The sequence below is a fragment of the Notolepis coatsorum genome (assembly GCF_963971535.1).
Source record: "Notolepis coatsorum genome assembly, chromosome: 1".
Lineage (NCBI taxonomy): Eukaryota > Metazoa > Chordata > Actinopteri > Aulopiformes > Paralepididae > Notolepis > Notolepis coatsorum.
Genome location: NC_140165.1, coordinates 266,729,494 through 267,017,851, shown reverse-complemented (window position 1 = coordinate 267,017,851; position 288,358 = coordinate 266,729,494).

Below are 288,358 nucleotides of genomic sequence, written 5' to 3'. Positions count from 1 at the left end.
GGATTGGAATCATGGCCTCATGGAGTTTTGTTTGCTACAGCTATTGTGAGAGGAAGGAGGGATTTTGCCAGGCCTCCAAAAACATTCTTCAGTAAACCAAGGACAGGTCAGCTGCAGTGGTGCTTCCCAGTGGATTACTATTTTTGCCTTTCCTTTTTCTAAGATGTGGATCAACCCAGGACTTATCACCTTTTGGACACTCAAAGGTTTGAGTGTTGCTGGACAATACTAGCTCTACCATGCAGGCTGCGTGGTCGGGTAGGCCTGAACATTAACATGGTTACATTAGACATGGTAACATTATAACATGGTTGCATTAGACATGGTAACATTAACATGGTTACATTAGACATGGTAACATTATAACATGGTTGCATTAGACATGGTAACATTATAACATGGTTGCATTAGACATGGTAACATTAACATGGTTGCATTAGACATGGTAACATTATAACATGGTTGCACTAGACATGGTAACATTATAACATGGTTGCATTAGACATGGTAACATTAACATGGTTGCATTTGACATGGTAACATTATAACATGGTTGCACTAGACATGGTAACATTAACATGGTTACATTAGACATGGTAACATTATAACATGGTTGCATTAGACATGGTCACATTAACATGGTTACATTAGACATGGTAACATTATAACATGGTTGCACTAGACATGGTAACATTAACATGGTTACATTAGACATGGTAACATAATAACATGGTTGCATTAGACATGGTAACATTAACATGGTTACATTAGACATGGTAACATTATAACATGGTTGCATTAGACATGGTAACACTAACATGGTTACATTAGACATGGTAACATACGGTACATTAGACATGGTAAACATTTATGTTGGGGCTAATGGACTGTAAAGCTGACGGGACCGTTCTTATTGGTTTGAGATGATTTTTGTTGTACCATACGTTGCTATGGGGTGCCCCATTTATTTTGATCTTCTTTTGGTTAATACAACACTTTGAATTTAACACTGTTCCAGTACTCTCATTTCTTTATAGCTGAACAGGTTGTTTATTATTATCAAGCTTGTTACAACTCAATTGTCAACCACTCATCCATTTATCAATCAGACACCCCATTCATCAAGTCAGCAGTCAATACTCAATCAATCAATCCACCCATCAAAGTTGTGCTTCTATTGGTTGTAACTTAATAGGCCAGATTAATGAATTATATTTTATATGTTAATATCGATTATTGTTTACATTTACATTACATTAAAGCCAAGAGATACTATTATTTACGTCCATCGTCACATTAGTTGGTAGAAATACAAGTTCCAGAATGCCTTGCGTCTATTTGTCTGCTCAGAGCTAGAGAGACACACAGGCGCTTGTGCACACAGACCACACCCCTCCGAGGATAGTGTATTGGAACTTGACGTTTGGATAATCTATTATTTTTGGGAAGTAGTTATTCTACACGTCTATCTTTTGTCCTTTAAACTTCTATTATTTCCCAGGCCATCTTTTAAACAAACACTCACCTTAACACTAACTTTAGGCACTTGTATTTAGATTTTAAGTCATACTTCAGATTGCATTTTGTATTGTATAGTATACCGTATCTTCTCTAATATTGGACCGGTCTTGTATTTACCTCAGCTGCAAAGAGCACCAGGCCTTTAGAGGCCTATATAAGAGGCAGGCCTTAATTTCATTTATTTAGACTAACATTATTTAAATATTGATTAACGTAATTCACACACTGAAGTTGGAGAGTAGGGAAACCCGTTAATGTGGTCAGACTGTAGTGGGAACGGTAGAGAGAGACAGCACTTAACCTGCATTTTCCAAGAGTTTATCTCATTCTGTATCTCGGGTCACGGCATGATCATGCGACCTTGTATTGGAAGCCGGCCTGTATTTATTTTGTCTGTATTTATCAAAGAGGCCCGTCCTCTCCACTATTATAGGATTTACGGCATTCCTTTTCTATTCACTGTTTTCTATACTGTAAAAAGCACTCTCTCCGGGGCAAGCATTTTACCGTAAAGTACATGTATTTTATTGTGATAAGTGATAAACAAACAGCCTTAAAAGTCTATTAAATTAACTAAGGGTTATTGAGTTTATTCAGCACAGCATGACTAATGTCCTATTTTGTGTGATTTTATTACTGCACCTTAAGTTTGAGTCAGAATTTTGTATGCATATATAATGACAATAAAGTATAATCTAATCTAATCTGGGGGACCCTGATGTAAACAAGACGAAAGCCTTTCTCTGGTCTGCATCCCCTTAACAATTGTATGTATTGAGCTGTACTGTACTGTACCCATTCTGCAATCTGTTAATAAAGTTTTCAATCAATCAATCAATCAATCTAATGGTGGGACCATAAATGTATTCAAATTGACATTTTGATTGCAGTGTTGAAATAACTTTAAACAATTTTATTCCTAAAACATATGGTTTGGCTTGATTTATGGTGACATAAGATGCTTATGATATAATAATTTACCATTCATATTACATTGGACACAAATATATATTCTAAAGCTGGATTCTAATACAGAAAAGGTATTCATATTATTTCAGTTCTTTATTTTGTCCAGTATGACCTGAAAAGAGCTATTATTTTGTTATATAAATAATAATAAGGTTTCATCCATTTGGTCAGGAGAGCTGATTGTCCTCCTTCTTAGAACCCACAACTTGCTCCTTACACGTGACCGACCCATTCATTTCACAGCGTGCTGGTTATTCCGGGCATTCTAAAATCCACACATGCAGTATTTCGGTGCGCATCTGTCACAGATTTCTAGGAAGTTCTTGATAATGAAAGATTTAGCCACACGTCGCTTATTGTAGTACCGCGGAAGAGGAGGTTATTTAACATTTAAAAGGCCAAATACATTTTTAATTGTAGTTGCGAGAGGCAGTGTTAGTGTGTGTTATTCTGGTTAGCCGGACCCCGGTCCCCTCTCTTAAACTCGGATGATATTTGCGCGTCAATGGTACACTCTGATTATGTTTCCTTATTACATGGCGTTTTCACATTCGCCGAAATGCTTGCTTGTGATTGGTCAATAGCCCCCCGACAGCGGTCATTATTTTTCAATAATGACCGCTGTGGGACAATAATGACCGCAGTGCGCAGCTGTTCGCAATCAAGCCCACTGACACACACTGTTTCAGTGCAATTAGACACTGCCGGTGTTCTGCTGCCGGCGATGACAGGGGGCGGAGCGACGAGCGGAGCCAGAACGCAGCCAGAACCAGTGTTGCGAGTTGATGTAAAATGAATTAGGTATATTGTTAGTAAGTTAGCCATGTAATAAGCGGGATAATGTATAGCTATACTCGGTCATTGTCGCAAAATAATTGACCTTCACTGACGTTTAAAACACCTCGCCGAAGCGGCTCGGTATTTTAAACTCTGTGTCGGTCAATTATTTTGCGACAATGACCTCGTAGCTATACATTATCCCTTACACGTATCATATATATTGGCGGAGTTAGCCTGCTTGTTTGGCACGGGGGGGGGCAGACGCTGCGGCAGAACACCCACCTCCAGACGCGATTAAATATAGTTTAAAAATAAAGCGAAATGTGACTTCTGTTTTAGCTAGAGGCGCTGTGGCCTGACGACAGCTGCGTCTGACGTCCACAAATACAACCAAAAAACAATAATGGATCTAGCCCCCACCACCACCTCCTGTTGCGAGGGGGGGCGATTGGAAAACGACGGAAATAAATGTTTTGAGTGATGGGACCAGCGAAAAAGGAGAACCGTTAATGCCATTACTCAATGTGCGCATATTGTTATAATCCTCATGTCATTGCACAAACACCCAACAGGAACCTTATATAATGTTATTTACAGACTGTAAAGGATCCAATTTAGTTTCCTAATTATAATTTTATAAAGGAACTTGGATTTCCAATGTTTTAGTTATACGGTGTAATTATCTATGGCCCTGGGACTTTTACTTTGTTAAACCGGAAGCTTGCTGTGTGCTCAATTTAGCAAGGCTAAACTCTGGTTTGGCTGGCTTGTGTCAGAGTGGAAGTACGTTTGAAGAATAAAGTGTGACAGCGTGAAAAGTTACGACGGGCACCGGAAGTTATGTTGTTGTTGGATATACGCAAGCGAACAGTTGTATGGACTCTTAACAAGCGAGTGTTTTGGACATGTATGTACGTTTTGGTACAACCCGGGTGTGATCATTGACTCACACTCACACATAACAGAAGTCCATATTAACATTGTTTACACCGACTGTGAAAGGGTGATTTTGAAGAATACAGGGGAGGTGTGAGGTGTCTGAGGTGAGTGACATCTGATATTCCCTGTTATGAGATCGTATTACTTGTGGCGCAAATAACTGCTTTTCATGCTTACAGTGTATACACACTGACTTACTGCACTGAGCCATGCTCAAAATAACTAATAAAACAAGGTGTGATTAGTGGCTATTCAATTAACTAAGGAGCTTTTTGACATTCATTCACGACTAAATTGTTCCCGGGATCTTCTATTCAAACATAGGCTAGACAAAAAACAAATTCCACATTTATTCACACCCAACAACATTTATTCACACCCACCATGCATTCCCCCACCATGCATTCCAGACTCATACAGTCATACCATGAATCTCACTGTCATGCTATAGATCAGTGGCGTAACTCTCTCTCCAGGTGTGCCGGGGACAGATTTGTCGGCGTGGCGAGTGACGTCGCTGGGGGGGGGTTAGGGGGGGCCCCCCCCCCTCTCTACCCCGATTTTTTTTAATACCAGGGGTGCAACACCGCATTTTCCCAGGCGGTGGCGCCATTTCTCCATGTAAACGACACACTGAGCTCATACATACAGAATTACATTGCATTCAGAGATCTCCAGGGTTCAAACAACCAAAAAACAATTATCTTCCTCTAAACCAGTAGGAACGCCTTTCATCTCTGATGGCTCCCATTGTGAAATGTATTTACAATACAAGGATGTTACAATACTTCCATTGAATATGACAACAACAACAACAAAAGCTATGGTATGTCATAAATGTATAGATGTAGCAGTACTGTCCATCTGTATGTCATGTGTCATATGAAGCCAGACCAGCACTCTCAGGTTCAAAATTTAATGGCAGCCCCCCCTCTCTACCTAGATTTTTTTTGTAAATACCAGGGGTGCAATACCGCATTTTTTTTATCTTTTTTGTATCACAAACAGTACTGTATTTGCAAATCTGGTATGTCATAAATGTATAGATGTAGCAGTACTGTCTATCTGTATGTCATGTATGTCCTGATTAATTGAAAATGGGGGACCCTGATACAGTACAGCTCAATACATACAATTGTTAAGGGGATGCAGACCAGAGAAAGACTTTCGTCTTGTTTACATCAGGGTCCCCCATTTTCAATTCATGACTGAGCTGTACTATACTGTACCCATTCTGCAATATGTTAATAAAGTGTTCAATCAATCAATCACTTGGCCCCAGAACCTGGATAAACACTTAGATTCCCAAAAGTAGTGATAGACTGTAGCCTGTAGGTACCCAGGTCTGTTTGACATTTCGAACATATTTAAAGGAGATATTGAACGGCCCATTTTGTTAGTTCTTTTTTCAATACGTTGCTGCAAACTATTATTTTTTTTAAATATTGAACCACACAGACAGCAATCAGAATACTGGCATTTCCATAACGCTTTCATCTCTACAGTATATTTTCAAAAACATGAGGAACAACTTTGCTTGAATTGTCTTTATTATGAAAACTAAAACAGGACGTTTGCATATTCTCAATGTTGCTGTCGACGTCGTCGTGGTCGCGTCGATGTGGGGACTTGCTTCTTCAAACCGGGTGGACAAAGTTTACAGACAAACGTTAGATTGTTTCCGTCTGAGTCAGTACTGACTTTAACGTTAAACTATTTTAAATCCCCAAGCACCGACGTCAAGAGGTAGAGTCTGACTCTGAGCGAGTGCTCAGCTTCTGCTCGCAGACGCAGATTCAGCTGTTGTTGTGATGAGTCTGATGACGTAGCAGGGGGTGTACAGGCGCGTTGCCAGATCGGTTGGTTTTCCACATAATTTTAAAGCCTGTTTACGGTGTATTTTAACTGGGTTTTCGGCTGAAATACATATGAAATCTGGCACATCTTTGAACGCCGTTATAACCGAGTGCTGAGAATGAACGCACTTTTGAACTCCCAAGTGCTCCTAACTACTAAGTGCAAGCCCAGATAAGTACTCGCTATTTGCATATCAATAGCGCCGGTCGTATTTAAGAAACTTGATATTGTTTCTGCTTCGGTCCTCCAAAATCCATGTTAATAACATGTTAAATGTCCACTCGCGTTGAATGCCCACCCAACTTGAACACAGTTGCTTGCTCGTGTTGCCATGTCAACAAGCGAGAGTCATCGGTTGCTTATTGCAAGAGTTACCTGTTGCGATAAACCCGTATTTTAAGAATGACACCTGTTTATTAAAATAAGCTTTATAGGTCGTAAGCTCCTCTTCTGGCTCATCATATTTCCCCGTTGCATTGCAAAGAAGTTATTCAAAGACGTTTGTTTTGTTTTTGCAAACGTTCGCTCGCCGGCATCCCAAACGCGGAAGTGAAAGTGAAATTCCATTGGTTCTCCCAGTCCATGTGACCATTTCTAGCATTTCAATTGGCTATAGTGACAGCCATAGATATGATGAATAGATAGATACAGCTTCAAAAGACACTCTGGCGTCACAACGAGTGAATATTTCCTGCGCGTAAAATAAACATCATATTCTCAAAATAACCTGACGGGCCAGAAATTATTGCTGGCGGGCCCATTTCGGCCCGCGGGCCGCCTATTGCCGATCCCTGCTATATGCTATTCCCCCCTTTCCCCTGTGTAAATCTTGAAACCTCTGAATGCTTTTGACTTCAATTCTATTAATATTTGATAGAATCAAATACATCAAGAATGTCTATTTCATCCAGTCTTTCTTGTTGAGATTTGTCTTTTAACCCACCCTTCCCTAATCACTGCAATGTAACCTGATCTTGAGAACTCCATGAGTTTTCAAGGCATAGACACTGTTAGGTTTGAAAACCACTGCTTCTGAGCCACTGCTCACACCATCAGAACATATAATAATACCTACCCAATTACTCTCTGTTTACACGTCATGCAGTTAAGATTATCAAGATTATCAACTAACCTCTTTAATCGACTAAGCTTATTTTGCAGACTAGGATTGCAGTTGGCTGACGCAATTTAGAGACTAATACAGGACTAAGCGAGGCAGATCAAGCGAGGCCCGTAACCTGCTCGTAATTCCAACGCATTTCAGAACGACAATCCTATTTTTTTTGTCTACTAATAACTCTGGCAGGATTCAAGTCCCTGTATTACAGCCAGGCCCTAAGGTCTTTTGTTTACACTATGGTCTTTTCCTATAGACCTCTGGAGAGATTTCTTAATTGTACTGCTGCAGGCCTTCGACAGGACTTAAAAATAGAAAATAAGAAAACCCGGGGTTGTAATATTGTCTATTCACTCCTTTGCTGATATGTCCATTTTGCTTAAGCCAATTATAGAAATCACCCCACGGACAGGGCCTCTGACCAACACTCGTAGATTATAATGTACAATAGTTAATCTATGCAGATTTTGAGTTTAAACAGGCTCTGGCTCACCGTTTTTATATGGATCCGTTTCTACGAGTGTTCGCCAGTTGCCTTTCGTCCGTCCTTAACGTCAAGGTCAATCACGTCGGGGTCACCATCTGATAAGGCATATTCTTTTATTGACCTTGAAAGATGAGGAGAGGGTGTTAGCAATCAAATATTTATTACAGAGTGAATATTCAATATTACATAGTATTTACACAAACCGCTGAGAGTGGAGAGTTCAACTCAGCTTTGGTGAAGGCAGAGCAGAAGTCTCTCGCGGCCCCCATCACATTGTAATTTTATAGTCAGCTGGTTGGTGTTCTGAGCGAATGAGGTGGTGTTCTTCCAAATTAGCATGAAGAAAGGTTCAGGGTTTTAAACAATGTCTATATAAGGTAAACAGTTGAAATGACAAGGGTCTAGAATTACATCTGTCTCCTGGTAGTTTCAGACAGCTGGGGTCATGGTGACACATAGGCCTGTTTTAATACCATATCATAATAACACATTTTAATGGTACACACATTTGTAGATATCTTATGGTTTTTACAATTGATAAATGGATTGATTCATAGGTATTATACATTATTCTAGATCCTGACAATGCTCCCTGTCAGTGGTCAGCCAAAACCGTCACCTCATCAGTTCTTGGGCCTGTGTGGCTTTTTACCAACAGCTGCACTGACCCTTCCGGTAACAAATAGATTGTGACACCTCAGTTTGGCCACAGAATAGGAAGACATGAATACATGTATCTAGGGACATAAATAAATTGATTTTATCCCACAGAGGATACCGCAGGCGGAAGACGGCCGCTGCTGCTGGAGCTGGACCGTGTCAGTGTTGATCAGCTGTGCGTGGGAATGCGGAAGTGGAAGTGCGCGCAGACCAGATGGATGTGATGTTGTGAACCGGGCTGGGAGCGAACAAACTTTATTCGGGAGCTTCTGTGAATATAGCGGGGTCGGTGTAGAAGTCCTAGTTGTTTGATGACAGAGATGCATGTTGGAATTGTGCAGTTGTTCAGTTTATGCAGTTGCGGGGCGAGATATTGTAGCATGTCAAGTTGTCAACACAGCCGTGGTGCTGGATGGACGGGAGTATCCGGGTGATGTCTCGCTGACGGCGGGAGCTTGAGCAGATGTGCCGTGTTGGAGGAGATGGAAGCAGGTAGGTACACTACAGACAACCACCAGTTCAATGGAGTCCGACTTGGTAGCTAAAAAAAAGATAACCACAACTGTAAACAGCATGCATAAAATCTCAATAGTATAATACTAGTTCGTTTTAAGTAAACATGATAAATATGAAGCAAAAAGGTTCACTGTGTACCTTCACTGTCTGCCCCACCTTGTTTCATTCATACTGTTTTACATTTTTTATCACACAAAACAAATAGCACTTGTATTTATAAATGTGATCTAGCTGAGATAAATGGCTAATATTAACCATACTGTTTATGCTGTCTATATTGGTTGTAATTGAGATAAGTTAACATATTATGTTAAGTATTAAGTATTTTTACATAAATGGTTATGGCTTTATTGTTTTAAAATCCCAATAATGTTGTGGGTTCACCAGACACACACATATTGGGTGAGTAACCAAAACACGTACACCACACAAGTATGAATATTACTTGTATGACATGTATCAGCATGTACACATCAAATTTAAACTAATAAAGAACTGGCTAAAAATAAAATAGTTACAAAATCCGCCCATTTTCGCCCAAAAAAAATTCTCGGCATCCCCCAGTAGAGTGCTTGGTCTAGATACGCCCCTGCTGGAGAGAGGCTGAAAACCCGCAGTTCTTGCCCAACTGTTGGGAGCTGAATCCCAGATCCGATTTTGATGATGAAGACCCCCAAAACATGGAGGTCGTTCGGAATTGTAACGTTACTTCTTCTTCGTGTCATTGTCTCGCGCAACGTGATCGGATGCTGTCGGATTGTTTCAAAACAAAGTGGATCTGGGAAATGAAGTGTCTATTCGACTGGAAATTAATTAATCCACCGCACATTTAATAACATCATTTTGTATCGTTTGGCATGGGGGAAGGTATCAAGTCTTCTCAAGTCAAAAGGCTCTTTTTTGATTTTGTCAAGTCAAGTCTAAAGTCATCAAATTCGTGACTCGAGGGCGGTCGGGTGGCGTAGCGGAGATTGCGCTCGTCACCAATGCAAGAGGCTGCGGTCTCGACTCCCGGGGTCAGCATTGCTTGAGGCTTGGGCTGATCGTCATACTAACTCGTTTGGCTGAGTTAGGGGGAGGGCAAGTCGTGGGTGGTAATCTGGCGTTGTGGACAGCGACGCCTACAGGTCAGGTCTGGGCGCTTGCTCAGCGGAGGCAGGAATTGATGAAGGCAGCGTGACCTCCCACGCGTTACGCTTCACTAATGAGTCCTTGCTGCCAGGTGAAAAAAAGAGTCACTGGCTGTCGCCGCGTGTGTCGGAGGAAGCGTGTGGATGACTTCAGGATTCCCTTGTACCGACCGGTAGGAGAACATGCGCACAACAACCAGGCAGGGGAGGGGGGGAATTGGCACAACGACTAAAAAATTGGGACGGGGAGAAAAACAGAGAAAAATCGGAGAAAGAGAGGATTAAAAAAATATATATAATAATATCAGTCATAATATCAAAATCATAATCTCAGTCATAATATCAAAGTCATAATCTCACAGTCATCATTTTCTGTCATAATATCAAAGTCATAATCTCATGAAACCAGTTGTTGGGTTGAAACACCTCGTAGGATGTTTTTTAATCATTTAGGTTTTCTGTCAAATTGGAAATAAGCTATTTGATCCATAAACCTACTGTATTTATTTAATGTATCCTTCATTTAATCAGGATAATCACATTGAGACTTCCATCTCTTTTTCAAGTGGGCCCTGGCCAAGAAGGCAGCACACAGATAGTTTTGCATAATAGAACATTAGAATGAATGGTCGTTTAACTACATTATGTTTGGGTAGTTCATTACAAACTACATATTTCCCAAGAAATGGTGCATTTTCCTGATTCCACCTCAACAATCCTCAGGAGAGCTAGAAAACACATTTCAGTCACTACCTGACGAGCCTCCATCACCAGGAGGACGGGGCTCAGATGTCAGTCCCACTAGAGCAGTGTTTCCCAACCGGTGGTACGCGTACCACTAGTGGTACGTGGGTGGTCCCCAGGTGGTACGTGAAAAGATTTTGAAAAGTAAAAAAAAAAAAATTTATTTATTTTTTTATTAGAAATTGTACAGGAAAACTGTACCCACATAATGAATAATGCATAATCTGTAATAATGTAACCAAAATTGGGGGCATTCAAATTAAGTAATCATTTGCTGGCTATAATTATATTATTATTGGCGCTGAGTTCAGCTTCCCGCCCGCCGGCGCCGGACTGTCTGTCAGCTGTCAGGTGTTCATTGAAGAAAAACAAAACTCTGAATTATCATCATTGTAGTGGCACGCTGGCTAGCAAAACAACATCCTATCAAGTGAATGCGCTGGTGTTTATTGAGATAAAAATCATTATGGATCAATGGCTGAGTCGAGCTGGTTAATCCAGAAACAATGTAAAGCATATATGTTCGCTTTGCAGTTGGATGAATAGACGGATGTCAGTGGGGAAGCACAACTGATTGCGTTTGTGCGTTACAAAGACACTTTGGAGATGAACGAGCACATTCTGTTTTGCAAGAAACTCACGGGGAGAACTACTGTACTGGACGTTTTTAACGTTATTGACAATTTTTTCTCTCAACACAAGCTGGATTGGAAATACTGCTCTCATGTGTGCACAGACGGCGCTGCGGCGATGACCGGTAGAGTAAATGGATTAATGGCACACGTTAAAAAAGGTAAACCCTGACATAGAATGAGTCCAGAGTTAAATGATGTTTTGAATGATGCCGTAAAAGTGATCAACTTCATACAGTCCAGGCCTTTGAATCATAGACTGTTTCAGTCACTTTGTGAAGACGGTAGGTCAGAACATAAACAGCTCCTGCTTCACACCGACGTCCGGTGGTTATCCCGAGGGAAGACGTTACAGCGGCTGTTTGAGCTGCGCAATGAAGTGAGGGCATTTCTGTCTGAGCACACACACCCCCTTGTGGCGATGTTCGACGACACAGACTGGGTAGCCCGGCTGCGTGGGATACCTCTCTGATATTTTCAGCAAACTCAACCAGCTGAATCTCTCTCTTCAAGGTAAAGAGTCAGACACAACTGTTCTTAGCTTGTATGACAGGCTCAAGTGTCACATTAATTGGTAGGTTACTAACCTTTTTTTAGTCTTTAAACAATGGCTATTATAATTTATATGATTAGTTATGATTGAATATATGATTTAAGTGTCACATTAATTGTTGCATTGGGTCACACAGACAAAAATCTCCTCTTCTCTATCTCTCCTCATCACTTCTCTCCTTCTTCCACTCCCAGGTTTCACCTTAGCTACACACACACACACACACACACACACACACACACACACACACACACACACACAGCCCGTCTGCCACAATATATAGACTATTCATTTATTAATTATACATCCTGGGCATCACCACGATTGATCGCGTAGTAGGTGGTACTTTTGGTTGGCTTGAAATGCTTTGGTGGTACAGTACTCAAAAAAGGTTGGGAACCACTGCACTAGAGGACATGAGCAGGACAGAGGACTGCAGCAGCAGCAGCCAAGACTCACTGGAGGAACCGGCTGAGACTGATGTGACGTTCAAGAACCATCCGGTTCTTTTGAGCGCCTCTTTGGTACGGACAAAGGGAGCCGAGTTGGTGGGAGCCAACAGAGGCCTGTCTCCACCAATCACAAGTTAGAGATCCCCTCCCCCCAGGAATGCATGTAATCCAGGGGTTCTCAAAACATGTTATACCACGATCCCATTTTATTTAGGATTTCTTTCGGCGACACCACACTTAATGTATCGTATCATTTCAACGTGGAATATCAAAATAAAAGCACACGTTGTTGAACTTGATCATGCATATTTATTAGAAAATGAAATTACAGCACTATGAATCAATGAAATTAATTAATATCAACAAAAGCAACAGAATTGTTTCTGTATACACATTTATAAAACGAGGCCTATTTAGCCAAGAACATAAAAAAATTAAGAAAAAGCATTCACATGTGCGTTTCAAAAAAAGAAGAAAAAAAGACATAATGGGAAGGGTGTGCTTGTACAGTTGAACAGTTCCAAGATACGCTGCAACAGATTTTCAAAAAATAGCACTTAGATGAAGCCTTTTATACAAAGTAGGTTAAAAGGTAATATTTAATTTTCATACTTCCGAGTTACAGTTACTTCTAAGAGATCAATTCACACCATCCCACTTATCTTGACGCTTACAATTCATCCATATTATTAAATGGTCGATGGTAAATGGTTGCATTTATATAGCGCTTTTATCCAAATCGCTTTACAATTTATTCCTCACATTTGTACCCATTCACTCACATTCACACACCGACGGCGGAGGCAACCATGCAAGGTGCCAACCTGCTCATCGGGAGCAATTAGGGGTTAAGTGTCTTGCTCAAGGACATTTCGACACGCTGCCCGGGAGGAGCGGGAATCAAACCTGGAACCTCCGGATTAGGATTACCAGACTACTGCTCTACCTCCCGAGCCAATATTATTAGCATATCATACATTCTAATGAGAATGTTTCAGTTTGGATCAATTCACTTTTTAATTCAAGATGTAGATTTTATTTCAAATATTGTACAAGTTCCATCATGAAAAGGTTTTGCTATCCAACCTAATGACAAGTAAATGTGAATGGATGTTCTATCATCATAAAGTAAACAACTTGTTTTGATTTTTAATTGATTGAATTTAAAGTGAATTGATTCCAACCGTTTTGATAGAAAAACCACTAAAGATGATAAATTCATATAAGGAACATCCATTCCTTTAAAAGAATACCAATGAAGACAATACATGGAACATTACTCTAAAATAAACACTTCTTCTTGTGTAGTACTAGGAATGTTGACAATATGTGTGACATTAGATAAAAAGAAAATCACTAAAATCCACATTAAAATATAAAAATCCATACGAGAAGCAGTTTCCCCCTCCAGTGTGTACAAAGTGTTTGTTAACCATCTTGGCTTTTGGCTGGTCACCCCATACTGAGGTCAGAAAGTTCCTATGATCCCAGTATTTAAAACACCAGAACAATGTGGTGTTATATTTTATATTTATTAACTTGACCTTCTCTCCCCAGCAACCTCCTGCAAAGCCTCATGTCCCTCCTCTTTCTACCTTTTTACCCTACCCTCCAATCTCCCCCAATCCCATTCAATCTTGTTTTCTGTAGCTCAACAGAAACACAACTGTTGTTGTCAATGAAAACAGTGTCTATGCTAGTACTGCTTCTCTCTCAGAGGCTTCTGTGCAGTTCATAAGATCTTGGTAGTAGTTTTTCATTTCAAAAGAACAGCCAAATATTACTACCACTATTATTGTTATGATTGTTGATGGACTGATAGCTGTAATGGCGTACAGAAGCGTTTTCCAGTGGTCACAATAGTAGACCTTCTTCCCTGTGTGTTGTGTATTATCAGTTTTAAATTCCTGCTACATTAGTTAAAATGGTACCTATTTTTCATGTGAAGTTTTCCCCACAGTGGTATAGTTTCTCTCCTGTGTGAATGACGTTGATATCATTTCAGGAGCATCATTATGAGTGTAACTCTTCTAATATACAACGGCATGCAAATTTCTCGATTCCGATTGGCTGAAACAGTCAATTTACACGTATGTATATGTCATAATTCCACGCTCTTGGTCCCAGGACCCGCCCACAACCGAATCACTATCACTCCGCGTCTCCGCCGTGTGAGTTTTTAGGAAAAAACAAGATGGCGGACAATAATCTTTACAAATGGATATGTTGATAGCGTCATAATAATAATAACTTTATTTGTATAGCACTTTTCATACAGAGGTTGCAGTTCAAAGTGCTTCACAACAGTAAAAAATACAGGCATAAGCAAGCATAAAAAGATAGACGGGTAGAATCACAGTGTTTCACATTAGGATCTAGCATCCCAATAGGCTCTCCGCTTACAGTTTTCAGTAACACAAATAGTAAAAAATAGTTTAAAATGATTCAGTTTAAAAATAGTCAAAAAATTATAAAATAGAACGGACATAAAAAATACAGGCATGAGCGAGCATAGCAAGATATGGCAAATCACAGTGTTTCACATTAGGATCTAGCATCCTAATAGGCTCTCTATTCAGTAATACTCCTGTAGTTCATGAACAAATAATCAGTGTTTCACATTTGGATCTAGCAAATAAGAATAAAATGATTCAGTTTAAAAATAGTCATAAATAATCAGTGTTTCACATTTGGATCTAGCAAATAATAAGAATAGTTTAAAATGATTCAGTTTAAAAATAGTCATCAGTAAGAAGTAAAAAGTGCAATAACCGACACATGAATTTGATAGGCAGTGTAAAAGAGTAGGCAGGGTAAGAATAAATACAAGTTGTGTCAGGATATCCCTGATGTTTCCTCTTGCCACTAGGTGGTAGCAGATATCTATCAGTGAAATGCCTGAGCAAAGAGATAGGTTTTAAGCTGTCTTTTAAAGATGTCTAGCGAGTTGGCTTCCCTGATGTTTTGGGGTAGTTTGTTCCATAGTTTTGGGGCATAGTTGATAAAGGCTGCATTACCGATCCTCTTTTGACTGCTTCTGGGAGCCTCTAGTAGTCCAGCAGCTGATGATCGCAGTGTTCTTGCTGGTGTGTAATTTATTAGAGTGTTGGCGATGTAGCTAGGTCCCTGTCCATTTAGAGCTTTGTATGTAAGGAGAAGGACCTTAAAGTCAATTCTAAATGTTACAGGAAGCCAGTGTAAAGCGGCTAGGACTGGACTAATGTGCTCTCTCCTTTTGGTTCTAGTTAGCAGTCGGGCTGCAGAGTTTTGGATTAGCTGAAGCCTCTCTGTGGTTTTCTTAGGGAGACCTGTGAAAAGTGCATTACAGTAGTCTAACCGGCTAGATATGAATGCATGAATTAGCTTCTCAGCATCGTTCTGATTAATAAATGGTCGTACTTTTGCTATATTTCTGAGATGGAAGAACGATGTTTTCGTCACTTTGCTAATATGAGAATTGAAGTTCAGTTCTGAATCTATGATAACCCCAAGACTAGTGACCTCAGATTTGATCCAAGGGGTTAGTCCCCCCAGGTTCTTTATTAATGTTTCTTTTTTAGTTTTGGAGCCGATAATTAGAATTTCAGTTTTGTTCTCGTTTAGTTTCAGGAAGTTCTTACTCATCCATTTATTTATTGCCAGTAAGCAGTCTGTAATGGAGCTAATCGCTGTATCATTTGGTTCAGCAGATATGTACAGTTGTGTATCATCCGCATAGCTATGGAAATCTACATTATGTTCTCTGATGATATCACCCAGCGGTAACATGTAAAGGGAGAAGAGTAAAGGACCTAAGCAACTCCCTTGTGCAACTCCATAGTTGTTGTCGTATATATCAGACATGTGATCTCCTAGTTTAACATAGAATTTCCTCCCTCTGATGTATGTTTTAAACCAGCCCAGCACATGGTCTGAGAAACCGACATGGTTTTCAAGACGATCGATTAGAATATCGTGATCGATTGTATCAAATGCTGCACTGAGATCTAACAGGATAAGGATGGAGATCTTATTCTCGTCAGAGTTTAGTCTGAGGTCACTGATTATTTTGGTGAGGGCAGTTTCAGTGCTGTGATATTTTCTGAATCCTGACTGAAATTCTTCTAAGATGTTGTTTTCTTCAAGAAAGGAATTTATTTGAACTGAAACTATCTTTTCAAGTACTTTACTAATGAATGGTAGGTTGGATATTGGACGATAATTTGCCATTTCATTACTATCCAAGTTAGGTTTTTTTAGTAATGGCTTTACAACTGCTGTTTTAAAGGCATCCGGGAAAATACCAGTCCTAAGGGAAGTGTTTATGATATCTAGCACAGGGCTTGAAACACTATTAAATACCCGTTTGAAGAAAGCTGTAGGTATAGGGTCAATGTCTGAGGTGGAGGAGTTACATTCTGAGACAGTTTTGCAGAGTACATCTAATGTGATGCATGTGAAACTTCTCATGGTTACATTGCACGGTTTGCCGCAATCAACTTTATTTCCATCATGAGTAATGCTGGCCCTGACTAAATAAAAACTGATTCTGTCACAGCGAATGTTTTAGTCTCTTACACAATGTTGGATGCTGTAATTGATGGGTCATGACTCATTGTGGAACAAAATAAAAATCGCGGATTGATTGATTGCAAATTTTTTTTTTTTGCCTACTTTCAAGCAGCTGGGAGGTGCGCTGTTTTAAGTGAGCATGGCCTATTGAATTGATTGATTGATTGATTGCTAATTTTATTACTGTCCGCCTGGTTTCCAACTGGTTAAGTTTAGGCCCTCTTTCGAAGTTAGTTAAGGTTAGAGTTTGTCTTTAGAGCAGGGCGATAGACCACCAGCCCTGATTCCAAACTCTAACCTTAACCAAATTCGAAAGAGGGCCTAAACTTAACCAGTTGGAAACAAGGCGGACAGTAATAAAATTAGCAATCAATCAATTCAATAACCCACGCTCACTTAAAACAGCGCACCTCCCTGCAGCTGCTTCTATAGAAAGTAGGTTTACAAAAAAAGAAAAAAAATCTTATAGGGCAAAGAAAACTTTTTTTAATTTGTTTGACCTACTTTTTATAGAAGCATCTAAGAATGAAGTTCTATAGAAAGTAGGTTAAAAACTAAAGAAAAGTTGGAGGTGTTAGTTTGTTGGATGCCTAGGTGGAAGACAGTTGGATGTCTTAGTTTGTTGGATGCCTACAGTTGGATGTCTTAGTTTGTTGGATGTCCTACTGAGAACAGTTGGATGCACTTCCGAGCTGCTTCCACATGGAGGCAACTTCTCTTTTTTGTTGTTGTGGGAACTACTTTTTCTGGCGGATGGTTTTTTCAATAAATCTTCAATTAATGTGTGTTTATTGTATAGCAATAAGGTTGGATGAATGTGGCAGTTGTATAAAAGCATTACACCACTTGCAGTCGTGGTTTGTGAAAAATAAACCATGCCTAGGGGGGTCTAACGACCCTTGGCTGCACCTCTGGCCTAACGACCACCCCTAGGCATGCTTTATTTTTCACAAACCACTCCTGCCCGTGATGTAATGCTTAAATATTTGTCACAGCAGTAGGAATATCTCCTAGGAATATGCAGGTGAATTGACAGGTTTGACATTTCCCTGAATCTTCTCTCCCAAGTGAATTTTCTCATGTTTACTCAAATATGCTAATGTTCTGAATCTCTTATCACACAAACCACAATGATGTGGCTTCTCTCCTGTGTGAATCATCTGGTGTCTTTTTAGATTAGCCAGTCGACTAAAGCTCTTCTCACACTGGTCACAGAAGTAGGGCTTCTCTCTTGTGTGAAACATCTGGTGTGTTTTCAGACTAGACAGTTGACTAAAGCTCTTTCCACACTGGTCACAGAAGTAGGGCTTCTCTCCTGTGTGAATCATCTGGTGGTGTGTTTTCAGACTAGACAGTTGACTAAAGCTCTTCCCACACTGGTCACAGAAGTAGGGCTTCTCTCCTGTGTGAATCATCTGGTGTGTTTTCAGATTAGACAGTTTACTAAAGCTCTTCTCACACTGGTCACAGGAATAGAGTTTCTTTCCTGTGTGAATGCGCTGGTGTTTATTGAGATTCATCTTTGAACTGAAGTTTTTTCAACACTGGTCACAGCAGAGACCTTTTCTTCCATCCAAGCCTCTTGGTTTCGTCCCAGGCCTGACAGGACGGCTATCTGGATGGAGATAGTGATGGAGAAGAGTGTCAGAGGAAGGAGATTTGGTGATTTTATTCAGCTTAATTTCCATGTAAGAGGTTTATAATGGTATGTAGCTGGGTTTTAAGAACACAGTATAGTCCAGAGTCGTCTACAGTTCTAGACTCAACGCCCACTTTGAAGTCCCCAACACCAACCAACAGAGAGGGGTTCTGACCACGGAGCGCACGCAGGACTCACCACTCACTGTGACAGCGGCAGAGGTACGTACGGCTGAGCAGAACAAACCCACGGAAGGCAGCCGGCCCAGACAACATCCCCGGCCGTGCCCTCAGGGTCTGTTCATCAGAGCTGGCTGACGTACTTGCTGACATTTACAACTCGTCACTAGCACAAGCTATTGTGCCCACCTGCTTCAAGACCACCACCCTCGTGCCCCTGCCAAAGAAAAACACTGTAACCTGTCTCAATGACTATCGTCCCGTTGCACTAACCCCAACAGTGATGAAGTGTTTCAAGAGGATAGTCATGTCGCACTTCAAGGAGACCATCCCAGACACACTGGACCCTCTGCAGTTTGCGTACCGTCAGAACCGGTCCACTGAGGATTAGGGCTGCACGATTTTGGGAAATAATCAATTGCGATTTTTCTGACAGATTAAATAAATGATAAAAAAAATTAAAATGTAAAGCAGCCCAAAATGTGTCTTTTTACCTGGGAATCGATACCGGTACCAAACGGTACCTTTTTTCTAACGTCAATATTACTCACTTGTGCCTTGTATATATATTTTTTTCTTTTTATATTGATCTTTTTCCCCCTCCTTTTTCCTCCGATTTTCTCCCATCCCAATGTTAGTCGTTATGCCAATTCCCAATCCCCTTCCTGGTCGCTGCGCACTTACCCCCCACAGTCGGTCTGGGAGAGTGGAGGCTACCACGTGCTTCCTCCGACACACGTCCAGCCAATCAACCGCTTCTTTTCACCTGGCAGCGCGGATTCTCACTGAGAGGGCGTAGCGTGTGGAAGGATCACACTATCCCACTCAGGTCCTATCCGCGCTGAGCAGGCGCCCCGACCGAACTGTAGGAGTCGCTGTTTACAACAACCCGGACCCACCCCGCCAGCTTCTCCCACCCTCTAATACTGCCAATTGTATTAGTGTGAACGGCCAGCCAAGCTGGTGACAACCCCGGAGCTGTGAGCTGGATTCGAACAGGCGACCTTGTATATATCTTAAACTTTTTTTTTTAATATATACAAAATATATATGTTTACCTTATTTTTTGCATTTACTTGTATTTAAATAAACATTAATTTAAGTATCGTGTGATTATGTGTGAAGGGCGGACTAGCAAAGTAAGATTTGCATTGTACAGCAAACTGTCTGTTCTTGAATCTTTAAGCCAGAGTACAACATTTATTTCAGATTATTCTGATTATTAATCTGATATTCAATATACATTATTCATTCATTTCCAATTAATACAATCCGTATGAATTAACCTCTTAAGCCGTAGCCATAGTTCAGAAAATCTGCCTAAAAGTACATACCCAAGTAAATGGAAGATTGCTCCACTTCTACAAGTACATTTGCATATTCCTGGTATCTAGGGACATAGATGGACCTCAGGCAGGGAACAAAATAACCACACGCCAATCGCCATTGGCCTGTAGATTTACCGTCTGGCGACTAAAAATAATAGGTCTGCCGGCCATCTGGCGTGTAGTTCATATTGATACTCTTATTTTGAAAATCTTGTGCGGGTCTCATTTCCACCCCAAGCGCAGCTCCAGTCATAATATCTGGGCTCCGGCAGCTAGCAGCAACGTTCGGTTCATATGATACTCTTATTTTAAAAAACCTGTAGCAACTCCGCGAGTCATATGATATCCGCCGACTCCGTGTTTCTGAAAACAGAGCAGCGTTAACACAGCAGTGCGCCTACAGACTCAAAATAAGTCTGTGGTGTTTTTTTTCTTCTCACAACGGGTCAAATGCATCTACATGCTTTGCACCGTCGCCATTCCTTTATGCGCACATCGCCGAAAATTAACGTTTATGTACCAATCACTACAACGTTAACGTAAGCTAACAAGCTAATCCTGATCAGAGGCAGAGGCGCAGAGCCATAGAACAGCAGGGAAATGGGGGGGCACTCTCCCTTCCCTGTGTGTGTGCGTGCGTGCGTTTGGAAAGACGACAAAGTCACTAGTCAGGACTCAGGACAGGAGTATATTATAGTAAACTGAGGATTACTGAGGATGGACAGATAATGTTGATATTCAAATATAAAAAAGTTTCAAGAGGAGTGGAAGTTTGAAGACAGACTACAATATGATGCGGGGGTGGTGAGTTGAAACAGTGCGTGTGTGTGTCCCGACCCCACTTCTATGTTTCAATAAATTATTTGCATTTAAAACTATTAACGCTGACTCATTCCTTCAGTCCACTCAAAATTATGCTAATATTCCTTATGTTGTTTATGATATTAATTGAAAATAGCATATGAGAGTATTATATAGTAATAATAACACATGGCGATATACTAAAAAGCTATTTATAATTTTTGGCTGGTAAAAAATCTGCCCGGCTGGTAGTTTTTAAAATCTACCAGTCAAATGGCTGGTAAGTCAAAAAGTTAAGTTTGTTCCCTGACCTCAGGGAATGTATTCCCAGTAGCAGAAATATTGTGTCTGTTACTGTGCTCGAGTAAATTGTAATGAACCAAAGGAGAATATACATTCTTTTATAAAAATTTTTAATTCACTTTGAAGGTGAATAACACCATGCTAACAATTTGGTATATGAATACAGAATGTGATGAGGCCCTGTCTAACATATTCCCTGACCCCCCCCCCCCCCCCCCCCCATCCCTCTGTACGTTCACTTCTAGGGGAGCAGATAGACAGAGAACATTAAACCAGAAAGAAAGCCACTGGATCGATAAGACTACAGGCCACCTCACTCCCAGGTTTAAATGACTCCATAGACATGGTGTCATTTCTATAGGCTAAGTAGGTTACTTTATTATATAGTATTTCTTGAATTTTTTTTGCATTGCTCATTGCTCTTACTTCGATATTTGATATTTTCTTTATTATTTTTTTCTATTCTATATTTGATTTGACTCATTTCCTTATGTTGATTCAATACTTTGAGTGTGTATATATACACACATATATAATGTATTTATCTTTTATTTTATATATATTTAGTATTATTGTATCATCCTTCCACAGTGATATATTTTTTGACATAGCCTACCATTAAGTGGATTGTGTCTTTGCTGACCCCTTCTAACTATGTCATGTTATGTATATGCTGTGCCTCCATTCGTTTAGCACCAGCTGTCTCTCATTGTAATTAGACTCTCCCAGAGTCCTGGGCCCTCATTCATCAACGTGACGTGGAAAATGTTCTATTTCCACACGTAAGCACAGAATTTAGAATGAGTGCACGCACAAAATAAACGGGATTTACCACACGTGCGTACGCAGGTTCTATGCACACCGGTCATGATAAATATCACCTTGGCCCTGCGCCGAGGCTCGTGCACACTTTCACGTATTTGCATACCAGAACCGCCCCGATTAACCATATACGGTAATGGACCACCCCCATGAAATGTGGAAAAGTGGACTAAGCCGAGGGTGTTGTACACTGTCGGATATTATATCTATTAACTTCCTAAAAGACCATTGCTGCCTGGACACCGCAAACACTAATAAAGACCATTAACCACTGTTTTGCCGTTGCCCGTTAGTGTCATTAATGCATGCTGGAATAAGAATGCCTTTCTTAATTTATTTTTAATATTAATAATTATTATAATACAATAAAAGACAGCTCCGTCTTTTAATACACATATATTGTACAGTAACGTCAAATAAATACTACAGTCCCCGCTGAAATAAAGGTTCTGCACGCACATACCAGCAGTGATCTACAGCATAAAAGATAGCCACTTTATAATACTATTCTGAGTAGATAATTCATCTGTATCGCAACAGAGTCACGGATCTGGTCGGGGCAGGTAGCATTATGTCGCGAAAATCCTTATGAAATAAACAAAAGTGAATTAAAGAATTTAAAAACAAAGTTTAGCATATTAAATCGTTTTATAAGCTTTCTGAGTAGATAATTAATCTGTATCGCAACAGAGTCACGGATCTGGTCAGGGGGAGGTAGCATTATGTCTGGAAAATCTTTATGAAATAAACAAAAGTGAATTAAGGAATTTAAAACGAAGTTTAGCATATTAAATCGTTTTATAAGCTTATAGCTTTTTTCGTGCTGATTGGAGAAGGGTCCAGCTGCAGAGCCGGAGAGCAACTCTCAGGGCCAAGATAGCACTTATACTATTTTGAGAGAGACAGCAGAGAGACAGACAGACAGACAGACACTGTTCCACTGTGTGTGTGTGTGTGTGTGTGTGTGTGTGTGTGTGTGTGTGTGTGTGTGCGTGCGTGTGACTACTAGTCTAATAGTAGAGACTCAGCCCCCCCCCCCCCCCCCCCCCCTCTGGACCACCTCCTAGTAGAGACTTCTCTAGGAAGAAGACGAAGATGAGGATTAAGGCGAGACACTGCAGGTGAATAGGCAAATATACTTTTTTTTTGTTGATTTTGAGATTGTTATATTTTGCTTCCTAAACATGTCTTCTATGAAACTAGTGACAATAAAACGTCAATAACACACATTTAGTTGTTCATTTTACTTCATTTTGCCTTATTGCATCCATAAATGTCCACATATTTAATGGGGAAGTGCCTCATTTGCATATATAAACAAATTTCAGAAAACTTGTCTCTACTAGGAGGTGGTCCAGAGGGGGGGGGGGGGGGGGTCTCTACTGGGAGGTGGTCCAGAGGGGGGGGGGTCTCTACTAGGAGACTAGTGGTCACACACACACACTGTGGAACAGTGTCTATCTGTCTGTCTGTCTGTCTCTCTGCTGTCCGTCTCTCCGGCTCTGCAGCTGGACCTTCTCAAATAAGCACGGAAAAGCTTTTAAGCTCATAGCTCCAATTTGGGTCTCAAATTGCGGTACAAATGAAGGAGGTGTCTCGGGTAGTGGACTCTAGTTAATATTATGTTCTCTCTGCAATTGACTGCCCCTCATTCATTCATTCATCCCTATCTGATGCTATCTCTGAAAACAGTTCCTGCTAGCGCAGTCAGTGCACCCGATAACGCTATATATATAAACCTGCATTCATTCGGAGAGAAAGACCTATTCCACATGCTATTTAGGGTTTGACAATAATTACACTAATATCGCTATTTCACAATGAACTATAATGAATTACGGGGGTCATACAGAACACGCGCCAGTGTCTTTATTTCCGCGTTGAAACGAATGCATGTACTGAGGAGCGCTTGTGCCGTAGTAACGATATTCTACCACTGGGCGTCAGCTAAGTATGCTCAGAGCTGTGCGTACACATAAGCACGAAGTCAAGTTCAAGTTGAAATTGATGAATCCCACTCTTTGCTTATCTGTGCGTAAGTCACGTTGGTGAATGAGGGCCCTGGATTCTCTATATTAGTCAGAGTTTTGTTTGGTCTTAGTTATCTATACCCTGATGAAGGCCCTATGTAGGCCGAAACATGTTGGTTTCTTTTAAATGATCTAAATAATGTGAGCCATTAAATAAAGGCTTTTAAAAATGTGTAAAGCTGGACTTCAACTTTTTTTATAACTATAACGGATCCTACCCCGGATTTAATTCAAAGAGCACCTACTGAAACACAAAACCAAGAACGCTGTAACCCTCTCCATATCCTCTTTTGGATAAAATCCAAGCACTCGGGTAAGCTTTTGGAGAGGTGCTCCACCTTGCTAGGTGTAGTGCGTCATTTCAATATATTTTTTAGAACTTAACTCATGGATTCGACTATGGAACCCAATGGATTTTCTTATTCTAACGAGGATGGAAAACGGATCATCACAAGCTCATCATTACTTGATGGAGCACAAGCTGACAAGTTTCAAGTTTCTTTAATAGTTGTCATACAGAAGTACAGAATACTTTTATACAAAATGCTTCTTACTGTTACGCTCCAGAGACTGTGCTAGACAAGATAAGTATGAAATAAAATAGTATATCATGTAATAGAAGTAAAAATAGAGGTCACAGTGTTCAGTATAGACATATGTACAATGTTCGATGCAGAATAGAAGTAACTGAGTTACCATACAATATACAATATACTATGCAATGTACTAATATACAATACTATATAGTGCAAAGCAGAAATGGGATGAGGTACAATTTAGGCACGACTGGCCCCGGTATTCACTGACATATTTAACCTGTCCTTAGAACAGGCTGTCATCCCCACCTGTCTGAAGAAGTCCACTATTATCCCTGTACCCAAAAAATCCAAGCCTGCTTGCCTCAACGACTACCGCCCTGTAGCTCTCACCTCCATAGCCATGAAGTGCTTTGAGAAGCTAGTAAAGGGCTACATCTGCTCCTCCCTCCCCATCAACCTGGACCCCCTGCAATTTGCATACCGCCCCAACAGGTCCACGGAGGACGCCATAGCCCATGTGCTGTACACAGCAGCATCACACCTGGACGCCTAAATATTAAAGGCAACCAACTTGTGTCTAACCACGCCCAACTTGCGTCTAGCCACGCCCCCGCGGCGACGCGGCAGCAGCAGAGCGGCGCTCCGTCGCGGCAGCATTATGTAGCAGTAATCCGCCCTTTTTTACTATTCAGAACTAGCTCAATTGGCAGCGCTGCATTGCTGTGGATCCTACGGCCCGTTGCTGGCAAGTTCGATTCCCTTCTATTTTTTTTTTTTTTTTTTTTTTTACATGCATTCGCATTCTTTCGCCGTTAAGTTTAGGCATAACTTTAAGCATTGTTTCGGAGTTGGTTAAGGTTAGGCATTGTTTCGGAGTTGCTTAAGGTTAGAAGGGTTAAGTTTAGGCGCTGTTAAGGAGCTGGTTAAGGTTAGAGTTTGTCTTAGAGAATGGCAATAGACAGCCTATTTCCGCCCTGCAGCGCGAGGCAATAGACAGCCTATTTCCGCGCTGCAGCTCTCTCGCGCTGCCGTGGTCTCATGGGCGTATTGGCCAATCAGAGAAACGCTAAACACAAGTTGGTTGCCTAAAATATTCACGCCACCTGGACAAGAGGCAGGGGAACTATGTGAGAATGCTATTCATCGACTACAGCTCAGCATTCAATACCATAGTCCCCTCCAAACTCATAGCCAAGCTCAGGGACCTGGGCTTGAACTATGACATCTGCCAGTGGGTCTTGGACTTCCTGACGAGCAGACCCCAGGTGGTGAGAGCAGGCAACTGCACCTCCTCATCCATCACCCTCAACATAGGGGCGCCCCAGGGCTGTGTTCTGAGTCCCCTCCTCTACTCCCTGTACACACACGACTGTGTGGCTCAGCGGAGTAACAACACAATCATCAAATTTGCTGACGACACAGTAGTGGTGGGCCTGATTTCTGCAAACGACGAGAGGGCCTACCTGGAAGAGGTCAAGGTCCTGGCGGGATGGTGCCAGGAGAACAGCCTCTCCCTTAACGTCAGCAAAACAAAGGAGATGATTGTGGACTTTAGGAGGTCGGGGGTCAAGGATTACAGCCCCCTCAGCATCGACGGGGCACCGGTTGAGAGAGTGAACAGCTTTAAGTACCTCGGAGCCCACATATCCAAGGACTTGACCTGGACCACACACATTGACAGTGTTGTGAAGAAGGCACGACAACGCCTCTACTTCCTCAGGCGCCTAAGGAAGTTCCAAGTCAGTCAGAAGATCCTTAAGAACTTCTACTCATGTACAATAGAGAGCATCCTGACTGGCAACATCACCTCCTGGTTTGGGAATAGCACTGCACAAGACCGAAGCAGACTACAAAGAGTGACACGTTCAGCCGAGCGCACAATTGGAGGGGGGCTTCCCACCCTCCAGAACATTTACAACAAGCAGTGCAGGGGTAAGGCTAAGAGAATCATCAAGGACTCCAGCCACCCGAACAACTGCCTCTTTGAACTGCTGCGGTCAGGCAAGCGATACCGGAGTCTCAAGGCGAGCACAGAAAGACTCAGAAGAAGCTTCTATCCCCAGGCCATCAGGCTGCTCAACGAACAATAAACACTATGCAACAACCATCAAATGCACACAGCACACATCCACACGCACACTCACTTTAAACAAACAACACACTGCAGCAGCCACTCTCCACACTTTAGATCACCTAAACACACTTTATATTTATTGGTAAAGGATTTGCACTACAACTCGTACACCTTACTGTAAATTGTACCTAAATTGTACCTCATCCTATTTCTGCTTTGCACTATATAGTATTGTATATTAGTACATTACATAGTATATTGTATGGTAACTCAGTTACTTCTATTCTGCATCGAACATTGTACATATCAAATCAAAATCAAATCAAATTTATTTATAAGGCCCGACAACACACGTTGTCCCCATGGGCCGTACATGTCTTCTTTAAACAAGTCAAGAAGAAAACATAACAATAAGTCAAGAACAGAACAAGAACACCATAAGGTCCAACAAATTTTAAATAAATGCAAATAAATGAAAGAATACATATGTCTATACTGAACACTGTGACCTCTATTTTTACTTCTATTTTACATGCTATACTATTTTATTTCATACTTATCTTGTCTAGCAGTCTCTGGAGCATAACAGTAAGAAGCATTTTGTATAAAAGTATTCTGTACTTCTGTATGACAACTATTAAAGAAACTTGAAACTTGAACTTGATATATGGACCAAGTTGCCAACTAAGATTGTCTCGAAATGTCCGCAGAAAGCAGTAGCTGCTCACATGAAGAGGAAGGCAGCACAGCGGTTCTTCCTCTGGGCGATAATAAGTTCATGAAGTTCAACAATTGAATAAAGATCTTAAAATATGAATTATTATATTAGGCAAATTAATATCTTCTTTTCCATGTCAGCTTTCAAGGCTGACATTCCAGCTGCACTTCCGTAGGCTTAGCTGGGGCCAATCTCTGATTGGATTTGAAGGTTGTCAACACAATGTGGTACGACGTGAACGCCAATCAATCAAGTGCGCTCCGTCTCACTACCCGCCTTTTTAAAACTCAAATACCCTATTTTGATTGGATAATTATATTCTTAAGCCCAACCTGTGCACCTATTTTAGCACTGAGTGATTGACATCTGGCCATTACTGCAGTTATGGGATCAGGCCAGATCAGAGAGCTCAGAGCTGTCACTTGGACATTTTTTAAAAGAAAAAAAAATTCACTGGCATTGTTTTTTTCACAGAGGAAAACATTTATAATAAAAAAATAATAATAATTAAAAAAAAATATATATATTAATATTTTTTTTTCTTCTGTATATTACTAGTGAAGCACTGCCTCACTAGTAATCATGAAATAACCTCCACTGGTATTGAGCCGTTCTGCAATCTACAATTTTCAATCAATCAATCTTGTTAATCCAGTGTGTAGTTACTCCAGTGTGTAGTTACTCCAGTGTGTTGTTACTCCAGTGTGTTGCTCCAACACAGTGATTACATTTGCAGATGACACCACAGTGATAGGCCGAATCACCTACAGGAGAGAGGTTGACAACCTGGCAAAGTGGTGCCAGGAGAACAACCTCTCCCCCAATGTGGAAAAAACAGAGAAGCTGGTCATAGACTACAGGAGAGGAGGAGAGAAGCTGGTCATAGACTACAGGAGAGGAGGAGAGAAGCTGGTCATAGACTACAGGAGAGGAGAGAAGCTGGTCATAGACTACAGGAGAGGAGAGAAGCTGGTCATAGACTACAGGAGAGGAGGAGAGAAGCTGGTCATAGACTACAGGAGAGGGGGAGAGAAGCTGGTCATAGACTACAGGAGAGGGGGAGAGAAGCTGGTCATAGACTACAGGAGAGGGGGAGAGAAGCTGGTCATAGACTACAGGAGAGGAGGAGAGAAGCTGGTCATAGACTACAGGAGAGGGGGAGAGAAGCTGGTCATAGACTACAGTAGAGGAGAGAAGCAGGTAATAGACTACAGGAGAGGAGGAGAGAAGCAGGTAATAGACTACAGGAGAGGAGGAGAGAAGCTGGTCATAGACTACAGGAGATGGGAGAGAAGCTGGTCATAGACTACAGGAGAGGGGGAGAGAAGCTGGTCATAGACCACAGGAGAGGAGGAGAGAAGCTGGTCATAGACTACAGGAGAGGAGAGAAGCTGGTCATAGACTACAGGAGAGGGGGAGAGAAGCTGGTCATAAACTACAGGAGAGGGGGAGAGAAGCTGGCCATAGACTACAGGAGAGGGGGAGAGAAGCTGGTCATAGACTACAGGAGAGGGGGAGAGAAGCTGGTCATAGATGACAGGAGAGGAGAGAAGCTGGTCATAGATGACAGGAGAGGAGAGAAGCTGGTCATAGACTACAGGAGATGGGAGAGAAGCTGGTCATAGACTACAGGAGAGGGGGAGAGAAGCTGGTCATAGACCACAGGAGAGGAGGAGAGAAGCTGGTCATAGACTACAGGAGAGGAGAGAAGCTGGTCATAGACTACAGGAGAGGAGGAGAGAAGCTGGTCATAGACTACAGGAGAGGGGGAGAGAAGCTGGACCCCATCACCATCGACGGGGCTGCAGTGGAGAGAGTCAGCTGCTTTAAGTTCCTCTGTGTCCACATCACCAACAAACTCACCTGGGACGTCCACAAAATGATGTGGTAAAGAAGGCCCAACAACGCCTCTACCACCTCAGGAGGCTGAAGAAGTTCGGCATGACACCCAAGATCTTGAAGGCGTTCTACAGAGGAACAACAGAGAGCGTCCTGACGGGGTGCATCACCGCCTGGAGGGGGAACTGCACCGACCTCAACCTCAGAGCGCTGAGCAGAGTCGTGAGGACAGCAGAGTCGTGAGGACAGCACTAAAGATCTGTGGATGTGAGCTTCCCCCCGTCCAGGAAATCTATGAGAGCCGGTGCATTAAAAAAACCCGGAAAATTATCAAGGACCTTAATCACCCCAACCATGGACTGTTCCAGCTGATGCGGTCTGGAAAGCACTACCGCAGCCACACAGCCAGAACCAACCGGCTGAAGAACAGCTTCTTCCCCCAAGCCATCAGACTCGTCAACAGAGCCCATTGACGCTCTCATCTTTATTTTATTATTATTCTATGCTAATTTTATTGGATGCTGCTATGGTCAAGGGACCACAACAAATATAATTTAACTCTTTCTTTGCTGTAAGGTACTGAAAATACGTGACAATAAACAAATCTGAATGTGACCCGCTGTTGCTCTCGTTCACGTCTGTGTAATGAATGAGAAGCAGGCAGCACGCTCCCCCTATAGGTAGTTCCTAGCAAGGCAAGTATAATCAAGACCCTATCATTGATCACTTCTCAGACCCAAGTGTCACGTACGTGGGTTGTTCATTATCATTATTACCATATTTTTAACACCATGTAAACATCAGGTTAGTATATGTAGTATTTGTTATGTTGTCTGTATGTGAAGTGTGTCATCTTGTATTCATTCCTTTTTCTTTCTCCCATTCCCAGATGCCACTCGTCTCACTGATTGGGCTGATTGCACCTGCTGATTGCACCTGCGGGCAGTCAGCCTGGGATGAGTGGTTAAAGGCTGGAAAGTGACACACATCTGGGCGCCTCATTGAATCACTGCCACCAACCAGAGTGGAGTGTGGAGGTGGCCGCTATTTGCCACTATTGAGTGGATACTTTTGTAGCCTAATTGTAAAAGCCATTTACCAATCTGTTAATAAAAGTTTCATTCAATCAATCACAGTGCAGATTGATTGCTTGAATGAAAATGTTATTAACAGATTTCAGAATGGGTACAGTACGGCTCAATACACACAATTGTTAAGGGGATGCAGACTAGAGAAAGACTTTCGTCTTGTTTACATCAGGGTCCCCCATTTTTAATTCATAATGAATTTTAAGTAAGGGTGCAACTTGCTCCGTGCAATCCATTCTTTGTGGATTTAGCCCTTAATGTCTTGCGTAATTTCAACGTGGAATATCAAAATAAAAGCACACGTTGTTGAACTTGATCATGCATATTTATTAGGAAATGAAATTACAGCACTATGTTATCAATGAAATGAATGAATATCAACAAAAGCAACAGAATTGTTTCTGTATACACATTTATAAAACAAGGCCTATTTAGCCAAAATATGGTGCCGGAACATAAAAAGAATTAAGAAAATGCATTCACATGTGCGTTTCAAAAAAAGAAGAAAAGGACGTAATGGGAAGGGTGTGCTTGTACAGTTGAACAGTTCCAAGATACGCTGCAACAGATTTTCAAAAAATTATCATTGTTGCACTTAGATGAAACCTTTCATACAAAGTAGGTTAAAAGGTAATATTTAATTTTCATACTTGTGAGTTACAGTTACTTCTAAGAGATCAATTCACATCATCCCACTTATCTTAACACTTACAATTCATCCATATTATTAAATGGTCGATGGTAAATGGTTGCATTTATATAGCGCTTTTATCCAAATCGCTTTACAATTTGTTCCTCACATTTTTACCCATTCACTCACATTCACACACCGATGGCGGAGGCAACCATGCAAGGTGCCAACCTGCTCATCGGGAGCAATTAGGGGTTAAGTGTCTTGCTCAAGGACATTTCGACACGCTGCCCGGGAATCGAACCTGGAACCTCCGGATTACCAGACGACTGCTCTACCGTTTATAGAAAAACCACTAAAGATAAATTCATATAAGGAACATGATTGATTGATTGAAAAGTTTATTAACAGATTGCAGAATGGGTACAGTACAGTACAGCTCAATACATACAATTGTTAAGGGGATGCAGACCAGAGAAAGACTTTCGTCTTGTTTACATCAGGGTCCCCCATTTTCAATTCATCATAACATATGACATACATGACATACAGATAGACAGTACTGCTACATCTATACATTTATGACATATCAGATTTGCAAATACAGTACCGTTTGTGATACAAAAGAGTCCAGAAAAAGTGTATATACATTTGACGTAGAAACTGTACATTGGAGGAGGTTGGGTGGGGTTGGGTGGGTGGGTGAGGGCTGTACATTGGAGGTGGGGGGGGGGTGTTGGGTAGGGGACACACACACATTTTACACTGTACATTGGAATACTGACAAAGCCTTACTTGGTAATTTACTGTACAACTCGGTTAGGACATTTGTAGGGGCCAGTTTCGAATTGCAGTCTCACGTAGGTGTTTTTTGAGAGTGTTTTTGAAAGTGGGTAGTGATTCACATTCCTTTACAGCTTTAGGTAGGGCGTTCCACATTGATGTGGCATAATTGCGAAACGTGTTTAGTCCCTTGTTTGAGCCGAATCTGGGTTTTACATGATTTGTGGAGCTCCCTCTGGTGTTGTGATCGTGGTATTCACTGACCTTTGGGAAGTATTTTGACATGTACATGGGTACCTTGGTCACGTAGTGTATCTTGTAGACCAGGCCCATTGCAAGTTGCTGTACTCTGTCGTCTACTCTAAGCCATCCTAGGTTGTCAAAGTGGGCAGGGGTGAGGTGGGTTCTAGGAGTCAGGTCAAGCAGTAGTCTGACTAGCTTGTTTTGAGATGTTTGTAATTTGTTTTTTAGTGCCTTTGAGGTGCTTTGGTACCATGAGGTGCAAGCATAGTCATAGTACCCTTGAATGAGTGCTCCTGCTAGAGTCTTCAGGGTATTCTTGTTTACCAGAGAGGAGATCCGGTACAAGAATCGCGTTCGTTGGTTGACTTTTTTTATTACATTGGATGCCATTTTGTCACAGGAAAGATTAGCCTCTAGGATGGAACCCAGGTAGGTAATTTCATCTTTCCTTGTGACAATATTGTCACCCACTGTAACCGAGAAGCCGTCGGTCTTGCTGAGTTTGTTATTTGAACCGAAGAGAATGGACTCTGTTTTGCCCATGTGTAATGATAGTTTGTTGTCCGCGAGCCATATGCAGATTTTGCCGAGTTCTGAGCTGAGGGCTTTTTCAACCTGTAACTTGTTCTTGTCAGAGACCAGCAGGGCTGAGTCGTCCGCAAACAGGAACAAGTTGCAGTCACAAGCTGACGACATGTCATTTGCATAAATTAGGAATAGTAGCGGTCCTAGTATGCTTCCTTGTGGAACACCACAGCTCACTGTGCGGGGGGGGGATAGGGTACCGTTTACCTCCACCATCTGTTCCCTCCCCTCCAGGTAGGATTGTATCCAGCTCACTGATAAACTATCAAAACCAATTGCTTTTAGCTTGTCAATCAGAATGGTGTGATTGACAGTGTCGAAGGCCTTTTGTAGGTCCAGCATGCCCATGCCGCAGTATTTGCCCGCGTCCACCTCTTGTTTGATGTGGTCGTTCAAGTAGAGAAGGCATGCGTCAGTGGAGTGGGATGTTCTGAAGCCAGATTGGAATTCGTAGATTAGATTTTTTTCCGCGAGGTACTTTTCGATCTGTTCGTATACTATTTTTTCCATGACTTTCGAGATGGACGTAAGGATAGAAACAGGGCGGTAGTTGCCCGGGTCTAATTTGCTGCCCTTTTTGTGCAGGGGTGTTACTCTCGCAATTTTGAAGTCCTTGGGGACGTGTCCCTGTTTTATGGAGAGGTTTATTATGTGTGTGATGACTGGGGTGATGGCTGCTGCTGAGTCTCTGAGGAATTTGGAGGGGATGTTGTCATGGCCAGTGGCCTTGTTTGGTTGGAGGGCGCTCAGGGTACCTCATCTGTAGTTACCATTTCCAGTTTGAAGTCATCTTTGTGGACGCCTAGGTTCTTGTAGTATGCTACTATGTGTTCTACCCCATACTGCCCTGAGTGGGAGGGTAGTTTGTTTACCAGTGTTGTGGCTATGTTTGTGAAGAAAGTGTTTAAGTAATTGGCTACATGATGAGCGTGTTGTCCGTCTTTATGTTTATGTTTGAGAACCTGGTTTTAAGTTTTTTACTGCAGCCTAGTTGATTGTCGAGTAATTTCCAAAGTTCACGTGGTTCATTTTTGTTTTCCTCGGTTTCGTCATTGATGAAATTTTTTTAGCAGTTTTGATCATGGAGTTTACGTCATTTCTTAGTCTGTTTCTTTCTAGTTTGAGTTCAGTCACGTGGTCTTGGAGTTCACTGCTCGTGCTTTTGGTAAGCTTTGACTGACTTTTACGAAACTCAGAGCATTTTTTTGTCTCTGGCTTTCATAGCGGTCAGTATTTCAGTGTGCATCCATGGCTCAGCGCGATTTTTTACCCTGGTGGTTCTTAGGGGGGCCATGTTGTATTAAAAGAATACCAATGAAGACAATACATGGAACATTACTCTAAAATAAACACTTCTTCTTGTGTAGTACTAGGAATGTTGACAATATGTGTGACATTAGATTAAAAGAAATCACTAGTATCCACATTAAAATATAAAAATCCCTACGAGAAGCAGTTTCCCCCTCCAGTGTGTACAAAGTGTTTGTTAACCATCTTGGCTTTTGGCTGGTCACCCCATACTGAGGTCAGAAAGTTCCTATGATCCCAGTATTTAAAACACCAGAACAATGTGGTGTTATATTTATTAACTTGACCTTCTCTCCCCAGCAACCTCCTGCAAAGCCTCATGTCCCTCCTCTTTCTACCTTTTTACCCTACCCTCCAATCTCCCCCAATCCCATTCAATCTTGTTTTCTGTAGCTCAACAGAAACACAGCTGTTGTCATCAATGAAAACAGTGTCTATGCTAGTACTGCTTCTCTCTCACAGAGGCTTCTGTGCAGGTCAAAAGCTCTTGGTAGTAGTTTTTCATTTCAAAAGAACAGCCAAATATTACTACCACTATTATTCTTATGATTGTTGATGGACTGATAGCTGTAATGGCGTACTGAAGCGTTTTTCAGTGGTCACAATAGTAGACCTTCTTCCCTGTGTGTTGTGTATTATCAGTTTGGATGGTTTTAAATTCCTGCTACATTAGTTAACTTAAAATGGTACCTATTTTTGATGTGAAGTTTTCCCCACAGTGGTATAGTTTCTCTCCTGTGTGAATGATGTTGATATCGTTTCAGGAGCATCATTATGAGTGTAACTCTTCTAATATTGGTCACAGCAGTAGGAATATCTCCTAGGAATGTGCAGGTGAATTGACAGGTTTGACATTTCCCTGAATCTTCTCTCCCAAGTGAATTCTCATGTTTACTCAAATATGCTAATGTTGTGAATCTCTTATCACACAAACCACAATGATGTGGCTTCTCTCCTGTGTGAATCATCTGGTGTGTTTTCAGACTAGACAGTTGACTAAAGCTAGTCTCACACTGGTGACAGAAGTAGGGCTTCTCTCCTGTGTGAATTATCTGGTGTGTTTTCAGATGCTCCAGTCGACTAAAGCTAGTCTCACACTGGTCACAGAAGTAGGGCTTTTGTCCTGTGTGAATTATCTGGTGTGATTTCAGATGAGACAGTCGACTAAAGCTCTTCTCACACTGGTCACAGAAGTAGGGCTTTTGTCCTGTGTGAATTCTCTGGTGTAATTTAAGACCAGACAGTTGACTAAAGCTCTTCCCACACTGGTCACAGAAGTAGGGCTTCTCTCCTGTGTGAATTATCTGGTGTGTTTTCAGATCAGACAGTCGACTAAAGCTCTTCTCACACTGGTCACAGAAGTAGGGCTTTTGTCCTGTGTGAATTATCTGGTGTGATTTCAGATGAGACAGTCGACTAAAGCTCTTCTCACACTGGTCACAGAAGTAGGGCTTTTGTCCTGTGTGAATTATCTGGTGTGATTTCAGACTAGACAGTTGACTAAAGCTCTTCTCACACTGGTCACAGGAGTAGGGCTTCTCTCTATTTACTACTTGTCACTAGCACAAGCTATTGTGCCCACCTGCTTCAAGACCACCACCCTCGTGCCCCTGCCAAAGAAAAACACTGTAACCTGTCTCAATGACTATCGTCCCGTTGCACTCACCCCAATAGTGATGAAGTGTTTCGAGAGGATAGTCATGTCGCACATCAAGGAGACCATCCCAGACACACTGGACCCTCTGCAGTTTGCGTACCGTCAGAACCGGTCTACTGTGGATTAAAGCTGCACGATTTTGGGAAATAATCTAATTGCGATTTTTCGGACAGATTAAATTTGCGATTAATTTTTTTTTTTTTTAAAGCAGCCCAAAATTTCTCTTTACCTGGGAATTGATACCGGTACCCAACGGTACCTTTTTTCTGTACTTTACTCCCTCTCTGAAGTCTAAACATCACAACACAATTTAAAACCCCTCCCTACAACAACTTTTTTAACGTTTAAATATCAACATTATCTGGCAATCCTCAGTAAATACTATCAAACTCCTCTGATGTCATCCGATCTTTCAGAAGACCAGATATGGGAGACTGCTCAGTAAATCTCTGAAGCAGCCTTCCCCTCACTGCAGGACATTTACCACCAGCAGGCGTGTAGTCTTTTACCAACACACTTGCAGTTCCGCGATCTGATTGGCCACTTTAATAACCCTGTGGCGCTGCAGGGAATATGTCCCAAAAAAAAAAAAAAGTATAATCTAAACAAATCTAATAGAATTGTAATCATCTAAATGTGGTTACTTCACGTCATTCATTAGTGGATTCATTAGTGGATCTTCAATATAATTACACTATAAGGGAGGAGTGGGCATGGTTCTGCTAGAAGGGATTCTGATTTCAGTTCTCTGAGGTGTCGTTCGGTATGCAGAGCACCTTTCCCATATGAGCTCAGCATCAAAAGCTAGAGCTATAAGCCATATTTTCAAATGAACCTCTGTTGTTTTGTCTGGAGGAGCGCCGTTTCATCCACAAGCCTTGGCAGAAGGCGCCGGAGGATTTGATCCACTCTGTCTATTGGTATTAAATATAAATCTCTCCTCGTGTCGCTGTTACATTATTAGATGTAAATAAACATTTTTGTATTAGTGTGTCAGTAGACTACTCTTAGTACTTTTTCATTTAATTATTTTTTTAAAGCATCTTCATGGTTTAATAATGAAAACATATGTTGCAGGGACTTATTATAATCATCATATTGGCGTGACTATATGCAGCAAAGGGTTAAATCAAGCATTTGTAAGTGCTTTAGAGGAAATGTCAAAATATCGCGATATATATCGTGCATCGTGATATGGCCAAAAAATATCACGATATCATTTAGAGGCCATATCGCCCAGCCCTAACCTATTGTACTTTAATTATTTAAATCCTCTCTCTTAAAACATACTGGGTTATCACTTAACCCAAATCGTTTTTTTAAATATTGAAAATAGAATGAAGTTGCCATATTTCAGGTTCCAAATCAGACATAATCCTCAGTGGGACTTTGAATGTATTGATTTTATTTATTCCATGGTATTTGTTAAACATTGAGTCTCAGAATAAAAATTAAATCAAAGAGACTAGTGCTCAAGTTTAACGTGGGAAACAAGAATCAACATTGACCATCAGTTAGAGTCCCAGTTTCAGTCACCAGCTATGTGTGAAAGAAAGGACTCTACGCTGGTGTTTCTCCAGACCTCTCTTGGCAGAGCCTGAGGTGTGGCCAGACAATAACAACCCCTTCAACTCCCATTCAATTCTAACCCACACATCTGAGAAATGTGCATTACCAAGCAGGGCTCTTTTGCTTAGAGGTTACAGATTATACTGTTAAAAGTGAATCTGCTGCAAGATTGGTATTGAAAACTGGTCAACTTTAGTTAAAATACTGGGCAGTTGCCTGCAATGTCATTGTGGTAGTATCTTTCATTGTACAAATAAACTATTGAGTCTCAGAATAAAAATGAAATCAAAGAGACTAGTGCTCAAGTTTAACAGGGGAAACAACAAACAAGAAGCAACGTTGTATTATTGACCATCAGCTGGTGACTGAAACTGTGATTCTTGGATTATGCCACCAGATTACAAAAACATTTGTCAGGACAGGATATTGTTTTACAGATGTGATTTCAAGATTTGCAAAACATCAAATGTTGACATGGTGTATTTTATATTGGTTAATGTAATTCACAATATATTTCTAATGACTCTGCACCCCTGTGCCCCTCCCTTCCTACCCCCAAACCATTTAGACATGAAACTATACAGTGACAATGGAAATACCAGAGCCAATGGCCCAGTCATAGTAATAAGCATTTGTATAGCAAGTGGAAGTCAGTTCTTTTGAGTTCCAGATGTTCCGTAATTGCACGAATGCTGTACATGCTTTCCTTATTCGTGCTCCAATGACAGCATCTGTGCCGCCCTGCTTATCAATAACACTGCCAAGGTAGGTAAAGGCTTCAACTTCTTCCAAAGCCTCGCCATCCAGCATGATTGCGTTGGTGTTGTTTGCTGCATTGGTCTTGAGGATCTTAGTCTTGCCTTTGTGGATGTTGAGTCCCACTTGCGCGGAAGTGGATGCCACGTTGTTGGTCTTCTCCTGCATCTGTTGTTGGGTGTGCGACAGTAGTGCCAAATCGTCAGCATAGTCCAAGTCGTCAAGTTGCGTCCAAGGTGTCCACTGAATCCCGTACCTTCTCTGTGCTGTGGAGGTCTTCATTATCCAGTCAATGGCCAGCAGGAAGAGGAAGGGCGAGAGCAGACAACCTTGTCTGACCCCGGTCCTCATTTGGAATGCCTCTGTGAGCTGCCCTCCGTGGACCACCTTGCATGTCAGTCCCTCATAGGAGTTCCTGATGATGGAAACAATCTTGGTTGGCACCCCGTAATGTCGGAGAAGCTTCCAGAGGGTCTCTCTGTCTAGGCTGTCAAAGGCTTTCTCATAGTCCACAAAGTTTATGTACAGGGGCGAGTTCCACTCTATCGACTGCTCCACGATGATGCGCAGCACTGCAATTTGGTCTGTGCAGGATCGGTCCTTGCGGAAACCAGCTTGCTCATCGCGGAGTTGTGCATCGATGAGGTCCTTCATCCTGTTCAAGATTACTCTGTTAAAAACTTTCCCTGGCACTGATAGCAGTGTGATCCCTCTGTAATTTGCGCAATTGCTAAGGTCGCCTTTCTTTGGGATCTTGATGAGATAGCCCTCTTTCCAATCTCCTGGCACGTCTTCTTCCTCCCATATCTTCATGAAGAGTGGGTGGAGCATCTTCACCGTGGTTTCTATATCTGACTTCAGTGCCTCCGCAGGGATGTTGTCTGGTCCTGCAGCCTTTCCGTTCCTCAGCTGCTTGATAGCCTTCCTAATTTCTTCCCTGGTTGGTGCGTTGCAGGCTATGGGTAGGTCTGTGTCAGCCTGTGCGATGTCTGGTGGGTTCTGTGGTGCTGGCTGGTTTAGAAGTTCTTCAAAATACTCCATCCATCTGTTCTTCTGTTGCTCCTCTCCCGTTGTTATCGGTCTTCCCTCTTTGTCCTTCACAGGTCGTTCTGGTTTGCTGTACTTTCCTGCCAGCTTCTTGGTGATGTTGTACAGTTCTCTCATATTCCCCTCTCTTGCTGCTTGCTCTGCCTCTGTTGCCAGGTCATCCATATACCTTCGCTTGTCTGCTCTGATGCTCTTCTTTACTAGCTTGTTTCCTTCTGCATACCTTTCTTGTGCCTTGGCCTTCTCTGCTCTTGTCCGGCTGTTCACTGCCACCTTCTTCTCCCTCCTCTCTTGGATCTTTCGCAGACTGTCCCCTGAGATCCACTCCTTGTGCTGGTGCTTCTTGGGGCCAAGCACTTCCTGGCAGGTAGACGTTACTGCCTCTTTTATCTCCTTCCAACTGTTCTCCAGGGTGCACTCGTCCTCTTCCAACAGCTCCTGTAAAACTTGGAACTTGTTGCCGAGTGTTACTCTGAACTCTTCCAGCTTACTGGCGTCTCTCAAGGAAGCTGTGTTGTACCTGTGTCGTGTTGTATGTGCCGACATCCAGTTCTTTCTCAGCTTCAGCTTCAGGCTGGCTACGACAAGGTGGTGGTCTGAAGCCACATCTGCTCCTCTCTTTACTCTTATATCCTGCATGGACCTCCTGAATTTCTTGCTGATACAGACGTGGTCAATCTGGTTCTCGGTTATGTGGTCTGGCGATACCCAAGTGGCCTTGTGGATGTTCTTATGGGGAAAAACACTGCCGCCAATGACCAAGTTGTTCATAGCGCACAGGTCCGCCAGCCTCTCCCCATTTTCATTCATGGCCCCCAATCCGTGTCTTCCCATTATATCTTCGTACCCCCTGTTGTCACTTCCGATCTTGGCATTAAGGTCTCCCATGAGGATTGTGATGTCTCTCTCTGGGTGCTTTTCTATAATGGACTGCAGTCTGTTGTAGAACTGGTCTTTGTCTGCTTCCTTGCTGTCATTGGTAGGAGCGTAGCACTGTATGATGTTCATATTGATCATCTTCTTCTTGGTTCGAAAGGATGCGGTGATGATCCTTGGACCATGGGCTTCCCATCCTATGAGCGCCGTCTGTGCTGTTTTAGATAGCATCAGTGCTACTCCTTGGGTGTGGGAGGCATTGTCCTCTTCGTGTCCGGAGTACAGCAGTAACTCTCCTGAGGCCAGTCGTTTCTGTCCGGACTGTGTCCATCTTGTCTCACTTATTCCGAGCAGCGTGAGATTATAGTTCCTCATCACTGCTGCTACTTGAAATGTCTTACCCATCTCATACATGGTTCTCACGTTCCACGTACCGATATGGGCAGCCCTGGACGAAAGAAGGGTGATCGGCCGTGTGGCTTCCAGAGACTTCTGGCTTTCACCACATGGTGTCATAGACCTTCTTATCGAAGACCCTTCTCTTCCCTGGGCCAAGGTGTTGATGTCTTGTTTTTCTCTTGTTGGTGTTTCTGTAACAATATAGTGTTTTACAGGGTGGGGATGTTAGCCCCTCGCCCAACCCCCTGGAGGGCTTTTGGAGTTTCAGATTCTTTAACACCAACGTCAAGGCAGTCCTACTATATGGAGCAGAGACGTGGAGAACTACAGCTGCAACCATCAGGAAAGTGCAGGTTTTCATTAACAGCTGCCTGCGGAAGATCATCAACATCCGATGGCCAGACACCATCAGCAACTGCGAACTCTGGCAGAGAACAAACCAGCTGCCTGCAGAAGAAGAAATTAAGAAACGCAGATGGCGCTGGATAGGCCACACCCTGCGAAAGCCTGCAAGTACCATCACCAGACAAGCCCTAACATGGAACCCGCAGGGCAAGCGGAAAAGGGGCCGCCCGAGAAACACCTGGCGCAGAGACCTGGAGGCAGACACCAAGACCATGAAGATGACCTGGAACCAACTGGAGAGAACAGCTCAAGACAGAGATGCTTGGAGATCACTTGTTGACGGCCTATGCCCCAGAAGGGGTAGCAGGCGTAAGTAAGTAAGTAATAGCAAGTGAGATACAGTGGCCACATCCACCTCATGATAGATTTGCAATTGAAAAGTAAATATGATGAGCCTGAAGTACCATATAAACATGTACATAGCAGGGAACAATTAGGGTACTAAGGCTGAATGGGGGTAGTTAGTGTGACCAATACAGTAGCATTATACATGCTGAATACCTGTTAGGCCTCCCATCTTCAATGTCTGGTATTCTGCTATATATCCATAGAACCCACACCTTATTTCTTACTTATCAATGATGATGTTGAATCAGTATAGTGAGTTATTTCGTTCTTGTTTCTCGTGTCAATGGGGTCAAGCTACTTTCGATACAAGCTGACTGAAGACTACTGAAACATATTCCATGGTGTACCCAAAGTAGATTTCTGTGAGCTCAAGTCAGCCTGTACAGACAGGAACTTGACCCCATTGAATTTACATTGTTTTTTGGCTAACTAGCCAGAGCTACAATGAGAAACTGTAGGATTTGTGCTAAGAAAGGACTCTACTCTGGTGTTTCTCCAGACCTCTCTTGACAGAGCCTGAGGTGTGGCCAGACAATAACAACCCCTTCAACTCCCATTGAATTCTAACCCACACATCTGAGAAAAGTGCATTACCAAGCAGGGCTCTTTTGCCTAGAGGTAGTTGTTTACAACATTACAGATACTTCTAAAAGTGAATCTGCTACAAGATTGTTATTAAAATCTGGTCAACGTTAGGTAAAATACTGGGCAGTTGCCTGCAATGTCATTGTGGTGGTATCTGACGGTCGTTGTACAAATACACTTACATTTAACACTTTGGCTGCCAGGAAACGTGTTTAGACGTCATTGCCGGCCATGCTCAAGTTGCCGGAGGACGCTGTACAGCGTCCTTATATCAATATTTCAAAAATCTGCGATCGGATTCATATGTCCCCTCCGCTGGCCTGAGATCCACCAGGAGGACCCACTGAGCTCTCTGGCGGTTCAGGAGCGCCATCTGGTGGCCGATCGGTGCAATCGCTTAAACAGGAAGTGGCATAGAGGTTGTGCTGGACGTCCGTATTACTTCCGGGCACTCGCTATAGGTCCCGGCATTCTAGCTCGTCACAATACACAGTGATCGATTGCCAATAACTCGATAAACAACATGATTTGGACGTATATACCATTATACAAGCTGGAGATGGACCGGGTAAATCTACATCCCATAATGATAAGATTTCTACTCTACGATGATCGCCCAACGGCGCGCGGAGACTGGGGTGAGTTTTAGCGTGTAACGTTACCGTCTTCGATACTAACTGCTATTATCAACATTTGACCCACATTAGATGATTGGTATAACGCTGCCCACGGAATTATAAACGCCCCCTAGCCCATCCGGTCAACATCAGATGACGTGTAGTAACTTCTAGAAGTACGTCTAGTTGGAATTTTTTATATCGCGCTGATTGCCATAAAACTGTATTGCATCATCAATATAATGCATTTGGGACTATAGATCACGTTCTGGAGAAAGCTGCAGAAAGAGATGAAAACATACTTATACATTAGACCAGTGGTTCCCAACATTTTTCCCCCCAGGGACCCCCAAACATCTCTGATGAAATTCGCGGACCCCCTCCTAATAAGATACCATAAAATACTTTTTTTTTTCATTTTAATAACAAACTGCTTATACACAGGCATATGCATCACAATTAGACCCACTATGCTTCTTTGACTTGTGCCTTCAATCAACAAATCTCATCTTGCACCATATGCATTTCAAAATGTTTGGCCAATATTCAAATGCTGTATTCATCCTCTCAAATCAGGCCCTAATGGTGAACGGTTTGCATTTATGGAACAAATCAATGCAACAAATTAAACTAAATATGAGACAGGAAATTCCAATCAGTAGCAGAGAGAATCTGTCCTAGCTGGGTTTAATACTTTTTTTTGTCATTTTAATAACAAACTGCTTATACACAGGCATATGCATCACAATTAGACCCACTATGCTTCTTTGACTTGTGCCTTCAATCAACAAATCTCATCTTGCACCATATGCATTTCAAAATGTTTGGCCAATATTCAAATCCTGTATTCATCCTCTCAAATCAGTCCCTAATGGTGAACGGTTTGCATTTATGGAACAAATCAATGCAACAAATTAAACTAAATATGAGACAGGAAATTCCAATCAGTAGCAGAGAGAATCTGTCCTAGCTGGGTTTAATACCTTTTTTTTGTCATTTTAATAACAAACTGCTTATACACAGGCATATGCATCATAATTAGACCCACTATGCTTCTTTGACTTGTGCCTTCAATCAACAAATCTAATCTTGCACCATATGTATTTCAAAATTTTGGCCAATATTCAAATCCTGTATTCATCCTCTCAAATCAGGCCCTAATGGTGAACGGTTTGCATTTATGTTGAATGAAGTAAGAATCCACTGCAGTAAAAATATCCTGGTAGTAAGGTTGACTGACATGAGAATGTCCTGCTTCAGATCCTCATTTTCAATATATTGCACATAAACGATGAGCACAGCCTCGTCTGCGACAGTTGTAGTTTCATCAAGTTGTATGGCAAATGGACCCTTTCTAAGCTTTTCTGACAGCTGCTGCTCGCAATCACTTGACATCTTATCAATTCGGTCTTTCACTACATTGTTCGAGAGTGGTACTGATTTTAGTTTATCTGCCACCTGTGGGCCGCACAGTTTCTAAACCATTTTGATGCAGGCTGGTTTGATGAGCTGCTCGCCAATATTGTGCGGTTTCTTTGCTTTTGCAATTAAAAGCGAACACTCAAAGGAGGCTTCGGTAGCCTTCTGTAAATCACTGCCACCCCTGCTCCACGCTACTCTAACATCAACAGGCTTGTTCGCCTTGAGAGACTGTTCTTTCCTCCGGAAAAAGTCTGGATCCTTCCCAACGGTGTCTGGGTGCTTAGACGCCTGATGTCTCTTCAGCTTGCTGGGCTTCAGGCTCGAGTTTGCCAACTTTTCTCCACAAATCACACACTCAGGTCGTTTGTCTGGTCCCTCAGTGAAGCCCATGGTGATGTAATTTTCGCGATTGCTGTAGGTCCTAACTTTTTTTGCAGATGAGCTGCCGTCATCTCCTTTTCGTTTGTCACACATTTTCGCCTCTGGCGGCTGACTGCAGACGAGCCGAGAAAGTTAACTAGCGTGCTAGGCTAGCTACAGAAAGTGATACAGTCAACTGATTCGCGTTTTAGCGGCTACCCGGTAGCCTACTGTTAACGTTCAAAAATCATGTCTAGATGTTTATTTATTTATCTTTATTTTTTATTGTAGTGGAGAGACTATTCATGCTTCTGATAAAAAAAAATTAAAAAAATTAAAAAAAAAAATTAAAAAAAAGACCTCAAATCATCTGTGGTCTGGCGGACCCCCTGCGCCCCCTGGCGGACCCCAGGGGGTCCGCGGACCCCAGGTTGGGAATCACTGCATTAGACCATACTTTACTATGAATATGTGAATGAAAAAGTTTAACGTTGCTACACAATGAACAATACATATAGGACTTTGAATGGGCCCTAATAATGGCAATGTAGCAATAGAATTTAAAAAGTTATAGCCATGCAAAGAAGGGGTACTTCTCCATAGACAAATAGAGCCGGCAACCTATGGTATATCATGAATTTAACCCAAGGCAACCAAAGTGTTAATGAAGACAAATAAACAGACATTCAGGCATGTTTAGATTGGTTTTCTTGGAAACACAGAAAATAAGAGAGGCTCTGCAATGCCACGAAAACAATCTAATAAATAATTGTACTTACAGATGGTGTCCACAGTCTGATCTGTCTTCAGAAGCAGGTTTTGATCCAGATGGTTTCCAGTAGAAAGTCTTAGTCCAGTAGACAATGTGTTCTGCCACAGAGAGGCGTTCAAGTCAACCAGCAGACTATCCCGTCTTTATGGTTGAATGAGTACTTCAGTCTGGAAAACAGCCCTGTTCTTATACAAGAGAGACAAGAGTTGAGCATTGAGCTGCTTGGAACTGATTGGCCAATCAGAACAACAATAGACACCTCCTCCATCAAACTGATATTTCCCCTCTGATCATCTTGGAAGACATCACTTTGTACAATCACTATGTATCTGTTCAGTATCTGCACTTGCATCTTTTTTATTTGATTTGTACCTATTGTTCTTTAATTATTTAAATCCCCTCTCTCTTAAAACATACTGGGTTATCACTTAACCCATTTCTTTTTGTATTTAAATATTGAAAATAGAATGAAGTTGCCATATTTCAGGTTCCAAATCAGACATAATCCTCAGTGGGACTTTTAATTATGTGCCTTTATGAAATGTATTGATTTGATTTATCCCATGGTATTTGTTAAACATCGAGTCTCAGAATAAAATTAAATCAAAGAGACTAGTGCTCAAGTTTAAAGGAAAACTCCAACATTTTGGGAAATTAGCTTATTTAACATCTTCCCTGGAGTTAGACAAGAAGATACATACCTTTTTTGTATCTGTGCATGCATTTAGCTTAGGGAACAGTCGATCTGTTAGCATAGCTTAGCTTCATCACTGGAAGTGGGGGAGGGTTAGAGCCTGACGTTCCCTACAGTCACCAAATACACTCCAAAACGTTCCTGTAAACATGTTGTGACCTGTGTATTTACCACGTGGAGAAATAAAAAATAATTGAATTCGACAATTACGTTTTCTAAGCATATACTCTGAACTATTTTTTGCCCAACGACTCCTCTCCGAGTCAGTGATTTGTACGTGGAAGCCGTGTTTGTTTACATTCTCATTAATTCAAAGGATCCGAACCGATTGAAGTTTATGGATACCATGACTTAAAATCCTCTTACCTTGACTATTAAAAGCCTCCCCAATTTAGAAAACAGTAATCCAATGGCTGGTCATTGATATACTACTAACTACTGCACGCTAACGGAGGTAACCGGAGCTATCACTAAAGCTAATATAATGACTTCCTTTCTGGGGGGTTTCAAAATAAAAGAGCAACGTCTATAGCAGCGGAATACGTTTATTTTGTACATTATCTAACGTTAACACGAACCTAAACTAACGTTACAACCAGTGTTAATTTTGTTGACTAAATTGATGACGAAAGATGTTCGTCAACGAAGGTTTTTTTCATGACGACAACGAGACGTGACGTTAGGGCTGGGCGATATAACGGTAACGATAAATATCGCGATATATTTTAATAATCTATATCGAAATAAAAAAAAATCGAAAAATCGTTTTTTTTTTTTTTATACCTGCAACAGGGCAGTTTTAAAACCAGAGACAGTGGACAGGCTTGTCTTTCTTGCCTGCAACTTAAAGTAATGGCTTTGCTTGTCCAAATGACAATACTGACCAAATTCAGATTTATTTTTCTCTTGTCCATTTATTTTGTTTGCTTTCTAATTTAAAATACATTTTGAAACCGTCTGTACACAGTAGGCTATGTGTGCTAGCAGAACTAGACTCCAGTCACGAGTCACAGTGCACATGTGCGGTGGTTTGTCCACCAAAAAAGCGCCAAAAGATCGAAAATAAACTAGCAGAGCCAGAACTGTTCAACTCCTCTGGAGCCACAGCCAGCAGAGAAGCCGGTTTACTTTAGCTTTTAAACCAGCTGCAGCCTGAGAACTGGAGTGTGAGGGGATGTAACACTAAAGATGGCGGCAATGACAAAGAATTGCTGCAAAATAAACATACATCTGTTGTTTAATTTTTTTATACTTATAACAATTCGATAATTATCGATATCGAGAAATAAAATTAAATTATCATATCGTTATCGCGATATGATTTTTTTCCATATCGCCCAGCCCTACGTGACGTCACGTTATTGAAGACCACGTGACGCCAACGCGACTAAATAGTTAATTACATATCGTTGACCACAACAGAGTACACAAAAATGTAGTTTACAAAAACCATGACGAATTCTCTCTTAATTTATGTTGACTAAAACAAGATAAGACAAAATAATTATAACTTTTAGAATAAGTCACGTTATTATTTCAGCATTTCCCATTTCCGTTTCTGGGTTAAGCTCAGCAGCGTTTATGGCTAAAAGCCAAGCTACATAACATACGTGAGGCTAAAAACAGTGTCCCAGGTCTCTCGTGACTACAGCTTATACCAGGGGTGGGCAATTATTTTTCCCGGGGGGCCGAATGAGCAACTGAAAATATGTTGGGGGGCCGGGCCAAAATTCCAAACTCAATTATGCATAATATACATTTTATTTCTATATAAAAAGCAGTAAATGGCATTGTTTTGACCCCTGGTAAGAGTGTATGTTATTATTTGGCAATTAAAAGGTGAGGTTAGCTTTCAAAAATATAATTTATTCAAATAGAATTTATTTCCAAAATGATAAACAAAATGTGAAACATTAATAACAAAGGGCATTTTGAGTTTCATATACTATTGAAACAAGGATTTTCTTAGCTTTCTAAAGACATCACATCATCTTATAGCAAAAATAAACAAGACATGTCACTGAACTGTGTAAAGAAAAGTGTCCCAGTTTTGTAGCCTTTTTTTTACTTTACATGCCTATATTAAACATTTAATGTTTTCAGAACTGCAAAAAAAAGAAAAAAAAATATCAAGTGTCCCATTTCACTTGTTATATTTCCACATTTTAGTGTTCTTCAGTTCTTTTTTTTTCATTCAGTGTGAGAAATCCAGTCTCTGTTGAGCTTTAACAAGTCCATCAAAGTCAGGTTGCATGTCTGAGGTGGAGATGCGAAGCACAGCTGCCAGATGTTCATCAGTGAGAGAGGATCTGTACCTGGACTTGGTAAACGTCATGACTGAGAATGTCTGTTCACATATGTAGGTGGATCCAAAGAGAACCAACATCTTCTGAGCATGTCTCCTAAGCGTATACTGTGCGTGTGAACGTTGACATGAAGAAAAAAAAAAAAAAAAAAAAAAAAAAAAAAATTATTATCATGTAATCTTTCGCGGGCCGGTCAGAATCATCCCGCGGGCCGGATCCGGCCCGCGGGCCGTACAATGCCCAGGTCTGGCTTATACCAATAACCATGAACGGAAACTGCTACTCTCTCAACACTCCTGCGGCAGCCGAACAGTTCTACCAAAAGAACATAGCATTTAAGACGACGGAGGCTGAGAGGATGGCTGCCAGAAGAGCTAATAGCTAATAGCCTGGGAGTCGGGACCTATATCCCAGACACAGACTTGCTCTCTTTCATCTGTGTACACCCACTACTATCAACATTACACATGGATACAACAAGGACAAGACCACGTTCACTTAAAAAGGTAATGTTAGTATGAAAAGAAAAGAAACAGACGAGTACTAACACTGAGATTGACCCTGCTATAAGTTATGAATCCCTTTAGCGCTTTAAGTGCACTAAAACATCGTAATGACTTATTATTTTTCATATAATGTTGGGTACATGCTCAGTAGAGTTAGAACGCTCCCAGTCTTAGGGGCTGTGATATTTTGTTACCACACTTTATGCACATAGAAGTGCGGTGGCAGGTTCGCTAAGCTAATGTTGTTAGCCGAATGCTCTGATGGGGGCTGCCATTTTAAGTGACGTCAGCGATCTACGGTACGACTCGAGGGACAAAAGGGAATGTGTGTGTGACGTGTGTGAAATTTGTACAGTAGGTCCCAGTAAGAATTGCAATTGTTGGTTAAAAAAAAGAAGCAATTTAAATCAGAATATGTTCCATTCCATGTCTGACTATTTCTGAATCTATTGACCATTTCAAGGAATGTTTGGTTACTATTGTATTGGGCTTATAGCCTTCTACTGAACTTATTGTGAATCAGCTGACAAACCCTAGACTATACTTAATAAATAGAATTGCATTATTTACAATATAAAAATATAAAATGCCTTTTTTTCATTAGCTAAAACTAGACAAAAATCATCAGTTTTCTGCGACTAAATCTAGACAAAAACAAAAAAGACAAAATCGAGACTAACACTGACTAAGACTAAAATGCTCAGACATTTAGTTGACTAAAACTGACTAAACGAAAAATAAATGCAGATGACTAAATATGATGAAAACGAAAAAGGAGCACTTGACACATGACTAAGACTAAAATGAAAATAGCTGCCAAAATTAACACTGGTTACAACTAACCTAAAGTTAGTTTAGGTTTGTGTTAACGTTAGATAATGTACAAAATTAACGTGGGAAACAAGAATCAACATTGACCATCAGTTAGCTGGTGACTGAAACTGGGACTCTAGGTGTGAAAGAAAGGACTCTACGCTGGTGTTTCTCCAGACCTCTCTTGGCAGAGCCTGAGGTGTGGCCAGACAATAACAACCCCTTCAAATCCCATTCAATTCTAACCCACACATCTGAGAAATGTGCATTACCAAGCAGGGCTATTTTGCTTAGAGGTTACAGATTATACTGTTAAAAGTGAATCTCCTGCAAGATTGGTATTGAAAACTGGTTAAATTTTAGTTAAAATACTGGGCAGTTGCCTGCAATGTCATTGTGGTGGTATCTTTCGTTGTACAAATAAACTATTGAGTCTCAGAATAAAAATGAAATCAAAGAGACTAGTGCTCAAGTTTAACATGGTCAATAATACAATGTTGATTCTTTTTTCCCATCAACTGGTGTGACTGAAACTGTGATTCTTGGATTATGCCACCAGATTACAAACACATTTGTCAGGTCAGGATATTGTTTTACAGATGTGATTTCAAGATTTGAAAAACATCAAATGTTGACATGGTGTATTTTATATTGGTTAATGTAATTCACAATATATTTCAAAATATATTTCTAATGACTCTGCACCCCAGTGCCCCTCCCTTCCTACCCCCAAACTATTTAGACATGAAACTATGCAGCAGGGCTATTCAACTGGCGGCCCGCAGGACAGATCCGGCCCGCGGGATGATTCTGACCGGCCCGCCAAAGATTACATGATAATAAAAAAAAAAATAAAAAAAATATATATATTTTTTTTTACTTTTTTTTTTCTTCATGTCAACGTTAACACGCACAATTGAGCCAAAAGTCACTCAATTAATGACAGATTTCATTGATAAATTGAGGGAAAACTTTGCAAGTCGATTTGATGAATTTGACATGTCCAGAGAATTGATGCATTTTGTGAGCAACCCATTTGCCAATGTAGCTGCTATTTCCACAAAAGGACAAGAGTTCCTTGCATCACTTCACATTGATGAAGGTCTCCTGCAACTTGAAATAATTGACATGCAAGCATCATCTGCTCTGAAGCAGGCACTTGAGAATGAATCCACCACAACATTTTGGATAAAGTGTATTCATGTCAAGACATTCCCCAAAATAAAAACGCTGGCAATATCTGTGCTAACAATGTTTGGCTCAACATACACCTGTGAATCCAGTTTCTCTCACATGAATGCCATTAAAACAAGCAACGTGCCTCCTTGACAAATGAGCATTTGCATCACTGTTTGCGGGTAGCCCTCACTTCCTATGAACCCTCTTTCTCTGCCATTGCCCAGTCAAAGAAGTGCAATCGCTCTCATTAGATGTGTGTATGTAGGCTAGGCCTGTCTGCCCCCCACCCCCCTGATGTTTGAGAGTTAAGAGTGGACAATAAGTGCTAATAAGATGCTGTGATTTGCTGTTGTTGCACAGACATGAAGCACTTTTTCATAAGCTCAGCTGCACTCAGGGTTCGAAATTAACGGGGGCTTGGGGCATAATGCCCTTGAAAATGGACAAAATGCCCTCGAAAATCAGTTAAGGGGGGCACAAAATGCCCCCGACAGTTTACTAATTATATATATATATTTATCCGGTAATGGCGCGTCTGTGTATCGTACGGTTCAGATGACGCGCAAATAAAAAAAATTCATTTGGCGAAGGTGAGCACTGGCTGCTGCAGCGCAGCACTGCAGCTGAGCCAGGTGCTAGTCAGTTTGTGTACAAATGGCAAGCACAATCTAAATCAATCTTCATTACGACTTTAAAAACATAGCCATTAACATTACATAGGCATACACACATCTTGCCATAGCGTTAGCAGTTTGTACAAAACAACGCACGTTTTAACTATAGAATCAGCCCGCAAGGTAATACAGTCAACGAAATGTTACCGTAGCTACTAGCTAGCAGAGGAGGAAATGGGAGTCTGAGAGGCGCGGTGTTTAAAGACAATGATAGGCGTTTATTCAACATCCAAGAAGGCTAACATACAACTGTGTTTTACTAACTCCAACCGGGACTATTGCCGCTTTCCCACTGCATGCCATCACCTCCTAACGTTACCGGAGCTACCGGAGCTGATAATAACATTGCCTGAGCTGAAGGTGAGTGACACTAAAATGTCCGTGGGGACCCGGCGCCAACCCATAGATAGTTCCAACTCGGAGGTACTTCCCAAGGTGGGGTCCGGGAGGGGGGGGTTCGAGCTGGAGCATATGTGTGTAGGTTTTTAGATAACAGGTATTAGGGGTATATCTTATATAAGACAATTAACTAAAATGTGATTTCATTGGTTGTGCTCTGACAATTAATGCTTGTATATCTTATCGTGTGTTGTCATGTTTGTTTATGTGTTTGTTTAAAAAATAATAAAAAAATAAAATACAGATAGTTCCAACTCACCGAATTACGTAATCCACCACAGTTGCACTCAATATTTAAATAATGTTAGTCTAAATAAATGTAGACAGATACATAATAATTTCAAGCAGAACACAAATCTTTCCATTAAGAACTGACAATCAGGGAATTTAAACATGGTTGACATTGTTTTTTTGTGTTTATATTAAAGAAGGGAAAGTCTAGTGCTGGCTGAGCATATTGTTTGTTTGCACTAAGTTAATACTACAAATGTAGCCTATATTTTTCAGTCAGTTCGGTCTTTGTGTGCCAAACATTATTTAAGGCTGTAAACACTGTAAACTTTTTAATTTTTTTTTAATAAATGAGAAGCATGTTTAGATTTGAGTGTTAAATTTTTTTTTATAAAAATTTACGTATATCGAACCAAACTGAAAACCGTGACCCCAAAACCGTGATACGAACCGAACCGTCCATTTTGTGAACCGTCCCACCCCTACCGTTTATCATAAAAATTCAGTGCCCCCGAAATACAAAAAAAGCCCCCGAAAATCAATTAAGGGGGGCAAAAAAAGCCCTTGAAAAAAATGTTAATTTCTAACCCTGGCTGCACTATAATGTGTTTTTTTGTTCAAGTGTTGATGTTAGAATGTTCAGATGCACATCATGCACTTGTTTGTTTTTTATTTTATTTTTATATTGAAATGTTGAAGAGGAGATGTTGCAGTTGTTGCACAGTCATAAACGAAGCACTTTCTGCAGGAGATGTTGCAGATGTGGCACATAAATTAAGCACTTTTTTTGAAAAGTATACTACTTTTGCAATGTAGTTAAATAAAAGTTGTGAAAATGTGGTTGCGTGTTGTGTCAAGTGTACATATATTCATAGCACAGGGAGGCGCCGTGGCAGTCCGGCCCCTGGCCCCTTGGGTTTCTGACAATGTGGCCCCCTGAACAATTTAGTTGAATAGCCCTGCTATACAGTGACAATGGAAATACCAGAGCCAATGGCCCAGTAATATGTAATAAGCATTTGTATAGCAAGTGAGATACAGTGGCCACATCCACCTCATGATAGATTTGCAATTGAAAAGTCAATATGATGAGACTGAAGTACCCTATAAACATGTACATAGCAGGGAACAATTGGGGTACTAAGGCTGAATGGGGGTAGTTAGTGTGACCAATACAGTAGCATTATTCATGCTGAATACCTCTGATAGGCCTCCCATCTTCAATGTCTGGTATTCTGCTATATATCTGTTGTGAAGGATCAGATTAAACCGAATATGTATATTTATTTATATATATATATTTAATTGTATTTGTATATCGTTTGATATCCCCTGTATATTCCTTGTACAATATGCATTGAATATCCCCGTTTCTACTAAACAGCCCATAATAGTTTCATTCTACCATTGGACGAGAACCTGGCGCCAGGTTGCCATACCCCTAGGTTCAAGTTCAATCGTGCCGCCTAACATGTCGAGGCAACCCCCGGTTCCGCGCAGTAATATGCCGGGCGAAATACGTGTGGTACTATTTGTTCATAGCGCATATATATATGGCGCTCGTAAAGTAGAACTTTCTTTTAGTCCAGTTCTTTACCCTCCAACAGAGTGACAGACGCAAAAGCCTCCCCACGAAGCACGTGCGGTGTAGTAGGGCCTACTTGGCCCAGAATAGGCATTGAGATATCGTGTAGATTAATAGTTGAATGGTCATAGTTTGGCACCATACCGTCGAGTTGGACGTATTCTATTAAGCTAATAATAGTCTATTTATGTATGGTGCATCGTTCGGTTCGAGTTCTACAGTTATCAGTACCCCCATCGTTCCTGACGTTATCTGGACGCTTATCCAGGCTGGTCAGAACCCTAGTGGTGATTGCATCCGAGGAGCTCCGGGTCAAGAGCGACTGGACCTGTATATTGGATTACTCTACCCGACGACGGCGAGCCTTCCACGGCTCTTGGATTATGCTTTATGTGCTTTGATTATTCCATGGATAAAGGCCAACACTGTCGAGTGTTGGAATTACCCCCCGGAGAGGACTACAGGTGAGGCGGCGCTCTACACGTGAGGTCGCACCACGTCTCTCCGTTGTGGACCGGCAGATACCGTTCCACAGAGGGTCCAGCTGTGTTCGTCTACGGCCCGAGGTTCTGTGGGCACTGGGTCTAAGACTTTGGATTCTCCCAAGACACCGTCGGCCAGATGGGATACCGCCAGCGACTTCTCTAACCCCCCCCTCCTACTGTCTTACAACCAGCGGGACCCCCCCCCCCCTTAGTGTATCCAGCTATAATCATTTAAGTACTATCGCTATCGTTTCCTAAATATTCCAGGTTGTATACTTACTCCCTGCGCAACCAGAGATTGGACATTCAATGTTGATTTACCTACGAATACTCATTTGCCATAAAAGTGCATACTTAACATTTCAAATCATAAATGTAATTAAGTGAATGTTGTATACACCCTTTGCTGTATTAAATATTCGATTTGGTCCATTTGTGTTGGTTCGTTTCATCAGGTGGGAAAGTGTTCATCATACTTATATCTTGTACTGGGTGGCCAGAAGTTAAAGTACATGAGGTAGTGGTATTAAATATCATATCTAACAATACAGTCAGGGAATTGTACCCCTCAGCTACAATATCCATAGAACCCACGCCTTATTTCTTACTTATCAATGATGATGTTGAATCAGTATAGTGAGTTATTTCGTTCTTGTTTCTCATGTCAATGGGGTCAAGCTACTTTCGATACAAGCTGACTGAAGACAACTGAAATATATTCCATGGTGTACCCAAAGTAGATTTCTGTGAGCTTAAGTCAGCCTGTACAGACAGGAACTTGACCCCATTGAATTTACATTGTTTTTTGGCTAACTAGCCAGAGCTACAATGAGAAACTGTAGGATTTGTGCTAAGAAAGGACTCTACTCTGGTGTTTCTCCAGACCTCTCTTGGCAGAGCCTGAGGTGTGGCCAGACAATAACAACCCCTTCAACTCCCATTCAATTCTAAGCCACACATCTGAGAAAAGCGCATTACCAAGCGGGGCTCTTTTGCCTAGAGGTAGCTGTTTACAACATTACAGATACTTCTAAAAGTGAATCTGCCTCAAGATTGTTATTCAAATCTGGTCAACGTTAGGTAAAATACTGGGCAGTTGCCTGCAATGTCATTGTGGTGGTATCTGACGGTCGTTGTACAAATACACTTACATTTAATGAAGACAAATAAACAACAGACATTCAGGCATGTTTAGATTGGTTTTCTTGGAAACACAGAAAATAAGAGAGGCTCTGCAATGCCACGAAAACAATCTAATAAATAATTGTACTTACAGATGGTGTCCACAGTCTGATCCGTCTTCAGAAGCAGGTTTTGATCCAGATGGTTTCCAGTAGAAAGTCGATGTGTTCTGCCACAGAGAGGCGTTCAAGTCAACCAGCAGACCATCCCGTCTTTATGGTTGAATGAGTACTTCAGTCTGGAAAACAGCCCTGTTATTATACAAGAGAGACAAGAGTTGAGCATTTAGCTGCTTGGAACTGATAGGCCAATCAGAACAACAATAGACACCTCCTCCATCAAACTGATATTTCCGCTCTGATCATCTTGGAAGACATCACTTTGTACAATCACTATGCATCTGTGTACAGTATCTGCACTTGCATATTTCTTATTTGATTTGTACCTATTGTACTTTAATTATTTAAATCCCCTCTCTCTTAAAACATACTGGGTTATCACTTAACCCAATTCGTATTTTTTATATTGAAAATAGAATGAAGTTGCCATATTTCAGGTTCCATAATCCTCAGTGGGACTTTATGAATGTATTGATATTATTTATTCCATGGTATTTGTTAAACATTGAGTCTCAGAATAAAAAAGAAATCAAAGAGACTAGTGGTCAAGTTTAACGTGGGAAACAAGAATCAACATTGACCATCAGTTAGCTGGTGACTGAAACTGGGACTCTAGGTGTGAAAGAAAGGACTCTACGCTGGTGTTTCTCCAGACCTCTCTTGGCAGAGCCTGAGGTGTGGCCAGACAATAACAACCCCTTCAACTCCCATTCAATTCTAACCCACACATCTGAGAAATGTGCATTACCAAGCAGGGCTATTTTGCTTAGAGGTTACAGATTATACTGTTAAAAGTGAATCTGCTGCAAGATTGGTATTGAAAACTGGTCAACTTTAGTTAAAATACTGGGCAGTTGCCTGCAATGTCATTGTGGTAGTATCTTTCATTGTACAAATAAACTATTGAGTATCAGAATAAAAATGTAATAAGTGCTCAAGTTTAACATGGGAAACAGGGCTGTACGCTAAGCTTTTTCACTAGGGGCACACTTGCCCCTAAATTAGAAATTTAGGGGCAAAAAATATGTTTTAGGGGCACATTTTTAAATAACAATTTTACCATTATAGTGCAAAAAAAATATGTTCCTCCTGCCTCATTACTGTGGTCCTTTTATTTAACATGTAAGTGCTTTTGTTGTCAGGTTTGTATCTTTTATAATGAACCAAGTCTAGGGCTGGGCGATATGGCCTAAATATGATATCACGATATTTTCTGACCTTTTGGCGATACACGATACACATCACGATGTTTTTCTTTTTTACCCCAAACAATTCATTATGAGGCTTACCAAGACAGTATGAGTTTGCAAGCTAACATTAAAGACAAAATAAAATACCCATGCATTTAGCATTTTTATATTATATATTAGATTTAGATTATTGGATTATTAGATTATATATTGCATATATTTAGCAATGAGATATATGATTTAGATATGAAATATGATGAATTGAAAATGGGGGACCCTGATGTAAACAAGACAAAAGTCTTTCTCTGGTCTGCATCCCCTTAACAATTGTGTGTATTGAGCTGTACTGTACCCATTCTGCAATATGTTAATAAAGTTTTAAACCAATCAATCAATAAATAAATAGCATTTTAGCATTTTTATGAAACTACTGTATATTTGTATGTCTCTAAATGTTTTGATGAATTGAAAATGGAGGATCCTTATGTAAAAAAGCCGAAAGTCTCTCTGGTCTTCATCCTCCTGTACTGTATTGTACCCATTCTGCAATATGTTAATAAAGTTCTCATTCATTCATTCTGACGGAAAAACAGAATAATTTTGATTGACAGTAGAGTCTGCCAATTACGTCACAACGCTTGCACCCGCCCTGCTGTTCTTAGCACCAATCGGCAAGCGCATTCGTTTTTGACTTCCTGAATGCCCCGTGTGCCGACATCAACAAAGCTACTTACATTAGCTCCCCGCGGCCCACGAGTAGGAGACCAGTGCTCTGCAGGATGACTAAATGAGGCATAATGATTTTACCTCAACGAATGTTATAATAAAAGCCTTTCCATTTTCCCCGCTGATCATACCCGAGTGCTCAGCGTCATCACACGCCTTGGATCATTTAGGAGTGAAAATGCGAATGCAAGGCTTGAAATCCCTACTCGCAAGCCCGCCCCCAAATATTATTTACCAATCGCAACGGCCAATTAAAGGGGCAATTTGCGATGAGATCATCGCAGCGTACAGCCCTGGGAAACAAGAATCAACATTGTATTATTGACCATCAGCTGGTGACTGAAACTGTGATTCTTGGATTATGCCACCAGATTACAAAAACATTTGTCAGGACAGGATATTGTTTTACAGATGTGATTTCAAGATTTGCAAAACATCAAATGTTGACATGGTGTATTTTATATTGGTTAATGTAATTCACAATATATTTCTAATGACTCTGCACCCCAGTGCCCCTCCCTTCCTAACCCCAAACCATTTAGACATGAAACTATACAGTGACAATGGAAATACCAGAGCCAATGGCCCAGTCATATTGATAATATAAAAAAAATATATATATAATAATAATAACTTTATTTGTATAGCACTTTTCATACAGAGGTTGCAGTTCAAAGTGCTTCACAACAGTAAAAAATACAGGCATAAGCGAGCATAAAAAGATAGACAGGTAGAATCAGTGTTTCACATTAGGATCTAGCATCCCAATAGGCTCTCCGCTTACAGTTTTCAGTAACACAAATAGTAAAAATAGTTTAAAATGATTCAGTTTAAAAATAGTAAAACAATTATAAAATAGAACGGACATAAAAAATACAGGCATGAGCGAGCATAGCAAGATATGGCAAATCACAGTGTTTCACATTAGGATCTAGCATCCTAATAGGCTCTCTATTCAGTAATACTCCTGTAATTCCCAACATACTTCACAGTACATATTGCTGTAACTTTAGTGATATTAGATCACAGGGACACGAACCCACACTGTAACTTTAGTCATACTAGATCACAGGGACTCGAACCCACACTAACTTTAGTGATATTAGATCACAGGGACACGAACCCACACTGTAACTTTAGTGATACTAGATCACAGGGACTCGAACCCACACTAACTTTAGTGATACTAGATCACAGGGACTCGAACCCACACTGTAACTTTAGTGATACTAGATCACAGGGACTCGAACCCACACTGTAACTTTAGTGATACTAGATCACAGGGACTCGAACCCACACTGTAACTTTAGTGATACTAGATCACAGGGACTCGAACCCACACTGTAACTTTAGTGATATTAGATCACAGGGACTCGAACCCATACTAAATAGTGGGACCTATTGCATGAACAAATAATCAGTGTTTCACATTTGGATCTAGCAAATAATAAAAATAGTTTAAAACGATTCAGTTTAAAAATAGTCATCAGTAAGAAGTAAAAAGTGCAATAACCGACACATGAATTTGATAGGCAGTGTATAAGAGTAGGCAGGGTAAGAATAGTGCAGGTAAATACAAGTTGTGTCAGGATATCCCTGATGTTTCCTCTTGCCACTAGGTGGTAGCAGATATCTATCAGTGAAATGCCTGAGCAAAGAGATTTAAGCCGTCTTTTAAAGATGTCTAGCGAGTTGGCTTCCCTGATGTTTTGGGGTAGTTTGTTCCATAGTTTTGGGGCATAGTTGATAAAGGCTGCATTACCGATCCTCTTTTGACTGCTTCTGGGAGCCTCTAGTAGTCCAGCAGCTGATGATCGCAGTGTTCTTGCTGGTGTGTAATTTATTAGAGTGTTGGCGATGTAGCTAGGTCCCTGTCCATTTAGAGCTTTGTATGTAAGGAGAAGGACCTTAAAGTCAATTCTAAATGTTACAGGAAGCCAGTGTAAAGCAGCTAAGACTGGACTAATGTGCTCTCTCCTTTTGGTTCTAGTTAGCAGTCGGGCTGCAGAGTTTTGGATTAGCTGAAGCCTCTCTGTGGTTTTCTTAGAGAGACCTGTGAAAAGTGCATTATATATATATATATATCTAACCCTGACTAACCTTACTGTCATGCACTTGTCCTAATAAACTAACCTACACTGTAACACACAACACTTTGATAAACATTGTTACTCAGCTGATAGAGTTGTACCCTTGTTGCTGTCTTGTCGTACAGAACTGCTCCCTCTGCCTGGAATGGACTTCAAAAATCTTTGAAACTGCAGGCCCTCACTACCATATCTGATTTTAAAGTTCAAATTAAGGGCATTTTAAAGAATGAGATGGGAGAATGTCGCTGCTTCACTGCATAATGTGCTGTTATATTTTATGTTTTTAACCTGACCTTCTCTCCCCAGCAACCTCCTGCAGGGCCTCACCTTCCATCCTCTTTCTACCTTTTTACCCTACCCTCCAATCTCCCCCCAGTCCCATTCAATCTGATTTGCTGCAGCTCAAATGTATCCCCTTGCCCCACTTTGCCTTTTATGTCTTTGTCTGTGTTTTGTGTATTTTTGTATGTTTGTTTTTTGTTTTTGCTGCCATTTTGGCCAAGTCTTGCTCGAAAAAGAGATCTTTGATCTCAAGTGACTACCTGGTAAAATAAAGGTAAAAAATAAAAAAAAGTGCATTATATATATATATCTAACCCTGACTAACCTTACTGTCATGCACTTGTCCTAATAAACTAACCTACACTGTAACACACAACACTTTGATAAACATTGTTACTCAGCTGATAGAGTTGTACCCTTGTTGCTGTCTTGTCGTACAGAACTTGTAAGTCGTTTTGGATAAAAGCGTCAGCTAAATGACTAAATGTAAATGTAAATATGTAATAAGCATTTGTATAGCAAGTGAGATACAGTGGCCACATCCACCTCATGATAGATTTGCAATTGAAAAGTCCATGGGCCTCATTCAACATTACCCTCTTATTATTTTTCTTATATTCTTGCTTACCTGTCTGTTAAGAGAACAATAAGAAAAGCCACCGCCACATTCATCAAGCCGTTCTTAAAGTCCAAATCTGTTCTTACCCAGGTTTTTTGAATGGTGAATCCCACTCATTCTAAACTGGATGCGCGTTCTTGCGCAAGTCATTTGCATACAGAGACACGCCTCGTGGGCTCATTATAATACGAGAGCCGTGGGTCTGCATTGTATATGAGCGGATCCCCCGGCCGTATTCCCAACCTTTCTTCCCCAGAGCCCCACGATTCCTTGGAGACATGAATGATATGATAAAGGCTACTGGTCCGTCAGCGAGGAGATAGCCCACAGCGGATAGCCATTTGAGAATAGGCTATTATTTATGGCCAAACGAGGGCCTATAGCCTAGGGCTGGGCGATATGGAAAAAAATCATATCGCGATAACGATATGATAATTTTATTTTATTTCTCGATATCGATAATTATCGAATTGTTATAAGTATAAAAAAAAAATAAAAATAAAAAATTTAAACAACAGATGTATGTTTATTTTGCAGCAATTCTTTGTCATTGCCGCCATCTTTAGTGTTACATCCCCTCACACTCCAGTTCTCAGGCTGCAGCTGGTTTAAAAGCTAAAGTAAACCGGCTTCTCTGCTGGCTGTGGCTCCAGAGGAGTTGAACAGTTCTGGCTCTGCTAGTTTATTTTCGATCTTTTGGCGCTTTTTTGGTGGACAAACCACCGCACATGTGCACTGTGACTCGTGACTGGAGTCTAGTTCTGCTAGCACACATAGCCTACTGTGTACAGACGGTTTCAAAATGTATTTTAAATTAGAAAGCAAACAAAATAAATGGACAAGAGAAAAAGAAATCTGAATTTGGTCAGTATTGTCATTTGGTAGTGATGCACCGATGTGAAAATTGTGGCCGATACCGATAACCGATATTAATATTGCTGTTCTGGCCGATACCGATATTTAACGATGTCGATATCTCTGTATAGAAAACACTTTTTTATGATAATCAAATAAAGAGCTATTTTCCAAAACGCATAATTTTTTTACTTTTGTAACTTATTTTCAGAAATGACTGATTTTTGAAACTATTTAAGGCCAAAACATGTAAAAAGAAAAAAAAAGATTAAAAAATGTTTTATTTTTTTTTATATCGGATATCGGCCCCATCTTGATATCGGACCGATACCGATGTGTAAAAAAACGGCCATATCGGCCGATATTATATCGGCGGCCGATATATCGTGCATCACTATCATTTGGACAAGCAAAGCCATTACTTTAAGTTGCAGGCAAGAAAGACAAGTCTGTCCACTGTCTCTGGTTTTAAAACTGCCCTGTTGCAGGTAAAAAAAAAAAATTATATAAAAAAAAAAAAAAAAAAAAAAAGTTTTGTTTTTTTTTAAATTTCGATATTCGATATCGATTATTAAAATATATCGCGATATTTATCGTTATCGTTATATCGCCCAGCCCTACTATAGCCTATACATATTATTTAATGTTTTCATAAGCGTAAAGATACAAGGACAACAGTTAGATTAACAATAAAGTTTGTTTACTGTATGCAGGCTTCGCAGGGCTCCTTGTGTCTGTGCCATGCGTTATATGCACAAGTTACTGTTCCATAATAGGCTATGCTATTATATATAATTTATATAGGCTACCTAATACCGACATCAACATAGATTGTATGCCTCTACAAATCAGATTATACCAGGTAGCCAATCGAACTTTAAAAGAACAAAATGAAAAAAGGCATTCATATTCCAGCATAAGCATTGTTATTATGACACCAATGCCAAACAGGTTAACGGTCTTTATTAGTATTTTAGTAGAACACTTTCTACGCATTATTGATAAATGAGGGCCCAGGTTCATAATTCCAAGCCGCGGTCACTTTGCAGAGGAGTGTTTACAAGCCAAGTATGATGAGATTGCCTTACTCCTTCATACTCTGATAAACAACGATGCACGGCACGTAAGTTTCACCATGGACATATGGACCTGTGATGTTAACCCTGTCAGCATGCTAGGTCTGACGGCGCAGTGGCTGGACAAAGATTTCAAACTGTACAGAGCGGTGTTGCATTCTCAGGAACTACCAGGGTCACACACTGCAGATATGATCCGTTTGGCTTTTGTACCTATGCTTCAGAAATGGAACGTAACGAAAGAGATGGTCCATGTTAAGAGTGGACGGTATAAACGGTATGAATTTGCGCTACGGTATGGATTTTGACTATACCTTGTGACCGGTAGAGCAACTCTAAAGTAGCAATGACGTAACCACAGTGTGGAGGGAGGGGGCTGCTAAGTGGAGCTAACGTTAGCTTGCTGAGGCATGGCTCTACAGTGTGACCATTTCACTCCCAAAATAGATGTGCGAACTAGAAAAATTATTTAGGAGCACAGAGGCTTTGCGTAGTGGGCGTGTCAACACGCAATTGTTATTTCATAATAGACACGGAACAGAGCAGACCTTCAATTCTAGAAGCGAACTCGCTCTTCAGCCCTGCGTTGCACACAGCTGTGTGACAACTTCTCTCGTGAGTCGCACAGTTTCTATGTGTAATGTAAACTCTGGACGGGTCCAATCATCCAACATGCTTTGCATCCTCGCCATTCTGGAATGCCCGCGTTGCGCTAAAACCTTATGTAATGTTAACACTTTGGTTGCCATGGGTTAAATTCATGATATACCATAGGTTGCCGGCTCTATTTGTCTATGGAGAAGTACCCCTTCTTTGCATGGCTATAACTTTTTAAATTCTATTGCTACATTGCCATTATTAGGGCCCATTCAAAGTCCTATATGTATTGTTCATTGTGTAGCAACGTTAAACTTTTTCATTCACATATTCATTGTAAAGTATGGTCTAATGTATAAGTATGTTTTCATCTCTTTCTGCAGCTCTCCAGAACGTGATCTATAGCCCCAAATGCATTATATTGATGATGCAATACAGTTTTATGGCAATCAGCGCGATATAAAAAATTCCAACTAGACGTACTTCTAGAAGTTACTACACATCATCTGATGTTGACCGGATGGGCTAGGGGGCGTTTATAATTCCGTGGGCAGCGTTATACCAATCATCTAATGTGGGTCAAATGTTGATCATAGCAGTTAGTATCGAAGACTGTAATTTTACACGCTAAAACTCACCCCAGTCTCCGCGCGCCGTTGGGCGATCATCGTAGAGTAGAAATTTTATCATTATGGGATGTAGATTTACCCGGTCCATTTCCAGCTTGTATAATGGTATATACGTCCAAATCATGTTGTTTATCGAGTTATTGGCAATCGATCGCTATGTATTGTCCCGGTAGCCAAACAGAGTGCCCGGAAGTAATACGGCTGATCAGCACAACCTCCATAGCACTTCCTGTTAAGCGATTGCGCCGATCGGCCACCAGATGGCGCTCCTGAACCGCCAGAGAGCTCAGTGGGTCCTCCTGGTGGATCTCAGGCCAGCGGAGGGGAAATATGAATCCGATCGCAGATTTTTGAAATATTGATATAAGGACGCTGTAAAGCTCCACTCCTAGCAGCCTGTGTTGATGTAGCCTCAGCAAGCCAACCGTTGGGGGTGGGGGAGACAGGGGGCTGCCAATGTTAGCTCCACTCTAGCAGCAGCCCCCTCCCTCCCACTCCATCTCCCCCATCTCTCTGCTAACAATCCTGATTCGATTAGATTCTTAAACCTATTTCATTAAAAAAAGATATTGATGGACATTAGCTATAGTATAGCTCAGCAGCTGTAACAGAATAATTTTATTATTTTTGATTATTTATGATTTTCCTTTTTAATGATTAAGTTAAACGACAAAAAAAGCCAGCGGTGGACTGACATAACAAATGCTGTCAATGTTTACTTGTGTAATGACATGGTTCCTTTTCAAACTGTTGATCGAAAGGGCTTTAAAGACATGGTCAAAGCACTGGATCCAAGATACGTGCCTGCAGACACTTAAAAAAAGGTTTTGCGACTTCCGGTATGAGAGCAGACGGGTAACACACGTGCGGTAGAGCTCCTGGTCAAATGAGCGAAAAAACGGATAAATAAAGACCCGAAAAGTGATTAAAAATAAAAGATGCACACGAGAAGTAAGGAAGAGATAACGATTGTGAAGGAAAGAGAAATGGAGGACTCACGAGAAGAGGAGAATTTGAAGGAACAGAGCCCCCGAAGCGAGGCCGAGAAGGGACAGGCGGAAGAAGGGGGAGGTCCCGCTGAGACAGACACGGGAATGCCAGGATGGGCCGTGGTCATGCAGGCCGGAATATTGGCGACCATAAAAAGGATCACGGACACGATGCAGACGACCATACAAATGAACACAGACATGATAAGGAACGATATCGGGAAGCTACGGGAGGAATTGAGGAAGGAACAGGAGGACTTCAGAGACGAAATAAATACAGAACTCAAAATGGTGGATGAGAAGATGGCGGAGCAGGACAGGAACGCAACCGCGCTAGAAACAAGAGTGGCGCAAACAGAAGAATGGAATACAGAGATACACGAGGTATTAACAAAAGCGATTCAACAACAAGAAAAGATGGAGTCAAAGATGTCGGACATGGAGGGGAGGTCACGGAGAAATAACATCAGAATATGGGGATTGAAAGAAGGGGTCGAAGGGGAATCGGTGACCCTATATGTAGAAAAGCTTATCAAAGAAAAATTGAAGGAGACGGGACTGGAGAAAATGGAGATACAGAGGGCCCACAGGGCGCTGGCTCCGAGACCGCAACCGGACAGACCCCCGAGGGCGGTGATTATTAACTTTCTGAGGTTCGAGGTGAAAGAATTGATACTTAGAACTAGGGGTGGACGGTATAAACGGTATGAATTTGCTCTACGGTATGGATTTTGACTATACCGTGTAACCGGTAGGGCAGCTCTAAAATAGCAATGACGTCATGTAACCACAGCGCGACTATTTCACTCGCATTTGCCCCTAAAAATAGATATAATTAGTCATAGATAATAGATATGTGCGAACTGGAAAAAGTTATTTAGGAGGCTTCGCGCAGTGGGCGTGCCAGCCCCTACCGCACGCATGTAAACACGGGTCTAGTAGTCTAGTGGGACGGGACACGGGAGGAGGGCGGCGTCTCCCTGAGCTAACGTTAGCTTAGCTACAGTTACAAAATGACCCAGTCAACTATTCACTTTTAGTTTAATACATGATGAGGCATTGTCTAACCGAACGGTATCTAGTCGGCCAGCTACCGATAGCTCCTGACATCAACAAACGCTCCACAAAGTCTAGTAGAGACGTGTATGCTACCTGTTAGCTCACGTTAGCGCAAGTTAGTTCACCGTTCAAAACGAAATGTCCCATTGAACTAAATAATTCACTGAGGCGTTGTATTAACGTTATATATCCGGCTAGCAGTAGCTACAGATAGCTCCTGATATCAATGTCTTATAACACTGATTCGATGCGTATTCGAGCTGAGGGCTTGCTGAGCACAGTTAAGTAACGTTATGCCAATAGGGTCCAGGTGCAGCGCCGGAGAATCCTGGTCGTAGCTCTGCTCGAGGCTACTCGAGTATAGGTCCAGGTGCAGCTCCGGAGAATCCTGGCCGTAGCTGGAGGCTACTAGAGTACACACAGACAGTGGAGCTTGTTGCGTGGTGGCGATGTCTCGCAGATAATACAAGTACAAGTCTAATTATATAATATATATATTTTATAAAAAAAATATATATATATAAAATAAAATAACATTTTTTTTTATCAAAAACGATGATACCGTGATATATACTGTAACTGAGGGGTACAATTCCCTGACTGTATTGAGAGTATGGTATCATTAAACCACTACTTAGTTATGTACTTTAATTACTGGCCATACAGTACACGGTATATATGGTGAACACCCACACAATAATACGGCTTAACAAAGAAAGTCATATTTAGAAGTATTTATTAGCAGAGCAGCAATAGTAGATTACAATATTGAGAATTATGAATTGCGCTTATATGGCGAAGAACACTTAAGTAGGTCAAGAGCGTAAGTCCATGAGCATATTACGATGGGGATAATTAATACCACCTGTAGCATAAGAATTATATAAGGCACACTCGTAGTCAGCTGGAGATACTAAGGGGGTTCCCTCCGGTTGTAAGCCAGCAGGGGAGAGGAATTGTCGGGAGCAAAGTCTGGATCAACGAGGAATAAAGAGACTCCAGATACAGGAGACTGTGCAATAATCCTTTGGTCCGTAGACAGAGCAACAGCTATACTCCGGTATGCATGGCAGCATGGATGAAAGCTAGCCAGCCTCTGTGGGTCCTAGAGGCGGGCTCGACGGTGCTCCTCACAGGGTAGATCCCACACAGCAGTGGGGTAGACTGTTCTCTGCTCCAGCAGCCACAGTACCAAAGCAATATAATCCAGCCGGAAAAGGCTCTGCATTCGTCGGTGTAGGTTCTCCGGTGTACATATCCACACGGTTCTCGTCTAGGACTCCTCGGATGGCGGCACGAGGTTAGGCCGCCCAGCCTGGATAAGTGCACTAGCTCGGTACGACGAACCGGTGGTAATGCTGGTCACTGTAGAACGGTAGCCGCACGATACACTATACATAATAGACTATTACTTTACAATAGAATAAGTCGAACTCGACGATACAGCGTTAAACTCTGACACTTTAGCTATCAATTCGCACGCGGTTCTCAAGGCTCTATTTAGGGGCAAAAAGGGCCCACTTCACAGCATGTTGTATCGTGGTGAAGGCTTCAACGTTTTAGGGTAACTAACTGCTGTATCCACCTGCGCCGTATTTATACGTAAGGTGAATAATCTAGTGCCAACCTCATTTCTGTCTCGTATAACTGCGCAAACCTGGGCATGTTGAGACATGTCTTAGCGGTGGCTTTGAACTCGACATTGGGGGTATGGCCGTTGGCGCCTAGGGGTCGCTGTCCAATAGGAGAACGAATATTATGGTCTGGCCTGTACCTAGGTAAAGGGATATTCTGTGTATATGTACAAAGAATATACAAGGGATATCAGACGATATACAAATAGTATACAATATATCTCAAGTAATAAATATATATATTCGGTTTAATCTGACCCTTTGTAACATATACCGTTACCGTCTATGCTTCAAATTATACCGTGATATACATTTTAGACCATACCGTCCACCCCTACTTAGAACCGCGTGGACCAAGAAGATAGAAATCGAGGGGAAAAGGCTGTCGTTTGACCACGATTACTCGACAGCGGTGGCAATAACACGCAGGTCTTACGCGGGACTGAAGAGAATTCTGAAAGAAAACGGAATGAAATTCCAATCACCCATGACCTCGCTAAGGATTCACTGGAAGGAAGGGACGGTGACATACGCGACGGCGCAGGAGGCGGCGGGGGAGATGAGGCGACGGGGGATGCAGACGGCGGAGGACGGAGACGGAAGGGGACAGGAGGACCAGACGCTGAGCCTGCAACAGAGACTGGAGAAAGCACGCAGGTGGACCAGAGTAGGAGATCGGAACCCGGGAGAGGAGAGAGGAGAGAGGAGAGAGAAGAAGGCCGAGGTGAGACGTGACGGACCGAAGGCGGAGACAGACGAGGAGGCCAGAGACGGAGAAGGAGGGGAGAGGAGGCGGGAGGAGACGAACGGATGAGTACACGCACAAGGGATAGAAAAATCGATCCAAATAGTGATAAAATATAGGAACTGAAATAACATATGCATAAACACACATTCCCAGGTAGAGACAAGGTATAGGAACAGACGTAAATGGAAATATAATTAGGTATAATAGACCGAACACAAAACATATTGAAACAAATACATAGGCACACGCTGCGAGTAACAAAGTTGGAAGTAATTAAGGGGATAAATAAACATCATAGAAAATAGAGGGGGGGGGGGGGAGAAAATAAGAGAGAGGAAGAGGGGTACACAGAGGTCACCACACACGTGTTTGGGAGGAAGGAGGGACATTGGAACATGTGAGCCATATTGAGAGAGACCTAGGAAATGGGGATCTTTGAACAGAAAGAAAGACAGAGCGCTTTTGACCAGGAGCTCGACAGCACTAAAAACAGCAAGAAGGCTGGACAATTATGACGAGCGGTTGGGGGCAAGGGTTTCAGACCCCCATGCCGTCAGGAGGAGGCCTCTCACTAGGAGAGCAGTTACTCCTCACCCACCAGCAGGGGACAGGGGGCGACACAGGGACCCCCCGAACGCCTTGGGAGCACTTTATGTAGAGTTTATGTTTTTTATTTATGTTAATCATTATATGTATTCTGTGAAGAGAGCGGAGGCTACAACCGGAGGGGGAAATATGTGTGACATGGGAGACTGACAGACGAACGAAGAAGAAAGATGACAAAGGTTAAGGGTATAAAAATGATGTCGTTAAACGTTAATGGAATGAATAATCCGATAAAGAGGGGCAAAGTGATGTTGAAATGTAGAAAAAGTGAGATGCAAGTGTTCTTTTTGCAGGAGACACATTTAATAGCACAGGAACATGAGACACTGAAAAGATTTGGATATGAAAATGCATACTATAGTTCCTTTAAACAGACCCGGAGGAGAGGAGTAGCCACGTTAATCAAGAACACAGTAAAGTTTGAATTGATCAAAGAAGTAAGAGACAAGGAGGGGAGATTTGTTCTGGTGAAGGGGAAAATGGAGGGTCAAATGGTTACGTTAGTGAATGTTAATGGGATTTATACAAGACCATTTTTGATATGATAGTGATGGAACTAGAAGGGATATTGATATGCGCGGAAGATTTTAATGTAGTATTGAATCACGAATTAGACACCACGAGTACTAGGAAAGCGCGGCCGCAAATCAGCAGATATATGAATATTCAAATGACGGAAATGGGAATTACAGACGTTTGGAGGGGGATGCACGCCATGGACAGGGAATACACACATTTAGGCCTGCCGCGATAAGCAATAAATCGATTAATTGCTGCGATAATTAAAATGAATGCAATGATTTTGACGGGCGCGATTAATTGCTATTTGCGCGTTTGTTTTAATGAGGCGGAACCAGTGCCGCTTGTCAGTCACTGTCCGTGTTGGGAGGCGGGCCACTGACGTTACTAGAGTACAGCACGGGAGCTCCGTGGGGCTAACGTTACCCCTCATTGTGTCTATTCTACTAGCCACATAGCTTAACTACATTTCTCAATAGTGTTGCTCCTTTTAACCAAGTAGCATTATTTGTAGTGTAACGTTAGCTATTTTTAGACCCAAGTAGTTACTCGCTACTGCCCGGAGAAACTGGACTGCTAAATAAAGATTAAAGATAGAGCGTTGATTCTCATTCCATGCTAACAACATTAGCTGTTGTGAAGGGCCAGATTGAACCGAATATATATATTTATTTATATATATATATTTAATTGTATTTGTATATTCTCTAATATTCCCTGATATCCCTTGTATATTCCTTGTACAATATGCATTGAATATCCATTCTAGCCTACTGAACTTCCCATAATAGTCTCCATTCTACTATTGGTCGAGACCTTGGTGCCAGGCTGCCATACCCCCCAGACCCAGTTCAAACGTACCGCTCAACATGTACGAACAAGTCCTAGTTCCGCGTAGGAATCTGGCTACCGCACCACTAATGGGACTATTTGTTCATAGTGCGTATATATACTGCGCTACTAAAGTAGGACTTCCTTTTCAGTCCAGTTTCTTACCCTCCAATAGAGTCACAGACGTAAAGCCTCCCCGCGACGCCACGTGTGGGAGTAAGGCCAAGTTCGGCTTACCATCGGTATTGAGACATCGTGTATATTAATATTTGAATAGTCATATTTGGCACTATATCGTCGAGTTGGACGTAGTCTATTAAGCTAATAATAGTCTGTTAATATATAGTGCTTTGTGCGGTGAGAATACTACCGTAGTCAGTACCCCATCATTTCGGGCAGAGAACTGGCTGCTTATCCAGGGTGGTTGACCCCACGTGAAGCTGCACCCGAGGAGCCCCAGAGCCGACGAGCGAGTGGACCTGTATACCGGATTATTCTACCGACGACAGCCCGCCTTCCCCGGCACGGATTATGCTTTGTATACGTTGATTATTCCATGGATAAAGACCCCCCGACACTGCCGTGTGTTGGAACCCCCCCCCCTGGAGAGGACGCAAGGTGAGGAGATGCTCTGCAAGACGAGGTCGCTTCACGTCTCTCCTCCGTGGACCGGAGTACGCCGGCCCACAAAGAGTCCATCTGCTTTCATCTGTGGTCCAAGGATCGCCGGCGCATTGAACGGCACTACAGTGGGTTCACCTGGGATACCCTTGGCCGGATGAGGCAGCCGGATTCTACCCCCCCCCCCCCCCTTCCTACTCCTGTCGGCTTACAAGCGACCGGATTAACCCCCCCTAGTGTATCCAGCCTATAATCATTAAAGTATCATTGCTGTTATTCCTTAAACTATTCCAGGTCGTATATGTACCACCTGCGCCTTCAGAGATTGGACATTCTCTATTGATATACCGACGAATACTCTTGCCATAAAAGTGCATACTAATTCCCATTCATAAATGTGATTGATTTGATTAAGTGCTTGCTCTACACACCATCGCTGTGTAGAAATAAAGACCTATTTCTAATTCGTACATTTGTGTTGGATCCGTTTCATCTACGTGACAGTGTTCATCATAATATATTTATGCCGAGTACTGGGTGGCCGAATATAAAGTACAAAGGTAGTGGTAGTAAGTATCATATCTAGTAATACAGTCAGGGAATTGTACCCCTCAGTTACATTAGCTAAATAGCTAACAAACGAAATACAACGTATAGCATAGCTACAAGTACAACACAGAATAACGTTAATACAATTACATGCATCATTGTTTACAATGAACGGGTGGGGCTAGTCAAAGGACTGGACACGGGGACAAGTTAAACATGAATTGATTTATTATAACACTCCGGTAGTTTCGAGTCGTGCTGCAGTGCTTTACGCACCACAGCTATTCTATTATATACTGCTTTGACGCTTCCTCCTCATCGTTGATTGCCTGTAGTAGCTGCATCTAACGTTAGTAGCTAACGTTAAAACTAACCTAAAGTTAGTTGTTCACCAACAATCTCAACATTTGTTATTAGCTCAAAAACAACCGGACGAGACAAGTTGTCGGCTCATATGTTCTGCTTAGGATAATCACAACAATACTTCCGGTCCGGTCGGTGGGCTTCAAAATAAAAGTCTAAAAACGGAAAAGACGGAGCGGTGGGCTTCAAAATAAAAGTTTTGGGAAATAAATTTCTCAAAAAAAATTCTCTAACCGGTCGCAATAATATCGCTTATCGCAATATTTTCGGGGGCAATTAATCGCCCAGCAAAATGTGTTATCGTGGCAGGCCCACACACATTACTCACACCCACACGGGACATATGCAAGAATAGACAATTTTTTGACGACGGGGGACAGATACAGGGTACGGGAGAGCAGAATATGAGTAGCAGACATATCGGATCACAGTGCCATATATCTGACAGTAGATCTGGAGGGAAGACGGAGGAACACGATCTGGAGACTAAATGTAGGAATACTAAATAACAAGGGGGTGGTGAGTCAGATCAAGGAGGAGATAGCCAGGTATAAGGAGGAAAATGACAATGGGGAGGTCGACCTGAACATTCTATGGAACACACTGAAGGTGGTGATAAGGGGGAAATTGATGGAGAAGACAGCAATGCTGAAGAAAGCCCGAACGGAGACATATCACAATCTGATAGGGAAGCTGAAGGATCTAGAGGGGAGACACCAGATATCAAAAGAACAGGAAACGCTCGGAGAAATCAAAGAAGTAAAGGCCAGGATAAATAGAGAATTATTGACGGAAATAGAAAAGAAAGCGAGGTTTATGAAACAAACGTACTATGAAGGGGGACCAAAAGCGACCAGAATGTTGGCTAGGAGAATCAGGACGCAACAGAAGTTAAACACGATACACACAATAAGAGATACAAAGACTAATGAAATATTGAGGGACCCAGCTGAAATAGAGAGGACATTTAGGGAATACTATGAGAAACTATACACAGCCAAAGGCAGCGGGGGAAGAGGAAATAGAAGCTTATCTGCAGGGCTGTACGCTAAGCTTTTTCACTAGGGGCACACTTGCCCCTAAATGAGAAATTTAGGGGCAAAGAATATTTTTTAGGGGCACATTTTTAAATAACTATTTTACCATTATAGTAGGGCTGGGCGATATGGCCTCTAAATGATATCGCGATATTTTTTGGCCATATCACGATACACGATATATATCGCAATATTTTGACATTTCCTCTAAAGCACTTAAAAATGCTTGATTTAACCCTTTGATGCATACAGTCACGCCAATATGATGATTATAATAAGTCCCTGCAACATATGTTTGCATTATTAAACCATGAAGATGCTTTAAAAAAATGTTTAATGAAAATGTACTAAGAGTAGTCTACTGACACACTAATAAAAAATGTATTTACATCTAAGACCATTTATATAAAAACTTTTGGGTGCCTTTTTTTTGCACAGTACTGTGTTTTCTATCCACTTTAGCCAAACACACACATATATACACACACACTACTGTGAGAAAATAATAATCACACACACAAAGGGATAATGGCTTATAGCAGACTTAATTATTTTAGAATATTTCAGATAATGAAATTAAATGTTTATCATCAACTATCCAGTTAGTATTTATACTGTCTGTAGCTGTACTGTATTGTACCCATTCTGCAATCTGTTAATAAAGTTTTCAATCAATCAGAGCGAGAGAGAGAGAGAGAGAGAGAGAGAGAGAGAGAGGGGCGAGAACGAATGAGAGAGCCAGCCCCCCCCCCGGGTTTTGTTCTAGGTTCGCGTTTTGACCGTCTAAGCCAGTGGTTCCCAAAGTCGGGGTCGCGACCCAAAGGTGGGCCGCGAGCAGCCACGGGTGGGCCGCGAGATGATTTAAAAAAAATAAAAAAAAAATATTATTTTTTATTTTTTAATTTTTTGTCAGGCCACTGAACTTAGAAGCAGGCCAGGACAGTGTTTCTAGTTGTATTCTAAAATTCTATTCTATTGTATTCTAAAATGTGACTATATGGTTTTATATTAACTTAATAAATAAACAAAAACGAAAAATCTACTTATTTCAACGAACATTTCAAACTAAATAACATATTATGCACATAAAACGCTGAAAACAACCGAAGCAACAATAGTATTTTAATGAGGCTATTATTATTATCATTATTATTTTGCAACAAGTTAGCCCTCTCATAAATAGCACATATAAATGAATAACTAACTTGAACTAACTTAATAGGATTGAAGTGATATTTGGCTTAAAAAATCGGTCGCCTGGCAAAAAAAAAGAAGAAAAAAAGCCAGACGATGTGCATTGGGCCGCGGCTCTCCGACGCCTTATTTTCTGGGCCCTGGCCTGAAAAGTTTGGGAACCCCTGGTCTAAGCTGCCGTAGGTGATGACGTCACACTCGAATGTAAACAGGACGCGTTTAACAGACAGAGATGGAAAGTGGATGATATACAGTAACAGAAACGAATAACCAATAAATATGAAGTTATGTTTAAACTTCTGTTGTCAAGCGTTGTCAATATAACCCACCCCCTTTCCTCCCGAATGGAACTAGTGTTGTGGAGTCCGCTTTGACTGGTGTCCAGGGTTAGCAGCAGCTAACGCTAGTTAGCTTAGCATAATCCTAATGGATACCGTGGATAGCAGCTAACGTTAGCCCATTGCTCGTGACAATCAAATTGTTATTAAAGGTCCGCGCTGGTCTGTCTAATGAAATTACAACCGCAACATTATGCCCTGGTTGTAGGTTAATGTTTTATCCAATTTGTATGGATTAATTTAGGAGTGAAATGCGAATGAAGGGTTGCAATCACTACTCGCAAGCGTGCCCCCAGATGATATTTTCCACTCGCACCGGCCAGATTAGGGGGCAATTTGCGACGAGATGATCGCAGTGTACAGCCCTGATCTGGAGAAGCTAGAGTTACCATCGATAGGGAAAGAACAGAATGAAGAATTAAATAAAATAATTACGGAACGGGAACTGGAAGAGGCAATTAGTAGAGCTAAAAACAACAAATCTCCGGGGAGCGACGGATTCCCATCGGAATTCTACAAGACATTTAGAACAGAATTAGCACCCATGTTAGGGGCGGCATTCAGACACACGATGGAAGAGGGCAAAATGCCCCCCTCGTGGAAGGAAGCCGTAATCACCATGATACCGAAGGAAGGGAAGGATAGAGAATTATGTAGTAGTTTCAGACCCGTGTCCATACTCAACGTGGATTGCAAGATGTATACATCAATAATATCAAAGAGATTCGAGACGTTTATGCCGGACATTATAGATGAAGATCAAACTGGATTCATTAAAGGGAGACAGACACAGGACAACGTGAGAAAGACATTACACATAGTGGAGGAGATACAAAAACAAGGTGGTAGTGCGGTACTGATTAGCCTAGATGCAGAAAAGGCATTCGACAGTGTGAGTTGGACATTTTTATATAAAGCATTGATGAGGTTCGGACTAAACGGGAGGGCAATGAAGATGATCAAGGCACTATATCAAGAACCGACAGCGAGAGTTAAGGTGAATGGCAGCCTGACGGATAGAATCAGATTAGAGAGGGCTACCAGACAGGGATGTTGTCTCTCACCAACGCTCTTCGCCGTTTTCATAGAACCACTGGCACAACTGATCAGACAGACCGAGGACATCAAGGGAGTAAGGATAAAGGGAACGGAATATAAACTAGGCCTATTTGCAGACGATGTGATAGTATACATGAGGCAGCCAGACAAGAGCTTCCCGGCACTGATGGATCTACTGAAGGAATATGGCCACTACTCAGGGTACAAACTAAATGTGACAAAGACACAGACCTTAGCATGGAACTATACCCCAACGACAGAAATTAGGGAGGAATACGGGATAAGATGGGGCATGGACAAGATTAAATACCTAGGGGTGAACATCACGAGAGGAGTGGGGAAACTGTTTGAAGCGAACTATACACAGATAAATCAGAACATCAAGAGAGACTTAGAGATATGGACAGTAATGCCCTTGGACTTCAATTCAAGAATAGAGGTCATTAAGATGAACATACTATCAAGGTTACTGTACCTGTTCCAGTCACTGCCGATACAAATACCACAGAATCAATTCAGGGAGTGGGACAGACTGATATCGAGGTTCATATGGGCGGGGAGAAGACCACGGGTCAGATATAAAACACTACAACTACCAAAGGAAGAGGGACGGATGGCAGTACCCAGCCTACAAGATTATCATTATGCAGCACAACTGAGAGCAGTGACGTGCTGGTGTAACGACAGATATGAGGCAAGATGGAAAGACATTGAAAAAGAAGGGGAGGGATACAAGATACAAGCTCTGGTGGGAGATAGGGAACTATTCAAAGAAAAAGAGGGACTGTTAGATCCAATCACCAAATGCACCTTGACCATATGGAACAGAGTAGTAAAAACACACAAATTGGAGAAGCAGACAGGGGTTCTGAGATGGGTAGCACATGACAAGAGATTCAAACCAGGGAGGTTGGACCATGGATTCAGAAGGTGGATATGCAAAATGATAAAGGGGGAAATGCAAACATTACAAAAATTAAAGGAGAAATTTGGACTAGAAAACAGGGACCACTTCAGATATCTACAGATTAGAGATTACTATAATAAAGAAATAAGAGGGGACAAGGACGAAGAACAGAATGGAATAATCAGGATTAGGGATGCCCCGATCACGTTTTTTGCCACCGATACCGATCACTGATCGTCGTGAGCCATATCGGCCGATACCGATTGTTTTTGATTAAAAACTTTAATTTTTTTTTATTAAAATATATATATTATATAATTAGACTTGTACTTGTATTATCTGCGAGACATCGCCACCACGCAACAAGTCAAAATGCTCGCTATCTGCAAACAGCTCCACTGTCTGTGTGTACTCTAGTAGCCTCCAGCTCCAAAAAGGATTCTCCGGCGCTGCAGCGGGACCCTATTGGTAACGTTATTGTGCTTTGGTCATTTCACATTCAGCAAGCCCTCAGCTCGAATACGCATTAAATCAATGTTATAAGACATTGATATCAAGAGCTATCTGTAGCTACTGCAAGCCGGCTAGATGACGTTAAGACAGAACTTTAGTTCAATGGGACATTTCGTTTTGAACAGTAAACTAACGTCAGCTAACGCAAGCTAACGGAGGTATGAACATGGACTACTAGACTTTCTGGATCATTTGTTGATATCAGGAGCTATCGGTAGCTAGCCGGCTAAATACCGTTAGACAATGCCTACTAAACGTGAATAGTTGACTGGGTAATTTTGTTTAAACAGTAACGATAGCTCGGTAGCTAACGTTAGCGCAGGTCGAATGCACTACAGACTCGAGCAGAGGAGCCGCCTCTCAGTCCTCTTTGTTTACAAACTCTACACGGAGGAGGAGCAGCGGCAGTTTGCAGGTCGTGTGTGTCTGAGACAGACAGCAAGTGAGAGCTTCGCTTGATCGGTTTCCGCGATCGGCGAATATGACTCATTATCGGAATTCACAGATTGCATATTTATACTGAGTATCGGCCGATAACGATCGGTGGCCGATCGATCGGGGCATCCCTAGTCAGGATGATAGTAAGGGCATACGAAGGAGGGAAAGGAAGGGTAATATCAGCACTGTACCGGGCAATAATGACCAGCAAGGGACACACGACCGATTACATAAGGGAGAAATGGGAGAGAGAACTAGAGATAGGAATAACCGGGAAGGAATGGGGTAACATATGCGAGGTGCAACATTCAACAACAGGATCGAGGATATGGAAAGAGTTTGGATGGAAAAACATAATCAGATTCTTTATAACCCCAGAGCTGAAGGGAAAATATGCACCAACACAAAGGACATGCTGGAGGATGTGTGGGAAGGAGGGGGCAAATCACACACATATTCTGGGGATGTCAGAAGCTGAAGGGGTATTGGGAGGAGATAGGGGAGGCAATGATCAGAATATTAGGATACGGGTTACCACAAACGGGACTGGTGCTTTACTTAGGGGACCTGACACACGAGGGAATACCAGGGGGGGATAAGTATTTAATAAAGATAATGTTGATATCGGCCAGAAAGGCAATAACGAGATTGTGGTACAAGGAAGACCCACCGACAATAGCACAATGGGTAGGAATAGTAGAGGAGATACAGGATATGGAGAGGATAACGCACATGCTGAGGCTACAGGAAGAGAAATTTGGGGAAAGATGGGAAAAGTGGGAGGATTATAAAAGGGAACGAAAACAACATCACAGAGGAAGGAACAAATGAAACACAAGAGGGCGAAGGGTAAAGGAGGAAAGAGGTTCAAGAAGGGTCTCTGAACCCATGTCACACACTTAAAGTTTTCCATTTGCATTTCTGTTTAACACTTTGAGCGCCACGCCTGGTTTTCCGTTTTACCGCTTGAATGCCACCATCGGCGCCAATGTTAACGTTAATATCAACTAATCTATGTTTTAAATTATGTGTCTAATCTGCCCATCGCATTATCAAATACTATTTTCCAGTCAGTGCTGTGAAGGCAGATTGTTTTTTTATCGCGTCGTTTCCGTTTCAGAGCAGTTAGAAAAGCCCCCGTTTTGATATAAAAAACAGCTCATTCTGGAGCATTCTATGAAAATCGTCTTTTAGTGGAATATTCCACAACGTTGATATTCGTCGGCCTTTTTATGAATCGTTTTCAAATAAACGCTAGATGATCAATATTATACGTGCACGCAAGCACATTACGGCCGCGCACTGATAATCGCTCCGTTGATTTCCTCAGAGTTTTACAGTGAAACCGAAAGAAGACATTTCACAAAACAGCTTATAACTTCATCAAACTTGCTCTGATTATCCTACCACTGATAACATAGAGTCCTTACCTGACATCAGATGGTATCCAACTGGTATATTCCAATTCCTGATCACCATTCGAAAAAATCGATACGTGTATGGATCCAACGCGATACAGTAGAACTCCATGATCCGCGGGGCTCTGAGGCTCCAGAATGAACTCTAGTAACCCCGGCTGGATCAGTGAACTGGAAAATGTGGAGTACCGGATTTTTTTCCCCATTAATTTTCATTGAGTCCATTCCAAAATCACTTATGTCATCTGGGAGACGACAGGGGGCGCTTTTTCCACAGTGATCGCCGGCGCCCCTCGGCTATACTCGGGTAGGCTCGGGTGATGCAATAATTTTTCAGATCAAAAAAAAAATAAAAAAATACGAGAAATCTCGTGAGTGGCACGCAACCACCTATAAAAAAAACAGAGAAATCTCGTGAGTGGCACTCAAAGTGTTAAGGTACGACAACTGTTTTATGTTTTTTTTTCTTTATAATTTATGTCTGTTTAACAGTGAAGTACATTCCGTCTTTGTATAAGGTACAGGGAAGACCAACGGAGGTGAGATTATAATTCAAGGAGGATGGGGTTTGTAGGTTTGGGAGTCTATGTAAATAAAAATTGAGTTTAGGGGGGGGGGGGGGGGAGAAAAAGAAAGAGAAAAAGGCAAAGAAAAAGGAGGTTTAAAGGAAATAGAAGGATAAGGGAGGAAGGAGGTTCAAGGAGGGTCCCTGGACACATGACGCACATATTTACCTGAGTCAGAATTAAAAAGAATTCGGAGCAAGTATTATAATTTGATATGATGGCTTAAGGACGACATACACTAAGTATTAGTACCAAGTATCTGGGAAACCAACTGATGTGGGATTAATAACCAAGGATGATGAGGTATATATGTATGTAAAACAAAATGCAAGGTAAAACGGAGTTTAAAACTTTTCGATATATCCCTGTTCAAGGAAGATATACATGCCGTCATTGGATTTTATACAGGCCAACGAACGTGCGATTACTATTCAAACAATGACTTAATCAATAACTGTATATATTCTTCTTTCTGCAAGAATGGTATTTTTGTTTAAAAAAAAAATCTTTATGGTTTAGGTCTGTATAAGGACGATATGCACTATGTCTATGTAATCTGTACCTGAAAAGCCAAACGGTGGAAGATTGACAATCAAAGATGTTACTATGTGTATGTTTTTATATTTTATTATTTATGTATGTGGAAATTTTGCTTAAGTCGGTGTGTTTTTTTTATTTCCATTTTTGAGTATTAAAATTTCGATTGTTTTTGTCTTTATCGTTTAGGTCTGTTGAATAGTACTGTAGGTGTCATTGTGTATGTTGTGATTATGTATATAAATGTTTAATAAAAATCTAAGTTTAAAAAAAAAAAGTTTTGCATTTTTCTATTGCAGTTTTGCACAATAGATGTTCTTAAAATCACTGTGAAATATGTCCTAGTAATACATGAGTACAGTAATAGCTGCCATACCAGTGTTTTACCCCTTCAGAAGCATTTATATAGACCTTTTAAGATAAGTTAATATACCGTGATATATACCGTTACGTTTATGCTTCAAATTATACAGCGATATAAATTTTAGACCATACCGTCCAGCCCTAGTCCATGTTGTCCTAAGAGACAATGCACGTAACATGGCAAAGGCTATGGAGGATTACAATGTTGATAGCCTGGGCTGCATGGCCCACACCTTACAGCTGGCTGAACGAGGCTGTGCTGAGCCAAAGAGCTGTGATTGACTGTGTTGCCATCGGTTGAAAGATTGTTGGACACTTTAAGCACTCCCAAGTAGCGACCACCCGCCTGGAAGAGTTAATGGTGGCCCTGAAAATAACAAAATCACGACTGCCAACAAGACATGGCCACACGTTGGAACAGTACATTCTACATGCTCCAGAATCTGGTAAAGCAGAAGCAAGCTGTCGCAGCTTATGCTGTAGAATACAAGTTGCCAGCAACACTCAACGCCGACCAATGGACCCTGGTTGAAAACATCGACCATCCTCGATCCGTGTGAACGGCTGAAATATTAGCAAAGCTACAGCCACTATTGCAGACGTGATCCTCTCCATCCAAGCCCTAACACGCCTGCTAAAACAAACCGTCCCAACAGACCACGGAGTGAAAACTACAAAGGAGACCCTGTTAAAAGCAGTCCAAAGGTGTTTGTGACATCGAGGAAAAGCCCATGTATTATCTCTCCATGATATTGGACCCGAGGTACAAGGACCGCTACTTCAGCCGTGCATCAAAACGTCAAGCTACAGAAATGCTGCACAAAATCGAGACAGACACCCCCGGCCCCCAGTCAGACGAGCCACCGGCAAAGAGGACCAGGGAAGACGAGAACAACAACAACTCGCTCTTGGGAATGTTTGAGGCAAGAGTGCCTGGCCCAACTTGCTCGTACATTTCTGTCAGCGCCTTGCACTAGCGTTGACTCTCAATCAATCCCCAGGCCATCAGGTTGCTCAACGAACAATAACACTATGCAACAACCATCAAATGCACTCACAACACACACATCCACACGCACTTTAAACAAACAACACACTGCAGCACCCACTCTCCACACTTTAGAACCTAAACACACTTTATATTTATTGGTAAAGGATTACAACCCATACCTCAGTACACCTTACTGTAAATTGTACCTCATCCCATTTCTGCTTTGCACTATATAGTATATTGTATATTAGTATATTGCATGGTAACTAGGGATGGGTACCTTTCACATTTGAACCGATACCGGTACCGGTGAATCGATACCGGTACCCAACGGTACCTTTTTTCGGTACTTTGGTCTCAAGAAATTTAATTTACCTACCTCAGTCGTAAAAAAAAATCCAAACTTCAAATAACTACAATTTCGACAGTTTTCGGCTTGTCATTGCTCCGACTGCTTTGTTGTTGAATAAAGTCAAATCCTAGGTAAGCATATATTGTGCGTGTGAACGTTGACATGAAAATAAAAAAAGAGTAAAAAAAAAAAGTAAAAAATTAAATTTTTTTTTTTTTTTTTTTTTTTTTTTCCGGTTTCTCACTTGATTCGATACTCGGTAGTACCGACGTGTTTCGGTTCGGTACCTCAAAAGTACCGAATTCGGTACCCATCCCTAATGGTAACTCAGTTACTTCTATTCTGCATTGAACATTGTACATATGTATATACTGAACACTGTCTACGTACGTGACTTCTATTTTTCACTTCTATTTTTACATGCTATACTATTTTAATTCATACTTATTTTTTTGTCTAGCACAGTCTCTGGAGTGTAACAGAAAGAAGCATTTTGTATAAAAGTATTCTGTACTTCTGTATGACAACTATTAAAGAAACTTGAACTTGAAAGAAAAGTATAAAATAAACAGAAAGAAAAAACAATCAACGGATAGACAAAGGAAAACAGAACAACACGTCAACAAGTACGGCAAGAGTCAAAGTGAGTCAGGGAAGGCCAGGCGATATAGGTGGGTTTTGAGTTTTGATTTAAAAGACTCGATGGAGGGGGCAGATTTAATGGACATGGGGATGCTGTTCCAGAGGTCAGGAGCTGCGACCGCAAAAGCACGTCCCCCCCTAGACTTGAAGTTAGGGTGGTTAGGAGACCCTTATCAGTCGATCTGAGGGCCCTGGCGTTGGTATAGGGGGTGAGGAGGTCTGCTAGGTAAGCAGGGGCCTTACCATTTAGGGCTTTGTAAACCAATAAAAGGACCTTGAAGTCTATTCTAAAGCGCACTGGGAGCCAGTGGAGGGAGGCAAGTACAGGGGTGATGTGAGCTCTGAGCGTTTGTTTTCTGCTGCTGGACACGTGATGACCGAGCAAAGGAACCGACGCATGCGAGAAGGCAGAGATGCTAATCTTCATAAAAAAAAAAATTAAAATAGTTACCAAAAATATAACAAGACAGGGTCAAACGTGAATCTCTGTCTCTCTCTCTCTCTCTCTCTCTCTCTCTCTCTTTGAGAAAAAAACTAAAACAATTGAAAGTTTGAAACCTCAATGCTTTAGTAGTTTAGTGGAAAAAAAGGGTTCACTCACTGTCATTTATATGGATTATTATAAGGAAAGCCATTAATCCTTTGTTCTGTAAAATGACTGACTGTTACTGTGTGGAACTTGTTTCAGTAGCTTATTTATTTGTTTTTGATACTGTGAGGAATGCACTTTCAGTTTGTATACTTTGTTTACATAGACATATCCGACTGTCCGATTTTACCTGCCAGTATTGAATTTGAATCCCAGGCTTATGCAAAGATTTGCAACAGTTCTAGAGGCCTTTATTTATTTACATCACTGAGTGATGAACCTCACTATGGATATTGGCAAATGTTTACATTTTGCAATGTTATGTTTACAAGTTATTGACAGGATGTTTTGTTTATTTAATTATTTTTGAGGCGTGCCGTCCTATAAATGCCAAGTAATAGTTGTTTCATGGACCAAGACCACAACAGTCTCCTCTCCTATAGCGTCAAATGTTTTATCTGCTGACAAAGCCAGGGTTCGAAATTAACGGGGGCTCGGGGCAAAATGCCCTTGAAAATGGACAAAATGCGGGGGGCAGGTGGCGTAGCGGAGATTACGTTCGTCACCAACACCGGGAGACACTGGATTCGCCTGTTCGAATCCAGCTCCTGGCGTTGCTATCAGCTTGGCTGGCCTCTCACACTGATACAATTGGCTGTATCAGAGGGTGGGAAAGCTGAAGGGTGGTCCTGGGCGTTGTGGACAGCGACCCCTAGGGCTGGGCGATAAAACGATAACGATAACTATTGCGATAAATTATTTCCTCGAAATAAACATGAAACGGTCGCAAAGTTTCGATATATCGATTTTCCAAGCTTGGATATGAGCACGCACTAACAACCAATCGGTGAAGGAGATGGCCGAGAGCGAAGGAGACCAGGAAGGAGACCCAGAGGTAGCACTCACTCAACAACAAGGCTTGCTAGGCTAATTAGCTTGCACGGCGATGTTTTATATATTTACGTGCCGAGTATGTGTGCGGCGTGAATTCTGAGGCCACGTTCATAGTAGTGTGTGGTATACAGTGGACGTCGTTTCAATATATTGTGGCGGAAGTATTTTAGTGTCATATTGAGCACATTGTCATGGAATACACCGCTTAGGAACAACAAGCTGGCTAGGATAACTAGCTTGCACGGCGATGTTTTATATATTTACGTGCAGAGTATGTGTGCGGCGTGAATTCTGAGGCCACGTTCATAGTAGTGTGTGGTATACAGTGGACGTCGTTTCAATATATTGTGGCGGAAGAGAGTATTTTAGTGTCATATTTATTACATTGTCATGAGATATTCCGCTTGTCGGCTAACTGCTAACGTGCGCGGACTGATGACGACATCAACTCGACTCGAGACATTCGCAGCAGCATAAGAAGTTAATTAAACTTGACACATTATCGACGATAATTATCGATATCGAATTATATGAAAATAATTTTATCGCGATAACGTTTTTGGTCATATCGCCCAGCACTAGCGACCCCTACAGTTCGGTCTGGGCGCCTGCTCAGCAAGAGTAGGAACTAAGGAGAGATAGTGTGGCCTCCCACACGCTACACTCTCCCCGGTGAGAACCTGCGCGGCCAGGCTGGCCTGCACATGCGTCGGAGGAAAGCATGCGACAGTCTCCGGTCTCCCGGACCAACAGTAGGGGAAAGTACGCAACAACCAGGAAGGGTGGGATGGGAGAAAAATCGGGAAAAAGAGGGGAAGAAATATAATAAAAATAAAAAAAGACAAAATGCCCTCGAAAATCAGTTAAGGGGGGCACAAAATGCCCCTGACAGTTTACTAATTATATATATAATCTACAGTGCGAGCATTTCCCTCGTATTTGCCCCTAATATGTGTGTGTGCGGCGTGTGCGCGAACCGGAAAAATCATTTACTCGCAGTGTGCGAGACGAGTGAAGATTACAAAACAGCTCCGCTGTTAATAGTCCCACATTACACAAGGCGCATAAACGTCCAATCACAGTAGCGCTGGAAAACAAAGTCACGGTACCGGCATAGGCAAGTTATACATTCAGAATCAGACAACGCAAAAAAAATCAGCCAGCCATGAAGCCCATTCATTTTTATTTTGAGCAAAAGAGAGACAAGGAGAAAGAGGAATCCGGCTGACATGGCTTTTGAAGTGATATTCGCACATGTTTTTGCGGGTCCAGTCCCCACGGTATGTTAAAACAGAATTTGCAAAACACCTTATAAAGCATAAAAGTCATTAGGATACTGCTCTGCTCTGAATTTAGGGCTTAGTGGGGAATTTATTCCAATGTTAACGTTAACGACGCACCGAAGCAGCTAGACGCTTGGACATTTCTCCGTGTTGTGTGTAACACGCAGCGGTCCCAGCCTCCCTCCCTCCTTGCAACAAACGTTCCACCCAAAAACGGAATTTCAATTTCATAATGAATTAAATAATTGTATAAAGAATTTTCAATGTTCTGTCATCTAATAATATATTCCATTACCTTTTGTAACTGAGGGGTACAATTCCCTGACTGTATTGATAAGTATGGTATTATTAAACCACTACCTCTTGTACTTTAACTTCTGGCCATCCAGTACATGATATAGATATGATGAACACTTTCCCACCTGATGAAACGAAGTCCACACAAATGTACAAATCGAATATTTTATATAGCAAAGGGTATATACAACGTTCACTTGATGACATTTATGATTTGAAATGCACTTGTATGGCAAATGAGTATTCGTAGGTAAATCAACATTGAATGTCCAATCTCTGGTTACGCAGGGAGCAAATATACAACCTGGTTCTTTAGGGAACTATAGCGATGGTACTTAAATGATTATAGCTGGATACACTAAGGGGGGGGGGGGGGGGGGTCCCGCTGGTTGTAAGACAGTAGGAGGGGGGGTTAGAAGAGCCGCTGGCGGTATCCCATCTGGCCGACGATTTCTTGGGAGAATTCAGAGTCCTGAACACGATGCCCACAGAACCTCGGTCCGCAGATGAATACAGCTGGACCCTCTGGTGGACGGTAGCTGCCGGTCCACAGATGAAGAGACGTGAGGCGACCTCACTCGGGGTAGAGCGCCGTCTCACCTGGACTCCTCTCCGGGGGGTAGTTCCAACACTCAACAGTGTTGGCCGTTATCCATGGAATAATCAAAGCACCCAAAGCATGTAGATAATCCAAGCCGTGGAAGGCTCGCCGTCGTCCGGGTAAAGTAATCCAATGTACAGGTCCACTCGTCCTGGCCCGGAGCTCCTCGGATGCAAGCACCACAAGTGGTCTGCCCAGCCTGGTTAAGACTCCAGATAACGTCAGGAACGAGGGGGGTGCTGCTCACTTTATAACTCTAACCGAACGATGCACCATACATAAGACTAGGGGTGGACGGTATGGTCTAAAATTTATATCACGGTATAATCTGAAGCATAGACGGTAACGGTATATATCACGGTATCATCGTTTTTGATAAAAAAAATTTTTTTATTTTATATAAATTTTTTTTTTTTTTTTTATAAAATATATATATTATATAATTAGACTTGTACTTGTATTATCTGCGAGACATCGCCACCACGCAACAAGCTCCACTGTCTGTGTGTACTCTAGTAGCCTCCAGCTACGGCCAGGATTCTCCAGAGCTGCATCTGGACCTATACTCGAGTAGCCTCGAGCAGAGCTACGGCCAGGATTCTCCGGCGCTGCACCTGGACCCTATTGGCATAACGTTACTTAACTGTGCTCAGCAAGCCCTCAGCTCGAATACGCATCGAATCAGTGTTATAAGACATTGATATCAGGAGCTATCTGTAGCTACTGCTAGCCGGATATATAACGTTAATACAACGCCTCAGTGAATTATTTAGTTCAATGGGACATTTCGTTTTGAACGGTGAACTAACTTGTGTTAACGTGAGCTAACGGCTAACGGAGCTATCATACACGTCTACTCTCTACTAGACTTGATGGAGCGTTTGTTGATGTCAGGAGCTATCGGTAGCTGGCCGACTAGATACCGTTCGGTTAGACAATGCCTCATCATGTATTAAACTAAAAATGAATAGTTGACTGGGTCATTTTGTAACGGTAGCTAAGCTAACGTTAGCTCAGGGAGACGTCCCGTCCCACTAGACTACTAGTAGACCCGTGTTTACATGCGTGCGGGAGGGGCTGGCACTGCGCGAAGCCTCCTAAATAACTTTTTCCAGTTCGCACATATCTATTATCTATGACTAATTCTATCTATTTTTAGGGGCAAATGCGAGTGAAATAGTCGCGCTGTGGTTACATGACGTCATTGCTATTTTAGAGCTGCACTACCGGTTACACGGTATAGGCAAAATCCATACCGTAAAGCAAATTCATACCGTTTATACCGTATACCGTTTATACCGTCCACCCCTACATAAGACTATTATTAGCTTAATAGAAATACGTCCAACTCGACGGTATAGTGCCAAACTATGACAATTCAACTATTAATCCACACGATATCTCAATGCCTATTCTGAGGCCAAGTAGGCCTTACTGCACCACACGTGCGTCGTGGGTGAGGCTTCGCGTCTGTTACTAGGTTGGAGGGTAAAGAACTAATGGACTAAAAGAAAGTTCTACTTTACTTGCGCCATATATATATGCGCTGTGAACAAATAGTACCATTCGTATTTCGCCAGACGTATTCCTACGCGGAACCGGGCTTGCCACGACATGTTGGTCGGCACGATTGAACTTGAACCTCGGGGTATGGCTGCTGGCGCCAGGTTCTCGTCCAATGGTAGAATGAAACTATTATGGGCTGTTTAGTAGACTAAAGGGATATTCAGTGCATATTGTACAAGGAATATACAGGGGATATCAAACGATATACAAATACTATTAAATATATATCCATAAATAAATATATATATTCGGTTTAATCTGATCCTTCACAACACCTTTCCTATCTGTATCAAAGTCAAAATGTTGGTATCATAACAACACTACAACATACAAAAGTAGCTTGGCAACAGATATCCTTTGCGTCTAGTAGGCATGGGCCAATTTGTGATTTTGGTGGTATGTGCTATTTGCACAGATGTTTGGCCCTTGAATGAATGAATTAATGAAAAGTTTATTAACAGATTGCAGAATGGGTACAGTACAGTACGGCTCAATACACACAATTGTTATGGGGATGCAGACCAGAGAAAGACTTTCGTCTTGTTTACATCAGGGTCCCCCATTTTCAATTCATAGTGTGCAAACACAGTGTAATATGCATGTGATAAATAGTTAATAAACTGCGTTACTTGAACAATTTTCACTGTGCTCCTAAATTTGTATTTAGATTTTATTTATTAACATTTTATTTAGGAGCACATGTGCTCCTTGGGAAAAAGGTTAGCGTAGAGCCCTATATATGGAGACATTAACATTACGTTATCAAACATAGGGACGAAGACTGTAAAAAAAAGTGTCAACAATGTTTTATAATCTTTGTTAATTTATCATAAAAATTCTGTGGCCCCAAAATACAAAAAAAGCCCCCGAAAATCAATTAAGGGGAGCAAAAAAAAGTCCTGGAATTTTTTTTTCTAACCCTGGACAAAGCACAATACCTTATGGTTTTTAGTTCACTCATTGTTCAGGGAAACACATTGTTAATGACATTGATCGATTGTGAATTCTATGATTCAAATTATATTTATTTGGAAAAATAAATATAGTCACTTTATTTGAAGAGTCAAAACGGTTGTCTTGGCTTTGTTTTGTTCATAGTAGCAACGCTCATGTCATGATAAATCTGGTTAGGTCAAAACTACAGGAATAAACATTTTAAATAATAATAATACAATAAATATATATATATATTATCGGTATCGACCTTGAGGAGCAGAAAGTTATCGATATCGTGCACCCCCTATTTTATCGATTAGTTGATTAATCATTCATTTACCCAAAAAATCTATTTCAATTGAATATTTCAAAATGTTTAATGTGTATCCTCCTTTTTAGCTTTATATTTAAAAAAGACCAGCCAGAGATTATTACCGGCCATAAATAGCTTTTCAGTATATTTCCATGAATTATTATATGTATTGTGTGTTATCTCTCCACTCCACGCTATGGTAGTGCTTGTGCCAGCACAGGAGATACGATAAACATTTATTTTTTATATATAGACTATAGACATATTTAAATCAATATCTTCCTTTTGAATCAAATAGGCTCAGGAATCAGGATTGTTAAAGCTAATTAGCCTAATCCATGTGAAAAAGAGTAGCATATAGTAAATGTATGCACACACACACACACACGAGGGAGAATAGTTTATAGGAGACTTAATGTCTGATGTTACAATATATTTGCTAATGCAGTGAAATATTTATTATCATCAACTATGAAGTTCATTTTTATAGTGTACATTTTAGCTACTTCATTGATCATCATCATTGAACGTACAGAGAGAAAGAGAGAGGGAGACCTCCCCTTTCCTCACTATTAGAACTCCATGAAACTGATTTAACCTCGACTGGCATATAGTAATAGCGAAGATATAAAGCATGTTAACCCATTCTCTGCCGGGCATTGTACCCATCATTGTACCCTCTCTGCCAGCGCTATAAGTCTATGGAGATGTTCACCTTCTTTGCAGGGCTATAACTTTTTAAAAATTGTATTGCTAAATTGACATTACTATGGCCCATTCAACATCAATTATCTATAGTTCAGGATGTAGGAACGTTTTACTTTTTCATTCACACATTCATACTAAAATACCATCTAGAGTATACATTTTTATCGTTTTCTGCAGTATTTCATAGAACGTGAGATATAGGCATAAATGCATATATTAGATGATCAAATGCAGTTTGATACCGATCAACGTTATATAAAAAATGTCAACTGTACATGGTCCTAAACGTCATGACTGGTCATCTGCGGGTGAACGGAGGGGGGGGGTCGTTTATAATTCAATGACCGACGTTAAATGATTCATGTAGTATGGGTGATATATTGATCAGAGCAGTTTGTATCGAAAATGATAAAGAAAAACGCTGAAACTCACCCTAGTCTCCTCGTAGCGTTGGGCGATGAGTGCAGCAAACAGATTCTAATTATGGGATGTTGATCGATGCAATCCATTTCCGGTTTGTATATTACTAATACACGTTCAAATCATGTTGATTAGAGTTATGGCAAAGATCCATATCCACGGTGTCTGTATTGAGCCCCGGGACGATAAGCGAGTGGCCGGACGAAAATAGGGGACGGACCGAGCACTTCCGGGCACTTCCGGTTTGGCAACTCGTCGATCGGCCACGAGGTGGCGGTATTGAAGCGTTGCAGAGTTGTGATGGCCCAGACAGCATCACCCAAGACTCCGTGGGTGAAATATGAATACGACGAAAATATGAAATATTGATCTAAAAAACGCCTTACGGAGTTATTGGCAGACAACGCATGGCGGAGAAACCCACCTTAACAGGTGAATGGCGGAGAATGGGTTAAAGACGCAATTATTGGACCCGTTGCTCGCAGAGTTTAAATAGAAACAGCGCGACTCCCAAGAGGAGTTATCACAGGCTGTAGAACGCAGGGCTTAAGAGCTGCCAAGCTGCTTCTAAACAGTAAAGTGTGGGTATCCGGCTCAGCCCCTCGCTTCCAGCTGGAGCGAAACACGGAAGCTATGTGACGGTCGAAGCTATGTGTCCTGGCTCTAGGCAGAATCACGAATAGTGGTCTAAGAGAAGTTAATTCAATTTGAACGTGATTCACTGTGCATTACCGTAATTGCCGGACTATAAGCCGCACCTGAATATAAGCCGCACCAGCTAGATATAGAACAAAGAATAAATGTGTACATATACAAGCCGCACCCGACTATAAGCCGCAGGTGTCCACTAGACACCTGTGAGAGCGCCCCTGGAGGCCGTTCGCTGTAAAAAGCCATAGATTAGCCGCATCGTTGTATAAGCCGCAGGGTTCAAAACATGGGTAAAAAGGTGCAGTTTATAGTCCGGCAATTACGGTAGTTAGATTACACGTTTCGCATGTTATGACTTTGAACGTCTGCCATTTCCAACGCAAAAGGCACATACAATTAACAATACGACGCGTCGATCATGAATATGCCAATCGACTACATTTACTCGTCGACCAGGTAGACGAATCGTGACAGCCCTACTGCGGACTGCAGACACAGCGAGACCATGTGCCATATACAGAAATTCTCAGATGATACAGCTCTGATCTGTCTCATCAACAAAGGTGATGACCAAGCCTATAAAAAGGAGATTGACTGGATTGATTTGTCCACTGGTGTGATGCCAATTTTTTAGAACTTAATATCAAAAAGACCAAAGAGTTAGTCATCAACTTCAGTAGGAAGACAGTGAATGTCTCTCCTGTTATCATTAAGGGGCAGAAATGGAGATAGTCCAGTTCTATAGGTATCTTGGTGTCCACCTGGACAGCAAGCTGGACTGGAAGAAGAACACAGATTCTAAATTCTTTAACGAACACCGCTAGCTCTGTGTTGAGAGGCTCTCTTCTTATCTTCTATTTACTGTGTTGTGTAATTTGTACTGTATGCAATTGTTTCTTGTTTGTGTATTTGTATTCGCTCTGGTGGCAAACCATGTTTCCCCTCTGGGATTAAGAATAAAACCAGACCATGAATCAGGCAGGAGGCAGTACTGGGTATCAGGCTCATTTACTGGAGGTCTCTGTGTGACACATCAGATGCACAATCATTAGGTTTGGTGTGCAGTTGCTTGGTTTCACCTCATAGGCATCCGAAAATACTGTGTTACAAATTACACTGTATATTCTGTTTGGCAAAAAACTAAATTAAATTCCATAAACACAACAACAACAAAATACAACAACAAAATAACAAACTAAGCAAGACCGAAGGCTTCTCAGTTACAGTGGGTGACAATATTGTCACAAGTGTAGCACCCTGAATATGTGACTATTATTCAGAAGTGCTGACTTGCCTTTTATCTCCCCTTTGTGCACAAAGACATCTTAACTAGTTTCCATTGATATTCTCTCGAACAATGACGCGAGTTTCTCCTTCTCTCACCGGCTGGAATATGGATTATAAACAGTAAACTGAATCATATTCAATTCACCCAGTTCTTCCTGTGGGGCTAGTTGGCGGTACCAGCAGGGGGCGGACGTGGCCGGCGGAGCGCACGAGAGAGACATGGAGGAGAAGCAAGTCAACTGAAACGGAAGTGGAGCGAGGCAGCCTCTTCGACGTTGGACCTGAATGGTCGTGTCGTTGGAAGAGCCCCGTAGTGGATCACGCGAGTGAACGTATTGAACTTGAATATATTACGGGTTATACTAGAAACATAAGCGTAGTAGCGTGTTGCATGTCCCCACTAAATAACCCTAGTGATACCACGAGTTATCCTAGAAGAAAGCGGTATAGCCAAGAGTTGGCTTATGTTAACGTTATCCCCTCTAGCGAGGTGCCCAGCCAGCGTGGCTTGAAGAGGACTGGTGGTTAGAGGCACCCTGCGTTGTTGTATGTTTCGGCTAGCAGGAGGGCTGTCTAGGACCCACAGAGTAGCTTCAGTTAAGGTAGCCTTCAGATTATTATTGAGCGTCAACCCAGCACCGGCAGCCAGCCGGTCTACATCTGCTCTGCTCCGGCGGTCGTCAGCCTAGCACGGGAGTTCGTCCCGTCCAGCAGAGGTCGCCATCACCCAGCACGCGCCTCCAGCCCGCTACTGCCCCGTCAGCCTAACACAGCTTGCTAGCTCCTGACAGGCCTGTACACTGCGATGATATGATCGCAAATTGCCCCCTAATTTGGTCCGTGCGAGTTTAAAATAATATCTGGGGGCAAGCTTGCGAGTGGTGATTTCAACCCTTCATTCGCATTTCACTCCTAAATGAATCCATACAAATTGTAGTAAAACATTAGCCTACAACCAGGGCTGTACAGTGCAATATAATGTTGCGGTTGTAATTTCATTAGACAGACCAGCGCGGACCTTTAATAACATGCAATTTAATTGACACGAGCAATGAGCTAACGGTAGCTGCTAACCAAGGTTACCATTAGGATTATGCTAAGCTAACTAGCGATCTCTGCTAACCCTGGAAAACGGTCAAAGCGGACTCCACAAGACTAGTTCCATTCGTGAGGAAAGGGGGTGGGTTATATTGACAACGCTTGATAACAGAAGTTTAAACATAACTTCATATTTATTGGTTATTCATTTCTGTATATCATTGAATTTCCATCTCCGTGTGTCTCCATCTCTTCCTGTTTACATTCGAGTGTGACGTCATCACATACGGCAGCTTAGACTATCAAAACGCGAAGCTCTCTCTCTCTCTCTCTACATTCAATGATTTAAAGTAGCCAAATGTTACACACAATATAAATACTAACTGGATAGTTGATGATATAAACATTTAATTTCATTATCTGAAATATTCTAAAATCATTAAGTCTGTGTGATTATTATTTTCTCACAGTAGTGTGTGTGTATATATATATGTGTGTGTGTGTGTGTGTGTTTGGCTAAAGTGGATAGAAAACACAGTACTGTGTAAAAGGCACCCAAGAGTTTTTATATAAATTGTCTTAGATGTAAATAATTTTTTTTATTAGTGTGTCAGTAGACTACTCTTAGTACATTTTCATTAAATTATTTTTTAAAGCATCTTCATGGTTAAATAATGCAAACATATGTTGCAGGGACTTATTATAATCATCATATTGCCGTGACTAATGACTATGCATCAAAGGGTTAAATCAAGCATTTTTAAGTGCTTTAGAGGAAATGTCAAAATATCGCGATATCATTTAGAGGCCATATCGCCCAGCCCTACTATAATGGTAAAATAGTCGTTTAAAAATTTGCCCCTAAAAAATATTCTTTGCCCCTAAATTTCTCATTTAGGGGCAAGTGTGCCCCTAGTGAAAAAGCTTAGCGTACAGCCCTGCCTGAGACGAGAGCGTTCGACGCCATCTTACCACCCGGACAGTGGTGGTGCGGCGAGGCCGCCATCTTGGTTGAGTACACTGGCGCTTCGGTGCTCAGGATCCTATTGCACAGTACACAGTGTGGCGGGCCTACGGGCGAAGCTAATGTTGCTAACTACAGTTCATAGGGGTACCCCATAAACATTACATGCCGGCATTAGTATAGGACTTTTGTTTGGTAAAGTGGGCCCACCCTTTTCATTTTCTTTGAGTGTGATAACGTGTTTGTTCTTTAATAATATTTTCCCATCTACTTAACCCTTCCCCTGTGGGGAGGTTACCGACCTGTTGTTATATAAGTAAAGCCTTAGAGAGGTATTATCACTACTATATAAGTAAAGCCTGAGAGAGGTATTATCCCTGGTACTAACCCAGACGTGGGTGATGAGTCAAGCACATTGAAGTATATTATATTCGGGTCGGCAATACCTGGTTCTATACAGTGTGGGTGTATTTTACAAGCGTTACAAGAGATGGAGTTACCACTGAAGTAGACATAGAACCACCCTTTACCATTGACTATTTGTAACTGAACCGTACAAATAAGGATAAAGAATGTAGATGGGAGTTCTGTGTGCGTGTCCATTCCTGAGCCTATTATTAACTCTTTTGGTGTGGGTAACGTTAATACAATTAACCCCTTCCTATCCAACTTCCCCCTTTTCACTATAAGGTTTCCAATGTCACCGAGGGAGGGTACTGCTTGCGGGAGGAACTAAGTTATTTATTTCAGGGTTTGTACACCTTTTCCAAGGCAAAATGCAAGCACTTTTCAAGCATTTTCAAGGTGCATTTTCAAGATTTTCCAGCATCTTATGCGGCTGTGGTAAATTAAATATTTACTCAAAATGATTTTCACTTCTTCCATCACATTAAATCAGATGTTATTGTGCTATAAACAACCAAAATTATGTAGACTTGGCATCATATATAAACTGGCTGAGCCGATGTGTTATGCAGTATATCTGTATGTCGTGTATGTCATAAATGTCATGATGAATTGAACATGGGGGACCCTGATGTAAACAAGATGAAAGTATTTCTCTGGTCTGCATCTCCTTAACAATTGTGTGTATTGAGCCATACTGTATTGTACCCATTCTGCAATCTGTTAAAGTTTTCAATCAATCAATCAAACGTGACGAGCCAGGCCAATTTTAGCATGTTAATTTATGGAATATGCAATCTAACAGCTAACGTGAACTTTACAGTAAATTACATGGATAATAATGTTAAGGTAGTTAGTTCATTCCTGTAGGTAAACAATAACTCAAATAATCACCAGATAAAACTTCAATTTCAATCAAATATTTACTGAAAATTTGCTAAATAAGAGAACAGACTTTGAGGTAGGCAGTCACTCAGCCCCTTGAGCCTTATGTATGTATACAAAATTTATATTTCATTTATAGGCTACTGCCTATGAATTTGAGAGCCTAATGATGGCCTACCTAGTACCTACAGCAGGGATCGGCAATAGGCGGCCCGCGGGCCGAAATGGGCCCGCCAGCAATAATTTCTGGCCCGTCAGGTTATTTTGAGAATATGATGTTTATTTTACGCGCAGGAAATATTCACTCGTCTTGACGCCAGAGTGTCTTTTGAAGCAATGAGCTAACGGTAGCTGCTAACCAAGGTTACCATTAGGATTATGCTAAGCTAACTAGCGATCTCTGCTAACCCTGGAAAACGGTCAAAGCGGACTCCACAAGACTAGTTCCATTCGTGAGGAAAGGGGGTGGGTTATATTGACAACGCTTGATAACAGAAGTTTAAACATAACTTCATATTTATTGGTTATTCATTTCTGTATATCATTGAATTTCCATCTCCGTGTGTCTCCATCTCTTCCTGTTTACATTCGAGTGTGACGTCATCACATACGGCAGCTTAGACTATCAAAACGCGAAGCTCTCTCTCTCTCTCTCTACATTCAATGATTTAAAGTAGCCAAATGTTACACACAATATAAATACTAACTGGATAGTTGATGATATAAACATTTAATTTCATTATCTGAAATATTCTAAAATCATTAAGTCTGTGTGATTATTATTTTCTCACAGTAGTGTGTGTGTATATATATATGTGTGTGTGTGTGTGTGTGTTTGGCTAAAGTGGATAGAAAACACAGTACTGTGTAAAAGGCACCCAAGAGTTTTTATATAAATTGTCTTAGATGTAAATAATTTTTTTTATTAGTGTGTCAGTAGACTACTCTTAGTACATTTTCATTAAATTATTTTTTAAAGCATCTTCATGGTTAAATAATGCAAACATATGTTGCAGGGACTTATTATAATCATCATATTGCCGTGACTAATGACTATGCATCAAAGGGTTAAATCAAGCATTTTTAAGTGCTTTAGAGGAAATGTCAAAATATCGCGATATCATTTAGAGGCCATATCGCCCAGCCCTACTATAATGGTAAAATAGTCGTTTAAAAATTTGCCCCTAAAAAATATTCTTTGCCCCTAAATTTCTCATTTAGGGGCAAGTGTGCCCCTAGTGAAAAAGCTTAGCGTACAGCCCTGCCTGAGACGAGAGCGTTCGACGCCATCTTACCACCCGGACAGTGGTGGTGCGGCGAGGCCGCCATCTTGGTTGAGTACACTGGCGCTTCGGTGCTCAGGATCCTATTGCACAGTACACAGTGTGGCGGGCCTACGGGCGAAGCTAATGTTGCTAACTACAGTTCATAGGGGTACCCCATAAACATTACATGCCGGCATTAGTATAGGACTTTTGTTTGGTAAAGTGGGCCCACCCTTTTCATTTTCTTTGAGTGTGATAACGTGTTTGTTCTTTAATAATATTTTCCCATCTACTTAACCCTTCCCCTGTGGGGAGGTTACCGACCTGTTGTTATATAAGTAAAGCCTTAGAGAGGTATTATCACTACTATATAAGTAAAGCCTGAGAGAGGTATTATCCCTGGTACTAACCCAGACGTGGGTGATGAGTCAAGCACATTGAAGTATATTATATTCGGGTCGGCAATACCTGGTTCTATACAGTGTGGGTGTATTTTACAAGCGTTACAAGAGATGGAGTTACCACTGAAGTAGACATAGAACCACCCTTTACCATTGACTATTTGTAACTGAACCGTACAAATAAGGATAAAGAATGTAGATGGGAGTTCTGTGTGCGTGTCCATTCCTGAGCCTATTATTAACTCTTTTGGTGTGGGTAACGTTAATACAATTAACCCCTTCCTATCCAACTTCCCCCTTTTCACTATAAGGTTTCCAATGTCACCGAGGGAGGGTACTGCTTGCGGGAGGAACTAAGTTATTTATTTCAGGGTTTGTACACCTTTTCCAAGGCAAAATGCAAGCACTTTTCAAGCATTTTCAAGGTGCATTTTCAAGATTTTCCAGCATCTTATGCGGCTGTGGTAAATTAAATATTTACTCAAAATGATTTTCACTTCTTCCATCACATTAAATCAGATGTTATTGTGCTATAAACAACCAAAATTATGTAGACTTGGCATCATATATAAACTGGCTGAGCCGATGTGTTATGCAGTATATCTGTATGTCGTGTATGTCATAAATGTCATGATGAATTGAACATGGGGGACCCTGATGTAAACAAGATGAAAGTATTTCTCTGGTCTGCATCTCCTTAACAATTGTGTGTATTGAGCCATACTGTATTGTACCCATTCTGCAATCTGTTAAAGTTTTCAATCAATCAATCAAACGTGACGAGCCAGGCCAATTTTAGCATGTTAATTTATGGAATATGCAATCTAACAGCTAACGTGAACTTTACAGTAAATTACATGGATAATAATGTTAAGGTAGTTAGTTCATTCCTGTAGGTAAACAATAACTCAAATAATCACCAGATAAAACTTCAATTTCAATCAAATATTTACTGAAAATTTGCTAAATAAGAGAACAGACTTTGAGGTAGGCAGTCACTCAGCCCCTTGAGCCTTATGTATGTATACAAAATTTATATTTCATTTATAGGCTACTGCCTATGAATTTGAGAGCCTAATGATGGCCTACCTAGTACCTACAGCAGGGATCGGCAATAGGCGGCCCGCGGGCCGAAATGGGCCCGCCAGCAATAATTTCTGGCCCGTCAGGTTATTTTGAGAATATGATGTTTATTTTACGCGCAGGAAATATTCACTCGTCTTGACGCCAGAGTGTCTTTTGAAGCTGTATCTATCTATTAATCATATCTATGGCTGTCACTATAGCCAATTGAAATGCTAGAAATGGTCACATGGACTGGGAGAACCAATGGAATTTCACTTTCACTTCCGCGTTTGGGATGCCGGCGAGCGAACGTTTGCAAAAACAAAACAAACGTCTTTGAATAACTTTTTTGCAACGGGGAAATATGATGAGCCAGAAGAGGAGCCTACGACCTATAAAGCTTATTTTAATAAACAGGAGTTATTCTTAAAATACGGGTTTATCGCAACAGGTAACTCTCGCAATAAGCAACCGGTGACTCTCGCTTGTTGACATGGCAACACGAGCAAGCAACTGTGTTCAAGTTGGGTGGGCATTCAACGCGAGCGGACATTTAACATGTTATTAGCATGGATTTTTGAGGACCGAAGCAGAAACATTAAGTCCAGGGCAGGGCTGCCTGCATTATGCCGGTGAGTGTTGTGTTTTAATAATAATAATACATTCGATGTATAATACACCCGCCGTGGTGCTTAAAATCAAATGCACCCTACTGATCTCGATTTATAATGCGAGCACCTGCATTAAAATCAAATGACTGATCTGTTCATGTGTAATGCACTGTGTGAGAGGCACTTTATAATAGAAAAAAGACAGTGCAAACATGTATATGTCGTTTTTTCTTTTTACAGTTAAAAAATGTTCACTTATCATTGGCCCGCCACACAATGGCTTGGGGAAAATTTGGCCCGTGGGCAAACCTAATTGGCGACCCCTGACCTACAGGAATGAACTAACTACCTTAACATTATTATCCATGTAATTTACTGTAAAGTTCACGTTAGCTGTTAGATTGCATATTCCATAAATTAACATGCTAAATTTGGCCTGGCTCGTCACGTTTGATTGATTGAAAACGTTATTAACAGATTGCAGAATGGGTACAATACAGTACAGCTCAATACACACAATTGTTAAGGGGATGCAGACCAGAGAAATACTTTCGTCTTGTTTACATCAGGGTCCCCCATTTTTTATTCATAATAACATACATGACATACACGTATACAGTACGTTACTGCGTTCCAGACTACAACTGCCCCACACCAGTTCCACACCAGTCTCCGTAAATGTTCTGTTATAAAAATTAAATACCATTTCAATACACAACAAGTTTTTGTGTTTTGAAATACATGGAAGGGAATTAGCTAACGTTAGGCTAGGCTACATGCTGCCTATTTCAAAACACTGCGGTGAAAAACAGAGTCCGGTAAACACGAGTTTGTAATTCCAATAGTGTATTCTGCCTGTTACTTGACTATTTCGATTATTGAAGTGGTATTTTTATAACGAACATTTACAGAGACAGGTGTGGAGCACTTGTAGTCTCGAACTTAGTAGTACCTGGCGAGCCAGGCCAAGTCACGTTAATAACATCCATGGCTCATGGGCTCACCTTTCATGTGGCTCGAAAGTGCAGACTCCCCCATGGTAAGAATCTGCAAGTCCTTTCTGCACACGGCTACTCTGGGATGTTCTCCTCTTTTTAACCATGAATTATATTTTATATCTCCAAGCCAGAGCTCATAAAATGGCAGCCTCCCGGCATGTTGGCCACACACACACGCGCTGTTATCAGATGGCACAGGTAAAAAAAAACTACGGGGCAAGCCCAGCCAAATTTCATTTTGCGTGAAAGGCAAACGCAATTAGGCTCGCTCGAGTCGCTCCGACTTATTTTATTTCTTTATCTAAAAACCAAACTATTCAGTCAGATAGCAATTTATTATGAAGGTATAAAGTGCAATTACAATTTCAATAACTTTCCAGCACTTTATACACAATTCAAGCACATTTAAAACCTTGAAAACACATTGAAATACAAGCATTTTCAAGGATTTCCAGCACCCGTACGAACCCTGTTATTTACAATTCAGTCACTAGGTGTGGGAGGGTTAACGGAGGTATTGGGGAAGGTGAGAGCGAGTTGGGGAGTACTGCTGACCGCCCCGGAAAGGCGAGGAAGACCAGAGTACCAGACCAGGTTGGTAAATCCCGGGCCCCATCCACTCCCACTGCTGGCCTCCAGTTAGACGCTCCAGGCCCAAGGACGAAGGTGCAGTCAGACGAAGCTCTACTGTGTCTCGCTACCCAGTGGCTCAGGGCTGTACGCTAAGCTTTTTCACTAGGGGCACACATGCCCCTAAATTAGAAATTTAGGGGCAAAAAATATGTTTTAGGGGCAAATTTTTTAATAACAATTTTACCATTATAGTGCAAAAAAATATGTTCCTCCTGCCTCATTACTGTGGTCCTTTTATTTAACATTTAAGTGCTTTTGTTGTCAGGTTTGTATCTTTTATAATGAACCAACTGAACTTCGTATTACCACAGCTGCAAACATTTCTTCTTTCATTGATAACGGTGTATTAACAGTGTTCATAGTCAGTATCTGCTGCACACTGCAACACAGCTCTAGAGACGTGCACAGCTCAGGCGGTCAGGCCTGCACACTACAACACAGCCGCCTGCTCTAAAACATACACTAAATCATGCTCCGTTTCTCTCTCTCCCTCTCTCTTCCACACACACACAGAGCTCCCTCCCCGGGCCCCTGTCCTGTAAGCTATGGGCTCGTGTTGCTACACGGACCCGTTTGTATGTTACACGGTCCCTAGGATTCCCTACTAGTAAACAGTCAACCCTCCGTCTCTTATTATATGTGAACTAAAGAGTACAAGGTTTACACAACAGCCCCCACCCCCAGTTGATTTTCCCCGCTGATCATACCTGAGTGCTCAGCGTCATCACACGCCTTGGATCATTTAGGAGTGAAATGCGAATGCAAGGCTTGAAATCACTACTCGCAAGCCCGCCCCCAAATATTATTTACCAATCGCAACGGCCAATTAAAGGGGCAATTTGCGATAATCTCGTTGCAGTGTACAGCCCTGTGGCTGTGCACACCCGTTCCCACGAAGCAGGGATAATCCACCCTGCTACACAAGGAAAGAAGAAATTACCTACCTGGGTTCCATCCTGGAGGCAAATCTTTCCTGTGACAAAATGGCATCCAATGTAATAAAAAAAAGTCAACCAACAAACTAGATTCTTGTACCGGATCTCCTCTCTGGTAAACAAGAATACCCTGAAGACTCTGGCAGGAGCACTCATTCAAGGGTACTACGACTATGCTTGCACCTCATGGTACCAAAGCACCTCAAAAGCGCTAAAACAAGATTACAAACATCACAAAACAAACTGGTCAGACTACTACTTGACCTTACCCCCAGAACCCACCTCACCCCTGCCCACTTTGACAACCTAGGATGGCTTAGAGTAGACGACAGAGTACAGCAACTTGCAATGGGCCTGGTCTACAAGATACACTATACGACTAAAGGTACCCATGTACATGTCAAAATACTTCCCAAAGGTCAGTGAATACCACAACCACTACACCAGAGGAAGCTCAACAAATCATGTTAAACCCAGATTCGGCTCAAACAAGGGACTAAACACGTTTCGCAATTATGCCACATCAATGTGGAACGCCCTACCCAAAGCTGTAAAGGAATGTGAATCCCTGCCCAGATTCAAAACCGCTCTTAAAGAGCACCTACGGGAGGCTGCAATTAGAAACTGGCCACCGTAAATGCCCAAACCCCCCACCACCTCCTAATAGACAGTCTCCTCCCCACCGTATGTATATTTCCCTCCCACCCCCTCCTAATGTACAGACCCCTCCCCATCATATGTATATACTCTGTCAGGATCTATGGGTAACAGTACTGTATATTTGAATACCGTTTATGTCACAAATGTATCAGTAGTAAATACCTGTATGTCCCTATGCCATAAATGTCATGTATGTTGTGTATGTCATAAATGTCGATATGAATTGAAATGGGGGACCCTGATGTAAACAAGACAAACGTCCTTCTCTGGTCTGCATCCCCTTAACAATTGTGTGTATTGAGCCGTACTGTACCCATTCTGCAATCTGTTAAATAAAGTTCTCATTCATTACATTCATTCAACAATCTTAAGAAAAATATTAAATGACCCATATTCACTTCTATAACAAATATGAAAAAACACATTATAATCACACAGTATCATCCTTAACATTCAAATAGGGCTTTAGTGACCCTAGAACAACATGCAACTGTGTTGTGTTATTATAATAACAATCACAGCAGCCAGACTCACCTTGTATAGCTGAACTGGTGTGGATTAGCTAGAAGGCTACAGCCTTTGATTCCACATAAAACAACGTGTTGAAAAGAAACAGACACAAACATCTCCATACCTGTGTTCCACACATCAGATGCACATCACTGGGTTTGGTGTGAAGCAGCTTGGTTCCAGCTGATCAACAGAACAGAACTTGACTGCACTGCAGTCAGCTGGAGCTCTGGAGCTGAGAGGAGAGAGAGCTAACAGGAGCTAATAGCTAGCTGTACAGGAGCTAGCATTAGCCTACTTTCTCCCAGACTAAACTAATACTAAGTGAGTTAGTGGTCTTGGATGCGAACACAATGTACACAGGATGAGTGGACTGTTTTACGGAACATGTAGCAACAAGTAGATAACGTTTAAAACACGAATTACAACTTCTATAAGCGTTTATCAGGCGGAGATTAAGCTGAGCTCACCTCGTATATATTCATGCGGATTGCGGTCGTCACGGCGGGTGCGTTCAGACTGGTTCTTCTTCTTCTTCTTCTTCTTCTAATGTTTATTGGCGGTTGGCACTAACGTGTTGGTGCATTACCGCCACCTACTGAAATTGATTTTAGAGCTAGATGGATTATGCACATGCCAATCCCTATTCTACACTACTCTATATCCTACCACTCAAACCTGTACTATTTAGAAAATTAAAAATGGCCCTATACCCCACATTCCCTGAACTCAGTCGCAACACTTCTCTTACCTCCAGCTTGATGTGGTCTCTCTCTAACCTTTCTTTTAGGATCTGTCTCTCTTCCCTATACTTACTACACTCCACTAACACATGCTCCACTGTTTCCTGTCTACCGCAATACTCACACCTACCCGTCTCATGCTTGCCCATTAACCTAAGTGTACTATTTAGCCCTGTGTGCCCTAATCTCATTCTTGATACAATCACTTCTTCCCTCGTACTCCTACCCCCACTTCTCATCTTCCCTACTGCCCTCTGGATATTATAAAACTGCATACCTTTACTTCCTCTATCCCACTCCTCCTGCCACTTCTTTTTCATTTCATACTTAACTACACTCTTAACTTCTGCCTTGCTGTACCTCACTTCCCTACTTACTTCTACTCTACTAGCTGCTTCCTTAGCAAATGTATCCGCCAGTTCATTCCCCTCCACCCCTATATGTGCTGGCACCCATATGAAACACACATCTGCGCCAACCCTCCTTACCCTAAACATCGCCTGCGCTATTTCTAAAATAATGTCCTGCCTTGATTCTGACTCTATGTTCTTTATACTTACTAATGCGCTACTTGAATCTGACGCTATTAATACCTTGCTTGGTTTAATTGTTTCCACCCAATTAATAGCTAACAAAATAGCCATTAACTCACCCGTGTATACCGACAATTTATCACTCACCCTCTCCTTTTCCATGATATCTACTTCTGTGCTTATAAATGCAACCCCCACCTTGCCACTGATTGTTTTTGATGCATCCGTGTATACTTTAATCTGCTCTCCATACTTACTTTCTATATACCTACTAACTTCATACCTATCCAACACTTCCTCACCTCTTTCCCTCCTTCTTTCCAATAAATGAAAATCTACCTGCGCCTCCTCAAACAGCCATGGTGGAACATCAGACAATGGTACCGTCGGGCTTATCTCCATCTCCCCTATCCCTATCTCCCTACTGTCATTCCCTATTGTCCACCCAAAACTCTTAAACTCTTTCTTTTCTTTTTCCTGACACTCTAATAATACCTTTTGAGTGGGGTGACTCTCCTTATGGCCCTTTAAATTTACCCAATACGTTAACGCTATCTGCTTCCGTCTGAACTCCAAAGGAGCTTCATTCATTTCCACTTGCAATGCAGATACTGGGGTTGTTCTGATCGCACCACAGCACAGTCTTAACGCCTGATACTGTATTATATCTAACTTCTTTAATAACGTTTTCGATGCAGACTGATACACGATGCAGCCATAATCTAAAGCAGACCTTACTAACCCTATATACACAGCTTTCAAAGAACCCCTACCTGCTCCCCACTCCCTACCCCTCAGGCACCTTACAATATTTAATACTTTCTTACACTTAGCAACAACTTTTCCTATATGGTTTGCCCACGTAAGCCTTTTGTCAAACCAAATCCCTAGATATTTAAAGCACTCTACTCTCTCTAACCTTTCCCCATATAACTTAAGACTAACCTGTTCTGACACTTTCCTTCTGGTAAAAAATGCCACCTTTGTCTTCGCCACTGAAAATCTAAAACCCCACTCTTTTGTCCACTTCTCTACTTTCTCTACTGCTTCTTGTAATTTCTTAACTATATACTCTATATTCCTTCCCCTTTTCCACATAATCCCATCATCTGCAAATAATGCCACCCCAATACTGCTCTCTATATTCTTAAACACTTCATTTATCATAATAGAAAATAAAACTGGACTTATTACGCTTCCTTGAGGTGTCCCATTCTCCACTACATACTCTCCACTATACTCTTTCCCTACCCGTACTGATATTGACCTACCTGTTAGAAAGTTTTCCACCCACTTATAAATTCTCCCTCTTATTCCCATATGTTTTAACTTGATCAATAGTCCTGCCTTCCACATCATATCATACGCCTTTTCCACATCAAAAAATATAGCTACTACACTTTCCTTATTAGCTTGCGCCTTCCTTATCTCATTTTCTAGACATATAGCTGGATCTATCGTATTTCTCCCTTTTCTGAACCCACTCTGATAACTCTCTAATAATTCATTCTTTTCTATATGATACTGTAACCTTTCATTTATCATTCTCTCCATAGTTTTCCCTACATGTGATGTTAATGCTATCGGTCTGTAGCTTCCTGCTAAACTTGGATCCTTTCCTGGCTTGCATATAGGAACAATAATTGACTCTTTCCACTGAGTCGGCAAATACCCCTCATCCCATATCTTATTATACAACTTTAATAATACCTCTTTGCTCATATCACTTAAGTTATCTAACATACAATAGCTTATTTGATCTTTCCCTGGCGTTGTCTTCCCTGCTTTCCTTAATGCCCTATTTAGTTCTGTTATTGTAAACATCACATTTATTACACTTCCATACTCATTCTCATCCTGCATTAACTCCCTATTTTTCCCCATTGTACTTTCTCTCTGTTTCTTTTCCTCATCACTCAAATTCGCATTACTATGTACCTTAACAAAATTATTCGCTAATAATTCTGCTTTATCCTTACTTTCAACTACTACACTTTCTCCATCTTTCATTATCGGATATCCATACTCCTTCCTATTACCAGACATCTTCTTAATCATGCCCCACACTCGGCCTAGCGGCGTAGTCCTGCCTATTGACTCACAGAACCTCCTCCAGCATTCTTTCTTCGCTGTCTTCACTACACTCCTAACTATTGCCTGCTTTCTTTTATACTCAATTACCTTCTGAACTGTATGTGTCTTCCTTAATATTTTAAAAGCCTTATTCCTATTTTTTATTGCCTCAGTGCATTCTTTCGTCCACCATGGAACTATCTTTTTCCTGCTACTATTTTTAACTTTCGGTATCACCTTTCTCCCTGCTTCTACTATACTATTACTTACTTCTGTGTTGAGGCCATTAATATCCTGATCTACATTTATTTCCCTCAATTTCTCATCGGTTAACATCCTGTACTTGTCCCAATCTGCCCCTTCAAACTTCCACCTCCCCTCTCTCTCATCCTGCTCTATTTCCCTTTCTGCCCCTCCTATACTAATGAATATTGGGTAATGATCACTACCTATAGTACTCTCCTTATGTACTTCCCAATTCGTACTTCCAGCCATACCTTGCGTTACCAAAGTGAGATCTAGCACTGACTCTGTACCCTTTATCAAATTCACTCTTGTCCCTGATCCATCATTTAAACACACCAATTCCTTTTCATCCATTATTTCTTCTATTACTTCCCCATTTGCATCTTCTTGTTCGCCTCATATTGTGCTGTGTGCATTGAAGTCTCCACACCAAACAACATTACCTCTCCAATTTTCTAATATTATTTCTAGTTTTACTTTCTCTAACCTTTTGCATGGGTTATACAAATTGATTATCTTCCAACTCTTTTTCTTACTCCACACTTCAATAACTATTACTTCCAATTCTTGTATTGTTCCTAACCTTCTATAATTTATGCCCTCCTTAATAAATATTGCACACCCTCCCCCATTTCCACTACATCTATCTTTACGTATTGTTGTATACCCTCTAATGATGAAATCCAAACTCGGTTTCAACCATGTTTCCTGAATGCAAATAATATCTGGTTTCCTTTTCAACTTGTCAACATACCCCTTAAACTCCTGCCCATTCGCTATCAGGCTTCTAGCGTTCCATTGCAATACTAACATGCACCATCAGGAGGCTCCTTTGCTGTTCCTTCCCCTGCCTCCGTTTCCTTCACTACTCTGTCAATTTCTTCTTGTATTTCTTCCCACGCCAACTCCTTCACCCCTAGGAACATACCTGCTGCCTTTACTACCATTTTGATTCTAGCAGTTCTAGATTTGATTTGATCTGCACAGTTGATAACGTACGCTAGGAACACCACTACCTCATCCTTTAACACTCCTGGTTTGCTGATACGCTCTTGCTCTGGTCTTACTCTTCCTTCATTATTGCTCTGGGTTATACTGCCACTGGGCTGTCGTTGGCTGTACTCCTCCTCTCGTCTATCATTTTTACGCAACTGTACTGCCTCTGCATATGACACTTTGCGTTCCCTTTTGACTTGCTGAATCTCAACCTCTCTCTTCCTCACTTCGCACCCGCCATACGCTGCTGTATGGCTCCCTCCACAATTGCAACACTTAATCTCTGCATTTTCGTCACATTGGCCATACTCATGCTCTCCTCCACACTTCCCGCACCTTAGCTTCGCTCTACATACATTTGCAATATGTCCATACCTCTGACATTTGTAGCATCTCACCGGCGGGGGAACATACTCCCTTACATAAAAGCTTATATACCCGATCATTACTCTCTTTGGAAGCACTTCACTCCCAAAATGTATCATTATTGACTCACTGTCAGTCTTCTCCCCATTTCTAGAAGTCTGTAGCCGTTTTATTGCTAGAACTTCTACTCCTTTACTAGTAATCTCTCTTTCCACCCTTTTTACATCTTCTTTCGTGTTCACTCCTGTTATGACTCCCCTAGTCCCTCTCTGTTCACCAACTACCTTCTTCTCCGATATATCTCCTTTTTTATGCAGAAATGCTAGACCCATGGCTTTCTTTCTCTGCTCCTCACTTCTGCACTTCACAAACAGGCTCCCATCCCACAAGGTCCGTGCCATTTCTATATCCCCTCCTAGTGCCTTCCTCAATATCGCCGACAACTCCGTTGGGCTAATCCCTTTTACCCCCTTTCCTTCGTTAAACTTTATGATCACTTTAAACTCTCCCTCCTTACCGACATTTCTTTTCTTCGCACCCCCTACCTGCCCTTCATCATCATCTCGCCCCTCTCGGCCCCTCTTCGCAACCCCCCCCCCTCTGCCAATCTGTGAATACTCTTCTCCACTCTCTCCCCCTTCCATCTCTTCCTCATTCTCTACGTACAAATCCATCCAACTCTAGTCACAAATCAGTTTAGCCAACAAAGAAAACTCGCCACTCAAACCGTGTGCCAAACAACTATCAGAGTAGTTTAGACACGTCAACTTTTCCGTTCCCCAAACAGCTGGCTCTCCTCTCCCTTCAACGACCAGCATCTGTCAAACTTTCCCGCTCCGGATCGTTCAGACTGGTTGGTTCAGACATAGATATATATAGAACACTAGATAGCTTACCCGCGCTGCCGGCCAATGGAGAGCGACGACGTCGTAGGGCGGCCATCTTGCCCCCAGGCAGCTCAGCTACTGATAACATTAATGTCTATGGTGCATGTACTATTTTTAAATAACCATAGATTGCTCAATTCTTTACCGATTTTCAAACGGGTTAGTTTGCTATAAACATCAAATATGTAGTTATGATACTGCATACTTATATGCATCATAAATGTATCTAAAGATGTTTTTTTACAAACCGCTTGAATCATAGCCACGTTAATAACGCTTGTAATAAACCAAACCGTTTGTAAATCCGTCAATATTTCAGCGAGTTATGAGTATTTGTGTCTGTGCAGATCACTCACCCTCCAACAGCTACCATGGAACGTAACAGAAAGGCTGACTGGGGCAAGATGGCGGCGGTTCAGCGACTCTGGTGACTCCGCCTTAAAGGGGCTATGCACTGCTATTCCTAGCACTATTTGGGCAACTTTACACAATTCCTGTTAGTCTATTGAAGACATTTGTAATTTTTTTTTCAAAAAAAATCATTGTTTTATATTTCTAATCAAGTACTCGAAACCATCATTTTTCAGCCTCGAGAAATCAGGCTGTTATGGCCTGGCTCCGCCCATAAGCACTTTGAGTGACAGTCAGACCACAGTCTGCACTGGTAGAGGGAGGGAGGGAGGGGGGGGAAGAGAGAGAGAGTTCAGTTCAGTTCAGAGTTTTTATTTGCCACATGGAATAATACAATCATAGTTTCTTCATTAAAAAATCATAAATAGTCATTCCATGGACAAAAAAGGAGCAGGAAGAAGAATAAATCTTATAGTTATATAGTTACCTGCCCCTTATTCCTAAACTAACATGTGTTTTCTTAATGGTCGGCGTATAACCTTATTTACACAAATAATCATTTATACCATGAGAGAGAGAGAGAGAGAGAGAGAGAGAGAGAGAGAGAGAGAGAGAGAGAAGCCCCTCCCTCTCTCTTCCTTTTTTTTTCTTTCTATCATTCTCCCGTTCAAAGGTGTGTGTCGCGCGGACCTCCGTGCGGCAGGTCCCCCCCCCCCCAAGTGCCCCCTCTCTCTCCCTCCATCCCTCTCTCTTCCTTTTTTTCTTTCTATCACTCTCCCGTTCGGAGGTGTGTGTCGCACGGACCTCCGTGCGGCAGGTCCCCCTTCCCCCCAAGTGCCCCCTCTCTCTCCCTCCCTCCTTCTCTCTTCCTTTCTGTCCTTTCTCTCCCACTCGGCTCTCGCTGATGAGACGAGGCAACTTTTTTCTTTTCTTTCTTTCAATCTCCCGTGTGGCGCGCGGCCGGCAGGTACCCCCCCCCCAAGTGCCCCCTCTCTCTCCCTCCCTCCCTCTCTCTTCCTTTCTCTCGGCTCCCTCTCGGCTCTCTCTTCCTCTCGGCCCCGCAGCCCCACTCGCTGTCTAGTCTAGGTAGAATGGGGGCGGGCATTAGCTCCAACCACAGAGCCAATCGCATCACTGTGTCTATCCACAGCGCCCAGTGACGTGCTCAGGGACTTCAAATCAAAATGACCCGATTTACTAGAGGCACAGAGGGGTTGGGCTGAAACGGAGCAATTCGCCAATATGGTATTTAGACCCTAAAACACATTGATACGAACTCCTATTACTATAATACAATGCTAGAGACTGAAAAATGACATTTATAATGCATGGGACCTTTAAGCTCCTCCAATGTACAGTTTCTATGTCAAATGTAGGTCAGTATTCCAATGTACAGTGTCCCCCCCCCCTCCAATGTACAGCCCCACCCCACCTACCCAACCTCCCCAAAGCACAGTTTCTATGTCAAATGTATATACACTCCTTTCTGGATTTTTTTAGTATCACAAACAGTACTGTATTTGAAAATCTGGTATGTCATAAATGTATAGATGTAGCAGTACTGTCTATCTGTATGTCGTGTGTGTCATATGATGAATTGAAAATGGAGGACCCTGATGGAAACAAGACGAAAGTCTTTCTCAGGTCTGCATCCTCTTAACAATTGTATGTATTGAGCTGTACTGTACTGTACCCATTCTGCAATCTGTTAATAAACTTTTCAATCAATCAATCAATCAATCAATCAATCAATCAAAGCTATCTAGTGTTCTATATATATCTATGGGTTCAGACACACCAGAGCCGTATAGACCACTACACTTCTGCGTTACATTGAAATCGGGGAGGAGATTGCAGGGGAGCAAATTAATGATGATGATGATGATGATGATGATGATGATGAATGATTTTATTTCAGTCTTCTTTTACAAAGCATAGTAGTAGAATATTAAAATTAAAAAAAGAAAATGACTGAAAAGGTGTAGGCTGAAGCCGAGGCTTATAATTGCCTACCCTTTTTACATTACATTATTTACACACAAAAAATAATACAAAAAGGAAACATAATTCAGTAAATCATTTTGCAAAAACAAAAGGTTACAAAAGTTTCATAGTTTTATGTACAAAACATATACACACTTTATTTATATATATATATATATATATATATATATATATATATATATATATATATATATATATATATATCTTTTTTTCTTTTCCTCCTATTGTGCATACTGCTTAGTATACATACATACATGATATTCCTATTGTGGATATAGCTAACTGTTTTGGAACCTGTTCCTTCTTCTTTTCATGCATTGTCAGCTTAAACTGAACAGTGGTTTCTCTCCTGTATGAGTTCTCATGTGTGTCTTCAGATTTACACACACACAACACACCGATAGACATATTGTGTAAAACCAAACAGAATATACCCATTTTGCAAAAAAATAAAAATAAAAATTTAACATCAACACAACCAAATTAAATCAACATAAATAAACCCATTTTGTCTATCTATCAGTCAAACTACATATTTAGGTTCATTCATTTACACACACACACACACACCCCCACACACACACACACTTATATAATGTATTATACTTCTATATACTATCTAATTTCTATTTTATTATAATATAACTAAATCATATAACTAAATCATACTATTTATTCTACACCATATTGGTACAGTATTATACAATATTTTAATATATTATTATTCTATGTTACGCTGCTATATACTATATTACTATACTCATACTGGCCTACACTACAACTCTATGCTACGTCATCCTGACACGCTAAACTGCAATATTATACTAAACTGTGCTATACTGTCTATGTATCTTTTCTTTGCACAACCTTTTGAAGTGAAATATATTATTGGAACTCTTTTCATCGTTCTGCAAGGAGTTCCATAGTTTGATACCTATAACTGAAGTGCACCTTTGTTTTAAGGCGAGACACTGCAGGTGAATAGTCAAATATACTTTTTTTGTTGATTTTGAGATTTTGTTATATTTTGCTTCCTAAACATGTCTTCTATGAAACTAGTGACAATAAAACGTCAATAACACACATTTAGTTGTTTATTTTACATCATTTTGCCTTATTACATCCATAAATGTGCACACATTTAATGGGGAAGTGCCTCATTTGCATATATAAACATACATTTCAGAAAACTTGCAATATATTTTTTCTTCGTTTATATGCACATAACAAATTGGGAAAGTTTCATAGTGATATCTATTCAAATATTTTTTGCCTATTAGGGGGTACTACACTGTACTACACTGTTTGTAGCCTGTGTGTAGTTCTGTTCAGTTCAATAACATCATTATTATTATTATTCAGTTATCAGGCATGTGTTTAGGTTGTCTATTACTAATGGTTTGATTAGGTATTGTGTTTGTAAATATCTGTTTAAAAAAAAAGTATGGCATTTTACAATACAAAACTTTGAAGGCGTTTTCCCAAAAATTTGTTTTAAGAGTTTTTCCTCATACTCTGAGCCAGAAATCTCCACTTCAGTAGCACTCACATACACCAAACCTTCCAGTTCTATTCATATCTATGTTCTGAAGGTATTTACAGAAGGGTTTGTTGATATCGCATTCATACCCTGATTTATATCACATTTTATTCCTAAAAACATGGCGAAATATGGAATTTTACCATAAAAATGGACTGAATGGAGTATTTTCTGATTTATGGAGTTATAAAAAGAGATATCCAAAATCCCCTCTGTAATAACCTTTGGCTCTAATATGTCAACAAAATGAAACTATAATTTTGAAAATGGCTTTATCCAATGTTCAGATTTCTGTCCTGGAATTATATGCAAATTAGTGCATATTTAAGTAGATCATGCCTCATTTGCATATTTAAACATACAATTTCAGAAAACTTGTAATACAAAAAAGTCTTGTCTTAATATAAGTAATCAACTGGGGAAGTTTCATTGTGATATCTATTAGTTAATTTTTTTACCCTATTCACCTGCAGTGTCTCCCCTTAAGGTTGTTCGTGCAAATTGGTGTTTAAAATTTAATTTCCTTCTGCTGTCATCTGGACAGGGAACGAACAACCTCTGTATATTTGCTGGTAATACTCTGCATTTTGCTCTAAACAAAACTAATAAAGTCTGTATTTCAGCTAACTCTTTAAGTTTCAATAGTCTGGATTTAATAAATAATTCGTTGGTATGTTCTCTTGAATCTACATTATGAACTATTCTTACTGCTCTCTTCTGTAGTATAAATAATGGCTTTATGTTGCTTTCATACGTGTTACCCCACACTTCCACACAGTAACTCAAATATGGTAGGATGAGTGAACAATATAATATTCGCATAGAATTATAATCAAGCACATTCTTTGCCTTGTTCAAAACAAAAACACTCTTGGCTACCTTATTTTTTATGTACATTATATGTGGCTTCCATGTCAATTTCTCATCCAACATAACACCCAAAATTTTTAACTCAGATACTCTTTCAATATTAACTCCGTCAATACATAATGCCACATTGTCCTTCTTTCGATTAGTAAATATCATAAATTTCGTTTTTTCCAAATTTAGGGATAACTTATTCTTATCAAACCATATCTTAAGTTTACACATTTCATTTACAATGTCATCTGCTAATTTTTTAAGGTATTTTCCTGAACTGAAGAAATTTGTATCGTCAGCAAATAAAACAAATTGCAATATGTTTGACACTTCACATATATCATTAATATATAAAATAAAAAGTTTGGGCCCCAGGACCGAACCTTGAGGGACACCACATTCAATATTCATACATTCAGATGTGTAACCAGAGAGTTGTACATATTGTTGTCTATTTTCAAGATAGCTACTTAACCAGTTCATCGCCACCCCTCTCACACCGTATGTTTGTAATTTAGAAATTAAAATGTGATGATCTATCGTATCAAATGCTTTTTTTAAGTCAATAAACACCCCTATTGTGTAATTCCTCTCATCTACTGCTGTGGTTATTTCTTCATATATATTTATTAAGGCTAAGGCTGTTGATCGATTTGCCCTGAATCCATACTGACTCTCACTCAGCAGGTTATTCTTTTCAATAAAACTATCTAATTTATGAGCAAACACTTTTTCAAGAATCTTGGAAAATTGTGAAAGCAAAGACACTGGTCTGTAGTTGGTAAAGCTGTGTTTGTCCCCAGATTTAAATAGAGGAATAACCTTTGCTATTTTCATTCTGTCTGGAAAGGTGCCTGTTTGAAAGGAAAGATTAAAAACATGACACAGGGGGTTAATTATACAATCAATGGTCTTCTTCACAATTATCATGTCAATTCCATCACTGTCAGTTGATGTCTTATTTTTTGAATTTAATGCTATTTCTATAATTTGTCTTTCACTCACATGTCCTAGAAACATAGACTGCAACACTTTACTTTCCCCTGTCCAGTCTTTATTTGCTTTCCCTTCATTATGACTTTGGATATTCTTAGCAAGGTTTGGGCCTACATTTACAAAAAATGAATTAAATTCATTTACCACTTCATTCACGTTTTTAATAACCGTATTGTTGTCATTAATGAAGTAATTGGGTAAATCTGCAGATACAGCTTTGCTTCCAATGACATTTCGTAAAATCTTCCAAGTTTCTTTGATATTATTTATATTTTCCTTTAAGACATTATTATAGTGTTCTTTCTTTGCATTTCTAATTATAGTAGTTAATTTATTTTTGTAAGCTTTATATTGATTTTCAGCCTTTTTTGTTCTTAATTTGATAAAATCTCTATAGAGTTTGTTTTTCTTTTTACTTGCAGATTGCCCATGGAGTCTGGACGAGGCGAGATGACGCACGAATGAATGTGGACTTTTCCATCAGAGGGGGGAGCTTCGGTGGCCAGTGTCCTTTCAGCCGAACAGGATAATGAAAAAATGATCCCACTAAATGGCCAGACGCGTCTTATGGCGACATCTACAATTACCTCAAAGGTCAGTGAATACCACGATCACAACACCAGAGGGAGCTCCACAAATCATGTTAAACCCAGATTCGGCTCAAACAAGGGACTAAACACGTTTCGCAATTATGCCACATCAATGTGGAACGCCCTACCCACAGCTGTAAAGGAATGTGAATCACTACCCACTTTCAAAAACACTCTCAAAAAACACCTACGGGAGACTGCAATTCGAAACTGGCCCCTGTAAATGTCCTAACACAACCCCCTCCAATGTACAGTAAATTACCAAGTATGGTCTTGTCAATATTCCAATGTACAGTTTTGTTTGTACAGTTGTACAGTGTCCCCCACCCACCCCTCCTACCCAACCCCCCCCCCCCCCCCCAAACTGGTATAATTTACCTCCTACAATGTCCTTTTATCATATTGATTGATTGATTGATTGAAAACTTTATTAACAGATTGCAGAATGGGTACAATACAGTACAGCTCAATACACACAATTGTTAAGCGGATGCAGACCAGAGAAAGACTTTCGTCTTGTTTACATCAGGGTCCCCCATTTCAGTCATGTTTGCTTAATGCCTTGTCCACTTCCTCCACACCCCAATATGCCCTTCAACCCTGCTCCTGTCAAACCTGCTCTTTCCATTCCCTCCATCATGTCCCCCCTTTCTGATGAATATTTCCTGCACTTAAGAGTCAGGCACACATTCCTAGTAGTTGAGCTGTGATGAATGAATGAATGAATGAATGAATGAATGAATGAATGAATGAATGAATGAATGAATGAATGAACTTTATTAACAGATTGCAGAATGGGTACAGTACAGTACGGCTCAATACATACAATTGTTAAGGGGATGCAGACCAGAGAAAGACTTTCCGCTTGTTTGCATCAGGGTCCCCCATTTTCAATTCATCATAACATATGACATACACGACATACAGATAGACAGTACTGCTACATCTATACATTTATGACGTACCAGATTTGCAAATACAGTACAGCAGGGTCCCCCATTTTCAATTCATAGCGATGGACCTGTTTGATTGATTGATTGATTGATTGATTGATTGAAAACGTTATTAACAGATTGCAGAATGGGTACAATACAGTACATCTCAATACACACAATTGTTAAGGGGATGCAGACCAGAGAAAGACTTTCGTCTTGTTTACATCAGGGTCCCCCATTTTCAATTCATCAGGACATCAGGACATATATGACATACATGACATACAGATAGACAGTACTGCTACATCTATACATTTATGACATACCACCTGTTTGACCTGGCAGAGGGCAGCAGGTCAAACAGGTGATGTGCTGGGTGGTGAGAGGAGGTCACCTGTTTGACCTGCTGCCCTCTGCCAGGTCAAACAGGTGGTATGTCATAAATGTATAGATGTAGCAGTAGCCATGAAGGTAGCCTTGACGGCAGTAGCCATGAAGGTGCTGGAACGCATAGTCCTGTCAGTTTTAAAAACACTCACATCCCCCCTGATGGACCCTCTACAATTCGCCTATAGCACAAACCGGTCTACTGATGATGCAGTCAACCTGGCACTGCACTACACCCTCCAGCATCTGGAGACCAAAAACAGTTACGCCCGGATACTCTTTATTGACTTCAGCAGTGCCTTCAACACCATCGACCCCCTCATACTGTTCCAAACCCTGACCAACATGAACATTGCCCCCTCCCTCTGTTTCTGGTTGCTGGACACACTGAAGGGCCGCAAACAGGTAGTCCGCTACAACAACCTCACCTCTCTCCCTCTGACCACCAACATTGGGGTACCACAGGGGTGTGTTCTCTCCCCGTGGCTTTTTTCCCTCTACACTAACAACCTCCGTTCAGCATCCCCCTCAGTCAAAACCCTTAAATACGCGGACGACACCACCATCCTAGGGTTGATCTCCAACAACAAGGAGGATGACTACCGGCTGGAGGTGGAGCGAACACTCACATGGTGCAAAGAACATAACCTGTTACTCAATGAAAACAAGACCGTGGAACTCATTATTGACTTTCGCAAAATCACACCCACCAAAACACCCATGCTCATCAATAACCAACTCATTTCAGCCACAGACACATTCAAATACTTAGGAACACACATCAGCAACAAACTCAACTGGGATCATCACACCACTCATTTACTTAAAACAGCCAATCAAAGATTATTTCATTTAAGACAACTCAGGAAGTACAAGGTCAGGAAGACGTTAATGATTCAATTTTACACAGCTATCATACAAAACATCATTTCACTCTCCATCACTGTTTGGTACGGCAACACACCCAAACACACACTACACAGACTAGACAGGATCATTGTTAGGGCATCCAAAATCATCAACTGCACACTCCCCACCCTGGACTCCATACACAAACATCACACCATCACACGCGCACACAAAATCATCAGTGACCCCCTGCACCCAGCTCATCACCTCTTCCAACTCCTCCCCTCTGGTAGAAGGTTTAGGTCACTAGGTAGTCGCACGGTTAGGTTCAACAACAGTTTCTTCCCCAAGGCCATACAATTACTCAACTCCAACTCATCCTAATTTCACCCCCTGCTGTTATGTTATGTTATGCATGTTATGTTATGTTATGTTATGTTATGTTATGTTGTTGTTGATGTTATGTTGTGTTCCATCATCCATGTGGTGTATTGTCGCAGCTACCACCTGCACCGTGCTCAAATTCCACCGGCCTGGCCGTGTGGCAATAAAAGAAACTTGACTTGAAACTTGTGTCACATGGTAGCCTCTCCCTGCTAGCTGGCACACCTCCACCATGGCTGACACATGCCTTTTCTATTTGAACGACCACATCAAACAAGGGGTGGACTAGGGCTGGGCGATATGGCCTAAATATGATATCACGATATTTTCTGACCTTTTGGCGATACACGATACGCATCACGATGTTTTTCTTTTTTTCCCCAAACAATTCATTATGAGGCTTACCAAGACAGTATTTGAGTTTGCAAGCTAACATTAAAGACAAAATAAAATACCCATGCATTTAGCATTTTTATATTATATATTAGATTTAGATTATTGGATTATTAGATTATATATTGCATATATTTAGCAATGAGATATTATATGATTTAGATATGAAATATTATGAATTGAAAATGGGGGACCCTGATGTAAACAAGACAAAAGTCTTTCTCTGGTCTGCATTCTCCAGTCCACTGTTGACTGTTGTTGTATTGAGCTGTACTGTATTGTACCCATGCTGCAATCTGTTAATAACGTTTTCATTCATTCAGACGGCAAACAGAATAATTTTGATTGACAGTCGCGTCTGCCAATTACGTCACATCGCTTGCACCCGCCCTGCTGTTCTTAGCACCAATCGGCAAGCGCATATTCATTTTTTACTTCCGCCATTGGAGAGCTCAATGACAACAACAATGGCAGCGGTAGCTCGCCGTGGCCGACGTTTAGCTTTTAGCTCCGCAGAATGACTAAACGACTGGAGGCATAATGATTTTACTGCAACGGATGTTATAATAAAAGCCTTTCCATACATCTGTCTGATTGAAAACGTTATTAACAGACCGCAGAATGGGCACAACGGAGTCAGCACGGGCTGAGATATGAACGGCTAATGCTTGCTATATCTCGGTCGACCTCGGTCGTTGCTATGTAAATACGCTGATGTTATTGAAAGTGTAACTATATAACGTTAATGCCACAAAACGAATGCCTTTGTTATCATAAGTAGTAACTTTTGATGCAGTAGTGTGTGTGTGGGGCGACGCTGTTCAAAAGTGTCAACGTGTGGACCAGATTGACGCGACACAAGCCTCTTGGGCAAAACATCACGATATCCACGATACGTTTAAAAAGTGTATCGTTAATGAACTGTACCCGATATTTATATAATATCGTCATATCGCCCAGCCCTAGGGTGGACGCGGGCAAATACTGCGGCATGGTCATGCTGGACCTACAAAAGGCCTTCGACACTGTCAATCCCTCCATTCTGATTGACAAGCTAAAAGCAATTGGTTTTGATAGTCTATCAGTGAGCTGGATGCAATCCTACCTGGAGGGGAGAGAACAGATGGTGGAGGTAAACGGTACCCTATCCCCCCCCTCCCAGTGAGCTGTGGTGTTCCACAAGGAAGCATACTAGGACCGCTACTGTTCCTAATTTATGCAAATGACATGTCGTCAGCTTGTGACTGCAACTTGTTCCTGTTCGCGGACGACTCAGCCCTGCTGGTCTCTGACAAGAACAAGTTACAGGTTGAAAAAACCCTCAGCTCGGAACTAGGCAAAATCTGCACCTGGCTCGCTGACAACAAACTATCATTACACATGGGCAAAACAGAGTCCATTCTCTTCGGTTCAAATAACAAACTCAGCAAGGCCGACGGCTTCTCAGTTACAGTGGGTGACAATATTGTCACAAGGAAAGATGAAATTACATACCTAGGTTCCATCCTAGAGGCTAATCTTTCCTGTGACAAAATGGCATCCAATGTAATAAAAAAAGTCAACCAACGAACTCGATTCTTGTACCGGATCTCCTCTCTGGTAAACAAGAATACCCTGAAGACTCTGGCAGGCGCACTCATTCAAGGGTACTACGACTATGCTTGCACCTCATGGTACCAAAGCACCTCAAGGGCGCTAAAAACAAAATTACAAACATCACAAAACAAACTGGTCAGACTACTGCTTGACCTTACTCCTAGAACCCACCTCACCCCTGCCCACTTTGACAACCTAGGATGGCTTAGAGTAGACGACAGTACAGCAACTTGCAATGGGCCTGGTCTACAAGATACACTACGCGACTAAGGTACCCATATACTGTATATGATATACATGTCAAAATACTTCCCAAAGGTCAGTGAATACCACGATCACAACACCAGAGGGAGCTCCACAAATCATGTTAAACCCAGATTCGGCTCAAACAAGGGACTAAACACGTTTCGCAATTATGCCACATCAATGTGGAACGCCCTACCCACAGCTATAAAGGAATGTAAATCACTACCCACTTTTAAAACCACTCTCAAAGAGCACCTACGGGAGACTGCAATTCGAAACTGGCCCCTGTAAATGTCCTAACCCAACCCCCTCCAATGTACAGTAAATGTCCTAACCCAATAATACACGTGACCCTCTTCTTGGGACCAAGTAAGGTTTCGTCGATAATCCAATGTACAGTTACCCCCCCCACCTGCCTACTCACCCCCCCCCCCCCCACCCACCCTACCACCTCCTATGTACAGCCCCCCCCCCCACCCCACCTCATCCATTGTACAGTTTCTTCGTCAAATGTATTTACTGTAGTGCCGAGAGATGGGAGTCGGAGACGGTAGCTCGAGTTAGAGCGAACAGCATTTATTTGGTACACACATACAACATGCTACTGCTACGTTGCGTGCAGTCCACTCGTGTGTGGTGGCAGGAAGTGCCACCTCATATAATGTTCGGGCGGAACTCTTGTTCCTAACAATAGTTCCGTGGGTGAATTATGTACAATTAACAATTACTACACAAGCCCCCCCAGAATTCACCCATGGTCAAAATCTCCACGGCGGGGCGAGACAACCACCCGGCCGCGGCGTGAGCGGACAACCGGGGGCGCGGTGCAAGCGCTTGCGCCCTCCACGGCGCCCGGGGGCATGAACCGGCCACGGTGAGTGCGGAAAGCCAGGGGCGGGGAGGTAGGGGCGGCGCAAGCGCCCGTGTCCTCCCCGACACCCGGGGGCACAGACGTCGACGCGGCCAACGGCGGCTCCGTCGTTGGCGGGTCCCGGGGTAGCGGCGGACGGCCTCGGCGGGGGGAGAGGGCCAGCTCTAAGGGCTGGGAAATGTCTACGTGGGCGGGTTCAATCTTGTGGTGGTTGTACCCCACCTCAAAGGCGAGCCTTCGCCAGTCCTCAGGGGCCTGTGGGCTAGGGTGTCCGGTGGATAGGTCATTCAGCAGCGTCGGACCCGAGTGACCAATCGCGACGTCCTCCAGGCGTAGACTGGAATCTGGAGTCCTGAGGGCCTGGATGTCGTGGTCGGAGGCCTGTCCCGAGCCCCTGTTGACGTAGTCGAGGTCCGGCTGTACAGCTCCGATGACGACGTTGGGCTTCTCGGCGACGTGTCTCGCGGCGCACTCGGAATCGTACGTGAGCTGTTGTCGTGCCGACCATGGCTCCGCTACCTTTGACTCAGAAAACGTGAGGGGTTCGTGGTCGGTGAAAGCTGTAAGAAGGCCGCCGTATGTCGCCTCATCGCGGACACATGCCAACGAAGCCCGTGTCTGTGCGTTTATCAGGCGGCCATGTCTAATGTCCACGAGGAGACCGTGTGCACCCAGGAAATCTGCCCCGAGTAGTGGGAACGAAATGTCGGCCGTGATGCAGTCCCACGTGAACCGCTGGCCCCCAAAACACAGTTCCACGGTCCTTGTACCGTAGGTGCGGATAGGGGTATCGTTGGCGGTCGTCAGGCGTGGACCTCTATCATCGCCGGCGGTGTCCTCTATTGTCGCTGGCAGGACGCTCCTCTGAGCTCCGGTGTCGCAGAGGAATTTGCAACCGGAGAGTGTGTCTCTAATGAAAAGCAGCCGGTTCGACATACCTGCGCTCACCGCTGCTACTGGGCGCAGGTGTCTGCGTTTATGCGTTATGCCGAAAGTGCAAGGGGAACGGCATCTTGTCGCCCTCGCGCCGAAACGTGCGTGGTAATAACACCGGCCTGCGGCAGCGCCACTCCTGATCTTCCTCGCCCCTCCCCCCTGCGGCGTGTAACCGCATGTCGAGGCTATTAGCCCTGGGGCAAAGTGTCGAGTGGCCAGGTAGAAGCGGTCAGCCTCTTCTGCTAAAGCACGGGGATCAGCAGCCGCTGTATTGGCAAGTGCCGTCTGCACGTGTGGCGGCATGTGCCTGAGAAACAGTTCGATAAACAGGAAATCAGGCCGTTCTGCACCCAGCAGGTTTAACATCATCTCCATGTGCTCCGAAGGCTTGCTGTCCCCCAAGCCTTGTATAGCCAGCAAGCGTCGGGCCCGCTCTGACTGTGACAACTCGAATATTCTGAGCAGGTGCGTCTTAAACGCCTCATATTTATTCCGTGCAGGCGGAGCTGTTATGAAGCCTACCGTCCTCGCCGCTGTAGTGCCCCCGAGGCTCGAGACGACGTGGTAATATCTCGCGGCGTCGTCGTCAACCCCTCGTAGGGCGAACTGCGCCTCCGTTTGCGCGAACCACGCCGCCGCAGAATGCTCCCAAAACTCCGGCAATCGAATAATAACGGCATCGTTTGCCATGTTCGGTTCGGTCCCTGATACTTCAGCGAGACCAATGTCGGGGTCACCAGTGTAGTGCCGAGAGATGGGAGTCGGAGACGGTAGCTCGAGTTAGAGCGAACAGCATTTATTTGGTACACACATACAACATGCTACTGCTACGTTGCGTGCAGTCCACTCGTGTGTGGTGGCAGGAAGTGCCACCTCATATAATGTTCGGGCGGAACTCTTGTTCCTAACAATAGTTCCGTGGGTGAATTATGTACAATTAACAATCACTACATTACTCTCTTTTTTAAACTCTTTTTGTATCACAAACAGGACTGTATTTGTAAATCTGGTGTCATAAATGTATAGATGTAGCAGTACTGTCTATCTGTATGTCATGTTTGTCATATATGTTACGATTAATTGAAAATGGGGGACCCTGATGTAAACAAGACGAAAGTCTTTCTCTGGTCTGCATCCCCTTAACAATTGTGTGTATTGAGCCATACTGTACTGTACCCATTCTGCAATCTGTTAATACAATTTTCAATCAATCAATCAAGTAATTCGGCCACCACATTGTTCGGGTGTAATGCCGGTGGATATGGTGCAATATTGCCCTAAATTATTCTCTCATAATTGAAGTACGCAGTTACATCATTAGGCCACAAGATGGCCCTGTTGTATGACTGAAGTAATGGTTCAGTTTTGTCAGCATTTTGCTGTAGTGTAGTTTCAGTTACGGCATACTGCTACTGTCTTTCATGGATCAACAATCATTTTAACATTCGCTTTAGTCTGTGTTACAACCCCATTAAGTCAAGGGGAAGGGGTAACTAGCATAAAAGATGATTGTGTTGTAACCTGGGATAAATTAACCAAAGGAAAAATAAACCAATGCCAACAACAAATGAGGTGAAAGAAAGTGATATTGTGCAATTGATATTTAGTGTTTACAATAAACCAAAGACGGACTAAATGAACAACAATGGAAATGGTGGGTTCTGGAGGCACACGACCAGGGGGGGGGGGGGGTGAGTGGCTTGAATGGTGCCAAAGGAATGAACAGAGTATTGATTGATTGATTTTTTTTTATCCACTTTTTCTCCTCCTGTTTGTCTGTGATTTTCTTAAAACGTAAAAAACCCAACATCCGGGTTACCCAGACAGGATAAAGCAATCGAGCTGGATGTGATCGAACTGACTTCTGGCCTATCACTGCACGGCTTTGTCAGTCATGTGATCACAACAACCCAGGAAGCCGGGCTCCGGTAATAGTCAGTTAGTTCTGTGTTCCGTGTTGCAATAAACGTTCAACGATGTCAACAAAACGGTATCTTATTACCGCTTTCCTCCCGACGACAAAGAGAAGAGAAGGTGGCTGAAGCCTGAAGTTGATACAGTAAGTTTGATCTCAATGATAAACAATAATTAACAGGTAGGCTAACGGCAGGCACCACTACGAATTGAAAATGGGGGACCCTGATGTAAACAAGACGAAAGTCTTTCTCTGGTCTGCATCCCCTTAACAATTGTGTGTATTGAGCCGTACTGTATTGTACCCATTCTGCAATCTGTTAAATAAAGTTACATACATTTGATCTAGAACCCCGTTTGTTGTCCCCTAACTGTTATACGAAGATGGCCGGCGGTCTCGTGACAACCAGAATACAAAACATTACCTGTTGTTATTGTTGTTAAGTCGCTATCTTGTGATAGTAACATGGTCGTGGTGTGAATTACCTGGCTCTAAATTAAAGTATTTTTGGATGACACAACACAGTAATAAGAAGGATGGCAAGTGTATGATGGCATGCATGTACAATAATGCTGTGTATACCCTAATTATATTTATTCTTAATGTACTGTATATATATCCACATGTGTTTGTACATATAACTGCATATAAACCTTTTACATATCTGTAGATACTACTATATCTATATCTGTACATATCCCTTACCTACTCGTACTAGTTACGCTGCTGGCCAGTATGACTACCATAGTGTCTTTATACCTGCTGTATCAATGTACATAATAATACTACAACTCTGTACATACATATGATCTGATTAGCATTATTACTCAGTAGTACTGATTTATATATTTTAAACAATATAATGAATTAAGGTTTTGTTTTATTTGTCACATAAGGTACATGTACATTACAGTGAAACACTTGGTTCTGTATGAGCCTCCTGAGATTGTGCTTCATAGAAGTTTTTCTAGAAGTTAGACATCTCTTTGATCCAATGACCTTGTAGTAGACAGAAATCTATTTGTTTGTTTCTTCATATCACAGTTTACAATTTATTTTCTTTTTGCAGGCATGACTTCACCCCAACATCCCCTGAGTGGAACATGGAAAGAGTGTTGACCTTGATGTTTATCGTTGTCTTTCAACCATATTGTTTGTTACTGTTTAATAAATTGTTTGTTACTGTTGATGTTTAATAAATGTTTATCGTCGTCTTTCAACACCCTGCCTCAGACTCCTATCCATGGTAACTCCCAGCTATTACTAAAGTTGATTTCAAGATGTGACTCGGGGGCGTTCCAAGGGTGCGTTCCAGCAGAGGTGTTCATTGACTCCAGTGTTGAGTGTTTTTCTGCTGTGAAAATACATAATAAAGTTATTCCTTTCTTCCGTTCAGAATCAGCCAGCCTGTTGTATATTGAACAGCCCAGTATATGTATTAGGGATGCACAGTGTTACAAAGGGTCAGATTAAACCGAATATATGTATTTATTGATTGATATATATTGCATAATATTTGTATATCGTTTGATATCCCTTGTATATTCTTTGTACATATACACGGAATGTCCCTTTAGTCCAGCCCATAATAGTTCGTTCTCCTATTGGGCAGCGCCCACCAGGCGCCAGTGACTTACCCCTAGAGCCGACTTGAAAGCCACCGTCATGACTTGTCTCAACATGCCCGCTTCTGCCCAGGGCTACGAGACAGTGAGCAGGCTGGCACTCGTTTATCCCCCGTACATATAAATATGGCGCGGCGAATACAGAACTTCCTTTTCGGTGCCTTTCAGTTCGAGTTGAAGTTCAGTCTTGTTCAGTTACCCAAGTGACGTCTCACCCACTATGCAACGTGCGGTAGAGTAGGGCTCGTATTGCCTCAAATAGAGTCGTGTTATCCTACTACGTTTGTTCAACGTATCGTTCGCTATTTACTAGTAAGCCTTCATTACGAGTCAAAGACCACGTGGAGTGAGTAATTGTGCGTCTAAATAGAGCACTTATAGCCGCGGGCGAATAAGGATAGTAACGTCAAGTTCAACTGTGAACCACGGACCAACCGGAGGATCTACACCGGTGATTGCAGAGCCACTTTCCGGCAGGATTATTATTATTATTCTTCATTGCTTTGACTGTGGCTGCAGGAGCAGAGAACCGTCTACCCCGCTGCTGTGTGGGATCTACCGTGAGGACATCATTCGAGCCCGTCTCAAGGAGAGACTCCACGGCTTCACCTGTGCGGCGCGCACACTGGGAGTACCGCTGCCTTTCCCCGCTGAGCCAGGGAGCAATATACCGTCTCCAGGTGCCTATTGAAGCTCCCTGTGGAACCATTGACTTTTCATAGAGCATTGCCTCCCCCTGCTGGCTTACAACCGGTAGTACACCCCCTTCCCAGAGTACCATAGATATAATTCTTAATATTCATTATTGATTTGCCTGCACATTCTTTGCCTTATAAGCGCATCCAAAGTGACCAAAGTAATGTAATCTAATATTCTTGATGTAATAAATATTCTAAACAAGTATTTGTGTGGAAACCGTTTCATTGTGGAGGAGTTCTCATTTGATATACTTGTGTACGGTATGGCCAGTAATGTACATAAGACGGTAGTGGTTTAATGATACCATACTTGATTAATACAGTCAGGGAATTGTACCCCTCAGTTACAATTGGTCCTTCAAGCCGGAGATAATAATTAGCGTAATATTAATATAATATTAATATTGACATGGCCGATGACGAACACTCCACAAACGGTTCTCCTAAGCTAGATCGCCCGCAGCGCAGACGGCAGCCACCTCCCTATCTAGAGGCATACGCTGTCAGTCCAATACCTAGCTTTAAAGGGAACTTAAATACGGATAAAATAACTAAAGCGGATAGTAAAATTATGTCCGACCCTATCAACCAGGCTACCCCGCCAACAGAGGCCCTAGTGGGTTCTAATGTAACTGACCAAACTCACGGTGGGGACCAGGAGGGAACTGACACGACTTTATCCCCAGACAACGCCGACGAGGTAGTCCCCGGAGCGCTCCAGGATAAAGAAAGCCCTCCCGGGATGGAACCCGACCCACCACAAGAAGAGACGCGCACCCAGGAGATGGATCTCCTCGGTACGCAACAGGAGAACGGGTCTCCAACAAGTACTGCCGGGAGCCGATCGCCCCGAACGGCGTCTTCCCCCAGCGCGGCGGACAAGATGCTGGCGCAAGCACTCATCGCCACCCTGGCAGCCTCCACCGAACGCGATCGACTTCAAGCGCAACAGACGCGCGAGCGCGAACATTTTGCAGGCGAGCGAGAGCGCTTCCAGGCGCAACAAAGGAGCGAAGACGACCGCATAAGACTGGAGACCAGACGCCTCCAGACAGAAGAGAACATTGAGAGAAGCCGCGCCGATGCACAGCACGCCACTGCCAATGCACAGCACGCCGCCGCCAATGCACAGCGCGACGTCGCAAATGCCCAGCGCGACGCCGCCCACGCACAGCGCGACGCCGCCCAGGCCAGCGCCAATGCGCAGCGCGACACCGCCAATGCCCAGCGCGAAGCAGCGTGCGACGCAGCCCATGCCCAGCGCGAGGCAGAGCGCGACCGGCTGCAGGCGGAGCTGATGGACAAACTGGTTGCCATGGCGACACCCCCTCACTCCGCACGGAGCTCTCCGAGATCGTCAAGACATGGGTCTAGGACACATTCCCCTACCCGACGAAGCGACCCGGGACCCCGCCAACAGGAGGATCCTGTCCACGTCTCCGAACCCACTCCCCGGCTGGTCCATACGAGACCCAGCAACCGGGAAGAACCGGACCACGCCGAGAGACTGAACAGAAGACTCCAGGTCCTAGCAGAGGGAGAGGAGGAGGAAGAGGAGGAATGTCAAGCCGACCAGCAGCAACGTACTCTGGCCCAGGAGGCCCAGTACAGCCCCGACCAGCAGCAACGTACTCTGGACCAGGAGGTCCAGTACAGCCCAGAAGTTAGCCCAGAGGCCCTGCGCTACAAACCCCCGACTCCACTCACGGGTGAGTTTGACGCACCGTCAGCCCCGAGGAACAGCACCTGGGTACCCGACCTTCGGTACCCACCAAGTACCAGCCCAAGACGACACGCAAGAGGAGACTCGCCTAGGAGGCCTCTTCCCCAACGCTCACCGATGTGCCAGTCATCCATGGCATCGTACCTTGGCACACCGACGTTTCCAGACTTCACCCATGAGAACCGAGCACAGTACACGGAGCTACGGATGTGCTTAGAGACAATGATGGTTGATGTAGCTGATGAACGCCACAAGTATGCTACCCTATTGAAGCACCTCAAGGTGCCCCGAGCGCACAATATAGCGCTGGCCTATGCCAACTCTACTACCCCATACACAGCGGCTCTAGCAGCACTCGACCAACGTTATAGACGCGTATGGGACTATGTGATACAGGAGATAAGAGACATTGACCGTCTCCCCCCAGCCAGAGACAACAGAGCGCTAGATGACCTGTCTATCAAGGTACAGTCCCTGGTAGGGATGCTGGGGTCCCAAAAGGAAAAGGGTATCTACGAACTGTACGCTAACTCTAACGTAGAGAGGATATTAGAGAAGCTCCCTCCCGCCCGACAAGAGCGCTTCAGGCGGCAGAGAGACTACCGCGACCCCAACGGTCCAGAGGCATCCCTCCTAGACCTATCTGAGTTCCTCGCCAGGGAGGTCAGTAGCCTACGACTCAACACGTTCGTATGGAGTGGACCAAGCCCAAGACTCGGACCTCGGGGACAAACGGATAACCGCCGGTTGGTGACCGTTATGCACCAAGCCGAATCAGTACCACACAAGAACCACAACACCCCCTCGACGAAAGAGGACCAGTGGAAGATTGAGTGCCAGTACTGTGAGGGAGAACATCGGCTGTACCAATGCGACACCTTCGGGAAGCTGACCACGGACGAGGTGAGTCAGTGGACCAAGGACCACCGCCGCTGCGCGCGCAGCCACCTGGCAGCTGAGTGCCGCTTGAAGAAGAAGTGCAGCAGGTGCGGTGGCACCCACCTGGAGGTCCTGCATGACATCAACAGGCGTCAGCCAGGACAACAGAGTGGGCCCGTCGCGGTAATGTACCATGCCGAGGCGGTGGCACCAGCACCAAAGTTCCACCAGACCGCTCCCTGGTGTCCCGACTGCTACGGCAGACACTGGGAGCCACGGTGCGACTCGCACCATATAGATTCTACGTCACCACCCACAGGAGTGCTCCACATTGACCAGCATAGCGGGACCCCCCGTGTGCTCCTCAAAGTGGTCAGAGTGCTCCTGAGCTACGAGGACAAGGTCCTGGACACTTACGCCGTCCTGGACGATGGGTCTGAAAAGACTCTCCTCCTCGCTTCCGCAGCAGCCCAGTTGGGCCTGCGAGGTGTCAAAGATACAATGACCATACGCACCATCAGAAGGGACCAGAAGACCATAAAGGGTGAAAGGGTCTCCTTCAAGATAGCAGCGGTGGACCAGCCCGAGAAGCAGTATAGTATAACTAACGTCTTCACCAGCCACGACATAGGCCTGTCTCAGTACACCTACCCCATCCCACAGCTGATGGCTAAGTATGTGCACCTACGTCAACTACCTATACCGCTTATCGACGGCGCCACACCGACCCTGCTCATCGGCTCCGACCACGCGGACCTCATTCTCCCAATTGAGGCGGCCCACGTCGGACCCAAAGGATGCCCAGTCGCGGTTCAGACCCGACTGGGATGGACGCTCCAGGGCCCCCTCTACGGACTTGACAGTCAACCCACGTCTACACGCTGCCTACACACAGAGGCGAGCGACACCGGCCTCTCCCCCGTACAGCAGAGGCTATTGACATTAAGCGAGAGGCCCGTGAGAGAACCGTGGGCACCAGAGGGAGTTCGGAACTCCACCCCCCTCAGCTGCGCTCCAGACGTAGCTGACCTCGAACCCAGCACCCCAAGCGACTCCTTGACGGGGCGGCCGGGACCGGCCCCTCCTCAGACGGGGTACAGAGCAAACAAGAGAAACATACGGAGGAGGAGGAGGCACAGCCAAGCCCAGATCAAAGCAGTCTCAGGCCCGCTCCCTCCTAAGCCCCCCTTCATCCCGTCCAGTCGTCATGACCATAGACCAGTCACTACCCCGAGCTGCGTGGCCGGCCGGCCGCGTAAGCAAAGTGACCACTGGTGCCGACGGGAAGGTCAGAGTGGCAGAAGTGCTCGGCCAAGGGCGGACCTACAACCGACCCGTGGCGAGGCTGATAGAGTCGCCAAGGCTCCCCGACTCGCTTAATGACGACCATGACCCATGACTTTGTGAACTGACCGACCCCTCACAACGGACATTGAGTAGTGGACAGTGCGGTTAATCTGTCTCTGCTTAGCTAATTAGGTGGGACTAATTAGGGGGCGGCTGTTACAAAGGGTCAGATTAAACCGAATATATGTATTTATTGATTGATATATATTGCATAATATTTGTATATCGTTTGATATCCCTTGTATATTCTTTGTACATATACACGGAATGTCCCTTTAGTCCAGCCCATAATAGTTCGTTCTCCTATTGGGCAGCGCCCACCAGGCGCCAGTGACTTACCCCTAGAGCCGACTTGAAAGCCACCGTCATGACTTGTCTCAACATGCCCGCTTCTGCCCAGGGCTACGAGACAGTGAGCAGGCTGGCACTCGTTTATCCCCCGTACATATAAATATGGCGCGGCGAATACAGAACTTCCTTTTCGGTGCCTTTCAGTTCGAGTTGAAGTTCAGTCTTGTTCAGTTACCCAAGTGACGTCTCACCCACTATGCAACGTGCGGTAGAGTAGGGCTCGTATTGCCTCAAATAGAGTCGTGTTATCCTACTACGTTTGTTCAACGTATCGTTCGCTATTTACTAGTAAGCCTTCATTACGAGTCAAAGACCACGTGGAGTGAGTAATTGTGCGTCTAAATAGAGCACTTATAGCCGCGGGCGAATAAGGATAGTAACGTCAAGTTCAACTGTGAACCACGGACCAACCGGAGGATCTACACCGGTGATTGCAGAGCCACTTTCCGGCAGGATTATTATTATTATTCTTCATTGCTTTGACTGTGGCTGCAGGAGCAGAGAACCGTCTACCCCGCTGCTGTGTGGGATCTACCGTGAGGACATCATTCGAGCCCGTCTCAAGGAGAGACTCCACGGCTTCACCTGTGCGGCGCGCACACTGGGAGTACCGCTGCCTTTCCCTGCTGAGCCAGGGAGCAATATACCGTCTCCAGGTGCCTATTGAAGCTCCCTGTGGAACCATTGACTTTTCATAGAGCATTGCCTCGCCCTGCTGGCTTACAACCGGTAGTACACCCCCTTCCCAGAGTACCATAGATATAATTCTTAATATTCATTATTGATTTGCCTGCACATTCTTTGCCTTATAAGCGCATCCAAAGTGACCAAAGTAATGTAATCTAATATTCTTGATGTAATAAATATTCTAAACGAGTATTTGTGTGGAAACCGTTTCATTGTGGAGGAGTTCTCATTTGATATACTTGTGTACGGTATGGCCAGTAATGTACATAAGACGGTAGTGGTTTAATGATACCATACTTGATTAATACAGTCAGGGAATTGTACCCCTCAGTTACACACAGTATGGACGTTTTTTCAGCCGATAACGGATCACTACCTGCTGCTCATGGCGAATACTGATAACTTCATAACCTGTAGTTTATACACAACTGAGGGTCTACAGATCTAAAGGACAACAACCAATCAGAGCACTTGTCTGCCATAAAAACATAATACATCTGTAAAATAACAAGGGAACAAAGGTGAATTGTGCCACATTTATTTTAAACGTGTTTTATGTTTACTCTTGTGTTTAAATTTCTGTGAATATAGTTTGTATTATGTACTGTTTACATTTTGTACAATCGTCGTTTCTGTAAATGAGGGAAACCTCAGAGGCTTACGATTTTAAATAAAGGTTGAAATGAAAAAATTTGGTTACAGAAAAAGACCTAACCTCTCTTTCTCAGTCATCAGATAGAACATGCTCACAACATTGAACAGCAGCAATGTAGATCTCACAGACTGGGATGCAGCTCGTAGGTCAACAGCTTCTCTTAAAGCAGCCATTAGTCCATCAGTCAGTGGGCTCTCTGTGTTTGGGACAATGACACTAGAGTGGCCATCAGGAGCAAATCCACTGTTCTCCCACTCAATCTGAGGAATATCCACACCCTAAAACAACAGAAATAGAAAGCCTTATTTGTGGTATTAATTATCTTGATAGACAGCAGCAGTAAGGTGGGCACTTATGGCTTTTGAAATCTGTATGCTCCTACTCATTTATCTTTCTGTTTTCACATACTGTAACTCATTTTCTAGGACTATAAGCCCTAAACCACTGCCCATGTTGTTTAGCCGAAAGACGAAAGTCTTTCTCTGGTCTGCATCCTCTTAACAATTGTATGTATTGAGCTGTACTGTACTGTACCCATTCTGCAATCTGTTAATAAACTTTTCAATCAATCAATAGCAAATGTTCATGGCTCTTATTCTGACCTACACTTTTGTAATTCACTCAGCATATGAATTGTTCCCACATGTAAGAGAAATTACATTTTCTCATCAGGAAACCTTTCTTATGCATTTGACACATCCCAACTTTTGCCATACAGTATAACTATGCTATAGTTCAAATATTTTCACCTATTTACCTTGCTGTCAGATAGCCCTTTCTGGTGGGGAACAGGCTTTCGTCCCAGCTTCGTCCCAGCTCCCACAGCTGATTTGGGGTCATATGGCCTTCTGTTCTTATAGGATGATTTGCCCAGCCACTGCGGAATGTGTCCAGGTCATCGTGAAGCCGTGGCAGGAACACATAATGGCAACAGAAGAGGTGTGTAGCATTGCCAATGTTGAGGAACCCCTCTTCTTCAAGGTAGTGTACTGTAGACAGGGGTTCTCAACCTTTCTGCTGCCAAGGCACCCCTGTGTTCAATAAAATATTCCAGGGCACCCCTACATACGATAAAGACTTTTTCGGTCCTGTCTTTTTTGCTACAATGATGATACAATGATTCTTTATTTGCCGTGCTGTCGTTGAGATGTTTTGTTGTTTGTTTGTCTTTGTTGCTTGTTGGTGAATCTGCAAATATGAATTGCCCCACGCGGGATCAATAAAGTTGTCTGAATCTGATGACAAAAGTGCTTGCTTTCAAAATAATGTTTATTTAAGAAAAAACTGAAAATCATGTATTTTTTTTTTAATACAGAAAAGGATCACTAAAGTGCTATCTGTTGCAGCTGCACTGTTCTCCATAAAAATAGCATATTTGGATAAGTTTGACAATTTCTCAAAAACAGAAAATCATGTATTTTTTTTAAATACAGAAAAGGATCACCAAGTTACCATTTCTCAAAAAATATAAATAAATACAGAAAATAAGCACTCGTTCACTCAGTGGACATTTCTAGCTCAATGCGAGGTCCGCTGCTGCTGGCTAATAATACGGTCAATACGTGGGGAGATCTTTGACAAGGCAACACGCATGTCATCATCAAGGCTCAACTTGGCCCTATATTTTGTTTTCAGAGCTGTCATGGATGAAAAGCCAGCTTCACACAGATATGTGGGGCTGAATGGTATCAACACCTTAACTGCAGCATCATGAGATACTTGGTACTCAGCACCACACTCTGAAACTAGCTCTCCAGGTGGTATCAGATGAGATTTCAATGAGTTCTTCCAAGAGTTTGGATGGAGATGTGTCAGGAAGCTTTGTCTCAATGTTGTCTGTAAAGTCTTTTTTTATCCAGAGTGACTTAATGATTTTCAGATTTTTAGAAATGGTCAAACTTATCAAAATATGGTATTTTCATGGAAAACAGTGCAGCTGCATCAGATAGCACTTTAGGGATAATTTTCTGTAATCCAAAAAATAATTTGGATTCACTATAAAGTGCCTGTTCACTATAAAGTGCCACGTTTTGATATATTGAGCTTTAAACTTTAAGTAAATTTTTTGGAACACGCAACCTAAAACACCTTCCTCTCCCAAACCGTTCCTGCAATTGTTTTATGTTGCATGATGATCATGGATACATTTATTATGTATTGTATTTTTTATGTTTAAATATCAACATAATCTGTCTGTCCACCCTCAGTACATTTACTATCAATATAATATAGTAGTCTGACTTCATCATATATTTTCAAACGCACACACATAGAGGGAGAATGCCCCCCCCCCCCTCCTTCCAAGTCCCCACCCTGCTGTTCTCTGTCGCTCTGAACAGGGCTTGTTGTTAGCTTATGCTAAAGGGACATTAATTCCGGTCTTAAACACAACGTGGCCACAAAGGAATGGCAAGGATTGCAAAGCATGTTATATGCATTTGACCCGTTGCGGAATAAAACAGCAGGGATTTGTTTTGGGTCGCAAAAACACTATCCTTGCTGTGTTTCAATGTCCGCGTTCCAGATCCAGAGTACGCTACTACTGCTGAGCTGAGAGACGCTAAGCTCACTGCTCAGCCTGCTGTGTTGAGATGCATCCTTATTGGCTGTGTGCTGTAGAGCGGATATGAGTCACGACACCACGGAGTTTCAAAATAAGAGTATCATAATGACCTAAATGTTGCTAGCTTTCGGAGCCTAGTTATTTAGCTGGAGCTGCGCGTGGGCAGAAATGAGACCCGCTATAGGATTTTCAAAATAAGACTGTTGTCATTCTATATTTTTAAAGAACATTGCCAGGCATCTCGCGGAACCCCTGGCAGCTCTCCGCGGAACCCCTGTGTGCCGGGGAACCCCTGTTGAGAACCGTGTAGAGCATCATAGTAGATGACTGTAACAGCTGTCCACATGTCTCGCCATAGCCTCTCTATCCTGGAAAATTGCGAGTTTACCAGAACATTTTAAAGTTAAAGGACAGGGAATGGCAATATTTGCATTTGTGGCAGATTTGACATGGAATTATTATGTATGTATAATAAACAACTGATCATGTAAGATCTCAGCAGTTTCTTTTGTTGAGAAAAGGTTTCCATCAACAACAAATGCACAGATGGATTTTATTTTAAATGCAATCCAATGATCTGATGTTCAATGTGTGTATTTCTTTATCTACCCTTTCATGAGTCATTATTGTCAGTCCAAAACAAGAGATTATGTTTTTGTAACATGTTTCTAAAACATTATCTCGTGTTATTTACATACTAAGACAATAGGTGTGACATACAAATGTAATTCGACACACACTGCCCAGCAAAAAATTTACATTTTTATTTTTGCAGCAAGGAAGAGATTGTTTAATTTGCATGATGAAGAGGTCACAGTTAAGTACCCTTTGACTGACATCAACTCCCACCGTAGAGAGGAATTTTACCTCACACTATTGCAAATAACAGTACTGCTTCTAGAAGGTATATGTGTAGCAAACAGTACAGTTCTGGCATGGCAGCAGTAAGATGGTGTCTTTCTTAATTTAACTTAAGGGGATGCAGACCAGAGAAAGACTTTCGTCTTGTTTACATCAGGGTCCCCCATTTTCAATTCATAATGATATTTATGACATACACAACATACAGATATAATAATCTAATCTAATCATTAATCTAATCATGACATTTATGACATACATGACATACAGATATACAGTATACTGTAGGGCTGACCCCCATTAGTCGAATAGTCAACTAATCGATCGAAAGGAGCCTTAGTCGACTGAAAGAGCTCTAGAAGTGTGGCTAACGCGAATGGCGAGCATACCAGCGAGGCTAACTGCGTAAGAAAACAGGCACAGAGGCACTGAAAGAGGATTTCACCCATCTAATGAACACACTAGACTAGACACATATCAAGATGTATCCATCAGTGGACCAATTGCATGCTTTCGCAGAGAACAAGAAGCCTTCCGTCGACTCCTTCAGACATTAAGCACCCCCACAGCCCAAATGGAATGATAAAAATAATAATAATAATAATAATAATAATAATAATAATAATAATAATAATAATAATAATAATAATAATAATAATAATAATAATAATAATAATAATAATAATAATAATAATAATAATAATAATAATAATAATAATAAGGAAGCGTACAACTCTATCAGCTGAGTAAAAATGTTCATCAAAGTGTTGAGTGCATGACAGTAAGGTAATTTTATAAAAAAAAAATCTGATTTTGATTGAAGAAGTGTGTCTTTCGTCGATGGCAAAAGATTGGTCAGGTTTCGGTTGTCCTAACTGTGGTGGAGGTTTGATCCACCATTGTGGGGCAAGGACCGAGAATAGGCGGCTTCTCTTTGATGACCCTCCCGGAGCTCGGATAGGAGTGGGTTGACGCGGCCAGAAGATGCAGAGCGTAGAGGGCTTGAGGGTGTGTAGTTGGAGACCATTGACTGGAGGTAGGCGGGAGCCGTTCTTTTTGCAATGGGGAGCCAGCCAGTGCAGGTCTCTAAGAAGTGGGGTGACATGGGCTGACTTCGGTAGGTTTGAGATCAGGCGGGCCGCTGCGTTCTGAATGAGTTGAAGAGGCTTAGTGGCCGGGAGGCCAGCTAGCAGTGTGTTGCAGTAGTCGAGGCGGGAGATGACTGTTGATTGGACGAGGAGTTGGGCGGTTTCTTTTGTCAGGAATAGGCGGATCCGTCTGACATTGCTCATTCATTCATTCACCTACATTCATGCTAACTAGTTAGTCTTCTATTCATTCATGTTAACTACTGAGTTAGTCTTCTATTCATTCATGTTAACTACTGAGTTAGTCTTCTATTCTTTCATGTTAACTACTGAGTTAGTCTTCTATTCATTCATGTTAACTACTGAGTTAGTCTTCTATTCATTCATATTAACTGCTGCATTAGACTTCATTCATATTAACTACTGAGTTAGTCTTCTATTCATTCCAAACAAACTGCTGTTGCTGCTGTGTGACAGATGTTTTTTCCTGGAATGAGTTTAGAACAGACAACTAACCCTACCAGACACCAGTGATTAGAACAGGAATGTCCTACCAGACACCAGTGATTAGAACAGGAATGTCCTGCCAGACACCAGTGATTAGAACAGGAATGTCCTGCCAGACACCAGTGATTAGAACAGGAATGTCCTGCCAGACACCAGTGATTAGAACAGGAATGTCCTGCCAGACACCAGTGATTAGAACAGGAATGTCCTACCAGACACCACTGATTAGAACAGGAATGTCCTACCAGACACCACTGATTAGAACAGGAATGTCCTGCCAGACACCACTGATTAGAACAGGAATGTCCTGCCAGACACCACTGATTAGAACACAGGGGCGTAGCTGGGGGGGGGTAGCTTAGGATGATTCCAAGGGCCCAGCACTGGGGGGGGGACCCTCAGCCCCTTGAACATGGCGTGGAGAACCCTGTCGCGCTGCAGCCAGAACCAGTCGCTGTTGGTCACGGTCTCGTAGAGGGTGAGCGCCTTGAGGTTCGCCGTGCGGACGACCACCGTGGTCGCGGGCGAGCGGTCCAGGAGGCGCCATGTTCCTCAGCCGGCGGATGTAGAACTCGACCGGGAGCGTGGTGAAATGGGACCAGACGCTGAGGACCAGGGGCGTCATTTTGGTATGGCAAGGTATGGCACTCGCCATACCTTGGCAAATTAAAAATAAATTTTTTTTTAATTAATTTGTTTTTATTATTACAATTTTTTTTATGTTGATTTAGAATTCGAATGTCAACATTATGAACGAAGCTTCGAACTATTCGGTACAGCCCTAGCATGTTTTGATATTGTCAATTATCTCAGTTTTACTAAGTGACTTTTACTATGCCACACAAAAAAAGGAAAATGGACATACAGCCGATTTTTTTTTGCGTTTTATCGCTTTATTTCTACTGGGCAGTCCAGTAGAGAGAGACAGAGGAGGAATGGGAGACAGAGTGGGGGGAAGACATTCGGCAAATAACGACGGGTTCGGGAATCAAACCCGGGTCGGCCGTGTCGCGGCTGAGCGCGCTATGTGGTTCGCCACTGGGGCGCCCCATACAGACGTTTTTAATCAAAGGGCAGCAGAGACAAGTGATACAGGGACACAGGTAAGGTCTTACAATGGCTTAGTGATTATAACAGTGCAGTTCAGCATTCAGTAACCCATACTTTTTGTGAATGTGTTTTTGATACTACATTCTGTTGAACACACCTCAAAACCGTACCTAAGGAAAATTGGCTCAATTGCAAGAAAAATAATAGACAGTTATGATATTATATTTTGCATAATTTGTATGCAAAATATTGTGGTTCCCTGCTTTAGTCTGTTGACACATTTCTATACAAAAAATGCTTGTGTAGTCCTGTGTCATACCTAAATGTCATATAAGTGAATTGTATAGAAACAACTCACCAAAAGTGACTATTGTGCAACTGATTTGACAAAAAAAATCCACCAAGAGGGGGAAACCCCCCCTTCACCCCCCCACCCTCCCTAATTGCCATACCTTGGCTTTTACTGAAACGACGCCACTGCTGAGGACCACCACTGCGTGCGCGCCCCCGACCATGCCGTCGATCTCGTTGGCCGCGTAGCGGAGCTGACTGGTGGGAACGTTGCCGAAGCGGATCGGGGGGCCGTGGCAGCGGTACGTCACCAGGATGTTGTGGCCGGTGTCCACCGCCATGAACGGCCCACCTGCCTGCTGCCACGGCCCCCCCCCCCCCCTCCTGCCCCCCCCACTGTGCAGCTGGATCTCCTTCAGCCCTGAAACTGACAACATACAGGTAAATAGACTGCATTCATACAACAGCTTTTATCCAAAGTGCTTTACCATTTGTTCCTCACAATCACCCGTTCACTCGCACATTCACACACCGACGGCGGAGACGACCATGCAAGGTGCCGACCTGCTCATCGGGAGCATTCTGTCCCGCTCAAGGACACTTCCAGACGCTGCCTGGGAATTGAACCGGGAATCTTCCGATTACCAGATGACCGCTCTACCTCCTGAGCCACTGTAGCCCCCGGCAACAAAGACGTTATCTGGGTTCCTCTCAGCTCCAAACTCCGACGTTGGGAAAGCCTGCCTTTAAGGGTGCTGTAATGGGTATTTTCTTTGTTAAAATAAGTGGTCGACATGTTAGAATAATAGCTCTAAAAGAGGCCTAGAAGCGTGGCTAACGCTAATGGCACGCATACCAGAGGCTAACTGCCTACGAAAACAGGCACAGAGGCACTGAAAGAGGATTTCACCCATCTAATGAACACACTAGACTAGACACATATCAAGATGTATCCATCAGTGGACCAATTGCATGCTTTTGCAGAAGACAAGAAGCCTTCAGTAGACTCCTTCAGACATTAAGCACCCCCACAGCCCAAATGGAATGATAGAATATTTAAAAAAAAGAATTAAAAAATATTATACTTTTTTTTTGTCGACCAATAGTCGACTAACGGCAAATTTAGGCCAATCATAGTCGACCATCCAAATCCTTAGTCGGGGACAGCCCTAACGGTCATCACTGATAGTGTCTGGTCAGTAACATGGGCCTCCCAGTCCCTCCACTCTGCAGTAAACAAACATCACTGATATAGAGTGTCTGGTCAGTAACATGGTTCTCCCAGTCCCTCCACTCTGCAGTAAACAAACATCACTGATACAGAGTGTCTGGTCAGTAACATGGGTCTCCCAGTCCCTCCACTCTGCAGTAAACAAACATCACTGATATAGAGTGTCTGGTCAGTAACATGGGTCTCCCAGTCCCTCCACTCTGCAGTAAACAGCCATCACTGATATAGTGTCTGGTCAGTAACATGGGTCTCCCAGTCCCTCCACTCTGCAGTAAACAAACATCACTGATATAGAGTGTCTGGTCAGTAACATGGTTCTCCCAGTCCCTCCACTCTGCAGTAAACAAACATCACTGATATAGAGTGTCTGGTCAGTAATATGGGTCTCTCAGTCCCTCTGCTCTGCAGTAAACAGCCATCACTGATATAGTGTCTGGTCAGTAACATGGGTCTCCCAGTCCCTCCACTCTGCAGTAAACAGTCATGACTGATATAGAGTGTTTGGTCAGTAACATGGGTCTCCCAGTCCCTCCACTCTGCAGTAAACAGTAATCACTGATATAGAGTGTTTGGTCAGTAACATGGGTCTCCCAGTCCCTCTGCTCTGCAGTAAACAGCCATCACTGATAGAGTGTCTGGTCAGTAACATGGGTCTCCCAGTCCCTCCACTCTGCAGTAAACAAACATCACTGATATAGAGTGTCTGGTCAGTAACATGGGTCTCTCAGTCCCTCTGCTCTGCAGTAAACAGCCATCACTGATATAGTGTCTGGTCAGTAACATGGGTCTCCCAGTCCCTCCACTCTGCAGTAAACAAACATCACTGATATAGAGTGTCTGGTCAGTAACATGGGTCTCCCAGTCCCTCCACTCTGCAGTAAACAAACATCACTGATATAGAGTGTCTGGTCAGTAACATGGGTCTCCCAGTCCCTCCACTCTGCAGTAAACAAACATCACTGATATAGAGTGTCTGGTCAGTAACATGGGTCTCCCAGTCCCTCCACTCTGCAGTAAACAGCCATCACTGATATAGTGTCTGGTCAGTAACATGGGTCTCTCAGTCCCTCTGCTCTGCAGTAAACAGCCATCACTGATATAGTGTCTGGTCAGTAACATGGGTCTCCCAGTCCCTCTGCTCTGCAGTAAACAAACATCACTGATACAGAGTGTCTGGTCAGTAACATGGGTCTCCCAGTCCCTCTGCTCTGCAGTAAACAGCCATCACTGATATAGAGTGTCTGGTCAGTAACATGGGTCTCCCAGTCCCTCTGCTCTGCAGTAAACAGTCATCACTGATATAGAGTGTCTGGTCAGTAACATAGGTCTCTCAGTCCCTCTGCTCTGCAGTAAACAAACATCACTGATATAGAGTGTCTGGTCAGTAACATGGGTCTCCCAGTCCCTCCACTCTGCAGTAAACAGTCATCACTGATATAGAGTGTCTGGTCAGTAACATGGGTCTCCCAGTCCCTCTGCTCTGCAGTAAACAAACATCACTGATATAGAGTGTCTGGTCAGTAACATGGGTCTCCCAGTCCCTCCGCTCTGCAGTAAACAGTCATCACTGATATAGAGTGTCTGGTCAGTAACATGGGTCTCCCAGTCCCTCCACTCTGCAGTAAACAAACATCACTGATATAGAGTGTCTGGTCAGTAACATGGGTCTCCCAGTCCCTCCACTCTGCAGTAAACAGCCATCACTGATATAGAGTGTCTGGTCAGTAACATGGGTCTCCCAGTCCCTCTGCTCTGCAGTAAACGGTCAGGTAGCAGGTTGCTACCCCAGGAAGAGTAGTCTCACTTTGGTGTGTAGACTAATGGGGATCCACAATACAATTTTTTTTTTTAAGTTACCGGTTGTTATTTGATTGATTGATTGATTGAACATTTTATTACCAGATTGCAGAATGGGTACAAAACAGTACGGCTCAATACACACAATTGTTAAGGTGATGTAGACCAGAGAAAGACTTTCGTCTTGTTTACATCAGGGTCCCCAATTTTCAATGCATCATAACATATATGACATACAGATAGACAGTGCTACATCTATAGGTAGGTACAAAGCATGCCATCTAACAGTGAAGTTAGCGGTTGTTAGAACTGTTTCAGCCAATCAGAATCAAGAAATTTGCATGCCATTGTATAATATCTGTATACATCACTGGCATTGGGCTTTCCCCCAAATCTTAATATTGATAATTGAAAACAGGATGGCTTCTCGTTTACCTGGGCACACAATTAAATATCAGTACCTGGCTCTACATGTTCACATGTATATGCCAGTGGAGGTTATTGCATGACAACTAGTGAGGCAGTACTTCACTAGAAATATATATATATTATTATTAATATACATATATAATAAAAAAAAATAAAAAAAAAAATAATAATAATAATAATTTGTATTAGAAATGTTTTCCTCTACCCCGGAGCGGCTAGATTCGCCTGTTCGAATCCAGCTCACAGCTCCGGGGTTGTCACCAGCTTGGCTGGCCGTTCACACTAATACAATTGGCAGTATTAGAGGGTGGGAGAAGCTGGCGGGGTGGGTCCGGGTCGTTGTAAACAGCGACTCCTACAGTTCGGTCGGGGCGCCTGCTAAGCGCGGATAGGACTTGAGTGGGATAGTGTGATCCTTCCACACGCTACGCCCTCTCAGTGAGAATCCGCGCTGCCAGGTGAAAAGAAGCGGTTGATTGGCTGGACGTGTGTCGGAGGAAGCACGTGATAGCCTCCACTCTCCCAGACCGACTGTGGGGGGTAAGTGCGCAGCGACCAGGAAGGGGATTGGGAATTGGCCTAACGACTAACATTGGGATGGGAGAAAATCGGAGGAAAATGGAGGGGTAAAAAGATAAAAAAAAAAAAAAAAAAATGTTTTCCTCTGTAAAAAAAATGCCAGTGAATATTTTTTTTCTTCAAAACTGGCCAAGTGACAGCTCTGAGATCTCTGATCAGGCCTGATCATAACTGCAGTAATGGCCAGCTGTCAATCACTGCAAAATAACTGCACTGGGTTGGGCTTAAGAATGTAATTATCCGGGGCGGTCAGGTGGCGTAGCGGAGATTGCGTTTGTCACCAACGCTGGAGACGCTGGATTCGCGTGTTCGAATCCAGCTCCCGGCGTTGTCACCAGCTTGGCTGGCCGTTCACACTAATACAATTTGGCAATATTAGGGGGTGGGGAAGCTGGCGGGTGGGAATCTGGCGTTGTGGACAGCGACGCCTACAGGTCAGGTCTCGGCGCTTGCTAAGCGGGGCAGGACTTGGTGGAGATAGCGTGCCCTCCCACGCGTTACACTTCACCAATGAGAGCCCTCGCTGCCAAGTGAAAAGACGTCACTGGCTGTCGGCGCACGTCTCGGGGGAAGCGTGCGATCGACTCGGGACGCCCTTGTACCGACTCATAGGAGAACATGCATACAGCGCCAGGTAGGGGAGGGGGAATTGGCACAACGACTAATTGGGACGGGGAGAAAATCAGAGAAAAAAATCAGAAACAGAAAAAAAATTTAATAATAATAATGTAATTATCCAATCAAAATAGGGTAGGGTAGGCGGTCTAGTGAGACTTTGCGCACGAGACTGATTGGCGTTCACGCCGTGCCACACAAACTTAAGATCCAATCAGAGACGCACAGCGGCGTGATTTTTTTCCGTAGCCTCTTCGCAAACATATGCTATGGAAAGAAATCACACGGCTCGTTCTGTCCAAGAGCCTGGAGAGAGGCTGAAAACCCGCAGTTCTTGCCCGACTGTTGGGAGCTGAATCCCGGATCCGATTTTGACGATGAAGACCCCCAAAACATGGAGGTCCCGAAAAATTAAAAAAGTCAGAAAAACCTTTTTAATACGTTTTTTTTATACAAATATTTTATTTGATGAAAAGTTTGTTTTTCAGTCCGATTTCAGGGAAAGTGGTCGGTTCGGCCCGGGGAGGTCGAAGTGTGGTCGTTGACTTTGTGGTCAACATGAGAATGTGCGAATGGGTAGGTGGTGTGGGTGGTGATGGCAGTGGAGCAGGAGGGGTGGTGGTGATGTGCAAATGAGGAGCCTGACATCTGGGAGGAATGGGGGTGTTGCAGCCTTGGGGATGTTTTAAAAATATAATTTAATATATAATATAATAATTTGTGCTTCACCAATTATTATGGTCAGCAGCCGCCACTGGTATATGCCTTAGTATCAGTATATATACAGTACCTATATTATTTAAAGGTTTCTGAAACACAAGTTAGTGGTGGTGACTAGTGGTCTCCACTCCCAGAGCAGACAATATTGATGGTCGACTCTGTGAACTGCAATACATTTGATTGCTAAAGATTGAAAATGTTCTGCCAAAGTGCTGTATCGTTTTAAATCAAGACGTTTCTTCCATTCAATCACATAATACAATCTTTTCTATGGCAGTTGTGTCCTGAGTGTCTTTCCACCTAAATGGAACTTTAAGTACCTGGGAGTCCACATCTCAGAGGATCTGACATGGACAACACACACTCAGTCGTAAAAAAGGCAAAGCAGAGCCTCTACCACCTGAGACAGTTAAGGAAGTTGAGAGTATCAGGGAAGATACTCCAGTCCTTCTACTCCGGAGCTGTAGAGAGCATCACTGCCTGGTATGGAAACAGCACGGCACAGGACAAGAAGGCCCTACAGAGAGTGGTGCGCTCAGCTGAGCGTACTACGGGTATTGCACTACCACCCCTGCAGGTCTTATATAACAAGATGTGCAAATCCAGAGCCTGCAGAATAATGAAAGACCCTCACCACCCCAATAACAGCCTGTTCAAGCTGCTGCGGTCAGGCAAACGCCTGCGCACACCATAAGACCCAGTGCCTCATCTGTAGCTTAACACTGTATTGCACTATCGCAGGACCTTAGCATGTCTTTTACCATGCATTTTAAACTTTATGTACATTATACCTGTTATGTCTTATTATTATTACTTGTATTATTGCACAATCGCTGCGGGCATGACCACTCGCATTTCACTGTATGCCCTGTATGCCGTGACAAATAAAACTCTTGACTTGACTTGAGATTAGCAGAGGTGGGACCAAGTCATTGTTTTGCAAGTCTCAAGTCAGTCTCAAGTCTTGGTACTCAAGTCCAGAGTCAAGTCCCAAGTCAAGACAGGCAAGTCCCGAGTGAAGTCCCAAGTCAAGAGTAAAACAGGCAAGTCCCAAGTCGAGTCCCAAGTCCTAACCTTTGAATTTCGATTCCTAAACAAGTCATAATGCGCGCTTCACCAAAAAATTTCATTATCAACTTGTTGGCAAAACATAATCTAATTTCTATAAATGTAATACTATTCAGATTCAGGGTTAGTCTTACAGATACATTTGGGCAAGAGCTGCTTGAGAAAACCAGTTCAGGAGTATATTGGAAAAAAATAATAAGGATCACCATATCCATTTTAAAGGTAGGATAACAATAACGAACATATTGTCCTCCCACTTGGACCAATCATTTATTTAACGTCTGCCTGCCCTGTATATATACAGTCTATGGCACATTATCCATAATAGCAGACCTCGGTTCAACTAACTAGTCTACCTTAACCCTTTATCAATTTTGGGGTATAAAAAATCTGTATTGAAATGACAAGGCATCTCTGCTTTTCGTACACACAGGTGCCCAATAGCCTACGACCAAGACGCACAAGATGTGGGAGGGTTGTAAACAGACCAGATTATTACAAAGACTATGTGACATGAGCACATAATATTGCACAAAATATTATAATAGATTCATAAGAAGACAAATAATCCTCTGTATTTTGTAGTATACCCACTACAGAGGGCCAGAATAACACCAGGAGCACAAGTCTAGGTCATCATGGGGACTCTTACTTTGTTTTCATTATTGTATTGAAGGTTGAATGTTAAAAAAAAAGATTTGCACTACTTGGTGACGTGATTCCAGTGGACTATTGACATAGTGTTGTTCTATATATGTTCTGCTAAGGAAGGTTCTGCATTCTGGGAAAGTATATATGGGGCAATACAGCTAAACAGGGGGGATGTAGTGATATGCAGTAGGGACTATAATGTATATATGGGTGAACCAGTATGCATGTAAATGTCAAACTGAGTCAACTTGAGTCCAGTCTACAACTAAGTGTCTTCATTGTCTCGATAACCCTTCAGACTGTGTCGATGCTCATTGATTTACCTACTGTAGCTAGCAAGCCAAGTTACTTACCGTTCTTTGTGCAGCTTCAAATGTCGAACGAAGTTGGAAGTTGTCTGTGATGTCGACCTGCACGTTTTGCATACTGCAATTCGTTTTTTGTTGACCACCACCTCGTTTTTATAAGCAAACAAAGCAATCTTTGGTATAATTTCCCACTGGATCCATCGTTCGGAATTGTAACGTTACTTCTTCTTCGTGTCATTCTCTCGCGCAACGTGATTGGATGCTGTCGGATTGTTTCAAAACAAAGTGGATCTGGGAAATGAAGTGTCTATTCGACTGGAAATGTATTAATCCACCGCACATTTAATAACATCATTTTGTATCGTTTGGCATGGGGGAAGGTATCAAGTCTTCTCAAGTCAAAAGGCTCAAGTCCAAGTGAAGTCACGAGCAGTGATGCCACAGATTACTTGTAAAAGTAATCTGATTACTGATTACTGATTACTCCTTTAAAAAGGAGTTACTTTACTGATTACTTGATTATCAGAGTAACAGTTACTTTGAAAGTAACTAGGTTACGAAGTCGTCGTCCCTGCTGCTGCCACAACATAAGAATGACAAAAAATGTTTTAGTAAAATGTACTCAGTTTGAGTAAAAGGTACTAATAGGGCAGGTAGGCCTATCTATAGATCTATAGATTTCACAAAAGATAAATGGTCAATAACACCAACCAACGAACTAGATTCTTGTACCGGATCTCCTCTCTGGTAAACAAGAATACCCTGAAGACTCTGGCAGGAGCACTCATTCAAGGGTACTACGACTATGCTTGCACATCATGGTACCAAAGCACCTCAAAGGCGCTTAAAACAAAATTACAAACATCACAAAACAAACTGGTCAGACTACTACTTGACCTGAACCCCAGAACCCACCTCACCCCTGCCCACTTTGACAACCTAGGATGGCTTAGAGTAGACGACAATACAGCAACTTGCAATGGGCCTGGTCTACAAGATACACTATACGACCGGGGTACCCATGTACATGTCAAAATACTTCCCAAAGGTCAGTGAATACCACAACCACTACACCAGAGGAAGCTCAACAAATCATGTAAAACCCAGATTCGTCTCAAACAAGGGACTAAACACGTTTCGCAATTATGCCACAACAATGTGGAACGCCCTACCCAAAGCTGTAAAGGAATGTGAATCACTACCCACATTCAAAACCGCTCTTAAAGAGCACCTACGGGAGGCTGCAATTCGAAACTGGCCACCGTAAATGCCCAAAACCCCCACCACCTCCTAATAGACAGTCTCCTCCCCACCGCATGTATATATTCCCTCCCCGCCGTATGTATATTTCTCTCCCACCCACCCACCCCCTCCTAATGTACAGTCCCCTCCCCATCATATGTATATACTCTGTCAGGATCTAGGGGTAACAGTACTGTATATTTGAATACCGTTTATGTCACAAATGTATCAGTACTAAATACCTATATGTCCCTATGCCATAAATGTCATGTATGTTGTGTATGTCATAAATGTCTATATGAATTGAAAATGGGGGACCCTGATGGAAACAAGACAAATGTCTTTCTCAGGTCTGCATCCCCTTAACACTTGTATGTATTGAGCCGTACTGTATTGTACCCATTCTGCAATCTGTTAAATAAAGTTTTCATTCATTCATTCATTCACCACATGTAGGCTGATATGTAGCCTACCTTTGAGGCCTGCCCTATTCAGATATGGTTCTAATGTTCCTAGTGATGCATTGTGTTCTGTTTGTTTTGTTTAGTCCCAGCGTCCTGTGTTACTTCTTACTCTAAAGAAGAACTGCTGAACATTGGGAAATCAATCCCACTTGACATTTTCCCTCAACTACTCACCCGCTCCACGGATCTGTTGGATGTGCTCGTGAGGGGAACCGCGGTCTTCATCCAGGCTGTGAAGTGGGTCAGGCGGCAGCGCGGCAAAAGGGCTGGCTCCCTGGCTCGCCTCCGCCGGAGAGGATCTCGTCCTCCTCTCCCGGGTATATTCCTCTCAAACGTGAACTCTCTCTGCAATAAAATGGATGAGCTCCGGTCCCTCGTAGCAAAGAGCAATGACTTTCGCTCAACAGCAGTGTTCGCGTTCACGGAGACCCATCTGTCACAACAATAACAGCCGCGCCCACCAGCATGGAACAACTTGAGGTTGCGTGCTGTGACGTCACTCCCCCAATACAAGGAAATACAGCTCCAACTGTCTAAAACGAAATAAAATACTGCATTCCGCCTGCATTATGAATTTATGATGAGATAGTAACGAAATAGTAACGCACAGCCACTTGGACAAGTAACTGCAATCAGATTACTGGCTTTTAAAGATTAACGCGTTAGATTACTATTTTCGGGGGAAAGTAATCAGATTACTGTAACGCGTTACTTAGTAACGCGTTAGTGGCATCACTGGTCACGAGTCATTGGTGTTAAAGTCAAAGTCGAGTTGCAAGTCTTTTTTGATTTTGTCAAGTCAAGTCTAAAGTCATCAAATTCGTGACTCGAGGGCGGTCGGGTGGCGTAGCGGAGATTGCGCTCGTCACCAATGCAAGAGCCTGCGGTCTCGACTCCCGGAGTCAGCATTGCTTGAGACTTGGGCTGATCGTCATACTAACTCGTTTGGCTGAGTTAGGGGGAGGGCAAGTCGTGGGTGGTAATCTGGCGTTGTGGACAGCGACGCCTACAGGTCAGGTCTGGGCGCTTGCTCAGCGGAGGCAGGAATTGATGAAGGCAGCGTGACCTCCCACGCGTTACGCTTCACCAATGAGAGTCCTCGCTGCCAGGTGAAAAGAGTCACTGGCTGTCGCCGCGTGTGTCGGAGGAAGCGTGCGGATGACTTCAGGATTCCCTTGTACCGACCGGTAGGAGAACATGCGCACAACAACCAGGCAGGGGAGGGGGGGGATTGGCACAACGACTAAAAAATTGGGACAGGGAGAAAAATCGGAGAAAGAGAGGATTAAAAAAAAATTAAATAATAATATCAGTCATAATATCAAAGTCATAATCTCAGTCATAATATCAAAGTCATCTCAGTCATAATATCAGTCATCTCAGTCATAATATCAAAGTCATAATCTCAGTCATGATATCAAAGTCATAATCTCAGACCATCATTTTATAGTCATAATCTCAGTCATAATATCAAAGTCATAATCTCAGTCATAATATCAAAGTCATAATCTCAGTCATCATTTTCTGTCATAATATCAAAGTCATAATCTCAGTCATGAAACCAGTTGTTGGGTTGAAACACCTCGTAGGATGTTTTTTAATCGTTTAGGTTTTCTGTCAAATTGGAAATAAGCAATTTGATCCATAAACCTACTGTATTTATTTAATGTATCCTTCATTTAATCAGGATAATCACATTGAGACGTCCATCTCTTTTTCAAGTGGGCCCTGGCCAAGAAGGCAGCACACAGATAGTTTCACATATAGAACATTAGAATGAATGGTCGTTTAACTACATTATGTTTGGGTAGTTCATTACAAACTACATATTTCCCAAGATATGGTGCATTTTCCTGATTCCACCTCAACAATCCTCAGGAGAGCTAGAAAACACATTTCAGTCACTACCTGACGAGCCTCCATCACCAGGAGGACGGGGCTCAGATGTCAGTCCCACTAGAGGACATGAGCAGGACAGAGGACTGCAGCAGCAGCAGCCAAGACTCACTGGAGGAACCGGCTGAGACTGATGTGACGTTCAAGAACCATCCGGTTCTTTTGAGCGGCTCTTTGGTACGGACAAAGGGAACCGAGTTGGTGGGAGGCCTGTCTCCACCAATCACAAGTTAGAGATCCCCTCCCCCCAGGAATGCATGTAATCCAGGGGTTCTCAAAAAAAATTTATACCACGATTCCATTTTATTTAGGATTCTTTTTGGTGACCCCACACTTAATGTATTGTATAATTTCAATGTGGAATATCAAAATAAAAGCACACGTTGTTGAACTTGATCATGCATATTTATTAGGAAATTAAATTACAGCACTATGTTATCAATGAAATGAATGAATATCAACAAAAGCAACAGAATTGTTTCTGTATACACATTTATAAAACAAGGCCTATTTAGCCAAAATATGGTGCCAGAACATAATTTTTTTTAAGAAAAAGCATTCACATGTGCGTTTCAAAAAAAGAAGAAGAAAAAAAAGACATAATGGGAAGAGTGTGCTTGTACAGTTGAACAGTTCCAAGATACGCTGCAACAGATTTTCTAAAAATAGCACTTAGATGAAGCCTTTCATACAAAGTAGGTTAAAATGTAATATTTAATTTTCATACTTCTGAGTTAGTTACTTCTAAGATCAATTCACACCATCCCACTTATCTTGACGCTTACAATTCATCCATATTATTAAATGGTTGATGGTAAATGGTTGCATTTATATAGCGCGTTTATCCAAATCGCTTTACAATTTGTTCCTCACATTTGTACCCATTCACTCACATTCACACACCGACGGCGGAGGCAACCATGCAAGGTGCCAACCTGCTCATCGGGAGCAATTAGGGTTTAAGTGTCTTGCTCAAGGACATTTCGACACGCTGCCCGGGAGGAGCGGGAATCGAACCTGGAACCTCCGGATTAGGATTACCAGATGACTGCTCTACCTCCCGAGCCAATATTATTAGCATATCATACATTCTAATGAGAATGTTTCAGTTTGGATCAATTCACTTTTTAATTCAAGATGTAGATTTTATTTCAAATATTGTACAAGTTCCACCATGAAAGGGTTTTGCTATCCAACCTAATGACAAGTAAATGTGAATGGATGTTCTATCATCATAAAGTAAACAACTTGTTTTGATTTTTAATTGATTGAATTTAAAGTGAATTGATTCCAACCCTATACCGTTTTGATAGAAAAACCACTAAAGATAAATTCATATAAGGAACATCCATTCCTTTAAAAGAATACCAAGGAAGACAATACATGGAACATTACTCTAAAATAAACACTTCTTCTTGTGTAGTACTAGGAATGTTGACAATATGTGTGACATTAGATTAAAAAAAATAACTAGTATCCACATTAAAATATAAAAATCCATACGAGAAGCAGTTTCCCCCTCCAGTGTGTACAAAGTGTTTGTTAACCATCTTGGCTTTTGGCTGGTCACCCCATACTGAGGTCAGAAAGTTCCTATGATCCCAGTATTTAAAACACCAGAACAATGTGGTGTTATATTTTATATTTATTAACTTGACCTTCTCTCCCAGCAACCTCCTGCAAAGCCTCACCGTCCCTCCTCTTTCTACCTGTTGAAACCCTGAGAGGCTGTTTCGAGTGCACTCTGTGGGACACCTTCAGATCCACGTGGAGCTCACTGGACGAATTCACAACAACAGTGACGTCATACATCCGGTTGTGTGTGGAGCTGTGTATCCCTACCAAAACCGTTAGGTCATTCGGCAACAGCAAACCTTGGTTCAACAAGGATTTAGCAGCACTCTGCAAAAAGAAAAACACTGCATTTCACAGTGGTGACAAGGAAGCATACAAATCAGCCAAATATGAACTCCGGTCTGCTATCAGGAAGGCCAAATCAAACCACTCAACAAAACTAGAAAATCTATTCAATGACAATAACCCCAGAGCAGTCTGGAAAAATCTCCAACAGATGACAAACTACAAAGCACGACCCCCCCCAGCAGCAGATGAAGACCCTGACCTCCCTGATAAACTCAATCAATTCTATGCAAGGTTCGATAATGTCACTCACAGCACATCCCCCTGCCCCCCTCCTCCCTCCCCCTTTCTCCATCCAGGAGGACAAAGTGAGGGCAGTCTTCAAAAAAAGCAATAAAAGAAAAGCAGCTGGGCCCGACCATCTCTCCCCTGCAGTACTCAGCTACTGTGCTGACCAGCTAGCCCCTGTATTCACCGACATCTACAACACATCACTAAGCCAATGTTCAGTCCCCCAGTGTTTTAAACAGTCAACCATCATCCCAGTCCCAAAATCCTCCAAAATAACCTGCCTCAACGACTACAGACCCATAGCCCTCACATCTACAGCAATGAAATCATTTGAGCACCTGGTCCCAGACTACCTAAAAACCGGCATATCACCTCAACTAGATCCATACCAATTCGCCTACCGTGCCAACAGGTCAGTAGAGGACGCCATTAGTCTAGTACTCCACCACACACTCCTACACCTAGAAACCCCCAACACATACGCACGCATCCTGTTTATCAATTTTAGCTCAGCCTTCAACATAATCTCCCCCAACAAACTATTCTCCAAACTTCAGGACATGAACATCAACCCGGCCATGAACTACTGGATCCTTGACTTCCTCAACAAGAGAACCCAAAAAGTCAAGGTGACCAACCTCACATCCCACTCCCTGACACTCAGCACTGGTGCCCCACAGGGCTGCGTCCTCTCCCCCTGGCTCTTCTCCATCTACACCAACCAACTCATCTCCCTGGACAGCTCAGTCAAAATCTTTAAATACGCAGACGACACCACCATCCTCGGCCTAATCACAGACAACGACGAGACCTCATACCGGCGAGAGGTGGACAGAGCAGCGAGATGGTGCTCCATCAACAACCTCCTGCTCAACACCTCCAAAACTACAGAAATAGCCACCGACTTCAGATCTGCCAACAAAACACACAAACTCCCACTATCAATCACTGACCAATCCATAACGCTGACGGACTCACTCAAATTCCTAGGCACCCACATCAACAATAACCTAAAATGGGACACCAACATCACCTACATTACAAAAAAGGCCCAGCAGCGCCTGTACTTCCTCAGGCAACTGAGGAAGTACAGGGTCAAACGCCACCTGCTGGTCCAATTCTACACCGCCATCATACAAAGCATACTCACCCCTTCAATAACAGTCTGGTACGGTTCAGCACAAAAACTATCCATACAAAAACTTCAGCGCATCATCATCAAGGCCTCCAAAATCACAGGATGTGACCTTCCCTCCCTGGACTCCATCTTCACCTCCCGCACAACCACCCACACCAGGAAAATAGCTAAGGACCCGTCACACCCAGCACACCCCCTGTTTCAGCCCCTGCCCCCAGGTAGGCGCTTTAAGTACATCCTTTCCAAAACCACCCGCTTCAAGGACAGCTTCTTCCCCACCGCCATTCGGACCCTGAACTCCCTTGGCCCCACACTAACCAAGCTCCTGACCGATGGACTAGATTCTTCTGTGTGTTTATGTGTTTATGTTGTGCTGTGCTGTATTTATGTATTTATTGTATCATGTTGTATTGTATTATGTATCCACCCTGGCCTGTACCCAACAAGAATACCACCAACCTGGTTGCGTGGCAATAAAGGAAATTTGAACTTGACTTGACCTTTCTACCCTACCCTCCAATCTCCCCCAATCCCATTAAATCTTGTTTGCTGCAGCTCAACAGAAACACAACTGTTGTCGTCAATGAAAACCGTGTCTATGCTAGTACTGCTTCTCTCTCAGAGGCTTCTGTGCAGGTCAAATATTGGTCACAGCAGTAGGAATATCTACTAGGAATGTGCAGGTGAATTGACAGGTTTGACATTTCCCTGAATCTTCTCTCCCAAGTGAATTTTCTCATGTTTACTCAAATATGCTAATGTTGTGAATCTCTTATCACACAAACCACAATGATGTGGCTTCTCTCCTGTGTGAATCATCTGGTGTCTTTTCAGACTAGACAGTTGACTAAAGCTAGTCTCACACTGGTGACAGAAGTAGGGCTTTTGTCCTGTGTGAATTATCTGGTGTGTTTTCAGATAAGACAGTTGACTAAAGCTCTTCCCACACTGGTCACAGAAGTAGGGCTTCTCTCCTGTGTGAATTCTCTGGTGTTTTTTCAGATCAGACAGTCGACTAAAGCTAGTCCCACAATGGTCACAGGAATAGGGCTTCTCTCCTGTGTGAATCATCTGGTGCGTTTTCAGATTAGACAGTCGACTAAAGCTAGCCTCACACTGGTGACAGAAGTAGGGGTTCTCTCCTGTGTGAATCATCTGGTGTGTTTTCAGACTAGACAGTTGACTAAAGCTCTTCCCACACTGGTCACAGAAGTAGGGCTCTCCTGTGTGAATCATCTGGTGTTTTTTTCAGATGATCCAGTCGACTAAAGCTAGTCTCACACTGGTGACAGGAGTAGGGCTTCTCTCCTGTGTGAATTCTCTGGTGTGTTTTCAGATGAGACAGTTGACTAAAGCTCTTCTCACACTGGTCACAGAAGTAGGGCTTCTCTCCTGTGTGAATCATCTGGTGTGATTTCAGACTATCCAGTCGACTAAAGCTCTTCCCACACTGATCACAGAAGTAGGGCTTCTCTCCTGTGTGAATCATCTGGTGTGTTTTCAGATTAGACAGAAGACTAAAGCTCTTCTCACACTGGTGACAGAAGTAGGGCTTCTCTCCTGTGTGAATCATCTGGTGTGATTTCAGATTTAGACAGTCCACTAAAGCTCTTCCCACACTGGTCACAGGAATAGGGCTTCTCTCCTGTGTGAATCATCTGGTGTGATTTCAGATGATCCAGTCGACTAAAGCTAGTCTCACACTGGTCACAGAAGTAGGGCTTCTCTCCTGTGTGAATTATCTGGTGTGTTTTCAGACAATCCAGTCGACTAAAGCTCTTCTCACACTGGTGACAGGAGTAGGGCTTCTCTCCTGTGTGAATCATCTGGTGTGATTTCAGATGATCCAGTCGACTAAAGCTCTTCCCACACTGGTCACAGAAGTAGGGCTTCTCTCCTGTGTGAATCATCTGGTGTGTTTTCAGATTAGACAGAAGACTAAAGCTCTTCCCACACTGGTGACAGGAATAGAGTTTCTTTCCTGTGTGAATGCGCTGGTGTTTATTGAGATTCATCTTTGAACTGAAGTTTTTTCCACACTGGTCACAGCAGAGACCTTGTCTTCCATCCAAGCCTCTTGGTTTGGTCCCAGGCCTGACAGGACAGCTATCTGGATGGAGAAGAGTGTCAGAGGAAGGAGATTTGGTGATTTTATTCAGCTTAATATTTCCATGTAAGAGGTTTATAATGGTATGTAGCTGGGTTTTATAGTTTAAGAACACAGTGTAGTCCAGTCGTCTACAGTTCTAGACTCAACGCCCACTTTGAAGTCCCCAACACCAACCAACAGAGAGGGGTTCTGACCACGGAGCGCACGCAGGACTCACCACTCACTGTGACAGCGGCAGAGGTACGTACGGTTCTGAGCAGAACAAACCCACAGAAGGCAGCCGGCCCAGACAACATCCCCGGCCGTGCCCTCAGGGTCTGTTCCTCAGAGCTGGCTGACGTACTTGCTGACATTTACAACTCGTCACTAGCACAAGCTATTGTGCCCACCTGCTTTAAGACCACCACCCTCGTGCCCCTGCCAAAGAAAAACACTGTAACCTGTCTCAATGACTATCGTCCCGTTGCACTAACCCCAATAGTGATGAAGTGTTTCCAGAGGATAGTCATGTCGCACATCAAGGAGACAATCCCAGACACACTGGACCCTCTGCAGTTTGCATACCGTCAGAACCGGTCCACTGAGGATTAGGGCTGCACGATTCTGGGAAATAATCGAATTGCGATTTATCTGACAGATAAAATTTGCGGTTAAAAAAATTCAAATGTAAAGCAGCCCAAAATGTGTCTTTTTACCTGGGAATCGATACCGGTACCCAACGGTACCTTTTTTCTGTACTTTACTCTCTCTCTCTGAAGACTAAACTTCACAACACACAATCTAAAACCCCTCCCTACAACAACTTTTTTAATGTTTAAATTAGTGCGGTCAGTTTATTGCTTTATTAGATTAATTAATTACACAGCAAATTATCGCGTTATGAAAATTAACTCAAAATGTATTACATTTTTTTTTATATATATATATATAATTTTTTTTATCTCATTGTAGAATAGAATACACATTTACAAACTTTTTTTTTATATGGTCCATTTGCATGTTCTTGGTATCTGATTCTAGGGACATCTATGGATCTCAGGGAATGTGTTCACAGTGTCAGAAATACTGTGTCTGTTACTAGGCTTGAGTAAATTGTAATGAACTAAATGAAAATATCAATAAATTTCTTTTTTTTATCTTTGACTGTGAATAACACTATGCTCAAATTGACCAGACCTGAAAAATCTAAGCAAATTAATAGATGGAAGATGGTTAAACAGAAGGTTCTGCCATGCGGACACATGCAATTTGAAATATTATTATAGACTATAGAATATCAGGCATAAAATGGTTATGCGATTAAAATGCGATTAATTAATTACAAATCCTGTAATTAATTAGATACATTTTTTTAATCACCTGACAGCACTAGTTTAAATATCAACATCCTGTAAATATTATCAAACTCCTCTGATGTCATCTGGTCTTTCAGAAGACCAGGAGTGTGTGAGTGAGTGAGTGAGTGAGTGAGTGAGTGAGTGAGTGAGTGAGTGAGTGAGTGAGTGAGTGAGTGAGTGAGTGAGTGAGTGAGTGAGTGGGTGGGTGGGTGAGTGAGTGAGTGAGTGAGTGAGTGAGTGAGTGAGTGAGTGAGTGAGTGAGTGAGTGAGTGAGTGAGTGAGTGAGTGAGTGAGAGAGAGACACGAATCCCAGCAACGAAGGCTGAGAAAATGGCAACCAAAATTCTCAGCAACTTCTATAGAAGCACGGTTGAGAGCAGCTCTGCTGCTGTGACCTCACTGTCACCCTTCCCCCGAACTGTCAATCACTAAAGACACTTTTAACTGCTGCTGTGACCCATTGTCCCCTCCATATTTATATTTGTAAACACTACTGGATCCTACACTGTGAATCGGAACGTGCAATAACATCAATGTTACTCACTTGTGCCTTGTATATATCTTACATTTTTTTTTAATTATATACAAAATATATGTTTACCTTATTTTTTGCATTTACTTGTATTTAAATAAACATTAATTTAAGTATTGTGTGATTATGTGTGAAGGGCGGACTAGCAAAGTAAGATTTGCATTGTACAGCAAACTGTTCTTGAATCTTTAAGCCTGAGTACAACATTTATTTCAGATTATTCTGATTATTAATCTGATATTCAATATACATTATTCGTTCATTTCCAATTAATACAATCCGTATGAATTAACCTCTTAAGCCGTAGCCATATTTCAGAAAATCTGCCTAAAAGTACATACCCAAGTAAATGGAAGATTGCTCCACTTCTACAAGGACATTTGCATATTCCTGGTATCTAGGGACATAGATGGACCTCACAGAATGTATTCCCAGTGGCAGAAATATTGTGTCTGTTACTATGCTCGAGTAAATTGTAATGAACGAAAGGAGAATATACATTCTTTTACAAAAATGTTTAATTCACTTTGAAGGTGAATAACACCATGCTAACATTGACCAGACGTGAAAAATGCAGGTGTTCATTCAGCACCTTCTTGAGATCAAGTGTACAAAAAATAAATAAAAAAGTAAATGAATAAAAGGAAGATGATATACAGGGTTTTTTGTAGATACAGTACCGATTGTGCATGCAATGTGGTATATGAATATAGAATGTGATGAGGCCCTGTCTAACATATTCCCTGACCCCCCCCCCATCCCTCTGTACGTTCACTTCTAGGGGAGGAGATAGACAGAGAACATTAAACCAGAAAGAAAGCCACTGGATCGATAGACTACAGGCCACCTCACTCCCAGGTTTAAATGACTCCATAGACATGGTGTCATTTCTATAGGCCAAGTAGGACACTTTATTATTTAGTATTTTTGTAATTTTTGCATTGTTCATTGTTATTTTTTTGCATTGCTCATTGATGACTACAGGCCACCTCATTCCCAGGTTTAAATGACTCCATAGACATGGTGTCATTTCTATAGGCTAAGTAGGTTACTTTATTATAGTATTTTTTGTATTTTTTGCATTGCTCATCTTACATTGATATTTTTCATATTTTCTTTATAATTTTTTTCTATTCTATGTTTGATTTGACTCATTTCCTTATGTTGATTCAATACTTTGATTGTGTATATATACATAATGTATTCATCTTTTATTTTATATATATATTTAGTATTATTGTATATTCCTTCCACAGTGATATATTTTTTTACATAGCCTACCATTAAGTGGATTGTGTCTTTGCTGACCCCTTCTAACTATGTCATGTTATGTATATGCTGTGCCTCCATTCGTTTAGCACCAGCTGTCTCTCATTGTAATTAGACTCTCCCAGAGTCCTGGGCCCTCATTTATCAACGTGGCGTACGCACAGATATATATTTATCAACCGTGCGTACGATCATTTCTAAGCAAAGTGTGGGATTTATCAATTTGAACTTGTGCTTGACTTTGTGCGTATATTTAAGCACAGGTCGGACCATGCGTAGTAGGCGCCGGTGGTAGAATATATTATTACAACAAGGAAATAAGCACCGACTGCGCTCCGCGTAACTCAACTCGTTATTATTTTGCGCATATATTGCAGAAATACGGGAACATTTTGATTATATTTAAAAGTTGCCTTTGTTAAACGTAATAAGTGGAACCCCGAAGCTGTAAGCAGAATACAAGTCATATGAACACCCACGATAGTGTTCTTCACCCTTCCTATAAGAAAGAATAAAAAACGCATTGCAACGAGAACAGACTGAGGTTATTTGTTGAGTGTATGTGTATACAAAACCCTTGCAATAAATGTGTCTTAAATGAATGAAAAGCATACATGCTCTGGACACAGAGCATATATCGTGTGGGTGATATCATGACTTGTATTCTGCTTACAGAAGTTCACTTATTTAGTTTTACAATGTCAAAGACTAAATCAAAACGTTCCCGTATTTCTGCAATCTATGCGCAAAATAATAACGAGTTGAATTCTAACAAAGAACGTATTACATGCTGGTAGGCTGATAGAGTAAACTATGATATGAATATGAATATGATATGATATAAAGGTATACTGGTCCGTCCGCGAGGATATCGAGGACTCTGATAGCCATTAAATGCCATTTGAGAATATAGGCTAAAGCGACGGCCTATAGCCTATACATATTATTTAATGTTTTCATAAGCGTAAAGATACAACAGCTAGATTAATGATCAAGTTAGTTTACTGTATGCAGGCTTCGCAGGGCTGTGTGTTATATATGCGCAAATTACTGTTGCATAATGTAGGCTGGCTGCTATTATATGTAATTCATATAGGCTACCCAATACCAACAACAAAATAGATTGTATCATATGCCTCTACACACATTATATTATACACATATTATATCTTGGTTCGGCAGCGCCTCTGTGAACAATCTCTCAGTTTGCTCCATCAATAAACAAATCCAGTAATGTGAACGGGATTCCACTCGGTCAATGTACAGATAATCCGCGATGCGCATTTCGGCTGATAATGTGCCGGTGGCCGGAGTCTCATTCAGGCCTAATTGTATTTAATTCAATTGTAATGTTATTACCGGGGTATCTAAAACATCACAATGCAGATCAGGGTTATCCACTGAAGCCATAATGACTGACCAGAACCACGGGCTCATGACGAGCGCACATAATAGGCATTGTAGAGCGCAGAGTTGGTTTGCTGAAATTGATTTAATTTCAGTCATTACAGTGCTTAATGTCGGGTCATCTTGTCATTTATTTCTGTCAATGTGCTGGTTCTGTAGCAGGACTGGGTCAGTCAACATCCTTGGCTCCCGGCGCACCGAAGATTATACGTTCAATTTGTTGGTTGGACCTCGGTGATCAATCTCGCTCTCAGTGAAGTCTCTCAGAGTTCGCTCGGGTTAGTACACTTTTCCACATTTCATGGGGGTGTTCCATTACCGTATATGGTTAATCGGGGCGGTTCTGGTATGCAAATACGTGAAAGTGTGCACGAGCCTCAGCGTAGGAGCAAGGTGATATTTATCATGACAGGTGTGCGTAGGACCTGTGTACGCACGTGTGATAAATCCCTTTTTTTTGTGCGTGCACACATTCTAAATTCTGTGCTTACGTATGGAAATAGAAAATTTTCTAAAAAAAAATGATAAATGAGGGCCCTGGATTCTCTATATTAGTCAGTTTTGTTTGGTCTTAGTTATCTATACCCTGATGAAGGCCCTATGTAGGCCGAAACATGTTGGTTTCTTTTAAATTATCTAAATAATGTGAGCCAATAAATAAAGGCTTTTTAAAATTTGTAGAGCCGCCTTGGACTTCAACTTTTTTTATAACTATAGAATATCAGGCATATAAATTACCTTATTATGGCCAAGTCATACATGTATGGATCGGGCCAAATCTCCTCTTTCCAATGGCAGAGTTCAATCTGGATTTAGTACCACCAGGCTTCTAGAAGTGGATCAATCTTCCTTTTACTTGGGTATGTACTTTTAGGCGAATTTAGAGAGTCTGGCTTAACACATTCCCGCCCGACCACGGAGATGTCCGTGTTTCGGCGCCATGCTTAAAGGGCCAACCACGGACATGTCCGTGGCAAGGTTGTTTTGGCTTTTATTCCATTTTAATAACCTACTCAATGTCACTGAGCAGCACTGTAGATTTACCCCACTCTTCGAATTCTGAAAAGTGCATTACCGGCCAGATCCTCTTAGGGGCGCTGTCTTGATAATGCAGTGTTCCCTAGGGCAGAACTTTTTTTTTTAACTTTCAATGGAGTTTCCAGTTCGCTGGATTCTATGTGTAGCCTGTAGCTTTTGCGACGCCGAATTCACTATGCAGTAAAGGAATATGTCATCAGCCAATGGACATATCGATCTACCAGATGGCGATCGATAACTGGGAGATCTTTTTCACATAAATTACACGCTGATCAGGCCTTGCTTTGTTAGCCAACCAGGCGATCAGCGAATGTGGCTACTGAGGCTAACGCGGTTATTGGTAATCAATAATCAGAAAACGACGTCCCCCGCCCCCCTTCATGCATTCATAGAGGACCATGAATACCGACAATATGCATTTTGCGTTTTAGCTCCAGCTTCTGTAGTGCCGAAACGCTGTTCGATTTAACGTTATTAGCTTAGCGCCCTGTATCTCGCCTTCCAGGAAATATACTAGTCCAAATCCCATATAACGCTTATATTCACAAGGCTATATAATGAGAGCGTATTGATGAAAAATTATTTCTTTAAGCCATTTTGAAGGGACGGTTTATGGTCTCAATTGACAATGAGAATGGACAGATAGCAATACTATAAAGTATAGATTTAGCTCTACAAACAGCCTCACATACAATGCAAGTCTGTTTTGAAATGCTGGTCGGTTAGCGTGAGATTAGACGGCCCCCAATGGCCCCGGATGTGTTAAGAGGTTAAAGTCAACACTTATAAAGTCATAATGTTTACAGATTAAAGTCAACATTTCCATACTTGTTTCCATGCAGTCCAAACAGCTCTGCTCCTGGTCCAGCTGTGGCGGTTTCATGCAGACAGACAGTTCTCTCAAACCAAGGTGTGAGAGGCTAGGGGTGGTCATATTCAGACCAGTCTTGGGGGAAAGTAAGGAAAGAAATATCAGTACATTGTACATTCATCCTAACAAACAAAAGGTCTAACTTTTCAGTTGAAATTAATCAGGAACACAGAAAGCCAAGCAAGAACCATCAGTCCTTAACTCTTAGCTCTATTTTCCTAGGCTAACAAATTGGAAAGGAAGGAAAATCCTGACAGGAAGATTTTCATAAGAACTGAAAAACACATGGGTGTATATATAGACAGATGCACTGCTATAGTTCTGATCTATGAATATAAGCCTATGATATTGCATTTAATTTGATGGCCAAAACATCTGATTGGTTATTGATGCAGGCAGCTGTTGTTTTTGTCTTCCAAGTGGTGTTTCCAGGATAGCATTGGAAAAACTAAGACCACGTCCTTGTCAGAAAGTACACTAAATTAAATGGAAATACAACTAAATGCAATATCGTGGCCATCTACAGAAGATTGAAAAATAATTGTTTGGTAAACTGTAAATAATACAACTTTACCATGGACTCCTAAACCAAGCTAAACTAGGATAATGTATGTCAGATAAACAGATGAGAAACACTGCTAAGCTAACGTTAGTTCTGGATTTTGCTAATGAAGTGCTAACAGGGATTAAAGCAAAAAAAAATCTCCTGACTGAACTTTTTTTCAGGCCAAGTCATATTCTTATTTTAACACTTTGACTGCCATGAAACGTCTTTTCACGTCATTGCTGGCCATGCTCAAGTTGCCGGGGGACGCTGTACAGCGTCCTTATATCAATATTTCAAAAATCTGCGATCGGATTCATATGTCCCCTCCGCTGGCCTGAGATCCACCAGCAGGACCCACTGAGCTCTCTGGCGGTTCAGGAGCGCCATCTGGTGGCCGATCGGCGCAATCGCCAAACAGGATGTTGAATAGAGGTTGTCATGACGACCGTAGTACTTCCGGGCGCTCGCTATAGTTCAGGGGACTCTGGCTTGTCACGCTACATGGTGATCGATTGGCAATAACTCGATAAACAACATGATTTGGACGTATATACCATTATACAAGCTGGAGATGGACCGGGTAAAAATATATCCCATAATGATAAAATGTCTACTCGACGATGATCGCCCAACGGCGCGCGGAGACTGGGGTGAGTTTCAGCGTGTAACGTTACCGTCTTCGATACTTCTGCCATTATCAACATTTGACCCACATTAGATGATTGGTATAACGCTGCCCACGGAATTATAAACGCCCCCTCGCCCATCCGGTCAACATCAGATGACGTGTAGTAACTTCTAGAAGTACGTCTAGTTGGAATTTTTTATATCGCGCTGATTGCCATCAAACTGTATTTCATCATCAATATAATGCATTTGGGGCTATATATCACGTTCTGGAGAAAGCTGCAGAAAGAGATGAAAACATACTTATACATTAGACCATACTTTACTATGAATATGTGAATGAAAAAGTTTAACGTTGCTACACAATGAACAATACATATAGTAGGGCTGGGCGATATGACCAAAAACGTTATCGCGATAAAATTATAAAATTATTTTCATATAATTCGATATCGATAATTATCGTCGATATAATGTCCGTCAAGTTTAATTAACTTCTTATGCTGCTGCGAATGTCTCAAGTCGAGTTGATGTCGTCATCAGTCTGCGCACGTTAGCCGACAAGCGGAGTATCTCATGACAATAAATATGACACTAAAATACTCTCTTCCGCCACAATATATTGAAACGAGGTCCACTGTATATCCCACACTACCATAAACGTGGCCTCAGAATTCAAAACACACACATACTCGGCACGTAAATATATAAAAACAGCGACGTGCAAGCTAGTTAACCTAGCCAGCCTGTTGGTTCTAAGCGGAGTATTCCATGACAATGTGCTAAATATGACACTAAAATACTCTCTTCCGCCACAATATATTGAAACGGCGTCCACTGTATATCCCACACTACCATAAACGTGGCCTCAGAATTCAAAACACACACATACTCGGCACGTAAATATATAAAACAATGCCGTGGAAGCTAATTAGCCTAGCAAGCCTTGTTGAGTGAGTCCTACCTCCTTCCGGGTCTCGGCCATCTCCTTCACTGATTGGTTGTTAGCTGTTGTGCGTAAGTACGTCATCACGTAACGCTGGTTGTTGTTAGTGAGTGTGTTGAGCCGAGGCTGAACGGAGGAGATACTATTGGAACGGAGCCAAGCTTGGAAAATCGATATATCGAAACTTTGCGACCACGTTTCATGTTTATTTCGAGGAAATAATTTATCGCGATAGTTATCGTTATCGTTTTATCGCCCAGCCCTAACATATAGGACTTTGAATGGGCCCTAATAATGGCAATGTAGCAATAGAATTTAAAAAGTTATAGCCCTGCAAAGAAGGGGACTTTCTCCATAGACAAATAGCGCTGGCAATCTATGGTATATCATGAATTTAACCTTAGGCAACCAAAGTGTTAACCTCCACTGTATTTTTTTTTATAGCGTTAGCGTTTTAAGGGAGCCTACTTGTTTCGGTTTCGTCGATAATCCAATGTACAGTTACCCCCCCCCAACCACCTCCAATGTACAGTCCCCCCCCCCCTCCTCCAATGTACAGTTTCTTCGTCAAATGTATATACTCTTTTTTAGACTCTTATTGTATGACAAACAATACTGTATTTGTAAATCTGGTATGTCATAAATGTATAGATGTAGCAGTATTGTCTATCTGTATGTCATGTATGTCATATATGTTATGATGAATTGAAAATGGGGGACCCTGATGTAAACAAGACGAAAGTCTTTCTCTGGTCTGCATCCCCTTAACAATTGTGTGTATTGAGCTGTGTGTATTGAGCTGTAAGGTATTGTACCCATTCTGCAATCTGTTAATAACAATCAATCAATCAATATTTAACAGATTGCAGAATGGGTACAATACAGTACAGCTCAATACACACAATTGTTACGGGGATGGAGACCAGAGAAAGACGTTCGTCTTGTTTACATCAGGGTCCCCCATTTTCAATTCATAGTGACATACATAACATACAGACTGTACATTAGGAGGGGGTGGGCGGGTGGGAGAAATTATACAGTACTGTTACCCATAGATCCTAGGGCTGGGCGATATAACGATAAATATTGCGATATATTTTAATAATCGATATCGAATATCGAAATTAAAAAGAAATCAAAAAATCGTTTTCTTTTTTTTTTACCTGCAACAGGGCAGCTTTGCTTGTCCAAATGACAATACTGACCAAATTCAGATTTCTTTTTCTCTTGTCCATTTATTTTGTTTGCTTTCTAATTTAAAATACATTTTGAAACCGTCTGTACACAGTAGGCTATGTATGCTAGCAGAATTAGACTCCAGTCACAGTGCACATGTGCGGTGGTTTGTCCACCAAAAAAGCGCCAAAAGATCGAAAATAAACTAGCAGAGCCAGAACTGTTCAACTCCTCTGGAGCCACAGCCAGCAGAGAAGCCGGTTTACTTTAGCTTTTAAACCAGCTGCAGCCTGAGAACTGGAGTGTGAGGGGATGTAACACTAAAGATGGCGGCAATGACGCCAATGAAGAATTGCTGCAAAATAAACATACATCTGTTGTTTAATTTTTTTATACTTATAACAATTCGATAATTATTGATATCGAGAAATAAAATAAAATTATCATATCTTTATCGCAATATGATTTTTTTCCATATCGCCCAGCCCTAATAGATCCTAACAGAGATTATATACATATGGGGAGGAGACTGTACATTAGCAGGGCTGTACGCTAAGCTTTTTCACTAGGGGCACACTTGCCCCTAAATGAGAAATGTATAGCTGTTTATAGAGATCTATGCCAATTAATGTTTTATGTATATCCGGGACTTTTTTTTTATAAGAATTGAGAAGTATTTGTATATGTGACCTTTATTTTGAAAACCGTGTTGCGACGCAACCTTGTTTAAGTTTGCGCTTTTGACAGTGAAATGTTCAGTTCAACTTAGCTCGAAGGAAAGACTAATCAAAAAGGTTTAATTGACCCGTATGAGGCTCTTACGGTAGGACTATGATTGTTTATAGAAGAGGACGTCACGACTCCGAATCAAATGACTGAACTCCAAATAAAATGGACGGATATCCGTCTCAAGACGGAACGCTTTAATGCCTGGGCTAATATCTGAGGCTGCCGCGGCTAATAATAATAACTAGGGATGCACGATAATTATCGGGCCGATATCAGCAATTATGACATCATCCCGATAAACCAGATAAGATTATTGATAGCTCCGATAATATATAATATATTTTTTGGTTAAAAAAATTACGTGTGGGTGGATTGGGATGAAGGGCGTTTGTTTTTACTGTAGGCTCCTCCCGTTTTGCCAGTACTTTACTGTGGTACGACTGATAGCGTGTGGTTTAGGAAGAGGGAGTTTTTCACAAATCCAGCGCTCCCTTTCTCATGCCTGGCTGTGACAACTTTCAGAAGCAGCACGGATAGGAAACAAACATGGCGTCAGTAGTGTGGGACTTTTTTTTAAGTTTCAGAGGAAAACAGTTTGCTTGCTATTTGTAACAAATGCAATGCAGAAGTTCCACGAGGAGGGAAAAGGGCAACAAGCTATAACACATCCAACATAATAAGGCCTAACAAAATTAATAGTTGGTTTCAGGTTGCCGACCGACCCTGCCGATTTAGGTGCGACCCAATATATTTTATGAGTTTTTAGAAAAAATTATAAAAAAAAAAAAAAAAAAAAAAAATTTTTTTAATACAGATTCATAGAAATCTTAGTCAAACATTTAGTATTATGGATATTAAACATGCTGGCAGAGTACATGCATCCATGTTGTTGTGAACATTTTAATTAAATAAAGAAATTCCCTATCCATAGTCGCCGTGGGAAAGAATAAAATAAAAAAATAAAATAAAATAAATTCCCTACCTACCCATGGCCAAACTGACAACCAACCTGAAACCAACTATTCATTTTGTTAGGCCTAAGTCACCTGCAACATCACCACCGCTACGATGGTGTGTTAAAAGCCTACGATGACGCACGAGCAGCTAAAGCTGCTGTGAATCCAAAGCCAGCTGCAAAGGAACCGGCGGGGCTTGTACCTATTGACGAGGCGTTTGCAAAATTAAAGAAGTTTGACAGAAATGACCCAAGGGCTCAAGCGATCTCTAACTTGATCACAGAAATTATGGCACTTGACGACCAGCCCTTTTCCCTCGTTGAAGACAAAGGATGCTATCGGCTACTTCGTCTTTTAGAGCCCTGGGCCCTCATTTATCAATGGTGCGTACGCACAGATATGTGCGTAAACCATGCGTACAATCATTTCTAAGCAAAGTGTGGGACTTATCAATTTGAACGTGTGCTTGACATTGTGCGTATATCTACGCACAGCTCAGACCATGCGTACCTGGCGCCCAGCGGTAGGATATGAAGACTGCAACGCGGAAATAAGCTTTTGTGCATTAGTTTCAACACTGGCGTGTTCGGTATGACCCAGAATTCATTATAGTTCATTGTAAAATAGCGACATTAGTGTAATTATTGTCAAACCCTATAAATGGCATTTGGAATAGGTCTTTCCAAATTAATGCTTCTTATTTATTTATCGTTGCATTTGGCTGATAAGTCATTGCCGGTGGCCGGGAGGAACGCATTCAATGTTATTACTGGGGTATCTGTAATTAAAATATCACTTAAATGCAGGGGATGGGGGCTATCTACTGAAGCCATGGCTGATGACTCCTCTGATCAACCCCAACAGGAGCGCATCTACAACCGGGCACACTCGCGCACAAGAGTCACCGTGGAGCGTGCAATTTGCCTGCTGAGGCTCTGCCTGTCTGGCACAGGGGGCATGCTGCAATGTACCGCCTGAAAAGGTTTGCCACATCGTCATGGCTTGCAGTGTGCTCCATAATCTGGCCATCAGAAATGGCATCCCGCTGCTGGAACCCCCAAGACCTGACACATGTCAGACATGGAACAGCCACCTCCAAAACGCCACAGCAATACAGACAAGAGCTCATAGAACAGTTTTATGTAAATCTACCCATGCAAGATATTCAGGGGTTAAAAAAAAAACTCCACTGTATATTTTTTATTTAATAGCATTAGTGTTTTAAGGGAACTATTATTTTGAACATCTTTTCTATTGCCAGTTTGCTTTTACGTATCAATGCTGTTTTCAATTCATTAAATAAAACTGATTACTGACTGTCATACAAATAATCAACCATCTACATACTGTAACTTTTCAGTGCACGTTTTTATTTACATTGTGACAACACAGTCTATTTGTGCGCTCCCGCACAGACGTGATGGAATTCAAGTTCGAGTTTTTATTGATCACATACACATGGTGTAGGCTACATGGCAGTGAGATTCATTGTTCTTGTATGCTCTCGTATTATTGTTATAGATAGGCTATTGTCAAGAAAGGAAGTACATTATTTTCAATCGTGGCTTTAATTCGTAGCCGAGAAGCAGTTTCCTAGCAGCTTCTAATCCCGATCCATCTCAGCCACATGCATAACTGTCTGAGACCGGCTATGGAAACAAATCATAAATAGATTACTGTAAATAAAATAGCCTATAACATTATAAAGGATATAGGCTATAGCAGGGGTTCCCAACCATTCTTCCCCAGAGCCCCACGATTCCTTGGATATGATAAAGGCTACTGGTCCGTCAGCGAGGAGATAGCCCACAGCGGATAGCCATTTGAGAATAGGCTATTATTTATGGCCAAATGAGGGCCTATAGCCTATACATATTATTTAATGTTTTCATAAGCGTAAAGATACAAGGACAACAGTTCGATTAACACATTGGACGCCATACACGGCGTAAGTCGTTATTGCCCACCATGGGTTGAACGCCAACAACGGCATAACACGTGTTTGGGATCAATATTTCATTTTTTCGCCATGGCTTTCGCCATAATTCATCCAGCCTCCCTTCTGACTGCAGCGGCACCCCTGTTGATATTGCAACGCCTCAATACCGCCGCCTGGTGGATGGTCGGGCGAGTTACATTCTTGCCAAACCGGAAGTGGCGATTGGTGCATCGAGGAAATCCCTCCGGCAGTCATATCTTGTTACGTGGATCAATACACACTAGAGTGCATTTGGATCGCTTTCTAAGCGCAATAATCGATATAATTTCGGCGTTTATTGCGTCATACAAACCGGAAATGGATCCATCAGATCGACGTCAAATAATTGGGATCTTTTTCCTCCAGTCTCATCGGCGAATGGTAAGAGGACACCGATGTTATTTTCAGCCCGATTGTGCATTTCTTTGTTTGCAATCAGTCTGATCAATATATCAACCCATACTAAATAAAGCCGTTACTGACGATCAAGGAATTATAAACGACCCCCCCCCCTCTTTCCTTCACGCATGAAGCATAATGTATACCGATCATATACATTTGAATTTTTTAATATAGCGTGTATAGGAAAGAAACGCCAATCGATAATCTATCATATGCGTCAGGGCCTATAACTCACGTTCTAGGAATTACTGCAGAAAGGCTTAAAAACATACTTATATTCTCGACGCTATTAACACAACAAGAATGAAAAAATATAACGTTCCCACATCCGGAACGATAGATACCCGATGTTGAATGGGCCATAGTAATGCAGATATACCAATAATATTTTAAACGTTATAGCCCTGCAAAGAAGGTAAACATCTCCATAGGCTTAGTGGTGGCAGAGAGGGCATATTGATGGGTATAATGCATGGCGCCCAATGTGTTAACAATCAAGTTAGTTTACTGTATGCAGGCTGACAGCGGTACTGTGCTTTATCGACTTCAAAAAGGCTTTTGACTCGATACACAGAGCCGTGATGATGAGGATACTCAAGGCCTACGGAGTCTCTCCCAATCTACTCCGGGCCATAGGGACCATGCACACGGGTACAAGGGCCAAGGTGGTAACCCCAGACGGCAACAGTGAAGAATTTGACATCCTGGCTGGAGTGATGCAAGGGGACACCCTTGCCCCCTTCCTTTTCGTCATAGTCCTTGACTATGCGCTCAGGAAGGCCATCAATGGACGGGAGCAGGAACTTGGTCTCACAATAACCCCAAGGAGATCGAGACGACACCCCGCCATAGTCCTAACAGACCATGACTACGCGGACGACATCAGCCTGCTCTTTGACCACGTGGAGCAGGCACAGGAACTCCTGTGCAGAGTGGAGACGGAGTGCGCCAAGGTTGGCCTTAGGCTAAATGCCAAGAAAACCGAGGTCATAATGTATAACATCCTCCCGGATCATCCACCTCTAAGGACAACAGGAGGCTCTGCTCTAAAGGAAGTCTGTGATTTCAAATACCTGGGCTCGTGGGTCAACTCGTCCGAGCAAGACCTTAAAGTGAGGAAGGCGCTTGCGTGGAGGGCTTTGAACGGCATGACCAGTGTGTGGAAATCCAACCTCCCCCGTCAAATCAAGCTCAACTTCTTTCATGCAACAGTTGAGTCTGTCCTTTTGTATGGCAGTGAATGCTGGACCTTGAAGCCCACCCTGCAGAAGTCCTTGGATGGGTGCTACACCAGAATGATGCGTGTGGTGCTCAACATCAACAGGGATGAGCATGTCACTAATGCAAACTTGTATGGGGGGGTGCTAAGGGTGAGCGAGAAAGTGGCAGTCAGGAGAATGAGGCTGGCAGGTCACTGCCAGAGACATCATGAGATGCCAACCAGCAAACTTGTGCTGTGGGAACCAACACACGGGCATCGATCACGAGGACGTCCCACATTAACCTACGTGGACGTACTCAGGAGAGATGCGGGAGCAGAGTGCACCGGCGAGCTAGCCAGATGCATGGAGGATCGGGATGACTGGAAGCACCGATGGAGGGCCCGTCCGAGGACGACCTAGATAGATAGATAGTATGCAGGCTTCGCAGGGCTCCTGTGTCTGTGCCATGCGTTATATGCACACGTTACTGTTCCATAATAGGCTATGCTATTATATATAATGTATATAGGCTACCTAATACCGACATCAAAATAGATTGTATGCCTCTACAAATCATATTATACCAGGTAGCCAATCGAACTTTAAAAGAACGAAACGAAAAAAGGCATTCATATTCCAGCATAAGCATTGTTATATTATCATACTGGCCATCGCGTCTTGCGCTTTGCCATTATGAGATATCTCTTATCTCTTAGCACCTACTGTGCTCACGAACAAACAATTGCACTCCATGCACGTGACCAGGCCACGCCCCCGCGTCCTGCTATATGACGCCAGACATGGTCACACTCTACCTTCCTCTTTTTTGTTTCCAACACGGACGTTGCAGTGCACTCCGTGAACTAGTTGTTATGAAACGCAGGGAGAAATTACACAATGTTGAGGTTCACCAGCCCCTGGAATCTTCTCGGCACATCCTAACAGCGCATCGGACCTGTCCTGAGGTTCCTCATCTCGTGACAGCGGATCGAGGGACATCGCGCGATGGTTAGCAGTCGAGCTACGTCGCGCACAGGTAGGCCTGCGTTGTCAGGCATTGATACTAGCATGAGTAATACTGCTGGTTGTCCCGTGAGACAGCCGTGTGATGTATTGGCGCGAGGGGCAGGATATTTGGGAAAACATGGTCGTCATGACTCTGTTTTGGGTGTTTTCCCAACTATCCTAGTGCGCGCGGCTAATGCTAATGCTACAATGCTGGGTCTCCGTTCTTTGTTCCCCGCCGAGGGCTGTCTTTACTAAAAGGTCTTCCCTCCTCTTAACCATTCATGCTGACGGTCAATTTGTGTCTAATGTTGGGGGTTTAACAGGGGCTTGTTTACCATTTTCATGGGTGGATGGGCTGAGGCTCAGGGCTGGTGTGCTTTTTGTGAATCTATGAATTGTGTGCGGGACTGGTGTTTTCTCTGGTCTGACTCTGCATCCCATTAACAATTGTGTTTATGGGCTAGCCCATTCTGCAGTGTGTTAGTGGAGTTTTCGTTCATTTATTCATTTACCCCTTCATGGGTGCACACCACAGTGAGGCAGTGCTTCACTAGTAGTAGTCTTTTGTCTGCAGCCACCACTGGTGCTCCGTGCTTGTGAAGCAGGTGGCATCAGTCCTTTGCTTCTGACATGGTGGAACGGTGTCCCGCCCGGCCGACGCCATGAGGCGAGTCGGCCCGGCAGGTGGGCTGTTAAAGCCTATACCGCCGCGGTATAGAATTAGCAGCGACTAGCAACATTGTTCGAATTGCTGTTTTCTGTAAAAAAAATGGTGTCGGGTGGTGGGGCCTTAGGGCCAGCCGACGTCGAAACATTGCGCAAGGTTTTGAGGTTATTCGCTTTTGACCTAGCCGCAAGCTATAACCGCAGGAAGGGCTAGGATGCTGTCAACGCTTGTTTACAGACATCTTTGGTTGGATCAGTCTCCCCTTGAGGAGGAGAGAAGGTTTTTCCCTCCTCAGGACTCCCCTCTCCGCAGAGGGACTTTGGTCTTTCCGCAGGAGCGCGGGCGGTATTTGACCTAGGCCCCACACCGCCTCACACCGCGCAGCCAGAGGTGAGGGCGCGGCCCCCAACCAGCGGCCATGTTTCCCCCGCCTGAGGTACCCTGGACACAAAGACAACAGGTGATCACAAGGCAGATAGCCTTGGCGGCCGAGGGATCGGCTACATTAGATGAGCACGCCCTAAAGAAACGTTGCCGTCTAGCTGTGTCTCGCTCGCTCTGACTCCCCCCCCCCCCCCCCAACACCAGCGGGATACGGGCTCTGATTTGTCCCCTTTGGCTGCGGGCCTTCAGTGAAGCACAAGCGGCCCCACGTTTCGCTTCTCATGGGGACAGGGGCTGACACCCAGTTGCTGGCTAGGCCTGGGTCTGTCCGTGAGTATGCTGTGCTGTCAAGCGGCTCCCACGCCACACGTGCTGCGTCTGTGTTTGGTGAGCCTGGTGTTGTGTCTGTCAACGACGAAGGTTGTCAGCGGGGGAACTCAAGGCCCAGGGGGTCGCAGCGCGAGTTCCCCCAGCCCCGCCCTCGCCAGGCCGGGTATCACGTTAGTGCCTCCCATGGCTGGAAGACCGGCAGTGGTCAGTCAGGCGCGCGTGATTTGGATGGTAGTAATATCACTGCAGGGCTACGGTGTGTAGGAACCCACCCTATCGGGCAGTGTGGGGACTTCACGCCTTGTATGTCCAGCTGTAGAACAGTTCCTCAGCAATCCATGCCGGGGTGGTGTTCAGTGGGGGAGCTTTTGTCACCCAGTGTGATGTCAGCTTCCCCGTATCTGTCGGGGTCCCCCCTTGGGTGCGATTGCCTCGTTGGTAGTGTCAGGGTGCGATATCCCACCCTGCTCGCGCGGCTGGCGAGTCCAGGGTTGGCAACGCACAGCGGGTGGGACCGGGCCGCCTATCTACGGTTCCTGGCGGAACAACGCCAAGTGGCGGCGGTGCGCTTGGGATTATCATCACATATGGCTACAGCAGTGCCATATGTCGAGGTGGATGGAGAGAACGCTGAGGCGGGGACTTGTGTTTACACAACCCCACCCGTTTTCAGGTTTGGTACAGACCCTATAGTCAGGGTCAACAGCAGTGACAGCTCTGGCCGACGAGATCCAATCTCTGTTGGCGAAGCAAGCCATCGTCGTGGTCCCAAAAGAGGACGCGATGCGCGGCGTTTCCTCCCGGTATTCTCTGGTGCCCGAGAAATCGGGGGGGGGGGGGTCAGACTGGACCTGTCCCATGGAAGGTTCAGAATGTTGACCGACTCCCACCTGTTAGACGCTGTCAGGTGGGGGACTGGTTCACCTCCATAGACAAGTAGGATGCGTATTCGCATCCCGATCTTCCATCCTAGGGCTTACCTACGCTTCCTTTGCAGGGCTTAGCGTACGGGTACCAGAGGCTGCCGTTCGGCTACCCTCTGGCTCCCCGCATCTTCACCAAGTGCGTGGAGACCGGTGGTGTCTCACCAGCCTGGGTTTTGCTGTAGACTGGAAGTAGAGTTCTCCTCTTCCCAGTCAACGGGTGGAGTACTTGGGCTTTAGCTCAAGGTCTATATGGGCATCCCTCTCGGAGCGGCGGCGAGTGGTTGGTTCTCGGCGCGCTCGGGAGGTTCCGTCCTAGGACGGTTACGGCGCTGTCCGTGATGCGCCTGCTGCTGGGGTCCCTCTTGGCCTCCTCTTCATGAGGAGGATGCAGAGGTGGTTATTTCCAGTATGGAAATGGACCCGGTGTGAGACATGTGGACATGTGTGAAGGTTCCCATGTCAGTACTGGGGGACCTCGTCTTCTGGGGAGGGTCTGGTGCCCTCACCTGCGGGGTCCTTGTGGGCAGCAGGCTGTCACACGTGTCGTGCCAACGCAGTAGGGGGCAGCTGGCAAGGCCATGCTGCCCGGTCTGCGCTACATTCAATGTGTTGGAATTGAAGGCAGTCCTTCTGGTCCTCAAACGGCTCGACCACCTTGTGGTGGGCAAGCATGTTTTGGTCAGGACGGACAACACGATGTCAGCGTCGTATATTGTCAGACAGGGAGGAGTGCGTTCCCCCCGTCTGCACCGGGCGGCGGTCGGGCTCTGGCTATGGGCGTTCTCCATCTGCTCTGCCTGAGGGCTCTCCACATCCCTGGCAGGGTGAATGTGGGTGCAGGTGTGATGTCGCGGGCGGTCCTCACCCTGACGAGTGGAGACTACGTCCAGACATAGTCGGGCGGGTCTGGGACCGATTCCGTGGCCGTCCGGGATTCTGTACGCATTCCCCTCCTTACACCCGATAGCTCAGCTGTTGGGGCGGGTACGTCGGGAGCGCGGGACTTGGTCCTGGTCGCGCCGGGGATCAGCTGTTGGTGGCCCCGCCGTGGCCTGTTCCGTGGTCACCGTGGGCCCTCTCTCAGGCACGCGGAACTCTGTTCTGCCTCCTGTTCTGGGGCAGCCTCTAGGCTTGGCTGCTGACAGTGTGAATCTGGTGGGGATGCGTCTTGACTATTCGGTGGTTAACGCTATGTGGTACATGCGCGCTCCGTCCTCTACCGCGGCTTACGCTGGGGAGTGGCGTATGGTCGAGTGTGGGGGCGGAACATTGTTCAGCCACCCTCTCGTGGAACATTCCTGCTTGGCGCTCCAGGGCTCTACGCTAACCTTTTTCCCAAGAAGCACATGTGCTCCTAAATGAAAAAATGTAGGAGCACAGTGAAAATATTTCAAGTAACAGAGTTTTCTTTTCTTTTTTGTACTGTGCGTGCATGTGCAACGGGAACGGGACACATCTGTGCAATAGCACATACCACCAAAGTCACTGGCCCACTGTGTGCGTGTGTGTGTATCTGTGTGTGCAAACAGGAATGGGACACAGACATTTGAACTATTAAGTGATTAATGCCTACTGTGGCAAAGTTGTAGCCAACAACTAGGCCTAATAAAAAAGGCAGGGACATTAAACAAAAAGGAGACACTGGCATTACCACCAGGGCCATCAGTAGAGGGGACTGTAAGGTGCCTTTTCTGTATACTACCTTTGCTAAAATTGTGTTCTCTGTTAAAGGTGGTAACTACTGGAATAGCCTACCAGTTGTGATTAGAGAGTGCCCCACATACTCCATGTTCAAGACCCATCTTAAACTGCATCTTAAGGCAAACCAGAACTGTGATAATTTGTAATCTGATTTAGTTTATGTAACTTGTTTCTTGTTTGTATCATTGATTGTCACAATGCTTTTACCCTAAGCAAGCTATTTATTTATTGAATGTTTTGCTGTCTCCTGGTGTAAATGAGCTCTTGCTACAACCCTGCATGTTTACATTTTGTACTTGATGTTCATTAACATGTGCTGTCCCTATCAAATCAAACTACTGCTACAAAAGTAACAGTCACTTAACTTTAGCTTTTGCCCCTTTTATGCATACAATGCCTATGTTTTGGCTAGTGTTTCTCTTCTAGAAAAATTATCCTTTCAGGGTTGCCTATTGAAATACTGTACACCTCCAGTACAGAAACATTGTTTATGAGTTTGCGTGTCAGGTAGACCATTGATTGACGGTCGATTACAGCCAACACAATGACATACGCTACTGCATCAACGTTATGATTTGATTTGATTTGATTTTTATTTAGTACATACAATTTTATACAATAGTATAAAAACAAGGGGTACAAGGATAACATGTGAAAGTCTGTCGACTTGTTTCCAACATGGTCCCAAGAAGAATACAATAAATCACAAAGAAAGAGTTAAGAAGATAAAATAGACAACACAATTTTCTGAAAGAGCCTCATTACAGCATGTCATGTTCCTGTTCTTCAAGAGTGGTGGCCAAGCACCCTCTGCAACCTATTGTTGCAGATGTCGCTTCACATATTATCTATATCCATTCATAATTCAGCGGGGCACCTTGTGCATACTGTTCCGAGTGCGTCTAAGCTGGCAGACGGTATTATACCGCCCTCCAACGCCTTCGGCCAGTAATGCACCCGGTTAGAAACAGGTTCGTTTATTTTCTATACCGAGCTGCTGCGTGGGGGCGGGTCCTAAACACTCCGGCAAAACACACGCTTATAGGGATGGCTTGGACAACTGACCCCGCCTACCCGTTGAAGAGCAATGCCCAATAACGTCGGAGGCACGATCGCTGTGGATATGGATTATCTGATTATCTGGTCAAATACCGCCCGCGCTCCTGCGGAAAGACCAAAGTCCCTCTGCGGAGAGGGGAGTCCTGAGGAGGGAAAAACCTTCTCTCCTCCTCAAGGGGAGACTGATCCAACCAAAGATGTCTGTAAACAAGCGTTGACAGCATCCTAGCCCTTCCTGCGGTTATAGCTTGCGGCTAGGTCAAAAGCGAATAACCTCAAAACCTTGCGCAATGTTTCGACGTCGGCTGGCCCTAAGGCCCCACCACCCGACACCATTTTTTTTTACAGAAAACAGCAATTCGAACAATGTTGCTAGTCGCTGCTAATTCTATACCGCGGCGGTATAGGCTTTAACAGCCCACCTGCCGGGCCGACTCGCCTCATGGCGTCGGCCGGGCGGGACACCGTTCCACCATGTCAGATGATATGGATTGGATTATTTTTTTTTCATTACTTCAGAGACCAGGTAAGGACACTATATATGAAAGCTTGCATTGATCTGATATTTATTTCTACTGTGATTGAAGCTATATGTGTTTATGTGTCTGGCTGTTCTGCCGTTGGGATGCAGGAGGGGGGGGGGGGGGGGGCGCCGGTCTAAACTAGAGATGTTCCGATACCATTTTTCCCTTTCCGATCCGATTCCGATACCTAAGCTTTGGGTATCGGCCGATACCGATATTTATCCGATACCAGTGCACTCTCCGCAGGACTCGGCAGGAGATAAATTACATCATGGGATCGGAGGCTAGAATTTACGTGTACTCGCCGATACCAGCATTTTAGGCAGTATCGGCGGCATTTCCGATACTGGTATCGGTATCGGAACAACTCTGGTCTAAACCACATTGCATGCGTGCACCACAAAGGATAATAGTGATGATCTAGTGTTGATTTCAGGAAGATCCGATAATCAGGCGAAAAATTGCGTGTTTATTTGAATTTGTATTTTCCCTGGAATTGCTCAGAAGCGGCCGGACTATGTTCATATTCAAAACGGTATCAAACGGAAATGTACGGATGAAAAAATAATCTGTTTTTTGCACGTTGACCAGAAGTAGCTCGATGAGACTCGACGGCGTTATTAGACCCATAGCGATACTATAAAATATAGGTTTAGTTCTACAAACTACAACTACGTTTACATGGGGTTAATGGGCGGCATGGAAGTGTCACTTCCCGGAAGCCTGTAGCTGTTCCGCAACCGTTCCTACTTCCGGGGTAGGCCTGATTGGCCCCGACAGGCACGTGACCCGCCACGGCCACGCCCCGCGGCAGCCCCAGGAGCAAGCGCGCTACTGCTGGAGTTCGCTTCGCCTTTCACATCGCTGCCGTTGGCGAAAGCAGACAAATTAATTACTAATTCGGTCAGAAATAACGTAACTAATAACGTTAGTAAGCACTGCTTATATGCTTATTATGTCTGCGGGGTACAGTAAACGTTTCTCCCGGTACATTCTGAAGAGCACACCGCTGAATGTTGGAGAACCAGCGGTACATTCTGAAGAGCACACCGCTGTATGTTGGAGAACCAGCGGTCTTCCTCACTCGAGTGAGACTAAAGCCGTGCACAGCTCAGCCCTGTGAGACGCTTATGTCTGCAGGGTACAGTAAACGTTTCTCCCGGTACATTCTGAAGAGCACACCGCTGTATGTTGGAGAACCAGCGGGCTGTATGTTGGAGAACCAGCGGTCTTCCTCACTCGAGTGAGACTAAAGCCGTGCACAGCTCAGCCCTGTGAGACGCTTATGTCTGCGGGGTACAGTAAACGTTTCTCCCGGTACATTCTGAAGAGCACACCGCTGTATGTTGGAGAACCAGCGGGCTGTATGTTGGAGAACCAGCGGTCTTCCTCACTCGAGTGAGACTAAAGCCGTGCACAGCTCAGCCCTGTGAGACGCTTATGTCTGCGGGGTACAGTAAACGTTTCTCCCGGTACATTCTGAAGAGCATACCGCTGTATGTTGGAGAACCAGCGGACTTCCTCACTCGAGTGAGACTAAAGCCGTGCACAGCTCAGCCCTGTGAGACGCTTATGTCTGCGGGGTACAGTAAACGTTTCTCCCGGTACATTCTGAAGAGCACACCGCTGTATGTTGGAGAACCAGCGGTCTTCCTCACTCGAGTGAGACTAAAGCCGTGCACTGCACAGTCTCTAACAGTGTAACAGTAAGAAGCATTTTGGATAAAAGTATTCTGTACTTCTGTATGACAACAATGTATGCCTTTCAAATGTTAAATGATTAAATGATACACAGCGAAATCTACGCTCTCGCCTCTCATCCTGCTCTCATCCTGCTTTCGCCAACGGCAGCGATGTGAAAGGCGAAGCGAACTCCAGCAGTAGCGCGCTTGCTCCTGGGGCTGCCGCGGGGCGTGGCCGCGGCGGGTCACGTGCCTGTCGGGGCCAATCAGGCCTACCCCGGAAGTAGGAACGGTTGCGGAACAGCTACAGGCTTCCCAGAAGGGGCGTGGCACTCAATGTGTTAAAGTCTGTGGTGACCAGTTGTGCCATGTTTTTCATTATTTTCTCTCTATCTCTGTCTTCACCTGTTTTTCCTGCAATGTGGTTAACATTGTGTCTCGTCCCTATTCCTAAAAAGAACAATGTGCGTAAGAGCCTCACTAACCTGAGACCTATTGCTCTGACATGCCACATTATGAAGTGTTTTGAAAGGGTTGTGCTGGGCCACCTCAGGGAGCAGGTGGCACCTTATTTAGACTAGAGTTGTTCCGATACCGATACCAGTATCGGAAATGCCGCCGATACTGCCTAAAATGCTGGTATCGGTATCGGCGAGTACACGTAAATTCTAGCCTCCGATCCCATGATGTAATTTATCTCCTGCCGAGTCCTGCGGAGAGTGAGGATTATAAAATGAACATGTTTTAAAGTGTGATGCTGTGTCATTTTAACAGCAGATACACTTTCTTAAATTCCATTGTCCCCGACAGTGCGGTGTGACGGGGAGCTCGGACGGGATGTGTTTTGCTGGTGTTATGATAGCATTAGCTGGAAAGATAGCTAGTTGGAACAACATCCGCTTTAACGTTACATCAAATCAGATGATCGCCTGTCCTTTCTCCAGGACCTAACACTGTCCGTGACCGTCTATCAACAATAATGCACCCACGGTGAATTGTATTTAAGTTAAGTAGCTACTGACTAGCGTTAGCTGACTATTACTAACGTTATCAAATGTCAATGCGGGAAGACGAGCTAGGTCAGTTAGCTTAGCTTGATAACGTTACCGTGTCTAAAGTTGGTGCTATTTATAATCCAGCAATAATGGCTGCAGACCTGCAAGCAAAGTGAGCAAGTGCCAAAGGATAAGAGTCTGAGGCGGAGTTTCAAAAGAGAATGTTGAATATTTATTTTGCATCAAAAATCACAACATGAACGTTCTATCTGCCACTAGCTTACAGACTGAATAGGGTATATCTGCAGAGCCACGGAGTAGCGAGTGCAACACCGTTTAATGTCCGTGTGGATCATTGGAGTAGGGTATATCTGCAGTGCTGCATCCCATACTCATTGATTAATGATACTAATACAAATCTATACAATCACCTGTTGTTGAATAAATACCATTACTTTCCAGTTATTACTAAAAACAGTATAACAGTATCTGTAAAAAAAAAAAAAAAAGTATTTATATAATTTTTAATTTTTTTTTGTATGCACTGGTATCGGATACATATCGGTATCGGCCGATACCCAAAGCTTAGGTATCGGAATCGGATCGGAAAGGGAAAAATGGTATCGGAACATCTCTAATTTAGACCCCTTGCAATTTGCATACAGGAAGAGTGTAGGAGTCAACGATGCACTGATTTGTATTTTTCTAGCGCCTTCAATACAATCCAGCCACATCCTAGCAAACAAAAATATCCAGTTTAAACTGCATAACTCAGCCAGCACCTGGTGCATGAAATATCTTGTTCCTCTGCCTCAGTTTGTTAGGCTGGATGATATAGTATCAGATGCCATCTGGACAAAAACTGGAGCCCCTCAGGGAACAGTTTTGGCTCCCTTCCTCTTTGTTCTTTATACTGCGGACTAGGGCTGTCACTAACGACTATTTTGTTAACGATTAATCAGTTGATTATTTTATCGATTAGTTGATTAATCATTAATTGACCCAAAAAATCTATTTCAATTGAATATTTCAAAATCGATCAAAAAAGAGGATATGGAGAGGGCTTCAGCGTTCTTGTTTTGTTTCGGTAGGTGCTCTTTGGATTAAATCCGGGGTAGGATTCGTTTATAGAAGAAAAGTTGAGATCACCCTGAAGAAGGCCACGTGTAGGCTGAAACATGTCGTTTTTTTTTTATAAATGTCTAAATAATGTAAGCCAACAAATAAAGGCTTTTTAGAATATTTCAAAATGTTTAATGTGTATCCTCCTTTTTAGCTTTAGATTTAAAAAAGACCAGCCAGAGATTATTACCGGCCATAAATAGCTTTTCAGTATATTTCCATGAATTATTAATTATTATATGTATCGTGTGTCATCTCTCCACTCCATGGTAGTGCTTGTGCCAGCACAGGATATACAATAAAAAAAAATTATATATAGACTACGGTATATACATATTTAAATCAATATCTTCCTGTTGAATCAAATAGGCTCAGGAATCAGGATTGTTAAAGCTAATTAGCCTAATCCAGCGGTTCCCAAACTTTTTTGGCCGTGCACCCCCTGTCACCTCCCGACCTAGCTGACGCACCCCCCAATGGGTTTCTGTTAGAAAAAATTGTTGCTGGTCTCCGTGCACAGATGAAGCACACCTGTGTCAGACACGCCCGAGACATTATTGTTTATTATTATTAAAACGTTTCTTGAATTTCATGATTTACACAGTGAAAATCCCCATTTGAAATTATGTATATTAGTTATATTTATTAGGCATAAAAAAATATATTGTTTGGTTCCTGTTGGTTGTCAGTTAAGGCCATGAGTAGATAGGGAATTTATTTTATTTTATCTCTTCCCACGGCGACTATGGATAGGGAATTTCTTTATTTAATTAAAATGTTCACGACAACATGGATGCATGTACTCTGCCAGCATGTTTAATATCCATAATACTAAAGGTTTGACTAAGATTTTTATGAAATTTTATTGTAAAAAAAAAAAAAAAAAAACACACCATTAGCCTTTTCATGTCACGCACCACCTAGAGGGCGCTCGCGCACCACAAGGGGTGTGCGCACCACAGTTTGGGAACCACTGAATCCATGTGAAAAAGAGTAGCATATAGTAAATGTATGCACACACACACGAGGGAGAATAGCTTATAGGAGACTTAATGTCTGATGTTACAATATTTTTGCTAATGAAGTGAAATATTTATTATCATCAACTATGAAGTTCGTTTTTATAGTGTACATTTTTGCTACTTCATGATCATCATCATTGAACGTACAGCGAGAAAGAGAGAGGGAGACCTCCCCTTTCCTCACTATTAGAACTCCATGAAACTGATTTAACCTCGACTGGCATATAGTAATGGCGAAGATATAAAGCATGTTAAAGACGCAATTATTGGACCCGTTGCTCGCGGAGTTTACATAGAAACAGCACGACTCCCAAGAGGAGTTATCACAGGCTGTAGAACGCAGGGCTTAAGAGCTGCCAACAGGGGAGGAAACTAACTTTTTGGCTTACCAGACAACTGGCGAGTATCTGATTTTTTTTACCAGCCAAACAGATTTTTTACCAGACAAAAAAAATCGCTAATTGTGATAATTACTTCTTTGTATGTCAAGCCGCGTCAATGTTGTGTATGCATCTGGGTAGGCACACTGTGCCTTTAAGACAGCACGGTGGTCTTACGACAGTGCTGTGAAGTACCATCAAGTGTTGTGGTAACGTCAGTTGGGTTGGTGTGCTGTTGTGCACAGTGCACTGGTTGAGCTAGCCCCTTTCGTGACTGCGATGTGCAAGCCAGGGGCTTTTGAGCATGAAATAAAATGTCTAACCTTACGTCGTAGTCCGGTGCTTTTTTGGAAACATTATAGTCATAACAGATACACCTAGCTGGCTGCTTTGAGCACACGGGGCTAACGTTAGCTAGCAAGCAGCTATAGCTAAAACGCTAACTAGAAGCTAACCACTGTATACAGTTCCAGTAGACTAACATTACACCTCTGTGATTTAAATGTGTCCTTAGTAACTTATACTCGAGGGTTGTACTAGGGTTGGATGCAGTTCCCCGTTGGTCAGTCTGTCTGTTTTCCATCTTCTGCTGTGTTTAACGTTATCTGTTTGCGAGTGCTCCTGATGGCTAGCCTAGTACCGCGGGACTTTTATTATTATATGTCCGCGGGTTGGCCAGTACTGCGCAAACGTTTATTAAACATTATATGTCCGCGGGTGGTCTTGTGCAGTGCTCTCGTGGCACTGTCAACTAAAGCGAACACTCAGAAGAAGATTGCAGAATGTTTTATTTTTTTGTATACTCGCCAGCAGGGGAGGAAACTAACTTTTTGGCTTACCAGCCAACTGGCAGGTATCTGATTTTTTTTACCAGCCAAACGTAAAAAATACTAGCATTTGGCCAGTAAAGTGGCCTAATTTCCTCCCCTGGCTGCCAAGCTGCTTCTAAACTGTAAAGTGTGGGTATCCGGCTCAGCCCCTCGCTTCCAGCTGGAGCGAAACACGGAATCTATGCGACTGTCGAGTCCTGGCTCTAGGCAGAATCACGAATAGTGGTCTAAGAGAAGTTAATTCTATTTGAACGTGATTCACTGTGCATTAGTTAGATTACACGTTTCGCATGTTACGACTTTGAACGTCTGCCATTTCCAACGCAAAAGGCACATACAATTAACAATACGCTGCGTCGATCATGAATATGCAAATCGACTACATTTACTCGTCGACCAGGTCAATGAATCGTGACAGCCCTACTGCGGACTGCAGACACAGCGAGGCCATGTGCCATAGAAATTCTCAGATGATACGACTCTGATCTGTCTCATCAACAAAGGCGATGACCAAGCCTATAAAAAGGAGATTGACTTGATTGATTTGTCCACTGGTGTGATGCCAATTTTTTAGAACTTAATATCAAAAAGACCAAAGAGTTAGTCATCAACTTCAGTAGGAAGACAGTAAATGTCTCTCCTGTCATCATTAGGGGGCAGAAATGGAGATAGTCCAGTTCTATAGGTATCTTGGTGTCCACCTGGACAGCAAGCTGGACTGGAAGAACACAGATTCTGTGTTCAAGAAAGCCCAGTCTCTGCTTTTTCATTTGAGGAAGCTTAGATCCTTTGATATCATTAGGTCACTTCTTCATGTGTTCTACCAAGGTATCCTTGCTAGTGTCCTTTTTTATGATGTGCTCTGCTGGGGGGGGGGGGGGCAGCATCACGGACAAAAAACGTATAAATTAAATCATTAAAAATGCTGGCTCAGTGATTGGCCTCCCTCCTGATTCCTTGGAGATCATTATTGCCAAGCGAACTAGGACTAAAATGAACACCAATTTTTTGAAGGCCACCCGCTGTACAATATATTTGATGCTCTGCGAAGCTCATTAGCGATAGGTTTCTGATGCCTCTATGCTCTATTGAGCGATTGAGAAGGTCCTTTGTTCCTGCTGCGGTTAAATTCTTTAACGAACACCGCTAGCTCTGTGTTGAGACTTGAGAGGCTCTCTTCTTATCTTCTATTTACTGTGTTGTGTAATTTGTACTGTATGTAATTGTTTCTTGTTTGTGTATTTGTATTCGCTCTGGTGGCAAACCATGTTTCCTCTGGGATTAAGAATAAAACCAGACCATGAATCAGGCAGGAGGCAGTACTGGGTATCAGGCTCATTTACTGGAGGTCTCTGTGTGACACACATCAGATGCACAATTAGGTTTGGTGTGCAGTTGCTCGGTTTCACCTCATAAGCATCCGAAAATACTGTGTTACAAATTACACTATTATACTGTATATATTCTGTTTGGCAAAAAACTAAATTAAATTCATAAACAATCTTAACAAAAATATTAAATTACCCATATTCACTTCTATAACAAATATGAAAATAAAACACATTATAATCACACAGTATCATTCTTAACATTCAAATAGGGCTTTAGTGACCTTAGAACAACATGTAACTGTGTTGTGTTATTATAATAACAATCACACCAGCCAGACTCACCTTATATCTGAACTGGTGTGGATTAGCTAGAAGGCTACTAGGCCTACAGCCTTTCATTCCAAAACAACGTGTTGAAAAGAAACAGACACAAACATCTCCATACCTGTGTTCCACACATCAGATGCACATCACTGGGTTTGGTGTGAAGCAGCTTGGTTCCAGCTGATCAACAGAACAGAACTTGACTGCAGTCAGCTGGAGCTCTGGAGCCGAGAGGAACTGCGGTCAAGTGAGCCGTCTTTTGCTTTTGCGTGGTCAAGTGAGCCGCTCTTGTTTTTCGAGTGCGCGATTAGTTCCAGGTTTACGGTAATGCATTAAAACAAGCCTGGGACGCTGTTGTAATGAACGGACGTGACTTTTGAACACAGTCTCACAAGTAGATCTTACAGAAATACTTAATATGACATTGAATGCGCATCGAATCAATAGGACGTTTAGTCTAATCAATAGGACGTTTCGTATGTGCAGTATTATTGAACATCGAATCAATAGGACGCGCAGTATATTCGATCACTAAACTAAAGCTACAGACAATTCCACAGAGGAACACTTCCGGTGAGGATTTCAAAGTAAAGGATGGCATGTGGTTCATTTCTATTATTTCATAAGTAGTTTATTACACTGCCATGTTTGTACTTAATACTTCTCAAGACTACTTGCACAAATAATATTAACTACTTTTACTGTGTACTTTGAGTAATTTGAGTTTCAAATTCCTTTTTATAGAACAATGAGTATTTTCGACTAACTTTGATGTGGGATAAAAAAAGATTTTCCCATAAGCACTTTATGAAACTGCCATGGTTGTACTTAGTACCTCTTAGACTACTTGTACAAATTATATGAAATATTTTTACTGTGTACTTTTTGAGTAATTTGAGTTTCAAAGTCCTCAGAATCAGCATTTTCGACTAACTTTGATGTGGTATAAAAAAGATTTTCCCATAAGCACTTTATGAAACTGCCATGGTTGTACTTAGTACTTCTTAGACTACTTGTACAAATTATATGAAATATTTTTACTGTGTACTTTTTGAGTAATTTCAGTTTTAAAGTCCTCAGAATCAGCATTTTCGACTAACTTTGATGTGGGATAAAAAAAGATTTTCCCATAAGCACTTTATGAAACTGCCATGGTTGTACTTAGTACCTCTTAGACTACTTGTACAAATTATATGAAATATTTTTACTGTGTACTTTTTGAGTAATTTGAGTTTCAAAGTCCTCAGAATCAGCATTTTCGACTAACTTTGATGTTGGATAAAAACAATTCTTCCCATAAGCACTTTATGAAACTGCCATGGTTGTACTTAGTACCTCTTAGACTACCTGTACAAATTATATGAAATATTTTTACTGTGTACTTTTTGAGTAATTTCAGTTTTAAAGTCCTCAGAATCAGCATTTTCGACTAACTTTGATGTGGGATAAAAAAAGATTTTCCCATAAGCACTTTATGAAACTGCCATGGTTGTACTTAGTACCTCTTAGACTACTTGTACAAATTATATGAAATATTTTTACTGTGTACTTTTTGAGTAATTTCAGTTTTAAAGTCCTCAGAATCAGCATTTTCTACTAACTTTGATGTGGGATAAAAAAAGATTTTCCCATAAGCACTTTATGAAACTGCCATGGTTGTACTTAGTACCTCTTAGACTACTTGTACAAATTATATGAAATATTTTTACTGTGTACTTTTTGAGTAATTTGAGTTTCAAAGTCCTCAGAATCAGCATTTTCGACTAACTTTGATGTGGTATAAAAAAAGATTTTCCCATAAGCACTTTATGAAACTGCCATGGTTGTACTTAGTACCTCTTAGACTACTTGTACAAATTATATGAAATATTTTTACTGTGTACTTTTTGAGTAATTTGAGTTTCAAAGTCCTCAGAATCAGCATTTTCGACTAACTTTGATGTGGTATAAAAAAAGATTTTCCTATAAGCACTTTATGAAACTGCCATGGTTGTACTTAGTACCTCTTAGACTACTTGTACAAATTATATGAAATATTTTTACTGTGTACTTTTTGAGTAATTTGAGTTTCAAAGTCCTCAGAATCAGCATTTTCGACTAACTTTGATGTGGGATAAAAAAAGATTTTCCCATAAGCACTTTATGAAACTGCCATGGTTGTACTTAGTACCTCTTAGACTACCTGTACAAATTATATGAAATATTTTTACTGTGTACTTTTTGAGTAATTTCAGTTTTAAAGTCCTCAGAATCAGCATTTTCGACTAACTTTGATGTGGGATAAAAAAAGTTTTTCCCATAAGCACTTTATGAAACTGCCATGGTTGTACTTAGTACCTCTTAGACTACCTGTACAAATTATATGAAATATTTTTACTGTGTACTTTTTGAGTAATTTCAGTTTTAAAGTCCTCAGAATCAGCATTTTCGACTAACTTTGATGTGGGATAAAAAAAGATTTTCCCATAAGCACTTTATGAAACTGCCATGGTTGTACTTAGTACCTCTTAGACTACTTGTACAAATTATATGAAATATTTTTACTGTGTACTTTTTGAGTAATTTCAGTTTTAAAGTCCTCAGAATCAGCATTTTCGACTAACTTTGATGTGGGATAAAAAAAGATTTTCCCATAAGCACTTTATGAAACTGCCATGGTTGTACTTAGTACCTCTTAGACTACTTGTACAAATTATATGAAATATTTTTACTGTGTACTTTTTGAGTAATTTGAGTTTCAAAGTCCTCAGAATCAGCATTTTCGACTAACTTTGATGTGGTATAAAAAAAGATTTTCCCATAAGCACTTTATGAAACTGCCATGGTTGTACTTAGTACCTCTTAGACTACTTGTACAAATTATATGAAATATTTTTACTGTGTACTTTTTGAGTAATTTGAGTTTCAAAGTCCTCAGAATCAGCATTTTCGACTAACTTTGATGTGGTATAAAAAAAGATTTTCCCATAAGCACTTTATGAAACTGCCATGGTTGTACTTAGTACCTCTTAGACTACTTGTACAAATTATATGAAATATTTTTACTGTGTACTTTTTGAGTAATTTGAGTTTCAAAGTCCTCAGAATCAGCATTTTCGACTAACTTTGATGTGGGATAAAAAAAGATTTTCCCATAAGCACTTTATGAAACTGCCATGGTTGTACTTAGTACCTCTTAGACTACCTGTACAAATTATATGAAATATTTTTACTGTGTACTTTTTGAGTAATTTCAGTTTTAAAGTCCTCAGAATCAGCATTTTCGACTAACTTTGATGTGGGATAAAAAAAGTTTTTCCCATAAGCACTTTATGAAACTGCCATGGTTGTACTTAGTACCTCTTAGACTACTTGTACAAATTATATGAAATATTTTTACTGTGTACTTTTTGAGTAATTTGAGTTTCAAAGTCCTCAGAATCAGCATTTTCGACTAACTTTGATGTGGTATAAAAAAAGATTTTCCCATAAGCACTTTATGAAACTGCCATGGTTGTACTTAGTACCTCTTAGACTACTTGTACAAATTATATGAAATATTTTTACTGTGTACTTTTTGAGTAATTTCAGTTTTAAAGTCCTCAGAATCAGCATTTTCGACTAACTTTGATGTGGGATAAAAAAAGATTTTCCCATAAGCACTTTATGAAACTGCCATGGTTGTACTTAGTACCTCTTAGACTACTTGTACAAATTATATGAAATATTTTTACTGTGTACTTTTTGAGTAATTTGAGTTTCAAAGTCCTCAGAATCAGCATTTTCGACTAACTTTGATGTTGGATAAAAACAATTCTTCCCATAAGCACTTTATGAAACTGCCATGGTTGTACTTAGTACCTCTTAGACTACCTGTACAAATTATATGAAATATTTTTACTGTGTACTTTTTGAGTAATTTCAGTTTTAAAGTCCTCAGAATCAGCATTTTCGACTAACTTTGATGTGGGATAAAAAAAGATTTTCCCATAAGCACTTTATGAAACTGCCATGGTTGTACTTAGTACCTCTTAGACTACTTGTACAAATTATATGAAATATTTTTACTGTGTACTTTTTGAGTAATTTCAGTTTTAAAGTCCTCAGAATCAGCATTTTCGACTAACTTTGATGTGGGATAAAAAAAGATTTTCCCATAAGCACTTTATGAAACTGCCATGGTTGTACTTAGTACCTCTTAGACTACTTGTACAAATTATATGAAATATTTTTACTGTGTACTTTTTGAGTAATTTGAGTTTCAAAGTCCTCAGAATCAGCATTTTCGACTAACTTTGATGTGGTATAAAAAAAGATTTTCCCATAAGCACTTTATGAAACTGCCATGGTTGTACTTAGTACCTCTTAGACTACTTGTACAAATTATATGAAATATTTTTACTGTGTACTTTTTGAGTAATTTGAGTTTCAAAGTCCTCAGAATCAGCATTTTCGACTAACTTTGATGTGGTATAAAAAAAGATTTTCCCATAAGCACTTTATGAAACTGCCATGGTTGTACTTAGTACCTCTTAGACTACTTGTACAAATTATATGAAATATTTTTACTGTGTACTTTTTGAGTAATTTGAGTTTCAAAGTCCTCAGAATCAGCATTTTCGACTAACTTTGATGTGGTATAAAAAAAGATTTTCCCATAAGCACTTTATGAAACTGCCATGGTTGTACTTAGTACCTCTTAGACTACTTGTACAAATTATATGAAATATTTTTACTGTGTACTTTTTGAGTAATTTCAGTTTTAAAGTCCTCAGAATCAGCATTTTCGACTAACTTTGATGTGGGATAAAAAAAGATTTTCCCATAAGCACTTTATGAAACTGCCATGGTTGTACTTAGTACCTCTTAGACTACTTGTACAAATTATATGAAATATTTTTACTGTGTACTTTTTGAGTAATTTGAGTTTCAAAGTCCTCAGAATCAGCATTTTCGACTAACTTTGATGTTGGATAAAAACAATTCTTCCCATAAGCACTTTATGAAACTGCCATGGTTGTACTTAGTACCTCTTAGACTACCTGTAAAAATTATATGAAATATTTTTACTGTGTACTTTTTGAGTAATTTCAGTTTTAAAGTCCTCAATCAGCATTTTCGACTAACTTTGATGTGGGATAAAAAAAAGTTTTTCCCATAAGCACTTTATGAAACTGCCATGGTTGTACTTAGTACCTCTTAGACTACTTGTACAAATTATATGAAATATTTTTACTGTGTACTTTTTGAGTAATTTGAGTTTCAAAGTCCTCAGAATCAGCATTTTCGACTAACTTTGATGTGGTATAAAAAAAGATTTTCCCATAAGCACTTTATGAAACTGCCATGGTTGTACTTAGTACCTCTTAGACTACTTGTACAAATTATATGAAATATTTTTACTGTGTACTTTTTGAGTAATTTCAGTTTTAAAGTCCTCAGAATCAGCATTTTCGAGTAACTTTGATGTGGGATAAAAAAAGATTTTCCCATAAGCACTTTATGAAACTGCCATGGTTGTACTTAGTACCTCTTAGACTACTTGTACAAATTATATGAAATATTTTTACTGTGTACTTTTTGAGTAATTTGAGTTTCAAAGTCCTCAGAATCAGCATTTTCGACTAACTTTGATGTTGGATAAAAACAATTCTTCCCATAAGCACTTTATGAAACTGCCATGGTTGTACTTAGTACCTCTTAGACTACCTGTACAAATTATATGAAATATTTTTACTGTGTACTTTTTGAGTAATTTCAGTTTTAAAGTCCTCAGAATCAGCATTTTCGACTAACTTTGATGTGGGATAAAAAAAGATTTTCCCATAAGCACTTTATGAAACTGCCATGGTTGTACTTAGTACCTCTTAGACTACTTGTACAAATTATATGAAATATTTTTACTGTGTACTTTTTGAGTAATTTCAGTTTTAAAGTCCTCAGAATCAGCATTTTCGACTAACTTTGATGTGGGATAAAAAAAGATTTTCCCATAAGCACTTTATGAAACTGCCATGGTTGTACTTAGTACCTCTTAGACTACTTGTACAAATTATATGAAATATTTTTACTGTGTACTTTTTGAGTAATTTGAGTTTCAAAGTCCTCAGAATCAGCATTTTCGACTAACTTTGATGTGGTATAAAAAAAGATTTTCCCATAAGCACTTTATGAAACTGCCATGGTTGTACTTAGTACCTCTTAGACTACTTGTACAAATTATATGAAATATTTTTACTGTGTACTTTTTGAGTAATTTGAGTTTCAAAGTCCTCAGAATCAGCATTTTCGACTAACTTTGATGTGGTATAAAAAAAGATTTTCCCATAAGCACTTTATGAAACTGCCATGGTTGTACTTAGTACCTCTTAGACTACTTGTACAAATTATATGAAATATTTTTACTGTGTACTTTTTGAGTAATTTGAGTTTCAAAGTCCTCAGAATCAGCATTTTCGACTAACTTTGATGTGGTATAAAAAAAGATTTTCCCATAAGCACTTTATGAAACTGCCATGGTTGTACTTAGTACCTCTTAGACTACTTGTACAAATTATATGAAATATTTTTACTGTGTACTTTTTGAGTAATTTGAGTTTCAAAGTCCTCAGAATCAGCATTTTCGACTAACTTTGATGTGGTATAAAAAAAGATTTTCCCATAAGCACTTTATGAAACTGCCATGGTTGTACTTAGTACCTCTTAGACTACTTGTACAAATTATATGAAATATTTTTACTGTGTACTTTTTGAGTAATTTCAGTTTTAAAGTCCTCAGAATCAGCATTTTCGACTAACTTTGATGTGGGATAAAAAAAGATTTTCCCATAAGCACTTTATGAAACTGCCATGGTTGTACTTAGTACCTCTTAGACTACTTGTACAAATTATATGAAATATTTTTACTGTGTACTTTTTGAGTAATTTGAGTTTCAAAGTCCTCAGAATCAGCATTTTCGACTAACTTTGATGTTGGATAAAAACAATTCTTCCCATAAGCACTTTATGAAACTGCCATGGTTGTACTTAGTACCTCTTAGACTACCTGTAAAAATTATATGAAATATTTTTACTGTGTACTTTTTGAGTAATTTCAGTTTTAAAGTCCTCAATCAGCATTTTCGACTAACTTTGATGTGGGATAAAAAAAAGTTTTTCCCATAAGCACTTTATGAAACTGCCATGGTTGTACTTAGTACCTCTTAGACTACTTGTACAAATTATATGAAATATTTTTACTGTGTACTTTTTGAGTAATTTGAGTTTCAAAGTCCTCAGAATCAGCATTTTCGACTAACTTTGATGTGGTATAAAAAAAGATTTTCCCATAAGCACTTTATGAAACTGCCATGGTTGTACTTAGTACCTCTTAGACTACTTGTACAAATTATATGAAATATTTTTACTGTGTACTTTTTGAGTAATTTCAGTTTTAAAGTCCTCAGAATCAGCATTTTCGAGTAACTTTGATGTGGGATAAAAAAAGATTTTCCCATAAGCACTTTATGAAACTGCCATGGTTGTACTTAGTACCTCTTAGACTACTTGTACAAATTATATGAAATATTTTTACTGTGTACTTTTTGAGTAATTTGAGTTTCAAAGTCCTCAGAATCAGCATTTTCGACTAACTTTGATGTTGGATAAAAACAATTCTTCCCATAAGCACTTTATGAAACTGCCATGGTTGTACTTAGTACCTCTTAGACTACCTGTACAAATTATATGAAATATTTTTACTGTGTACTTTTTGAGTAATTTCAGTTTTAAAGTCCTCAGAATCAGCATTTTCGACTAACTTTGATGTGGGATAAAAAAAGATTTTCCCATAAGCACTTTATGAAACTGCCATGGTTGTACTTAGTACCTCTTAGACTACTTGTACAAATTATATGAAATATTTTTACTGTGTACTTTTTGAGTAATTTGAGTTTCAAAGTCCTCAGAATCAGCATTTTCGACTAACTTTGATGTGGTATAAAAAAAGATTTTCCCATAAGCACTTTATGAAACTGCCATGGTTGTACTTAGTACCTCTTAGACTACTTGTACAAATTATATGAAATATTTTTACTGTGTACTTTTTGAGTAATTTGAGTTTCAAAGTCCTCAGAATCAGCATTTTCGACTAACTTTGATGTGGTATAAAAAAAGATTTTCCCATAAGCACTTTATGAAACTGCCATGGTTGTACTTAGTACCTCTTAGACTACTTGTACAAATTATATGAAATATTTTTACTGTGTACTTTTTGAGTAATTTGAGTTTCAAAGTCCTCAGAATCAGCATTTTCGACTAACTTTGATGTGGTATAAAAAAAGATTTTCCCATAAGCACTTTATGAAACTGCCATGGTTGTACTTAGTACCTCTTAGACTACTTGTACAAATTATATGAAATATTTTTACTGTGTACTTTTTGAGTAATTTCAGTTTTAAAGTCCTCAGAATCAGCATTTTCGAGTAACTTTGATGTGGGATAAAAAAAGATTTTCCCATAAGCACTTTATGAAACTGCCATGGTTGTACTTAGTACCTCTTAGACTACTTGTACAAATTATATGAAATATTTTTACTGTGTACTTTTTGAGTAATTTGAGTTTCAAAGTCCTCAGAATCAGCATTTTCGACTAACTTTGATGTTGGATAAAAACAATTCTTCCCATAAGCACTTTATGAAACTGCCATGGTTGTACTTAGTACCTCTTAGACTACCTGTACAAATTATATGAAATATTTTTACTGTGTACTTTTTGAGTAATTTGAGTTTCAAAGTCCTCAGAATCAGCATTTTCGACTAACTTTGATGTTGGATAAAAACAATTCTTCCCATAAGCACTTTATGAAACTGCCATGGTTGTACTTAGTACCTCTTAGACTACCTGTAAAAATTATATGAAATATTTTTACTGTGTACTTTTTGAGTAATTTCAGTTTTAAAGTCCTCAATCAGCATTTTCGACTAACTTTGATGTGGGATAAAAAAAAGTTTTTCCCATAAGCACTTTATGAAACTGCCATGGTTGTACTTAGTACCTCTTAGACTACTTGTACAAATTATATGAAATATTTTTACTGTGTACTTTTTGAGTAATTTGAGTTTCAAAGTCCTCAGAATCAGCATTTTCGACTAACTTTGATGTGGTATAAAAAAAGATTTTCCCATAAGCACTTTATGAAACTGCCATGGTTGTACTTAGTACCTCTTAGACTACTTGTACAAATTATATGAAATATTTTTACTGTGTACTTTTTGAGTAATTTCAGTTTTAAAGTCCTCAGAATCAGCATTTTCGACTAACTTTGATGTGGGATAAAAAAAGATTTTCCCATAAGCACTTTATGAAACTGCCATGGTTGTACTTAGTACCTCTTAGACTACTTGTACAAATTATATGAAATATTTTTACTGTGTACTTTTTGAGTAATTTGAGTTTCAAAGTCCTCAGAATCAGCATTTTCGACTAACTTTGATGTTGGATAAAAACAATTCTTCCCATAAGCACTTTATGAAACTGCCATGGTTGTACTTAGTACCTCTTAGACTACCTGTAAAAATTATATGAAATATTTTTACTGTGTACTTTTTGAGTAATTTCAGTTTTAAAGTCCTCAATCAGCATTTTCGACTAACTTTGATGTGGGATAAAAAAAAGTTTTTCCCATAAGCACTTTATGAAACTGCCATGGTTGTACTTAGTACCTCTTAGACTACTTGTACAAATTATATGAAATATTTTTACTGTGTACTTTTTGAGTAATTTGAGTTTCAAAGTCCTCAGAATCAGCATTTTCGACTAACTTTGATGTGGTATAAAAAAAGATTTTCCCATAAGCACTTTATGAAACTGCCATGGTTGTACTTAGTACCTCTTAGACTACTTGTACAAATTATATGAAATATTTTTACTGTGTACTTTTTGAGTAATTTCAGTTTTAAAGTCCTCAGAATCAGCATTTTCGAGTAACTTTGATGTGGGATAAAAAAAGATTTTCCCATAAGCACTTTATGAAACTGCCATGGTTGTACTTAGTACCTCTTAGACTACTTGTACAAATTATATGAAATATTTTTACTGTGTACTTTTTGAGTAATTTGAGTTTCAAAGTCCTCAGAATCAGCATTTTCGACTAACTTTGATGTTGGATAAAAACAATTCTTCCCATAAGCACTTTATGAAACTGCCATGGTTGTACTTAGTACCTCTTAGACTACCTGTACAAATTATATGAAATATTTTTACTGTGTACTTTTTGAGTAATTTCAGTTTTAAAGTCCTCAGAATCAGCATTTTCGACTAACTTTGATGTGGGATAAAAAAAGATTTTCCCATAAGCACTTTATGAAACTGCCATGGTTGTACTTAGTACCTCTTAGACTACTTGTACAAATTATATGAAATATTTTTACTGTGTACTTTTTGAGTAATTTCAGTTTTAAAGTCCTCAGAATCAGCATTTTCGACTAACTTTGATGTGGGATAAAAAAAGATTTTCCCATAAGCACTTTATGAAACTGCCATGGTTGTACTTAGTACCTCTTAGACTACTTGTACAAATTATATGAAATATTTTTACTGTGTACTTTTTGAGTAATTTGAGTTTCAAAGTCCTCAGAATCAGCATTTTCGACTAACTTTGATGTGGTATAAAAAAAGATTTTCCCATAAGCACTTTATGAAACTGCCATGGTTGTACTTAGTACCTCTTAGACTACTTGTACAAATTATATGAAATATTTTTACTGTGTACTTTTTGAGTAATTTGAGTTTCAAAGTCCTCAGAATCAGCATTTTCGACTAACTTTGATGTGGTATAAAAAAAGATTTTCCCATAAGCACTTTATGAAACTGCCATGGTTGTACTTAGTACCTCTTAGACTACTTGTACAAATTATATGAAATATTTTTACTGTGTACTTTTTGAGTAATTTGAGTTTCAAAGTCCTCAGAATCAGCATTTTCGACTAACTTTGATGTGGTATAAAAAAAGATTTTCCCATAAGCACTTTATGAAACTGCCATGGTTGTACTTAGTACCTCTTAGACTACTTGTACAAATTATATGAAATATTTTTACTGTGTACTTTTTGAGTAATTTCAGTTTTAAAGTCCTCAGAATCAGCATTTTCGACTAACTTTGATGTGGGATAAAAAAAGATTTTCCCATAAGCACTTTATGAAACTGCCATGGTTGTACTTAGTACCTCTTAGACTACTTGTACAAATTATATGAAATATTTTTACTGTGTACTTTTTGAGTAATTTGAGTTTCAAAGTCCTCAGAATCAGCATTTTCGACTAACTTTGATGTTGGATAAAAACAATTCTTCCCATAAGCACTTTATGAAACTGCCATGGTTGTACTTAGTACCTCTTAGACTACCTGTAAAAATTATATGAAATATTTTTACTGTGTACTTTTTGAGTAATTTCAGTTTTAAAGTCCTCAATCAGCATTTTCGACTAACTTTGATGTGGGATAAAAAAAAGTTTTTCCCATAAGCACTTTATGAAACTGCCATGGTTGTACTTAGTACCTCTTAGACTACTTGTACAAATTATATGAAATATTTTTACTGTGTACTTTTTGAGTAATTTGAGTTTCAAAGTCCTCAGAATCAGCATTTTCGACTAACTTTGATGTGGTATAAAAAAAGATTTTCCCATAAGCACTTTATGAAACTGCCATGGTTGTACTTAGTACCTCTTAGACTACTTGTACAAATTATATGAAATATTTTTACTGTGTACTTTTTGAGTAATTTCAGTTTTAAAGTCCTCAGAATCAGCATTTTCGAGTAACTTTGATGTGGGATAAAAAAAGATTTTCCCATAAGCACTTTATGAAACTGCCATGGTTGTACTTAGTACCTCTTAGACTACTTGTACAAATTATATGAAATATTTTTACTGTGTACTTTTTGAGTAATTTGAGTTTCAAAGTCCTCAGAATCAGCATTTTCGACTAACTTTGATGTTGGATAAAAACAATTCTTCCCATAAGCACTTTATGAAACTGCCATGGTTGTACTTAGTACCTCTTAGACTACCTGTACAAATTATATGAAATATTTTTACTGTGTACTTTTTGAGTAATTTCAGTTTTAAAGTCCTCAGAATCAGCATTTTCGACTAACTTTGATGTGGGATAAAAAAAGATTTTCCCATAAGCACTTTATGAAACTGCCATGGTTGTACTTAGTACCTCTTAGACTACTTGTACAAATTATATGAAATATTTTTACTGTGTACTTTTTGAGTAATTTCAGTTTTAAAGTCCTCAGAATCAGCATTTTCGACTAACTTTGATGTGGGATAAAAAAAGATTTTCCCATAAGCACTTTATGAAACTGCCATGGTTGTACCTAGTACCTCTTAGACTACTTGTACAAATTATATGAAATATTTTTACTGTGTACTTTTTGAGTAATTTGAGTTTCAAAGTCCTCAGAATCAGCATTTTCGACTAACTTTGATGTGGTATAAAAAAAGATTTTCCCATAAGCACTTTATGAAACTGCCATGGTTGTACTTAGTACCTCTTAGACTACTTGTACAAATTATATGAAATATTTTTACTGTGTACTTTTTGAGTAATTTGAGTTTCAAAGTCCTCAGAATCAGCATTTTCGACTAACTTTGATGTGGTATAAAAAAAGATTTTCCCATAAGCACTTTATGAAACTGCCATGGTTGTACTTAGTACCTCTTAGACTACTTGTACAAATTATATGAAATATTTTTACTGTGTACTTTTTGAGTAATTTCAGTTTTAAAGTCCTCAGAATCAGCATTTTCGACTAACTTTGATGTGGGATAAAAAAAGATTTTCCCATAAGCACTTTATGAAACTGCCATGGTTGTACTTAGTACCTCTTAGACTACTTGTACAAATTATATGAAATATTTTTACTGTGTACTTTTTGAGTAATTTGAGATTCAAAGTCCTCAGAATCAGCATTTTCGACTAACTTTGATGTTGGATAAAAACAATTCTTCCCATAAGCACTTTATGAAACTGCCATGGTTGTACTTAGTACCTCTTAGACTACCTGTACAAATTATATGAAATATTTTTACTGAGTACTTTTTGAGTAATTTCAGTTTTAAAGTCCTCAGAATCAGCATTTTCGACTAACTTTGATGTGGGATAAAAAAAGATTTTCCCATAAGCACTTTATGAAACTGCCATGGTTGTACTTAGTACCTCTTAGACTACTTGTACAAATTATATGAAATATTTTTACTGTGTACTTTTTGAGTAATTTCAGTTTTAAAGTCCTCAGAATCAGCATTTTCGACTAACTTTGATGTGGGATAAAAAAAGATTTTCCCATAAGCACTTTATGAAACTGCCATGGTTGTACTTAGTACCTCTTAGACTACTTGTACAAATTATATGAAATATTTTTACTATGTACTTTTTGAGTAATTTCAGTTTCAAAGTCCCCAGAATCAGCATTTTCGACTAACTTTGATGTGGGATAAAAAAAGATTTTCCCATAAGCACTTTATGAAACTGCCATGGTTGTACCTAGTACCTCTTAGACTACTTGTACAAATTATATGAAATATTTTTACTGTGTACTTTTTGAGTAATTTGAGTTTCAAAGTCCTCAGAATCAGCATTTTCGACTAACTTTGATGTGGTATAAAAAAAGATTTTCCCATAAGCACTTTATGAAACTGCCATGGTTGTACTTAGTACCTCTTAGACTACTTGTACAAATTATATGAAATATTTTTACTGTGTACTTTTTGAGTAATTTGAGTTTCAAAGTCCTCAGAATCAGCATTTTCGACTAACTTTGATGTGGTATAAAAAAAGATTTTCCCATAAGCACTTTATGAAACTGCCATGGTTGTACTTAGTACCTCTTAGACTACTTGTACAAATTATATGAAATATTTTTACTGTGTACTTTTTGAGTAATTTGAGTTTCAAAGTCCTCAGAATCAGCATTTTCGACTAACTTTGATGTGGTATAAAAAAAGATTTTCCCATAAGCACTTTATGAAACTGCCATGGTTGTACTTAGTACCTCTTAGACTACTTGTACAAATTATATGAAATATTTTTACTGTGTACTTTTTGAGTAATTTGAGTTTCAAAGTCCTCAGAATCAGCATTTTCGACTAACTTTGATGTGGGATAAAAAAAGATTTTCCCATAAGCACTTTATGAAACTGCCATGGTTGTACTTAGTACCTCTTAGACTACCTGTACAAATTATATGAAATATTTTTACTGTGTACTTTTTGAGTAATTTCAGTTTTAAAGTCCTCAGAATCAGCATTTTCGACTAACTTTGATGTGGGATAAAAAAAGTTTTTCCCATAAGCACTTTATGAAACTGCCATGGTTGTACTTAGTACCTCTTAGACTACTTGTACAAATTATATGAAATATTTTTACTGTGTACTTTTTGAGTAATTTGAGTTTCAAAGTCCTCAGAATCAGCATTTTCGACTAACTTTGATGTGGTATAAAAAAAGATTTTCCCATAAGCACTTTATGAAACTGCCATGGTTGTACTTAGTACCTCTTAGACTACTTGTACAAATTATATGAAATATTTTTACTGTGTACTTTTTGAGTAATTTCAGTTTTAAAGTCCTCAGAATCAGCATTTTCGACTAACTTTGATGTGGGATAAAAAAAGATTTTCCCATAAGCACTTTATGAAACTGCCATGGTTGTACTTAGTACCTCTTAGACTACTTGTACAAATTATATGAAATATTTTTACTGTGTACTTTTTGAGTAATTTGAGTTTCAAAGTCCTCAGAATCAGCATTTTCGACTAACTTTGATGTTGGATAAAAACAATTCTTCCCATAAGCACTTTATGAAACTGCCATGGTTGTACTTAGTACCTCTTAGACTACCTGTACAAATTATATGAAATATTTTTACTGTGTACTTTTTGAGTAATTTCAGTTTTAAAGTCCTCAGAATCAGCATTTTCGACTAACTTTGATGTGGGATAAAAAAAGATTTTCCCATAAGCACTTTATGAAACTGCCATGGTTGTACTTAGTACCTCTTAGACTACTTGTACAAATTATATGAAATATTTTTACTGTGTACTTTTTGAGTAATTTCAGTTTTAAAGTCCTCAGAATCAGCATTTTCGACTAACTTTGATGTGGGATAAAAAAAGATTTTCCCATAAGCACTTTATGAAACTGCCATGGTTGTACTTAGTACCTCTTAGACTACTTGTACAAATTATATGAAATATTTTTACTGTGTACTTTTTGAGTAATTTGAGTTTCAAAGTCCTCAGAATCAGCATTTTCGACTAACTTTGATGTGGTATAAAAAAAGATTTTCCCATAAGCACTTTATGAAACTGCCATGGTTGTACTTAGTACCTCTTAGACTACTTGTACAAATTATATGAAATATTTTTACTGTGTACTTTTTGAGTAATTTGAGTTTCAAAGTCCTCAGAATCAGCATTTTCGACTAACTTTGATGTGGTATAAAAAAAGATTTTCCCATAAGCACTTTATGAAACTGCCATGGTTGTACTTAGTACCTCTTAGACTACTTGTACAAATTATATGAAATATTTTTACTGTGTACTTTTTGAGTAATTTCAGTTTTAAAGTCCTCAGAATCAGCATTTTCGACTAACTTTGATGTGGGATAAAAAAAGATTTTCCCATAAGCACTTTATGAAACTGCCATGGTTGTACTTAGTACCTCTTAGACTACTTGTACAAATTATATGAAATATTTTTACTGTGTACTTTTTGAGTAATTTGAGTTTCAAAGTCCTCAGAATCAGCATTTTCGACTAACTTTGATGTTGGATAAAAACAATTCTTCCCATAAGCACTTTATGAAACTGCCATGGTTGTACTTAGTACCTCTTAGACTACCTGTAAAAATTATATGAAATATTTTTACTGTGTACTTTTTGAGTAATTTCAGTTTTAAAGTCCTCAATCAGCATTTTCGACTAACTTTGATGTGGGATAAAAAAAAGTTTTTCCCATAAGCACTTTATGAAACTGCCATGGTTGTACTTAGTACCTCTTAGACTACTTGTACAAATTATATGAAATATTTTTACTGTGTACTTTTTGAGTAATTTGAGTTTCAAAGTCCTCAGAATCAGCATTTTCGACTAACTTTGATGTGGTATAAAAAAAGATTTTCCCATAAGCACTTTATGAAACTGCCATGGTTGTACTTAGTACCTCTTAGACTACTTGTACAAATTATATGAAATATTTTTACTGTGTACTTTTTGAGTAATTTCAGTTTTAAAGTCCTCAGAATCAGCATTTTCGACTAACTTTGATGTGGGATAAAAAAAGATTTTCCCATAAGCACTTTATGAAACTGCCATGGTTGTACTTAGTACCTCTTAGACTACTTGTACAAATTATATGAAATATTTTTACTGTGTACTTTTTGAGTAATTTGAGTTTCAAAGTCCTCAGAATCAGCATTTTCGACTAACTTTGATGTTGGATAAAAACAATTCTTCCCATAAGCACTTTATGAAACTGCCATGGTTGTACTTAGTACCTCTTAGACTACTTGTACAAATTATATGAAATATTTTTACTGTGTACTTTTTGAGTAATTTCAGTTTTAAAGTCCTCAGAATCAGCATTTTCGACTAACTTTGATGTGGGATAAAAAAAGATTTTCCCATAAGCACTTTATGAAACTGCCATGGTTGTACTTAGTACCTCTTAGACTACTTGTACAAATTATATGAAATATTTTTACTGTGTACTTTTTGAGTAATTTGAGTTTCAAAGTCCTCAGAATCAGCATTTTCGACTAACTTTGATGTTGGATAAAAACAATTCTTCCCATAAGCACTTTATGAAACTGCCATGGTTGTACTTAGTACCTCTTAGACTACCTGTACAAATTATATGAAATATTTTTACTGTGTACTTTTTGAGTAATTTCAGTTTTAAAGTCCTCAGAATCAGCATTTTCGACTAACTTTGATGTGGGATAAAAAAAGATTTTCCCATAAGCACTTTATGAAACTGCCATGGTTGTACTTAGTACCTCTTAGACTACTTGTACAAATTATATGAAATATTTTTACTGTGTACTTTTTGAGTAATTTCAGTTTTAAAGTCCTCAGAATCAGCATTTTCGACTAACTTTGATGTGGGATAAAAAAAGATTTTCCCATAAGCACTTTATGAAACTGCCATGGTTGTACTTAGTACCTCTTAGACTACTTGTACAAATTATATGAAATATTTTTACTATGTACTTTTTGAGTAATTTCAGTTTCAAAGTCCCCAGAATCAGCATTTTCGACTAACTTTGATGTGGGATAAAAAAAGATTTTCCCATAAGCACTTTATGAAACTGCCATGGTTGTACCTAGTACCTCTTAGACTACTTGTACAAATTATATGAAATATTTTTACTGTGTACTTTTTGAGTAATTTGAGTTTCAAAGTCCTCAGAATCAGCATTTTCGACTAACTTTGATGTGGTATAAAAAAAGATTTTCCCATAAGCACTTTATGAAACTGCCATGGTTGTACTTAGTACCTCTTAGACTACTTGTACAAATTATATGAAATATTTTTACTGTGTACTTTTTGAGTAATTTGAGTTTAAAAGTCCTCAGAATCAGCATTTTCGACTAACTTTGATGTGGTATAAAAAAAGATTTTCCCATAAGCACTTTATGAAACTGCCATGGTTGTACTTAGTACCTCTTAGACTACTTGTACAAATTATATGAAATATTTTTACTGTGTACTTTTTGAGTAATTTCAGTTTTAAAGTCCTCAGAATCAGCATTTTCGACTAACTTTGATGTGGGATAAAAAAAGATTTTCCCATAAGCACTTTATGAAACTGCCATGGTTGTACTTAGTACCTCTTAGACTACTTGTACAAATTATATGAAATATTTTTACTGTGTACTTTTTGAGTAATTTGAGTTTCAAAGTCCTCAGAATCAGCATTTTCGACTAACTTTGATGTTGGATAAAAACAATTCTTCCCATAAGCACTTTATGAAACTGCCATGGTTGTACTTAGTACCTCTTAGACTACTTGTACAAATTATATGAAATATTTTTACTGTGTACTTTTTGAGTAATTTCAGTTTTAAAGTCCTCAGAATCAGCATTTTCGACTAACTTTGATGTGGGATAAAAAAAGATTTTCCCATAAGCACTTTATGAAACTGCCATGGTTGTACTTAGTACCTCTTAGACTACTTGTACAAATTATATGAAATATTTTTACTGTGTACTTTTTGAGTAATTTCAGTTTCAAAGTCCCCAGAATCAGCATTTTCGACTAACTTTGATGTGGGATAAAAAAAGATTTTCCCATAAGCACTTTATGAAACTGCCATGGTTTTACTTAGTACCTCTTAGACTACCTGTACAAATTATATGAAATATTTTTACTGTGTACTTTTTGAGTAATTTGAGTTTCAAAGTCCTCAGAATCAGCATTTTCGACTAACTTTGATGTGGTATAAAAAAAGATTTTCCCATAAGCACTTTATGAAACTGCCATGGTTGTACTTAGTACCTCTTAGACTACTTGTACAAATTATATGAAATATTTTTACTGTGTACTTTTTGAGTAATTTGAGTTTCAAAGTCCTCAGAATCAGCATTTTCGACTAACTTTGATGTGGTATAAAAAAAGATTTTCCCATAAGCACTTTATGAAACTGCCATGGTTGTACTTAGTACCTCTTAGACTACTTGTACAAATTATATGAAATATTTTTACTGTGTACTTTTTGAGTAATTTCAGTTTTAAAGTCCTCAGAATCAGCATTTTCGACTAACTTTGATGTGGGATAAAAAAAGATTTTCCCATAAGCACTTTATGAAACTGCCATGGTTGTACTTAGTACCTCTTAGACTACTTGTACAAATTATATGAAATATTTTTACTGTGTACTTTTTGAGTAATTTCAGTTTTAAAGTCCTCAGAATCAGCATTTTCGACTAACTTTGATGTGGGATAAAAAAAGATTTTCCCATAAGCACTTTATGAAACTGCCATGGTTGTACTTAGTACCTCTTAGACTACTTGTACAAATTATATGAAATATTTTTACTGTGTACTTTTTGAGTAATTTGAGTTTCAAAGTCCTCAGAATCAGCATTTTCGACTAACTTTGATGTTGGATAAAAACAATTCTTCCCATAAGCACTTTATGAAACTGCCATGGTTGTACTTAGTACCTCTTAGACTACCTGTAAAAATTATATGAAATATTTTTACTGTGTACTTTTTGAGTAATTTCAGTTTTAAAGTCCTCAATCAGCATTTTCGACTAACTTTGATGTGGGATAAAAAAAAGTTTTTCCCATAAGCACTTTATGAAACTGCCATGGTTGTACTTAGTACCTCTTAGACTACTTGTACAAATTATATGAAATATTTTTACTGTGTACTTTTTGAGTAATTTGAGTTTCAAAGTCCTCAGAATCAGCATTTTCGACTAACTTTGATGTGGTATAAAAAAAGATTTTCCCATAAGCACTTTATGAAACTGCCATGGTTGTACTTAGTACCTCTTAGACTACTTGTACAAATTATATGAAATATTTTTACTGTGTACTTTTTGAGTAATTTCAGTTTTAAAGTCCTCAGAATCAGCATTTTCGACTAACTTTGATGTGGGATAAAAAAAGATTTTCCCATAAGCACTTTATGAAACTGCCATGGTTGTACTTAGTACCTCTTAGACTACTTGTACAAATTATATGAAATATTTTTACTGTGTACTTTTTGAGTAATTTGAGTTTCAAAGTCCTCAGAATCAGCATTTTCGACTAACTTTGATGTTGGATAAAAACAATTCTTCCCATAAGCACTTTATGAAACTGCCATGGTTGTACTTAGTACCTCTTAGACTACTTGTACAAATTATATGAAATATTTTTACTGTGTACTTTTTGAGTAATTTCAGTTTTAAAGTCCTCAGAATCAGCATTTTCGACTAACTTTGATGTGGGATAAAAAAAGATTTTCCCATAAGCACTTTATGAAACTGCCATGGTTGTACTTAGTACCTCTTAGACTACTTGTACAAATTATATGAAATATTTTTACTGTGTACTTTTTGAGTAATTTGAGTTTCAAAGTCCTCAGAATCAGCATTTTCGACTAACTTTGATGTTGGATAAAAACAATTCTTCCCATAAGCACTTTATGAAACTGCCATGGTTGTACTTAGTACCTCTTAGACTACCTGTACAAATTATATGAAATATTTTTACTGTGTACTTTTTGAGTAATTTCAGTTTTAAAGTCCTCAGAATCAGCATTTTCGACTAACTTTGATGTGGGATAAAAAAAGATTTTCCCATAAGCACTTTATGAAACTGCCATGGTTGTACTTAGTACCTCTTAGACTACTTGTACAAATTATATGAAATATTTTTACTGTGTACTTTTTGAGTAATTTCAGTTTTAAAGTCCTCAGAATCAGCATTTTCGACTAACTTTGATGTGGGATAAAAAAAGATTTTCCCATAAGCACTTTATGAAACTGCCATGGTTGTACTTAGTACCTCTTAGACTACTTGTACAAATTATATGAAATATTTTTACTATGTACTTTTTGAGTAATTTCAGTTTCAAAGTCCCCAGAATCAGCATTTTCGACTAACTTTGATGTGGGATAAAAAAAGATTTTCCCATAAGCACTTTATGAAACTGCCATGGTTGTACCTAGTACCTCTTAGACTACTTGTACAAATTATATGAAATATTTTTACTGTGTACTTTTTGAGTAATTTGAGTTTCAAAGTCCTCAGAATCAGCATTTTCGACTAACTTTGATGTGGTATAAAAAAAGATTTTCCCATAAGCACTTTATGAAACTGCCATGGTTGTACTTAGTACCTCTTAGACTACTTGTACAAATTATATGAAATATTTTTACTGTGTACTTTTTGAGTAATTTGAGTTTCAAAGTCCTCAGAATCAGCATTTTCGACTAACTTTGATGTGGTATAAAAAAAGATTTTCCCATAAGCACTTTATGAAACTGCCATGGTTGTACTTAGTACCTCTTAGACTACTTGTACAAATTATATGAAATATTTTTACTGTGTACTTTTTGAGTAATTTCAGTTTTAAAGTCCTCAGAATCAGCATTTTCGACTAACTTTGATGTGGGATAAAAAAAGATTTTCCCATAAGCACTTTATGAAACTGCCATGGTTGTACTTAGTACCTCTTAGACTACTTGTACAAATTATATGAAATATTTTTACTGTGTACTTTTTGAGTAATTTGAGTTTCAAAGTCCTCAGAATCAGCATTTTCGACTAACTTTGATGTTGGATAAAAACAATTCTTCCCATAAGCACTTTATGAAACTGCCATGGTTGTACTTAGTACCTCTTAGACTACTTGTACAAATTATATGAAATATTTTTACTGTGTACTTTTTGAGTAATTTCAGTTTTAAAGTCCTCAGAATCAGCATTTTCGACTAACTTTGATGTGGGATAAAAAAAGATTTTCCCATAAGCACTTTATGAAACTGCCATGGTTGTACTTAGTACCTCTTAGACTACTTGTACAAATTATATGAAATATTTTTACTGTGTACTTTTTGAGTAATTTCAGTTTCAAAGTCCCCAGAATCAGCATTTTCGACTAACTTTGATGTGGGATAAAAAAAGATTTTCCCATAAGCACTTTATGAAACTGCCATGGTTGTACTTAGTACCTCTTAGACTACCTGTACAAATTATATGAAATATTTTTACTGTGTACTTTTTGAGTAATTTGAGTTTCAAAGTCCTCAGAATCAGCATTTTCGACTAACTTTGATGTGGTATAAAAAAAGATTTTCCCATAAGCACTTTATGAAACTGCCATGGTTGTACTTAGTACCTCTTAGACTACTTGTACAAATTATATGAAATATTTTTACTGTGTACTTTTTGAGTAATTTGAGTTTCAAAGTCCTCAGAATCAGCATTTTCGACTAACTTTGATGTGGTATAAAAAAAGATTTTCCCATAAGCACTTTATGAAACTGCCATGGTTGTACTTAGTACCTCTTAGACTACTTGTACAAATTATATGAAATATTTTTACTGTGTACTTTTTGAGTAATTTCAGTTTTAAAGTCCTCAGAATCAGCATTTTCGACTAACTTTGATGTGGGATAAAAAAAGATTTTCCCATAAGCACTTTATGAAACTGCCATGGTTGTACTTAGTACCTCTTAGACTACTTGTACAAATTATATGAAATATTTTTACTATGTACTTTTTGAGTAATTTCAGTTTCAAAGTCCCCAGAATCAGCATTTTCGACTAACTTTGATGTGGGATAAAAAAAGATTTTCCCATAAGCACTTTATGAAACTGCCATGGTTGTACCTAGTACCTCTTAGACTACTTGTACAAATTATATGAAATATTTTTACTGTGTACTTTTTGAGTAATTTGAGTTTCAAAGTCCTCAGAATCAGCATTTTCGACTAACTTTGATGTGGTATAAAAAAGGATTTTCCCATAAGCACTTTATGAAACTGCCATGGTTGTACTTAGTACCTCTTAGACTACTTGTACAAATTATATGAAATATTTTTACTGTGTACTTTTTGAGTAATTTGAGTTTCAAAGTCCTCAGAATCAGCATTTTCGACTAACTTTGATGTGGTATAAAAAAAGATTTTCCCATAAGCACTTTATGAAACTGCCATGGTTGTACTTAGTACCTCTTAGACTACTTGTACAAATTATATGAAATATTTTTACTGTGTACTTTTTGAGTAATTTCAGTTTTAAAGTCCTCAGAATCAGCATTTTCGACTAACTTTGATGTGGGATAAAAAAAGATTTTCCCATAAGCACTTTATGAAACTGCCATGGTTGTACTTAGTACCTCTTAGACTACTTGTACAAATTATATGAAATATTTTTACTGTGTACTTTTTGAGTAATTTGAGTTTCAAAGTCCTCAGAATCAGCATTTTCGACTAACTTTGATGTTGGATAAAAACAATTCTTCCCATAAGCACTTTATGAAACTGCCATGGTTGTACTTAGTACCTCTTAGACTACTTGTACAAATTATATGAAATATTTTTACTGTGTACTTTTTGAGTAATTTCAGTTTTAAAGTCCTCAGAATCAGCATTTTCGACTAACTTTGATGTGGGATAAAAAAAGATTTTCCCATAAGCACTTTATGAAACTGCCATGGTTGTACTTAGTACCTCTTAGACTACTTGTACAAATTATATGAAATATTTTTACTGTGTACTTTTTGAGTAATTTCAGTTTCAAAGTCCCCAGAATCAGCATTTTCGACTAACTTTGATGTGGGATAAAAAAAGATTTTCCCATAAGCACTTTATGAAACTGCCATGGTTGTACTTAGTACCTCTTAGACTACCTGTACAAATTATATGAAATATTTTTACTGTGTACTTTTTGAGTAATTTGAGTTTCAAAGTCCTCAGAATCAGCATTTTCGACTAACTTTGATGTGGTATAAAAAAAGATTTTCCCATAAGCACTTTATGAAACTGCCATGGTTGTACTTAGTACCTCTTAGACTACTTGTACAAATTATATGAAATATTTTTACTGTGTACTTTTTGAGTAATTTGAGTTTCAAAGTCCTCAGAATCAGCATTTTCGACTAACTTTGATGTGGTATAAAAAAAGATTTTCCCATAAGCACTTTATGAAACTGCCATGGTTGTACTTAGTACCTCTTAGACTACTTGTACAAATTATATGAAATATTTTTACTGTGTACTTTTTGAGTAATTTCAGTTTTAAAGTCCTCAGAATCAGCATTTTCGACTAACTTTGATGTGGGATAAAAAAAGATTTTCCCATAAGCACTTTATGAAACTGCCATGGTTGTACTTAGTACCTCTTAGACTACTTGTACAAATTATATGAAATATTTTTACTGTGTACTTTTTGAGTAATTTGAGTTTCAAAGTCCTCAGAATCAGCATTTTCGACTAACTTTGATGTTGGATAAAAACAATTCTTCCCATAAGCACTTTATGAAACTGCCATGGTTGTACTTAGTACCTCTTAGACTACTTGTACAAATTATATGAAATATTTTTACTGTGTACTTTTTGAGTAATTTCAGTTTTAAAGTCCTCAGAATCAGCATTTTCGACTAACTTTGATGTGGGATAAAAAAAGATTTTCCCATAAGCACTTTATGAAACTGCCATGGTTGTACTTAGTACCTCTTAGACTACTTGTACAAATTATATGAAATATTTTTACTGTGTACTTTTTGAGTAATTTCAGTTTCAAAGTCCCCAGAATCAGCATTTTCGACTAACTTTGATGTGGGATAAAAAAAGATTTTCCCATAAGCACTTTATGAAACTGCCATGGTTGTACTTAGTACCTCTTAGACTACCTGTACAAATTATATGAAATATTTTTACTGTGTACTTTTTGAGTAATTTGAGTTTCAAAGTCCTCAGAATCAGCATTTTCGACTAACTTTGATGTGGTATAAAAAAAGATTTTCCCATAAGCACTTTATGAAACTGCCATGGTTGTACTTAGTACCTCTTAGACTACTTGTACAAATTATATGAAATATTTTTACTGTGTACTTTTTGAGTAATTTCAGTTTCAAAGTCCTCAGAATCAGCATTTTCGACTAACTTTGATGTGGTATAAAAAAAGATCTTCCCATAAGCACTTTATGAAACTGCCATGGTTGTACTTAGTACCTCTTAGACTACTTGTACAAATTATATGAAATATTTTTACTGTGTACTTTTTGAGTAATTTCAGTTTCAAAGTCCTCAGAATCAGCATTTTCGACTAACTTTGATGTTGGATAAAAACAATTCTTCCCATAAGCACTTTATGAAACTGCCATGGTTGTACTTAGTACCTCTTAGACTACCTGTACAAATTATATGAAATATTTTTACTGTGTACTTTTTGAGTAATTTCAGTTTCAAAGTCCTCAGAATCAGCATTTTCGACTAACTTTGATGTGGTATAAAAAAAGATCTTCCCATAAGCACTTTATGAAACTGCCATGGTTGTACTTAGTACCTCTTAGACTACTTGTACAAATTATATGAAATATCTTTACTGTGTACTTTGAGTAATTTCAGTTTCAAAGTCCTCAGAATCAGCATTTTCGACTAACTTTGATGTGGGATAAAAAAAGATTTTCCCATAAGCACTTTATGAAACTGCCATGGTTGTACTTAGTACCTCTTAGACTACTTGTACAAATTATATGAAATATTTTTACTGTGTACTTTTTGAGTAATTTCAGTTTTAAAGTCCTCAGAATCAGCATTTTCGACTAACTTTGATGTGGGATAAAAAAAGATTTTCCCATAAGCACTTTATGAAACTGCCATGGTTGTACTTAGTACCTCTTAGACTACTTGTACAAATTATATGAAATATTTTTACTGTGTACTTTTTGAGTAATTTCAGTTTTAAAGTCCTCAGAATCAGCATTTTCGACTAACTTTGATGTGGGATAAAAAAAGATTTTCCCATAAGCACTTTATGAAACTGCCATGGTTGTACTTAGTACCTCTTAGACTACTTGTACAAATTATATGAAATATTTTTACTGTGTACTTTTTGAGTAATTTGAGTTTCAAAGTCCTCAGAATCAGCATTTTCGACTAACTTTGATGTTGGATAAAAACAATTCTTCCCATAAGCACTTTATGAAACTGCCATGGTTGTACTTAGTACCTCTTAGACTACTTGTACAAATTATATGAAATATTTTTACTGTGTACTTTTTGAGTAATTTCAGTTTTAAAGTCCTCAGAATCAGCATTTTCGACTAACTTTGATGTGGGATAAAAAAAGATTTTCCCATAAGCACTTTATGAAACTGCCATGGTTGTACTTAGTACCTCTTAGACTACTTGTACAAATTATATGAAATATTTTTACTGTGTACTTTTTGAGTAATTTGAGTTTCAAAGTCCTCAGAATCAGCATTTTCGACTAACTTTGATGTTGGATAAAAACAATTCTTCCCATAAGCACTTTATGAAACTGCCATGGTTGTACTTAGTACCTCTTAGACTACCTGTACAAATTATATGAAATATTTTTACTGTGTACTTTTTGAGTAATTTCAGTTTTAAAGTCCTCAGAATCAGCATTTTCGACTAACTTTGATGTGGGATAAAAAAAGATTTTCCCATAAGCACTTTATGAAACTGCCATGGTTGTACTTAGTACCTCTTAGACTACTTGTACAAATTATATGAAATATTTTTACTGTGTACTTTTTGAGTAATTTCAGTTTTAAAGTCCTCAGAATCAGCATTTTCGACTAACTTTGATGTGGGATAAAAAAAGATTTTCCCATAAGCACTTTATGAAACTGCCATGGTTGTACTTAGTACCTCTTAGACTACTTGTACAAATTATATGAAATATTTTTACTATGTACTTTTTGAGTAATTTCAGTTTCAAAGTCCCCAGAATCAGCATTTTCGACTAACTTTGATGTGGGATAAAAAAAGATTTTCCCATAAGCACTTTATGAAACTGCCATGGTTGTACCTAGTACCTCTTAGACTACTTGTACAAATTATATGAAATATTTTTACTGTGTACTTTTTGAGTAATTTGAGTTTCAAAGTCCTCAGAATCAGCATTTTCGACTAACTTTGATGTGGTATAAAAAAAGATTTTCCCATAAGCACTTTATGAAACTGCCATGGTTGTACTTAGTACCTCTTAGACTACTTGTACAAATTATATGAAATATTTTTACTGTGTACTTTTTGAGTAATTTGAGTTTCAAAGTCCTCAGAATCAGCATTTTCGACTAACTTTGATGTGGTATAAAAAAAGATTTTCCCATAAGCACTTTATGAAACTGCCATGGTTGTACTTAGTACCTCTTAGACTACTTGTACAAATTATATGAAATATTTTTACTGTGTACTTTTTGAGTAATTTCAGTTTTAAAGTCCTCAGAATCAGCATTTTCGACTAACTTTGATGTGGGATAAAAAAAGATTTTCCCATAAGCACTTTATGAAACTGCCATGGTTGTACTTAGTACCTCTTAGACTACTTGTACAAATTATATGAAATATTTTTACTGTGTACTTTTTGAGTAATTTGAGTTTCAAAGTCCTCAGAATCAGCATTTTCGACTAACTTTGATGTTGGATAAAAACAATTCTTCCCATAAGCACTTTATGAAACTGCCATGGTTGTACTTAGTACCTCTTAGACTACCTGTACAAATTATATGAAATATTTTTACTGTGTACTTTTTGAGTAATTTCAGTTTTAAAGTCCTCAGAATCAGCATTTTCGACTAACTTTGATGCGGGATAAAAAAAGATTTTCCCATAAGCACTTTATGAAACTGCCATGGTTGTACTTAGTACCTCTTAGACTACTTGTACAAATTATATGAAATATTTTTACTGTGTACTTTTTGAGTAATTTCAGTTTTAAAGTCCTCAGAATCAGCATTTTCGACTAACTTTGATGTGGGATAAAAAAAGATTTTCCCATAAGCACTTTATGAAACTGCCATGGTTGTACTTAGTACCTCTTAGACTACTTGTACAAATTATATGAAATATTTTTACTGTGTACTTTTTGAGTAATTTCAGTTTCAAAGTCCCCAGAATCAGCATTTTCGACTAACTTTGATGTGGGATAAAAAAAGATTTTCCCATAAGCACTTTATGAAACTGCCATGGTTGTACTTAGTACCTCTTAGACTACCTGTACAAATTATATGAAATATTTTTACTGTGTACTTTTTGAGTAATTTGAGTTTCAAAGTCCTCAGAATCAGCATTTTCGACTAACTTTGATGTGGTATAAAAAAAGATTTTCCCATAAGCACTTTATGAAACTGCCATGGTTGTACTTAGTACCTCTTAGACTACTTGTACAAATTATATGAAATATTTTTACTGTGTACTTTTTGAGTAATTTCAGTTTCAAAGTCCTCAGAATCAGCATTTTCGACTAACTTTGATGTGGTATAAAAAAAGATCTTCCCATAAGCACTTTATGAAACTGCCATGGTTGTACTTAGTACCTCTTAGACTACTTGTACAAATTATATGAAATATTTTTACTGTGTACTTTTTGAGTAATTTCAGTTTCAAAGTCCTCAGAATCAGCATTTTCGACTAACTTTGATGTTGGATAAAAACAATTCTTCCCATAAGCACTTTATGAAACTGCCATGGTTGTACTTAGTACCTCTTAGACTACCTGTACAAATTATATGAAATATTTTTACTGTGTACTTTTTGAGTAATTTCAGTTTCAAAGTCCTCAGAATCAGCATTTTCGACTAACTTTGATGTGGTATAAAAAAAGATCTTCCCATAAGCACTTTATGAAACTGCCATGGTTGTACTTAGTACCTCTTAGACTACTTGTACAAATTATATGAAATATTTTTACTGTGTACTTTTTGAGTAATTTCAGTTTCAAAGTCCCCAGAATCAGCATTTTCGACTAACTTTGATGTGGGATAAAAAAAGATTTTCCCATAAGCACTTTATGAAACTGCCATGGTTGTACTTAGTACCTCTTAGACTACCTGTACAAATTATATGAAATATTTTTACTGTGTACTTTTTGAGTAATTTGAGTTTCAAAGTCCTCAGAATCAGCATTTTCGACTAACTTTGATGTGGTATAAAAAAAGATTTTCCCATAAGCACTTTATGAAACTGCCATGGTTGTACTTAGTACCTCTTAGACTACTTGTACAAATTATATGAAATATTTTTACTGTGTACTTTTTGAGTAATTTCAGTTTCAAAGTCCTCAGAATCAGCATTTTCGACTAACTTTGATGTGGTATAAAAAAAGATCTTCCCATAAGCACTTTATGAAACTGCCATGGTTGTACTTAGTACCTCTTAGACTACTTGTACAAATTATATGAAATATTTTTACTGTGTACTTTTTGAGTAATTTCAGTTTCAAAGTCCTCAGAATCAGCATTTTCGACTAACTTTGATGTTGGATAAAAACAATTCTTCCCATAAGCACTTTATAAAACTGCCATGGTTGTACTTAGTACCTCTTAGACTACCTGTACAAATTATATGAAATATTTTTACTGTGTACTTTTTGAGTAATTTCAGTTTCAAAGTCCTCAGAATCAGCATTTTCGACTAACTTTGATGTGGTATAAAAAAAGATCTTCCCATAAGCACTTTATGAAACTGCCATGGTTGTACTTAGTACCTCTTAGACTACTTGTACAAATTATATGAAATATTTTTACTGTGTACTTTTTGAGTAATTTCAGTTTCAAAGTCCTCAGAATCAGCATTTTCGACTAACTTTGATGTTGGATAAAAACAATTCTTCCCATAAGCACTTTATGAAACTGCCATGGTTGTACTTAGTACCTCTTAGACTACCTGTACAAATTATATGAAATATTTTTACTGTGTACTTTTTGAGTAATTTGAGTTTCAAAGTCCCCAGAATCAGCATTTTCGACTAACTTTGATGTGGGATAAAAAAAGATTTTCCCATAAGCACTTTATGAAACTGCCATGGTTGTACTTAGTACCTTATGGGAAGAATTGTTTTTATCCAACATCAAAGTTAGTCGAAAATGCTGATTCTGAGGAATTTGAAACTGAAATTACTCAAAAAGTACACAGTAAAAATATTTCATATAATTTGTACAAGTAGTCTAAGAGGTACTAAGTACAACCATGGCAGTTTCATAAAGTGCTTATGGGAAGATCTTTTTTTATACCACATCAAAGTTAGTCGAAAATGCTGATTCTGAGGACTTTGAAACTGAAATTACTCAAAAAGTACACAGTAAAAATATTTCATATAATTTGTACAAGTAGTCTAAGAGGTACTAAGTACAACCATGGCAGTTTCATAAAGTGCTTATGGGAAAATCTTTTTTTATACCACATCAAAGTTAGTCGAAAATGCTGATTCTGAGGACTTTGAAACTCAAATTACTCAAAAAGTACACAGTAAAAATATTTCATATAATTTGTACAATTAGTCTAAGAGGTACTAAGTACAACCATGGCAGTTTCATAAAGTGCTTATGGGAAAATCTTTTTTTATCCCACATCAAAGTTAGTCGAAAATGCTGATTCTGGGGACTTTGAAACTCAAATTACTCAAAAAGTACACAGTAAAAATATTTCATATAATTTGTACATGTAGTCTAAGAGGTACTAAGTACAACCATGGCAGTTTCATAAAGTGCTTATGGGAAAATCTTTTTTTATACCACATCAAAGTTAGTCGAAAATGCTGATTCTGAGGACTTTGAAACTGAAATTACTCAAAAAGTACACAGTAAAAATATTTCATATAATTTGTACAAGTAGTCTAAGAGGTACTAAGTACAACCATGGCAGTTTCATAAAGTGCTTATGGGAAAATCTTTTTTTATCCCACATCAAAGTTAGTCGAAAATGCTGATTCTGGGGACTTTGAAACTCAAATTACTCAGAAAGTACACAGTAAAAATATTTCGTATAATTTGTACAGGTAGTCTAAGAGGTACTAAGTACAACCATGGCAGTTTCATAAAGTGCTTATGGGAAAATCTTTTTTTATCCCACATCAAAGTTAGTCGAAAATGCTGATTCTGAGGACTTTGAAACTGAAATTACTCAAAGTACACAGTAAAGATATTTCATATAATTTGTACAAGTAGTCTAAGAGGTACTAAGTACAACCATGGCAGTTTCATAAAGTGCTTATGGGAAAATCTTTTTTTATACCACATCAAAGTTAGTCGAAAATGCTGATTCTGAGGACTTTGAAACTCAAATTACTCAAAAAGTACACAGTAAAAATATTTCATATAATTTGTACAGGTAGTCTAAGAGGTACTAAGTACAACCATGGCAGTTTCATAAAGTGCTTATGGGAAGATCTTTTTTTATACCACATCAAAGTTAGTCGAAAATGCTGATTCTGAGGACTTTGAAACTGAAATTACTCAAAAAGTACACAGTAAAAATATTTCATATAATTTGTACAAGTAGTCTAAGAGGTACTAAGTACAACCATGGCAGTTTCATAAAGTGCTTATGGGAAAATCTTTTTTTATACCACATCAAAGTTAGTCGAAAATGCTGATTCTGAGGACTTTGAAACTCAAATTACTCAAAAAGTACACAGTAAAAATATTTCATATAATTTGTACAATTAGTCTAAGAGGTACTAAGTACAACCATGGCAGTTTCATAAAGTGCTTATGGGAAAATCTTTTTTTATCCCACATCAAAGTTAGTCGAAAATGCTGATTCTGGGGACTTTGAAACTCAAATTACTCAAAAAGTACACAGTAAAAATATTTCATATAATTTGTACATGTAGTCTAAGAGGTACTAAGTACAACCATGGCAGTTTCATAAAGTGCTTATGGGAAAATCTTTTTTTATACCACATCAAAGTTAGTCGAAAATGCTGATTCTGAGGACTTTGAAACTGAAATTACTCAAAAAGTACACAGTAAAAATATTTCATATAATTTGTACAAGTAGTCTAAGAGGTACTAAGTACAACCATGGCAGTTTCATAAAGTGCTTATGGGAAAATCTTTTTTTATCCCACATCAAAGTTAGTCGAAAATGCTGATTCTGGGGACTTTGAAACTCAAATTACTCAGAAAGTACACAGTAAAAATATTTCGTATAATTTGTACAGGTAGTCTAAGAGGTACTAAGTACAACCATGGCAGTTTCATAAAGTGCTTATGGGAAAATCTTTTTTTATCCCACATCAAAGTTAGTCGAAAATGCTGATTCTGAGGACTTTGAAACTGAAATTACTCAAAGTACACAGTAAAGATATTTCATATAATTTGTACAAGTAGTCTAAGAGGTACTAAGTACAACCATGGCAGTTTCATAAAGTGCTTATGGGAAAATCTTTTTTTATACCACATCAAAGTTAGTCGAAAATGCTGATTCTGAGGACTTTGAAACTCAAATTACTCAAAAAGTACACAGTAAAAATATTTCATATAATTTGTACAGGTAGTCTAAGAGGTACTAAGTACAACCATGGCAGTTTCATAAAGTGCTTATGGGAAGAATTGTTTTTATCCAACATCAAAGTTAGTCGAAAATGCTGATTCTGAGGACTTTGAAACTGAAATTACTCAAAAAGTACAGAGTAAAAATATTTCATATAATTTGTACAAGTAGTCTAAGAGGTACTAAGTACAACCATTGCAGTTTCATAAAGTGCTTATGGGAAAATCTTTTTTTATACCACATCAAAGTTAGTCGAAAATGCTGATTCTGAGGACTTTGAAACTGAAATTACTCAAAAAGTACACAGTAAAAATATTTCATATAATTTGTACAAGTAGTCTAAGAGGTACTAAGTACAACCATGGCAGTTTCATAAAGTGCTTATGGGAAAATCTTTTTTTATCCCACATCAAAGTTAGTCGAAAATGCTGATTCTGAGGACTTTAAAACTGAAATTACTCAAAAAGTACACAGTAAAAATATTTCATATAATTTGTACAGGTAGTCTAAGAGGTACTAAGTACAACCATGGCAGTTTCATAAAGTGCTTATGGGAAGAATTGTTTTTATCCAACATCAAAGTTAGTCGAAAATGCTGATTCTGAGGACTTTGAAACTGAAATTACTCAAAAAGTACACAGTAAAGATATTTCATATAATTTGTACAAGTAGTCTAAGAGGTACTAAGTACAACCATGGCAGTTTCATAAAGTGCTTATGGGAAAATCTTTTTTTATCCCGCATCAAAGTTAGTCGAAGATGCTGATTCTGGGGACTTTGAAACTCAAATTACTCAAAAAGTACACAGTAAAAGTATTTCATATAATTTGTACAGGTAGTCTAAGAGGTACTAAGTACAACCATGGCAGTTTCATAAAGTGCTTATGGGAAAATCTTTTTTTATCCCACATCAAAGTTAGTCGAAAATGCTGATTCTGAGGACTTTAAAACTGAAATTACTCAAAAAGTACACAGTAAAAATATTTAATATAATTTGTACAAGTAGTCTAAGAGGTACTAAGTACAACCATGGCAGTTTCATAAAGTGCTTATGGGAAAATCTTTTTTTATACCACATCAAAGTTAGTCGAAAATGCTGATTCTGAGGACTTTGAAACTCAAATTACTCAAAAAGTACACAGTAAAAATATTTCATATAATTTGTACAGGTAGTCTAAGAGGTACTAAGTACAACCATGGCAGTTTCATAAAGTGCTTATGGGAAGAATTGTTTTTATCCAACATCAAAGTTAGTCGAAAATGCTGATTCTGAGGACTTTGAAACTGAAATTACTCAAAAAGTACACAGTAAAGATATTTCATATAATTTGTACAAGTAGTCTAAGAGGTACTAAGTACAACCATGGCAGTTTCATAAAGTGCTTATGGGAAAATCTTTTTTTTATCCCGCATCAAAGTTAGTCGAAGATGCTGATTCTGGGGACTTTGAAACTCAAATTACTCAAAAAGTACACAGTAAAAATATTTCATATAATTTGTACAGGTAGTCTAAGAGGTACTAAGTACAACCATGGCAGTTTCATAAAGTGCTTACGGGAAAATCTTTTTTTATCCCACATCAAAGTTAGTCGAAAATGCTGATTCTGAGGACTTTAAAACTGAAATTACTCAAAAAGTACACAGTAAAAATATTTCATATAATTTGTACAAGTAGTCTAAGAGGTACTAAGTACAACCATGGCAGTTTCATAAAGTGCTTATGGGAAAATCTTTTTTATACCACATCAAAGTTAGTCGAAAATGCTGATTCTGAGGACTTTGAAACTCAAATTACTCAAAAAGTACACAGTAAAAATATTTCATATAATTTGTACAGGTAGTCTAAGAGGTACTAAGTACAACCATGGCAGTTTCATAAAGTGCTTATGGGAAAATCTTTTTTTATCCCACATCAAAGTTAGTCGAAAATGCTGATTCTGGGGACTTTGAAACTGAAATTACTCAAAGTACACAGTAAAAATATTTCATATAATTTGTACAAGTAGTCTAAGAGGTACTAAGTACAACCATGGCAGTTTCATAAGTGCTTATGGGAAAATCTTTTTTTATCCCACATCAAAGTTAGTCGAAAATGCTGATTCTGAGGACTTTAAAACTGAAATTACTCAAAAAGTACACAGTAAAAATATTTCATATAATTTGTACAAGTAGTCTAAGAGGTACTAAGTACAACCATGGCAGTTTCATAAAGTGCTTATGGGAAAATCTTTTTTTATACCACATCAAAGTTAGTCGAAAATGCTGATTCTGAGGACTTTGAAACTCAAATTACTCAAAAAGTACACAGTAAAAATATTTCATATAATTTGTACAGGTAGTCTAAGAGGTACTAAGTACAACCATGGCAGTTTCATAAAGTGCTTATGGGAAGAATTGTTTTTATCCAACATCAAAGTTAGTCGAAAATGCTGATTCTGAGGACTTTGAAACTGAAATTACTCAAAAAGTACACAGTAAAGATATTTCATATAATTTGTACAAGTAGTCTAAGAGGTACTAAGTACAACCATGGCAGTTTCATAAAGTGCTTATGGGAAAATCTTTTTTTATCCCGCATCAAAGTTAGTCGAAGATGCTGATTCTGGGGACTTTGAAACTCAAATTACTCAAAAAGTACACAGTAAAAATATTTCATATAATTTGTACAGGTAGTCTAAGAGGTACTAAGTACAACCATGGCAGTTTCATAAAGTGCTTATGGGAAAATCTTTTTTTATCCCACATCAAAGTTAGTCGAAAATGCTGATTCTGAGGACTTTAAAACTGAAATTACTCAAAAAGTACACAGTAAAAATATTTCATATAATTTGTACAAGTAGTCTAAGAGGTACTAAGTACAACCATGGCAGTTTCATAAAGTGCTTATGGGAAAATCTTTTTTTATACCACATCAAAGTTAGTCGAAAATGCTGATTCTGAGGACTTTGAAACTCAAATTACTCAAAAAGTACACAGTAAAAATATTTCATATAATTTGTACAGGTAGTCTAAGAGGTACTAAGTACAACCATGGCAGTTTCATAAAGTGCTTATGGGAAAATCTTTTTTTATCCCACATCAAAGTTAGTCGAAAATGCTGATTCTGGGGACTTTGAAACTGAAATTACTCAAAGTACACAGTAAAAATATTTCATATAATTTGTACAAGTAGTCTAAGAGGTACTAAGTACAACCATGGCAGTTTCATAAGTGCTTATGGGAAAATCTTTTTTTATCCCACATCAAAGTTAGTCGAAAATGCTGATTCTGAGGACTTTAAAACTGAAATTACTCAAAAAGTACACAGTAAAAATATTTCATATAATTTGTACAAGTAGTCTAAGAGGTACTAAGTACAACCATGGCAGTTTCATAAAGTGCTTAGGTGAAAATCTTTTTTTATCCCACATCAAAGTTAGTCGAAAATGCTGATTCTGAGGACTTTAAAACTGAAATTACTCAAAAAGTACACAGTAAAAATATTTCATATAATTTGTACAGGTAGTCTAAGAGGTACTAAGTACAACCATGGCAGTTTCATAAAGTGCTTATGGGAAGAATTGTTTTTATCCAACATCAAAGTTAGTCGAAAATGCTGATTCTGAGGACTTTGAAACTCAAATTACTCAAAAAGTACACAGTAAAAATATTTCATATAATTTGTACAAGTAGTCTAAGAGGTACTAAGTACAACCATGGCAGTTTCATAAAGTGCTTATGGGAAAATCTTTTTTTATCCCACATCAAAGTTAGTCGAACATGCTGATTCTGAGGACTTTAAAACTGAAATTACTCAAAAAGTACACAGTAAAAATATTTCATATAATTTGTACAAGTAGTCTAAGAGGTACTAAGTACAACCATGGCAGTTTCATAAAGTGCTTATGGGAAAATCTTTTTTTATACCACATCAAAGTTAGTCGAAAATGCTGATTCTGAGGACTTTGAAACTCAAATTACTCAGAAAGTACACAGTAAAAATATTTCATATAATTTGTACAAGTAGTCTAAGAGGTACTAAGTACAACCATGGCAGTTTCATAAAGTGCTTATGGGAAAATCTTTTTTTATCCCACATCAAAGTTAGTCGAAAATGCTGATTCTGAGGACTTTAAAACTGAAATTACTCAAAAAGTACACAGTAAAAATATTTCATATAATTTGTACAAGTAGTCTAATAGGTACTAAGTACAACCATGGCAGTTTCATAAAGTGCTTATGGGAAAATCTTTTTTTATCCCACATCAAAGTTAGTCGAAAATGCTGATTCTGAGGACATTAAAACTGAGATTACTCAAAAAGTACACAGTAAAAATATTTCATATAATTTGTACAGGTAGTCTAAGAGGTACTAAGTACAACCATGGCAGTTTCATAAAGTGCTTATGGGAAGAATTGTTTTTATCCAACATCAAAGTTAGTCGAAAATGCTGATTCTGAGGACTTTGAAACTCAAATTACTCAAAAAGTACACAGTAAAAATATTTCATATAATTTGTACAAGTAGTCTAAGAGGTACTAAGTACAACCATGGCAGTTTCATAAAGTGCTTATGGGAAAATCTTTTTTTATCCCACATCAAAGTTACTCGAAAATGCTGATTCTGAGGACTTTAAAACTGAAATTACTCAAAAAGTACACAGTAAAAATATTTCATATAATTTGTACAAGTAGTCTAAGAGGTACTAAGTACAACCATGGCAGTTTCATAAAGTGCTTATGGGAAAATCTTTTTTTATACCACATCAAAGTTAGTCGAAAATGCTGATTCTGAGGACTTTGAAACTCAAATTACTCAAAAAGTACACAGTAAAAATATTTCATATAATTTGTACAAGTAGTCTAAGAGGTACTAAGTACAACCATGGCAGTTTCATAAAGTGCTTATGGGAAAATCTTTTTTTATCCCACATCAAAGTTAGTCGAAAATGCTGATTCTGAGGACTTTAAAACTGAAATTACTCAAAAAGTACACAGTAAAAATATTTCATATAATTTGTACAGGTAGTCTAAGAGGTACTAAGTACAACCATGGCAGTTTCATAAAGTGCTTATGGGAAGAATTGTTTTTATCCAACATCAAAGTTAGTCGAAAATGCTGATTCTGAGGACTTTGAAACTCAAATTACTCAAAAAGTACACAGTAAAAATATTTCATATAATTTGTACAAGTAGTCTAAGAGGTACTAAGTACAACCATGGCAGTTTCATAAAGTGCTTATGGGAAAATCTTTTTTTATCCCACATCAAAGTTACTCGAAAATGCTGATTCTGAGGACTTTAAAACTGAAATTACTCAAAAAGTACACAGTAAAAATATTTCATATAATTTGTACAAGTAGTCTAAGAGGTACTAAGTACAACCATGGCAGTTTCATAAAGTGCTTATGGGAAAATCTTTTTTTATACCACATCAAAGTTAGTCGAAAATGCTGATTCTGAGGACTTTGAAACTCAAATTACTCAAAAAGTACACAGTAAAAATATTTCATATAATTTGTACAAGTAGTCTAAGAGGTACTAAGTACAACCATGGCAGTTTCATAAAGTGCTTATGGGAAAATCTTTTTTTATCCCACATCAAAGTTAGTCGAAAATGCTGATTCTGAGGACTTTAAAACTGAAATTACTCAAAAAGTACACAGTAAAAATATTTCATATAATTTGTACAGGTAGTCTAAGAGGTACTAAGTACAACCATGGCAGTTTCATAAAGTGCTTATGGGAAGAATTGTTTTTATCCAACATCAAAGTTAGTCGAAAATGCTGATTCTGAGGACTTTGAAACTCAAATTACTCAAAAAGTACACAGTAAAAATATTTCATATAATTTGTACAAGTAGTCTAAGAGGTACTAAGTACAACCATGGCAGTTTCATAAAGTGCTTATGGGAAAATCTTTTTTTATACCACATCAAAGTTAGTCGAAAATGCTGATTCTGAGGACTTTGAAACTGAAATTACTCAAAAAGTACACAGTAAAAATATTTCATATAATTTGTACAAGTAGTCTAAGAGGTACTAAGTACAACCATGGCAGTTTCATAAAGTGCTTATGGGAAGAATTGTTTTTATCCAACATCAAAGTTAGTCGAAAATGCTGATTCTGAGGACTTTGAAACTGAAATTACTCAAAAAGTACACAGTAAAGATATTTCATATAATTTGTACAAGTAGTCTAAGAGGTACTAAGTACAACCATGGCAGTTTCATAAAGTGCTTATGGGAAAATCTTTTTTTATCCCGCATCAAAGTTAGTCGAAGATGCTGATTCTGGGGACTTTGAAACTCAAATTACTCAAAAAGTACACAGTAAAAATATTTCATATAATTTGTACAGGTAGTCTAAGAGGTACTAAGTACAACCATGGCAGTTTCATAAAGTGCTTATGGGAAAATCTTTTTTTATCCCACATCAAAGTTAGTCGAAAATGCTGATTCTGAGGACTTTAAAACTGAAATTACTCAAAAAGTACACAGTAAAAATATTTCATATAATTTGTACAAGTAGTCTAAGAGGTACTAAGTACAACCATGGCAGTTTCATAAAGTGCTTATGGGAAAATCTTTTTTTATACCACATCAAAGTTAGTCGAAAATGCTGATTCTGAGGACTTTGAAACTCAAATTACTCAAAAAGTACACAGTAAAAATATTTCATATAATTTGTACAAGTAGTCTAAGAGGTACTAAGTACAACCATGGCAGTTTCATAAAGTGCTTATGGGAAAATCTTTTTTTATCCCACATCAAAGTTAGTCGAACATGCTGATTCTGAGGACTTTAAAACTGAAATTACTCAAAAAGTACACAGTAAAAATATTTCATATAATTTGTACAAGTAGTCTAAGAGGTACTAAGTACAACCATGGCAGTTTCATAAAGTGCTTATGGGAAAATCTTTTTTTATACCACATCAAAGTTAGTCGAAAATGCTGATTCTGAGGACTTTGAAACTCAAATTACTCAGAAAGTACACAGTAAAAATATTTCATATAATTTGTACAAGTAGTCTAAGAGGTACTAAGTACAACCATGGCAGTTTCATAAAGTGCTTATGGGAAAATCTTTTTTTATCCCACATCAAAGTTAGTCGAAAATGCTGATTCTGAGGACTTTAAAACTGAAATTACTCAAAAAGTACACAGTAAAAATATTTCATATAATTTGTACAAGTAGTCTAATAGGTACTAAGTACAACCATGGCAGTTTCATAAAGTGCTTATGGGAAAATCTTTTTTTATCCCACATCAAAGTTAGTCGAAAATGCTGATTCTGAGGACATTAAAACTGAGATTACTCAAAAAGTACACAGTAAAAATATTTCATATAATTTGTACAAGTAGTCTAAGAGGTACTAAGTACAACCATGGCAGTTTCATAAAGTGCTTATGGGAAAATCTTTTTTTATCCCACATCAAAGTTAGTCGAAAATGCTGATTCTGAGGACTTTAAAACTGAAATTACTCAAAAAGTACACAGTAAAAATATTTAATATAATTTGTACAGGTAGTCTAAGAGGTACTAAGTACAACCATGGCAGTTTCATAAAGTGCTTATGGGAAGAATTGTTTTTATCCAACATCAAAGTTAGTCGAAAATGCTGATTCTGAGGACTTTGAAACTCAAATTACTCAAAAAGTACACAGTAAAAATATTTCATATAATTTGTACAAGTAGTCTAAGAGGTACTAAGTACAACCATGGCAGTTTCATAAAGTGCTTATGGGAAAATCTTTTTTTATACCACATCAAAGTTAGTCGAAAATGCTGATTCTGAGGACTTTGAAACTGAAATTACTCAAAAAGTACACAGTAAAAATATTTCATATAATTTGTACAAGTAGTCTAAGAGGTACTAAGTACAACCATGGCAGTTTCATAAAGTGCTTATGGGAAGAATTGTTTTTATCCAACATCAAAGTTAGTCGAAAATGCTGATTCTGAGGACTTTGAAACTGAAATTACTCAAAAAGTACACAGTAAAGATATTTCATATAATTTGTACAAGTAGTCTAAGAGGTACTAAGTACAACCATGGCAGTTTCATAAAGTGCTTATGGGAAAATCTTTTTTTATCCCACATCAAAGTTAGTCGAAAATGCTGATTCTGAGGACTTTAAAACTGAAATTACTCAAAAAGTACACAGTAAAAATATTTCATATAATTTGTACAAGTAGTCTAATAGGTACTAAGTACAACCATGGCAGTTTCATAAAGTGCTTATGGGAAAATCTTTTTTTATCCCACATCAAAGTTAGTCGAAAATGCTGATTCTGAGGACATTAAAACTGAGATTACTCAAAAAGTACACAGTAAAAATATTTCATATAATTTGTACAAGTAGTCTAAGAGGTACTAAGTACAACCATGGCAGTTTCATAAAGTGCTTATGGGAAAATCTTTTTTTATCCCACATCAAAGTTAGTCGAAAATGCTGATTCTGAGGACTTTAAAACTGAAATTACTCAAAAAGTACACAGTAAAAATATTTAATATAATTTGTACAGGTAGTCTAAGAGGTACTAAGTACAACCATGGCAGTTTCATAAAGTGCTTATGGGAAGAATTGTTTTTATCCAACATCAAAGTTAGTCGAAAATGCTGATTCTGAGGACTTTGAAACTCAAATTACTCAAAAAGTACACAGTAAAAATATTTCATATAATTTGTACAAGTAGTCTAAGAGGTACTAAGTACAACCATGGCAGTTTCATAAAGTGCTTATGGGAAAATCTTTTTTTATACCACATCAAAGTTAGTCGAAAATGCTGATTCTGAGGACTTTGAAACTGAAATTACTCAAAAAGTACACAGTAAAAATATTTCATATAATTTGTACAAGTAGTCTAAGAGGTACTAAGTACAACCATGGCAGTTTCATAAAGTGCTTATGGGAAGAATTGTTTTTATCCAACATCAAAGTTAGTCGAAAATGCTGATTCTGAGGACTTTGAAACTGAAATTACTCAAAAAGTACACAGTAAAGATATTTCATATAATTTGTACAAGTAGTCTAAGAGGTACTAAGTACAACCATGGCAGTTTCATAAAGTGCTTATGGGAAAATCTTTTTTTATCCCGCATCAAAGTTAGTCGAAGATGCTGATTCTGGGGACTTTGAAACTCAAATTACTCAAAAAGTACACAGTAAAAATATTTCATATAATTTGTACAGGTAGTCTAAGAGGTACTAAGTACAACCATGGCAGTTTCATAAAGTGCTTATGGGAAAATCTTTTTTTATCCCACATCAAAGTTAGTCGAAAATGCTGATTCTGAGGACTTTAAAACTGAAATTACTCAAAAAGTACACAGTAAAAATATTTCATATAATTTGTACAAGTAGTCTAAGAGGTACTAAGTACAACCATGGCAGTTTCATAAAGTGCTTATGGGAAAATCTTTTTTTATACCACATCAAAGTTAGTCGAAAATGCTGATTCTGAGGACTTTGAAACTCAAATTACTCAAAAAGTACACAGTAAAAATATTTCATATAATTTGTACAGGTAGTCTAAGAGGTACTAAGTACAACCATGGCAGTTTCATAAAGTGCTTATGGGAAAATCTTTTTTTATCCCACATCAAAGTTAGTCGAAAATGCTGATTCTGGGGACTTTGAAACTGAAATTACTCAAAGTACACAGTAAAAATATTTCATATAATTTGTACAAGTAGTCTAAGAGGTACTAAGTACAACCATGGCAGTTTCATAAGTGCTTATGGGAAAATCTTTTTTTATCCCACATCAAAGTTAGTCGAAAATGCTGATTCTGAGGACTTTAAAACTGAAATTACTCAAAAAGTACACAGTAAAAATATTTCATATAATTTGTACAAGTAGTCTAAGAGGTACTAAGTACAACCATGGCAGTTTCATAAAGTGCTTAGGTGAAAATCTTTTTTTATCCCACATCAAAGTTAGTCGAAAATGCTGATTCTGAGGACTTTAAAACTGAAATTACTCAAAAAGTACACAGTAAAAATATTTCATATAATTTGTACAGGTAGTCTAAGAGGTACTAAGTACAACCATGGCAGTTTCATAAAGTGCTTATGGGAAGAATTGTTTTTATCCAACATCAAAGTTAGTCGAAAATGCTGATTCTGAGGACTTTGAAACTCAAATTACTCAAAAAGTACACAGTAAAAATATTTCATATAATTTGTACAAGTAGTCTAAGAGGTACTAAGTACAACCATGGCAGTTTCATAAAGTGCTTATGGGAAAATCTTTTTTTATCCCACATCAAAGTTAGTCGAACATGCTGATTCTGAGGACTTTAAAACTGAAATTACTCAAAAAGTACACAGTAAAAATATTTCATATAATTTGTACAAGTAGTCTAAGAGGTACTAAGTACAACCATGGCAGTTTCATAAAGTGCTTATGGGAAAATCTTTTTTTATACCACATCAAAGTTAGTCGAAAATGCTGATTCTGAGGACTTTGAAACTCAAATTACTCAGAAAGTACACAGTAAAAATATTTCATATAATTTGTACAAGTAGTCTAAGAGGTACTAAGTACAACCATGGCAGTTTCATAAAGTGCTTATGGGAAAATCTTTTTTTATCCCACATCAAAGTTAGTCGAAAATGCTGATTCTGAGGACTTTAAAACTGAAATTACTCAAAAAGTACACAGTAAAAATATTTCATATAATTTGTACAAGTAGTCTAATAGGTACTAAGTACAACCATGGCAGTTTCATAAAGTGCTTATGGGAAAATCTTTTTTTATCCCACATCAAAGTTAGTCGAAAATGCTGATTCTGAGGACATTAAAACTGAGATTACTCAAAAAGTACACAGTAAAAATATTTCATATAATTTGTACAGGTAGTCTAAGAGGTACTAAGTACAACCATGGCAGTTTCATAAAGTGCTTATGGGAAGAATTGTTTTTATCCAACATCAAAGTTAGTCGAAAATGCTGATTCTGAGGACTTTGAAACTCAAATTACTCAAAAAGTACACAGTAAAAATATTTCATATAATTTGTACAAGTAGTCTAAGAGGTACTAAGTACAACCATGGCAGTTTCATAAAGTGCTTATGGGAAAATCTTTTTTTATCCCACATCAAAGTTACTCGAAAATGCTGATTCTGAGGACTTTAAAACTGAAATTACTCAAAAAGTACACAGTAAAAATATTTCATATAATTTGTACAAGTAGTCTAAGAGGTACTAAGTACAACCATGGCAGTTTCATAAAGTGCTTATGGGAAAATCTTTTTTTATACCACATCAAAGTTAGTCGAAAATGCTGATTCTGAGGACTTTGAAACTCAAATTACTCAAAAAGTACACAGTAAAAATATTTCATATAATTTGTACAAGTAGTCTAAGAGGTACTAAGTACAACCATGGCAGTTTCATAAAGTGCTTATGGGAAAATCTTTTTTTATCCCACATCAAAGTTAGTCGAAAATGCTGATTCTGAGGACTTTAAAACTGAAATTACTCAAAAAGTACACAGTAAAAATATTTCATATAATTTGTACAGGTAGTCTAAGAGGTACTAAGTACAACCATGGCAGTTTCATAAAGTGCTTATGGGAAGAATTGTTTTTATCCAACATCAAAGTTAGTCGAAAATGCTGATTCTGAGGACTTTGAAACTCAAATTACTCAAAAAGTACACAGTAAAAATATTTCATATAATTTGTACAAGTAGTCTAAGAGGTACTAAGTACAACCATGGCAGTTTCATAAAGTGCTTATGGGAAAATCTTTTTTTATACCACATCAAAGTTAGTCGAAAATGCTGATTCTGAGGACTTTGAAACTGAAATTACTCAAAAAGTACACAGTAAAAATATTTCATATAATTTGTACAAGTAGTCTAAGAGGTACTAAGTACAACCATGGCAGTTTCATAAAGTGCTTATGGGAAAATCTTTTTTTATCCCACATCAAAGTTAGTCGAAAATGCTGATTCTGAGGACTTTAAAACTGAAATTACTCAAAAAGTACACAGTAAAAATATTTCATATAATTTGTACAAGTAGTCTAAGAGGTACTAAGTACAACCATGGCAGTTTCATAAAGTGCTTATGGGAAAATCTTTTTTTATCCCACATCAAAGTTAGTCGAAAATGCTGATTCTGAGGACTTTAAAACTGAAATTACTCAAAAAGTACACAGTAAAAATATTTCATATAATTTGTACAGGTAGTCTAAGAGGTACTAAGTACAACCATGGCAGTTTCATAAAGTGCTTTTGGGAAGAATTGTTTTTATCCAACATCAAAGTTAGTCGAAAATGCTGATTCTGAGGACTTTGAAACTCAAATTACTCAAAAAGTACACAGTAAAAATATTTCATATAATTTGTACAAGTAGTCTAAGAGGTACTAAGTACAACCATGGCAGTTTCATAAAGTGCTTATGGGAAAATCTTTTTTTATCCCACATCAAAGTTAGTCGAAAATGCTGATTCTGAGGACTTTAAAACTGAAATTACTCAAAAAGTACACAGTAAAAATATTTCATATAATTTGTACAAGTAGTCTAAGAGGTACTAAGTACAACCATGGCAGTTTCATAAAGTGCTTATGGGAAAATCTTTTTTTATACCACATCAAAGTTAGTCGAAAATGCTGATTCTGAGGACTTTGAAACTCAAATTACTCAAAAAGTACACAGTAAAAATATTTCATATAATTTGTACAGGTAGTCTAAGAGGTACTAAGTACAACCATGGCAGTTTCATAAAGTGCTTATGGGAAGAATTGTTTTTATCCAACATCAAAGTTAGTCGAAAATGCTGATTCTGAGGACTTTGAAACTGAAATTACTCAAAAAGTACACAGTAAAGATATTTCATATAATTTGTACAAGTAGTCTAAGAGGTACTAAGTACAACCATAGCAGTTTCATAAAGTGCTTATGGGAAAATCTTTTTTTATCCCGCATCAAAGTTAGTCGAAGATGCTGATTCTGGGGACTTTGAAACTCAAATTACTCAAAAAGTACACAGTAAAAATATTTCATATAATTTGTACAGGTAGTCTAAGAGGTACTAAGTACAACCATGGCAGTTTCATAAAGTGCTTATGGGAAAATCTTTTTTTATCCCACATCAAAGTTAGTCGAAAATGCTGATTCTGAGGACTTTAAAACTGAAATTACTCAAAAAGTACACAGTAAAAATATTTCATATAATTTGTACAAGTAGTCTAAGAGGTACTAAGTACAACCATGGCAGTTTCATAAAGTGCTTATGGGAAAATCTTTTTTTATACCACATCAAAGTTAGTCGAAAATGCTGATTCTGAGGACTTTGAAACTCAAATTACTCAAAAAGTACACAGTAAAAATATTTCATATAATTTGTACAGGTAGTCTAAGAGGTACTAAGTACAACCATGGCAGTTTCATAAAGTGCTTATGGGAAAATCTTTTTTTATTCCACATCAAAGTTAGTCGAAAATGCTGATTCTGGGGACTTTGAAACTGAAATTACTCAAAAAGTACACAGTAAAAATATTTCATATAATTTGTACAAGTAGTCTAAGAGGTACTAAGTACAACCATGGCAGTTTCATAAGTGCTTATGGGAAAATCTTTTTTTATCCCACATCAAAGTTAGTCGAAAATGCTGATTCTGAGGACTTTAAAACTGAAATTACTCAAAAAGTACACAGTAAAAATATTTCATATAATTTGTACAAGTAGTCTAAGAGGTACTAAGTACAACCATGGCAGTTTCATAGAGTGCTTATGGGAAAATCTTTTTTTATCCCACATCAAAGTTAGTCGAAAATGCTGATTCTGAGGACTTTAAAACTGAAATTACTCAAAAAGTACACAGTAAAAATATTTCATATAATTTGTACAGGTAGTCTAAGAGGTACTAAGTACAACCATGGCAAATTCATAAAGTGCTTATGGGAAGAATTGTTTTTATCCAACATCAAAGTTAGTCGAAAATGCTGATTCTGAGGACTTTGAAACTCAAATTACTCAAAAAGTACACAGTAAAAATATTTCATATAATTTGTACAAGTAGTCTAAGAGGTACTAAGTACAACCATGGCAGTTTCATAAAGTGCTTATGGGAAAATCTTTTTTTATCCCACATCAAAGTTAGTCGAAAATGCTGATTCTGAGGACTTTAAAACTGAAATTACTCAAAAAGTACACAGTAAAAATATTTCATATAATTTGTACAAGTAGTCTAAGAGGTACTAAGTACAACCATGGCAGTTTCATAAAGTGCTTATGGGAAAATCTTTTTTTATCCCACATCAAAGTTAGTCGAAAATGCTGTTTCTGAGGACTTTAAAACTGAAATTACTCAAAAAGTACACAGTAAAAATATTTCATATAATTTGTACAGGTAGTCTAAGAGGTACTAAGTACAACCATGGCAGTTTCATAAAGTGCTTATGGGAAAATCTTTTTTTATTCCACATCAAAGTTAGTCGAAAATGCTGATTCTGGGGACTTTGAAACTGAAATTACTCAAAAAGTACACAGTAAAAATATTTCATATAATTTGTACAAGTAGTCTAAGAGGTACTAAGTACAACCATGGCAGTTTCATAAGTGCTTATGGGAAAATCTTTTTTTATCCCACATCAAAGTTAGTCGAAAATGCTGATTCTGAGGACTTTGAAACTCAAATTACTCAAAAAGTACACAGTAAAAATATTTCATATAATTTGTACAAGTAGTCTAAGAGGTACTAAGTACAACCATGGCAGTTTCATAAAGTGCTTATGGGAAAATCTTTTTTTATCCCACATCAAAGTTAGTCGAAAATGCTGATTCTGAGGACTTTAAAACTGAAATTACTCAAAAAGTACACAGTAAAAATATTTCATATAATTTGTACAAGTAGTCTAAGAGGTACTAAGTACAACCATGGCAGTTTCATAACGTGCTTATGGGAAAATCTTTTTTTATCCCACATCAAAGTTAGTCGAAAATGCTGATTCTGAGGACTTTAAAACTGAAATTACTCAAAAAGTACACAGTAAGAATATTTCATATAATTTGTACAGGTAGTCTAAGAGGTACTAAGTACAACCATGGCAGTTTCATAAAGTGCTTATGGGAAGAATTGTTTTTATCCAACATCAAAGTTAGTCGAAAATGCTGATTCTGAGGACTTTGAAACTCAAATTACTCAAAAAGTACACAGTAAAAATATTTCATATAATTTGTACAAGTAGTCTAAGAGGTACTAAGTACAACCATGGCAGTTTCATAAAGTGCTTATGGGAAAATCTTTTTTTATCCCACATCAAAGTTAGTCGAAAATGCTGATTCTGAGGACTTTAAAACTGAAATTACTCAAAAAGTACACAGTAAAAATATTTCATATAATTTGTACAAGTAGTCTAAGAGGTACTAAGTACAACCATGGCAGTTTCATAAAGTGCTTATGGGAAAATCTTTTTTTATACCACATCAAAGTTAGTCGAAAATGCTGATTCTGAGGACTTTGAAACTCAAATTACTCAAAAAGTACAAAGTAAAAATATTTCATATAATTTGTACAGGTAGTCTAAGAGGTACTAAGTACAACCATGGCAGTTTCATAAAGTGCTTATGGGAAGAATTGTTTTTATCCAACATCAAAGTTAGTCGAAAATGCTGATTCTGAGGACTTTGAAACTGAAATTACTCAAAAAGTACACAGTAAAGATATTTCATATAATTTGTACAAGTAGTCTAAGAGGTACTAAGTACAACCATGGCAGTTTCATAAAGTGCTTATGGGAAAATCTTTTTTTATCCCGCATCAAAGTTAGTCGAAGATGCTGATTCTGGGGACTTTGAAACTCAAATTACTCAAAAAGTACACAGTAAAAATATTTCATATAATTTGTACAGGTAGTCTAAGAGGTACTAAGTACAACCATGGCAGTTTCATAAAGTGCTTATGGGAAAATCTTTTTTTATCCCACATCAAAGTTAGTCGAAAATGCTGATTCTGAGGACTTTAAAACTGAAATTACTCAAAAAGTACACAGTAAAAATATTTCATATAATTTGTACAAGTAGTCTAAGAGGTACTAAGTACAACCATGGCAGTTTCATAAAGTGCTTATGGGAAAATCTTTTTTTATACCACATCAAAGTTAGTCGAAAATGCTGATTCTGAGGACTTTGAAACTCAAATTACTCAAAAAGTACACAGTAAAAATATTTCATATAATTTGTACAGGTAGTCTAAGAGGTACTAAGTACAACCATGGCAGTTTCATAAAGTGCTTATGGGAAAATCTTTTTTTATTCCACATCAAAGTTAGTCGAAAATGCTGATTCTGGGGACTTTGAAACTGAAATTACTCAAAAAGTACACAGTAAAAATATTTCATATAATTTGTACAAGTAGTCTAAGAGGTACTAAGTACAACCATGGCAGTTTCATAAGTGCTTATGGGAAAATCTTTTTTTATCCCACATCAAAGTTAGTCGAAAATGCTGATTCTGAGGACTTTAAAACTGAAATTACTCAAAAAGTACACAGTAAAAATATTTCATATAATTTGTACAAGTAGTCTAAGAGGTACTAAGTACAACCATGGCAGTTTCATAAAGTGCTTATGGGAAAATCTTTTTTTATCCCACATCAAAGTTAGTCGAAAATGCTGATTCTGAGGACTTTAAAACTGAAATTACTCAAAAAGTACACAGTAAAAATATTTCATATAATTTGTACAGGTAGTCTAAGAGGTACTAAGTACAACCATGGCAAATTCATAAAGTGCTTATGGGAAGAATTGTTTTTATCCAACATCAAAGTTAGTCGAAAATGCTGATTCTGAGGACTTTGAAACTCAAATTACTCAAAAAGTACACAGTAAAAATATTTCATATAATTTGTACAAGTAGTCTAAGAGGTACTAAGTACAACCATGGCAGTTTCATAAAGTGCTTATGGGAAAATCTTTTTTTATCCCACATCAAAGTTAGTCGAAAATGCTGATTCTGAGGACTTTAAAACTGAAATTACTCAAAAAGTACACAGTAAAAATATTTCATATAATTTGTACAAGTAGTCTAAGAGGTACTAAGTACAACCATGGCAGTTTCATAAAGTGCTTATGGGAAAATCTTTTTTTATACCACATCAAAGTTAGTCGAAAATGCTGATTCTGAGGACTTTGAAACTCAAATTACTCAAAAAGTACACAGTAAAAATATTTCATATAATTTGTACAAGTAGTCTAAGAGGTACTAAGTACAACCATGGCAGTTTCATAAAGTGCTTATGGGAAAATCTTTTTTTATCCCACATCAAAGTTAGTCGAAAATGCTGATTCTGAGGACTTTAAAACTGAAATTACTCAAAAAGTACACAGTAAAAATATTTCATATAATTTGTACAGGTAGTCTAAGAGGTACTAAGTACAACCATGGCAGTTTCATAAAGTGCTTATGGGAAAATCTTTTTTTATTCCACATCAAAGTTAGTCGAAAATGCTGATTCTGGGGACTTTGAAACTGAAATTACTCAAAAAGTACACAGTAAAAATATTTCATATAATTTGTACAAGTAGTCTAAGAGGTACTAAGTACAACCATGGCAGTTTCATAAGTGCTTATGGGAAAATCTTTTTTTATCCCACATCAAAGTTAGTCGAAAATGCTGATTCTGAGGACTTTAAAACTGAAATTACTCAAAAAGTACACAGTAAAAATATTTCATATAATTTGTACAAGTAGTCTAAGAGGTACTAAGTACAACCATGGCAGTTTCATAAAGTGCTTATGGGAAAATCTTTTTTTATCCCACATCAAAGTTAGTCGAAAATGCTGATTCTGAGGACTTTAAAACTGAAATTACTCAAAAAGTACACAGTAAAAATATTTCATATAATTTGTACAGGTAGTCTAAGAGGTACTAAGTACAACCATGGCAAATTCATAAAGTGCTTATGGGAAGAATTGTTTTTATCCAACATCAAAGTTAGTCGAAAATGCTGATTCTGAGGACTTTGAAACTCAAATTACTCAAAAAGTACACAGTAAAAATATTTCATATAATTTGTACAAGTAGTCTAAGAGGTACTAAGTACAACCATGGCAGTTTCATAAAGTGCTTATGGGAAAATCTTTTTTTTATCCCACATCAAAGTTAGTCGAAAATGCTGATTCTGAGGACTTTAAAACTGAAATTACTCAAAAAGTACACAGTAAAAATATTTCATATAATTTGTACAAGTAGTCTAAGAGGTACTAAGTACAACCATGGCAGTTTCATAAAGTGCTTATGGGAAAATCTTTTTTTATACCACATCAAAGTTAGTCGAAAATGCTGATTCTGAGGACTTTGAAACTCAAATTACTCAAAAAGTACACAGTAAAAATTATTCATATAATTTGTACAAGTAGTCTACGAGGTACTAAGTACAACCATGGCAGTTTCATAAAGTGCTTATGGGAAAATCTTTTTTTATCCCACATCAAAGTTAGTCGAAAATGCTGATTCTGAGGACTTTAAAACTGAAATTACTCAAAAAGTACACAGTAAAAATATTTCATATAATTTGTACAAGTAGTCTAAGAGGTACTAAGTACAACCATGGCAGTTTCATAAAGTGCTTATGGGAAAATCTTTTTTTATCCCACATCAAAGTTAGTCGAAAATGCTGATTCTGAGGACTTTAAAACTGAAATTACTCAAAAAGTACACAGTAAAAATATTTCATATAATTTGTACAGGTAGTCTAAGAGGTACTAAGTACAACCATGGCAGTTTCATAAAGTGCTTATGGGAAGAATTGTTTTTATCCAACATCAAAGTTAGTCGAAAATGCTGATTCTGAGGACTTTGAAACTCAAATTACTCAAAAAGTACACAGTAAAAATATTTCATATAATTTGTACAAGTAGTCTAAGAGGTACTAAGTACAACCATGGCAGTTTCATAAAGTGCTTATGGGAAAATCTTTTTTTATCCCACATCAAAGTTAGTCGAAAATGCTGATTCTGAGGACTTTAAAACTGAAATTACTCAAAAAGTACACAGTAAAAATATTTCATATAATTTGTACAGGTAGTCTAAGAGGTACTAAGTACAACCATGGCAAATTCATAAAGTGCTTATGGGAAGAATTGTTTTTATACCACATCAAAGTTAGTCGAAAATGCTGATTCTGAGGACTTTGAAACTCAAATTACTCAAAAAGTACACAGTAAAAATATTTCATATAATTTGTACAAGTAGTCTAAGAGGTACTAAGTACAACCATGGCAGTTTCATAAAGTGCTTATGGGAAAATCTTTTTTTATCCCACATCAAAGTTAGTCGAAAATGCTGATTCTGAGGACTTTAAAACTGAAATTACTCAAAAAGTACACAGTAAAAATATTTCATATAATTTGTACAAGTAGTCTAAGAGGTACTAAGTACAACCATGGCAGTTTCATAAAGTGCTTATGGGAAAATCTTTTTTTATCCCACATCAAAGTTAGTCGAAAATGCTGTTTCTGAGGACTTTAAAACTGAAATTACTCAAAAAGTACACAGTAAAAATATTTCATATAATTTGTACAGGTAGTCTAAGAGGTACTAAGTACAACCATGGCAGTTTCATAAAGTGCTTATGGGAAAATCTTTTTTTATTCCACATCAAAGTTAGTCGAAAATGCTGATTCTGGGGACTTTGAAACTGAAATTACTCAAAAAGTACACAGTAAAAATATTTCATATAATTTGTACAAGTAGTCTAAGAGGTACTAAGTACAACCATGGCAGTTTCATAAGTGCTTATGGGAAAATCTTTTTTTATCCCACATCAAAGTTAGTCGAAAATGCTGATTCTGAGGACTTTGAAACTCAAATTACTCAAAAAGTACACAGTAAAAATATTTCATATAATTTGTACAAGTAGTCTAAGAGGTACTAAGTACAACCATGGCAGTTTCATAAAGTGCTTATGGGAAAATCTTTTTTTATCCCACATCAAAGTTAGTCGAAAATGCTGATTCTGAGGACTTTAAAACTGAAATTACTCAAAAAGTACACAGTAAAAATATTTCATATAATTTGTACAAGTAGTCTAAGAGGTACTAAGTACAACCATGGCAGTTTCATAACGTGCTTATGGGAAAATCTTTTTTTATCCCACATCAAAGTTAGTCGAAAATGCTGATTCTGAGGACTTTAAAACTGAAATTACTCAAAAAGTACACAGTAAGAATATTTCATATAATTTGTACAGGTAGTCTAAGAGGTACTAAGTACAACCATGGCAGTTTCATAAAGTGCTTATGGGAAGAATTGTTTTTATCCAACATCAAAATTAGTCGAAAATGCTGATTCTGAGGACTTTGAAACTCAAATTACTCAAAAAGTACACAGTAAAAATATTTCATATAATTTGTACAAGTAGTCTAAGAGGTACTAAGTACAACCATGGCAGTTTCATAAAGTGCTTATGGGAAAATCTTTTTTTATCCCACATCAAAGTTAGTCGAAAATGCTGATTCTGAGGACTTTAAAACTGAAATTACTCAAAAAGTACACAGTAAAAATATTTCATATAATTTGTACAAGTAGTCTAAGAGGTACTAAGTACAACCATGGCAGTTTCATAAAGTGCTTATGGGAAAATCTTTTTTTATACCACATCAAAGTTAGTCGAAAATGCTGATTCTGAGGACTTTGAAACTCAAATTACTCAAAAAGTACAAAGTAAAAATATTTCATATAATTTGTACAGGTAGTCTAAGAGGTACTAAGTACAACCATGGCAGTTTCATAAAGTGCTTATGGGAAGAATTGTTTTTATCCAACATCAAAGTTAGTCGAAAATGCTGATTCTGAGGACTTTGAAACTGAAATTACTCAAAAAGTACACAGTAAAGATATTTCATATAATTTGTACAAGTAGTCTAAGAGGTACTAAGTACAACCATGGCAGTTTCATAAAGTGCTTATGGGAAAATCTTTTTTTATCCCGCATCAAAGTTAGTCGAAGATGCTGATTCTGGGGACTTTGAAACTCAAATTACTCAAAAAGTACACAGTAAAAATATTTCATATAATTTGTACAGGTAGTCTAAGAGGTACTAAGTACAACCATGGCAGTTTCATAAAGTGCTTATGGGAAAATCTTTTTTTATCCCACATCAAAGTTAGTCGAAAATGCTGATTCTGAGGACTTTAAAACTGAAATTACTCAAAAAGTACACAGTAAAAATATTTCATATAATTTGTACAAGTAGTCTAAGAGGTACTAAGTACAACCATGGCAGTTTCATAAAGTGCTTATGGGAAAATCTTTTTTTATACCACATCAAAGTTAGTCGAAAATGCTGATTCTGAGGACTTTGAAACTCAAATTACTCAAAAAGTACACAGTAAAAATATTTCATATAATTTGTACAGGTAGTCTAAGAGGTACTAAGTACAACCATGGCAGTTTCATAAAGTGCTTATGGGAAAATCTTTTTTTATTCCACATCAAAGTTAGTCGAAAATGCTGATTCTGGGGACTTTGAAACTGAAATTACTCAAAAAGTACACAGTAAAAATATTTCATATAATTTGTACAAGTAGTCTAAGAGGTACTAAGTACAACCATGGCAGTTTCATAAGTGCTTATGGGAAAATCTTTTTTTATCCCACATCAAAGTTAGTCGAAAATGCTGATTCTGAGGACTTTAAAACTGAAATTACTCAAAAAGTACACAGTAAAAATATTTCATATAATTTGTACAAGTAGTCTAAGAGGTACTAAGTACAACCATGGCAGTTTCATAAAGTGCTTATGGGAAAATCTTTTTTTATCCCACATCAAAGTTAGTCGAAAATGCTGATTCTGAGGACTTTAAAACTGAAATTACTCAAAAAGTACACAGTAAAAATATTTCATATAATTTGTACAGGTAGTCTAAGAGGTACTAAGTACAACCATGGCAAATTCATAAAGTGCTTATGGGAAGAATTGTTTTTATCCAACATCAAAGTTAGTCGAAAATGCTGATTCTGAGGACTTTGAAACTCAAATTACTCAAAAAGTACACAGTAAAAATATTTCATATAATTTGTACAAGTAGTCTAAGAGGTACTAAGTACAACCATGGCAGTTTCATAAAGTGCTTATGGGAAAATCTTTTTTTATCCCACATCAAAGTTAGTCGAAAATGCTGATTCTGAGGACTTTAAAACTGAAATTACTCAAAAAGTACACAGTAAAAATATTTCATATAATTTGTACAAGTAGTCTAAGAGGTACTAAGTACAACCATGGCAGTTTCATAAAGTGCTTATGGGAAAATCTTTTTTTATACCACATCAAAGTTAGTCGAAAATGCTGATTCTGAGGACTTTGAAACTCAAATTACTCAAAAAGTACACAGTAAAAATATTTCATATAATTTGTACAAGTAGTCTAAGAGGTACTAAGTACAACCATGGCAGTTTCATAAAGTGCTTATGGGAAAATCTTTTTTTATCCCACATCAAAGTTAGTCGAAAATGCTGATTCTGAGGACTTTAAAACTGAAATTACTCAAAAAGTACACAGTAAAAATATTTCATATAATTTGTACAGGTAGTCTAAGAGGTACTAAGTACAACCATGGCAGTTTCATAAAGTGCTTATGGGAAAATCTTTTTTTATTCCACATCAAAGTTAGTCGAAAATGCTGATTCTGGGGACTTTGAAACTGAAATTACTCAAAAAGTACACAGTAAAAATATTTCATATAATTTGTACAAGTAGTCTAAGAGGTACTAAGTACAACCATGGCAGTTTCATAAGTGCTTATGGGAAAATCTTTTTTTATCCCGCATCAAAGTTAGTCGAAAATGCTGATTCTGAGGACTTTAAAACTGAAATTACTCAAAAAGTACACAGTAAAAATATTTCATATAATTTGTACAAGTAGTCTAAGAGGTACTAAGTACAACCATGGCAGTTTCATAAAGTGCTTATGGGAAAATCTTTTTTTATCCCACATCAAAGTTAGTCGAAAATGCTGATTCTGAGGACTTTAAAACTGAAATTACTCAAAAAGTACACAGTAAAAATATTTCATATAATTTGTACAGGTAGTCTAAGAGGTACTAAGTACAACCATGGCAAATTCATAAAGTGCTTATGGGAAGAATTGTTTTTATCCAACATCAAAGTTAGTCGAAAATGCTGATTCTGAGGACTTTGAAACTCAAATTACTCAAAAAGTACACAGTAAAAATATTTCATATAATTTGTACAAGTAGTCTAAGAGGTACTAAGTACAACCATGGCAGTTTCATAAAGTGCTTATGGGAAAATCTTTTTTTTATCCCACATCAAAGTTAGTCGAAAATGCTGATTCTGAGGACTTTAAAACTGAAATTACTCAAAAAGTACACAGTAAAAATATTTCATATAATTTGTACAAGTAGTCTAAGAGGTACTAAGTACAACCATGGCAGTTTCATAAAGTGCTTATGGGAAAATCTTTTTTTATACCACATCAAAGTTAGTCGAAAATGCTGATTCTGAGGACTTTGAAACTCAAATTACTCAAAAAGTACACAGTAAAAATTATTCATATAATTTGTACAAGTAGTCTACGAGGTACTAAGTACAACCATGGCAGTTTCATAAAGTGCTTATGGGAAAATCTTTTTTTATCCCACATCAAAGTTAGTCGAAAATGCTGATTCTGAGGACTTTAAAACTGAAATTACTCAAAAAGTACACAGTAAAAATATTTCATATAATTTGTACAAGTAGTCTAAGAGGTACTAAGTACAACCATGGCAGTTTCATAAAGTGCTTATGGGAAAATCTTTTTTTATCCCACATCAAAGTTAGTCGAAAATGCTGATTCTGAGGACTTTAAAACTGAAATTACTCAAAAAGTACACAGTAAAAATATTTCATATAATTTGTACAGGTAGTCTAAGAGGTACTAAGTACAACCATGGCAGTTTCATAAAGTGCTTATGGGAAGAATTGTTTTTATCCAACATCAAAGTTAGTCGAAAATGCTGATTCTGAGGACTTTGAAACTCAAATTACTCAAAAAGTACACAGTAAAAATATTTCATATAATTTGTACAAGTAGTCTAAGAGGTACTAAGTACAACCATGGCAGTTTCATAAAGTGCTTATGGGAAAATCTTTTTTTATCCCACATCAAAGTTACTCGAAAATGCTGATTCTGAGGACTTTAAAACTGAAATTACTCAAAAAGTACACAGTAAAAATATTTCATATAATTTGTACAAGTAGTCTAAGAGGTACTAAGTACAACCATGGCAGTTTCATAAAGTGCTTATGGGAAAATCTTTTTTTATACCACATCAAAGTTAGTCGAAAATGCTGATTCTGAGGACTTTGAAACTCAAATTACTCAAAAAGTACACAGTAAAAATATTTCATATAATTTGTACAAGTAGTCTAAGAGGTACTAAGTACAACCATGGCAGTTTCATAAAGTGCTTATGGGAAAATCTTTTTTTATCCCACATCAAAGTTAGTCGAAAATGCTGATTCTGAGGACTTTAAAACTGAAATTACTCAAAAAGTACACAGTAAAAATATTTCATATAATTTGTACAGGTAGTCTAAGAGGTACTAAGTACAACCATGGCAGTTTCATAAAGTGCTTATGGGAAGAATTGTTTTTATCCAACATCAAAGTTAGTCGAAAATGCTGATTCTGAGGACTTTGAAACTCAAATTACTCAAAAAGTACACAGTAAAAATATTTCATATAATTTGTACAAGTAGTCTAAGAGGTACTAAGTACAACCATGGCAGTTTCATAAAGTGCTTATGGGAAAATCTTTTTTTATCCCACATCAAAGTTAGTCGAAAATACTCATTGTTCTATAAAAAGGACTTTGAAACTCAAATTACTCAAAGTACACAGTAAAAGTAGTTAATATTATTTGTGCAAGTAGTCTTGAGAAGTATTAAGTACAAACATGGCAGTGTAATAAACTACTTATGAAATAATAGAAATGAACCACATGCCATCCTTTACTTTGAAATCCTCACCGGAAGTGTTCCTCTGTGGAATTGTCTGTAGCTTTAGTTTAGTGATCGAATATACTGCGCGTCCTATTGATTCGATGTTCAATAATACTGCACATACGAAACGTCCTATTGATTAGACTAAACGTCCTATTGATTCGATGCGCATTCAATGTCATATTAAGTATTTCTGTAAGATCTACTTGTGAGACCTTCAAAAACACTCTCAAAAAACACCTACGTGAGACTGCAATTCGAAACTGGCCCCTACAAATGTCCTAACCTAGTTGTACAGTAAATGACCAAGTAAGGCTTTGTCAATATTCCAATGTACAGTGTAAAATGTGTGTGTGTCCCCTTCCCAACCCCCCCCCCCCCCCACCTCCAATGTACAGCCCTCACCCAACCCACCCAACCCCACCCCACCCAACCAACCTCCTCCAATGTACAGTTTCTATGCCAAATGTATATACACTCCTTTTCTGGACACTTTTGTATCACAAACAGTACTGTATTTGCAAATCTGATATGTCATAAATGTATAGATGTAGCAGTACTGTCTATCTGTATGTCATGTATGTCATATATGTTATGATGAATTGAAAATGGGGGACCCTGATGTAAACAAGACGAAAGTCTTTCTCTGGTCTGCATCCCCTTAACAATTGTATGTATTGAGCTGTACTGTACTGTACCCATTCTGCAATCTGTTAATAAACTTTTCAATCAATCAATCAAAGACTGTGTTCAAAAGTCACGTCGGTTCATTACAACAGCGTCCCAGGCTTGTTTTAATGCATTACCGTAAACCTGGAACTAATCGCGCACTCGAAAAACAAGAGCGGCTCACTTGACCACGCAAAAGCAAAAGACGGCTCACTTGACCGCAGTTGCAGACTGGGTACAGTACAGTACAGCTCAATACATACAATTGTTAAGGGGATGCAGACCAGAGAAAGACTTTCGTCTTGTTTACATCAGGGTCCCCCATTTTCAATTAATCGTAACATATATGACATACATGACATACAGATAGACAGTACTGCTACATCTATACATTTATGACATACCAGATTTGCAATTACAGTACTGTTTGTGATACAAAAAGAGTCCAGAAAGAAAAGAGTATATACATTAGGCGTAGAAACTGTACATTGGATTGGGTAGGTGGGGGTGGGGGGGGACTGTACATTGGAGGTGGTTGGGTGGGTGGGGGGGGAACCCAACCACCCATTCTGTACCCATTCTGCAATCTGTTAATAAAGTTTTCAATCAATCAATCAGACTGTGTTCAAAAGTCACGTCGGTTCATTAAAACAGCGTCCCAGGGTTGTTTGAATGCATTACCGTAAACCTGGAACTAATCGCGCACTCGAAAAACAGGAGCGGCTGGTTTGACCACGCAAAAGTAAAAGACGGCTCACTTGACCGCAGTATTCTGCAATCTGTTAATAAAGTTTTCATTCATTCATTCATACAGTACAGCTCAATACACACAATTGTTAAGGGGATGCAGACCAGAGAGACTTTCGTCTTGTTTACATCAGGGTCCCCCATTTTCAATTCATCATAACATATATGACATACATGACATACAGATAGACAGTACTGCTACATCTATACATTTATGACATATCAGATTTACAAATACAGTACTGTTTGTGATACAAAAAGTGTCCAGAAAAAGAGTGTATATACATTTGACGTAGAAACTGTACATTGGAGGAGGTTGGGTGGGTGGGGTGGGGTTGGGTGGATGGGGGCTGTACATTGGAGGGGGGGGGGACACTGTACACTGTACATTGGAATACTGACAAAGCCATACTTGGTAATTTACTGTACAACTGGGTTAAGACATTTACAGGGGCCAGTTTCGAATTGCAGTCTCCCGTAGGTGTTTGAGTGTTTTTGATTCCTTTACAGCTTTGGGTAGGGCGTTCCACATTTATGTGGCATAAATAATTGCGAAACGTGTAATGAGTAGGGGTGGGACAATACATCGATCCAGATCGATATATCGATCTATTATAAATAATCAAATAGGATCGATGCAACGTAAAAAGATCGATTCATATTGCGATACTCTTATTTTGAAAATCCGGCGACGTCATCGCCCCGCGCCCAGTGTTGTGAAACTCCGTTTAACATCAACAGCACACAGCAGTAGCGTCTAGAGCGTCACTAGAGCAAGACTAGTGTGCCTATTCTGTGACCCAAAACATGTCCCTGCTGTTTTATTCTGCAACGGGTCCAATGCATCTAACCTGCTTTGCAATCCTCGCCACTCCATTATGCCCACGTCGCGTTAAAGATCGAAGATAACGTTACGTTAGCGTAAGCTAACAAGCTAACCCAGAGCCATAGGCAGAGAGAAGTGGGGATTGGGAAGGAGGGTGCATTCTCGGGATAGCCCCACTAACAGGATCTGGCCGGTACTGCACCTTAATACAGCTCTGACAGTGAATAGGATATTAACACTTTAATCGCAGATGACGTGTTTAGACGTCATTCCTAGCCATGCTCATTCTGCCGAAGATGCCGTAACTCGTCTTTGATATCAATATTTCAAAAATCTGTGATCGAAATCATATTTCCCCTCCGGGGCCCTGAGATGTACTGCAAAGCTCTACTCAACTCTCTAGCGGTTCAAGAGCGCCATCTGGTGGCCGATCGGCAGATCGCCAACAGGAAGCGACTCGTCAGACCGGAAGTGCTCATCCATATGTCGTCCGGGCACTCGCTATCGTTAGAGAGACTCCGTCTTGACACAGTGAACATCGATCGGTGCAAATAACTCGAAAAAAACAACATGATTTGGACGTATATACTATTATACAACCTGGAAATGGATCGGGCATTTCTCCATCCCATAATAGAAAAAATTCTGTTCCACGCTCATCTGCCAGCGGCGCGAGGAAGCCACGGTGAGTTGCAGCGTTATATTCTAACGTGTTCCATATAAACTTCTATGATGATCATATGACCCACACTGGATGAATCATCTAACGCTGCCCACGGAATTATAAACGACCCCCCGCCCATCCGGTCATCATCAGATGATACGTAGTAACTTATAGAACCACCTCCAGTTGAAATTTTTTATCTCGCACAGATTCCTACCAAACTGTATTTCATCATGCATATAATGCATTTGGGGCCATAAATCACGTTCTGAAGAAAGCTGCAGAAAACGATAAAAACATACTTATACTTTAGACCGTATTTTAGTATGAATATGTGAATGAAAAAGTATAACATTGATACACCCTGAACAATACATATAGGACCTTGAATGGGCCATGATAATGTCAATTTAGCAATACAATTTAAAAAGTTATAGCCCTGCAAAGAAGGGGAACTTCTCCATAGAGATGGCTAGGGATGGTAAATTATGAATTTTAACCATGGCGACCAAAGTGTTAATATCGAACCAAAAACAGTGAACAGGAGGTCTATTTGTATTAAAAACAATATTATTTTTCATTTAAATGTCTGGAAGAGCTCAAAAATAAAAATGTCAAATGATATTTCCATTGCCTTTTTTTTTGTTGATTTAAATGTTACTGATTGTGTTAAATGGGCATATAATATCGTCTCATATCGATCGCAGGCACCTGAATCGAATCGTATCGTGGCAGACTGTGTGATATCGGATAATATCGTATCGTTGTCCAAAGAATCGATATCGTATCGTGATGAAACTGGTGATTCCCACCCCTAGTAATGAGACTCAATGAGGTAATTGTAGATGTCGCCACAAGACTCATCTGGCCATTTAGTGGGATCATTTTTTCATTATCCTGTTCGGCTGAAAGGACACTGGCCACCGAAGCTCCCCCCTCTGATGGAACAGTCCACATTCATTCGTGCGTCATCTCGCGTCGTCCAGACTCCATGGGCACTCTGCGCATGTGCATGCGGAATAGGTGCTTTAAAATGGGCTTTTTCTCTGCCGATTTAGTTCTGATCGATTAGGTATGGGTCACGCCGTGTTCAGGAGATTGAGGCGCATAAACGTCTATTCGAACATGTCTCTAGCAGCACCCCCACAGCCGTATCGGCAACCACTTACATCACGGCTCTCATCCACATTCATTATTATGCTCCCCCCGCAATCTCCTCCCCGATTTCAGAATCCCGGAAGTGTTGCGGTGGTCTAGGACAGTGGTTCCCAAAGCAGCCACGGGAGGGCCGCGAGATGATTAAAAAAAAAGTAAAAAAAAACGTTTTTTATTTATTTTGTCAGGCCACTGAACTTAGAAGCAGGCCAGGACAGTGTTTCTAGTTGTATTCTAAAATTCTATTCTATTGTATTCTAAAATGTGACTATATGGTTTTATATTAACTTAATATATAAACAAAAACGAAAAATCTACTTATTTCAACGAACATTTCAAACTAAATAACAGATTATGCACATAAAACGCTGAAAACAACCGAAGCAACAATAGTATTTTAATGAGGCTATTATTATTATCATTATTATTTTGCAACAAGTTAGCCCTCTCATAAATAGCACATATAAATGAATAACGAACTTGAACTAACTTAATAGGATTGAAGTGATATTTGGCTTAAAAAATCGGTCGCCTGACAAAGAAAAGAAAAAGCCTGACGATGTGCATTGGGCCGCGGCTCTCTGACGCCTTATTTTCTGGGTCCCGGCTTGAAAAGTTTGGGAACCCCTGGTCTAGGACGTGCAGTATATTCGACCACTAAAGCTACAGACAATTCCACAGAGGAACACTTCCGGTGAGGATTTCAAAGTAAAGGATGGCATGTGGTTAATTTGTATTATTTCATAAGTAGTTTATGACACTGCCATGTTTGTACTTAATACTTCTCAAGACTACTTGCACAAATAATATGAAATATTTTTACTGTGTACTTTTTGAGTAATTTCAGTTTCAAAGTCCTCAGAATCAGCATTTTCGACTAACTTTGATGTGGGATAAAAACCATTTCTCCCATAAGCAGTTTATGAAACTGCCACGGTTGTACTTGGTACTTCTTAGACTACTTGTACAAATTATATGAATTTTTTTTACTGTGTACTTTTTGAGTAATTTCAGTTTCAAAGTCCTCAAGAATGAGCATTTTCGACTAACTTTGATGTGGGATAAAAACCATTTCTCCCATAAGCAGTTTATGAAACTGCCATGGTTGTACTTAGTACTTCTTAGACTACTTGTACAAATTATATGATCTTTTTTTACTGTGTACTTTTTGAGTAATTTCAGTTTCAAAGTCCTCAGAATCAGCATTTTCGACTAACTTTGATGTGGGATAAAAACCATTTCTCCCATAAGCAGTTTATGAAACTGCCATGGTTGTACTTAGTACTTCTTAGACTACTTGTACAAATTATATAATTTTTTTACTGTGTACTTTTTGAGTAATTTGAGTTTCAAAGTCCTCAGAATCAGCATTTTCGACTAACTTTGATGTGGGATAAAAACCATTTCTCCCATAAGCAGTTTATGAAACTGCCACGGTTGTACTTAGTACTTCTTAGACTACTTGTACAAATTATATGAAATATTTTTCTGTGTACTTTTTGAGTAATTTGAGTTTCAAAGTCCTCAGAATCAGCATTTTCGACTAACTTTGATGTGGGATAAAAACCATTTCTCCCATAAGCAGTTTATGAAACTGCCATGGTTGTACTTAGTACTTCTTAGACTACTTGTACAAATTATATAATTTTTTTACTGTGTACTTTTTGAGTAATTTGAGTTTCAAAGTCCTCAGAATCAGCATTTTCGACTAACTTTGATGTGGGATAAAAACCATTTCTCCCATAAGCAGTTTATGAAACTGCCATGGTTGTACTTAGTACTTCTTAGACTACTTGTACAAATTATATGAAATATTTTTACTGTGTACATTTTGAGTTTCAAAGTCCTCAGAATCAGCATTTTTGACTAACTTTGATGTGGGATAAAAACCATTTCTCCCATAAGCAGTTTATGAAACTGCCATGGTTGTACTTAGTACTTCTTAGACTACTTGTACAAATTATATGAATTTTTTTTACTGTGTACTTTTTGAGTAATTTCAGTTTCAAAGTCCTCAGAATCAGCATTTTGCGACTAACTTTGATGTGGGATAAAAACCATTTCTCCCATAAGCAGTTTATGAAACTGCCATGGTTGTACTTAGTACTTCTTAGACTACTTGTACAAATTATATAATTTTTTTACTGTGTACTATTTGAGTTTCAAAGTCCTCAGAATCAGCATTTTCGACTAACTTTGATGTGGGATAAAAACCATTTCTCCCATAAGCAGTTTATGAAACTGCCATGGTTGTACTTAGTACTTCTTAGACTACTTGTACAAAATATATGATTTTTTTACTGTGTACTTTTTGAGTAATTTCAGTTTCAAAGTCCTCATGAATGAGCATTTTCGACTAACTTTGATGTGGGATAAAAACCATTTCTCCCATAAGCAGTTTATGAAACTGCCATGGTTGTACTTAGTACTTCTTAGACTACTTGTACAAATTATATGAAATATTTTTACTGTGTACTTTTTGAGTTTCAAAGTCCTCAGAATCAGCATTTTCGACTAACTTTGATGTGGGATAAAAACCATTTCTCCCATAAGCAGTTTATGAAACTGCCATGGTTGTACTTAGTACTTCTTAGACTACTTGTACAAATTATATGATTTTTTTTTACTGTGTACTTTTTGAGTAATTTCAGTTTCAAAGTCCTCAGAATCAGCATTTTCGACTAACTTTGATGTGGGATAAAAACCATTTCTCCCATAAGCAGTTTATGAAACTGCCACGGTTGTACTTAGTACTTCTTAGACTACTTGTACAAATTATATGAAATATTTTTACTGTGTACTTTTTGAGTAATTTGAGTTTCAAAGTCAATCACACACCCCCCTCTCTCCCTCACACACTCTCCCAGCTCTTTCTCTCTTGCCCCTTCCTCATCTCTCTCACCCCCCTCTCTATATCTCTCACACACACACACACACACACACACACACACACACACACACACACACACACACACACACACACACACACACACTTCAGAAACGAACATAGTATCAATGAGAGCATCAATAATACACCTGAGTGAAGTCTAGTAAAAAAAAAAAAAAAAAAAAAAAAAATTGTTAATCTTGAGTTAAAAAAATTAGTGACATTAATATAATCGGGAGTTAACGCGTTAATATCGTGTTAACTTTGACAGCCTTAATATATATATATATATATATATATATATATATATATATATATATATATATATATATATATATATATATATATATATATAAAACAATTATTTGTCTTTGCCACTAATATCTGTATCGACCGATTGTGTTAGTTGAACAATCGATATCGGTATCGGCGGCAAATTTTCATATCGGTGCACCCCTACCTATTATGGAACAGTAACTTGTGCATATAACCAGGGGGCGAAATTAGAGCCCGCCAAGCGCCATTGGCGGTCAGTTTTTACGTTTGGCGAGTGCCACTGCGAGGTCTGCCCGCCGTGTGGCAGGTACCAAAAATAGTCATGTGAAAGCCGATCGAAAAACATGATCCAATTCTTAGCGGAGTTCTCACTCGCTGTCTCAAGCACACAGACATGTAGCGCACTGCTCCTCCCCTCCTGCTCCTGCCCCTCCCAAACCCATGTAAACATAGAGGCTAGAGTCGGGCAGTCTGCTGACTGCTCTAGTGTAGTGGGACCTCCGTGTGCTAACGTTAGCTACCGTTACAAAATGACCCAGTCAACTATTCACTTTTAGTTTAATACTGAGGCATTGTCTAAAGTTATACAGCCGGCTAGCTACTGATAGCTCCTGATATCAACAAATGATCCAGCAAGTCTAGACTAGTGCATTGCATAATACCTCCGTTGGCTAGGTAGCTCACGTTAGTATAGGGTCCAGCTGCAGCGCTGGAGAATCCTTGCTGGAGGCTACAGTATAGGGTCCAGCTGCAGCGCCGGAGAATCCTTGATGGAGCTGGAGGCTACTAGTATACACACAGACAGTGGAGCTGTTTGCAGATAGCGAGCATTTTGACTTGTTGCGTGGTGGTGATGTCTCGCAGATAATACAACTACAAGTATGATTATATAATATATATATTTTATTAATAAAAAAAAAAAAAAAAAATGTGGCCGGTAAGAAATATGCTTGGCGGGTAGATTTTTCCCATCTACCTGCCACTGGCCGGTGAGTCAAAAAGTTAATTTAGCTCCCTGCATATAACGCATGGCACAGACACAGGAGCCCTGCGAAGCCTGCATACAGTAAACAAACTTGATTGTTAACACATTGGGCGCCATACATTATACTAGGGATGCACCGAAATTTCGGCCACCGGGAAAAAAAATGGCCTTTCGGCTTTTGGCCGAAAGAGTTTTTTCACCGAAAATATATCACCGAAACAGAAACCACCAGCTGTAACCTAACGCGTGTTGTTGTGATGATGTCATCAAAACGCGGATTCAGTCATCATTACATGCGCAAACGTGAGCTCTTCAGTCCTGCGTTCTGCAGCCTGTGTGATAACTCCTCTTGGGACTCGGGAGGCGCGCTGTAAACTCTGTGCGCAACGAGTCCAATAAATGCGTCTTTAACATGCTTTATAGTTTATATCCTTATTTACTATGCCCGTCGCGGTTAATCACAGAGTGATCTAATATGCATATTATTCAGAGCGAGAGGGATTGTGTTTCTCACATTGACGCTGTCGCGCGTCTACTGTGCCAAAGTCAAGAGAGCGCATTCATCTGGTGACTAGAAAGGTGCGCTCAGTAGAGCACAGATATCTCTCTCTCTCTCTCTCTCTCTCTTCTCTCTCTCTCTTCTCTCTCTCTCTCTCTCTCTCTCTCTCTCTCTCTCTCTCTCTCTCTCTGATTGATTGATTGAAAACTTTATTAACAGATTGCAGAATGGGTACAATACAGTACAGCTCAATACACACAATTGTTAAGGGAATGCAGACCAGAGAAAGACTTTCGTCTTGTTTACATCAGGGTCCCCCATTTTCAATTCATCAGGACATATATGACATACAGATAGACAGTACTGCTACATCTATACATTTATGACATACCAGATTTGCAAATACAGTACTGTTTGTGATACAAAAAGACCCATAATAGTGATTATTTAAGTTAAGTTTTGCCATAATCAGGTAGCTGAACAACATTGGTAAAAAAAAAATCTATTCTATGAATCATTTTCGGTCTTTCGGCATTCGGTTTTCGGCCAACTGTTTCCTATTTTCGGTATCGGTTTCGGCCAAGAATTTCCCATTCGGTGCATCCCTACATTATACCCATCAATATGCCCTCTCTGCCACCACTAAGCCTATGGAGATGTTTACTTTCTTTGCAGGGCTATAACCTTTTAAATATTATTGGTATATCTGCATTACTATGGCCCATTCAACATCGGGTATCTATTGTTCCGGATGTGGGAACGTTATATTTTTTCATTCATACATTGTTGTGTTAATAGCGTTGAGAATATAAGTATGTTTTTAAGCTTTTCTGCAGTAATTCCTAGAACGTGAGTTATAGGCCCTGACGCATATGATGGATTATCGATTGGTGTTTCTTTCCTATACACGCTATAGTAAAAAAATTCAAATGTATATGATCGGTATACATTATGCTTCATCATGCGTGAAGGAAAGGGGGGGGGGGGGGGGGGCGTTTATAATTCCTTGATCGTCAGTAACGGCTTTATTTAGTATGGGTTGATATATTGATTAGACTGATTGCAAACAAAGAAATGCACAATCTGGCTGAAAATAACGTTAGTGTCCTCTTACCGTTCGCCGATGAGACTGGAGGAAAAAGATCCCAATTATTTGACGTTGATCTGATAGATCCATTTCCGGTTTGTATGACGCAATAAACACAGAAATTATATCGATTATTGCGTTTAGAAAGCGATCCAAATGCACTCGAGTGTGTATATTGATCCACATAAAAAGATATGACTGCCGGAGGGATTTCCTCGATGCACCAATCGCCACTTCCCGCTTGGCGAGAATGTAACTCGCCCGACCATCCACCAGGCGGCGGTATTGAGGAGTTGCAATATCAGACAGGGGTGCCGCTGCAGTCAGGAGGGAGGCTGGATGAATTATGAATGCCATGGCGAAAAAATTAAATATTTATCCCAAACACGTGTTACGCCGTTGTTGGCGTTCAACGCATGGCAGGCAATAACGACTTACGCCGTTTATGGCGTCCAATGTGTTAATCTAACTGTTGTCCTTGTATCTTTACGCGTATGAAAACATTAAATAATATGTATAGGCTATAGGCCCTCGTTTGGCCATAAATAATAGCCTATAATAGCTATCCGCTGTGGGATATCTCCTCGCTGACGGACCAGTAGCCTTTATCATATCCAAGGAATCGTGGGGCTCTGGGGAAGAATTGTTGGGAACCCCTGCTATAGCCTATATCCTTTATAATGTTATAGGCTATTTTATTTACAGTAGTCTTATTTATGATTTGTTTCCATAGCCGGTCTGACAGTTATGCATGTGGCTGAGACGGATCGGGATTAGAAGCTGCTAGGAAACTGCTTCTCGGCTACGAATTAAAGCCACGATTGAAAATAATGTACTTCCTTTCTTGACAATAGCCTATCTATAACAATAATATGAGAGCATACAAGAACAATGAATCTCACTGCCATGTAGCCTACACCATGTGTATGTGATCAATACAAACTCAAACTTGAATTCCATAACGTCTGTGCGGGAGCGCACAAATAGAAACGTGCACTGAAAAGTTACAGTATGTAGATGGTTGATTATTTTTATTTTTATTTATTTATTTGTATTTGACAGTCGGTAATCAGTTTGATACGTAAAAGCAAACTGGCAATAGAAAAGATGTTCAAAATAATAGTTCCCTTAAAACACTAACGCTATTAAATAAAAAATATACAGTGGAGTTTTTTTTTTAACCCCTGAATATCTTGCATGGGTAGATTTACATAAAACTGCTCTATGAGCTCTTGTCTGTATTGCTGTGGCGTTTTGGAGGTGGCTGTTTATAATTCCTTGATCGTCAGTAACGGCTTTATTTAGTATGGGTTGATATATTGATTAGACTGATTGCAAACAAAGAAATGCACAATCTGGCTGAAAATAACGTTAGTGTCCTCTTACCGTTCGCCGATGAGACTGGAGGAAAAAGATCCCAATTATTTGACGTTGATCTGATAGATCCATTTCCGGTTTGTATGACGCAATAAACACAGAAATTATATCGATTATTGCGTTTAGAAAGCGATCCAAATGCACTCGAGTGTGTATATTGATCCACATAAAAAGATATGACTGCCGGAGGGATTTCCTCGATGCACCAATCGCCACTTCCCGCTTGGCGAGAATGTAACTCGCCCGACCATCCACCAGGCGGCGGTATTGAGGAGTTGCAATATCAGACAGGGGTGCCGCTGCAGTCAGGAGGGAGGCTGGATGAATTATGAATGCCATGGCGAAAAAATTAAATATTTATCCCAAACACGTGTTACGCCGTTGTTGGCGTTCAACGCATGGCAGGCAATAACGACTTACGCCGTTTATGGCGTCCAATGTGTTAATCTAACTGTTGTCCTTGTATCTTTACGCGTATGAAAACATTAAATAATATGTATAGGCTATAGGCCCTCGTTTGGCCATAAATAATAGCCTATAATAGCTATCCGCTGTGGGATATCTCCTCGCTGACGGACCAGTAGCCTTTATCATATCCAAGGAATCGTGGGGCTCTGGGGAAGAATTGTTGGGAACCCCTGCTATAGCCTATATCCTTTATAATGTTATAGGCTATTTTATTTACAGTAGTCTTATTTATGATTTGTTTCCATAGCCGGTCTGACAGTTATGCATGTGGCTGAGACGGATCGGGATTAGAAGCTGCTAGGAAACTGCTTCTCGGCTACGAATTAAAGCCACGATTGAAAATAATGTACTTCCTTTCTTGACAATAGCCTATCTATAACAATAATATGAGAGCATACAAGAACAATGAATCTCACTGCCATGTAGCCTACACCATGTGTATGTGATCAATACAAACTCAAACTTGAATTCCATAACGTCTGTGCGGGAGCGCACAAATAGAAACGTGCACTGAAAAGTTACAGTATGTAGATGGTTGATTATTTTTATTTTTATTTATTTATTTGTATTTGACAGTCGGTAATCAGTTTGATACGTAAAAGCAAACTGGCAATAGAAAAGATGTTCAAAATAATAGTTCCCTTAAAACACTAACGCTATTAAATAAAAAATATACAGTGGAGTTTTTTTTTTAACCCCTGAATATCTTGCATGGGTAGATTTACATAAAACTGCTCTATGAGCTCTTGTCTGTATTGCTGTGGCGTTTTGGAGGTGGCTGTTCCACGTCTGACATGCGTCAGGTCTTGGGGGTTCCAGCAGCGGGATGCCATTTCTGATGGCCAGATTATGGAGCACACTGCAAGCCATGACGATGTGGCAAACCTTTTCAGGCGGTACACTGCAGCGTGCCCCCTGTGCCAGACAGGCAGAGCCTCAGCAGGCAAATTGCACGCGCGACGGTGACTCTTGTGCGCGAGTGTGCCCGGTTGTAGATGCGCTCCTGTTGGGGTTGATCAGCGGAGTCATCAGCCATGGCTTCAGTAGATCCCCTGCATTTAAGTGATATTTTAATTACAGATACCCCAGTAATAACATTACAATTTAATGCGTTCCTCCCGGCCACCGGCAATGACTTATCAGCCAAATGCAACGATAAATAAATAAGATGCATTCATTTGGAAAGACCTATTCCAAATGCTATTTCTAAGGTTTGACATAGGGCTGGGCGATATGGCCAAAAACGTTAGCGCGATAAAATTATAAAATTATTTTCATATAACTCTATCAATAATTATCGTCGATATAATGTCTGTCAAGTTTAATTAACTTCTTATGCCCGGCGCAGATGGACGGGCTATTAATAGACTTGTTTTGCTGCTGCGAATGTCTCGAGTTGATGTCGTCATCAGTCCGTGCACGTTAGCAGTTAGCCAGAGCAAGCGGTGTATCCCATGACAATGTACTAAATATGACCCTAAAATACTCCGTTCCGCCCCAATACATTGCAACGACGTCCACCGCATACCACACACTACTCTAACCGTGGCCTCAGAATTCACGCCACACACCCACTCGGCACGTAAACTATAAAATAGCGCTGTGCAAGCTAATGATCCTAGCCAGCCTTGTTTACAATGTACTAAATATCACCTAAAATACTCTGTTCCGCCCCAATACATTGCAACGACGTCCACCGTATACCCCACCCTACTATAACCGTGGCCTCAGAATTCACGCCACACACCCACTCGGCACGTAAACTATAAAATAGCGCTGTGCAAGCTAATTATCCTAGCCAGCCTTGTTTACAATGTACTAAATATCACCCTAAAATACTCTGTTCCGCCTCAATACATTGTAACGACGTCCACCGTATACCCCACACTACTGTAACCGTGGCCTCAGAATTCACGCCACACACCCACTCGGCACGTAAACTATAAAATAGCGCCGTGCAAGCTAATTATCCTAGCCAGCCTTGTTTACTACTTGAGTCCTACCTCTCTACCCAGAGGTGCAGCGCGGGTCTCCTTCCGCTGTCGGCCATCTCCTTCACTGATTGGTTGTTAGTGCGTGTGCTCATATCCAAGCTTGGAAAATCGATATATCGAAACTTTGCGACCACGTTTCATGTTTATTTCGAGGAAATAATTTATCGCGATAGTTATCGTTATCGTTTTATCGCCCAGCCCTAGTTTGACAATAATTACACTAATGTCGCTATTTTACAATGAACTATAATGAATTCTGGGTCATACCGAACACGCCAGTGTTGAAACGAATGCACGAAAGCTTATTTCCGCGTTGCAGTCTTCATATTCTACCGCTGGGCGCCAGGTACGCATGGTCTGAGCTGTGCATAGATATACGCACAATGTCAAGCACACGTTCAAATTGATAAGTCCCACACTTTGCTTAGAAATGATCGTACGCAGGGCGGTCAGGTGGCGTAGCGGATATTGCGTTCGTCACCAAACACCGGAGACGCTGGATTCGCCTGTTCGAATCCAGCTCACAGCTCCGGCGTTGTCACCAGCTTGGCTGGCCGTTCACACTAATACAATTGGCAGTATTAGAGGGTGGGAGAAGCTGGCAGGGTGGGTCCGGGTCATTGTAAACAGCGACTCCTACAGTTCGGTCAGGGCGCCTGCTAAGCGCGGATAGGATCTAAGGGGGGTAGTGTGATCCTTCCACACGTTACACCCTCTCAGTGAGAGTCTGCGCTGCCTGGTGAAAAGAAGCGGTTGATTGGCTAGACGTGTGTCGGAGGAAGCACGTGATACATTTACATTTAGTCATTTAGCTGACGCTTTTATCCAAAGCGACTTACATGTTCTGTACGACAAGCCATCAGGAAGGGCACAACTCTATCAGCTGAGCAACAATGTTCATCAAAGTGTTGAGTGCTACAGTGTAGGTTAGTTTATTAGGACAAGTGCATGACAGTACGGTTAGTTAGGGTCAGGCCACGTGAGTGGATCGGCGCGGCCGAGAAATCCGCTCTTCGCTCTTTAAAGCTTGGTCCGCTCCGCTAATCGCTCATGTTGACCCCGCCCCCAAGTCGCTCTCCGCTCCCTCACCGCTCACCTTGAATCGAGCGCTCCCCGCGCCAGATCGCTCTGCTTCTTTTTTTTTTTTTTTTTTTGAGCATGGTGTAAATGAGCTCAAACTACAACAGTCTACACCCCCTGGGCCCCTTAACAATTGTTTGTATTGAGCAGCATTGTAATTGTACCCATTCTGCAATGTTAAATAACGTTGTTTATCCATTCACTAGCTCTATTAAGCGATGATAGTTAGCCGAGCCACAATGCTATGGTCGCTGCCATTAACGTTAGCATTTAAGCTAACGACAACAACAATGGCGTCGATACTTTTCTAACAGGAGTGAGTGAAGGAGGAGGAGTGAAGCCTGAACAGGATATCACAGGTTCACCCTTCTCAATTCTCATTGGTTGAAAATGGCCTTCATGTTTGTACATCGCCATCTGTTGCTTTGGCATTGTACTACATGTATATTATTACATCAGTGTTAAACCACTGTGTGAGCGTCCCGGAGTGGATTGGAGTGGAGGAGAACTCTCGCTCCGGACGTCGCGCCGACCCATTTTAAAACCCACTCCTCGCTCACGTCAAAACCGCCCGCTCCGCTCCCCGCGCCGCTCACGCTCCGATCCGCTCACATGGCCTGGTTAGGGTTGGATTTTTTTATTTTTTTTTATTCAGATAATGGTTGAAGAAGTGCGTCTTTATTCGACGGCGAAAGATTGGACGTGTTTCGGCTGTCCTAACTGGGGTGGGTAGTTCATTCCATCATTGTGGGGCAAGGACTGAGAATAGGCGACTTCTCTTTGATGACCCTCCCGGAGCTTGGATAGGAGTAGGTCTGAGGCGGCCAGAAGATGCAGAGCGTAGGGGTCTTGAGGGTGTGTAGTTAGAGACCATTGACCGGAGGTAGGCGGGAGCAGTTCCCTTTGCCGCACGGTATGCTAGGTCGAGGGCCTTGAAGCGGATTCGTGCAGCAATGGGGAGCCAGTGCAGGTCCCTAAGAAGTGGGGTGACATGGGCCGACTTCGGTAGGTTTGAGATCAGGCGGGCCGCTGCGTTCTGAATGAGTTGAAGAGGCTTAGTGGCAGTGGCCGGGAGGCCAGCGAGCAGTGCGTTGCAGTAGTAGAGGCGGGAGATGACTGTTGATTGGACAAGGAGTTGGGTGGCTTCTTTTGTCAGGAAGGGGCGGATCCGACTTCCGGTTTGACCGCGGAAGAACATGGCAGCTTAACTCGCGAGCTCCCCAACAGCAAAATGATATAGCCCCGGAAAACATTTATTAACAACACCAGGGTATATATTTAATAGGGATGAAAGAAGGGGCTATCACAAGACGTAGGGCGAACACGATTACAACTGAAAAGGACGACGGAATGGCAGAGAATGGCGACGCAAAGGGAGGAAAAGATGGCGACGATGACTCTGAACGAGAGGCCACGCTGTTGAACATATACAAGGAGCTCAAAGAATTCAGAAGAGACAATGAACGTCAATTTCGGGAAATAAAGAATGATATGAACAGAATGAACGACAGGCTCGGTGAAACGGAGGGGAGAATCGGAGAAAATGAAAATGTGCTTGATGCGGTGACGGTTTTAATCAAGAAACTGATACAGAGGCAGGCCGACATGGAGGCTAAGCTGCTCGACCAGGAGGGCAGAACGAGGAGAGAGAACCTACGGGTATATGGTATCCCAGAGGAGAAAGAGGGAAAAGACATGCATGGATTTCTAGACGTGCCTGTTTAAGGACGCACTCGGCCTGCCTCATGACATGGACCTTCGTATCGAACGAGCACACCGGGCATTGGCCCCAAGGCCTAACAACCCGCAGCTGAAACCACGGTCAATCGTGGTTAAGTTTGGGAGCTACAAAATGAAGGAAGAGATAATACGCCGAACGTGGCAGAAGAAAAAGTCTCGTGACAATGAACGCTTCTATGTCGACCATGACTTCCCCACTGAAATACTGAAGAAGCGAGGAGAATATACCGAGGCCAAGAGAATAATGAAGGAGAAGAATCTCAAGTTCCAGACACCGTATCCAGCGAAGATGAGGGTATTCTATGAGGATGGCACCCGCCTGTACCAGAACGCAGCGGAGGCGACGGCGGATATGGCAAGACGTGGATACAAGATCACCGCGGTGAATCCGACTACCGACCCAGATCGAGAGGAGATACTGCGGCTGTCTACCTGGCAGACAATGGGTAGAAAACGGGGACCGGGGAACGACATGCAGGCGACGGGGAATGAAGGCCCCGCACAGCAGGGCAATGGACATCACGGGTACCGGGAGAAACTACAGGGATTCAGACGGGGACAGTCGGAGGCGGACAATTAAGATAACGTTCAAGAAGCGCGTGGGTGGATACAGATAAGTCACAGGGGCATCGTCATAGAATAACAAACATCACAAAGTGCCAATATGTATATAAAAGAAGATTTTTTTTTTAAATAATAAAAAAAAAAGTAATAAAAAAAAATACTTGAAATGAGAATAGAGGGCAATGAATAGGAGAATATACTAAAAGAGTGGGAGGGGAAATATCCTGGATAGAAAAAAAAGGATAACGAAATGAACCACAGTCCATTATGGCTATGTCATAGAAGTTACAATGTACCAATATATATCTAAAAGGTATACAAATGTTAATTGTTGGAAGAGAAAAAACGTTACCGTTTTGACAAGTTCAGTTGAATCGATCGCACTGTATATAGATTACAGTGTGAGCCATACGTTACATCAGGGTATACAAAATAGTAGGGACACGGTTTTGGGCAACCTGCCTTGTGCCAAATGCACTCCTCTGTTAGTCGAGGAGGACCAAGGTGCACGGGTGAGTATCGATCTCACCCTCGGTACAATTGTTCTATCTGGGGTCCTATCGAATGTAGCTTGGGTAAATGTGGGGGGGGGAAATGTATTTATGATGTTATATGTTCCTTTTTATTTCATTATATGCTATGCTATTGTATATATATCATCACAATCTCAGGTTCTAGATATAGAAGTATGGGAGATGGCGCCCCAGACATAGAGGCACTACGTCCTGGATTGCACAGGGGAGATACATTACGAGAAATATGGGACTGATTAAAATAGTATCGTGGAATATAGACGGATGTCGTCATCCCATTAAGAGAAAAAAGATACTGACGTTCTTGAAACAAAAAAAGGCGGATATTGCACTAATTCAGGAATCGCACCTGAATGAGGAGGAGTCGGCCAAGCTTAAGAGGGATTGGGTGGGACAAATATTCTATAGTACGTTCTCTTCTAGGAAGAGGGGGGTGGCAATATTGGTGAGAAAAAACATAGACGTTAAGGTGCACAATAGTTTCTCACATGATGAGGGAAGATGGGTTATACTGGATGCTGATTTGGAGGGACAGAGGACTACCTTAGCTAATATATATGCGCCCAACGGGTCGTCCTCAGACTTTTTCCATGAAGTATGTGAGGTGATTAGGAAAATAGGGAATAGCAACGTAATCATAGGGGGGGACTTCAACCTGGTTGGAAACACCTTGCTGGACAAATCATATCAACCCAGGACCGCTGACAACGTAGGGAGACTGGCGGTTGGTGTAATGGTAGAGGAATTGGGTCTAGTGGATATTTGGAGGGTTATGAACCCACAGGAAAGAGACTACACATTTTACTCTCACCCGCATTCCTCATACTCTAGAATAGACTATTTCCTGATCTCTAGCGCACTGGTAGAACAAGTAGCAGATACTGGGGTAGGGAACATTGTAATATCTGACCATGCTCCGGTTGATTTAGTGATCCCATCCATGGAGGAAGGGCAACGATCTCTGAGATGGCGGTTCAATAACCTGATGTTAAATGATGAAGGGTCGTGTGCATACATTAGAACTATATTTAAGGAATTCTGGGAACTTAATGAAGGGTCAATAGATGATAGTAGGGCTGGGCGATATGACGATATTATATAAATATCGGGTACAGTTCATTAACGATACACTTTTTTAACGTATCGTGGATATCGTGATGTTTTGCCCAAGAGGATTGTGTCGCGTCAATCTGGTCCACCCCGTTCAAACTTTTGAACAACGCCGCTCCCACACACACACTACTGCATCAAAGTTAGTTAGTACTTATGATTAACAAAGGCATTCGTTTTGTGGCATCAACATTATATAGTTACACGTTATATAGTTACACATCAGCGTATTTACCCAAACATAGCAACGTCCGATGACGACATAGATAGCAATAGATAGCAAGCGTTACTGTTCATATCTCAGTCCGTGCCGAGTTGTGCGTGCCCATTCTGCGGTCTGTTAATAAAGTTTTCAATCAGACAGATGTATGGAAAGGCTTTTATTATAACATTTGTTGCAGTAAAATCATTATGCCTCGTTGTCATGCTGCGGTGCGCTAGTAATCACTCGTCGGCTGCGGTGAGCTGTTGTTGTTGTCGTTGAGCTGAGCTCTCGTTAAAATCAAGGAGGGCATTCAGGAAGTAAAAAAATAATAGCGCTGCTTGCCGATTGGTGCTAAGAACAGCAGGGCGGGTACAAGCGGTGTGACGTAATTGGCAGACTCGACTGTCAATCAAAATTATTCTGTTGCCGGCTGAATGATTGAATGAATGAACGTTATTAACGATTGCAGAATGGGTACAATACAGTACAGCTCAATACAACAACAGTGGACTGACTGGAGGATGAAGACCAGAAAAAGACTTTCGGCTTTTTTACATAAGGGTCCTCCATTTTCAATTCATCAAAACATTTAGAGACATACAAATATACAGTAGTTTCATAAAAATGCTAAAATCCTATTGATTGATTTAAAACTTTATTAACATATTGCAGAATGGGTACAGTACAGCTCAATACATACAATTGTTAAGGGGATGCAGACCAGCGAAAGACTTTCGTCTTGTTTACATCAGGGTCCCCCATTTTCAATTCATCATATTTCATATCTAAATCATATAATATCTCATTGCTAAATATATGCAATATATAATCTAATAATCCAATAATCTAAATCTAATTTATAATATAAAAATGCTAAATGCATGGGTATTTTATTTTGTCTTTAATGTTAGCTTGCAAACTCAAATACTGTCTTGGTAAGCCTCATAATGAATTGTTTGGGGAAAAAAAGAAAAACATCGTGATGCGTATCGTGTATCGCCGAAAGGTCAGAAAATATCGTGATATCATATTTAGGCCATATCGCCCAGCCCTAGATGATAGTGGCATAATGTGGGACACATGTAAAGCTTACATGAGAGGGCGACTCATACAATACAGTGCAATACTAAAGAGGGCAGAGAAACAAAAAATGACAGCATTGGACGAGGAAATTAAAATACTCTCGAAACAGCACAGTCAGAGACCAGACCCAGAAACGTGGAGAAACCTAAACAAATCCAAATATGAATTGAACAACATATATCAAAAGAAGGCTGAATATGCGTTATTTAGGACCAACCAAAGATATTATGAACAAGGGGAGAGAGCGGGTAAAATACTAGCGAATCGGGTTAAACAAATGCAAAATCAAAATAGTATATCCTCAATTCGTAATAAGGATGACAAAATTATTACAGACAAAAAGTAAATTAATAATGTTTTCCGGTGCTTTTACCAGGATTTATATACCCCACAGACGGCAGTGGATCAGGTAAAACTGGACGCGTTCTTCGACAAAATTGAATTACCGTCGTTATCGAAACAACAAGTAAAATCAATGGAGGGGGGGGTCTCGATAGAGGAAATACATGCGGCAATCAACAGCCTTAAATTGGGTAAAGCACCAGGAGACGATGGGTTTACTCCCGATTTCTACAAACAATTCAGTGATATAATCGCTCCGAGACTATTGAAAGTATATCAAGATTCACTGTTAAAAGGGGGATTGCCCACTAGCTTGAGATCGGCCACTATTACGTTACTACAGAAAAAGGGCAAAGACCCTCAATACTGTGGAAACTATAGGCCTATATCCCTGAGCAATTTGGAAGAAAAAGTATTGGCAAAGATATTAGCGAATAGAATAGAAGATGTACTACCAACTTTGGTGCATTCAGATCAAGTGGGTTTTGTGAAGGGGAGAAACTCAGCTGATAATATCCGCAGACTCCTACACATAATGTGGAAGGTTAGGAATGATACAGATATACATTGGATGCCGAAAAGGCCTTTGATAAGGTGGAATTTGCATTCTTATTTCACACGCTAGAGCGCTTCGGTTTCGGACCATCGTTTATTGGTGGGTAAAGTTGTTATACACAAATCCGATGGCCTCAGTATTGACCAACGGGATCGTATCCTCGCCCTTTAATCTAGGGCGGGGGACGAGGCAAGGTTCTCCGCTTTCTCCCCAAATGTTTGCGCTCTTCCTCGAACCACTTGCTATCGCACTAAGGACTAATCAAGACATCAAAGGGGTAATAGCGGGGCAGGTAGAACATAAATTATTTTTATATGCGGATGATATCTTATTGGTATCCAGCAATCCCCAAACAGCAGCTGGGGTCATTGGAACTATTATCGAGTCCTTCTCCGAAATATCTGGATACACAATCAACTGGAGCAAGTCAGAAGCAATGCCTCTCTCTAAATGTTGTCCCCCTGCTATCAGGAGGGGCTGGCAGTACAGATGGATGCCGTCAGGGTTTATATACCTAGGAATAAAGCTGATCCCAGGTCTGAAAGAGATAGTGCAAGCCAATATTGCCCCTATAATCGAACACATTAGTGCTCTGACCCAGAATTGGGCCAAGATGAATATGTCCCTCCTGGGGAAGATAAACTTAGTAAAAATGATATTGGCTCCCAAATTAAATTATATCCTATATATGCTGCCGCTGACTCTCCCGACCCAGTTACTCAAACAGTATGACAAAGTCATTAATGTATATCTGTGGGGGGGCAAAAGGCCGCTATTTGGACGGGCCAAAATGTATTCAGCAAAGGAAAATTGTGGCTTATCCCTGCCTAAACTAGACTGGTATCACTATGCGTTCTCGCTCTCCCAGCTCTCCAAATTGAATCACTCGACTGAGGAGGCACCTGCTTGGGTCAAGATGGATGAGGAAATGATATATCCCTCATCTCTGGAATCCTTCCTGACACAATCAGACAGACCTATACCTTTTAAGAACCCTCTAATGGCATTTGTCAGGGAAACTTGGAATCAGTCGCACAGGCTGACTGGTGATAGCCCATATTTAAATACAAGAGCCTCTATATGGTATAATAAAAAACTAAAGATTGGTAAGAAATCAGTCATATGGGACGACTGGATTAAAAGGGGGATACATGTACTAGGTGATATAGCCGGGGAAGATGGGGTGTTACCTTTTGAGGATATTAAAGAGGATTTTGGTATAGATAATAAAAACTTCTATAAATTCCTACAGATTAGACATTGTATATCGTCATCAATGGGAGGGCCAAAGTGTGGCCCGATTACTGCAATTCAAGAAATATTTTATAAAGGATGGCGTAGGAAAGGCGGTGCGTCAAGATTCTATGATGTTATAAGAGAATACAATGCACCCAAGTTGGCGGGTCTGAGGCTGAGCTGGGAGAACGATGTACGTGAGGATATTACTGAGGAAATGTGGGAGAAGCTGGTGTCCAAATGGGGTAAATTCTCTCGGGAGGCACAATCACAACTTATCTTTTACAAAGTGTTGAACAGAAGCTATTGGACGCCTAGTAAACTGGCCAGACTAAAATTAAGGGACAGTGACATCTGCTGGAGATGTGAGAAGGAGACAGGCACTTTACTACATATGCTATACGAATGTGAGAAGGTCCGGAAAATGTGGGATCAAATTGTGATATTCCTAAGTAAGGTTCTGAATGTGAAGATAAATAACTCCCCAATGACATGTGTTTTTGGGTATAGTACCGAAAGGGATTAAACTGCCTAAATACCGGGGAATGTGGTATAGAATGGCCATGATATCAGGATGTAGAATTGCATTACGACATTGGAAATTACCCGTTGATATTACTTTTAAAGAATGGATGGAACTAATGTACCGGACAGCATCATATGAAAGGGTGACATATAGAGTCGCAGGAAGAGAGGATATCTTCGCTGAGGTATGGGACAGTTTTCTACACCTGACTGAACGGTCTGGGGACAAATGATTAAGGTGGGGTTACAATGGTATCAAGGATGAATGTGAAAAAGGGGATCTGATCTGATGGTACTTGTACTTTATATTGTATTATGTATGTATATGCATAGATTTTATGTCCGGATGGTGTATCTATGGAATGGCCACCGTCTCTATCACACTCTCATATGCGCATGTTTAGCCGCATACACGTATCTAGGATACACATATTCGTATGTGTACATAATAGATTTACACCACTCATATGCACAAGGCTGAGATATACATGCCAGGGGCACACATACATGCAAATACTCACTTATAGGAAATAGGCATACACACACGTACATATACACATAGTTGAAACATAGGCTCTCACTTACACATATGGGGGATATACACATACATAGGGGACACACACATACGTAGCTGAGACGCACATACATATACATACCTGAGATACACACTCACATAGGGGGCAGAGGCACACGTGGATACGAGACACACACAAGAGGTAGGAGTACAGTCACATACATGAAAGATGCACACACACACACATATGAGGCATGCACACATACTTACGTGATACACATACCCACGTACATATATCTGAGACACACATGCATGCATGCTCTCATGCACACCTACATATGTCTGAGACGCTTTCTCTCACATGCAATATGGAGAAGGATGGCATCCCGATAGAAGATGCAGCACATACCTGCTCGCAGGTAGATCGGTCTACATGTAAAGTATGTGCATCAGGGATATATATGCACAATGTATAGTATTTTTTTTCGTAGGTATTTTTTTAATTTCCATGTCAGAGTCTTTTATATGTTTTGTATGTTCTTACAAAAAAAAATTAAAGATTAAAAAAAAGAAAAAAAAAAAAAAAAAAAGGGAACGGGCGGATCCTTCTGACGTTGCTCAGGAGGAATCGGCAGGTTCTGGTTGTCGCTGCGATGTGGGCAGAGAAGTTCAACTGGTCGTCGAGGACAACACCAAGGTTCTTGGCGGTCGGGGACGCGGTCACAGCTGCATTCTCGACTGTGATGGAAAGGTCGGTCAGGGCGGAGGATTTGGCCGGCAGGTGGAGCAATTCTGTTTTGCTTAGGTTCAGTTTGAGGTAGGGGTGGACGGTATAAACGGTATATGGCATAAACGGTATTAATTTGCTCTACGGTATGGATTTTGACTATACCGTGTAACCGGTAGAGCAGCTCTAAAATAGCAATGACGTCATGTAACCACAGCGCGACTATTTCAATCGAATTTGCCCCTAAAAATAGATAGAATTAGTCATAGGTAATAGATATGTGCAAACTGGAAAAAGTTATTTAGGAGGCTTCGCGCAGTGGGCGTGTCAACACGCAATTGTCATTTCATAATAAACACATATCACCGCGGCGCACAGCAAGTTTCAATTTCAGTTCCTGGCATTTTTAACCAGTGGAGAAAGGTAAGAGATGTCCCTATCGTTTTTCTTATATGAATTATTCTACGTTAATAAAACATACCTGGTGATCAACTACAGTTTGCTGTAAACATTATGATATGCGTGTAGTGTTATGATAACGACGGCTGCAGCGGGAGCCGGGAGGACGGCTGCAGCAGTGGATTTGCGAATAGCATGCAGCTGCAGAGCCGCAGAGCCAGCAGCGCTTTCAGGTCAGGTCCGCTCAACAGCGCCCCCCCCACCCAACGGCTGAAAGCTGTGACCAGACCTGAAAGCGCCGCTGGCTCTGCGGCTCTGCAGCTACATATGCTTCTAGCAAAATCCAGCATCCAGCCCGGCTGTTTGCAATGGGAGCAGCACGGACTCTGGACTTATTTTATTTGGAATATAATGACTTTATACGCAAAAGTCGCCTAGTTTTAAGTTAAAATATTATAAATCTACATGCCTTGAGGATGTCATTCTTTATATAGCCTGCCTATCAGGCAAAAAAAATTATTCTAACGGAAACACTGATACCGTGATATATACCGTTACCGTCTATGCTTCAAATTATACCGTCATATAAATTTTAGACCATACCGTCCACCCCTAGTTTGAGGTGGTTGGTCGTCATCCAGGCGGAGATGTCGGACAGACAGGCCGAGATCCGCTCAGAGATGTGGATATCTGAGGGAGGGAAGGAGAGGAAGAGTTGAGTATCGTCGGCATAACAATGGTAGGAGAAGCCATGAGACGTGATAATGTTACTGTAAAGTGTCACAGCCAACTAAGTGACACTGGGTATGACATCCTGATCTTATATATGATTATGGGGAATGTCTGTAGATTCTTCCTGGACAATGGAATAGAAACACGTTATGTGTAAACACAGTTAATGTGCAGTCGGAGTGAAGAGCAGGCCTGAGCTGAGAGCAAGTCGGCACAGTTTAACCCTGTCCTGTCTGCATAAAATAAAACCAGTATGTGCATATATATGTGTACACTGTATACTATATATATATGTGCTGTATTATACATGTATGTGTATACACATACATGTACCATGTACATGTACTATCCACTATGTACTGTGTACTATGTACTCATGCTGGAGAGTTGCTTTCACTTCAATACTGCTTGGTCTGTACACATGCATCTGTCTCCCTCCCTCCTCTCCGGTGTCTCCATAGAAGGGGCCGGTGTCTGTGAAAGGGGAGTTAACCTGAGGAATGTGGCCCTGAGGATGCAACAGCAGAGGAGAGAGAGCTGTAATGTTAACCCTTTCAGACGGGAAGGGTTGCTGGTTGAAAAACAGGGAGTCTTGAATCTATAGAGGGAGATCTTAAAAAAGAAACTATATAACAATTAAATGTTTGATGTGTACAGTAAAAGTTTTCAAAATGGCATGCTTATAAATTGAGTGTCAGTAGAGAATAATACTAAAAGAATAATGTGTAAAAACTGTTTGTCTGGAGGGATCCTTAAGAGATACTATGGAGAGGCCTCGTGCATGGTACGATATCACGTGGTCACCACAGACAAAGCCGTTGTCTGTTTTGAAGGAAAAAGGGACTTTCTGTTACTTAAAAATCACTAGGTAACTAGCAGTAACGATAGTACAAAGAAGGAGGAGTCCATAACGAATTATGTATTGTATGTTGGTTTGCTAAACAGAAATGACGACCATTTGACATCACTGTGTTTAGACCAATCAGAAATACGATACAATATCAAATAAAAGAGACGGTTGCCGATGAAGAGGCAGACTTTTTTGAGAGATGAGAAGAATGGTGCGAGACACTGGGCACAAGCCGTGCATGATGAGATGTTCTGTTTTCTGCTTATTTTAAACTGAATTGGGTGCTTTCCACTTCAGTCTCTTCTTGTAACTAGCTTTTTCTAATTAAATTTACCTCTTTATAAATATGATTTGTATCCTTTCTTCTGACCAGACGACCGGGTAAGCATGAAATGTGTTTTGCCTTGTAACTTCACCCTATTGCGTTTTGATTAATGCAAAATAGAATAAGTGGCTTTATCCCTGCATTAAGGACTAAAGGTGGATTCTGTATAATGGGATTATCAAGTAAAGCCATATAGTGATAATACGTGTACTTAGGAGACATATGATTATGTATTAATGCAAAATAGAATAAGTGGCTTTATCCCTGCATTAAGGATTAAAGGTGGATTCTGTATAATGGGATTATCAAGTAAAGCCATACAGTGATAATACGTGTAACGGATAAGGAAAATGGACCTCATCTAATTAAAGAGAGTCCGTCCCAGTGCAAATAAAATAAAAGATTCCGCAACTTCAATCACTCGACCTAAGGTCGATGACTGACGGGGGTCGGAACGATGCATTCGCTGTCTCTTGTCGGTCAGTGGTAACAACAACATTTTGTAGACTCGGTTGGTTCTGCGTGTCAACCACTTCACAGGACGCTGTTTGAGGTCAAGATAGGCAGACCAATGAGTTATGAAGTTATCGATCTGACCTAAGAACCAGCGTGGGCATTCAACATGGCGTCCCTGGGTGGGCATTTATACTAACCAAAATAGGTGCTAAACGGCCGAAGAAGACAGGACTACTGTCAAAAGCCTCTTGGAGTAAAATTAAATTACAGATTTGGCAAAAATTAAAGTAGAAAGCTCTACTGGCGACTCGAGTGGAAGGCTGTACTCGGGGATATCACAAATGAATAGAAAGCTCTATCTTGGTGATTAAAGCAACGTTTACTCACAACTAAAGGGTAACATAATGTTTATAGAGCTCTGGGGGGAGTTACAAGTGCAACATAATTTCGTGCTTTGCCCACAGGAAGAGAACTGGCCCTACCCAAGGCGAGGGCTTCCTAGCCCAGAGACACTGTTTGTAAGGAGCGGAGTGTGGATGTGAAGCGAAGTCAAAACGACCGTTCACAGAAAAGCGAGGGCTTCCTAGCCCAGAGACACTGTTTGTAAGGAGCGGAGTGTGGATGTGAAGCGAAGTCAAAACGACCGTTCACAGAAAAGCGAGGGTTCCCTAGCCCAGAGACACTGTTTGTAAGGAGCGGAGTGTGGATGTGAAGCAAAGTCAAAACGACCGTTCACAGAAAAGCGAGGGCTTCCTAGCCCAGAGACACTGTTTGTAAGGAGCGGAGTGTGGATGTGAAGCGAAGTCAAAACGACCGTTCACAGAAAAGCGAGGGCTTCCTAGCCCAGAGACACTGTTTGTAAGGAGCGGAGTGTGGATGTGAAGCGAAGTCAAAACGACCGTTCACAGAAAAGCGAGGGTTCCCTAGCCCAGAGACACTGTTTGTAAGGAGCGGAGTGTGGATGTGAAGCGAAGTCAAAACGACCGTTCACAGAAAAGCGAGGGTTCCCTAGCCCAGAGACACTGTTTGTAAGGAGAGACTGGATGTGAAGCGCAGTCAAAAAGACCGTTCACAGAACTGCAAGCTAACTAGCACGACATCGGCTAACAAGCCAGTGCTAACACCCATGAGCTGGCCCTAGCCAGACGGAAGCTAACTAGCTCGCCATCCGCCAACAAGCCAGGAGTGTACTGAATGCTAACTGGATGGCTACCTAGCCCGAGGCTACGTGACACGAAGCCAGACGGAAGCTAACTAGCTCACCATCGGCTAACAAACCAGTGCTAACACGATGTCTCACAATCATTCCCACATCATAGAGGAGGAATTACCCTCGGAGGAGGGATTGGGAGTGTTTATACCCGACCTGGGTCTGGACTACCCAGGAGAACGGGAGGAACGCCCTGAGTCCCCTGATACGTTTGCGGGAAGTGAGGAATTCACAGAACCAAGCGAATCCCTATATCCAGAGCTGCCGGCTGTACAGCAAGCAGTAATTGGCACAGAGGAGAAACCTTACTGCTGTGACCAGTGTGGAAAGAGCTTCAAGACGAAGCGTCACCTTAAACAACACCACATGGTACACACAGGAGAGAAACCTCACTGCTGTGACCAGTGTGGAAGGGCCTTCAAGACGAAGGCAGAACTTAAACAACACCACACGGTACACACAGAAGAGAAACCTTACTGCTGTGACCAGTGTGGAAAGAGCTTCAAGGTGAAGCGTTACCTTAAACTACACCACGTGGTACACACAGGAGAGAGACCTTACTGCTGTGACCAGTGTGGGAAGACCTTCAAGATGAAGAGGGAGCGTAAAGGTCACCACATGGTACACACAGGAGAGAAACCTTACTGCTGTGACCAGTGTGGAAAGAGCTTCAAGACGAAGAGTCACCTTAAACGACACCACGTGGTACACACAGGAGAGAAACCTTACTGCTGTGACCAGTGTGAAAAGACCTTCAAAACGAAGGAGAATCTTAGAAATCACCACATGGTACACACAGGAGAGAGACCCTACAGCTGTGACCAGTGTGGAAAGAGCTTCAAGGCGAAGCGTAACCTTACACTACACCACATGGTACACACACGAGAGAAACCATACTACTGTGACCAGTGTTACATGAGCTTCCGGAACCTGCAAGGGCTTAAGAGACACAGACGGCGGAGGCAGCCATGCAAGGTGCCAACCTGCTTAACGGGGGCAGTAAGGGGTGATGTGTCTCGCTCAAGAACACTGCGACGCACTATCAAAGACGAGTGTGGAAATGGAAGAAACCAAGAAGACGATGTAGTCATTCTTCCTCTTTATGAGGCGCCAGGCTCCACCTCAAAACGAGTATCTCCCTCCACTGACATAGAGGCGTTCAACTCTCTAGACGAGTACCTAAAGGCCAAAAACATAAATTACGAGCACTGTTCCATTTTCTATGGCTCAGAAGAGGAGAATGGCGACATTCAGATCAAGGATCAGAACCCGGGGCCACAGATGACACCCTCAGGTGAAACTGAGTCTGTGCCTGAACAAGATGGGGAGCTAAATACCTCTGAAACTGAACACAGTTCTGATTACTCAACATATTGAGTAATAGCTCAAGAGAAGCTAGCATAAGGAGACGCTAGCTCACCAAAGGGGCTTCAATGGCCCAAATGATGGAAAGAGAAGTAAGGACCCCCGGTCAAGATCCAGGGGATAAGATGGTGGAGAAACCAACCCCCGAGCAGCAAGCAGAGATGAGGGCAACAAAGGGAGAAATTACCTTCTGGGGCCCTGACACAAGTGACTCAAGCAAGTGCAAACTGCACTTGACATACAGCTCATCTGTCAAGAGGAATAATATAAAGTGTTATTGTCATTTAGGAAGAAACATGACATAGAATACTACATGCATTTTGTGTATATTCTAAGTATAATATGTAAAGATGTCCGTCCTTGCTCTAAACCCAGTGTAAAGTAAAGTGAATTTGTAATCTATTTCATTCGGAAGGGATTTCCTGACAGCAACCATTTGGTGGGTTAGCACCCTACCAGCCATATCAGCTGCATGAGATGTACACTCACCGGCGCCTATGGGTAAAAAATTGAGACTCTGCAAACTCTCATCAAGCTTAGCACCTTGACGCGGGGGGACAGAGCGAGCATCAGGGTCTCTGTATCCGACGGGCCTATCAGATTTGTGGGGACTTGGAAGCCTCAGCATACAGGACGCTGTGGTGCTTGGGCGGCCAAGTCACTGGTTTATAGGTCTGTCAAAACGGATTGGAGGTTCCGGGGCTAAGAACATAAGTTCAAGTGAGTTGGGCTTTATACTATTTAAATAGGTATCAAAAGCCGAAAGAATATGAACCGAAATGACTGCTGTCAGGTGCCTCTGGAGTAGAATTAATTACAGATTTGAAAAAAACAAAACGTAGAAGGTTCTACTTAAAGAAAGAATCACGCTTAAAGTATATTTTTGTGATTACGGTAAAAAGGTTTACTCATGACTAAAAAGTTACGTAATGTTTTCTTACAGTCAAAAACGTAGAAGGTTCTACTTAAAGAAAGAATCACGCTTAAAGTATATTTTTGTGATTATGGTAAAAAGGTTTACTCATGACTAAAAAGTTACGTAATGTTTTCTTACAGTCAAAAACGTAGAAGGTTCTACTTAAAGAAAGAATCACGCTTAAAGTATATTTTTGTGATTACGGTAAAAAGGTTTACTCATGACTTGAAGTAACTGAATGCTTACTTAAAGTCAGAACTTAAGTAGAAAAAACTCTACTTTGTGAATAGCAGGCTGAAATAGCCATTGCAAATAGCAGGCTGAAATAGCCATTGCAAATAGCAGGCTGAAATAGCCATTGCGAGCAGGCTGAAATAGCCATTGCGAATAGGAGCGAATAGCAGGCTGAAATAGCCATTGCGAGCAGGAGCGAATAGCAGGCTAACTAGCCATTGCTAACAGGACGAGGCTACTCACATGAACAGACAGGTATATGATAACCTTGGACATGCCGGAAGTAAGAGGATGTTGGTATACCTGAGAACTAACAACATTCTCATACCTAAAGCCAAACAAAGAGCGATAACAGTCCGAAAGGCCTGTGAACAATGTGCGCTGGTAAAGGTGTGCTGGTAAAGGGACAAAACCTGAACCAGTGCCACACTCTTAGACGGGGGGGGGGGGGCTGTCCCCCGGAGTCAGCGGACGACGCAGCGGATGGCAAGAAGGAATATACTGACTCAGGTCAGAAATCGGAACTAGAGGAAGACCGGGATAGGTCAAGCTCCAGAGCATCCTCAAGGTCCTCATCTAGACCTCCCAGACCTCCCAGACCTCCCAGACCTCCCAGACCTCCTAGACCTCCCAGACCGGACAGAGAGACATCGGCCTGGACCCAGGTTACAGGGCGACGAGAGCCCTGAATGGACCTGAAAGAGAGAAAAGAAATGAGTCCTCTGTGGACTGTATCTGTGATGTCCTGCGAGGCCTACGGACAGGGTCACACGACCAGGCCAACCACACTTCAATAGAGGACTGCTGCTACAATTCTCGGGAACCCGTGGGGGTCGCCCGAGAAGTGACAAATCAACCTACCTCAAACTATGGGAGAGATCCAAGAGGTCAGAGGGGGTGACCCCAAGATGACCAAGATGACCAAGATGACCAAGATGACGAAGACGACAACAACCTGGGTGCATCGGCCGGGAAGTCTTCCCGCCGGATACCAAGCAACAACGTGACCCCTATCCTGTCGAGCCGTCCTGCCAGGGAACAACAGATGCAAGTCTTCCCGCCGGCTACCAGGGTAACAAGGTACCAAGATGGCAGAGGGGGTGTGGAGAGTCACAGCCACGTGACCCCACAATCGCCATCTCGTTCCCCAGTACAGACGCTATTAAGACAATGGAAAATGACCGACCAGGATGACAGAGGGGGTGTAAAGTGTCACAGCCAACTAAGTGACACTGGGTATGACATCCTGATCTTATATATGATTATGGGGAATGTCTGTAGATTCTTCCTGGACAATGGAATAGAAACACGTTATGTGTAAACACAGTTAATGTGCAGTCGGAGTGAAGAGCAGGCCTGAGCTGAGAGCAAGTCGGCACAGTTTAACCCTGTCCTGTCTGCATAAAATAAAACCAGTATGTGCATATATATGTGTACACTGTATACTATATATATATGTGCTGTATTATACATGTATGTGTATACACATACATGTACCATGTACATGTACTATCCACTATGTACTGTGTACTATGTACTCATGCTGGAGAGTTGCTTTCACTTCAATACTGCTTGGACTGTACACATGCATCTGTCTCCCTCCCTCCTCTCCGGTGTCTCCATAGAAGGGGCCGGTGTCTGTGAAAGGGGAGTTAACCTGAGGAATGTGGCCCTGAGGATGCAACAGCAGAGGAGAGAGAGCTGTAATGTTAACCCTTTCAGACGGGAAGGGTTGCTGGTTGAAAAACAGGGAGTCTTGAATCTATAGAGGGAGATCTTAAAAAAGAAACTATATAACAATTAAATGTTTGATGTGTACAGTAAAATTTTTCAAAATGGCATGCTTATAAATTGAGTGTCAGTAGAGAATAATACTAAAAGAATAATGTGTAAAAACTGTTTGTCTGGAGGGATCCTTAAGAGATACTATGGAGAGGCCTCGTGCATGGTACGATATCACATGGTCACCACAGACAAAGCCGTTGTCTGTTTTGAAGGAAAAAGGGACTTTCTGTTACTTAAAAATCACTAGGTAACTAGCAGTAACGATAGTACAAAGAAGGAGGAGTCCATAACGAATTATGTATTGTATGTTTGTTTGCTAAACAGAAATGACGACCATTTGACATCACTGTGTTTAGACCAATCAGAAATACGATACAATATCAAATAAAAGAGACGGTTGCCGATGAAGAGGCAGACTTTTTTGAGAGATGAGAAGAATGGTGCGAGACACTGGGCACAAGCCGTGCATGATGAGATGTTCTGTTTTCTGCTTATTTTAAACTGAATTGGGTGCTTTCCACTTCAGTCTCTTCTTGTAACTAGCTTTTTCTAATTAAATTTACCTCTTTATAAATATGATTTGTATCCTTTCTTCTGACCAGACGACCGGGTAAGCATGAAATGTGTTTTGCCTTGTAACTTCACCCTATTGCGTTTTGATTAATGCAAAATAGAATAAGTGGCTTTATCCCTGCATTAAGGACTAAAGGTGGATTCTGTATAATGGGATTATCAAGTAAAGCCATATAGTGATAATACGTGTACTTAGGAGACATATGATTATGTATTAATGCAAAATAGAATAAGTGGCTTTATCCCTGCATTAAGGACTAAAGGTGGATTCTGTATAATGGGATTATCAAGTAAAGCCATATAGTGATAATACGTGTACTTAGGAGACACATGATTATGTATTAATGCAAAATAGAATAAGTGGCTTTATCCCTGCATTAAGGACTAAAGGTGGATTCTGTATAATGGGATTATCAAGTAAAGCCATATAGTGATAATACGTGTACTTAGGAGACATATGATTATGTATTAATGCAAAATAGAATAAGTGGCTTTATCCCTGCATTAAGGACTAAAGGTGGATTCTGTATAATGGGATTATCAAGTAAAGCCATACAGTGATAATACGTGTAACGGATAAGGAAAATGGACCTCATCTAATTAAAGAGAGTCCGTCCCAGTGCAAATAAAATAAAAGATTCCGCAACTTCAATCACTCGACCTAAGGTCGATGACTGACGGGGGTCGGAACGATGCATTCGCTGTCTCTTGTCGGTCAGTGGTAACAACAACATTTTGTAGACTCGGTTGGTTCTGCGTGTCAACCACTTCACAGGACGCTGTTTGAGGTCAAGATAGGCAGACCAATGAGTTATGAAGTTATCGATCTGACCTAAGAGCCAGCGTGGGCATTCAACAGTTACCCAGTGATTTAGTGTAGAGGGAGAAGAGAAGGGGTCCTAAAACCAAGCCCTGGGGGACACCCGTCCACAGGGCGCGGGTGGCCGACACCATGACACTTGGTAGGAGCGGTCATTGAGGTATGATGATAGCCATGTCAGCACAGAGCCAGCCACTCCCATTCCTGCGAGGGCCGCAAGGAGGATCTGGTAGCCTCCACTCTCCCAGACCGACTGTGGGGGGTAAGTGCGCAGCGACCAGGAAGGGGATTGGGAATTGGCATAACGACTAACATTGGGATGGGAGAAAATCGGAGGAAAAAGAAGGGGGGAAAAGATAATAATAAAAAAAAAATGATTGTACGCATGGTTTACGCACATATCTGTGCGTATGCACCATTGATAAATGAGGGCCCAGGGCTCTAAAAGACGAAGTAGCCAACAGCATCCTTTGTCTTCAACAAGGGAAAAGGGCTGGTCGTCAAGTGCCATAATTTCTGTGATCAAGTTAGAGATCGCTTGAGCCCTTGGGTCATTTCTGTCAAACTTTAATTTTGCAAACGCCTTGTCAATAGGTACAAGCCCCGCCGGTTCCTTTGCAGCTGGCTTTGGATTCGCAGCAGTTTTAGCTGCTTACGCGGCGTCGTAGGCTTTTAACACACCATCGTAGCGGTGGTGATGTTGCAGGTGACTTATTATGTTGGATGTGTTATAGCTTGCTGCCCTTTTCCCTCGTGGAACTTCTGCATTGCATTTGTTACAAATAGCAAGCAAACTGTTTTCCTCTGAAACTTTGAAAAAGTCCCACACTACTGACGCTATGTTTGTTTCCTATCCGTGCTGCTTCTGAAAGTTACGTCACTACGTCACAGCCAGGCATGAGAAAGGGAGCGCTGGATTTGTGAAAAACTCCCTCTTCCTCCTAAACCACATGCTATCAGTCGTACCACAGTACTGGCAAAGCGGGAGGAGCCTACAGTAAAAACAAACGCCCTTCATCCCAATCCACCCACATGTCATTTTTTTAACCAAATCTTTTTTAATATATTATCGGAGCTATCAATAATTGTATCTGGTTTATCGGGATGATGTCATAATTGCTGATATCGGCCCGATAATTATCGACCCGATAATTATCGTGCATCCCTAGTTATTATTATTAGCCGCGGCAGCCTCAGATATTAGCCCTTCATTAGCAAAATCCAGAACTAACGTTAGCTTAGCAGTGTTTCTCATCTGTTTATCTGACATACATTATCCTAGTTTAGCTTGGTTTAGGAGTCCATGGTAAAGTTGTATTATTTACAGTTTACCAAACAATAATTTTTCAATCTTCTGTAGATGGCCACGATATTGCATTTAGTTGTATTTTCATTTAATTTAGTATACTTTCTGACAAGGACGTGGTCTTAGTTTTTCCAATGTTATCCTGGAAACACAACTTGGAAGACAAAAACAACAGCTGCCTGCATCAATAACCAATCGGATGTTTTGGCCATCAAATTAAATGCAATATCATAGGCTTATATTCATAGATCAGAACTATAGCAGTGCATCTGTCTATATATACACCCATGTGTTTTTCAGTTCTTATGAAAATCTTCCTGTCAGGATTGTCCTTCCTTTCCAATTTGTTAGCCTAGGAAAATAGAGCTAAGAGTTAAGGACTGATGGTTCTTTCTTGGCTTTCTGTGTTCCTGATGAATTTCAACTGAAAAGTTAGACCTTTTGTAAGTTTTGTTTGTTAGGATGAATGTACAATGTACTGATATTTCTTTCCTTACTTTCCCCCAAGACTGCTCTGAATATGACCACCCCTAGCCTCTCACACCTTGGTTTGAGAGAACTGTCTGTCTGTTTGGTGGACTGCATGAAATCGCCACAGCTGGACCAGGAGCAGAGCTGTTTGGACTGCATGGAAACAAGTATGGAAATGTTGACTTTAATCTGTAAACATTATGACTTTATAAGTGTTTACTTTAACCTCTTAACACATTCGGGGCCATTGGGGGCCGTCTAATCTCACGCTAAATGGCCAGCATTTCAAAACAGACTTGCATTGTATGTGAGGCTGTTTGTAGAGCTAAATCTATACTTTATAGTATTGCTATCTGTCCATTCTCATTGTCAATTGAGACCATAAACCGTCCCTTCAAAATGGCTTAAAGAAATAATTTTTCATCAATACATTCTCATTTTATAGCCTCGTGAATATAAGCGTTATATGGGATTTGGACTAGTATATTTCCTGGAAGGCGAGATACAGGGCGCTAAGCTAATAACGTTAAATCTAACAGCGTTTCGGCACTACAGAAGCTGGAGCTAAAACGCAAAATGCATATTGTCGGTATTCATGGTCCACCATGAATGCATGAAGGGGGAGGCGGGGGACGTCGTTTCTGATTATTGATTACCAATAACCGTGTTAGCCTCAGTAGCCACATTTGCTGATCGCCTGGTTGGCTAACAAAGCAAGGCCTGATCAGCGTGTAATTTATTTGAAAAAGATCTTACCGTGGGCCGGGTGGATCCCCAAAAGGATTTCCCAGTTATCGATCGCCATTGGCTGATGATATATTCCTTTACTGCATAGTGAATTCGGCGTTGCAAAAGGTATTCCAAGCTACAGGCTACACATATAGAATCCAGCTAACTGGAAACTCCATTGAAAGTAAAAAAAGAAGGCACCGTTCTGCCACAGGGAACACTGCATTATCGAGACAGTGCCCCTAAGAGGATCTGGCCGGTAATTCACTTTTCAGAATTCGAAGAGTGGGGTAAATCTGCAGTGCTGCTCGGTGACATTGAGTAGGTTATTAAAATGGAATAAAAGCCAAAACAACCTTGCCGTCCGTGGTTGGCCCTTTAAGCATGGCGCCGAAACACGGACATCTCCGTGGTCGGGTGGGAATGTGTTAAGCCAGATTCTAAATTCGCCTAAAAGTACATACCCAAGTAAAAGGAAGATTGCTCCACTTCTACAAGCCTGGTGGTACTAAATCCAGATTGAACTCTGCCATTGGAAAGAGGAGATTTGGCCCGATCCATAGATGTATGACTTGGCCATAATAAGGTAATTTATAGGCCTGATATTCTATAGTTATAAAAAAAGTTGAAGTCCAAGGCGGCTCTACACATTTTTAAAAGCCTTTATTTAATGGCTCACATTATTTAGATCATTTAAAAGAAACCAACATGTTTCGGCCTACATAGGGCCTTCATCGGGGTATAGATAACTAAGACCAAACAAAACTCTGACTAATATAGAGAATCCAGGTCTCTGGGGAGAGTCTTATTACAATCAGAGACAGCTGGTGCTAAACGAATGGAGGCACAGCATATACATAACATGACATAGTTAGAAGGGGTCAGCAAAGACACAATCCACGTAATGGTAGGCTACCGTAATTCCTCTAATAGTAACCCCGGCTTGTATTTGTTTCAACTGTAGCGGGTACCAGGCTTGTATTAGGAGGAGGCATGTATAAGAGAGAGGCCTATATTTCTCATTTTCAAACAGATCATAATGAATAAATCAACATTTTGTGTCAGTTTGAACCCAGTAAAATGTACTGGGTTCATTTATTGAAACCAAGTACTGTATGAAATAGTAAACCGTGCAATTACAGGTGGTCACTGGTCATTTCAATGTTTTCAAAGTGAAATCAAGTAACTTTACCTTAGCAGCTCCGGGTACTGTGGGTGGCAACGTTAGCTCTCATGGCGTTAGCCAGTTGGCAGCTCCGGGTGCTGTGGGTAGCAACGTTAGCTCTCATGGCGTTAGCCAGTTAGCAGCTCCGGGTGCTGTGGGTAGCAACGTTAGCTCTCATAACGTTAGCCAGTTAGCAGCTCCGGGTGCTGTGGGTAGCAACGTTAGCTCTCATGGCGTTAGCCAGTTAGCAGCTCCGGGTGCTGTGGGTGGCAACGTTAGCTCTCATGGCGTTAGCCAGTTAGCAGCTCCGGGTACTGTGGGTAGCAACGTTAGCTCTCATAACATTAGCCAGTTAGCAGCTCCGGGTGCTGTGGGTGGCAACGTTAGCTCTCATATCGTTAGCCAGTTAGCAGCTCCGGGTGCTGTGGGTATCAACGTTGGCTCTCATGGCGTTAGCCAGTTAGCAGCTCCGGGTGCTGTGGGTATCAACGTTAGCTCTCATGGCGTTAGTCAGTTAGCAGCTCCGGGTGCTGTGGGTAGCAACGTTAGCTCTCATGGCGTTAGCCAGTTAGCAGCTCCGGGTGCTGTGGGTATCAATGTTAGCTCTCATGGCGTTAGTCAGTTAGCAGCTCCGGGTGCTGTGGGTAGCAACGTTAGCTCTCATAATGTTAGCCAGTTAGCAGCTCCGGGTGCTGTGGGTGGCAACGTTGGCTCTCATAACGTTGGCCAGTTAGCAGCTCCGGGTGCTGTGGGTGGCAACGTTGGCTCTCATAACGTTAGCCAGTTAGCAGCTCCGGGTGCTGTGGGTAGCAACGTTAGCTCTCATAACGTTAGCCAGTTAGCAGCTCTGGGTGCTGTGGGTGGCAACGTTAGCTCTCATGGCATTAGCCAGTTGGCAGCTCCGGGTGCTGTGGGTAGCAACGTTAGCTCTCATAACGTTAGCCAGTTGGCAGCTCCGGGTACTGTGGGTGGCAACGTTGGCTCTCGTAGCGTTAGCCAGTTAGCAGCTCCGGGTGCTGTGGGTGGCAACGTTGGCTCTCGTAGCGTTAGCCAGTTAGCAGCTCCGGGTGCTGTGGGTATCCACGTGCTCTTTTACAGTCAGCTGCGTTCAGCTCTGTTGTTGTTGTGTTACGTGCTGCGCGTGACCCGTGTTCCATACGGAAGTAAGGAGAGGTTCGCTCACGCGTATTTTAGTAACCCGGTTTGTATTAGGAGGCCGGCTTATAATTGCTTAGCTCAACAGCGCACCCGGATATTAATAGAGACCCGGATTTTAATAGAATACAGGTTACTATTAGAGGAATTACGGTATGTCAAAAAATATATCACTGTGGAAGGAATATACAATAATACTAAATATATATAAAATAAAAGATGAATACATTATATATGTATATATACACAATCAAAGTATTGAATCAACATAAGGAAATGAGTCAAATCAAATATAAAAAAAATAATAATAAAGGAATATGAAAAATATCAATGTAAGATGAGCAATGCAAAAAATACTATAATAAAGTAACCTACTTAGCCTATAGAAATTACACCATGTCTATGGAGTAATTTAAACCTGGGAATGAGGTGGCCTGTAGTCACCAATGAGCAATGCAAAAAAATAACAATGAACAATGCAAAAATACTAAATAATAAAGTGTCCTACTTGGCCTATAGAAATGACACCATGTCTATGGAGTCATTTAAACCTGGGAGTGAGGTGGCCTATAGTCTATCGATCCAGCAGCTTTCTTTCTGGTTTAATGTTCTCCGTCTATCTCCTCCCCTAGAAGTGAACGTACAGAGGGATGGGGGGGGGGGGGTCAGGGAATATGTTAGACAGGGCCTCATCACATTCTAAATTCATATACCAAATTGCATGCACAATCAGTACTGTATCTACAATTTTTTGTACACTTGATCTCAAGAAGGTGCTGAATGAACACCTGCATTTTTCACGTCTGGTCAATGTTAGCATGGTGTTATTCACCTTCAAAGTGAATTAAAAAATGTTATAAAAGAATGTATATTCTCCTTTGGTTCATTACAATTTACTCGAGCATAGTAACAGACACAATATTTCTGCCACTGGGAATACATTCCCTGAGGTCCATCTATGTCCCTAGATACCAGGAATATGCAAATAGCCTTGTAGAAGTGGAGCAATCTTCCATTGACTTGGGTATGTACTTTTAGGCAGATTTTCTGAAATATGGCTACGGCTTAAGAGGTTCATTCATACGGATTGTATTAATTGGAAATGAACGAATAATGTATATTGAATTAAGATTAATAATCAGAATAATCTGAAATAAATGTTGTACTCGGGCTTAAAGATTCAAGAACAGTTTGCTGTACAATGCAAATCTTACTTTGCTAGTCCGCCTTTCACACATAATCACACAATACTTAAATTAATGTTTATTTAAATACAAGTAAATGCAAAAAATAAGGTAAACATATATATATTCTATATAAAAAATTTAATAAAAAGGTTTAAGATATATACAAGGCACAAGTGAGTAACATTGACGTTATTGCACATTCCGATTCACAGTGTAGGATCCAGTAGTGTTTACAAATATAAATATGGAGGGGACAATGGGTCACAGCAGCAGTTAAAAGTGTCTTTAGTGATTGACAGTTCGGGGGAAGGGTGACAGTGAGGTCACAGCAGCAGAGCTGGGATTCGTGTGTTCTCTTTCTTTTTCTCTTTCTCTTTCTCTTTCTCTTTCTTTCTCTCTCTCACACACACACACCTGGTCTTCTGAAAGACCAGATGACATCAGAGGAGTTTGATAGTATTTACTGAGGATGTTGATATTTAAACATTAAAAAAGTTGTTGTAGGGAGGGGTTTTAGATTGTGTGTTGTGAAGTTTAGACTTCAGAGAGAGAGAGTAAAGTACACTCTTCTAATATATCCAGGTAAAAATACACATTTTGGGCTGCTTTACATTTAAAAAAAAATTATCGCAAATTTAATCTGTCAGAAAAATCGCAATTAGATTATTTCCCAAAATCGTGCAGCCCTAATCCTCAGTGGACCGGTTCTGACGGTACGCAAACTGCAGAGGGTCCAGTGTGTCTGGGATGGTCTCCTTGATGTGCGACATGACTATCCTCTCGAAACACTTCATCACTATTTGGGTGAGTGCAACGGGACGATAGTCATTCAGACAGGTTACAGTGTTTTTCTTTAGTGACAAGTTGTAAATGTCAGCAAGTACGTCAGCCAGCTCTGAGGAACAGACCCTGAGGGCACGGCCGGGGATGTTGTCTGGGCCGGCTGCCTTCCGTGGGTTTGTTCTGCTCAGCCGTACGTACCTCTGCCGTTGTCACAGTGAGTGGTGAGTCCTGCGTGCGCTCCGTGGTCAGAACCCCTCTCTGTTGGTTGGTGTTGGGGACTTCAAAGTGGGGGTTGAGTCTAGAACTGTAGACGACTCTGGACTACACTGTGTTCTTAAACTATAAAACCCAGCTACATACCATTATAAACCTCTTACATGAAAATTAAGCTGAATAAAATCACCAAATATCCTTCCTCTGACACTCTTCTCCATCCAGATAGCTGTCCTGTCAGGCCTGGGACGAAACCAAGAGGCTTGGATGGAAGACAAGGTCTCTGCTGTGACCAGTGTGGAAAAAACTTCAGTTCAAAGATGAATCTCAATAAACACCAGCGCATTCACACAGGAAAGAAACTCTATTCCTGTGACCAGTGTGGGAACAGCTTTAGTCGACTGGATAATCTGAAAACACACCAGATGATTCACACAGGAGAGAAGCCCTATTCCTGTGACCAGTGTGGGACTAGCTTTAGTCGACTGGATAATCTGAAATTACACCAGATGATTCACACAGGAGAGAAGCCCTATTCCTGTGACCAGTGTGGGACTAGCTTTAGTCAACTGTCTAATCTGAAATCACACCAGATAATTCACACAGGACAAAAGCCCTACTTCTGTCACCAGTGTGAGAAGAGCTTTAGTCGACTGTCTGATCTGAAAAAACACCAGATGATTCACACAGGAGAGAAGCCCTACTTCTGTCACCAGTGTGAGACTAGCTTTAGTCGACTGGATAGTCTGAAAACGCACCAGATGATTCACACAGGAGAGAAGCCCTACTTCTGTCACCAGTGTGAGAAGAGCTTTAGTCGACTGTCTGATCTGAAAAAACACCAGATGATTCACACAGGAGAGAAGCCCTACTTCTGTCACCAGTGTGAGAAGAGCTTTAGTCGACTGTCTAATCTGAAATCACACCAGATAATTCACACAGGAGAGAAGCCCTACTTCTGTGACCAGTGTGGGAAGAGCTTTAGTCATCCGAGTAGTCTGCAAACACATCGGAGAATTCACACTGGACAGAAGCCCTACTTCTGTCACCAGTGTGAGACTAGCTTTAGTCGACTGGATAGTCTGAAAACACACCAGATGATTCACACAGGAGAGAAGCCACATCATTGTGGTTTGTGTGATAAGAGATTCAGAACATTAGCATATTTGAGTAAACATGAGAAAATTCACTTTGGAGACGAGATTCAGGGAAATGTCAAACCTGTCAATTCACCTGCACATTCCTAGGAGATATTCCTACTGCTGTGACCAATATTAGAAGAGTTATACTCATAATGATGCTCCTGAAATGATATCAACGTCATTCACACAGGAGAGAAACTATACCACTGTGGGGAAAACTTCACATGAAAAATAGGTACCATTTTAAGTTAACTAATGTAGCAGGAATTTAAAACCATCCAAACTGATAATACACACAGGGAAGAAGGTCTACTATTGTGACCACTGGAAAACGCTTCTGTACGCCATTACAGCTATCAGTCCATCAACAATCATAACAATAATAGTGGTAGTAATATTTGGCCGTTCTTTTTAAATGTAAAACTACTACCAAGATCTTATGAACTGCACAGAAGCCTCTGAGAGAGAAGCAGTACTAGCATAGACACTGTTTTCATTGACAACAACAGTTGTGTTTCTGTCACTCTGAGTGAGACAGACGGTGTGGATGTTCCTGGGACAATATGTCATGGTATAAGAGTGAACACACATTTATTTAACCTTTATTTTACCAGGTAGTCACTTGAGATCAATGATCTCTTTTTCGAGCAAGACCTGGCCAAAATGGTAGCAAAACAAAAACAAACATACAATACACAAACACAGACAGAGACATAAAAGGCAAAGTGGGGCAAGGGGATACATTTGAGCTGCAGAAAACAAGATTAAATGGGATTGGGGGAGATTGGAGGGTAGGGTAAAAGGTAGAAAGAGGGACGGTGAGGCTTTGCAGGAGGTTGCTGGGAGAGAAGGTCAAGTTAATAAATATAAAATATAACACCTCATTGTTCTGGTGTTTTAAATACTGGGATCATAGGAACTTTCTGACCTCAGTATGGGGTGACCAGCCAAAAGCCAAGATGGTTAACAAACACTTTGTACACACTGGAGGGGGAAACTGCTTCTCGTATGGATTTTTATATTTTAATGTGGATACTAGTGATTTCTTTTTATCTAATGTCACACATATTGTCAACATTCCTAGTACTACACAAGAAGAAGTGTTTATTTTAGAGTAATGTTCCATGTATTGTCTTCATTGGTATTCTTTTAAAGGAATGTATGTTCCTTATATGAATTTATCTTTAGTGGTTTTTCTATCAAAACGGTATAGGGTTGGAATCAATTCACTTTAAATGCAATCAATTAAAAATCAAAACAAGTTGTTTACTTTATGATGATAGAACATCCATTCACTTCCCGCTTCCCGCTTCCCGCTCCCGGGCAGCGTGTCGAAATGTCCTTGAGCAAGACACTTAACCCCTAATTGCTCCCGATGAGCAGGTTGGCACCTTGCATGGTTGCCTCCGCTGTCGGTGTGTGAATGTGAGTGAATGGGTAAAAATGTGAGGAACAAATTGTAAAGCGATTTGGATAAAAGCGCTATATAAATGCAACCATTTACCATTGACCATTTAATAATATTGTTTTAAATCTTTTTATTTTTCATGAGGTTTCACATTCAATCGACAGATCTACAGAATGTTCAGTGTCACTCTCATGAACAATTTTTAACAATTTTCCTTGTGCTCCCTTCTCAATCCATTCTCCCATCTCTCACTCACACTCACACACACTGGGACATACACACACGTACACGCGCACACACGCGCATACAGGCATACACACACACACACTTGCCCACTTACAGGCACACATACACACAAATAAACAACAAAAAATAACAATAATAATAAAATAAAATAAAAGGACAGTAGGTAAATCATAAGTAAATAAGTAATAAGGAATAAAAGTGCAAATGTCGGTATTGTAAACAGTGACAGTTTATAGCACCCAGTTGCTCACACCTGCTTATCGATGGCTACTCCGACAGAGAAGGGTCCGGGCCGCTGCGTGTTCAGCTCCCTTTCCCAGACCCGACCCCGTGGGGGCAGGGTTTGACAGCCATGCGCAGGCAACCAGGCACTTACACGCAGACAAAGAGCCTCAACAGATCAGCTAATCTAATCTGCTAAAACTCCACGTCTGTTATTTAGATATGACACATTTATAGGACTACATTATGAGTTTCCAGTTGAGTATAGAGTGGATTCCAAAGTTCTTGAAATAAGTGACCCTGGTTGTGCTTTTCAAGCGTTATCTTTTCTAAGGGAAGAAACTGAGATATTTGTTCTATGAACATATTGAATGTTGGTGCGATTTCATTTTTCCATAGAAGAAGTATAAATTTCTTTGCAAAATATGTTATGTATACCAACAGTCTGCATTTCTTTTGGTCTAAGTGGCAGTTTGTTATATTATTTAATAGATAGACACATGGTGATAACTCAAATTCCAACTCCATGACAGATTTAGTAAATAAGTGGATCTTGTTCCAGAAATGCTTCAATTTGCTACATTGCCAGAACATATGCAGAAATGTTCCTTCTTTCATTTTACATCTTGGGCAATTTGGTGAGTTTTCTTTCGAGATTTTGTGCATTTTTACAGGAGTAAGGTAGAATTTATGAATAAATTTGAAATTACTTTCTTTGATCTTATTGCTTGTAAAGGGAAAGAAAGTTCGATCACAGATATCTTGCCAATTGTTTTCTTCAAATTTCGTTGCCAGGTCCATCTCCCAGCATCTTAATAGAGCTGGGAAGACTGTTTGGCATTCATTAGTTAGAATTTCATATAGTTCACTGATTTTACCTTTAATTGTGGATGAGGTAGTTAGTTTTTCTTCCAATTCTGTCATTTCAAAGCTTAACTTGTTTTCTTTAGTAAGTGAACTTAAAGTGCTTTGAATTTGCATATATTTTAAGAAGTCTGAGTTAGGAATGTTGTATTCTTCTCTTAGCTCCTGAAATGCTTTTAATTTCCAGTTTTTATGAAAAAGGTCTTTAAGTTGAGTTACCCCCAAGTGTCTCCACTTGTTTATATCAGTTGAATGAAAATATTTTTTTAGGTCAGGGTTTTGATGAATAGGTGAATAAACAGAGATGCATTTAGTTATGCCAAACTTTTTCGAGCAATCTTTCCATGCAGATAGGGTATTCACAACCGTGAAATATTGCGTTATATTTTCTATTTTGTCAAAATTTAGAGTTTAGAGGTAAAGGATCAACCTGTCCCGCTTCTATCTGTATCCAGTGTGAGTCTGGTCCTCCCAATGACCATGATACTATAGTTCGAAGTTGGGCTGACCAGTAGTAGTGTTGGAGATTGGGAAGACCTAGACCACCCATGGACTCAGGTTTCATAAGAGTCAGTAATTTAATCCTTGGTTTTTTATTGGACCAAATATATTTTGAGATACGTTTATTCAATATGTTAAAATATGTTATAGATAGGTAGCAGGGTACATTTTGAAAGAGAAAGTTCAATCTCGGAAGGATATTCATCCTGATGACGTTTATCCTTCCTAGAAGGGATAGGGGTAGTTTGTCCCATCTACCTAGATCTGTGTTTAATTTAATTAATCCATTTAATAATATTGATGAATTGTAAGCGTCAAGATAAGTGGGATGGTGTGAATTGATCTCTTAGAAGTAACTAACTCTGAAGTATGAAAATTAAATATTACCTTTTAACCTACTTTGTATGAAGGGCTTCATCTAAGTGCAACAATGATCATTTTTAGAAAATCTGTTGCAGCTTATCTTGAAACTGTTCAACTGTACGTCTTTTTTTCTTTTATTTTTGAAACGCACATGTGAATGCATTTTCAATTTTTTTTTATGTTCTCGCACCATATTTTGGCTAAATAGGCCTTGTTTTATAAATGTGTATACAGAGACAATTCTGTTGCTTTTGTTGATATTCATTAATTTCATTGATAACATAGTGCTGTAATTTCATTTCATAATAAATATGCATGATCAAGTTCAACAACGTGTGCTTTTATTTTGATATTCCACGTTGAAATGACACAATACATTAAGTGTGGGGTCGCCAAAAAGAATCCTAAATAAAATGGAATCGTGGTATAAATTTTTTTTTGAGAACCCCTGGATTACATGCATTCCTGTGGGGAGGGAATCTATAACTTGTAATTGGTGGACACATGCCTCTGTTGGCTCCCACCAACTCGGTTCCCTTTGTCCGTACCAAAGAGCCGCTCAAAAGAACCGGATGGTTCTTGAACGTCACATCAGTCTCAGCCGGTTCCTCCAGTGAGTCTTGGCTGCTGCTGCTGCAGTCCTCTGTCCTGCTCATGTCCTCTAGTGGGACTGACATCTGAGCCCCGTCCTCCTGGTGATGGAGGCTCGTCAGGTAGTGACTGAAATGTGTTTTCTAGCTCTCCTGAGGATTGTTGAGGTGGAATCAGGAAAATGCACCATTTCTTGGGAAATATGTAGTTTGTAATGAACTACCCAAACATAATGTAGTTAAACGACCATTCATTCTAATGTTCTATTATGCGAATCTATCTGTGTGCTGCCTTCTTGGCCAGGGCCCACTTGAAAAAGAGATGGACATCTCAATGTGATTATCCTGATTAAATGAAGGATACATTAAATAAATACAGTAGGTTTATGGATCAAATTGCTTATTTCCAATTTTTGACAGAAAACCTAAACGATTAAAAAACATCCTACGAGGTGTTTCAACCCAACAACTGGTTTCATGACTGAGATTATGATTTTGATATTATGACTGAGATTATGACTTTGATGTTATGACAGAAAATGATGACTGAGATTATGACTGATATGACTTTTGTTGTGAAGGGCCAGATTAAACCGAATATATATATTTATTATATATATATATTTAATTGTATTTGTATATTCTCTAATATTCCCTGATATCCCTTGTATATTCCTTGTACAATATGCATTGAATATCCATTCTAGCCTACTGAACATCCCATAATAGTCTCCATTCTACTATTGGTCGAGACCTTGGTGCCAGGCTGCCATACCCCCCAGACCCAGTTCAAACGTACCGCTCAACATGTACGAACAAGTCCTAGTTCCGCGTAGGAATCTGGCTACCGCACCACTAATGGGACTATTTGTTCATAGTGCGTATATATACTGCGCTACTAAAGTAGGACTTCCTTTTCAGTCCAGTTTCTTACCCTCCAATAGAGTCACAGACGTAAAGCCTCCCCGCGATGCCACGTGTGGGAGTAAGGCCAAGTTCGCCTACCATCGGTATTGAGACATCGTGTATATTAATATTTGAATAGTCATATTTGGCACTATATCGTCGAGTTGGACGTAGTCTATTAAGCTAATAATAGTCTGTTAATATATAGTGCTTCGTGCGGTGAGAATACTACCGTAGTCAGTACCCCATCGTTTCGGGCAGAGAACTGGCTGCTTATCCAGGGTGGTTGACCCCACGTGAAGCTGCACCCGAGGAGCCCCAGAGCCGACGAGCGAGTGGACCTGTATACCGGATTATTCTACCGACGACAGCCCGCCTTCCCCGGCACGGATTATGCTTTGTATACGTTGATTATTCCATGGATAAAGACCCCCGACACTGCCGTGTGTTGGAACCCCCCCCCCTGGAGAGGACGCAAGGTGAGGAGACGCTCTGCAAGACGAGGTCGCTTCACGTCTCTCCTCCGTGGACCGGAGGACGCCGGCCCACAAAGAGTCCACCTGCTTTCATCTGTGGTCCAAGGATCGCCGGCGCATTGAACGGCACTACAGTGGGTTCACCTGGGATACCCTTGGCCGGATGAGGCAGCCGGATTCTACCCCCCCCCCCTTCCTACTCCTGTCGGCTTACAAGCGACCGGATTAACCCCCCCCTAGTGTATCCAGCCTATAATCATTAAAGTATCATTGCTGTTCTTCCTTAACTATTCCAGGTCGTATATGTACCACCTGCGCCTTCAGAGATTGGACATTCTCTATTGATATACCGACGAATACTCTTGCCATAAAAGTGCATACTAATTCCCATTCATAAATGTGATTGATTTGATTAAGTGCTTGCTCTACACACCATCGCTGTGTAGAAATAAAGACCTATTTCTAATTCGTACATTTGTGTTGGATCCGTTTCATCTACGTGACAGTGTTCATCATAATATATTTATGCCGAGTACTGGGTGGCCGAATATTAAGTACAAAGGTAGTGGTAGTAAGTATCATATCTAGTAATACAGTCAGGGAATTGTACCCCTCAGTTACAATTGGTCCTTCGAGCCGGAGGGTAATTAGTGTAATATTAATATAGTGTTATTAATATTGAAATGGCCTATGATGAACACTCCACGAAACGATCCTCCTAACCAACGCCCGCAGCGCAAACGACGGCTCCCTCAGTACTTAGAGGCTTACGCTGTCAGTCAACAACCTAGTCTTCTACTAACAGTAAACGCGGTAAAACTAGAAAGTAAAAGTATGTCTAACCCCAACGCCCAGACTACCCCGACCATAGAGGCCCCTACGGGTTCTAATGTAACTGACCAAGTTCACGGTGGGGACCAGTGGGAACCAGACATGACTTCACACCCCGCCAGTACTGAAGAAGTAGTCCCCGATGAGTCCCGGGAGGAATACAACGCTACCGAGAGAGAACTCGGCACGGAAGAAGACGGGGAGAGCACCGTGGAGATAGAGCTCCAAGGCTCCGCAGGGAGTACCCCGAGGGAAGGCTCCCCTATACAACCGCCTTCTCCCAGCGAGGCAGAGAGGACCCTACAGCAGGCCTTCCTCATCAGCCTGAACGCCGCTGCTGAACGCGACCGACTGCAGATCCAGCAGCGGAGCGAAGAAGAGCATATACGTCTAGAAATAAGACGCATTCAGAGGGAAGAGAATGTGGCCCGAGACCGAGCAGACAGCCAGCGAGAAGCTGCTGGTGCTCTACGGGACGCAGAGCGCGACAGACAGCAAGCGCAACTAATAGAACAGCTGATCAGACGGACAACACCCTCTCCCTCCGCCAGAGGCTCCAGGAACTCGTCTAGACACACCTCCAGGGCGGCATCCCCTAGCCGAGTAAACAACCCTGAACTTGACCAACAGACGAGGTCTATACCCCCCACAGACCACCTCCCCCCACCGGTCCAAGCGAGACCTAGCAACCGGGAAGGAGCAGCATATCCTGTGGAGAGGCTAAACCAGAGACTACAAGCACTGGATGACCTAACTGAAGACGAAGAGGAAGAGGAGGAGAACCACGCCCGACGACAGCACAGTACTCTACCGGACCAGGAGGTCCGGTACAGCCCAGGCTATACTCCCGCGGAGCTGCGCTACAGACCCCCGACTCTATACACGGGTGAGCACGACGCACGACCCGCACCGAGGAACAGCACCTGGACAAGCGGGCCATGGTACACTGCCGGTACCAGCCCATACCAAGGAGCGGGAGGAGACTCGCCTAGGAGGCCTCTCCCCCAACGCTCGCCGATGTATCCACAGTCAGCGTCATACATTGGCACGCCTATGGTACCCGACTTCACCCAAGAGAACCGGGCCCAGTATACAGAACTCCGCATGTGTCTGGAGACCATGTTGGTGGATGTATTGGATGAACGCCATAAATACGCCATCCTACTGAAGCACTTAAAGGTACCCCGCGCACATAATATAGCGCTCGCCTACGCGACTTCCACCACCCCATACACAGCAGCGCTGGTAGCATTGGACCAGAGGTATGGGCGCATATGGGATTACGTGATCCAGGAGATCCGACACATCGACCGCTTACCCCCAGCAATAGACAATCGAGCACTGGACGACTTGTCCATCAGAGTGCAGTCCCTAGTAGGGATGTTGGGAGCGCAGAGAGAGAAGGGGAGGCATGAACTTTACGCCAACTCAAATGTGGAAAGGATCTTGGAGAAGCTGCCGCCCGCTCGACAGGAGCGTTTTAGGCGGCAGAGAGACCACAGAGACCCGAATGGCCCCGAACCGAACCTCCTCGATCTAGCGGACTTCCTGG